The following is a 251,040-nucleotide window of genomic DNA, read 5'->3' on the forward strand; positions in this document are numbered from 1 at the left end:
TTGGAGTGGTGCAGTCGTTATTAAATTGCTTCCATGCACATGATTACTTTCTTATTCGTTGTATCTTGTATATGTGCTGCTAGTAAAGAAGAAAAAGCCATCAGTGCAATGTAAAGCTGGATATCAAGCTTTGTTTCAGTAGTATTTTTCCCATTATTGTGTTTTTCAACAGGCGAGGGATTTCACAAGGAGATGCATTGCATTGTCATGTCATTGATGAAACATATAGTACAAATGCATGATTTCATACTGATTCTGACACTTTACTCCTCAAAAGTTAAAATATCACAAAAAGGAGATATTTAAAAAATTCAAAAAGTGGGAGGGAGTGTTGTGCTTTATCTTTCTGCAATTACATGGGAACCACTAAAGGTCAATAATTGTGCAATAATTAAATCTTGATTTTAGGGTTTTCCTTGTGGAAGAGAGCAGGAAAACAAGAGGAGAAGAGGGGGGGGGGGTGGAGCAATGGAAAGATAAAGGAAACTAAGGAGATGCAACATCTATGTCACATGGGTGCGAGGGTGCGGCACTTTCAAAAACCTTGGGTGCGGGGGTGCGGCAGGGGCAAAATGTAAAAAAATTAAATATATATAGAGAGAAGGGGGGTCTGGGGGTTCCCACGGCGTGGTCAGCGGGTGGGGGTCCAAGGGGGGCACCCCTGGTGGGGGGTTATAAGAGGGCAGCGCACCCCTCCCCCCCCCCCCCCCCCCACACACACACACACACCAAGATTTTTTTTAAATTCCGCAGCCCATTTCATAGGGCATTTTTTTTAAAATACAAAAAATGGACCGAAATGTCCCTGGGTGCGGTCAACGCACCCAGGGTCGGGTTGACCGTACCCGCGTCAACGCGGGTGCGGCACCCTGCTAGCCAAATTCCTGTGACATAGTGCAACATCTATTATGTGCTCATTTTTGCTTTTTCTTATGGATCTGGTTGTCACACACATGCATTACTTTGCGTGTGCACTTATACATTGTAGCTTGAAATATCTCCTATTTTGAAAACATTTATATATTATGAGATTTTCAGAGATGATAGGAAAGATGGTCTTTTGAAAAATATTCACACATCTGGTTTGTCACAAGATCATAATGAGCAATTTTTTTTCTATTTTGATTTTTTTTCTTCTTTAATTCTCAGTTTCCATTACTTTTGATTGTAGTAATCAGATTCTTCAATTTGAGTCAAATCATCACCATTTGGTGAATTGGCTACATGGTTCACACTCCAAACTAAATGGGAGCATGCTTTCATAAATTTTACACTTAAACCAATGAGTGAGTACTTTTCTTGTTTTTAATTTGCAAAAATAATAATCTCTACAACCTGAAGGTTTAACTTTTCCTAGAGGAAGAATTATATGTAAAATTTCACGTAATCTTATATGTACATCTATGCAAGTAAAGGGCATGCATCCTATAAGTGCACATAAATCTGGAAATAAGCAATGGAAACTTACACACATGTGCATGGTATATACATATGTGTATGTATGCAGGCAGGCATCTCTTATTCTGTCTTATAAGTGTCTATAATCAAGGTCAAAATTAGATGCTTGGACATACATACATCATAATTTATTCAGTAATTTTCTTCATGTTCATTGATTTTGATGTTTACCGTATGAACTCTCTCTTGGCAAATCCTCTTGTTTGGCCATGTCACATTCTCCCATTCCTATCAACTACAAGGAAAACATGCAGTCTTGTGCATGTTGTTTTGCTGAAACAAATGTATAAGATGAAGCATGCTGTTTTGTCTTGTGCATATGCTGTTCTTTGTGCCTTTCTCTAATCTATACGGGCCTTCAAAAAGATGTGATATTTGACCTTGAAATTTATATGGTTTATACAATTCAAGATTCACAGCATGGAGTAGTTAAATATATCATGGGAATAATTACCATATTATCAGTGATAGTTGTTTATTCTTTTTCAATTTCTCCTGCATTGTCTTTCTGGAGCTAATTTCTGCTCTTCTGCTCTTCAATCGTACTTTTCACTACCTAAGTTAAAATCTTGTTTAATTTAGCTTCAGTTGTTGTCCATCTTGTTCATTTATTCAGCTTTAAGATTGCATTTCTCTAGGATACTCTGCAAGAATTCTGTTTGTGGATATTCCCTAAGCATTTGCAATTTCCATAATCATGTCCACAATTACATTCTTGTCAACTAAAATAAAGCACAATGAATAACTTGTGCTTTTTTGCATGCTACTTGGTGAATTTTTTTCTGGCAATCAATACTAGATGCCATTATGAACATACAGACTGTGTTACCAACTACATGCAAAGTGTGGCTTCTCAACCAAATGCAATCATTTAGGTAGTCTGGTTTATTTGGAAAACCATCTAATTGAGTGGTATGACGACTGTGATCATGAATAACAGCATGAACAAAAATTCCAAAGTAGCAAACTTGAAATTTGGTCAGCAGTTCCTTTATTCATTCTATCATATCTGAACTTATTCACTTACGTGGCTACCTATACATTACATTGTTTTTTATCAAAATAGTGTACATTCATATACATTGTTCAGATAAATGTATCATATTCATATGTGACCTCAAGGTAAAGATTCTAGCCATCATTTTTAGCCTTTGTTTCTTCTTTGTCGCCTTCACGAAGTCTTCAACATTTTATACTCAAATTAAGACCAAAGCATGCATGCTTGTACAGTAGATTTTATCTTCAATCTTCGACCTACCAAAGGGCTATGTCACATGGATACTCCCTTTTGACTCCTGTTCCATATCCCCTTGTATATTAGTTACATTGAAAACTTCATGGAAATGGCTGTATGGACATGGATATATGCGTAAGCGCTCATATGCCTGTGTGTGTGTTGTGTGTCTTGAAGTAGTGTTATTATGCCATGTGGAGATGCTTGATACAATATTACAGCTTGTAAACATATAGGTATGGCTGTACACACAACGCTAGACACTTGTATGCATGTACTGTGAAAATATCTCAAAAAAGAGATAAAGTGTGCGATAAGCACAACACCACCAATGTGCACAAATGCACAAGAACACTTAGAACAAATGTACACGAAGGTACAATAAAGAAACTCAAATGCACAAAGGCATACAAAATATAAAGAATTTTATTGAGAAGAATGGAGAACAAAAGCTCCAAGAAGTGTGTTTTACAAAGGAGGAACTCCCCTATTTATAAGAGGAAAAGGAGCCTTGGAGGGGCTCCACTAGCTGTTGGAGCCCCTCCAACGGTTAGAATTCTAACCGTTGGAGAGGCTCAACAGCTAGTGTTGAGCCCCCTCCAAGTTGACTTTGAGTCAACAAAAAAGAAAGAAATAAAAAATGAAAAGAAAAAGAAGAAAAAGTAAAAATACAAAAAATATTACAACATATTCATAATTATGAATATGCACAAAAGGAAGGGAAATGACTAAAATACCCTTGTGGGTTTTACAAGAAAAAAAGGAAACATATATATTTACATATATATATATATATATAAAGATAGATACATATACATATATACATCATGTATATATGTATATGTATCTCTCTTTATATATATATATATATATATGTAAATATTTACATAAGAGAGATACATTTTAACATGTACATGTGCACACACACATTCTTGTGGTATGCGTATTATTGTGTTTGCGAATTTACTAATCTTTGAATAATAAATACAAGCTGAATATTGTAATATACAATTATACATAAGCAATGACATTTTAAAAGAATATAACTGAAAAAATAGATGCTCAAAAACAAAAGAAGCCATGGATGAAGCAAGCGATATAGAGTTGACATTGTTTGACATAGGTTTCACTGTGGCTATAAATTGGTGTGGTGTCTTCTGTCTGTTTTGACCTTGCTTTGTATGCATGACAAGGGAAGTGTTTCTGTGACATATATCAATGGTGATAAGACCCTTAGTAACATATTTCAATCTTATGGCCTTTCTTAGTTGCTTGTAGTATGTATTGAATTATCCAAGCATCATACATTTGATCAAGTACAATTTGTCATGTTTGTTTCCATTCCTGTATTGGAAAACCATTGTGCATATAAATTTCTATTAATAATTGTTCAAAAGTAATGCTTGTTCTATTACCATTCGATGATAGAGACGCCTATTCTTTCAAATGTGATGCTTGTTCTATCTCATCAACTTAATGCTCAAGCATTTTCGGATGAGTCATCTCTCTCTCTCTCTCTCACACACACACACACACACACACACACGGGCACCCATGTGAAGCTGTAATGCTTTTATATAAGGCCTGACTATATACGATGATAAATTGGTTAGAATTTTCTGAGAATTAGCTGGGTTGATGAATTCTTTCTCATTGCCAATAATGTTAAGCGTCACAATGTTTGACTTGAATCCATTCCTCTGGGCTCGGCTTTATAAAAAATATTACCAATGTTACTCTGTAAGACATTTTTATGAACTGCTTCGGCTAGGAACGTGACAATGAGGCTGGTCCTCTTCAGCAATCTGGCATAAAAGGCATAGATCAACAATGCTTTGAGTTGTAATCAAACCCTTCTCATCCCTAGCAGCGGCTTAACCTATACCAGAATGTCAGTCCTTTGGTATTCGTTACCAAAATGTCACCCTTAAATCTAATTGAATCCCTTGCAATAAAATGGATGTCAAAAGGAGCACCACATGTCAACATCTATTGCCATATGTCAAATTACCACTTACCAGTGTGATTATCTTGAACAATGGGGTTTATTGAAAAACAACTATTTTGAGAATGGGATTGGTGGTTTTTTGTAGGATTCATTTTAAATCTTCTGAGAATGTTTCGATTTATGATGGGGCACTTACCATTATTGGACATTTTCATTTTACCTTTAAGCATTTTGATCCGTTCTTGAAACGGCACCGAGTTATTTCAATTGCACATTCTGGTTGGAACAGTATCGACAAATGAGACGGAAGGAGCAGGACAGGCTTGCAAGGATGGAAGTTGACTACCATAGGAGGAAAGAACTGACGGAATTTAACATGAGAAGAGAAGAAAGATTGAAAGCTGCAGAAGAACGGACTGCAAAGAAGCGGCTGAAAAGGCAGAAGAAGAAGAAGCAGAGAAAGAAAGAGAAAGGAAATAATTCAGATGTTCAGGCAGGAGGGCTGAAGAAAGAACTTTCAGCCATGTCTGAAGAAGAGTCTTCAGACGGGAGTTCTGCTGACGATGAGGAGCAAAAGTAAGCATACTCAGATATACGGTTTTCCCTAAAATGTTCTTTATAAAAAGCGAAGGTAAATTCCTTGTTGTTGGTTGACTCCAACTCCATGTGTAAAATGTTACACAAGGTGCACTGCACTGCACATGCATTAACTTAATGCTTGACTTTCATATATGTTGGGAACATCCAACTTGTTGATGCTGCCCTGATGCGATTGCTATCCATGGCATACATTTGTATGCTTTCCCATAAGGAGCGTTTGAATGGCATGGGCTCCATGCACTGCATCAAATGCGAGGCGTGGGTGTCCTTGCAAAAAAGGGAACCTGCCATTTGTTCGGGACAAATTATCGGAGACTCCAAGGGTTTCGACAATTTGTCCCAGACAAACTCGTGTAGGACACATTGTCCTGAAAGAGTTGTCCGGGGCGTTATGGATCGGCTCTCACAACCATGGCAAACGGCAGTTTACAGTCAAAAGGTAGCATGCTAAACAAAACAAGCTGCTTGCTGCTCGGCTTGGTTCGGCTCATATATAGCTTGTTCGGAGATATTAGCAGCTCGTATAGTATGAGTCGAGCATGGATAATGGGTGTTCGGATTGGCTAGTGGCTTGTTTAGATGAGCTTATATAGTATTAAAGTGTGATCATGCGTAAAATTTCTGCATGTTATGATCTGACCTTTGAAATGGGATCTACAGAAAGCAGGTCCAGTATATTGGTTTTCATGTGAAATAGATAAATTGGGTCGAGAGGCCCAATTCTAAGTTTATCTATTTATCTGATTCTAACCCTGATCCGACGAAACTTGTCATTGGTTGGTACGAATTTGTCCATGTAGAAAACAAATATTGTTTTATGGACCATATCTGACAGAGATACTTTAGTCGGATCTCAATAGGATAAAGATCTGACCCACTTGTACCCCTACTTGAAGGAATGCTGCTGCACAGTTGGAGTTGGTTGAGATTAGGGGTGTCAATGGGTCGGTTTTGGTTAGGATAGGTGGAACCAGACCTGACCTCAATTTTCTTGTATGGTATTGGGTTTGAACTTGAGTCTAATTGGACCCACCATAAGATAAACCATACTCGAATCCAATAAGAACTACATGAACTAGATGTGGGCCATACTTGATAAAACATTATTTTTTATCATTTTTACATTGAAATTTTGCATATCTTAATCGGAACTCTGGTCGGGCCTGGGTCTGGTATAAAATTTTACAAGCTATACCCAGGTCCATGTATTAATCGGACCTTCAGGTTCAAACTCTGGTCTTAATCAGGTCTTCTTATTTATCACTATACTCGGACCCTATAGGGTTTTGTATGGGTCTGGATAAACCCAACCCGTTGACACCCATAGTAGAGAGAGATGTTAAGTTCCTGTCTGCTTCATTCTACACTTCTACAACCATAGTGGAGACTTTAAAGTTCAGCACCATATTGTTGGTAGAATTGAACGAGAGAGAGACCTTGAGATCTCTGCCTGGCAATTGTGCGTCCATTTCATTTGTTGGAGTTGTACATCAGGCTGGGCATATTTTTGTTCCCTATTTGGAATCTCAGCAACTGAGGATGTCAGAATGGATTCATGGAATCCACAACTTTTTCCTCTGTTTGGGACAAAGGAAAAGCTGAAAATTGTGGACTTTGCTTGGCAACTCTTATGCCAGTGCTCCTTTCTCAGCTGCTTTCTTCTTTCTTCATCTACCACACTTAGGGATGGCAGTGGGGCGGGGTGGGGGACAAGGTCTCCACCCCTGCCCTGCCTCAAGTTTAGAACCTCGATCCCCGCCTCCATCTATGGTGGGGCTGGATTTTAACCTCCACCCCTGCCTTCATCCTCGTTTCATGTCCTCCATACCCGGTTCAAACGGGGATGAGGAGGGGCGGGGAAAAGTGGCAGGGACGGAGCAGGGCGGGGACAGGAAAAGGGTACGTCCACCCTCGCCTCCATCCTGAACGGGGATGGATTTTAACTTTCGTCCCTGCCTCCATCCCCGTTTCATACCCTTCATCCCCTGTCCAAACGGGGCGAGGTGGGGCCCCGCTTTCCCCCGGTCCACTGCCATCCTTAACCACACTAACTTGTGTTTTTGAAAAGTCAAAATATTATTCAAAAAAATTTACATTCAAAATCTCATGAGATTTCAAATTTTAAGAGACTTCACAAGAAAGTGAATATCACACAAATGAGATTTACTTTTGAAATCCCATTTTTTGGGTTTTGTGTCAATTCATTTTGTATGAATCTTTTTTTGGGGGTTTTGTGTAAAAAAAGTTTTATGTTTGATTGTTTTTTGGAAAATTTTAAAATGAGATTCACTTTTTAAATATATATTAGTAGGTGAATCTCATGTGATCGAACCAAACATACTTTAAAGTCCTACCCTCTTAACTCGATGCTACATGGGACATCCAAAACAGCACAGGTCTGGTCTGTTGTGATTTTCACCAAGATGTAGAGCTTTTTCTGAGTGAAGTTGTTAAAGCAATGCACGTTGGTAAAGCTTTTTAGGAGGTTGAGCCTAATCGCACCAAGCTTCTCTCCAACCAAGATAGTGGATTTGCCTGCAATTGCTCTTCCAAACACCCATCTTCCTCTTCTTACACAAGAGATGGGGACATATGAATGAGAAGAGAAAAAGTGTTTATTGAGAAGATGGTCTCAAAGAGGGAGGAGAGAGAAGTGTTTATTGAGAAGATGGTCTCAAAGAGGGAGGAGAGAGAAACCATGATGGAATAGTTCTTTTCTTTTCTTTTTTGGAGAGCAAGCACTTGTCATCCTCCTTTTTTCTCATCCAAAACGTGTCCATATTATCTTTTGGATGTTAGCATACAATACCTAACCAAATAAAAAAAGATCCAAATCATAACTGATTGATAAAATTGAATTTGGATCTAAAAAATTATGGTAATATTGGACCGTAGTAAAACATATAAAATATAAGCTTTTCACATGTAGAAAATGAAACTGGATTACATTTTGATCCAAATCTGAATTAGATCCAACTTAAAAGCCAATCTGAATCCAAAATATTTTTATTTCCAAATCTAAAGTCACATTTGGATACTATTATAAAAATCCATAACCAATAATAACGTATGATTTGGATCAGAAATCCAATTCATTTGCAGTTTTAAACTCAATAAAATATCACATTTGTATATTTGTTTGGAAACTGGTAGTAGGAAATGCAACTATGAATTTCACGTAGTTTCCCAAGAAATTAGAAAATGTATTTGCTAATTTCGGATCAAAATTTTGACAGTGCTCCCAAAACAAGCAAATGGGAAGTAACAAATCCACTTCCCCTCCCATCTGCCCCCTACCGCTATTCCAAACATGCCCTTAACTTTTTACATCAGGCTTTTCAGATCTGAGTTGACATAAGACATGGTGATGTGGCATTGGCCCCATGCCAATATCCGAAAATTTTCAAACACGGGATCTCAGATAGAGGATATGAGATCTCTCATATAAAAAGGTGAGATGAATCCTAAAGCTGAGAATGCTCTAGATATTGGTATTTCAGCTTAACCTACTTTTTTTGTAGATTAGATAGTGCCCTATTCAGAAAAATGGGGGTAAGCTGTGAAATATCGCGTGCACCACAAAACAAAATTCTAGTTTATGACTTTTTAGTTCCAATAAAAGAATAATTGTACCCATCCAAGGTATTTCACAAGAAAAAGACTACTTTGTTACAATTTTTTTTTATTTATAACCCCAAGAAACCACACCTGGCACGAAGACCTGGACGTCGTGCCAACAGCGCTCATGAGAATTGAACGATCACTGCTCGTCTTGCAGCCAAGCCCCCGACCAACTACGCCACTCCCCTTGGAGCGACTGCTTTCCTAAAAGGAAAAGTTTTTATTTTACTGGGTGTGAAAAAATAGGCTAAACATGTCAATGCAGGTGACAATCCAGTGGACCCTACGTTTTCCCAGGGAATGTGCGATCTCGTACGAAATGGTTTCCCCATTTAATGGCAATTAAAAGTTATAGCAAGATAACAACCGAGTTCATTTATGAGAAGGGGAATTGCATGAAAATGAAACCTGTCCTCAAAGATATAAGATCTGACTGGCTGAGTTAGCCATCATCGCCAATGCGTAAATTTGTACTAACCGGATCCATATCCGTTGTTGCGGTCTATTTATGGTGCGGGTTAAGTTCCAAACCCATCAATCCTGGTCAGCCGCATCCCATTCTATTATTAGTTATTAGTGGTTAGGGTTGGGAAATGAGACGAGCAGCATTTGGCTCCCCTCAATTAAAGTTCTTCTCACCCGTAAAATGGGGTCGACAAGCCACGAGCATGTTGCCGAGAATTACAGAGCCGATTATGAAGAACGGGTGTTTGATCTCATCTGGTAGGGATGACTGGTGAATGTCACCAAGCTGAAGGGACATCACGAGTTTTATACTGATGGATCTGCGTCTCTTGTTGGTGGGTAAGGGGGACTTGGGCTTTTAGTACTAAATCAATTGAGCTCTCGAGTGAGATTAATTTTCTTGGTTATTTAAAAAAAAAGAAAAAAATGATGTTTTTGAGAAAACCTTATAATTTGCTAAAATCTATCTCATGTTCAACACATTGATTCTCAACTTTTTTTAAGACCTCTATGCAAATACCTTCACAACTCATGATTGCGAATGTCCTCAAAGTGTGTGAACCTCTTTTACTAAAAACAAAACTTAAAAAGCACAAAAATTAAGATTCTCAGATGTAGTACAACCTTTGCAACACATGGTGAGGAATGTCTCTAAAATGTACAAACCTCTTTTTTTACTAAAAAAAAATGCATAACAGGTATAAGCAAGCAAAAGGTGATTCACAAATACAGTACCACATTGGCAACTCACGGTTGAGAATGTTTTCAAAATGTGTGAATCTATTTTTACTAAAAAAAAAAAGTCAACAGGTTGCACATGTAGGAGGACATTAAAAGAATCTAGTAAGACCTTCACAACTCATGATTGCAAATTTTTCAAAATATGCTACCTTTTTAACTAAATAGGATCACATTTGCAAATGTTTTGACCTTTAATTTTGCATGAAAACATCTTTTAGCTTATACCCTTATGCAATATTAGTATTAGTACACATTTTGAAGATATTTGCAAACATGAGTTGTAAAGGTTCCTAAAATGTGCAAACCTCTTTTAACTAAATGCTCTCATATTTGAGAAAGTCACACATTTGCAAACATCCTTTTGCAATTTTCATAAAAAAGGAGGTTAACACATTCTAAGAACATTGACAATAGGTCGTTATGTATTTCTCGAATGTTCTATTGTATCTTTATATATTTTTTTCAAAAAAGGTTCAAACATTTTTGAGACATTGGCAATCATGAGTTGCGACAATGGTACTGTATTTGCAATATTGGCAGAAGGGCAATTTTTTTTTAAAAAGTCATCAATTGAAATTTTGAACATCAGGCAGCAAATTGTGATGTTTCTACAAAAGCATGCGGTTTTGTAAAGACAGTATGGTCATATAAGCTCGTTGAATGTGGGCCTTATAAATTTTGATCGGACCTAGACATCTTCAAAGATCCAGACCAAAGTCCTTATGTGAGCGTGTGTTGCCTCATGGGGTGTAGTTAGGGATGGATCGGGGCGGGGGCAGGGGACAGGGTCTCCACCCCCACCCGTCTCAAGATTAGAACCTTCACCCCCGCCTCCATCTCCGCACATGGATGGATTTTAACATCCACCCCCGCCTTCATCCCTGTTTCATGTCCTCCATCCCCGGTTCAAACGGGGATGAGGCCGGCCGGGGTCCCATTTTCCCCGTAGTCTATTGCCATCCTTTAAAAGGACTGGGGACGGGGCTAAGCAGGGATGGGGCGGGACGGGAAAAAGTGTAAGTCCATCTCCGCCTCCATCCCCGAACGGGGATGATTTTAACCTTCGTCCCCGCCTCCATCCCCGGTCCAAACGGGGCGGGGCCTCGCTTTCCCTCGGTCCACTGCCATCCTTAGGTGTAGTCCCCGGAGGGGGATAAATTGTTCGTTATTCTTGATAAAGTGTTGGAGGGTTGTTTCGGTAATCTTTCGTTTTCATTTAAAAACCCCCGAGCCCCGACTGAGGCCATGCACCTCTCCCTCTCTCTCGTCTCCCTCTCCTCGCGATGGATGAGAACCAGTCGTTTCCTTCCTCAGAAAACCCTAACCCTAAGAAGTCCATTCATCGATCCCTCGGTGGAGGAACAGGTTCTTTTCTCGAATCTCCATCACAGATGCAAAGTTTTGTGTGGATTTCTCATGATTTTCAATCGGCCTTGTGCTTATTGGTTTCGCGCTCGATCTGAGATGGAATTTATGAGTTTTTTGGGGATTTGGATGCCGATTGCTGATCAGAGGTAGGGTTTTCTCTTGCAGCTGCTGATATCCTGTTATGGAAGCGACGGAACGTCTGCGTTGCGGTCCTCGTGGCGGCTTCGGCCTTCTGGCTGCTCTTCGACAGAGCCGGATACAGCTTCTTGTCATTCGTCGCGAACGTTCTCCTTCTTCTCGTCTCGATCCTCTTCTTGTGGGCGAAATCTGCTGTTCTTCTCAACAGGTGGGTTTTTTTTTCTCTTTTTGGATTTGGATTTCTTCCTTTATTCTGAACTGGAACTGGTCTCTCTGTTCTACCCAGACCGCTTCCGCCTCTTCCGAATCTTGAATTATCGGAAGATTGCGTGGCGACGGCCGCTGATTCGACGCGGGTGTATATTAATGCTGTGTTGGCGATCGTTCACGATATTACGATTAAGAAAGATGTGAAGCCTTTTCTCGAGGTAGCCGCATTTTGAGTTTTGTGCTTTTCCTGATTTTAGAAATTTTAACAGCGATTTTCTGCATTCTTCGATCAGTTTCTGTTTTCTCCACCAATTGATGCCCGAATCTTGTTTCATTTTGGTTAGGTTGTCCTTGTTTTGTGGATTATTTCGTATATCGGAAGTCTCTTCAGCTTCTTAACACTCGTCTATATTGGTTAGTCTCTAAATCCGTTGTTGTCATTCGTTTTGGATTTTTAATCGTCATAATTGCAGTTCTGATCTGCATTTTTCTTAATCAAATTGGGTCCTCTGAATAGTTTTGTTGCTTGTGCATGTATATTTTGCTTGAATTTTTTTCAGGAATTATAATTTCTCTCACAGTTCCAGCACTGTACGAGAAGTACCAGGATCGAGTTGATGAAAGATTGAGTGCGACCCACAATGTTGCCCTAAAACAGTATAGAAGGGTTCTTAGCAGGATCCCGTCTGCGAAAAAGGAGAAGAAAACAGAGTAATGTAAATCCTTGGTGCCTATGCACATGCGGTGTTTTCTTCCAAGGAGCTGTTTTCAGGAAGGCGAGTGCTTATCAGGGTGTTTTTGCAAAAGTAGGTCCGTTGTTGCTAGAGGATTTTGGTTGTTCACTAAGCTTCATATAATGGAGGGTTTATGTGGTTCTGACCTGATGTTTAGTTTTTCTTATAAGTTGTTTGTTAGTATGGTTTAGACTAGATAGTTAAGCAGGATGGTCATTTCTATTATGAGATATGCACCTGCCTTCAAATTGAAGCCAGAGGTTGTTACTTGACATGCCATGTATAGCACAATTGGTGTGATCTCCTGTACTGCATTGCTACACTTGAAGTAACTATTTTAAAGCTTGAATACCTATAATTCTTGGATTTGCAGATCCCATTGTGCTTTTACAGATAATGGCCAGAGTTTAATTAGCTTGTCATATCATAATATTTATTTTTTATCTTTCCTTAATAAGAATTAGAGACAAGAAGACTCTCTTTGAAGGTCTTGCCTTCTCTTGGTCTTTGGAAGGCTAAATTGTGAGATTATGCTGGACTGTTATTTCTGATCGAATTTACAGGAGAATTCTTCCACAGAAAAGCCTGTGCATCATTAAAGTAAATGAATGCCTTATTCTTTGTAAAATCATAATGTTCATTTACCATTCTCATGTAAAAGGTATTGGCGACATATCTTTGTATCTTTTATTGCCCTCAAGCACCATAAAACAAGTTATTATGAGTTTACAACATTGCAATGCTATGTCACATTGCTAAGAATGTTGCTGAAACTTCTTGTTACAATTATAGATTAAAATGTTGCCATTTTTCTATTGTTATGTGTTTTAAGATTTTTTTCCTGAAACATGGAAGCAAGTCTAAGATATTGTGCTACATCGAGAAAAATCCCAAAAGATATCAATTATACATCATGATATTATCTCAGATTTTCTTGAAAATTGTATTTTAACTACATCAAAATTTTTTAGCTTTAATTTTCAATTAAGATTGTTTGATATTTTCTTGAGAAAAAACATTTGCATGCTATGTCACATGGGTGCGGGTACGGGTACAGGTGTGACGCGGGTGCGGGGCAATTTCAAAAAATTTGGACACGGGGACATGGCTATATATATATATAATAAGACTTGGTCAAAGTTGTGCCCATTAGGGGACACGGCATATATATATATATATATATATATATATATATATATATATATATATATATATATATATATATATAAAGATCATTTTTTTTAGTTTTTATACGTCTTTTGCCCTAAAAAATGAACAAAAAATAGACTCGGTCAAAGTTGACCGAGTCCAAAATGTGGACGGACTCTGCCCCGGTGCGTTGATCGAGTCCGACACTTGGTTGACCGTGTCCGTCCTGTGTCCGAAGTCGCACCTGTGTCCGCACCCGTGTCGGGGCGTGTCGACGTGGGTGCGCCGACCTTATAGCCGAGTCCGTGCGTGAGATACTTGAAATCCGATTTCTTTATAGATCTCCTTGCAACACTGCCTCTTCCTCAGGTATACTTCCCAAAACTCATATAGGAATGGGAATTATTCGTATGATACAAGAGCATGATATCACTACACCACAACAAGAAAATATGTGGTTTGAACGCAGTCAATTCTCGATTCTTGGTTGCTCATGTCAGAAGACCATGGAAGCCATATCATATGGTGTCATAATATGGAAAAAACTAGATTTTCCACAACTCTACTGTTCGGTCCATTTTATTCCACTTGATCCCTCTTTTATGGCCAAATATATTTCCTGTTAAGGAATGAAAAATCTTTGTCCTGGTGCATGAGTCAAATTTTTCGTTTCATCTGAGAAAAGCCATATCTTTCTATAAAATATTTTGGGTTGTTTGACTGTCCTCGATCTTTAGTGGGTTCTTTGCATTACAAAGAAATGGCTTGTAATATAATCCCATATTTCTCAATAGCATGCTATCTATGTGGGTATGTGCGGGTACTCTGTTTTCTCTCCCCTTTGCTACATATCAACGAAATGCAGTGTTTTAAAACTCGCCGAGTCAACTCGTTGACTCGGCTCGCCCCTCCAGCGAGTCAACCCAGCAAGGCAAACTCGGTTTGCCAAAACTCGGGCTTGACTCGGCCTGACTCGGCTTGACTCGGCCTGACTCGGCCTGACTCGAACGAGTTTTGGGATGTTTGAAATTTGTTTTTTGAGTTTCAAATTACAGTTTCGAAATATATAAGTACATATATTTTAACAAGGGTTACCCCCAGATTTTGTATAAAAAAGAAAATAAAAATCATTTAAAGATAAAAAAACATTTAAATCCATAGAATAAAATCGCCATGTTGTTTGAACTACTGTTCACCCTGTGTTATCAGCTTATTCTAGCAAAATATTTTAAAGAAATGATTCTCACTATATATGGCGGGTCAACTGTGCCTATGGGAAGTCACATTTAGGTTTCATCATCCATTTTTTATGTGAACAAGCATTGTACATATTCAAATATTAGTAGTCTTTTTATAGTTGTGCCATTAATATATTTCTTGCATAGTTTTATACATGAGCGAAAATTGCTTATTTATGTTGATATTGGGCATTCTGTAAACTTTCAATATGCACATATATCCCTGTTTTACATTTATGGATTTGTTAGAGAGGGAATTAAAACTTTTAAAACAAGCTAGCATATATGATTGGCCATTTTAGGAACCTTAGGTAGTAGCAGACTGAACTCATGGTGACCAAATCCTCTAATTCAAGTCATGAATTAGTCAAAGTGCTTGTATAGATATCAAATTCAATTATTCAAGCAAACCTCTATAGCTCTTTGCAGTTGTTTTTATATTCTTACAGACATTTGGAGACTATGTTTACTCAAAAACATGGTTTCAGACAAATTATATATTGTTTTTCTTTTAAAATCAAAAGTTAACAAAACCCGGTCCGAGTCACCGAGTTGACCCTCCGAGTCACGAGTCAATAAAGAACGAGTCGAGTTCCGAGTCACGGGTTTTAAAACCTTGACGAAATGTTTGAATACGTGATTATATATTTGGATTTTTTTTTTCTTCTTAGGTATCAGCTAGCTCGCCATCCATGTTGATGATTTAGATTAATGGATAATAAGGTCGGACCACTTCTGCATTTTGTCATGCTTAGTAGTAGGACATATTTCCTCTGGCCTGTTGGTCTTGCTGCTCAACTTCATCATGGTTTGGCTGCCTATCAATTGGAACTTGTCCTAGTGGAGCATGCTCATGTAATTTCGCTGTACGATCTTGCATGAAAGCATGAGTTCTTGGCTGACAACCCATTTCATGTGGGAATGCCACTAACTCATACATTGTATTGATTTTTGAACCGTTTCACAATATTTCACAACAATTATAACTATTTGACATTTGAATATAATAATGTGGAAGAATGATGTTAATACAACTTGGATACAATTTGAAATTATATTCAATAAATTTAAATAATCACAAAATATTTGAATTAAAATTCAATAGATTCAGGGAAGATATAGAAAGAGTACTATTCATTCTTCAACAAGAAATTTCAAGTAGGCATTAGGTGCACTGAGAATACAAAGTTGGATTAATGTACTATTCAAAGTAACTTTTATTATTTTGAACCCCATGTATGTAGCAATTTTTTTGGCTTTCTGAAGCACTTCCATGGGTTTACCGAATTTGTATGCTGCTAGTTATATGATGATTTTGCTTTCAAGGATTATTTCTAATCTGACCTGTCAATTCTTTGAGATGGAGCTTGTTGTCTTTGATGAAATGCACCCTGAGTACATGTTGTTTATATATTTTTTTTCTTTCTGAAGCCATATTCATATTTTATTTGAACTAAGGTTTTACCTAGGCTGACCATCCAAAACATCACTGTGCAGATAGTCATCTGGTTTGTTATACCTACAGCGAAAAACTCCAATGCTGATCAGACCAATAATGCACTGGCTTTGATTGTTCTGTTCCAGTATCTTCCCAGACTATATTTGATTTTCCCATTAAGTGCTCAAATTGTCAAAGCCACTGGTGTTGTTACAAAGACCCAATATTTGTGACTGTGTGTGCACATACATGCATGTGTAATAAGTTTACTAAAATGATGATTTTTTTTATCAAAATGTGCACATGTTATCTCTCTCTCTCTCTAGTTGCTTTTAACCAATTTAAGGACAATGTGCTGATTTCTTATATTAATAGTCTAATCGAGTATCTTTTACAAAAAATGCACGGCATGTTCGGTATTTGTACTTTTGGGAATTTAAGGAATCTTTAATTCTATATTTTCATTTAACGATCTATTCATGACATTGAGAGTACAGCTCCACTGTGGTATTTCAAAATTTGTTAGGGGCAAAATAATTTGGCTACACACACAAACACCCAAATGTGCATGGACACAACACATACTCCTTACAAAGCTTACACTTTTGGGTTTTGCTTATTTTTTGAACTTCCTCCAGTCTCAAGATCAATGCTTGACAACAATTTTTTGTATTGTTTTTTGGCCTTTCTTCTCATCACCTATGTAGTCAAAAGTGCTAGGTGGGGCCTAGTCAGTAGACCCCTAAAAAGCTAGTCGAGGACTAGTCGGTACCCCAATTAAAAGTAAAAAATATACAAAATATACATAAAAATATGTTTATTCTAGTAATAAGATGTTTTCATCATAGCACAATTACACATGCTTTCACTATATATATATATATATTCAATTATTCAAATCAACAAAATATGCTTTCAGCCTTTCACAGAAAAATTGATTGTAACACACTTACACACACACATATTTTGTTCATAGCATAATCAGAAATATATATATATATATATATATATATATATATATATATATATATATATATATATATATACAAAAAAAATCATACTTTCCATAGAAAAATCACAGAAGCACAGGAACACACATATATAAAGTTATAAACAACATATTACATAATCAGTAATACTAAAAACATGATTTCAGGCTTTATATAAAAGTTTACAAAAACTCACACATATATACAAACAAAAATCACACCTATATATCTCATTTCAGCCTTTTAACAGAAAAAATTATCAGAAAAAAATTAACATACACATATATAAAAAACATAATCATTTAAAACTAACCCCCTCCCTTCGTACATTTTTTAAAAATTATATATAATAATAATAAATGACTAAACTGCCTCTGTGCTTAGGCGAGTGCAGCTTAGTCACTGACTAGCCGCCCTAGTTGGCAAATTTGGTACCTTTTAAGATACCCACATAGGAATTGCAAAGCCTAGGTGTAAAATGTGTAGGCTGACTATGTTAAGATTGTCACTCATGTGAAGGCATTTCTGTCATTTTATGTGTAACCGTTAGTGTGTTGTATTTTCCCCTATGTGCAAGGCTATTATTGCACAATGTTCTTATATATATATAATGGGGCATGAATAACAGGGTAATACATGACCCTTGTTTCACACATTCCTCTCTCTCTCTCTCTCTCTCTCTCTCTCTCTCTCTCATTCTTGTGTGGCTGCAAGGTACAAATCCAAAGCGGAATTTCTCTCATGGTATCAGAGCAGGACAGGGATAAGACCCGATGAGATCAACATTGCTGATCGTTCTTCAAAACCTGCATCATCCCAGACAAGTTTTCTTTCGATCTTCCTCTTCTCCTTTCTTTGTTCTTCCTTTTCTTCTAAGGGGGCATTTGCATGTCACAGAAAATGAGCATTTTTCACGGAAACACATCAACGGGTGTGCGTTTCTGTGGTGCCCAAAATTTTAAAACAAACAAAGGAGCATGGAATTCCCTCGACGGGTGTGCCAAAATGCACGCTGGACCCCTCTTTTCCGTGGAAATGGTTCCCGTGTGTGTGTGTGTGTGGGGGGGGGGGGGGGTCCGATTCCATTTTCGTGGCAGTGCATTCCACAGAAGGGGGTGCCGCGGCACCCCATTCTGTGACATGCAAACGCCCCCTTCAATCCCTTTATGTTCTCCTTTCATCTCCTCTTTCTTTCTTCTTATATTCTATCTTTCTTCATCACACTGATTTGATTCATGTGTGATATCAAAATCACAGCAGATCATCTTGATCTAGGTGTGATTCTAAAAAAGGAGAATATATATATGTATATACACCATTGCAGTCTTCTTATTCATTCCTCTTCGTAATACGTTGATCTGATTTGTGAAAACCTCCATTAATCACAACTGATCAGGTGTGCTTTTCAAAAAAAAATCAAAAGTGACGTGGTTTTCAATATATATATATATATATATATTCCATCACGTCTATTGAAATCTAAGTATTGTAGTGTAATATAGTGTTTTACCTTGTGTAATAACCCTATGTATTAGGACTTAGTGTACATTACCTAATACTTGGGGGTACTATAAACTTTATTTTTTATTCTTTTTGTACTCAAAGGGGTCAACCTTTTTAGGTCGTTGAGTTATGCCCTCTTACTAGAGGTCATTGAATAGAGGCACGTATTTTGTGGCTTCTCTCCTTCTCTTATTCTTCTCCCTCTCTACTTCTATGAATCTTAACATGGTATCAGAACCATACCAAGATCAAAGAGGGGATTAGGAGCTGTGTTTTGGAGGAGTAGAAAGCTTCGTTCAATGCGGTTGAGGTTCGGTGTGAGGGTCTCGCCGGAAAGTGCTGATGTCATCACCGACCATTCAGACTTCGAGTTTCGGGTCATATAAGGCTACCATTTGGTAGATCTGGATTTTAGAAGACCAGCAAACCAAAAATCGTGGTTATTGGTGCAATATTTGATTTTATTTGGATTTTCCTTTGAATTTCTGAAAAGGGTGTGTGGCCCATTCTGATCCGATTGGTGGGTTTGGATAGGGTGATTTTGATCCTTATAGTCGTTTTTGAATGTAGAATGTGTTGGAAGTCTGTTTGATGAGAGATTTGGTGTTTTTTGGTGAGTTATAACTTATTTCATGCTTTTGGTGTGTCCCTAGGTGGCGTTAACTATATTTGGGTATATAAAGGACATCAGAGTTCATATTTGGCATGTTTGGCTGATTTGTTAGTGCTGTGCCTGTTAGCAACTGACTTTGGTAGAGTATATACAAATTTTGGAGCATGATTGTATGTGTTTTCGTCAAAATCACTTAATCTTGTGTGCTCATGATATGCTTTTCCTCTTGTGATCGGCACTTGCAAACTGTGATAGTTGCTTTGTGTTGAAGTGCTGTTTTCTTACAGCATATTTGGTATTGCTTGTTGTATTGGTATTCGTGTGTGCAACTCATATTGTAGTTTTGGGGCTGCTTGAGGTATGGAGAAAAATACCTAAAGATTCTCCCAATAAAGCTGGATAAAACGAATTATGCATATTGGGCTGATTTTATGGAGGCGGTGGTTGTTGGGAAAGGTTTGGGAGGTTACTTGAATGGCTTAAAAACAAAATCCAAGGCTTTCTTGAAGGTTTTGATAAATATATAGAAGAATGGTTCATGAATAATGCGAAATTCAAGCATGGATTCTGGGGTCTGTGGAACAACAAATTGCCATGAATATTTCAAAATTTTATGAGGCAAAAGAAGATTGGACGTACCTCAGACAAGTCTATAGACAAGAAAATTGGGCAAGACACTATCAACTCACTCAAAAATTGAGAAGTATGCGCTCAAGAATTGAGAAGTATGCGCCAAGGGAACAAGTCTATTGAAGAATTTTGTTTCAATATGCAGAGAATCTAGGATGCTCTTGCTCTTATAAGAGGCAAGAAGAAGTATCAAAAGTGTACTAAGTGTCTCTTGTACATCATATTAAACCTATCAGGGGCCTTCTTGATCAACATAAGGACATTGACAGAGTTATTGAGTTCTTTATGACTCTTAGACCTGAGTTTGATGAAACAACTTGTGTCATTCTGCATCGCTCCCACTTACCATTTGTAACTCACGTTATTGCAAAATTAATTGCAGAAGAGACCAAGATAAAGTCTCTACTTTAGTCTTTTAGTTTAGTTGTGTAGTCTAGTTAGAATATAATTAGGGTAGGTTTTTACTTTTTTATTTTTAACTTTTTTGGACCTCTTGCTTTTTGACCAAGTCAAAAAACTTGGAATAGAGAGTCGTTGGACTCCCAACGACTCTTTGGGAGTCCAACGACTCTCTCTTGGCCTCATACTTTGTGTATTATAAATATGGGGTGTTAGCCCCTTGTAACTTATGTTTTTTTGTGTGGGTGTTATCCCACTTGAATGAAATATATTTTCTTCTTTCTTTGCATACCCTTTTTAGGGTATTTTGTGTGAACCCTAGTGGTTGTTGTGTGAGTGTCCTATTTATGAACCGTTGTGGTTCGTGTGAGAGATCTTTTGTGAGTATCTTTTGAAGGTTCGATTGTGAACTTCATCTTCTTACATGGTATAGAGTTGTGATCAAGTTATTTCTTTTCGGTGCATTGAGAAGCATGCCACTCAAGTTTGAAAAAGAAGAGACATTATTCTTATGTGAAGTTGTGTTCGAGCAAAGCTTGGAGGTGTGATCATACCTACCATCCGTGGTGGAGGACATTCTCTACACTCTCTTCTCTACTCCTCTTTCCCGCTTTTACTTTTCTTCTCCTTGTTAACCTTAAAATGGATGACAATGATAATGTCACCATTAAACCCATTAAACTCAACGATTCAAATTATGTTACATGGACTTCAATTATGAAACACCTTATATGGGGAAAAGGGTTGTGGGGATTAGTGGATGAGACCGACTTGGAACCTAAACTAATCCTTACAAAGATTGAAGGAAAGAAAGAGGTTCCTCTTACGAAAGTGGAAAAGACTAAAGCCATTATCACTTACGAGAAAAAATGGAAGGAATGGAGAATGGGACACGCCAAGATCATGTCTTGGCTCATAAGTAGTTAAAAATCAATTCAAAAATGATATTTCAATTTTTTGCACTGATTCAAGGGAAGAATTTTTGTTAAAAGAATTTAAGGATTACTTAAACTTACATGGTATTGTACATCAAAAATCATGCCCTTATACCCCTCAAGAAAACAGTTTAGCAGAGAGAAATCATAGACATATTATAGAAACTACAAGAACCATACTTATTACACATCAAGTACCAAAGGTTTTTTTGGGCTGAATCTACTCTAACTGTCGTTTACCTTATCAACATGTTGCCATCTTCTTAATTAAAAAATATATGTCCTGTTGAAAAACTTTTTAAATAAATCCCAGATTATTCTAGGTTAAGAGTTTTTGGGTGAAAATGTTTTGTGTTTTCAAACAAAAATGATAAATTCTCACCTTGTCCTATTCCATGTACCTTTTTAGGATATGTAAGTCATCAAAAAGGCTATAGATGTTTTGATCCCAAAACAAGAAAATTATATGTTTCAAGAGATGTATCCTTCTTGGAAAAAGAAAGTTTTTTTGGAAGTGTGAATTCTAAGGTAATAGATAGTATTCTTTTTTGTTGGACCTAGTTCTAAAAATTGATGAAGAAGATTCATATTAGAGTCCATAAGAGCAACTTGATATGATGAATGCAAAATCACTTACTGATCATCCAGATTGTGTTCAATACTCTTGGCGAGGTAATATAGAGAAACCATGTGCTTTCGAAAAATATACTAAAGGACAGGAACAAGTATCCACTAGGAAGTCGTCTAGAGTGCCTAAAGCTCCCCAAAAATTTGTGTCATATGAGTCTTTTTCACCACAATATCAAGTCTATATTTGCTTTAATACACTCCTATGTAGAACCCTCTAACTATGATGAAGTAAAAGAACAATCTAAATGGGTCGAAGCAATATCACTAGAATTAAGAGCTTTGAAAAAGGCAAATACTTGGATTATTCAAGATCTTCCATCAGGTAAAAAGCCTATAGGTTGTAGGTGGGTATATAAAGTGAAAACTAAGAGTGATAGCACTCTTGAAAGATTTAAAACTCGATTAGTTGCTAAAGGTTATTTCCAAGAATATGAAATAGACTATGAAGAAACTTTTGCTCTAGTTGCTAGAATGACCATAGTTAGGACTCTGATAACTCTAGCGTCTTCAAATAAATGTCATATATATCAAATGAATGTTAAAAATGCATTTCTTAATAGAAACCTAGCTGAAGAAGAATATATGAAACCACCACCTGACATAAATATTTCAAGAGGAAGGACTCTTCGATTAAATAAGGCTTTATATGAGCTTAAACAACCCCCAAAAGCTTGGTATGATAAATTTAGTAGTTATGATTGATTTTGGTTTTAAATTTTGTCTTATTGACACAACTTTGTTTGTTAAGAATTCTGATGCAAGTATTCTTCGTCTTCTTCTCTATGTAGACGACATGATCATCACTGAAAGTGATAAGCAAGGAGTTGACAACATTAAAAAATTTCTCAAAACACATTTCAAAATGAGTGATTTGTGTTTCTTAAATTTTTTCTTGGTATAGAAGCTACTTACTCTTCTAGAGGTTATTTGCTAACTTAGTCTAAATTTGCTTTGGATATTGTTGACATGTCTGGTATTTCAGATGAAAATAGGTTGACACTCCTGAAGTGGTGAACATCAAAATAAAGATTAATGATAGAGAGCCACTTGAAAATCCTACACTTTACAGACAACTTGTCGGGGCATTGTCTTATCTCTCTATTACAAGACCCGACATTGCGCATGTCGTTCACACAAGTTAATTTCAGCATGCTCCTACCATTGTTCATATTGGAGTTGTTTTACGCATTATTAGATATATTAAAACTTTCATTTTTAGAGGACTTTTTTTGTCTGCTTCTTTCTTAAAGTTAATTGCTTATACTGATGCGGACTAGAGAGGTGATTTCAATGATCGACACTCAACTACTGGTTTTTGTGTGTTCTTAGGTGATTCATTGATTTTATGGAGGTGCAAGAAGCAACAAAAAGTTTCTCTCTCATCTACTGAAGCCAAATACAGGGCAATGGCAACAACCATTATGAAAATAGTCTGGCTACGACGATTGTTTCATGACATGGGTATTGAAAGCACAGAAACATCAAAACTATGTTGCGATAACAAAAGTTTCATTTATATTACCTGCAACCGGACATTCCATGAATGCACCAAGCATATTGAGATGGATTGTCACTACGTGCGAGAGGAATTTCTACATGGCACCATTGATCTTCCCTATGTTTCCTCATAATATCAATTGGCAGATTTCTTTACCAAACCTCTTGTCGCTCCTCGATTTCACTTTCTCTTAAACAAACTTTTGGTTATCCAACCGTAAGTTTGAGGGAGAATGTTAAAAATGTAATATTAGTTGTAATTACTTTAGTCTTTTAGTTTAGTTGTGTAGTCTAGTTAGAATATAATTAGGTTAGCTTTTTACTTTTTTATTTTTGACTTTTTTGGACCTCTTGCTTTTTGACCAAGTCAAAAAGCAACTTGAGTCCAACGACTCTCTTTTGGCCTCATACTTTGTGTATTATAAATATGGGGTATTACCCCCTTGTAACTTATGTTTTTTTGTGTGGGTGTTCTCCCACTTGGATGAAATATATTTTCTTGTTTCTTTGCATACCCTTTTTAGGGTATTTTGTGTGAACCCTAGTGGTTGTTGTGTGAGTGTCCTATTTATGAACCGTTGTGGTTTGTGTGAGAGATCTTTTGTGGGTATCTTTTGAAGGTTTGATTATGGACTTCATCTTCTCACACATACCCATTTGGGGATAATGTTACGGTTGTGCCTAGGCAAATGGGTGGCAGATTTGGAGGCAGGGGTGGTGGTAGGATAGGAGGGCGAGGAGATATGGGTCTTGGTAGAAGAGGTGACTTTAGTTCTGTTCAGTGCCATTACTGCATGAACTTTGGGCATATGCAAAATTATTGCTCGATTTTGAAGGAAAAAAAAGGTGGGGCATATACAACTTCTTCTGAGAGTGAAAGTGTAATGTCCAAGGATGAGCAATCAGTTGGTCTATCACCTGCTAGTAGTGAAGTATTTGGTGATGGAAAGCTTCAGAGATTAGAACAAGTTCCACATGAGATTCAACAACAGATTCAGCAGCAGCTTCTTGCTTAGTCAGCTATTGCTCCATCTTCTTTTGTCACTCTTGCCTCCTTTGATACTGCCTTGTCAGGTATCTCATGTCATTCCTCTAGTTGGCTAATAAACTCTGAGGCTTCATGTCATATGACATCTCATGAGTTTGTTCTAGCCAACTGTAGATCCTGCAGTGGTATCTTTCGCATTGCAGATGATTCCTCTATGTCTGTCTCCCGTCATCTTCCCTTGAAGAAGGGTTAGCGCCCTCTTTTGGAGATAATACTTGTGGGACAAGTCCCTAGAAGTGTACATCTTCTCAAGGTACTCCCACGCTTGAGAAGCCTTTTTAAACTTTATAATGTTGGCATTGATTCTTGTCTCAACGGAGGAAAAGATTCATGACAAGATCTTGAAGTTCTTCATTTCTCACTCATGTTTTCTATTATACTCCTCAAGAGCCTTAGTTCTTTCATCTCTTTCAAGAATTTTGATTTCCCTTTCTTTAATCAAAGTAATTTTAGCCTCCGATTCCGGAATTGGGTCTTGTACGTAACCCCAAAGCCCTTTTTCTTTAATGCGAGCTTTCATATTTCCGGCCCACACTTGATAATTGGAGCCATTTAGCTTGAAACCAAGAGAAAAATGAGAATCTCTTTCACCCACTAGAGAGGTAAGATGAGAGAAAAGAATGTGTACCACAATAAGATTTTAAATCTTACTTGTTGTAGTACAACAACAACAACAACAACTACGCCTTCATCCCAAAACAATTGGGGTCGACGATATGAACCAAAAAAGAAAATCATTTTGGGTCTTCCACATGAATCCTTCTCCTCCAAACATTTCTATCCAATGCCATGTCCTCAGTGAGGTTCAAAGCATTCATATCCTTTTCTATCATCTCCATCCAAGTCTTTCTAGGCCTACCCTGACCTCTTTTAACTAATATATTTTCCCATTTCTCCATTCTTCTAACTGGAGCATCATTAGGCCTTCGCCGAATATGTCCAAACCACCGTAAACGATTCTCTCTCATCTTATTTTCAATGGGTGCAACACCTACCTTCTTACGTATCTCCTCGTTCCGAATCTTATCTTTTATTGTATTTCCACACATCCATCTAAGCATACGCATCTCAGCTACACTCATTTTTTGAATATGGTGTTTCTTGGCAGCCCAACATTCCGTACCATATAGTAAAGCGGGTCTAATTGTCGTCCTATAAAACTTTTCCTTCAACTGCAATGGCATTCTACGATCGCACAACACTCCAGTTGCACTTTTTCATTTCATCCACCCAACCTTTATCCTATAATTTACATATCCAACAATTTCTCCATACTTTTGAATGATACAACAACAACAACAACAACTACGCCTTCATCCCAAAACAATTGGGGTCAGCGATATGAACCAAAAAAGAAATTCATTTTGGGTCTTCCACATGAATCCTTTTCCTCCAATCATTTCTATCCAACGCCATGTCCTCGATGAGGTTCAAAGCATTCATATCCTTTCCTATCATCTCCATCCAAGTCTTCCTAGGCCTACCCCGACCTCTTTTAACTAATATATTTTCCCATTTCTCCAACCTTCTAACTGGAGCATCATTAGGCCTTCGCCGAATATGTCCAAACCACCGTAAACGATTCTCTCGCATCTTATTTTCAATGGGTGCAACACCTACCTTCTTACGTATCTCTTCGTTCCGAATCTTATCTTTTATTGTATTTCCACACATCCATCTAAGCATCCGCATCTCAGCTACACTCATTTTTTGAATATGATGTCTCTTGGCAGCCCAACATTCCGTACCATATAGTAAAGCGGGTCTAATAGTCGTCCTATAAAACTTTCCCTTCAACCGCAATGGCATTCTACGATCGCACAGCACTCCAGTAGCACTTTTCCATTTCATCCACCCAACCTTTATCCTATGATTTACATCTCCATCAATTTCTCCATACTTTTGAACGATGGATCCCAAATATTTGAAATAATCATTCACCGGTATATCTTGCTCACCAAGCTTCACTACACTCTCATCACTACTTCGTTGCTTACTAAACCGACATTCCATATATTCAGTCTTACTCTTACTCAACTTAAAACCTCTAGCTTCTAATGTCTGTCTCCATAATTCTAACTTAGCATTAACCCTAGCTCTAGACTCATCAATCAAAACAATATCATCAGCAAACAACATACACCACGGTACATTTTCTTGAATTGATCTCGTAAGCTCATCCATCACTATCGCAAATAGGAAAGGGCTTAAAGCAGATTCTTGATGTAACCCAACCGTTATCGGAAAATTGGTTGTCACCCCTCCACAAGTGCGGACATTGGTTACTACTCCTTCATACATATCTTTAATTATACTAATGTACTTGAGAGAAACACCTTTCTTCATCATTGTCCACCAGAGAACATCCCTAGGTACTCTATCGTATGCCTTCTCTAAATCAATAAAAACCATATGCAAATCTTTGTTCCTCTCTCTATATCTTTCAATAAGTTGTCTAAGAAGATGTATAACTTCCATAGTTGATCTTCCAGGCATAAAACCAAATTGATTCTCCGATATCATGACAACCTTCCTCAACCTAGACTCAATCACCCTCTCCCAAAGTTTCATAGTATGACTCATGAGTTTTATACCACGATAGTTTGTGCAATCATGTATATCACCCTTATTCTTATATAAAGGCACCAAAGTACTCTTCCTCCACTCATTAGGCATCTTATTTGTTCGCCAAATCAAGTTAAAAAGATTTGTCAACCATTCTAAACCTTTCTCTCCCAAGCATTTCCAAGCCTCGATAGGTATACCATCTGGGCCAACAGCCCTTCTTGATTTCATTTTCTTCAAAGCCTCTGCAATTTCTTTCTTTTGAATCTTGCGCATGAAGTCACGATTTATCTCATGAAAAGGAATGGAGAAGTCTCCAAGATCTTGAGCATGACTATCATTAAATAGCTTATCAAAATAATCTTTCCATCTCTCCTTAATCTCCTCATCTTTGACTAAAACCCTTTGCGTTTCATCTTTGATACATCTAACCATACCCAAATCCTTCGATTTCCTATCTCTCATCTTTGCAAGCCTATAAATATCCTTCTTGCCTTCTTTGGTATCCAACTTGTCATGAACCTCCTTATAAAACTTAGCCCTCGCGTTTCGAACAACTTTTTTAGCTTCCTTCTTTGCTATCATATACTTCTCCAAATTCTCATTATCACGACTCTTACTTAGATTTCTATAACACTCTCTTTTAACCTTAATAGCTAATTTGACATCCTCGTTCCACCATGATGTATCCTTACCTAGTGGTGCACCGCCTTTAGACTCACCCAATACCTCTTTAGCTACTTTTCTCATACCACCCGCTATCTTATTCCACATTGATTCTGAATCCTCCTCGAGACACCAATCAACTTCCTTAACTACCTGCTCTACAAACATTCCTTGTTTAGCTCCTTTCAGTGCCCACCACTTAATTCTAGGATCTATCCTATGTCTATCCCTTTTGCGGCATTGTCTAATTCTAAGATCTAAAATTAAGACTCTATGTTGTGTAGCTACACTTTCTCCTGGTATAACCTTACAATCGATGCAACAACCCCTATCTCTCTTTCTAAGTAGGAAAAAATCTATCTGACTCGTATTAACCCCACTTTTAAATGTTACTAGGTGAGACTCCCTCTTCCTAAACCAAGTGTTTGCTAAGATCATATCATAGGACAAACAAAAATCTAAAATCCTTTCTCCACTTTCATTTCTTTCTCCTATACCATAGCCTCCATGGATATTCTCAAATCCATCCCTACTAATGCCTACATGTCCATTAAGGTCACCGCCGATGAAAAGCTTTTCTCCATAAGATGTCTCTTGTACTACTCCATCTAAATCTTCCCAAAATTGATGCTTAATGGACTCATCTAAACCTACTTGAGGTGCATAAACACTAATAATATTAATAATATCCGTACCTAATACTAATTTAATAAGTAAAATTCTATCACCCTTCCTACGGACCTCAACTACATTATCTATAAACTGACGACTCATAACAATCCCTACTCTATTCCTATTCCTATTTATTCCTGTATACCAAATCTTATATCCCCAAGGTTCTATCACTTTAGCTTTCTCACCTACCCATTTGGTCTCTTGAAGACATAAAATATCAATCTTTCTCCTACACATAACATCTACTAACTCTACCAACTTACCAGTTAAAGACCCTATGTTCCAAGTGGCTAACCTAATTTTATGGTCTTGGACTAACTTCTTTACCCCCACCCGTCCAACAAAGTGAGGGAACCCTTGCCTATTTGACACCACACCCGGGCGCCGGTGTGACGCGTCGCTTCTGGGCGACGACCTAGCAACCCTTGCACATTTATCACTGCCTCCGGGCCTAGAGAGTACAGCGCGTCGCTCAGTAGGGAACGCCCCAACGAAATTCTCATGTTGGTTCATTTTCATAGGATATGACAAAGTTTTTATGCTGGCTGTCACAGGCCTACCGCAACCCTCCTCCTTTATCCGGGCTTGGGACCGGCAGTGTATAACTACACAGGCGGAGTTATACTTTTGAATGATAGATCCCAAATATTTGAAACAATCATCCACCGGTATTTCTTGCTCACCAAGCTTCACTACACTCCCATCACTACTTCGTTGCTTACTAAACCGACATTCCATATATTCTGTCTTACTCTTACTCAACTTAAAACCTCTTGCTTCCAATGTCTGTCTCCATAATTCTAACTTAGCATTAACCTCAACTCTAGACTCATCAATCAAAACAATATCATCAGCAAACAACATACACCACGACACATTTTCTTGAATTGATCTCGTAAGCTCATCTATCACTATAGCAAATAGGAAAGGGCTTAAAGCAGATCCTTGATGTAACCCAACCGTTATAGGAAAATTGGTTGTCATCCCTCCACAAGTGCGGACATTGGTTACTACTCCTTCATACATATCTTTAATTATACTAATGTACTTGAGAAAAACACCTTTCTTCATCATTGTCCACCAGAGAACGTCCCTATGTACTCTATCGTATGCCTTCTCAAAATCAATAAAAACCATATTCAAATCTTTGTTCCTCTCTCTATATCTCTCAATAAGTTGTCTAAGAAGATGTATAATTTCCATAGTTGATCTTCCAGGCATAAAATCAAATTGATTCTCTGATATCATGACAACCTTCCTCAACCTAGACTCAATCACTCTCTCCCAAAGTTTCATAGTATGACTCATGAGTTTTATACCACGATAGTTCGTGCAATCTTGTATATCACCCTTATTCTTATATAGAGGCACCAAAGTACTCTTCCTCCACTCATTAGGCATCTTATTTGTCCGCCAAATCTTGTTAAAAAGATTTGTCAACCATTCTAAACCTTTCTCTCCCAAGCATTTTCAAGCTTCGATAGGTATACCATTTGGGCCAACTGCCCTTCTTGATTTCATTTTCTTCAAAGCCTCTGCAATTTCTTTCTTTTGAATCTTGCGCATGAAGTCACGATTCATCTCATGAAAAGGAATGGAGAAGTCTCCAAGATCCTGAGCATGACTTTCATTAAATAACTTATCAAAATAATCTTTTCATCTCTCCTTAATCACCTCATCTTTGAGTAAAACCTTTTGCGTTTCATCTTTGATATATCTAACCATACCCAGATCTCTCGATTTCCTGTCTCTCATCTTTGCAAGCCTATAAATATCCTTCTCGCCCTCTTTGGTATCCAACTTGTCATAACCCTCCTTATATACCTTATCACTCGCGTTTCGAACTACTTTTTTAAATTCCTTCTTTGCTATCATATACTTCTCCAAATTCTCATTATCACGACTCTTAGATTTCTATAACACTTTCTTTTAACCTTAATAGCTAATTTGACATCCTCGTTCCACCATGATGTATCCTTACCTAGTGGTGCACCGCCTTTGGACTCACCCAATACCTCCTTAGCCACCTTTCTCATGTCACCCGCTATCTTATTCCACATTGATTCTGAATCATCCTCGAGATACCAATCAGCTTCCTTAACTACCTGCTCTACAAACATTCCTTGTTTAGCTTCGTTCAAGGCCCACCACTTAATTCTAGGATCTATCCTATGTCTATCCTTTTTGCGGCATTGTCTAATTCTAAGATCTAAAATTAAGACTCTATTTTGTGTAACTACACTTTCTCCCGGTATAACCTTACAATCGATGCAACAACCCCTATCTCTCTTTCTAAGTAGGAAAAAATCTATCTGACTCGTATTAACCCCACTTTTAAATGTTACTAGGTGAGACTCCCTCTTCCTAAACCAAGTGTTTGCTAAGATCATATCATAGGACAAACCAAAATCTAAAATCCTTTCTTCACTTTCGTTTCTTTCTCCTATACCATAGCCTCCATGGATACTCTCAAATCCATCTCTGCTAATGCCTACATGTCCATTAAGGTCACCGCCGATGAAAAGTTTTTCTCCATAAGATATCCCTTGCACTACTCCATCTAAATCTTCTCAAAATTGACGCTTAATGGAATCATCTAAACCTACTTGATGTGCATAAACACTAATAATATTAATAATATCCGTACCTAATACTAATTTAATAAGTAAAATCCTATCACCCTTCCTACGGACCTCAACTATATTATCTATAAACTCACGAGTAATAACAATCCCTACTCCATTCTTATTCCTATTTATTCCTGTGTACCAAATCTTATATCCCTAAGGTTCTATCACTTTTGCTTTCTCACCTACCCATTTGGTCTCTTGTAGACATAAAATATCAATCTTTCTCCTACACATAACATCTACTAACTCTACCAACTTACCAGTTAAAGACCCTATGTTCCAAGTGGCTAACCTAATTTTATGGTCTTGGACTAACTTCTTTACCCCCACCCGTCCAACAAAGTGAGGGAACCCTTGCCTATTTGACACCACACCTGGGCGCCGGTGTGACGCGTCGCTTCCGGGCGATGACCTAGCAACCCTTGCCCATTTATCACTGCCTTCAGGCCTATAGAGTACAGCGCGTCTCTCAGTAGGGAACGCTCCAACGAAATTCTCATATTGGTTCATATTCATGGGGTATGACTAAGTTTTTATGCTGGCTGTCAATGGCCTACCACAACCCTCCTCCTTTATCCGGGCTTGGGACCGACAATATATAACTAAACAGTTATACACAGGCGGAGTTAATCTTACTTGTTGTAGTAATCTTCTAAAATATGGGATGAAGAAGAATCTTCACGCCAATCACCAAAATATTGAAGGAACGCTTTTTGAGGCACTCGATATTGTGAAGAACCACACCAATTTCTTTCTCCAAACGACCTTGCTCTGATACCATGTGAAAATCTCTATAAAAAGAGACTTTGTGTATAAACACAAAGCTTGAAACACAAAGGGTGCATGAAGGCACAAAGGAGAACGCTCACAAGTACACAAAAGCACGAATACACATGCACAAAGGCATGAAAAAATATAATCTTCAATATATGAAATCCCAAAAGGGGCTTTACAAAAGCATGGAGAAACCTAAAGGGGTTCACCCCTGGAGTCGGGGGGGGGGGGGGGCTCCAATACATAGGTTGGAGCCCCTCCAACGGTTAGAAATCTAACCGTTGGAGGGGGGCTCCATCCTATGTATTAGTGGTCCCCCCATGTCACATCACATTTAATAAAAAGAAAAAAAGAAAAATACAATGAAATAAAAGAATAGAAAAACAAAATACAACATATTCTCAAATGAGAATATGCGTAAAATATGTGAATTTACATAAATACCCTTATCTGTTTTTGATATATATATATATAAGAGACACTACATTTTAACAAGGAAGTCTATATGGAACATCTATCCGAATATGCCCAAGGAGATCCCCAGACTACTGTGCTCCGGTTAAAGAAGGCTCTTTATGGACTGATGCAAGCATTTGTTTGAAACCTTTAGTAATTTTCTATGCAGCCTTGGGTTTATACGGAGCCAATGTGATTACTCTTTATTTTTCCATCATGACATTGTCATCACATGCAATGCTACCTTCCAGATAGCGCTGTTAAAAAGGTTTCTTAACTCCAAGTTTCATATAAAAGACCTGGGCAATCTTCGATATTTTTTAGGGTTCGAAATTGACAAGGATCAACCCATGACTTTAACTCACTCCAAGTATGCTCTTGAACTTCTTAATCGGTTTGGTATGCTTGACTGCAAACCCGTATCCACACCAGTAGTTGTGAACACTAAATTGGCAGTGCAAGAGTCAAATGATGAGGTCCTTAATATGCCAAGTGTTTTTCGTAGCTTAGTTGGGGCATTACAATATTTAACATTCACTCGCCCAGACTTGGTTTTTGCTGTAGACCAGGTTTCTCAATTTATGCTAGGAAAAGTCATATGGAGGCAACAAAGAGAATATTGTGCTATATTATGGGGACTATTACAAATGGCCTAGTGTATAGCAGACATTCCAGCAAAACACAAAATTTTCCCTTGTCATATGGGCTTACTCGAATGCTAATTGTGCTGGAGATCCCATCATCCGAAGATTCGTTACCAGGTATGGAGTTTTTCTTGTTGGTCATCTTGTATCATGGGCTAGTCGTAAGGAGCAAATTGTAGCAAGATCTAGCAGTGAAGCAGAATATAGAGCCATGGTAGCTGTTACTCTTTGGATATGTCTTCTTCACTCTATCTGACAACCTTTCACTAGATCCCTATTGTTTTGTGGCAATAGAAGTGTCATTGTCATTGTCTCTAATCCTGTTCAACATGGCAAAATGAAACATGTTGAACTGGATAAACACTTCATACAGGAGAAAGTTGAAATCAAGGAGATTCAGTCTCTTTTTATCAAGGGTGATGACCACACAACCTATCTCTTTACTAAACCATTAACTTGTGCTCGACATTGGCTTCTTAAATGCAAGCTATCTATGGTCATCACAAATGAACCATGTTCAGTTTGAAGGGGGCGTGGGCGTGTTAACATTGTAACTTGTGTAAGGACATTTTTTTTCTCTTTTTTTGCTTCCCCCTCGCTTCCTAAGTGGGTTCCGGTTCACTTCCTAGGTCACTTTCGAGATGATTCTTGATTCACTTCTAAGTCATCCCACGTTTCCTGCTTTCTAAAATTTTGAAAGTGCCTCACTTCCCGCTTTCGCTTCTCGAATCTCTTCCTGCTTTCGCTTCCCCAGTGTGTTGTATTTTCCCCTATGCGCAGAAGTATTATTGTATAATGTTCTTATATATATGATGGGACGTGTACAACAAGGTAATCTATGTAGTCAAAAGCACTAGGCAATGCCTAGTCGGTGGACCCCTAAAAAGCCTAATCGAAGACTAGGTGGACTAGTCGGTACCTTAATTAAAAGAAAAAAATATATATAAAAAATATGCAAATAAAATGCTAAAATTAGTAACAAACATGTATACAACATAAAATCAATCAACAATAAGAATAGACCAAAAAAACATGTTGAACATTACAAAACTTGTCCAAATATTAAAAAACAATTGAATAAGCAAAGCAAACAACTATCAACAAATGCCAAATAATTTTAAAAAATCTAAATTCTTAAAATAAAATGCTAAAACTAACAACAAACATGTATCAAACATAAAATTAATCAGAAAACTAACAACATATTAACCTTTTCGGCAAATCAAAAAATTGATTGAAGTTGAAGGAAAAGACAAAAACAGAGATATAAGAAGAAGAGGCAGAAGAAGGGGGAGAGAGACTGAAGAAGAAAAAGAAGAAGAAGAGAGAGAGAGAGAGAGAGGAAGAAGAGGCCGAGAAAGGGAGAGAAGAAGAAGAGGCGGGGAAAGGGGGAGAGAAGAAGAACAAGAAAATGAGGCAAAGGAAGGGGAAGAGAGAGAGAGAGAGAAGAAGAAGAGGCGGATGAAGGGGGGAGAGAGAAAGTGAAACAAAGCGAGAAAGAGAGGAAGAAGAAGAAGAAGAGGCGGAGGAAGGGGGAGATGCATACCTAGAGAGGGCAACGGAGGAGAGAGAGAGAGAGTTTATAAACCCTCACCCCCAACTATCGTAAAACAAAAAACAACAACAAAAGAGAGGGTATTTGTTATCCCGGCGGCTAGTCGGTGCCTAGGTTGAGATATACATTTTCAATGGCTCGTTTGGAAGAAAATTATGGGAGGAAATTGAAGATAAAATATATCAAAAATTTAGTCTCTATTGACCCATTATTTGTTTTCTACATCTAAGAGTGACTTTACTCTTTTTTCCATACGTAGAGTAACTTTACTTGAATCTGTCCTCCCTCTGCCTTTCCTATGCATCAAAGAGTCATAAAAAATACAATGAGAAGCTTAAGACATTTCTTTGGAATGAATATGGGTAAAGGTTGTATACAAGGATATACCATTTTAACCAGGTCATTATATCACTAAAAGATGGTGGATCATTTTTCAGCATAGGAGAGAACCATAGGTAAATATCTTGTATGACAAATATGATGTCACAAGATTGTCATGAAACATGCATGAATCCCGATGCACTCTGGAATGGATACCAAGAACCAAGAATACAATATATTTGAATACATACTCACTATAGAAGTAACAATGGAATGCAAGAATTATAAAAAGAATAATTTCATTAAGTATGAAATTTAAATAATACAAAAAGAAATGCAAAATTACAAATAACCTCACTACAAACACTCAAACACTAAAAAACCCTACAACTACCCATCACTCTCTCACTTTACAAAGGCACCCACCCACCCATATATATAGACACAAGAAGGGAGAAGAGAGAGAGTTTAAAGGTGTGAAGGAGAAGCCTTCTAGCCATTGGAGCTAATCCAATGGGTAGAACTTAGTCAACCTTGGTTGACTAAGATATGTAATATATATAACTATATATATTATATATAAATAAATACATATATATATATATATATAACTATATATATACATACATATATATACACACACCAAAGAATACATCCATTTTAACAAGGATTGCGTTGGTGATGGAAATAATTCACCTCTATATTCAATGGTTCCAGCATGAAGGAAGGTTCTATTGCTTTTTTTTTTAAGAAAGGAAGGTTCTATTGCTGGTTTCTGAGAGAATCATTATTAGCATTTGGTGGATGGATTGAGAGTCTACTTATGGGACTTGTGTTTTTTGACTAAACCATTGAAGAGAGATTCCGATGTATGGCCTCTTGTGCTTATGATATCAACTTGAATGCTATAAACTGCTTTCATGAAGGATGATGATGGATTATATTTTGTTGGGGCCTTCGACAAGGAGCTCAATGAATGGAAAGACCTCATGACTTTTCTCGAGAGAACAGCCCTTGTTTGAAAAAAGGTGGAGCACATAAGATATATTGGTACCAAGAATGGTTTAGTCTCATTTGAATGTTGCTACATGCCTTTGTGAGAACTTTTGATGTTCCTTCTCCTAAGAAAGGTTACTTGGAGAGAGGGGTCCCTGTGTTGGTAGCCATCCTATTTGCTTTGTTGGTCTGATAACATTAACCTCTTAACCACAAGCAATCCACAGGTTAGATGATACCATCTAATGAATCACTGCATATTATGCTTGAACAAATTCTAGAATTAGTGCTACATGTATTTGCACATTTTCCTTTTGTAATCTCTTTTGTCAGATTGGTTGGATGAAGAGGATCATAGAAGGGTGTCTTATAGCAGGGTGGTTGTGAGGGTGCTGAGATGAAGGCACCGGATCAAACCCCACTGGCTCACGGGTGTGTCCGTAGCTTTCAGAGGTGGGCCACGTAAGGCAGTGTGGTTGTGGGGCCCCATCCGGGGTTTTCCTTGCTTCGGTGAGGGTTCTTCATCATAACAAAAAACTTAAAGGGAGGGTATCTCATGGGGAGATTTTCTTAGAAAGATGGATATAAATTGGGAAAACATCATAATTATCTTAGGAAGATGGGATATAAATTGGGAAAACATCGTAATTATCTTAGGAAGATGGATATAAATTGGGGAAAAACCGTATATGTTTTGGAGATGGTCTTGAACATCTTGGTGGCAGATTTGGAAAGAAAGAAATGGTAAGACTTATGTAAATGTATCCGATGCAAGATTTATATATGCAACAACATGAAATGATTCATAGTTGTTGCTGATTAGATTGGCTCATTTTTCCTAGAACAGCATTATTACTTTCTTTCTGTCCTGGAACAGTGTGTGTGTGTGTGTGCCTGCATGCCTGCCTTGAATGAAACTTCTAAAATGTTGAGGATGTTTTATTTTTCAAGTAAATTTGGATTATGCTTCTTAGATGAGTTTTCCTTTAGTGGAGATTGGAACCCATACACCTTGATTAAAGCCCCTATATGCAAAAATTCCATTGAATGGATTTCTCAAATGTTTTTGCAGTTGTTTCTTTTGTGTTTTTGAGTTTTTCATTTTCTTCTGTTGAAGCTTTCTGAAGGCTTCTTTGCTGCTAACCTTGTCTTTCCTTTTAGCGTGCTTCCCAAATTCATGAAAACTCTTCACATTGTGAATGTTACGTAGCGCATCTGGTGGCAAGAGCTATTAAAGGTCTTGTTTAGAAAAATTCTTTCTAAATCAAGATTTAGCGAATCGAGATGTTTTACAAGCCATGCAGCATGGCCATGGAGGCATTGCTTGTAGGATCCACCATAGGCTTCTGCTTCCTAGCTATCATGTATAGCAGAACACCCCTCGGATAACATGAGCGTATTAGCTTCATCTGTTGCTTGTAGGATCCACCACAGGCTTCTGCTTCCTAGCTATCATGTATAGCAGAACACCCCTCAGATAACATGAGCGTATTAGCTTCATCTGCTTTGCCATTCCTAGCTACCTTGAGGAAGGAACATAGCATCTAATCTGTGATCAAGCTCATTATGTGGCTTCAAGCTTCTATTTCCAAGTGTAGCACTTCTGATAGCATCACAACAATAAATGGCATGAAGGGGCCCTGCAATATTCTTGAACGTTTGTCACAGTACTTTGATTAGCGAAACACCTTTTTATGACAAATAAACTGAAAAAAGAAAAAAAGTGCAGCATTCTCTTTAGGTTCTCACTACTGTAATCTTTATCAAGACAAGGTTCGATAAATGGCTGCCTCTTGTGGCAGACCTCTATGAGCCATGGTTGTTGAACTGAGTCATGAGCTCAGATATTTCTTATTAGCCTGTTGAAGGTTCCTGTTAGTGTGAGAAGCATCTATTTGTGTCATCTGGTGATTTTTCCACCTTAGATATCTGATCTTATTTTCATTGAGGGCCTCCTAACATGAGCAGTTTTGATCTGGCTAGTGGAGGTGGGACATAATCATGGCTCTTTGTTTTTCTTTTCACATCAAGAGAATCTATTTATTATTTTGAAGATGTCTGATGTCGATGTAGATGGTAGCCTAGTGGAATCCTTAGAATCAGGATTCTCTTCAGGTGGCAGCAAGGATTGATGAATCCATGTTGAATGACATCTTGTTCCAGTATGTCTTGCTGTGATAAATGTTATGAGCTTGTGATCTAGGATCGATGTTCAATGCTTGGCTAGGTCAAGTTGAGGTGATTTCCTAGTAATGCTTAGGTGCGGATTCCTTCAGTTTGAGCATGCATAAGAGACTAGGCTCTTAGCTCTGCCTGATAGTACTGTTTATTCACTTTTCTGATAGATAGACTGTTAACATATGTTGAAAGTAGAATACATGACTAAGAAGAAAAAAGGTCTACTGATTCTGTAGGCTCTTCTCTATCAACTTGGCTAAGAGAAAAAGGTCTAGTGATTCTGTAGGCTTTTCTCCATGAACTTAAATTATGAAGCCAGTTGTTTTTCAGTGACTATTAGACCCGCTTTACTATATGGTACGGAATGTTGGGCTGCCAAGAGACATCATATTCAAAAAATGAGTGTAGCTGAGATGCGGATGCTTAGATGGATGTGTGGAAATACAATAAAAGATAAGATTCGGAACGAAGAGATACGTAAGAAGGTAGGTGTTGCACCCATTGAAAATAAGATGCGAGAGAATCGTTTACGGTGGTTTGGACATATTCGGCGAAGGCCTAATGATGCTCCAGTTAGAAGGTTGGAGAAATGGGAAAATATATTAGTTAAAAGAGGTCGGGGTAGGCCTAGGAAGACTTGGATGGAGATGATAGGAAAGGATATGAATGCTTTGAACCTCACCGAGGACATGGCGTTGGATAGAAATGATTGGAGGAAAAGGATTCATGTGGAAGACCCAAAATGAATTTCTTTTTTGGTTCATATCGCTGACCCCAATTGTTTTGGGATGAAGGCGTAGTTGTTGTTGTTGTTGTTGTTGTAGTTGTTTTTCAGTGACTGAAGAAACACTTTCTAAGATGGGTTTTTTCCAATAAAATATTGTGGTTAGCTTCATCTCTTCAGTAGCATGTCTGAATAGTTTCGCCATTCTGCTAACAGGTAAGCACTAATAATTCCTTTAATCTCTATTAGGCAAATATCATGTTCCATTGTTCATCAACAGTAGCTTAAACAAACCCTGACATGGTATCAACTCTGAGAGTCAACTTTGCTGCACGTCCATGTCCAATGCTCAGTTAGTGGTTTTTGAAGGGTTTCGTCTTATCATTTATATCCTTCATTTGTATCAGTGTTGGTGTCACTTCTGTGATTTTGCACTGTTTTCATGAGAAAAATCAAAGATCCCAAAGCCAATGAACGGTGACCTTGAACGAGTGAGAACGGATTTAGAGTGTTGAGGCATTGGTCACAATCGATCTGTGTATCCTTAAGCTAAAATGCTGGGTGGGTTCCACTTATGTTACTTTACTACCCAATATTTGCAGGACTAAGCGGCTCATCTTTTCTGTTTTTTTATAGGCACGATTCATATTTTCTTGACAAAAAGCACATTTATAAAACTTATGTCTATATTGATCTAGTATAAATGTTTAATGGCTTTCATTGTTTTGGATCTGTTGAATAATTACCTGATCGACAGGATATAGCACAACAGATTTTGTTTATGAGTAATTTGTCTGTCCTCCCTAATTTTATATAATATAAAAATCAGTTTCTCATTTAACCACTTTGATCCAAAGCGTGTTAACTAGTACATAGATGATGATCAATCCTTCCAAATCATTGTTTTGGATGCCTTCACAGAAAGGGGATAATTGCCAAATGCTTCTTTGGAAAAGATTCTGGTTCATTTTGAAACCTCTCGCAAGGTGCTTTCAAACAAACATTTTCTTTCAATTCATTCTATATCCATTTTTCAATTGTTCCTTCCAACTCATTTTCAATCAATTCCCCCCAAATGCCACCTTTCCAAACAAGGTGTACTGGTCGCATCCAGGATGCAACGTCCATGTCCCACGTTTGATGCGGGACATGGGGCCCAGCTTAGGTGGCGTGGTGTGCACTCGTCCTGCATCCTGCCTTTCAAGCGCCCTCTTAGGGTGTGTTTGCATTCATGAAATTGGGGGGAATCGGAATGCCGATCCCTGAAAATCCTCCTTTCCCTGTTTTTGAATGAAATGTAATCGGATCCCAATTCCACCCCAACTTTTGAATCCAAAGACGCTAAGAACACATCTTACATATTAGTGAGAAAAGAGCCGGCTTCCCAATAGAATCCTAAAATTGTGAGAAAAGCTAACTTCCAAAAGATAGAACTTTTGGGAAATAACTATTTATCCCATCAACTTCTGCAACCAAGTGGTCCCTACACCCTATTCTCTCATCTTTATTATAAAAAAGATAAAAAAAAAAGTTGGTTCCTACTCCCTATCCCCTCTATGAGAGTGAAAGCTCATCTACAACCTAGCCCATCTATTAGGTGATGTTACGTCTTTTTTATTTTTTGAAAGGCAATCCGGCAGACCCCCACCAGTTATTATTCAATGTACCAGTGGGGTTTGAACCTGCAATGTCCCACCACAAGGAGACGCAAACTGCCAACTCCTTTCAACCACGTGGAGCCCCTGTTGGTGGTACGTCTTGTGACTCTATCTTCCAAGCATGCAATTATTTCGGTAATCAATAGATGTATGCCCATTTGTGCACCCTGTTCACTTCATATGCCAGTGAGCAATTAGCAAGCCAACTTCCATAATTTTCCTTGCCAACCCTCTGTGACCCAACTTTCCTTTTCTCTTGATAGTATCTATTTTCCATTGGATACAAATCACCAAACAGTTTAAGAGATGACAGGTAAGCCATTGGTACAGCAAGTTGCAGTACTTGATGATTGATGATTGTTAGTGCCAACCTTGAAGGGATATAGGCAACCATGTGAATCTATGTTAACTGTCTATAACAAATGGGAGTCACTAATGAAGAGTCTCAGGCACCAGATCAAACCCTGCTGGCGCATGGGTGTGTTCATAGCTTTTAGAGGTGGGCCACGTAAGGCAGGGTAGTTGTGGGGCCCCACTAGGGGTTTTCCTTGCTTCGGTGAGGGTTCCTTGTCATAAAAAAAAATGAAGAGTCTCAAAAAGATCACTAGGAAGGGAGACGGAAACCGAAAACAAATTCCGGAGGTTTTTTAAGGGCATGTGAAATGGGAATTGACCAGAAAATGAACCAAAAAACCAATAGAGAAACATATGGGAAACATTTAAGAAGGAAAGTCTAAATATCATTTTTTTTATTGGCAAGCTGGGTTTAGGCAGACCTACACAGATTACAGTTCAATGGGAACCATTTCAGAGGTTTATCTTTCTAAATCCTATCACAATCTAGAAGGCATAACCTAGCTAGGCTAAATGCCACATAATTCCTCTCACGATCTACAAGGCATCAATGGAACCTAGGAAATGCAACATTTATCGAGCAACAATTCTGATTGAAGAGTTAAAAGTCTTAAATAACATAATAATGAATAAAATCAAACATGAAAAACCTGTATCCCAAGAGGAAACTTGTTTCTTAAATATGAGAAACATGTTTCCCATAAACTTTTTGGCATTAAAAAAAACAGCGTTTTACGTTTCAAAAAACCGTTTGAAAGTTCACTACTCAATTATGTTTTGCACAGTACTAACTTTGGAATTCATGAATTCCATAATTCACATGATGCCAAACATACACCATTAATATGGACCACTGATCCAATTCACTAGGTTTCGGCAGCATGGTTGTCATTGACAAGAATGACAAATAATCCCTCTCATGAAAAGTACTAAAGCTGGACCTCCTCCCCTCCCCTCCAAAAAAACAAAAATTCAATCATTTGCATAGCTCTCTTCAACTTTTCTTTTGTTTTTTTTATATTTACACAGAGAAACGGCCCTCAGGATCAGATACCTAGAGGCGCTGGCTCTGCCTGTCATACTTATGATCACTGGCCTGTTACGTCTTGCCCTCAGGGAGTCACCACACTTTTTCTTTTGTTTGAAATTAAAAATAAACAAAATAACTTCTAAGAGAATCTTCAAAATAACATGGATAACTCAAAGGACGAGAATAACCGTTTGGCAGAAAACATGGATAGTGTTGGGAGAATCACTTCATATTGCTAATGGTCAGCAAAAGTACCAAATAGAGACTCTCTCAGAAAGGTAAGGGTATGATCGGACACGCAATGTGATATGACACACAAATCCGACAATTAAAAACAAGGCATTGGAGTACAGATTTTTTGGTTTTTATCATTAAAAAATATTTTTGACATTTTAATATTATTAAAAATATAAAAATAATATCTGTACATGTCAGTATCCATCTCATCGTGTCCGATCGTGTCTGATTGTGCCACCAGGGACACGCCACAAAATGGCATGTCCCATGATGTGTCCCCTGTGACATAGACTAGAGGTTGCACGGATACGGTGGTTTCTACAAAGATTTTTCCATATAATGTTCATCAATCTCCTTGATGTATTTCCATACAATGTGGTTTCTGCACGGATTTGGATATTTACATAATTTTGAAGATCCAAGTCATTTTCTGTATTTCAGCTTTTCCTAGCTGGCTCTCAAAGCATTACAATCAGAAGAAAATTTAACATTTACCATTTTCCATTGACTAGGGTGGTGCTTGCTTTATTACAAGCTCCTTGATGCAAATGGTTGCCTGATTCGCAGAGGAACAACTAAGTTACGTTATTCCTACGAATTTAGGCTACCAAAGCAAGATTAATGGAAAATAAGATAATTAATTAAAGTATAAATTAAAGAAAATATCAAGTTTCAATCATCAACCCTGTTAAAAAATCCCAAAAACCCCGTAACTCTGTGATGGATTTTGGATAAGATCTGAATACGAAAGCATATCCAAAGATAAACCTAAATCTTAAATAATAACTACTAATCCAATTGGATCTTGGATCACAATCACGTCACCTTTGGGTTTTCTTTTTCTTTTTCTTCTTATTTGTTTGATTTGGATCTGATTACTGATCCATGATTGCATCACTCCTAAAATGGTAGTGGATATTATCTAAATCGTTTCAGTTGAAGTCGCAAAATACATCAAATCATGAACTATTAAATTAGAAATTGCTGAGTTGACAGGAAAAGTGTAAACTTTTCCCATCACAGATGAAACAAACACCAAAGCTATAGAGAGGAGAAATTCCAACCCCTTACCTCCCTCTCGTCTATAATGGCAGCAGTGTGGGCCTCAGGGCAGGAAACTCGTGCCATTTCCCCTGAAAGGGTTGGCAAGACTTTCAGCTACAAGTTACCAATATATATAACATTGAAGATTGGCCCATAACAAGCCTAGGATTTTGGACCTTCCCTTCCTGATAATAATGTTTGCATTTGTTTTCGGAGCCAAACAAGATTTTGAACAGATTGTAAAAGTAGTCAACGTCGTAGAGATACATTAGGTTACTCTGGTGCATAGTGACAAACGTTTTAAACGGCAAATTCTCGTTTTTTAAAAACTTGCGAGAAATTGAAAAGTTTTCATAATTCTCGCATTTTTTTGGCAAAATCTCGGCAATAAAAAAATAAATCAAACAAATATAAAATTTATTTTTTATAAGAAAATATTGATAAAAAATATTTTAAAATAAAAATACACATTTTTTTTTGCGATAAATAGCTGTTTAAAACGTAAATATAGCATTTAATTCACGATATTTATGTTTTTTCATAAATCTCGTGAGATTTTGAAAATCTCGTGAGAAATTGCCGTTTTAAACTTTCAGGCAATTTCTCGCGATATTATCGTGAGATTTTCATAAATCTCGCGATATTTGTCACACTGCTCTGGTGTAGGGGTGTTAATGGGTTGGGTTTGGTTTGGACCCTGACTTGGACCAGATTTTTAGGTATGGTATCGGGTTCGAACCAGGGTCTAATCGGGTCCACTATAGGAAAAGCCGTACCCGATAAGAACTACATTAACCAAACCCGGTAAAACCATATTTTTTATCATTTTTACATTGAAAATTTGTGGGTCTTAATCGAAACTTGGGCCAGGTCTGGGTCTGATATAAAATTTTACAATCTATAGCTGAGTCCATGTATTAATCGGACCTTCGGATCTAGACCCAGATCTTAATTGGGTATTCTTATTTATCACCATACCCTGGCCCTATAAGGTTTGGTTCGGGTCGAGTCCCGGTAAACCAGGCCGTTGACACCCCTAGTCCCCTTATATACAATTCATAATGAACAGCTGCACAAAAATGGCGTATCAAATGCCCTCTTAGCCACCAACGAGGGGCCGGTCTGTTTGGTGGGAGCAGTTTGTGAAAGTCACCATGTGATTGGCCTTTGCAAGTTTGAACCCCACTGGTATGAATAACTGCCTGGTTGTAGCAACCAATACGGCTTTATAATTTTTTAAATCATTTTAATATTATTTACATGGGATATCATAATTTTTTCAAAAATTCCCATTTATAACTCCTATCCCGATTAATCTAATCTACTTTTATTTCTTTTTTCTTCGACAGAGAAAGCTGGGGTTAGGCACCATGACGCAAATCGGTTGCCCGATTCGCTGAGGAACAATTAAGTTATGTTACTACCAAAGCAAGATTAGTGAAAAATAAGATAATTAATTAAAGCATAAATATATCAAAGAAAGTATGAAATTTCAATCATCAACCCCTTCAAAAATCTTATAACAAGTACTTACAGCATGAAAAAAATCATAATTAAGCAATGGTTCTTGGATAAGATCTGAATACAAAAGCAAATCCAAAGCTAAACTTAAATCCTAAATATCCAATTGAATCCTGAATCTCAATCACATCACCCTTTGATTTTCTTTTTCTTTGTTTGATTTAGATCTGATTTTGGATCCACGATTGCATCAAACAGGATGCATTTTATAAATACATGAATGAATTTCACGGGTGCTCCCAAACATCATTTTTTTTTTTTATCATCACAATAGAAAAGTTAAAATCCTTATCCTTGGATTTCATGGTTGTCACCCCCAGCTACCTTCAAACAGAAAAAATAAAAAACAAGAGTGAAGACACTACGATACGCAATAATCAAAATAGAAGAGGCTTTATAATCATTTAAATTATCTGTGTAACCGGTAGGGGTTTGCCTAACAAAAGCTCAACAATAAAAAAAAGTCGTCTTACATGGGATATCGTAATTGTTTTCAAAAACTCGTGTTCCCATTTATAACTGCTTCTATCCCTATTAATCTAACCTACTTATAAAGGAGTGACGAGGGACATGAGTGAACAAAAATATCGTACAGTTATAACAAATTAGAAATTACTGTTTCTTAAAAAATTAGAAATTACTGAGCAATTTGCAGTGATTTATGCATACTTTATTGATTTGTTTTAATTTTTTTTATTTGGAAGAGATCACCCCCGTCACGAACAGGACATGTTTATACGTTTTTATGGTCTTTAGTGTGGTAGTTATGTCTATTACCTCTCTCTCTCTCTCTCTCTCTCTCTCTCTCTCTCTCTCTCTAACTTGATGAAAAAAAAAAAAACCTTGTTAATCTTCTTTTTCAGTTTTTCTTAGTTTTTTTTTTTTTCTCTTTTGCAATGGTACCACAACAACTCCTTAAATTCAGAAACGATAACGAAAACGAGTAAGCTCGCAAGCTATTTGCATGCATTGAACAGTCAGTGTCGATTAACTGCAAAACCAAGAATGGACAGATCAAAACAATTTCGATACTAAAACTCCTTCCAACAATCAATGGCACACTCCAAATCCTCATTCCCTCTTTTCTTTTATTTTCTTTTCTCAGACAGAGAAACATTCCCTTTAGGAACTCCTTAAGTATACTGGACTCAAAAGTAGGGGGTGTCAACGGGTCGGGTATACCAGGACCCAACCCAAATCAAATACTTTGGGATCGGTATGATTAATACATGAACCCGGGTATGATTTGTGGAATTTTATAACAAACCCAAACCTGACCTGAGTTTCAATTAAGACCCACAAATTTTCAATGTAAAAATAATAAAAACATGGTTTTTACCGAGTCTGGTTCATGTAGTTCTTATAGGGTCTGGATTAATACACAAAAACTAGGTCCAATACATCCGAACCAAACCCGACCCATTGATACCTTTAATCAAAAGTACACATTCTCACGGGGGGGATGCCCATCCAGCCCCATTGTCACCCTTACACAACCCACACATGCAGCTAAGACAACCAACAGTTAGAGTGTATGCACATATATAGCAAACTAAAATACAACCAGCCAACTTGGTCACATGACAAACCCACACAAAGCCTCCTCCTAAATCTCAGGCACCTTTTATACCACACCCCACCCTCCCCCCTTAATTCTCTCTCTCTTTCACATGACCTCCATCTAAAAACAACAACCTCTAGACCACTAAACTCCCACTACTGCAATTAATCAGTGTGTCAGCGTGACCACAAAAAAGAAGGCAGAGAGAAAAATCGGGTGCTTTCCCCCCTCCCTCCCGACCCCCACTTTTTTTTTTCCTGTTTTTGAAACAACAAGAAAAATCAGTAACGAGAAGAAGAGAAGGAAGATGGGTTCAAGAAAGAAGAGGTAGTGGGGATCCTCTCCAGCACTTGAACAACCTCTTTCATGGCCGGCCGCTTCTGGGCCACTGGCAAAACGCAGGCGAATCCCAGCCTAAGGCAGACCAGCAGCACCTCCTCGTTGTCCTCCACTTCGGATCGGAGCCCCGGCTCCACCATCCTCAAGCCCCGGTTCCGCTCCTCGGTTGAACCCTCCTTCCATATCCCGAGTTCGGCTTCGGTAACCGGTCGGCCAGTGATCAGCTCCAAGAATAGGACCCCAAACGAGTAGACATCCCACTTGGGGCTGGGCTTGAGGGTCCGAAGCGCCTCGGGCGCCTGGTATGGTGAAATGTAGTTGGTGGACCCACCAAGCGGGCTGCTTGCCGGTGTGATCTCCAGCGGGAGGCTCTCCCGGGATAGTATCGACCGCTGGCTCCCGAAGTATATGGCTGAATTGCTGCCGTTGCTTGCCTTCCCGTGGACCAGCCGCTCCAACCCGAAGTCCCCGATCTGTGGCTCCATATCCGGACCCAGCAGCACGTTGCTGGGCTTCAAGTTGCCGTGTACGTACTTCTTGTCGTGCAGGTAAGCGAGCCCACGGGCCAGTCCCCTGCCGATGCCCAACCGGACCTCCCACTTCAGATGGATCGGAGACGAACCCGGTTTTCCTGATTCACCAACAAACAAAAAAATTAGCTGCGTTTAGAAATTTAATCAGGACGATAATGAACTAAGACGACTCGGAATCTGTTCCGGTTTGAGACAGATGGTTGTTGCAATATCCAGAAAAGGAAGCGGCGGATGTGTTTTCAGGATATGAAACCCGAGTCGTATCGAGGAGTTATGAAACGGAGACGTACTCGTGTGGGAGAAGCTAGCGAGGCTGCCATGGGGCGCGTAGTCGTAGATGAGGAGCTTCTCGTCGGAGCCCCAGTAGAAGCCCCGGAGGCGGAGCAGGTTCGGGTGCCTGAGCTTCGATATGAGCCTGAACCGGTTCTCGAAGTCCTTTATCCGATACACCGCGCTCTCTCCGATTCGGCGGACGGCGAGCGTCGTGCCGTCCTCCAGGACCGCCTTGTAGACGATGCTCGTTCCGCTCGCGCCCAGGATGTAGGCCGAAGCCTTGAGCAGCCGCTCCAGCTCCAGCTCCGGCGGGTCGCAGTCTACCATCACCAGGCGTTCCGGTTTCTGATCCCGCAGCTCGTCCTCCGATTCCGATACGGAGTTCGTGCTCTCCGAGACGCTGTCGTCGTCGCCGTTCCCTTTCCGGCTGGCCCGCAGGCACGAACATCTCCCAGCGTCTTCCTTCTTCTTCTGGTCGCCGGAAATTTCCTCCACGACGGCTGCGTCGGCCTTCTTTCTCTTCACCTGGTACCGGTAGATGAAGACCATAGACACGAGGCTCAAAGCGGTGAAGTTTCCGACGACGATCCCGGCGATCGTTCCGGGAGCCAGACCGCCTCTCTTCTGCTGCGGCTTCTCCTCCTTCGTCTGCTTCTCCGGCTGAGGACTCCCGTTCTCCGTCGGCTGCTCCGGCAGGCTCTCCGGTATGGCCGCGATCGCCGGCGGCGACATCGTGGTGTTCGGCGGAGGGTTGGAGAGAGTCGCCGGGGTGCTGCAGAGGCTCTTAAGCGGGCTGCCGCAGAGGCCCGGGTTCCCGAAGAAGCACTGCGGCTTCTGGTTCAGGAACGCCCCGACCTCCGGCACCGACCCGAAGAAGTTGTTGTAGGAGAGGTCGAGCGTCGCGTTCTGCGGGATCCTCCGTCCGATCTCCGGCGGTATCGGGCCGGACAGCCGGTTGGACGAGAGGTTCAGGTACCGTACGGTCCCGATCTCCGACGGCAACGAACCATTGAGCAGGTTTGACGACAGATCCAGGGCCTCCAGGGGCTGAGAATTCGTCCCGAAACCCGGCGGAATCTCGCCGGAAAAGTAATTATTACTCAATGAGAGGAAGCGCAGCGCGGGAGCGGCGGTGAGGGCGGCGGGGATGCCTCCTGCGAAGGCATTGTCGGAGAGGTTGACGTACTGGAGCTGCCGGAGCTCCCCGAAGTTGGCTGGAATCCCGCCGGAGAGCTCGTTATCGGCGAGCGCGAGGATCCGGAGCTCGGCGGCGTTGAAGAGCGAAGGAGGGACGGTGCCGTTGAGGAAGTTGCGGGAGAGGTCGAGGTGGCGAAGGTGCTGGACGGAGCCGAGCTGGTCCGGTATCGAGCCCAGGAGCTGAGCTCCGTTTAGGACGAGCCCGACGACCCTCGACTCGGTCTCCCCGGCGACGGGCGCGCACACGACGCCGGTCCACCCGCACGGGCTCGCGTCGCTGTAGTTCCAGCTGTCAAGCACTGCCAGTGGGTCGCTGAGCGCGGCGTACTTGAGCGGCAGCAGAGACACCCCATCGGCGTTCAGGCCCAGCCCGACGTTGACCAGGGCGAGTGCAAGAACCACCACCCCGACGACGGCGGAGATCATCTTGGCTCAGGACAAGGCTAGGTACAGACAGAACCTCGCCAATCACCGGAGAGCAAGAATGTTGGCCTCACGCAATGGTGGAGAGTGTGGTTCACCGAATTCGTTCCCTGCTGAGGTTTCGTCGGCTCACCTGTTTTCAGAGAGAGGGAGATAGAGAGAGAATGTGTGCGTGTGTGTGTGCGTGGAGCAGGAGACGAGGAGGGTGTTAATATTAATATAATCAAAGATTAGTACAGTTTTTAAAAGAATAATATTAGTATTAAGTGAGTTAGTGTGAATCATGGAAGGGAGGGAACGGAGAGTGTCGCAGTATTGCGTGACAGCAGAAGCAGACCAGCTCACCCCTCTCTTTTTAAGGGCCTGACCGAGCCCTCCTCTGGTATTATTATTATTATTATTATTGGAAGTGCCTCTTTTGCCCTAGACCTGTCTATTTCGTTCAGCTGTCGCTACGGGTGTTGGAAAGGAGTCGTCCTGTGGAGACCGTTTTCAGATGGTCACCGTGTGTGTGTGTGTGTGTTTGGATTTGCCAAGTTTTTTTACATGTTTAATTCTTCTAATTAGGGTTGATTTGGGATTTTGGAACAGCCGGTTGTTCATTGAAGTGCATCTTTGCATTGCAATTGATTGTTGTTGGGGGACCTAAGCCAAGATTAGGGTCACATAAATGGTTAGGTTTTGATAAGGGGGGGGGGGGGGGTCAAAATCCAACCACCCACAACTTCAACACACACACACACAAAAAAATTGAATACAAAAGGTTATGAATGCTAATAGACTAGGGGTCACTAGAGATTCTGTTGTTCTAGGATGTCACCAACAAAAGTCCAAGTCCGATTATGGTGTATCTAGTTGTTGGTTCTACTTCTACCTATTAGCGAGGATGAAACACTTGCGACAAATATCAGCATACTTTAGGATATGTCAATGAGGTTTTAAAATACAAAAAAGAACCGATATTTTTACCCCATTTTAAGCAGCTTAATACATCCAAATACCATGTTATTGTTATCCAAATTAACTAAAAAGGCACGACCTCATTCCAATACTTGAACTTTTAATGGCAAAATGTTGTAATTATTGAAATTTGACAATTTTGTTTATTTATTTATATATATATATATTTATTTATTTATTTATTTCCTTGGGAGTTAAAAAATCACCCGATATTTTCTTGCCCGAGAAATCTCCGTTTAAAACGTTTCTCAAATAAAATATAGGATGACTATGAACCATCGGATCCCTACCTTACGCAAAAGGGCACATTGGGTTGTCCACAGCCCGCCCTAGAATGCACGCCATGCTAATATAATAGTGGGGCTATTGAATGAGGGTGACGATTGTTTTGGGCATCCAAGGCGGTCCTTGTTTGTGTCAACTTCTCCATTTATAACAACATTCATCCAATTAGTTTTTGAAGTAGTGAATATTAGAGCATGATTGTCACTGTCATTCTTGTTTATAAGATGAGAGTGATAATGATAGCAATATTCTCAGTCATTTTCTTAAACATGAAGGCCATCTCAGCCACTTTGGGTTGCATATCTCTTTATTATTTTCAGAACACCTTAGAAAGAATAGAATATAATAGTATTCAGAAAGATGGTAATAATGTTTTTGACCCCTTGTGATGATTAAAATGCTACTTGGACTTGCTTTTTCTTGTAAAAGAACTACATCAAATAAAATTCCATAAAAGGGCTCAATAGGGGCAGTACTATAATTTTATGACGATAACTACCCTCACTTTCTGTGACTAATCTACTACCCGCAATTCTTAATCTTTCAACCGGGTAGGCTTATTAGGTGAGCAGTCTTGGATCTTAATTCAACCCAATTTTTTTTTCCCCTTTTTACGAGGGGAAGCCATTCAAGTTTTGGTTCACATTAACATATGCTTGATTCAAACCTAAAATGAACTTGGGCTAGGTTTAAAATTATGAACCGGATCAGATTCCATAATCTGAGGTCTACATCCAACCCATTGTCGAAACCATGATGATGGTATTTATGTCATTTGGAAATTTGTAGCATTTATTTCCTGTTGGGTCAATACCTGAGTGCATACAATTGAATGTGAGCCAAACGCCCTTAATGAATGTCCAACCACAAAAGACCAAAACCACAAACATCGTCGAGTTTTTGAAAATATAGAGATAAAATTACAATATTTTTAAAATTCAATATTATACCCAGAAGATGTGATAATTTCAAAACATCACTTTACTTCGTTTTAGAATTATCATGTTTTTAACAAAATAGAAGTACTTTTTGCCTTTTTTTATATATTGATATATACTGATATTCTTTAAGATTTTTTTCAAGAAAACATAATTTTTCAAAATATCACGATATTTTCCCTCACTTTTTTTCGAGAAGAAGATTTGTGACGATGGCTTGAATTGCATATCTCAGAACCTTATGTCCTTGGTTTTCTGGTTGGACCCTCTTCTATGGATCCACAAAACGGTATTTTATGTCATTTTGTGTCGAAGAAAAAAAAAGTCGAATCCCATGCCAGATCTGGTGTCCGTGGATCTTTAGGGGCATGCTAATTAGGCAACTTTATCAAACTTTAGGTCCAGAGTCCCACACCCAAATGCTTTCGGTCCCATTGTCAAATCTTGCATGACACATGACGTTGTGGGTAAAGTAAGACCCATCAAATCAGTTTTGACAACCATGTTCGGGAATAGTGTTTTAGTTTTGACAGGGTTGATCCAATTACAGCCAAGACTTTACTAAAATGATTGGTCATGGGTTTCTAATTGGTATGGGCGTTCAACGGATCGGATCAGCACCGGACTCAGAAGGGTCCAGACATACTCCCTGCTTCGATCTTGTCCAGCTCTTGCTTTACCAGACCTAGTTTAAGCACAATCAAGCCAGTTTTTTTTTCTTTTTTCTGGCTGGTCCAACCAACACTGCGCCCATCACTGACTGCACATTGGCAGCCCTTGGGTTGGTAAAATCTTTGAGGTCTTTCCTGCTCATTGGGAGGTACAACCAGCTTTGGCGGTGCGACAAAGCGCGCCTTCCGTAGATTTTGAACCGTAATTGTCCCATGTTCAGTGAGTTGCCCCTAACCAGGAAGGTGGAACTCTTGTGGGCACACAGCCTAAGCTGGTTTCAGTTACATATAGCACAAACCAGACTCATCAAATTTTATTTTTTCATAATTTATATTGAAAATAAAGAAGTTTAATCGGAACCCTATTCGAACCTAGGTCTGGTATGAAATTTTTCTAAATCAGAATAAGGTCCATATAGTATTGAATTTCATGGGTCGAACCTGTTTAGCTAATCGGACCTATATCATTAACTCCAAACCTGAACGCGGAATCGTGTCCTGCACCACCTGAAGTCCACTGAAGAGTGTCGTAGACAAGGAATGGTTGCATCGGATTCTCAACCTTCAGGCTGCAAATGTAAGTTGTTACCTTTATTTCTGTTGCTTTTGCATATTGTAGTTTAATTTTTTAAGTTTACCGATAAAAAGTGAGAAAATAAAAGAGTTTCAATCTATTACAAAATTCTCTCTGTTTTTATTTTTGATAGTTTAGAATGGGGTTAGGACCATAGTGACAAACGTTTTTATCGGAAATTTTGCGTTTTTCAAAAAACTAGCGAGAAAATGAAAAAATTCCATAAATCTCACATTTTTGGGGCAAAATCTCGGCAATAAAAAAATTAATTAAAAAATATAAAAAACATTTTTTATAAGAAAATATTAATAAAAATTGCTTAAAAATAAAAACATATGATTTTTTCGTGATAAATAGCTGTTTAAAACGTAAATATTGTGTTTAAATCATGGTATTTATGTTGTTTTCATAAATCTCATGATATTTTGAAATTCTCGCAAGAAATTGGCGTTTTAAACTTTCAGGCAATTTCTCGCGTTATTATCGCAAGATTTTCATAAATCTCATGATATTTGTCACTATGGTTATTAGGATGACCCGGACCAGCATACAAGATACCATTGGGTTTTGAACTTTCGACATTCCAACATAAGATGAACATGCACTAACTGTGCCTACCAGAAAGGGGAGTGAAAACATTTTTCTCTGCCTAGTCTCAGTAACGGTCCCCACAAGGGCTTCACTCATCTGGTAAGAGTGACTTATGACGGTCAATAATATGAGGGGACGTCACGAGTTCAAAATCCTCAGGTGGTATCTTTTACTGTGAAGGCAAAATTTAGTGTGCTCCCTTATAGACAAGGGGGATTTCAACTTTTTACCAACCGGATGCCTACCAATGTGCTGTCGATGATGAACACGGATCCATCAATTGAAATAGGATGGGTTTCATCATACATTCAATCATAACCATCCAATCAATGGTTGGATGGTTCTGCCTAATGGCTAGGATTGAAATGTATGATGAACCCATCCTATTTCAAATGATGAGATCCGTTTCCTGATGAAAGAAGTTCCGTTGAGCTCAACAAAAAAGAAACATATGTTTGCCTTCCCCTCGTAGAGCTCCAAATCCAAGTTGACCACAAAAAAAAAAAAAAAGGGCAGTAAATTTGAGCATAGGTAAGGTATAAAGCTGTAAAAACAAGACCGATAATATCAGATCTCAGCGATTGTCCCTGTAGAAGTGCGAAGAAGGCGCTAACGGCGCTCCGCTTGTCTGGTAGGAGTAGCTAGTGCACGTCACCTTGTGTTGGGACGTTGCAGGTTCAAAACCCAACAGTACAGTGTAACTGGTATGGGTCTGCCTAACCCCAGTTTGCCTTTAAAAAAAAAAGTATAAAGAAGGGGAGTAAAATAACCAGTAAATTCAACACAGAGCCTCACCAAGAATGACATAAGGACGTGGTCATGCTGAGCCCGTCGATGATGGCACAAGGGAGAGGGAGGGGAAAGGTGGGAGTAAGGGAATCCAAGAGGGTCAGCTAGCTGACACCAATGCGACAAAATGAGCAGCACTGCACCCTCTGTACTGTCTCTGACTAATGGACAAACAGAGGAGAAAGAGAGCGAAGGAGAGTGGGAGTTCCACTCTGCCCCCGCCTTGTCTTTGTTTAGCTCATTGACCTCATTCCCCGCAAATTAAACAAATGATGCTCTTTTCTTTTCCTTTACCTTTTCCTTTCCCTTTGTTTCCATTTCTTTTAAAGCCACAAAGGACCAATATTACGGACAGAAATCCTCACTGTAAAGGGTCGCCTTTGCTGATGTTTTGGCCATTTCATGTGGGGGAGGGTTTGAGGTGATCTTGTAGATCTGAGGGTGTACTCCCTCCCTCTCGGCCATTCAGGGTTGTCAGAGGGCTTAGTTTATAACTGTGAAGTGGTGTATATTTGGGTTATCACACACCCAAAAGGCCAAAATCTTGTACTCACCTCCTGCGATCGCAGTTCTATTACCAGCTCCTCTCTCTCTCTCTCTCTCATTTTGATCTGTCTGTGTTCATAGAGATTGGTGAAATATTTTATTCAGACCTCAGTCAGTTGTTTTATCATGTGATGGTGCTAGCGCTGGTCTGACTTATTCTTCTATATTGTATTGCGCCCTCTTTTCTCATCGGTAGTTAGCTCTGTGTTTTTTGTGTCGTTCCTTTCTTTTTAGTTCTAACTACTCCCCTGCTTACATATCTCTCTCTCTCTCTCTCTCTCTCTCTCTCTCTCTCTCTCATCACACACGCACATGCACACGCAGGATGTGCACCCAGTTTTTTGAGTCTAGGAGATGTAACCTAAAGAAGATCCTTAGACGGCACTTGGTGGAATGCCCTTGCGCAGGCAGCACAACAAAGCAAAAGGCAATCTTGGCACTCCACTATCCCCAACATTGTACAAATAATAAATATATATCTCACATCTTGTAACATGGCAAAAAGGCAATTCACACGCTCCACCATCTCTCTCTCTCTCAACACCTTCATTAGGGGGTTTCAGGAGGTTGTTGGGCGGAACCAACTTTACTCAGTACCTCATGTGGGAGAGCAATTCTCGTGGTCAAATATGAGGTTTCGCCCTTGTTTGCGAATACTTGATCACATTTTTCTCTCTCCAGAACTATTTCACGCAGTTTCAGATATCACTGCTAGTTTGCTGTCGCGGACCCTATCCGATCATGAACAAATGACTGTTTCTTAGGGCGCAGGCTTCAAGGCGTGTCGTAGGTTCTGCTTTGAGGAGTGGTGGCTTAGGGTGCCAGAGTTTCAGCAGTTGGTCGGACAATCGTGAGCTCAACTTGCTATGGGATCTTAGGTGGCCATCCGCATCCATGCAAAGCTTCTTTGTTTTCGGCAACGTATTAAGGAATGACTAAGCTTTAATAACCTAAACATTATATCTAAGGTGTTGGCTAATCGGTTGTGCGTTGTCATTGATCAACTTGTCTCTCTGAATCAGGGTGCTTTTATTCCAGGTCGAAGTTTGCAAGGGTCTTTTATTTGTGCAACTGAGTTTCTTCACTCTTTACAGTCGACTGGATCACCGCACTTCATGCTAAAATTAGATTTTCACAAGGCTTATGATAGTCTAACATGGGATTTTCTGATTGAATCTCTAACAAACATAGGGTTTGGCAGCCGGTTTATAGCATTGGTTAAGGAGTTGGTCACAAAATCCGTATCGTCAGTTTGCATCAACGGAATGAGAGTGGAAGAATTCAAGTTGGCTAGAGGTGTATGACAGGGTTGTCCTCTAGCACCTATCCTTTTTAATATCGCGGCAGATGGTTTACCTATTCTCATGAAAAGGGCAGAACAAACAGGCTTCTTGGAATCCTTGGGCATTTCTGGTTTTGTTGGTCACACAATTCAATATGCAGGCGATACTTTAATATTTGGACATGCGAATGTTAATCAAATGTCCAGGTTGTGCTTCATTATTAAAGTCTTCACTGCAATTTCAGGCCTTCGCCTGAATGAGAGTAATTGCACTTTAATAATTCTCAATGCTGACCATCGTCTCCAATCGGTTGCTGGAAGGATCTTCAACTGCCCAATATCCGACCTTCCTGTCAAGTTCTTGGGTCTATCGTTGCACTTTCTGCAGCCAGTAAAAACTTTTTCTTGGATGCCTACTATAAAGCGGATGCAAGGGAGATTGCAGGCTTGGAAGACCTGATATTTATCTTTTGCGGGATGATTGACGCTCATTCACCATGTTTTGGCCTGATTACCAGAGTTTCGAATGAGCATAACCATTATATCGACAACAATAGAACTGACAATTAACTGTTTGCTTTCGCACTTCCTTTGGTCTGGGAATGTGTCGCACAAAAAGTATTTGTTTGTTTCTTGGCAACAAATCGTTATCCCGAGGCAGCGAGGCAACTTGGAGATTTCATCTCTGAGAAAGAGAAACATTGTTTTAGTCTTGAAGTGGGCTTGGAAAGCTTCCACATCTCAATTTCCTTGGGCTACGTTTGTTAGGCAAAAATATGGTAGTCTACCTGACTCCCCTTCTTTCGACACCCAGTTCAGTGTGTCATTCGTCACTCTTGCGGGAGTGGCGGAAGACACTTCGGTCCTTCAGTGGCAGAGATCTTCGGCCTGTCCATGGTTAGTCGTGGCTTCACTGGGCCATGACGAGCAGAGATAGGTTCTTCATTAAGCAAGTTTACCATTCCTTGTTGCCATCCGGGATGAACTAGTTTCCAAGTGATTGTATGTGGGGTAAGGGGCCTGCCCTAAGGGCAAAAGCTTTGGCATGGCTTGTGGCTCTGGATCGTGTTCAAACCAAAAATTAATGTCAAGAAACGGGGGGATTCAATTTTCCAGCATGTGCGTTCTTTGCGAGAAGGCAGTAGAGGACACAACTCACTTATTTTGGCTCTGCCCGATCGTTCTAGACTTATTTTTTCAAACTTGGGGTGCACCGCCTGTTCAAACTCGTCTGTGTTCCGTTATTCGGGACCTCTTGCTTGGTCCCATGATTGTATGACACAAAAAAAATGGAAATTATTGTGGCGGGTTTGGTTGCTTTTAGCATGGTGAGTGATTTGGACTGAAAGAAACAACATCTTCTTCAGGGGCATCAAATTCGCTTTTGGAAGGCTTCGCCAATGGGTCATGTCTGATGTGTATCTGGCTCTTAAATTACATAGTAGGGGGGAGGGGTTGATCTGCTTGTACTCTGAACTATGCACAATCACCATCTAGATTATGGTTGTTTTGCTCTTATGTTTCTCTCCCATCCAATATTTTGTTGAATGTATTTTGGTAATGTTGATTGGTGAATGCTCTCTCTCTCTCTCTCTCTCTCTCTCTCTCTCTCTCTCTCTCTCTCTCTCTCTCTCTCTCTATATATATATATATATATATATATATATATATATATATATATATATATATATATATATATATATATATATGTATATATATATATATAAACCCCACCAATTATTATTCAATTTTACCACTAGGGTTTTGAACCAACAATGTCCAACTACAGAAAGACCCTCACTCATAGCTCCTACCAATCACACGGAGCCCCGATTATCTCTCGCTCTCGCTCTCTATACACACACACACACACACACAAAATAGGCAGATGTGAATTTTCAGTGTTTTCTCAAAATTCTAACAATACAAATGTGATCTATATGCTTGTTTTTATCGAAATCACTTCTTGAAGTATGAATAGGTTTTTATAAGGTTTCAAAAATCAACTACTTATAATTTTCATAAATTTTTGAGGTGCCAAATACTATTTTTTATCTAAAATGCATGATCCAAGTGTCAATTTCTAGTAAATCAATCATGTTGAAAACATCTATTTGGTCAAAATTTTAAAAAATTATATCATTTTTTTAATATTTTATTTAGTAATGTGCCCATTTTATAAGAAATGACCATATTGTCCTTGCAAAATGATACCACGGCATCTAAAGAAAGAGAGAGTCAAACACTTAGTTGGAAATCATAGTTGTAAGTTGCGTCTACACATGGACCGTGTTTTTTAAATGTAAAAACATGTTTAATTTTGATTAATAAAATTTTATCATATTGTGAACGGTTGAATTTTTAAACTCTTGGAAAACCTACGGGCACCTACACATGATTCAAAAACCCATTTTGTACTGAATAATGTTTATAAATCATATCTATAAGATTCTATTGAAAGAATATATATATATATATATATATATATATATATATATGTGTGAAAATTTTGGTCTCTACCATCATCTTATTCTTTGCATTGTTGTGACTTGTGAGGAACGTCCACCAAGTGCAAGGTTTTTCTGTGAGATGTAACCTAAAGATGATCCTTAGACTGCACTTGGCGGAATGCCCTTGCGCAGACAACACCACAAAGCAAAAGTCAATCTAGGCACTCCACTATCCCAAACATTGTGCAAATAATAAATATATATCTCACAGCTCCTAACATGGCAAAAAGGCAATCTACACACTCCATCAGCTATCTCTCTCTCTCTCTCTCTCTCTCTCTATATATATATATATATATATATATATATATATATATATATATACACACACACAGAGAGACCCCGCCCGTTATTATTCAATTTTACGGCTGAGGTTTTGAACCAGCAACGTCCAACTATAGAAAGGCCCTCACTGATAGCTCCTACCAATCACACGGAGCCCTAGTTATATATATAGTTATATATATATATATATATATATATATATATATATATATATATATATATATATATATATATATATATATATATATATACACAAAATGGCCAGATGCTAATGCTAGATTAAACATGGATTTTCCGTGTTTTTTCAAAATTCTAACCATACAAATGTAATCTATATGCTTGTTTAATTTTGAGTCATAAAATTTTATCATATCGTGGGAGCACAGTTGAATTTTTAAACTCTTGGAAAACCTACGGGCACCTGAAAATCCCATAAATAATGTTTATAGATCATATCTATAAGATTCAATTGAAAGAAGATAAAAACATATATATGAAAATTTTGGTCTCTACCGTCATCTTATTCTTTGCATTGTTGTGACTTGTGAGCAACGTCCGCAAGTGCAAGGTTTTTCTTTAGGCTGCACCGCTCGTACCCTCAAATTGGGTCGACACCTTGATTCACATTTTTAAAAATTGACTGTATTATCCATGCAAAAATAGCATGTTTATCAAAATGACTTAGAATTTACATTATCCCATCATATCTACAATCACATATGCCCCACTTTTTTTTAGGATATTTGTACCTCTATCACTAGTGAACTTCTTAAGGTTCATTTGTTACCGTGAAAATCTCTTTTAAGTAATCGATTGTCAAGGTTATCACAACAAAAGAGTATGTGAGCATGGCGAAAAGCACATCACATTTATCCATTCAAGACATATATTTTTGTACCTCCTTAATGATCAATTATTTAAAGGCGATATTGTTGGGAAACAAGGTTCCCCTGTAAGTGCCTCTTCCCATACATCATACCTTTTGGTATGATGCATGGTGACCCTTCGGAAGTGTTTCTTCTCATACATCATACCTTTTGGTATGATGCATGGTGACCCTTCGAAAGTATCCTTTGGATACCTACATATACACCACATGATGGGCAGTGGCTGTGTGTGAAATTGAAGGCTTACAGAGATCGGTCCCTGCTCACCCACTACTTAAAGGCATGTACTCATCGACAGGAGCAGTTCGACTGAGGAGATCGTCCGTCTCTCGCATAAACACCATGGCAGGGACAGGTATGTGACGATATCTCTTCACTAACGTGTTATACACAATGTGTTTCTCCTATGATTCTCCACATTGTGGTATCAGAGCCACGATTATAAGTCTGGTTTGTCCCCCTACGATCCATGTTTTTTCTTCTCTCTGTGTTTCTGTTAAAACAAAAAAGAGGGAAAACAGGAACCAACATTTTTTCCTTAGGGCTGGGTCTATTTTTGGAACCGGTTCTGACTCGAATCCTTTTGGATCTGAGTCAGATCCAGTTGGACCTGACCCGTAGAGAGACCCGGTTTTATTAAACTGGGTCGAATCGTTCGTCTCAAATCGTTTCGGTTCGAGACCCAACTCGGCGACTTAGCGACTCGACCATGCCATTTTTCTCTTCTCTCGTGTCTCGGTCGATGACATCTGTCGCCGGGATACTGCTAAAAAAAAAACTAGAGAAGGGAAGGGCCTTACCGCCGGGATAGCTGGATCTGGGGTCGCCGCGGGCTGAAGCGCCAGAGGGGAGAGGGTTTATCGCCGAGAAATGGGTCGCTTTCGTCGTCCGATGACATGCAGCATCCGAGGGATGTTTGCCGACGTAAGGTGGCTGAGTGACGCCGGGAAAACCTTTTCCCGACGTCGTTCTGCTCCTTGCTGTCGGAGACGCTGCTCGCTAGAGGACAAACGTCCGCTCGCCGTTGCCTCGTCTTTACCCTTTTTTTTTTGCTTTTGGGTCGAGCCTCAATGCCGAGAAACAACAATGTTTTGTGCTCCTCCAGATGCGTCGGTCGCCAGTGGTCCGCCCCCCGGTCACCGGTGGTCAGCCCACCGGTCGCTGGTGGTTTGCCCACCGCCAGCCGTTCCCCCCCCCCCCCCCCCCTTTTTTTCTCTCTGAGGTTTCGAGAAGAATGAAAATAAAACCCTAATAGGTTTTATTTTACTTTTTGGATCGAGTCTGGTGTTTGCAGACCCGATCCGGGGGGCTCATGACCCGGGCCGTGTCGGGGTTCGGGTCTCCTTCAGATTTGGAGACCCGGACCCGCAACCCGGATCCAATAAAGCTTTCTGGATCCGGGTCTGACACTGTATTCGACCCGGACTAATGACCCGGTACCCGGATCCATTTGGATTTTGGATCCCGGATATTGTTCCTCGTTGAACCCGACCCGATCTAGTTTTTGTACTGGATAACAGGGAACAAATCGGTTCCAGAACCGATCTGTTCGGAACTGGAAAAGCCCATTCCATAACAAATCTGTCCGGAACTGGACAAATCGGTTCCAGAACCGGTTCATCCGGTTCTGGGGACCAGTTCTATCAGTTTCAGACCGGTTCCTTGTTTTATGGGACTGGTTCTAGGCATAACCGAACCGATTTTAGGCGTTTGAGGGCCGGTTCAATGTTTTATAGAACCGGTTTTGACAGTTCTAGTCCATTTCAGTATATTTTTTTTTGATCGGTTCAAAGCTTTTTCAAACCGATTTGGGGGTTTTCTGGACCGTTTCACTGCTTTATGACCGGTTCAGAAGCTATTTTCATCGTTTCTTCATTCTTTTTTAATATTTTATGTATAAAATGATCGGTTTGAATGGTTATGGTGTCGATTCAATGTTTTTGGGGCTCTCTTGGACCATTTTGGAGTATCGTTGTGATTGATTCATTCAGTTTAGAATCAATTAAGAAGTTTTAAGCACTTTACATGTATAACACTTAGTTTATTTCTCACATTATGTTATGATGCATGATGTTTTCATTAATGTCTTAGAAATATGTATTTTTGTGCATCATATGAACAATATTGACATAAAGAATGATATTTGAATTGTGATTAAAATGCATTTGTAATCACCAAAGTGATCAAATGTATGCTTAATTAAGTTATTCTATACCAATAATGGGATGAGTCAATATTAGAATTGTGTTAAACTTGATGAAATGATGGGCTGCTCAAAGATAGTGATGTCATGTTCAGAGTCTAGCACGATAAAATGAAAAGAATGTATCCTTGTACATGAAACATGTAGCACCCAAAGGTGCCATGTCGACTTGTCTCTAGCTACATGTCTTTTTCAGTTTTATCAAATAGTGGGAGGCGAAGTGCATTTGCGTGTTATGGGTACTCACTAAAGTGGGACCATAATGACCCCTAGCACTTGCTTAGAAAAGTGTAAATGATAAAGAGGTCTTATTATTGCATTTACCTTTTCAAATCTTGAATGTGCTTGAATATTTATTAATGTTCTTTTTGTCATTACAGCGTCCAATTTTGTGGTTTCTGATGGTTCAAGTCATATTCCTTTTCTAGACGGCTCGAATTTTAATAATTGGAAGAAAACTGTACAATTCACATTAGGTTATATGGATTTAGATTTAGCCCTGCGCAAGCCTGCACCTTTAATTGACAATAGTATAATTGAACAGAAAATTGATTTTGATAAATGGGAGCGCTCAAATAGACTTAGTCTACTGCTTTTGCAGTCTCGTGTGGCTAAGAATATCAGGAGCGCCATACCCACATGTAGAACAGTAAAAGAATTTCTGGAAGCTATAGAGGCGCAGTTTGTCAATTCACATAAAGCAAGGGCTAGTTCCTTGATGACAAGGTTAATATCTATGAAATATACCGGTGGAGGGAACATCCGACAACACATTCTAGAAATGAGAAATATGGCAACTCAATTGAATAACATGAAAGTCAGCATATCTGATTCTTTCCTGGTCCACTTAATAATGACATCTCTGCCTAGTGAATATGGACCTTTCAAGATCTCCTACAACACCCATAATGATGAATGGACATTCAATGACTTGATGTCCAAGTGTGTTGAGGAAGAAGAGAGACTGAAAGAAGAGAAGATACATAGTGCTCACGTATCTTCTTATAAAGGTCACAAAAGGCATAAACCAAAGAAGAATGCCTTTAAGAAAAAGGCAAAGAGGAACTCAGATGCGTCTGCGTCCAATGGGTCAGTCCCCAAGTCCCATGAAGAATCTTTTATTAAGTGTTTCTTTTGCAAAAAGAAGGGACATTTAAAGGCAGACTGCATGAGGCACAAGAAATGACTGGCAAAGAAAGGTAATTTGTCATTTGTCTCTCATGAATGTAATTTAATCAACATTCCAACTAATAGCTGATGGATTGATTCGGGTGCCACTGTACATATTGCAAATACCTTGCAGGTCTTCCTTAACAAAAGGAATCCAACGGATCATGAAAGGAGCATCTTCTCAGAAAATAAGATATGCTCACATGTTAAGGTCATTGGAACTTGCAGAGTAACTTTGAGAAATGGTTTTATTTTGGACTTATTTGATACATTTTATGTACCTACATACAGAAGAAACCTCATTTCTGTGTCAAAACTGGATTCCATTGGATATTATTTTAAATTTGAAAATTCAAAAATAACTATCTATAAGAATTCAGTTCTTGTTGGTTCTGCAAATGTATGTGATGGATTGTATCATCTGGAAACTAATGTCCAATTTTATGAAACCCTTTCCTCAGAAAATGTGTTGATTGGCAATAAACGTGGCTTATTAGATGAGCAATCATATATGCTCTGGCATCGTCGTCTCGGTCATATCTCTAAAGATAGGATCCAACGACTTGTGAAAGAAGGGATTCTTAAATCCATTGATTTCACAGTTAAGGAACCGTGTTTGGATTGCATAAAAGCCAAGCAAACTAACACATACAAGAAATGATCCAAAAGGAGCAACCACAAGTTGGAAATTGTTTATACGGATGTATGTGGACCCTTCTCTCCTTGTTATACAGGAGAAAGGTATTTTGTTACCTTCATTGATGATTACTCCCGATACATGTATTTCTACTTATTATTTGAAAAGTCTGAAGTCTATATTGTTTTCAAAGACTTCAAGAAAGAAGTAGAGAAACAAACAAGGGACGCAATAAAAATAGTTAGATCAGATCGAGGTGGCGAGTACTATGGGTGTTTCACTGAGATGGGTCAACGGGAAGGATCATTAGCACGATTTCTTAAGAAAGAAGGAATAGTCCCTCAGTACACCATGCCGGGAAGTGCATACCAGAATGGTGTAGCTGAAAGAAGAAATCGTACGCTTAAAGAAATGATACATGCAATACTGAATTATTCAACCCTTTCCATCACCCTGTGGGGTGAAGCTCTGCGAATAGTTGTATATGTCTTAAACATGGTCCCTACTAAGGTTGTCTCAACAACACCTTATGAGTTGTGGACAGGTAGGAAACCATGTCTAAGTTACATGCACATATGAGGTTGTCCTGCAGAAGCAAAATTATATAATCCCCACATTAAAGCTTTTGACCCCAGGACAATCAGTGGTTTCTTCATCGGTTATCCAGAAAGGTCAAAAGGTTTCAGGTTTTATTGTCCCTCTCATACACTACAAATAGTAGAAACGGATAAAGCTAGATTTTTAGAAGATGGTTCTGTTGGTATAAATGCATTGCAAAAGCTCTTTTTTGAGGAAATTCAGGATAAAGTTACTCCACCTGAAAATTTAAAACTTCCTTTCATTATTCATTCGAATGATGAAACAGAAGTTGATTCAGTTAATAATACACCAACTCAAGAAGAACCATTTGTGAATCATGTTGAAGAGAATCCACAGGTTGATCAAGTTAGTTCACCTGTCAGGAGATCCACAAGAATTAAAAGATCTGCTATTCATCCAGATTATGTGGTGTATCTACAGGAGCCCAATGATTTCATAGATATTGAAGATCCATCTTCTTTTAAGGAAGCTGTTGAGTGGGAGCAATCTTCATCTTAGATAGAGGTCATGAAAGAAGAGCTAGACTCTATGGCCAAAAACCAAGTATGGGACCTTGTCGAATTGCCTAGAGGAGTCAAGCCCGTAGGGTGCAAGTGGGTCTTCAAGGCCAAAAGAGACTCTAAAGGTAATATTGAAAAGTATAAGGCAAGGCTGGTTGCTAAAGGTTTCACTCAAATGGAGGGCATTGACTACAACGAGACATTTTCTCCTGTCTCGACAAAAGAGTCAATGAGGATTCTTTTTGCCCTAGTAGCTCATTTTGATCTAGAGTTACACCAAATGGATGTAAAAACAACTTTACTAACTGGTGAATTAAGTGAAGAGGTATACATGGAACAACCTCTAGGTTTCTACAAAGATAAGTCGGACCATTTGGTTTGCAAGTTAAAAAAAAAGTCAATATATGGACTTAAACAGGCCTCCCGTCAATGGTATATGAAGTTCACCAAAGTCATCTTGACCTTTGGATTTACAGAAAACATCGTTGATCGATGTGTATACCTCAAGACAAGTGGGAGTAAGTTCATAATTCTGGTACTTTATGTGGATGATATCTTACTTGCAACCAACAATAAGGATATGCTGACAGAAACCAAGCAATTTCTATCATTCTATTTTGAAATGAAAGATCTAGGAGAGGATGCCTATGTTGTCGGCATTGAGATCCGTCGAGATAGGTCTAAAGGTGTACTAGGCATCTCTCAGAAAGCTTATATTGATAAAATTCTCAAAAGATATAGGATGGAGCATTGTGCTCCTAATACGACACCTATATTAAAAGGAGATAAATTGAGCCTTAAAGACTGTCCACAGACTCAAGAAGAAAAAGGACAGATGACCATGATACCATATGCATCAGTGGTCGGCAGCTTGCAGTACACTTAGACATGCACTCGCCCTGACATATCATTTGCAGTCGAGGTCCTTGGCAGATTTCAGTCGAATCCTGGTCTTGCTCACTGGAAGGCTGCTAAGAAAATCATGCGCTATATGCAAGGGACAAAGTGTTATATGTTAACCTAAAGAAAGGCGGACCACCTTGAGGTTATTGGCTATTCAGATGCAGATCTGGGAGGTTGTCCTGACAGTAGAAAGTCTACCATAAGATACATTTTTCTGCTAGCCGGTGGTGCAATTTCTTGGAGGAGTGGGAAGCAGTCCACTACTGCTGCCCACACCATGGAGGCTGAGTTCATAGCTCTATTCGAGACAACTTCACATGCCATTTGGTTGCGAAACTTCATCTCAGGACTTCAGGTGGTTGAATCCATTGGGAGACCACTGAAAGTATTCTGTGATAATGAAGCCGTTGTATCCTTCTTCAATAAAAACAAAAGTACTACATCTTGTAAGCATATGGAGTTGAAGTATTTTGTTGTAAAGGAGAGGACAAAGAATCTTTTGGTGTATATTGATAACATTGAGACTAAGGAAATGATAGTTGATCCTCTTACTAAGGGTTTGGCCCCGAGATTATATGCCGAACATGTTAAGAGGATGGGCTTGTTTAAAATCCTACAATCATGTACATTGACTTTTATGTGATCACATTTTTGGTAATAAAGATGTGATTCTCTCTTTCTTTCTTTTGTTGGTTATGCATCAAGTTTGCTCATAAAATTTAAGAGTTTAGCATAACAACAAAATTTGGACTGATAAAGTGGACTTAAGACCTATCCACATGAACTTTCACATACTCGGGTCAAGTGGGAGAATATTGGGAAACAAGGTGCCCCTTCGTAAGTGCCTCTTCCCATACATCATACCTTTCGGTATGATGCATGGTGACCCTTCGGAAGTGCCTCTTCTCATACATCATACCTTTTGGTATGATGCATGGTGACCCTTCGAAAGTATCCTTTGGATACCTACATATACACCACATGATGGGCAGTGGCTGTGTGTGAAATTGAAGGCTTACAAAGATCGGTCCCTGCTCACCCACTACTTAAAGGCATGTACTCATCGACAGGAGCAGTTCGGCTGAGGAGATCGCCCGTCTCTCGCATAAACACCATGGCAGGGACAGGTATGTGACGATATCTCTTCACCAACGTGTTATACACAATGTGTTTCTCCTATGATTCTTCACACACACACACACATATATATATATATATATATATATATATATATATGCAATTGTCACAACACATTGCCTCTTCGATGATTAGTCACTTAAAAAAGATTCATGTGGTAGCTCACGAATATCGTTATATATATACACACACATGAATGACCACACATTGATGACCGATTACTTAAAAGAGATTCTTAAGAGATTCACTAGTGGTATGAGTAAAAATATCCTAAAAAAGTGAGGCATCCCCGATTATGGAGGTAGGGTAATGTAAATTGTTAAAAATTTTAGAGAACGTGTTAGTTTTGCAAGAACAGTAAGTCATTTCCTCATAAAACAATTCATAAGCATAAAAAACTTCAGGGTGCAGTTCGTTGATACTGGTCTCAAATCAACGCATGTCTTCAACGTTTCGGGGGTTCCTCTCAGACGTGATCGCAATGAAAATTTGATTTATCAAAGCAAGAGTGATTTCAAGATTTGATTGACTCTCAACTTGGTGGAGTGAGTCCACTGTCTTATCAGACCACCAGGTCAACTTGAAAGTAGATTCGGATTTGTCCGTGTCCGAGTCTTACTTGACGTCACCCCCACCCAAATGTGGAACTTCCTTAAATGGATCTGGGTAAAGTCTCGTGAAGGCTGGATTTTGGACCCACCATTTTAAGGTTTAATTAATGGAATTGTCTGGATGAAAGTGGTAATTAGGGACAAACTGCAACCAAGTTGGATTAAGGTGAACATTTTCTTACTACTGCTATCCAAATGGAGAGTTGGCTTTACCATTCAGGATCACTATGATGCTTATTTGACTTTGGGACGGCTTGTTAGACCCGTTCAAGGGACTCAATGGGAGTGGATAGTTTGGAAGGATTGGTTCATCCAAATTCTAAGGTTATTTTGGAATCTTCAAGTTTAGATATCGTTGCTGCTACAAATCGTGTGCTTGAAAGTTGAGGCCCCTTTAGATGTTAGCGTTGGACGTTGTGAATATGTTTTTTTGGTTTTGATCGTTTTCGGTGCATTTGTGTTCCCAAAGAGCAAAATTACGTAGCTAGGAGTCTACAAAGATTATAAAATTTGGCCCAAGGGGCATAGTCGGGTGGGGCCTTGGCTGCTAGATGGGCAGTCAAGATTCGATTCTCATGGGCCTCACCTCGCTGCCCAAGCCAACTTCTAGCATAGGCCCTTGGGGCAGGGATCCTAGCCTCAGAGATTTACACTGCCAGCATGACAATCGTAGGCATGGCAGGCTGAGCCAGCCTCACTAGGTCTTCGTGCCGGGTGCATTTTCTTTGGGTTATAAAAAAAAAAAAAGATTAGAACAAGCCCGGATTTGGAAGGATAATCCTCCCGATTGGAACCAAATGTTAATATACTGATTGATTGATCCTTTATTTTTTGTAATTAGTTGTGTCTGCCTAACCCTTGCTTGCCAATACCCTAAGGTCAGATTAATACATGGATCTGGGTATAGTTTGCAAAATTTTATACCAGACCCGAGTTCCGATTAAGACCCCCAATTTTTCAATGTAAAAATGATGAAAATATTATTTTATAGGGTATGGTCCGGGTTTTGGTCACTTAATTTTTATCGGGTCTGAGTATGATTTTTCTTATAGTAGACCTGATTAAACCCGGATTCAGACTCGATACCATACTCAAAAATCGGATCCAAGTCTTTTTTCACCTAGGTCCCAACTAAACCCGACCTGTTGACACCCCTACTTGGAGATCCATTTATTTATCTCTGATAAATGGATGTAGAATAAATGATTTGGTACCACCATTATCAAACGCATCCTACTTGTCTGGTTTTATCCAAGATTTAAACATATTTTTCTCTTCTTTTTTTGTAAATTTAACAAATGGAAAACCTCTTTTGAATGGTGGGGCCCAATTGATTTTGTACCACCATTATCAAAACATCTTGGCCGTCTGTTTGCATTTTGGATGAATGCCACGTGGTTTTGTTGATTTTTGATCTTTTTAAAATATAAATCGGATGGCCACGATGTGGGCATGAGAAAAAACGCTCATGTTCAGCATGACCTGATCTGCTTCCAAATTTCTAAGCATCAATAACATGGGTGGATGTGGACATTGCATCCATATCATAAAACCCATGGTTAAATCCATTTCAAGATATATATCTTTTATTTTGGAAATATTAGCATGATAGAAAAGGCTTTTAAATGTTTTGTGTTATTTTGAATTTTTTGTTTTTTATTCAATTTAAGTTTATTAAAAAATAACTTATAAATGGGTTTAGGCCGGGGCATGCCAATCCCAACCCGCTTCATATTAGCCCATTTGACTAATGAGCCGGGCCATGGGATTCTCTTCAATCTCGAGCCCATTAAGAACTGGGCCAAAACACTCTGTCTGTTAGTAAATGAATCGGGCTATTGACCGGGCCAACCCAGTCAACAGCCCAGTTGGCCCGGTCCATTAGCGGGCCCGATGCCCAGGGCACAACTGTCAATTTCTTTGCCCTCAACGGCTGTTAACTTCAAGGGTCAATAAAAAGGGGGGACCAATTGGCAAAATCTCATAAAGCTGAGACTATTTTGCAAATCTCCAATAGAACGGAGAAATTTTTGCAAAAAAACCCAAAGAAAAAATTTGCTTGACCTTATGTAGAGGTGGTAGTACCATGGCTAATTAAGCATTTTTATATCCATGGCTAATTAAGCATTTTTCCCACTACTTTTTGTTCGAGACATAGACAATACATTCCGTTATTAAAAGCCCACGAGTTGAGCAATAAATGGAACAGCGGTCACAAGGAATCCTATGTTAAACTGGGATGTAAAAAAGTATAAATCAGTTTGCTCCCTCTAAAAAAAATAAAAACAGTATAAATCAGTTTGGATCTGGGTAATACTGGACTTGAACCAACAGATCCGCCTTCTTATACCTTGATTGCTGTTGGAAGATTCGCAGCTTGATGCGAGTTTGGCTAGCTCCCAACTGTTCTTGGTTTGTTGAAATGATGTAATTAATCAGGTCCACATCCTCATCAGATCCAGGTACGTATTTAATAATTCTACCAATACTGGCTTGAAGGCCCTGTCTAGATCTGAACCATTAGAAACTGTTCTTGTATGGGACATGAACAAGTGTATGGTAATTTAAGTTTGGCCTGTATCTATCATTTGTGGTATCCTTCTTAAAGAAACCCAAGGGAAGTAGGACCTTCTCCAATTTCAGCAGGATTTGGTTTCACCAAGTTCGATCCAGACCCCATAGATCCAGTCAGACGTGTTTCTGGTGTCCCTTGACTGTAAAGGGGTGGTGAGAAATTTAATTGCTTTGTTGGACACCACATTCCTGGATGTCTGGTTGGTAACCTCCTTTATGTCCAGTAACCTTATAGTGTCAGTACTGTCTTAAAAATGTTCCAAAATCGTCCTTTTGGTGGGCTCAAGAATTGAGTGCGGATCAGGTCATGTTCCAAATTACACATAAGCAAGATCCACGCAGGATCCATAGACCAACTTGGATCCAGATACAGTTTGGGCCATTTTTGGCATGGATCACCCAGTTCATATTCTCACATAATCTGAATTTCATTTGCATTCTGAACCAGCCCAAAACTAGGATCCAGACCCACTTGGACTTGTCTTTAATTACAATACCAACAATGTACGAAATTCTTGCCCTGCACTGTTGAAGGGTGTTACTATTCTTTGTCTCATATGCTTCAATCTACACCAAATCAACATGGTCTTCGAGATGAAACTGCAGGCATCTCCAATTTTGTTTAAAGTTGGAAGCACTAAGGCTCCTCTTGGTTGTCTGTTGCCAGCAACCTTGGGAATGGGAAGAAGAAAAACTGGTGAGAGGAAGGACCATAAATAACATGCCATTGAAATGCCAAATGCTGTATTTCTCGAATTCAGGATTTTAGAGTTTTGGGGATGCTATTTGAGAATCCAGTATTTGGCAATGGGCTATAGTTGACATCTTCTTCGCCAAATACCAGTTCCCAAACAGCCAATAGAGCCAAGGAGTAAACTAAAAAGGAGTTGTGAAAGGAGATGACAAGGGTGGAGTTTTTTTTTATAGACAAGCTAGGGTTAGGCGGACCCCTATCAGTTATACAACTATACCATTAGGTTTTAAACCTGCAACTTCTCAATGCAAGGTGACGTGCACTAGCTGCTCCTACGAGACAAGGGCAGCCGAGTTGGCAACAATAACTTCTACAAAGTTGCAGCTGGATTTGAAAGATGAAAGAGATTGGAGGTTGTCAAATCTATGCCATCTTTTGGGATCCCAAACAGTGGTGGGCGTAGGGAATTTGGTAAAATCCTTCCAACACCCGCCAACTACAGACTCCCAAACAGAACCTTCGCAAAACTAGCTTGGAAAGGCTGCAACAACTATTCAAGAGATGCAAGCAGTACCCACGTAGCACCTAGAAAAAAACACAACGTACTTGAAAGTTGGCTGCTTCGATAAGGGTGTTGGAAATCTTTAACCGTGATGATGGACACCTACAAAGGATCACAACAGCCAACTCATTATCACAAAGAAGCAGCATACTTGAGAACAATGCATCAACTTTTTGTATCACTCGTATCATTCCCGCAAGAGAATCAAAGTTGAGAAACACGCCTAGTGGTGGTCACTTCCCAAGAGGCCCCTGCATTTCTTTAACATAACAGAATGGACCCATCACCATACGAAAGTGACAATCTTATCAATCCCTTCATTGTGGTAATGTGAGTTTTGAGTTGAACATTGGCCCGAACCTAATTAGAAAGAAACAAAAAAGTTCATATAAGCCATTTACTTGAATCCCAAGGTGTTTTCTAGTCAATAGGATCCAAATCCAATTGGATTGGCAGAAGCTGATCTTTTTTTTTTTTTTTGAATGACGAGGAACCCTTGCCTAGAACCAGCTCACTTAATGGGCCCAGACCCTTGTGAGGTAAACCCCAGGCGAGGTCACCGACACCCAAGTCCTTACGGAGCCCACCAGTTAAAGGCACTCGCACACCTGAAACGAAGCTGAACCAAGATTGGTCGGGTACGGAGTGGTACATGCAGACCTGGATACAGTTACCAGGATATGGGATTGGATACATCCACCCAAATAAATCTCACTTTGATACTCGTGTGGGGTTCGTGGTGCGATTTTTTGTTGGGTGTTGGGTGTCCAATCCGATCCAAGTATTACGCATGTGTAGCTCTTGTTATAACATATGCAGTGGTTCAAGAAAATATATTAATCGCTTTAGTCAGACTTGGGCTCGACCCAGCGTGACTTGAACCTGAATCTACCCTGACTATACGTCGTTAGGTCAGATTTGGATGTGCACAAATAGAACAGGTATCCAACCCGTTGACAGGCAATTGGCATCTTGGATTGCAGGTGAGAATAATTTTTCTCATACTGACACAAGGAAGGTAATAAACATCCTTAAGTGTGCTTTGCATTTCTTGAATAAGAAATACTTTTCTTGCTTTGTGATCAGAAGTCCGAAAATAACACTGCATTTCCAGTATTACAAAATCAATTAATTGATCCTGGTTGACAATTATCACCACACAGAGTGTAGCAGTCAGGAAGGCATGTGTTCACATAAGATGCTTACCATGTTATGTGGTCACAGGAGCAAGTGTAAGTACTACCCCCTAATTTTTTTTATTATTATTACTCGGAGAAACCATCCCCAGGTGCAGAGACCTAGTCGCACGGGCTCAGCCTGCCGTACTTATGATCGCTATCCATGTCAGCGTAAAACTCCGTGGGCTTATAACCCCTCGACCCCAGAGAGTCGCCAAGCTTCGGCTTAAGTAGTGTGGTGACGCCCATAGGATTTGAACCTAGTCTGCTCATATCACACTGCGCCATACCCCTGCGGTCTAACTACCCCTAAATTTTTATTAGTAGGTATACCTTTCTTTCATCCTTTAGCTTTTCTAGTTGGAATGATACATCAGTTCAAACCCTCATTGACATATTGCATTGCTCAAGGATATAACCAACCTGACCTACATGCCAATTTAGCATATTAGAGCCAATCACATCAAAAATTGCCCATGTGTTAACTGTAAGTGTCACGTCCTTGAATCAGTGCAAACCAAAACATATCGCATGCATTAGCAATGGCGTGTTTGAATAACTCAGACACACAAATTAATGCTGGATATGGAATGGGCCTACGCCAGATCCGAGTAGGGCCGGTAAACAAGCCGAGTGAATCCAGCTTGAAGTGTTTAAGCTTGGCTGATTTTTGTGGGGGAGCCAATCTGAGTTCGAGCTCATAATGAACCCAAGTTGAATGGAGTTTGAGCTAGCTTACTTATAGAAAAATTCATTGATTTAGAGATGGAAGAAATAGGGTTACAAAAAATGCATTGTTTTAGCTAGAAATAATAAGGTTTTACCACTAAACCTATTTTTCGCAAACCAAATAGTTCAATCATATGTTGTACAAGATGTAAAATATATTGAAATTAAATATTTTTGCTACTTGATACGAGTGAAATATGTACCTATTGTCCATGTTAAACTTGTCAAGCCAATTTTACGAGTTTGAACAAGCTCTTTACTAGCCGAACATGAGTCCCAGCCCTATATCTGAGGTTGATTCAAACAGGGGATATCAGAGAACAGGGATTTGAGATCCCCATTTTCTGGCCTGACCTGGGGCATCTGGCCAGATATTCACCATCTGTGGATCTCAGATTGTTGCTTTGAAGCAATGCCTTGGTTCTTAGAACTGAGGTATATGCGCCTGGATTAGTGCAAACCAAAGGGCGTACTAGGGTGGGATTTATGGTTTATAGTGTGGTAGGTTTTGAATTAAGTCGACCTTGGCCAGCCCAGCTCTTTCCAACCCAGGGCCCGTTAGGGCCCAACAGGACTGACCCAGACCTAGGCCTTCTAAAAGTTAAGTGGACTCATCAGGTTCGTGGCCCCCAAGTGGGTTAGCAGAGGCCCTTTAGGCTCAACTTGGAAACAGGCTAGACAGAGCCGCGTTCCATTGAGTAATTGTTTTACTTCTACTTGATACCCGAGCGATTTACTAGTTGGGCTGAGTCGGGTCTAATACTTATTGCTCTCGGTCGGCCAAACCTGTCCAATCTTGGTTCGGGTACCCAACTCGATGTCCACCCTTATTCTGAATGATAGGATGAAAGGTGAAGACAATGAAAATTCCAAGCAAGGGTACTCGTACAGACTGTATACAAGATTTACTGTCCAGTCTGTCCTAGCTTTTCAATAAAGAACAACAGAGATTGATATGAAAATCCATTATTCCTTCTGATGAAATAATTAAGTATCCCAAGTGGTAACCGAGACCTGTGCCAAGCTGAAGGCCCAGGTTCGAATCCCTCTGCCACATGGGGCTTAAGAGATGTCTGGTAAGGATCTGCCTAACCCCAGATTGCTTTTCAAAAAAAATAATTAAACTCAAAGTAAGTCAGAAAGCTATATATATATATATATATATATATATATATATATATATATATATATATATATATATATATATATATATATATATATATATATATATATAAGAATACCTTTTGGATTGCAAGCAGTAGTAAGCTGGCTTCTCCTTATATAAAAAGAAACGTTTTGATATCAAAAACACCTTTTTCATTTTTTTGATGACAAAAACACTTTTTTCATGATAAAAGAATTGTACTTTTTTTCTTTCAAAATTTTATGTTTTAGCATTAAATTTGTACACATAAGGGGTGTTTTGACAAAAAGGTTTGAAATTCATTTTAAGTAAAAGAAAAGGTTTTTTTTTTTTTGCAAATTGGTCCCTGCTTTAAAGCCTACTTGCAAAATTGTCCCTGCCGTATTCCGTTTTTACAAACCAGTCCCTGCCTTTTCATTATTCCTGGCAAATCAGTCCTTTTGAGGTTAATCGCTGTTAGCTTTCCTGATGGCAACTGTTAAATGGCAGACAAATTGACGGTTTTGCCCTTATAATAAGATCACCAAATTGCAAAATGTGAATAAGGTGGACTAATTTCCAAAAAATTAATACTCACAACTATTTGATGAAGGGCGCTTTGGTGACCAGTTAACCACGATTAAACTAACAGCATGGACTGATTTGCAAAAGGGTATAAGGCCGAGACTATTTTGTAAATTCCTACAAGGCAGGGCCCAATTTGCCAAAAACCTTAAAAAAGAAAAAGTAAAACCCAAGTTTTACTACTGTTAATGCCATTTTCTACTCATTTTCAATGTTGCTCCTCACTGGCTCCCCTTTGGTTCAAACGCGTTCAAGTTCTGTTATTCGGGACCTCTTGTTTGGTCCCATGAGTTTACGAAACAAAAAAAAAGGGAGATTATTGTGGCGGGTATGGTTGTTTTCAGCATGGTGGGTGATATGGACCGAAAGAAACGATATCTTTTTCAGGGGCATCAAATTCAATTTTGGAAGGCTACGTCAGCGGGTTATGTTTGATGTGTATCTGACTCTTAAATTACATAGTAGAGACGGGGTTTGGATCTACTTGTACTCTGAACTGTGCACAGTCACCATCTAGATGGTGGCTGTCTTACTCTTATGTTCCTCTCTCATCCAATATTCGGTTGGATGTATTTTGGTAATGTTGAATGATAAATGTTCTTCTCACTAGCTCCCCTTTTTGTTTTCTAAACACCTCATGTTTCCCTCAACCAAGTATATATATATATATATATATATATATATATATATATATATATATATATATATATATATATATATATATATATATATATATATATTAAATCACTTCACTCTTGCCAAAGGGGATCCATGGATTTCTTTAAGTGATCGCTTATGTGCCCTCAGCCAATGACATGACAGCATTTTGTCTGAGGCCTACATTTTGTTGTAGGGATCATGAAATGCTGTAAGGGATCACTTAAGAGATTCCTGGATCTCAAGTTCATCCTTGGTGCTTTGATAACTAAAAGTAATTTATCGATGTAAACAGGTCAGACTCAGATGGACTATAATCAGATTCGAAGACAGATTTGCACTCGGATGAATAGAGCCTCCATCGATTGGATCTACATTTACATATAATCAGGCCAAATCTAGCCGGACATAAATTCGGATTATTCAGATTCGAATGAAAAATTGCTAAGAATGAATTCAAGTCCTATCATAATTCAGATATAGTTTTGCTTACAGAATCAGACTAAACAAGCCCGTCAGATATCTGACCCGAACACGAACCGTTTACATCGCTACTTGGTAGAGGGAAGCTGCTGCATACTTCCACAGGCAGCAGCGAAAAGGAGCCACACGACTTAATTTTCAAATGCAATTCTTGGTCACGATGTCAGTTTCTATTTTCTGATTCAAAATTTCAAATGCAACGGTAAAAAGAAATATTCACACACAGACAAAACTGCTCCGAAAGTACCATAACTACCCTCACAGCACACTACACTTTCCTCTTATCGCCGCTGAAGCATTCGTGTCTATCTTCATCTCTAAAGGGTTATTTTAGTCTGAATAAAAAATGGGGATATCCATGTCATTTTGATCAATTTCATGTACCCCTGAAAAATCTCTCCACGATAAAGACTCATCCCGCCCATGCCCTAATTTCAAATTCCATCTAACAAATCTTCCCGTTAGTCTCCCCTTTCTTCTTCTTCCCATCTCCCCCAATTTCGTGCCCTAATTTTTACATCTCTTCGTCTCAGCAATGGCTGCCTCAAACATCGGCATGATGGACTCTGCATACTTCGTCGGGAGATCTGAGATCCTTGCATGGATCAATTCCACTCTCCAACTCAACCTATCCAAAGTCGAAGAGGTACTTCCTTTATTCCGTTCTTCTTTAGTTTTCGATCTTTTTCTTTTTCGTTTCTGTATCGTTTAGTGCGTTGTTGTCGCCGATCACCAGGCTGCTTCGGGCGCGATCCAATGTCAATTGATGGACGCGGTCCATCCGGGGATCGTGCCGATGCACAAGGTGAACTTTGATGCGAAGAACGAGTACGAAATGATCCAGAACTATAAGGTTCTTCAGGACGTGTTCAATAAACTCAAGATCAATAAGGTATATCTTTTTCTTTGTCTTTCTTTTCTTTAGTTTTTTTAGGCCTAATGTAACAGTGCTTCTGGATCCGGAGTCTTACAGGGTTCCTTGTTCTTGTTTTGTTCATTTATTTTTTGTTTTTATAATTTTTTCAGCATATGGAAGTGAATAAGTTGGTGAAAGGGCGTCCCCTTGATAACCTGGAATTCATGCAGTGGATGAAGCGGTATTGTGATTCTGTGAATGGTGGTGTTATGATGAAGTAAGGTTCAGTTTCTTTTATTTTACCAAGAACTGCGCGTGGTTTTTACTTGGTTTCTTTTGTTTTATTTTCATATGAATATAGAGAGGCTTTCTGTGTTCTTGTTCTGTTTTGTTTTTAAAATAATTTTGAAGAGATTAATTATATTATTTGTGTATACACAGTCCGGTTTTATAGTATGGACTAAGTTTCAACTGACGGAAAAATTTATGTGCTTTTGCTTAAGGTGTTATCTAAGATGTTTAGGAAAAAAAGCGCCGCTTTCATCATTGTTAGCATCGTGATTTAGGCAGACGTGCTTGCTTTGATTTTTTTTTATTAACTTGTGTAATTGCGGTGTCATGTGTTTGATTTGATCATTTTGTGGCCACGAGATGGTGATTACAACTGTTTTGCTTCCTGTTCTCATCATGCCTCAGTGTACAACATTTGCATGCACGTAGATATACGCTGGGCAGTCTTATGCACTCGGGAGTATATATTGTGGATTTTATTGGAAAATAATGTTCTGAAATTTACTGAAATTTCTTTTCTGTGTCAATTTGAAATATGTATAACCTGTACGGCTCTTGATTTTGATAAATTGATGAGGGTTGGCCAATATCCGCGTGCTCTTTTTTAATTTAGTTTTGTTTCCCTTCCTTGTTTTTTCTCGGGTATTCAGAATGCTGTGGACAATTTGGTCAGGCCTTGTTTGGATGTTTATGGATTTTGTTAATGCTAAACACAAATAGAAAGAGCATTTTTTGGACGTTTTAGATAAACACAAACCTGCCTTACCCTCTCCATTCCCATCCCGTCTTTAAAGCTTCACATCTGCCTCATATCTTCACCTCTACCTGTGCCCATTTCCACTTGATTACTCCCATCCACTTCAGCTGCCACAGCTACTGATGTAGGACCCAAACTGGGATCTGAAGAATTACCCTGTTATTTACAAGCTAGTCTAGGCCAATGCATGGCTATTTTCCATAGGTATGGGTGTGGGTATGTGGTGTCTGACACATAAATTTCTCAAAGTATGCACAGCAGTATGAGACACACATACACGCTTGTCAATTTTCCACATTGCGTGACCTTTGCCCTAAATTCTCGCACCTGCATCCGTATGTTGTTAAAATTTTGAGAACAGTAGGAAAATCAAATATCAAAATAAAAATTGTTAGAAAAATAAGTTTTCTGATTCAATAAAGAGTGTCGGTGGCACTCTCTAACAGTGAATACCAGCTCAAGGCATGACACAGGATTGCTTCTTTAAGGCAGTGATCGTCCCTCACATATAGTACAAGGAGTTATTGGATATCTACCTTAGGGATTCAACAAACCAGCCTCACTCTTGCATTTCCTTAGATTCACATGACCTTTAAAAGTGTAATGCTATACACTGAAACATTTGATAATGTCTTGAATATGATGACGTCTTAGACTCCAAAAGCAAAGCGTCTCTACTTATCTATAGTTTAAGGAGTCATCGACTATCTACCTTAGGGATTCAATGAGCCAACTTCCTTGGTGCATTTCTTAAAATTTGCAAGACCTTTGAAAGTGTAAATTCTATACACCAAAACACTTGATAATGTCTTGCATATGATGATGTTTTAGACAGGGTTACCGGAGGTGCCATAGGACGTGGGAAAGCGTGCTTCCCCAAAGCGTGTTTTGGAAGCACATAACATGGCGCTTTCGAAACGTATTGGGAAGCACCAAAAAAATTTGGGAAGTGTGCTTTCCCTTCTTTTTTTTTTGTTTTTTCCTTCTCTTTCTTCTTTCTTTTTTAGCTTCTCCCTCGCTTTCCTAAGTCGCTTCCGGTTCGCTTCTCTTCTCGCTTTCGAGACGATTCTTGGTTCGCTTCTATGTCTTCCCACGCTTCCTGCTTCCTAATATTTTGGATGTACCTCGCTTCCTGTTTCCGCTTCGCGAATCGCTTTCCGCTTCGCGAATCGCTTTCCGCTTCTGCTTCCCCTGACAACTCTAGTTTTAGACTCTAAAAACAAAGTCTCTACTTTAGGCCAAACTTTTAACAATTTGATAGAAAAAAATAAATTTACAAAAAATAGAAAACAAGCAAAAATGAGAGAAAATAATACTCGTGTATGTTATGCACATAGTTTTCAAAAACGTGCCTCAAGGTGCAAATAGCGCGCCTCGCCTTGAGGCGCAGGTAAATAGTGCAACAAAGAAAAAAAAGGAAAAAAAATGAATGGAAGAAATGAAGGGAAAAAAGAAAGAAAGAAAAGGAAGGAAGGAAGAAAGAAAAAGAAAGAAAGGACGAAAGAACGAAAGAAAGAAAGAGAGAAAAAGAAAGAGAGAGAGAGATAGAGAGACGGAAAAAAAAAGAACGAAAACTACTTATATCTGCAATTTTCTGTAGAAGAAAAAAAATGTTAATTTCGCTATTTATTTGCAATTTTTGTTTCTTATTGAATGTTACTTATCAATAAAGCATTTCTATTATTTATTTGTATTTGTAGATATTTTTTAAGATTTTTTTAAGGTTAAAGAAAAAATTTCTGAGGCTTACGCCTCGCTTCAGTTTTTGGTGGAGTGCTCCACAACAATGCTTTCCACAACATTGGTTGTGAATTATGTTGTCTTTTTATAGAACCTAAAGGGTAGTTATGTCAATGGGTGTGTCTCATATGTGACACCTCTTTGCATCGTATGAATGGGTGTTAGCCCCCATTCTTGATTGGTGTTATACCCATTCATCCACATGCATAGTGAAGGAATACTACCTATTCCAACGGTTCGGTGTCTTTGCTTTTAAAATTTGACACATGTCAAATTATTATTTGACACTCAATGTTAGGGATTCTAAGATGCACCCTTTGTGAAGAGACATCCACATGAATGTAGATAAGTCAAATGATTACACTATCCCTTTTGTAAAGAGGTACGATGTCTATGGACATATTTGACAAGTCAATGTCCAATCATATCCATGGTCATAAAAATTAGACAACCATGACCCTCAATGGCTATATTATACAAAATGGACAAAATACAAAGGAACTTCAAAATACTTTTTTAGAAAATCACATTTAATCTCAATCTAACATTTCAAAAGAACTCATAAATTATTTTATTAATTGTTTTGAAACTATTTTTTACAACATTTAGTCACATCATGTCATATATGAAAACTTTCATTATTTGATTATTTGTGAGAATGCTAACTATTTTGATTGTTTAATGGATTAGCCAATTTATTCTCACATTTAAATGGATCTCTCCTTGCCACCATTGAGCTAAAGTTGGGTTGGATCTTGAATGGTCAAAATTAGATCTTTTTAGAATGGATTTGGATCAAGTTTATATAAGAAGGATCATATAAGAGAAGGATCCACTTGTGCAAGATTTAGATTTAGCATGATCTAAAACTTTACCATAGGTTCTTAAAAACTTGAAATAGAATCTAAGATCAAAATTCAAATTTAATTATGTGTTTTAGTTCTTATTTAGATGGGATCAAATTTTGTGTGTGAAGTCGTGTATAAGACATGACTTTGTTGAAATCTCATACTAGTATGAATTTGTGAAGATATTCAAATGGCTATTTGGTGAAAATTAGATCTCATATGATACATCAAATAAAAGACCAATCCAAATCACAGAATTTGGTGAAAATCCATAATTGACTTATTATGGTTAAACTTTTGCAAGGATGGGGCTAAAGCGTATAAGTTCTGTGAATCACCAATAATGACAACCCTACTTAGAGTTCTTGGAGATCCCAAAGCTTAAGTTCAAAGGGAAAAACAAGTTATTGAGTAATTGAAAATTCAAACACTTAATTTTAAGAAAATTAAGGAGAATTTCCTTGCCTCATCTATGGAAGAAGGTGCTATTTGTGACTATAATCAGAAAAGTGGGTTGAAAATTATTTCTCTTAATAAGTTTATAAGCCTATGTGGCTAAATAAATTTAAATTTAGTTACAAGGTTCTTGTAATAGACTTACATGTGTCCTATGAGACCTGGGCAATCTCTGAAGCATCTACTAGATAGAAATTAACAAAAGACCGTAATGTGCTAAGTTTTGACAAATGTCTACGTGAAACATTAAGAAATAATGTGTATAATTTATGGGTTTATCATGTAAGGTCCTTAAGTTCAAGAACAAATTCACTTCAGCACCTTGGTGAACTTTAATATATTTACACTAAGTGAAGGTTCAAACCTAAAATGTACCTTCGTTTATGCATGTTATTTCATATTATGCCTTGAATGACATTTTTTCATTGTTTTGAAACTAGGAGAGAATTTTTGTAAAAAATAGTTTCAAAATAATTAATAAAATTATTTATAAGTTGTTTTTAAATATTGGTTTGAGGTTAAATGTGATTCTTAAAGAAAATATTTGAAAGTTCCTTTATGTTTTGTCCATTTTGTGAGATGTATCGATTGAGGTCATAGTGGTCCAAGTGATATGACCATGGGTAGGCTGAACATTAACTTACATTATGCCTCTTTAGATAGTCAAACATGTTCATACATTATGCCTCTTTAATAAAATTATTTATAAGTTGTTTTTAAATATTGGTTTGAGGGGTTAAATGTGATTCTTAAAGAAAATATTTGAAAGTTCCTTTGTGTCTATTTTGTGAGATGTGTCGATTGAGGTCATAGTGGTCCAAGTGATATGACCATGGGTAGGCTGAACATTAACATACATTATGCCTCTTTAGATAGTCAAACATGTTCATACATTATGCCTCTTTAGATAAGGGATTGTGTGGTCATTTGACATAAAAAGAGGCATTCATGATCTGCCTTTTCACACAAGGTGTCTATTAGAAACTTTGACTTTAAGGGTTAAATAGTACTTTGTCATGTGTCAATTTTAAAAGGGAAGAGACACCCAATCGTTGGAATGGGTAGTTTTCCTTAACCATGCATGTGGACGAATGGGTATGGCACTCATCCTGAATAAGTGTTAGCGGTTGTCTCATATGAACATAATGAACAATGTACACATGAGTGTTATTTTCTCACATCCTTTTTCTCATTTCTCCCTTATGTACTCTTTTTAAAATCCGTTTTTTTATTAGATTGCTAAAAGTTTTGACCTCTTATCTGCAATAGAGAGGCTTTGCTGCAAACAATTTGTGCCCCTTCCTTTCCCCTTTCTTCTTCTCCTTGAGTTTAATCCCTCAAGTTCTTTCTTATTACAACAAAAATTAGAAGTGGGAATATAGAAGTAGAAGAGCAATGAGAAGGAAAAGAAATAGCTCTCTCTTTCTTCGTTGAAGAAGGGCTCTGATGCTTCCTTTCCAAGTATGAGTCTTAAACATATGGATAACATCATAATACAATCGATATTGGCAGTTATAATCCTTTAGAACGAAGGGAAGCTTGCAAAGGGGGAAAAGAAGTAAGCAAGAAACCTGTGGCATCCGTGCAGTTGAACAAGCAGTCTTCTGCAGCAACCAAGTCACAATCCAGTGTCAATGTCCGGAGGAATGATGGAAACCCATCAAATGCAGGAGTTAAGGTTGGAAGACCTGCTTCTAGTGGAGGTAGAGACATTTCTGTACATGGCTCGATTGCCCATTCCATCACTCCCGCTCAGCAACAGGCTTTTGATGAACAGGTCAGATGAAATGAGCAAATTTTGTGAGAAAAGGCAAAACTTGTTCCTAGTTTCTATCTTCTGACTTGATCTCTTGACATGTCTTCAGATTACTGAACTAAAGCTTTCAGTTGATAGCTTGGAAAAGGAGAGGGACTTTTATTTTTCTAAATTGAGAGATATAGAGATTTTGTGTCAATATCCAGATCTTGATCATTTGCCGGTATGTGGGATATCCATACTAACTTGTTTTGTTTTGTATGTTTTATGCCTTCTCCAGTTTTCTTATCTTGGTGGATCTTTATTTTCCCCTTCCCTCTTACCATTTCAGATTGTTGGTGCAATTCATAGAATACTATATGCCACAGATGATAGTCCTTCGGTCGCAGCAGAAGCCCACGCAATAATTTGCCAGCAGCAAAGTCCCAACCCTGGAAAAGAAAACCAGGCTCCTAGAGTGGAAACTCAGAAGAGAAAATCAATTTTAAATGATGAGGTTGATGAAGTTGCCCACTCTGCATTATCACCTAGGCAAAGGATCTCGGACTTCTCTGATGTGCATCAGAATGTTTCAACGCTCACATGCTGATTGCTTCTTGCAGACGAGGTACCACATCTGGTTTTGTTTCTAAAGTTACACCATTTCTCCTCAAATATCTTCAAGTTCCTTTTCCTACGGTCACCATTTGGTGCGTGTTTCTTCTTCAGGTGCATATGAGGTGTCTTGGCTGCCTTCTAAAAGAATGAAAATTCCCTTCCTCCTATTTCTGTGGTGGAAGAGCACCTTGTAGACGTTGTACATGATATGACTGGCTCACCGATTCTACTTTCCACCTTATAAATATTGGTACTCGTTTTCACGACAAGGTGAAATTATTTCTAGATGATGTAATTCTACTTTGCACCTGCTACCTGTGTTGAATGATCGAGTTGTTGTCTTGCCTTCTTTGTTTTGGTGAGTGTGTTGTGAAGAAATAGGCTGTTGATCATTCATTGATTTTTTTTTCGCAATCTTTATATATTTGTTTGGTTCTCATTCATAAATTTGAGAGTTTGATGTTCCGTCAACTTTGTTTTGGTGTCCATAATGTGGGTTTCTTGTAGTTTGAACTTTAACTGTTGCTTACGTATTATGTTTGTGTATACTTTTTATGAATGTCGACCATGTCAGCAGAAAATCAATTTATAAAAAATGAAAACGAAATAAAATGTAAGAATGAAAAAATGCAAAAGTTGTTTAGCATTTTTCGGCAGAGATAAGTATTTCAATTCTTAATTTGATGATTTCATGAAATTGTTCACAGTTCATATGAAACCAATAATATTCTCACTTGTATGACATTTGGAAGACACTTGTCAAAACTTTTCTTTCAGGCTTGTTTTGTTGATAGTGTGTCCTGTCCTCTTAGTTATTATTATTATTATTATTATTATTATTTTAACCAAGCTCGGAGATGAGTCCTGGCCGTTTGATCTGACCACCTTTTCTTATGTAATTTCTTGATACTTCCCTTACCCTTTGATCTGAAATTCCTTGCCAGACCACCTTTTCTTGAAATTTCTGATAGTGATCAAATAAGGACTTGTTCTACCTGCCTTTATTACCCTCACGGCCACTTAGCCAACCTGAGTTGAATATTTGAAAGTACCAAAAATGGCAACCTGAGTTGAATATTTGAAAGTACCAAAAATGCCCTTGACACCTAAGGTTATATCTCCCTCTGTTATATGTTCACTTTCTAAAAGTGATATTTTTTCCAGGTTAATCCAGCCTAGTTTTTCCCATGTTGAGACATTGTAAGTCCGTTTGGCATGAATTTAGCATGCTTCAACATTTGTGCATTCACATGCATGCATTTTGCTAACATCATCATTAGCATGCTTGCATACCAGTGAGGGTGTCTCGCTAAATGTATGCAAGTAGACATCATGTTAAGGCAGAGCTATTGAGGGTGTATAATGTAGGTTTGGAACTTTGGATGTTGTAGAGCACGAAAGAGTTGCATCAGTGAGAATGTGAGATGCTCGAAGTGCTGCATTCACAATTTAATAACACATTTGAATGATAAAGACATTGCCTTCATGTTAAACAGCACATGATGATGGGCCTCCTTTTTTTCTCCTCTTTGCTTCTTATCTTCTTCTCTGCTTCCCTAGACTAAATGTGCTACATACACCTTGCTGAAAATATGGGTAAGATCTTGGCACCTGGGTCCAAACTCTTACCCGTTTTGGTTATTGGTCTTATTCACTAAAAACACATGATTGCCGTTCTTACATGTTATTAACTTACATCCACCCAACCTTTTATTCACTAAAAATAAATGATTGCCGTTCTTACATGTTATTAACTTACATCCACCCAACCTTAAAAAGGGAGGCTCAAACACTTAAAATGCATGATTGGCTTTCTTACATGTTATTAACTTATATCCACCCAACCTTAAAAAGGGAGGCCCAAACACTAAAAATACATGATTGCCTTTCTTACATGTTATGAACTTACGTCCACCCAACCTTAAAAGGGAGGTCCAAACGTTTAGGTGGTGTTTGGATGCAACCATTTATCGGGTTGAATGGGAGGTGGGATGTTCTTTCTATTATAAGATCATTCCGTTTACTTGGGCAAGTTGGGTGCACTCAAACACCACTTTTAGGTTGGGTGGATGTAAGCCTCGTAAGAAGGACCATCATGTATTTCTAGTGAATAAGACATTGAATTTTTACACCACAATAAAACGTTTCCCATTGTTGTGTGAGAGAGGTTAACTTAAGGCCCTCCTTGACCATTGTTGTGTGAGAGAGTTAACTCAATGGCCCTCCTTGGCCATTTGTTACCTAAATTTCTTTTCTTAAGGGGCGTTTGTATTCTGCGGAAACTTAGGGTTTTTTCCAAAAAAATCCTGACATCCCGTTGTGTGTGCAGCTGCGGCATGTTGTGCACTTTTTTTTCTTGGAAAAAGAGGCTCATAGGGCATGTTTGGAAGTGAGAAAGATGTAGAAAAAGTGATGCAAAATGAAAAATCTCTACGGATTTTTCAACCTTTCCAAACAAGAGAGACTTTTTCGCTGAGTTTTTCTAAAAAGTACACTTTTTGATAGGAAACATTCCTCCATGAAGGGGGGGTGGAGGAATGTTTTTTCTACCAAGAGAAAAATTATTTTTACACTCCCATCACCCATCTCACCACCACCCACCATCTCAGTATCATCACCATCATCCATCTCACCACCACCCACCATTTTTTCACATTTTCCCATTTTTTTCTCATTTTTTCTCTTCTCATTTTTTTCACATTTTCCCACTGTTTTTCTTAGGATACACATACAAGCAAAAAAACCTTTTTTGAATAACTTCTCATATAAAAAACTCTCATAGAACCTGTTTTGCATGAAAACAGGGCCGGTTTCCTGCAAAGGGTTTTCGTGACCTCGCTTTCTGGTTGGCTGGGGATGTAACCAATGCCATAAAAAAGACAGTTGGGATTACAAAATCATGAAAAATGAATGAGGGGTAGGCCATGGGGTTTCACACAGGAAGGGAAATCAAACAAAGTTTTAAGAATTTGGGTTTGGTTGCAACAAAAGCATTAATCAAAGTAAGAGGGAGAGGGAGAGAGAGAGATGTCACGGTGCAAAGAAGGCATCATCACCTGGGAGATCAGTGCAGCTGGTGTAATGGACCTGTCCATTTACTTTGGACCTGTCCATTTACTTTTTAAGTTGATGAATACAAACGGCCGGCGGCATTGCAGGTCCAATTCTGTATCTCAGATGTACCCATATACGAAATGGTTACTAGCTTACACTATGGATATGTTTGCATTGAGTCACTCTCTCAACCAAGAAAGCAGCTTCCGAATCATCTGTAGTGGAAAACAAAGAAAGCCAACGATTCATACGATGAAAACTTTCTCACGGGATTAAATAGTGATTATATTTCGTTTGATCAATAATTCATACTTTTCTTGAAAGTTGGCTGCTTCGATAAGGGTGATGGAAATCTTTAACCGTGATGATGGACGTGATCTATATTGGTGAAAATGAATACACTCGTGCCCAATGTACTATTCCTTGTCCTCATGTCTTGGCGTGAAACCAGCCCATTTTGCACACCTACAAAGGATCACAACAGCCAACTCATTATCACAAAGAAGCATACTTGAGAACAATGCATCAACTTTTTGTATCACTCGTATCATTCCTGCAAGAGAATCAAAGTTGAGAAATACGCCTAGTGGTCACTTCCCAAGAGGCCCCTGCATTTCTTTAACATAACAGAATGGACCCATCACCATACGAAAGTGACAATCTTATCAATCCCTTCATTGTGGTAATGTGAGTTTTGAGTTGAACATTGGCCCGAACCTAATTAGAAAGAAACAAAAAAGTTCATATAAGCCATTTACTTGAATCCCAAGGTGTTTTCTAGTCAATAGGATCCAAATCCAATTGGATTGGCAGAAGCTGAACTTTTTTTTTTTTTTGAATGACAAGGAACCCTTGCCTAGAACCAGCTCACTTAATGGGCTCAGACCCTTGTGAGGTAAACCCCAGGTGAGGTCACCGACACCCAAGCCCTTACGGAGCCCACCAGTTAAAGGCACTCACACACCTGGAACGAAGCTGAACCAAGATTGGTCGGGTAGGGAGTGGTACATGCTGACCTGGATACAGTTACCAGGATATGGGATTGGATACATCCACCCAAATAAATCTCACTTTGATACTCGTGTGGGGTTCGTGGTGCGATTTTTTGTTGGGTGTTGGGTGTCCAATCCGATCCAAGTATTACGCATGTGTAGCTCTTGTTATAACATATGCAGTGGTTCAAGAAAATATATTAATCGCTTTAGTCAGACTTGGGCTCGACCCAGCGTGACTTGAACCTGAATCTACCCTGACTATACGTCGTTAGGTCAGATTTGGATGTGCACAAATAGAACAGGTATCCAACCCGTTGACAGGCAATTGGCATCTTGGATTGCAGGTGAGAATAATTTTTCTCATACTGACACAAGGAAGGTAATAAACATCCTTAAGTGTGCTTTGCATTTCTTGAATAAGAAATACTTTTCTTGCTTTGTGATCAGAAGTCCGAAAATAACACTGCATTTCCAGTATTACAAAATCAATTAATTGATCCTGGTTGACAATTATCACCACACAGAGTGTAGCAGTCAGGAAGGCATGTGTTCACATAAGATGCTTACCATGTTATGTGGTCACAGGAGCAAGTGTAAGTACTACCCCCTAATTTTTTTTATTATTATTACTCGGAGAAACCATCCCCAGGTGCAGAGACCTAGTCGCACGGGCTCAGCCTGCCGTACTTATGATCGCTATCCATGTCAGCGTAAAACTCCGTGGGCTTATAACCCCTCGACCCCAGAGAGTCGCCAAGCTTCGGCTTAAGTAGTGTGGTGACGCCCATAGGATTTGAACCTAGTCTGCTCATATCACACTGCGCCATACCCCTGCGGTCTAACTACCCCTAAATTTTTACTAGTAGGTATACCTTTCTTTCATCCTTTAGCTTTTCTAGTTGGAATGATACATCAGTTCAAACCCTCATTGACATATTGCATTGCTCAAGGATATAACCAACCTGACCTACATGCCAATTTAGCATATTAGAGCCAATCACACAAAAAATTGCCCATGTGTTAACTGTAAGTGTCACTTCCTTGAATCAGTGCAAACCAAAACATATCGCATGCATTAGCAATGGCGTGTTTGATTAACTCAGACACACAAATTAATGCTGGATATGGAATGGGCCTACGCCAGATCCGAGTAGGGCCGGTAAACAAGCAGAATGAATCTAGCTTGAAGTGTTTAAGCTTGGCTGATTTTTGTGGGGGAGCCAATCTGAGTTCGAGCCCATAATGAGCCCGAGTTGAATGGAGTTTGAGCTATCTTATAGAAAAATACATTGATTTATTGATGAAGAAATAGGGTTACAAAAAATGCATTGTTTTCGCTAGAAATAATAAGGTTTTACCACTAAACTTATCTTTCGCAAACCAAATAGTTCAATCATATGTTGTGCATATACTATATGATGTAAAATATATTGAAATTAAATATTTTTGCTACTTGAGACGAGTGAAATATGTACCTATTTTCCATGTTAAACTTGCCAAGCCAATTTTACGAGTTTGAACAAGCTCTTTACAAGCCGAACATGAGTCCCAGACTCCCAGCCCTATATCTGAGGTTGATTCAAACAGGGTATATCACAGACCAGGGATTTGAGATCCCCATTTTCTGGCCTGACCTGGGGGATCTGGCCAGATATTCACCATCTGTGGATCTCAGATTGTTGCTTTGAAGCAATGCCTTGGTTCTTAGAACTGAGGTATATGCGCCTGGATTAGTGCAAACCAAAGGGCGTACTAGGGTGGGATTTATGGTTTACAGTGTGGTAGGTTTTGAATTAAGTCGACCTTCGCCAGCCCAGCTCTTTCCAACCCAGGGCCCGTTAGGGCCCAACAGGACTGACCCAGACCTAGGCCTTCTAAAAGTTAACCGGACTCATCAGGTTCGTGCCCCCCAAGTGGGTTAGCAGGGGCCCTTTAGGCTCAACTTGGAAACAGGCTAGACAGAGCCGCGTTCCATTGAGTAATTGTTTTATTTCTACTTTATACCCGAGCGATTTACTAGTTGGGCTGAGTCAGGTCTAATACTTATTGCTCTCTTCCGGGCAAACCTGTCCAATCTTGGTCCGGGTACCCAACTCGATGTCCACCCTTATTCTGAATGATAGGATGAAAGGTGAAGACAAAGAAAATTCCAAGTAAGGGTACTCGTACAGACTGTATAGAAGATTTACTGTCCAGTCTGTCCTAGCTTTTCAATAAAGAACAACAGAGTTTGATATGAAAATCCATTATTCCTTCTGATGAAATAATTAAGTATCCCATGTGGTAACAGAGGTCCTGTGCCAAGCTGAAGGCCCAGGTTCGATTCCCTCTGCCACATGGGGCTTAAGAGATGTCTGGTAAGGATCTGCCTAACCCCAGATTGCTTTTCATAAAAATAATTAAACTCAAAGTAGGTCAGAAAGCTATAAGAATACCTTTTGGATTGCAAGCAGTAGTAAGCTGGCTTCTCCTTGTATAAAAAGAAACGTTTTGATATCAAAATACCTTTTTCATTTTTTTGATGACAAAAACACTTTTTTCATGATAAAGGAAATTGTACTTTTTTTTTCAAAATTTATGTTTTATCATTAAATTTGTACACATAAGGGGTGTTTTGACAAATAGGTTTGAAATTTATTTTAACTATAAGATAAGGATTGTTTTTTTGCAAATTGGTCCCTGCCTTATTCCATTTTACAAACCAGTCCCTGCCTTTTCATTATTCCTTGCAAATCAGTCCTTTTGAGGTTAATAGCTGTTAGCTTTCCTGATGGCAACTGTTAAATGGCAGACAAATTGACGGTTTTGCCCTTATAATAAGATCAAATTGCAAAATGTGAATAAGGTGGACTAATTTCCAAAAAATTAATACACTCACAACTATTTGATGAAGGGGACTTTGGTGACCAGTTAACCATGATTAAACTAACAGCTGTTGACAGAAGGACCAGTTTGCAATAACGGTGAGAAAAGCATGTACTGATTTGCAAAATGTTATAAGGCAGCGACTATTTTGTAAATTCCTACAAGGCATGGCCCAAGTTTTACTACTGTTAATGCTATTTTCTACTCATTTTCAATGTTGCTTCTCACTGGCTCCCCTTTTTGTTTTCTAAACACCTCATGTTTCCCTCAACCGAGTATATATATATATATATATATATATATATATATATATATTAAATCACTTCACTCTTGCCAAAGGGGATCCATGGATTTCTTTAAGTGATCGCTTATGTGCCCTCAGCCAATGACATGACAGCATTTTGTCTGAGGCCTACATTTTGTTGTAGGGCTCATGAAATGCTGTAAGGGATCACTTAAGAGATTCCTGGATCTCAAGTTCATCCTTGGTGCTTTGATAACTAAAAGTAATTTATCGATGTAAATAGGTCAGACTCAGATGGACTATAATCAGATTCTAAGACAGATTTGCACTCGGATGAATAGAGCCTCCATCGATTGGATCTACATTTACATATAATCAGGCCAATTCTAGCCGGACATAAATTGGGATTATTCAGTTTCGAATGAAAAATTGCTAAGACTGAATTCAAGTCCTATCATAATTCAGATATAGTTTTGCTTACAGAATCAGACTAAACAAGCCCGTCAGATATCTGACCCGAACACGAACCGTTTACATCGCTACTTGGGAGAAGGAAGCTGCTGCATACTTCCACAGGCAGCAGCGAAAAGGAGCCACACGACTTAATTTTCAAATGCAATTCTTGGTCACGATGTCGGTTTCTGTTTTCTGATTCAAAATTTCAAATGCAACGGTAAAAAAATATATTCGCACACATACATCCGAAAGTACCATAACTACCCTCACAGCACACTACACTTTCCTCTTATTGCCACAGAAGCAATCGTGTCTATCTTCATCCCTAAAGGGTTATTTTAGTCCGAATAAAAAATGGGGATATCCATGTCATTTTGATCAATTTCATGTACACCTGAAAAATCGCTCCACGATAAAGACTCATCCCGCCCATGCCCTAATTTCAAATTCCATCTAACAAATCTTCCCGTTAGTCTCCCCTTTCTTCTTCTTCCTATCTCCCCCAATTTCGTGCCCTAATTTTTACATCTCTTCGTCTCAGCAATGGCGGCCTCAAACATCGGCATGATGGACTCTGCATACTTCGTCGGGAGATCTGAGATCCTTGCATGGATCAATTCCACTCTCCAACTCAACCTATCCAAAGTCGAAGAGGTACTTCCTTTATTCCGATCTTCTTTAGTTTTCGATCTTTTTCTTTTTCGTTTCTGTATCGTTTAGTGCGTTGTTGTCGCCGATGACCAGGCTGCTTCGGGCGCGATCCAATGTCAATTGATGGACGCGGTCCATCCGGGGATAGTGCCGATGCACAAGGTGAACTTTGATGCGAAGAACGAGTACGAAATGATCCAGAACTATAAGGTTCTTCAGGACGTGTTCAATAAACTCAAGATCAATAAGGTATATCTTTTACTTTGTCTTTCTTTTCTTTAGTTTTTTTAGGCCTAATGTAACAGTGCTTCTGGATCCGGAATCTTACAGGGTTCCTTGTTCTTGTTTTGTTCATTTATTTTTTGTTTTTATAATTTTTTCAGCATATGGAAGTGAATAAGTTGGTGAAAGGGCGTCCCCTTGATAACCTGGAATTCATGAAGTGGATGAAGCGGTATTGTGATTCTGTGAATGGTGGTGTTATGATGAAGTAAGGTTCTGTTTCTTTTATTTTACCATGAACTGCGCGTGGTTTTTACTTGGTTTCTTTTGTTTTATTTTCATATGAATATAGAGAGACTTTCTGTGTTCTTGTTCTGTTTTGTTTTTAAAATAATTTTGAAGAGATTAATTATATTATTTATGCATACACAGTCCGGTTTTATAGTATGACCTAAGTTTCAACTGACGGAAAAATTTATGTGCTTTTGCTTAAGGTGTTATCTAAGATGTTTAGGAAAAAAAGCGTCGCTTTCATCATTAGCATCGTGATTTAGGCAGACGTGCTTGCTTTGATTTTTGTATTAACTTGTGTAATTGCGGTGTCATGTGTTTAATTTGATCATTTTGTGGCCACGAGATGGTGATTACAACTGTTTTGCTTCCTGTTCTCATCTTGCTTCAGTGTACGACATTTGCATGCACTTAGATATTGTGGATTTTATTGGAAAATAATGTTCTGAAATTTACTGAAATTTCTTAGTTGTGTTTCCCTTCCTTTTTTTTCTCGGGTATTCAGAATGCAGTGGACAGTTTGGTCAGGCCTTGTTTGGATGTTTATGGATTTTGTTAATGCTAAACACAAATAGAAAGAGGATTTTTTGGACGTTTTAGATAAATACAAACCTGCCTTACCCTCTCCATTCCCATCCCGTCTTTAAAGCTTCACATCTGCCTCATATCTTCACCTCTACCTGTGCCCATTTCCACTTGATTACTCCCATCCACTTCAGCTGCCACAGCTACTGATGTAGGACCCAAACTGGGATCTGAAGAATTACCCTGTTATTTACAAGCTAGTGTAGGCCAATGCATGGCTATTTTCCATAGGTATGGGTGTGGGTATGTGGTGTCTGACACATAAATTTCTCAAAGTATGCACAGCAGTATGAGACACACATACACGCTTGTCAATTTTCCACATTGCATGACCTTTGCCCTAAATTCTCGCACCTGCATCCGTATGTTGTTAAAATTTTGAGAACAGTAGGCAAATCAAATATCAAAATAAAAATTGTTAGAAAAATAAGTTTTCTGATTCAATAAAGAGTGTCGGTGGCACTCTCTAACAGTGAATACTAGCTCAAGGCATGACACAGGATTGCTTCTTTAAGGCAGTGATCGTCCCTCACATATAGCACAAGGAGTTATTGGATATCTACCTTAGGGATTCAACAAACCAGCCTCACTCTTGCATTTCCTTAGATTCACATGACCTTTACAAGTGTAATGCTATACACTGAAACATTTGATAATGTCTTGAATATGATGACGTCTTAGACTCCAAAAGCAAAGCGTCTCTACTTATCTATAGTTTAAGGAGTCATCGACTATCTACCTTAGGGATTCAATGAGCCAACTTCCTTGCTGCATTTCTTAAAATTATTAGCACGACCTTTGAAATTGTAAATTCTATACACCAAAACACTTGATAATGTCTTGCATATGATGATGTTTTAGAAAGGATTACCGGAGGTGCCATAGGACGTGGGAAAGTGCGCTTCCCCAAAGCGTGTTTTGGAAGCACATAACATGGCAATTTCGAAACGTATTGGGAAGCACCAAAAAAATTTGGGAAGTGTGCTTTCCCTTCTTTTTTTTTGTTTTTTCCTTCTTGTTTTTCTCTCTTTTTTAGCTTCTCCCTCACTTTCCTAGGTCGCTTCCGATTCGCTTCTCTTCTCGCTTTCGAGACGATTCTTGGTTCGCTTCTATGTCTTTCCACGCTTCCTGCTTCCTAAAATTTTGGATGTACCTCGCTTCCTGTTTCCGCTTCGCGAATTGCTTTCCGCTTCTGCTTCCGCTGACAACTCTAGTTTTACACTCTAAAAACAAAGTCTCTACTTTAGGCCAAACTTTTAACAATTTGATAGAAAAAAATAAATTTACAAAAAATAGAAAACAAGTAAAAATGAGAGAAAATAATACTCGTGTATGTTATGCACATAGTTTTCAAAAACGTGCCTTAAGGTGCAAATAGCGGGCCTCGCCTTGAGGCGCAGGTAAATAGTGCAACAAAGAAAAAAAAGAAAAAAAAATGAATGGAAGAAATGAAGGGAAAAAAGAAAGAAAAGGAAGGAAGGAAGGAAGAAAGAACGAAAGAGAGAGAGAGAGAGAGAGAGAGAGAGAGAGAGAGAGAGAGAGAGAGAGAGAGAGAGACGAAAAAAAAGAACGAAAACTACTTATATCTGCAATTTTCTGTAGAAGAAGAAAAAAATGTTAATTTCGCTATCTATTTGCAATTTTTGTTTCTTATTGAATGTTACTTTATCAATAAAGCATTTCTATTATTTATTTGTATTTGTAGATATTTTTTAAGATTTTTTTAAGGTTAGAAAAAATTTCTGAGGCTTACGCCTCGCTTTAGTTTTTGGAGTGCTCCACAACAATGCTTTCCACAACATTGGTTGTGAATTATGTTGTCTTTTTATAGAACCTAAAGGGTAGTTATGTCAATGGGTGTGTCTCATATGTGACACCTCTTTGCATCGTATGAATGGGTGTTAGCCCCCATTCTTGATTGGTGTTATACCCATTCATCCACATGCATAGTGAAGGAATACTACCTATTCCAATGGTTCGGTGTCTTTGCTTTTAAAATTTGACACACGTCAAATTATTATTTGACACTCAATGTTAGGGATTCTAAGATGCACCCTTTGTGAAGAGACATCCACATGAATGTAAATAAGTCAAATGATTACACTATCCCTTTTGTAAAGAGGTACGATGTCTATGGACATATTTGACAAGTCAATGTCCAATCATATCCATGGTCATAAAAATTAGACAACTATGACCCTCAATGGCTATATTATACAAAATGGACAAAATTTAAAGGAACTTCAAAAAACTTTTTTAGAAAATCACATTTATTCTCAAACTAACATTTCAAAACAACTCATAAATTATTTTATTAATTGTTTTGAAACTATTTTTTATAACATTAGTCACATCATGTTATTTATGAAAACTTTCATTATATGATTATTTGTGAGAATGCTAACTATTTTGATTGTTTAATGGATCTCTCCTTGCCACCATTGAGCCAAAGTTGGGTTGGATCTTGAATGGTCAAAACTAGATCTTTTTAGAATGGATTTGGATCAAGTTTATATAAGAAGGATCATATAAGAGAAGGATCCACTTGTGCAAGATTTAGATTTAGCATGATCTAAAACTTTACCATAGGTTTTTAAAAACTTGAAATAGTATCTAAGATCAAAATTCAAATTTAATTATGTGTTTTAGATCTTATTTAGATGGGATCAAATTTTGTGTGTGAAGTCATGTAAAGACATGACTAGTATGAATTTGTGAAGTTATTCAAATGGCTATTTGGATGTTCATCATATGATACATCAAATAAAAGACCAAGCCAAATCACAGAATTTGGTGAAAATCCATAATTGACTTATCATGGTTAAACTTTTGCAAGGATGGGGCTAAAGCGTATAAGTTCTGTGAATCATCAATATTGACAACCCTACTTAGAGTTCTTGGAGATCCCAAAGCTTAAGTTCAAAGGGAAAAACAAGTTGTTGAGTAATTGAGAATTCAAACACTTAATTTTAAGAAAATTAAGGAGAATTTCCTTGCCTCATCTATGGAAGAAGGTGCTATTTGTGACTATAATAAGAAAAGTGGGTTGAAAATTATTTCTCTTAATAAGTTTATAAGCCTATGTGGCTAAATAAATTTAAATTTAGTTACAAGGTTCTTGTAATAGACTTAGATGTGTCCTATGAGACCTGGGCAATCTCTGAAGCATCTACTAGATAGAGATTAACAAAAGACCGTAATGTCTTAAGTTTTGACAAATGTCTACGTGAAACATTAAGAAATAATGTGTATAATTTATGGGTTTATCATGTAAGGTCCTTAAGTTCAAGAACAAATTCACTTCAGCACCTTGGTGAACTTTAATATATTTACACTAAGTGAAGGTTCAAACCTAAAATGTACCTTCGTTTATGCATGTTATTTCATATTATGCCTTGAATGGCATTTTTTCATTGTTTTGAAACTAGGAGAGAATTTTTGTAAAAAATAGTTTCAAAATAATTAATAAAATTATTTATAAGTTGTTTTTAAATATTGGTTTGAGGTTAAATGTGATTCTTAAAGAAAATATTTGAAAGTTCCTTTGTGTTTTGTCCATTTTGTGAGATGTGTCGATTAAGGTCATAATGGTCCAATTGATATGACCGTGGGTAGGCTGAACATTAACTTACATTATGTGTAACGCCCCGAAATTTAAACCCAGATTTTTGAGGATTTTTTTTTGAAGCGGAAACAACAATTGATTCCAGGGTTAAGCATTTCAGAACGATACAAGAAGGTAAAAGCAAACCACACCATTTATTTTTATTTCAATAATAATAGAATCCAACATCAGAGTTTTCACATTATGAATCTCAAACTAAAATTTCCAATATGAAGGAAAGTAGGATCGCCAGGGAACAAATAGATCAAATCTTGGTCAGCGCCTTATCCCGCGTCGCTCATAGAACTACTATATGCCTGAAAATGATAAAAGTTATAGGAATTAAACTACCACGTCTAAGTAGGAAAGATTGTACTCTTAATGCATGTATGTCATGAATCTAGTATGTGATGTGGGAATTTTGTTTTCAGCCTATTAAGAATCGCACAAAGCAGACTATGCAGCAGCAGTAACAGACCTATATCTCAGCAGACATGCAGATTATACAGTTGTTATTATTAAGCAATTTAAACATTTCATGCAACGACAACAATTAAACAAGGCATTAGAACATGTTATGCAACATAATAATTAAACAGGTAAGGCATTAAGCAAATAAACATTTTATGCAACGCAATAATTAAACAAGGCATTAAGCAATTAAACATTTTATGCAACACAATAATTAAACAAGGCATTAAGCAATTAAACATTCTATGCATCACAATAATAGTCATGCAATCATTCGTGTAGTAGTCCCAATACGAATTTGATTATCTCATGTCTGCTCATTTCAGGGCGTTATTTAATCACAAACTCAGAACATGCTGGAAGAATATAAACCGGTCTCACTAGTAACTCCACTCACGGTGATACCTAACATGTTCTAATTTATGTTTATCTTGTCTTATCCCGTGGGTACACACGGGCCGAGGCAACCATCACAGAAAAGAACGTTCGGGGGTATATTATTCAAAGTTGTTTTATTAACCCGAATATTCTAACAGTGACTGAAATCCCAAGGGAGCGGCCAGTGACCGAGAGAAACTCCCAAAGGCCAAACCAAAAACAGGATGCGCATCCCTAACTTCTGCAGAAGAGCAAAGAGCTACCACCTAGGACATATTGGTAGTCCGGGTCCACCAACTCCGAGGACTGGGGACCAACGAGTCACTTTAGCTCGAAACAGTAAACATGTCCTTGGAGCTTTGTACCACCTACCCTCTCCAAGGTAAGCCCGAAACTGAGTGGGTTAATCTTTTTATTTAATTTATTTTTCGAAGTACAAGGCATTTACCCAACTTCCTTCTGCTACCCCAGCAGTAGAAAATCCCAACCTTAGTCAATTCACCAAGGTTATAGAACAGTCCCGATCCTTTGTCATATTGATAGCATAACCCACCCAAAGTGCTCCGGTGTCTTTAACCCAGTCAAGCAACAATATTTTATTTTCATTTTCATGTGGATTCACATCATAACTTCGATGGCCTATGCAAGACCCTCAATACATTGGTTGCACGTGCATTCATATGTCCACAACAAACCGACCCATAGATTTGGTTGGCGAAACATTATTATTATTATTGATTTATTCTTTAATAGTAAATGGCCGCATCCCCTCCATGTATATAAAAAAAAAGATGGCATGTATTTGAAAGCTCGACCAACAAGCAAAGGCACGGCTGGTGTCTTGAGATTCAGTGACACTACTATATACATTTCTCCCAATAACCCACCCAAAGTGCTCCGGTGTCTTTAACCCAGTCAAGCAACAATATTTTATTTTCATTTTCATGTGGATTCACATCATAACTTCGATGGCCTATGCAAGACCCTCAATACATTGGTTGCACGTGCATTCATATGTCCACAACAAACCGACCCATAGATTTGGTTGGCGAAACATTATTATTATTATTGATTTATTCTTTAATAGTAAATGGCCGCATCCCCTCCATGTATATAAAAAAAAAAGATGGCATGTATTTGAAAGCTCGACCAACAAGCAAAGGCACGGCTGGTGTCTTGAGATTCAGTGACACTACTATATACATTTCTCCCAATACACCCTCATTTGAACATTCCCCAAGATATGTAGTTTTTTTTTCTTTTTATTTAATACTTTCAGCAATTATGTAGGGTCTAAAAATAGTACCTCAAAAAAATACACAGTTCACATACATAGGAACATTGACGAATAAGCCTCTAAATGGCCATTCGAACCTTCTAGATGGTGCACACATAATAACATTGGAATATTTTAAGGAATATGAAATTTGACCATCATAATTTATGCAACAACTAAATATCAATTTATCTCCCAAGTTACTATGCAGTGAACACCAAAAATTTGCATGTAGCTTATTATGCAACAAATCCTCAATTGAAATTGACCAGTTACTATGCAGCTTAATATGCAACTAACCATCCATTTAAAATTTACAAGTTACTATGCAGTTTAATATGCAACTAAACATCAATTAAAATTTCTAGTTACTATGCAACTTAATATGTAACTAAGTATCAATGTAAATTTCCAAGTTACTACGCAGTTTCATATATAACTAATCATCAGTTTAAATTATTATGCATACGGTTGCTCATTTCTTAGCTTGAATGTGCAAATCTATGAATCTGTGCATAACTATTCAGTCTAGAGATCTCATTAAAAATATGAATCTTGAGCAGGTTACAATGAAATCTTATTTCAACAACCAAATCGTAATTTCATGAAAGTAGCCAACCTAAAAGTGTCAGTTTTTGCATTAACACATCATAATATATTCAATATGTTGTCAACCATAAGGTGCTACTACAGTTAAGCAAGTAAGAACAGTTACACTAATTCAAACAAAACTGGATGTTCCTACCGGCAATTCAACATCCGACAGGAATTTCGTTTTTATGGTCAGCCATAAGATGGCTGTTGGAGATCTTAAGACCCAAATTTCATAATTTAACAATTGTCATAAATATAGCAGATTACCCTAAACTTTGTTATTATTTTTTTTTCTTGAAATAAAAAATCAGCACATGCAAAAGGGATGAGCATAGAATCTAATGACCAATATAAAAACAACGAACTCCCCGATTATGAGTTTTTATACATCCAAAAACAATCGGACTTTCTTTAACGTAAGATTAAGCTAGAAAACTCCCAATCCGAGTTTATTCCATGCTAAGATTGAAAAACCCCCAAATCTGAAGTGATTTCACGCAGTCATCGGAAAAACCCCCAAATGCAAATCCCCACTTCATGCGATAATAAGCTTTCTTTCTTAACCGACCCACATACCCGGATGCACTCAACACCAAACAATAAAAGTACTGAACTCCTACCATTTTCCGGCGAAGGTGTTGCGGCAGCCACAAGAGGAGGTCGGTCGGCGTCTCCTGACAAGTCTTCGAACAATAGGCCAAAACACGAAGGGTGATGTAAGGGTTAGAGAGGGAGAAAAATAGGATAGTGAGAGAGAGAGGAAGGAGGGTTCGGGGGGGGTCCTCCCTTTGTAGGAGTGTGGCCTTCTGAAAAGGAAGCCCGGCGGCTGCGGCTTCCCCCTCCCCCATTCTAAAAAATGTTAGGGTTCAAAAGAACCCTAACCTGCGGCTTATCGGGGAAGAGGGTTTCCTCCCTCTTTATTTTTATCGGGCAGCCCTCTTATCGACCCCCCCCCCCCCCCCTTTTGTATTTTTTTTCTTTACAGTGTGTGGGCCGGGTCCGAGTCCGACCCACGACCCGCACTCGGGATCCAAAAATATATGGGTTCATAATTGGATCCAAAACCCCTCTTATATATTTATTTTATTTATTTTCTTATTTACATATTTTAATATTTAAATAGGTTTATCTCGTATAATATGGGTTCTGGATCTAAAACTTGGATCCGTGCCCAGATTCGCCCATTTTATGCCTAAAACACTAAAATTTTAAATGTAAACATTGCGGTTATTACATTATGCCTCTTTAGATAAGGGATCGTGTGGTCATTTGACATAAAAAGAGGCATTCATGTAGATGCCTTTTCACGAGAGGGTGGTGTATGCTCTCCCCCGATGATTCACTGAATCCCACGTTTGTGCTTGGGGGAGGCGAATGTGCGCCACGTATTTATGCACATGGGGCTCGTATTCCCGTGTATGTTGACATAACTTTGCATCGGACTCTGGTGTTGTTGCAAAGGCTTAATCACCCTTTCTTGCAATTCTTGCCCTGAAATGATGGTTCGAGGAAATGACAAAAATATCCTCCATTCAAAAGTTGGGAAACTATGGTTGGAAAAAAGGACAAAAAAGGGACCATCCAGAAAGTTTGATGTTAACTATTTAAAGTGGAGACGTTCCCTATTCATTAAACTCTTGCGCCATCTGCTGTAAGAGTAACTCCCATTGTTAACGCAAACTTTGCCTTCGTCTTCAGTCGAGGTTTCCGCCTTTTCAAAAGTTGGGAAACTACGGTTGGAAAAAAGGACAAAGAAGGGACCATCCAGAAAGTTTGATGTTAACTATTTAAAGTGGAGACGTTCCCTATTCATTAAACTCTTGCGCCATCTGCTGCAAGAGTAACTCCCATTGTTAACGCAAACTTTGCCTTCGTCTCCAGTCGAGGTTTCCGCCTTGTTTTTTATCCTGTTTTACAACACATTGTCGCATTCTCTTGCCTGCCTTGTGTTACAAAACATTCCCGTGTCTTCTCTTCATTTTCGTTGTCGTTAGGCATTATGGAAGAAAACAATAACGCACAAACATTCCGACCAGTGCCATTAAAGTGTCGTGAGTAGCTTTCCATCTCATCATGCTATCGATGAAAAATGCATGTCGTCTTGTGTGTCATTAAGGCATTGTTTTGTTATTGCAGGTAGATCTTGTTCTTACGATGGTTGGAAACTTATCGATATTTGTAAGACGCTGGGACGTGTTGACAAGAATGCTTGTTTACAAATGCTAGGAAGGGCCTCTACCCCATCAGGTATCCTACATTCACTCATTATATGCACTGTATATCAAACTGCTGTATTAGTAACATACTAGCGATTTGTGAGATATCGATTTGTTTGTTATTATGCTCAATTTCTTCCGTATCGATTTGTAATTTATTGTGCGATATATTTATCAACCTTTTAGATATTATGGTTTTGTATTGTCGATTTGTAAGTTATTATGCTGAACTGCCGTATCAATTTTCAATATATTATTCGATATGTATATCGATTTGTAAGATATTATATGTTTTGTAACAATTTCGCTTTGGATTTTCAAACAGTTCTAACCAGAGTGTCCAAAGAAACAGAACCTTCCTCCTTTCATGATGCTGTAAATTCTCGTGCCTGGGTAGAGGCGATGATTGAGGATATGGAGGCATTGCATGAATGCAACACATGGGAAATTGTGCCAAGGCCATATAACAAGAATGTTGTAGGATCCAAATGGGTGTACAAGATCAAGCACAAACCGGATGGCAGTGTTGAGCGCTATAAGGCTCGCCTGGTTGCACGAGGCTTCACACAGCAATATGGGCAGGATTACGATGAAACATTCAACCCAGTAGTAAAACTGGGCACAGTCAGAATTGTCATTGCGTTGGCATTACAACATGGATGGTCACTCAGTCAACTTGATGTTAAAAATGCTTTTCTGCATGGTGAACTAAAGGAAGAAGTTTACATGGAGCAGCCACCTGGATATAGCATGCATGATTCATCAAATTGGGTATGTAAACTTCGACGCTCTCTTTACGGATTAAAACAAGCTTCTCGATCTTGGTTTGAAAGTTTTTCCACAGAGATGCAGCATCATGGTTTTAATAAAAGTGTTCTAGACCATTCATTGTTCATCTTCAAAAGTGGTTGAGCTATTGTTTGGGTGCTTATATATGTTGATGATATCATTATTACCGGGAGTGATGAGGATCACATATCTTGGGTTAAGTCTATGCTGATGGCTAAATTCAAGATGAAAGACTTGGGTTCCTTGCGATATTTTTTTGGTGTGGAAGTTGATAGTCGACATGAGACTATTACATTGAGCCAACATAAGTACACTATTGATATTCTCCTCGCTACGGGGATGGAGAATTGTAAACCAATTAGCACACCTTGTCTTCTAAATCATAAGTTAAGTGCTAAAGAAGGCACCACTTATCATGATCCTACTTTGTATCGTCGAGTTGTAGGGATGTTACAATACTTAACATTCACTAGGCCTCACATAGCATACTCTGTCAATCAGGCTTCTCAGTTTATGCATGCTCCTACAGATGCACATATGGAAGCGGTAAAAAGAATCCTTCGGTATTTAAAGGGTACGATTGGAGATGGTTTTGTTGAGAAACTCTGTTTTGATGTCACATAATATGATACACTGTCGTATTTGATTTTATATGATATGAAAATATGTCCTCTTGAAAAATGTTATATTATGACTGAATATGGTTTGCCATAAAACTAACGAGTATTTGATGCAAGGATATCTCACTTAAAAAGGATGGAGACTTCCTGTTCAAGTACAACTTGTGCAATCATACTCTTTGAAGAAAAAGCTTGATGAGCCATGCATTCCTAAAAGTTTAAATGAAGACATCGGCTACCTCAAGATGAAGACTTTTTTCTTCTTTAGAGTCATATGTAACAGAACCTTCAGGAAAATGCATATTTCATATTACATACTCATTTATAAAAACTATATCATAAAAGTATACGATAGTTTCAAAAAGCTCCTTTTTGAAAACTAATAATTGTACCTTCTTAAAACCCTTTATGAAAAAGATATTTTGTCATGTAATAATTGTACCTTACACTATATACAAGACAACATGAAAAGAAATGTAGGAAAAAGACAAAACATAAAATCGGCTACACAAAGAAAAACAAATATAATATGTTTTTGAAAAGACTCTAGTTACCCTTTTTAAAGAAATGTTTTTAAATATAGGAAGAAGACAAAAACATAAAATCGGCTACACAAAGAAAAACAAATATAATATGTTTTTGAAAAGACTCTAGTTACCTTTTTACAAAACCATAGAATGTCGACTTACTTGAAGTCATGATTCTCTTTGTGCAAAGCATTAAATACCTCCTGTAACAAATCCTTTTTAATATCCTTCTCAAAGAATGTCGACTTTCTTGTAGTCCTCATTCTCTCTGAAGACTTTGAAAAACACAACATAAAGAAAACACTTGACATGACTATGTACAAATAAATATCTCAAAGCACTCATTTAAAGTAAAGAAGTACTTATGTGCCTCAAATCATTAATTAGAATAAAGACAATACTACAAATCCAACGTTCAATGTACTATTGTATACTTTATTTTACTTTTATGGAAAAAGGCATTCTCGAATTTCTCTAAAAGATGTTTTTGAAATGACATAACATTTCACATTTCAAAAAGGCTACGATTTCAAAATGTAACGACTACTTTTTTAAAAGCTATATAAACACACTCAAATAAACTATTCAACATGGGAATGAAATAGACGTGTGAGCTTACAACGAGAAAAATTCTATTCATTATTTGAAAAAAGAGCCTTGAAAAAGAAAGAGAAAAAGAAAAGAAAGAAAAGAGAAAAAGTCAAGTCCAGCTCTTTGACAAAGAGTATCCTTTGAGTGACAAACAGAACATTTTGAGAATCCTTCATTCGTGCATTCATATCATTCTGAAGGTTCTATAGGAAGTATTGTAACTTTCTGTTATTCATTGTATTCCTTCTTTGTTGAAAGAAGTAGACCTCTGAGAAAGAGAGTGTTGTCCTTCTCTGTTGAGAGAAGAAGACCTCTGTGGAAGAGGGTGTGCCCCTTCTCTGTTGAGAGAAGAAAACCTCTGAGGAAGAGGGTGTTGTACTATTTATCCGGTGACTCGGATGTTATAGTGGAAAGCTCAAGTGGTTTGCTTGAAGACTGGATGTAGGTCTGGGTACTGACCGAACCAGTATAAATTCTGTGTTTTATGTGTTGTGCCTTATTGCCTGATTATTTTATTTTATCGATCTTTATCATATTTCACTATTCACCCCCCCCCCCTCTAGTGGAATTTCATGTTTGATGTATAACAAAGACACAGATTATACGTCAGGACATCGACTATTCACCTACACAGATGCGGACTGGGCTGGTGATCCTGATGAGCGCAGATCAGTTTCAGGGTATTGCATCCTTATCGACAATAATGTTGTAACATGGAGTAGCAAGAAGCAAAAGGCAGTGGCGCGATCTAGTACTGAAGCCGAGTATCGTGCAATGGCAGCAGGAACAACTGATGTTACGTTGGTGAGACACCTACTGCAAGAATTACAAGAACCAATCTCGTCCTCTATGCTTCTTTGTGATAATCAGAGTGCTATTAATATTGCCTTCAATCCCATTCTTCATTGTCGCACGAAGCATATCGAATCGATCAACACTTTGTTAGACAAAAGGTGGAAGAAAAAGAAATTGAACCCGCATATGTTAGGTCAGATATGCAAGTTGCTGACATTTTTACCAAAGGATTATCCACTCATCAGTTTTGGGCACTCAAAGACAAGTTGAACATGATCAAAGACCATACTCAACTTGAGGGAGGCTGTTAGTTTGGATCGTGGATCCGACCCGACCCACGATCCACCTCGAGATCCAGCGGTGGCATGTTTGTAATTAGATCTTATTACCTGTGTAAAGTGTATTGTACCACTTCTAAATATCAAGTAAAAAGGGAAAACCCTATTGCGCCGACTATTCCTCTCTCTCTCTTCTCGTTCTTTATTTCTGATATTTCTCTAACATCTGCCGGCTGATATATCTAACATCTGCAGGATATTTCTGATAGAAAGCTTTGAGTGGTTGTTTAGAGTATTTACATAGGCAATGAACGGGAAGCAACCTGTAGCTGTACTTATAGATGGTGATCACACAATTGCGGCTGCATTGCTTCATGTGTGGCCAGATGCACATCAGCGCCTATGTTTGTGGCATATCTTTCAAAATGCAGCAAAGAACATATAACACATATTTAATCGGAAGACTGGGTTTGACAAAAACTTTACAAGGTGTGTACTTCATAGCATAGACGAGGTCACTTTTATGTCAGATTGGGAGGAAATGATTAAGATATACGACCTTAAAGACTGTCTTTGGTTACAAAATTTATATGCAGAAAAAGAGAAGTGGGGCATTGGCATATATGAAAGACAATACTTTTGTGCAGGTATGATAAGCACACAAAGAGCTGAATCTATGCATACCACGCTGAAGAAAACCCTGTATTCATGTTTAACAATGTTTCGGTTCATGGAACAAAATGAATTATTTGTAGACGGTCTAAGATAGAATGAGCTTGAACAAGACGTAAAATGCTTTAATACACGACCTCTAACTTTTGGCATGGCTTTAATACACGACCTCTAACTTTTGGCATGAAAATATTGATGCAACCTGCAAATCTGTATACACTAACTGTATTTGAATAGATCAAGAAAGAGGTGTTACATGTCATGAATTGCAATATAGAAGGACTCGTGCAAACCGAGAATATGCACAAATACTGTATTTTATGGCAGGGCAAAAAACATCACAAAAGGCAAGAAGCACATGTCACGTACAATGTTGACAATGGAAGAGTTGAATGTTTGTGCAAAATGTATGAATTCAAAGGTATTTTATGTTGTCATGCATTAAAGACACATAATCAAGAGAAGATACAAGAAATACCTGAGTCTTATGTAATGCGAAGATGGAGAAGACAAGCAAAGATTGAAATGCTTAATATGGACAATGTGAATAAATCTGGTGTTGACGAGAAGTGTCACATGGCCTTCCGTTACCAACAACTGTGTAGGTCATTCATGCATGTTGCTGATTTGGCATCGAGAAGTGAAGAAGGCTATGTATGCATGAGAAAAGCGTCAAGGGAGTTACTTGAAAACATGAAGTTAATTCACCTTCAGTCCGTTGCAGCGAATGAATACCAGTCGAAGATAATGGGATCGAACAACGTAGGTGAATGAAAATCATGCTTCGCTTGACGCTCTTGAGAAGTTGTGCCGAAGCGTAAACATCATCTTCAACAAGTCAGTAGTGAACGTTGTTGATTATGATGAACATATTCATGAAGCGAAGGGTATCAAAAGAAAACCTGCCTCTGATTGCAGTCGTCGGAGGACAAATGGTGCACTAGAATTGGTTGGCAAGAAAAGGTCTAAGAAACAACCAACCTGTAATAAAAAACAACAAAGCCCTTCGCATGAATAGGTATGTAAGACTTACGTGAAATTTGTCAATATCTAACTCGTGTAATGTCCAACATGCAGCAATACCCTAAAGACATAATACCCATCGTGCTAACCTTCATTCCTCCCGACCAGATTTCCGACAACGATAGCTTCAGTTTTACTAGTCTTTTGGTATGTAATCAATGTGGGAAGGAGTTTTGCATTTCTTGTAAAACTTAATGTAGTGTCTTATATTTTCTGTTTCATGACAGGCTATGATGAATTCAAAAGAGAAAACTGGGACACAAGAGCCTCGTTAGGGCTATTAATTAAGTTGTCATTACTCTTTGCATGACCCGATTTCCTTATTGTCGCATTTGTTAAGAGTTTAGGGTTTACAGCAGAGCTCGTTTACTGAGAAATTGTTGGGTTTCCCTTTTTATTCGGACCGCAACAGAACTCCAAGGACGTCCATTGATCGTGTCGAGGATGTCTTTCGTATTCGCTGGATTTTGATTTGTCAGTGACGATTTGTGGTACGTGTTTGGTGGTGCGTGAATCGATTTCGTATTCACTGTATAACGATTTATGCAGTCAACCGACTGCGATTTGTATGAGAAATCTATAACAATCATCCGTATACACATAATTCATAGTTCAAATATTGTGCATCGATTTTATGAGAAATTTATAACAAAGTAACAATTTCAATACAAAAATTGATGTATATATAGCATAATATAGTACAAATCGAGACGAAAATTGAACATGAAGCCTCAACCCGATTCCCTATAACATAAACCCTATACCCTAATTTGAATGAACATCGCAGAACACATTTCTGATTTATTCGGTCAACACAGGCATGTAATCGACGTTCGAAAATAATCAAAGTAAAGATCAATAAGAAATGATTGACATTCAGAAATCGCTATAATTCTCTCCCTCCTGTACTGAAAATCACAAAATAAATTTGCGATGTGTGCTGTAAAAAAAACATGGTAATGTTCCCCGTTGAATAATAATAGTCAGCAGCGATAAGGTACGTTTGTCGTTCAGAAATTGCAATTTTCTTCGTCGTCATTGAATGTAAATCGTAGGACACATGCGATTCATACGGACAACAAAGGATGTATTGACAAATTTTAATTGCTAAAAGATGTGTGCTGCTCAGAAATCGTGGTGTTGCTCAACCTCCGTGGTTGAAAATCACAGAATTAGATTTGCGATGTATATGGTCAACAAACGCTGTTAAGATTCGGCCGTCTTAAATGATAAAGGTCAAAAGCGGTAAGATATGTTTCCTACTGAAAAATTGTTGTTTTTTTGGGACACCATAAATGCAAACCGCGAAATAGGATTGCGATTCATGCAGTCAACAACGGCTTGTAATATTCAGGGAGAATATATGAATGATTTGATATGTTCTACATAACAACCGAATTTTTCTCATCACTTTTCTTCATCGTCATTGAATGCAAATCGCAATATTCTTCGTCGTCATTGAATGCAAATCGCAAAGAACATATGCGATTAATACGGTCAGCATACGAAAGTAATGAAATCTTCTAATTGATAAAAGATGTGCACTCAACCTACGTGATTGACAATCGCAAAATTAGATTGCGATGTATGCAATCAACAAAGGCTTGTAATGTTCGATATGATAAAAATCAACATCGATAAGAAATGCTTGATCACATCGCTTTATTGCTCACACTCCCTGAATGAAAATCGCAAAAGAGATTCGCGATGAATACGGTCAACAAGCGCTTTTAATGTCGCTTTCGTAATTAAAATTGTACACAACGATAAGACACGTTTGTTGTTCAGAAATCATGGTCTTTTACATAAACGTTAACTGAAAATCGCACCAATGGATTTGCGATTTATGTGTTGAACAAGCCTTATAATCTTCGCCCTTTAAAAAAAAAATCATTCTGCTTTTAGAAGTTTCCGGGTATGAACATCACAATATTTGATTTTAGAAGTTTCGGGTGGAAAAGGGCTTTTAATGTTCGCCATTCATAAATTATACCATAAACCATAAACCATTCGTCAGTATGTATTGTAACTAAGTACTGTAAATGAATGCCATTCTGCTCTATCGCGATAGAGCAGCCACTATGAAAAACAAAACGTTGTCGCAATGAAATCGTGATCTTGTATAAAAAACCCTTTGCAGCGATTTATGAACATAAAAAATTTGCTTATCGATGCTGAGTTATATCATTTACGAATGGCTAATATTATAAGCCTTTTTTGACTGCATGAATCACAGATTTATTTCCCGAATTGTCTTTACGGTATATCTTTAAAAGAGCGATTTTCGAGCATCAAACAAGCCTTTCGCGATAGAGCAGCCACTATGAAAAACAAAACACTGTCTATTACATAAACCTGATTGCAATGAAATCGTGATCTCGTATAAAAAACCCTTTGCAGCGATTTACGAATATCAAAAATTTGCTTATCCATGCTGAGTTATATCATTTACGAAGGGCGAATATTACAAGCCTTTTTTGACTGCATGAATCACAGATTTATTTCGCAAATTGTCTTTATGGTATATCTTTAAAAGAGTGATTTCCGAGCATCAAACAAGCCTTTGTTGAGCGAATAAATTGCATGTGTTATCCGATTTGCATTCAATGACGATGAGGCGAATTGCGATTTTTTAACAAGCCATTTTTGGATGCATGAATCGCTAACCTATCATTCCCGAATTGATTACATGCCTGTGTTGACCGCATACGTTGAATATGAGTTTTGCGATTTGCAATCAATGTCGGCGAGGAAAGTGCGGATTGGTGAAAAACATACGTTCCTTATCGCTTATGACTATTATCGTTTCTGACTGGAGAATTGGCCAACCATTGTTGAACGCTTACATCGCAAAAGTATCTTGCGATTTTCATTCGCGGAGGTTGAGAAATACAGGGATTTGGGAACGTCAAAATTTCCTTATCTATGACGTCAATTTGGAAGGGCGAATATTAGAAGCCGTTGTTGGCCGCGAACTTATTGCAAGATTTGAATTTAACGATGATCATCAACAGCGATTTCTGAGCAACAAACTTTTCTTATCGGTATTGGCTGTTATCATTTAAGACGGGAGAACATGTTCATCCATTGTTAACTAAATACATCGCAAATCTATTTTGCGATTTTCTTTCAAGGAGGGAGACAAATTCAGCGATTGTTGAACCATAATCATTTCTTATCGATGCTGACCGGTATCATTTCTGAGCGTCGATTACAGGCCTTTGTTGACCACATAAATCGCATATGTGTTCTGCGATTGTCATTAAATAACAACGAGTTATATTGCGATTTGTGAACAATATTACTCGTCGTCAGGTGATATTTTCTTTCAAGGAGGGAGAGCAATACAACGAGCGCTGAACATTAGTTATTGGTAGATTGATCTGCCTTCTATCGTTCCCAGTTACTAGCAAAGGCCAATGAGTAAACTGAAAGTGTTGTTGCTGCTGCTGCTGCTGATGGTGATGACGATAATGTTAATGATGTCTGTTTCGAAGCACATCAATATATGGACGTCGGTTGATGTTGTTGATGATGATGCTAATGTATTTTAACTAAATACTCTTGGTAATTGAATGTGTTTCAAAGGGCGAATATTACAAGCCTTTCTGCACCGCATTAATCGCATAACTATTATGCGATTTACAGTTACGGTTAAGCACACAAGCAATTTGTTTTGCGATTTTCATTTAATGACGAAGAGTAATATTGCGATTTCTGAACAAAAAACATTCCTTAACGCTGCTGACTATTATCATTTAAGGCAGACGTACGTGTAGAGCGATTGTTAACAACATACATCGCATTCACGGAGGTTGAGCCGTAACACCATTTTTGGCCCCTTGAATCGCTTATGAGTTCAGTGACTTATATTTTATTGACGCCGAGGAAAATTGCGAATTCTAACCAACAAACGTTCAATGACTTTTAACGCATAAATATTGTGGACAACATACATCGCATTCACGGTGGTTGAGCAATACAACGATTTCTGAACTTCACACATCTTTTAGCTCATAAATATTCATTGATTACATGACCTTGTACGAAATGGAAGGTTTGGTGTTTAGAAATCGCAATTTTCGTCTTACTCAATGAATAAAAATCGCAGAACTCATGCAATTCATGGGGCCAAAAATAGCTGTTATGGCTCAACCAACGTGAATGTGATGTATGTTGTCAACAATGGCTAAACATGTTCACCCATCTTAAATGATAATAGTCAGCAACGATAACGAACAATTGTTGTTCAGAAATCGCAATATTACTCATTTTCATTGAATGAAAATCATAAAACAAATCTGCGATTTGTGCGGTCAACAATTGCTTGTTTGCTTAGAAATCACTGATTTACTGATCGTCCTTAAATGCAAATCGCATAATAGTTTTGCGATTCATGCAGTGAAGAAAGGCTTCTAATATTCACCCATCGAAACACATTCAGTTACAAAGAGTATGTAGTTGCAATACATAATGACCAATGTTTGTCTTAGGTACAATACATTAACATCATCATCAATAACATCAACCGACGTCCATATATTGATGTGCTTCGAAACAGACATCATCAACATTATCATCATCAGCAACAACAATTTATTGGCGCTCGTATATGAAAACTGGCGTTATTTGTTTCATTACTGGCAGCCTGTGAAAAGACAATGTGGTATAAATCCTGTGTTTATTGTGTTGTGCCTTATTGCTTTATTTTTTATTATATCAACGTGCATCGTATTTCACTATTCACCCCCCTCTAGTGGAATTTCATTTGGTAATACGAGTATTTTTCTTGTGTTGTACTATTTATCCGGTAACATATGTTATAGTGGAAAGCTCAAGTGGTTTGCTTGGGGACTGGATGTAGGTCAGGGTTTTGACCGAACCAGTATAAACTCTGTGTTTTATGTGTTGTGCCTTATTGCATTCTGTTTTTAATTTATCGATCTTTTAGAAAATTTCACTATTCACCCTCCCTCTAGTGGAATTTCAGATTGACCCGACCGAACCCGTTATCGAGGTATGTATAATCTTTGATGATTATTGTATTGGTTATTCATGACACATACGTTCCTTATCGCTTTTTCAACAACAAACGTTCATTATCGCTTTAGAGTATTATCATTTAACAACGACAAAATTGTTCCGTCTTGTTAATCGCATATATCGCAAAACGATGTTAACTTACACCGTTTACGAAGGGCGATTGTTACAAGCCATTGTCGGTTGCATGAATCGCTAACCTATTACACGGCCAAACATTAGTAACCTTTGTTTATTGCATACAATTGCAATTATATTTACGATTTTCATTCAAGGAGGGAGAATAATACACCGATTTCTGCACAACAATCACTTCTTAACGATGTTTACTTTTATCATTTACGAACATCGATTACATGCCTGTGTTGACCGCATACATCGCCAATGAGTTTTGCAATTTACAATCAATCGTAAATATGCATGCCAGCCATTGTTGACCGCGAACATCACAATACTATTTTGTGATTTTCATTTGCGGATGTTGAGAAATACGACAATTTGAAAACATCAAAATTTTCTTATCGATGACGTCAATTTCGAGTTAGATTGTGATTGTCATTAAATAACAACGAATAATATTGTGATTGTGTTCTGCGATTTTCATTCAATAACGATGAGTTATATTGTGATTTGTGAACAATATTACTCGTCGTCAGGTGTTATTTTCTTTCAAGGAGGGAGAGCAATACAGCGATCGCTGAACATTAGTCATTGGTAGATTGATCTGCCTTCTTTCGTTCCCAGTTACTAGCAAAGGCCAATGAGTAAACTGAAAGTGTTGCTTCTGTTGTTGCTGATGTATGTTTTGAAGCACATCAATATATGGACGTTGGTTGATGATGATGTTAATGTATTGTATATAAGCCAAACCATTGGTCATTATAAATTGTAACTTAATACTCTTGGTAACTGAATGTGTTTCTGGCAACCCAATATTACATGAGTTTGCTTGACTCGGTCGCATTACCACCCCTGGCTTGTCACCCCTCGTCGTGATTGTAATGACCTGCTCATTCCAATCCATGCCAACTTACCATACGGTGCTACTCTCCCAAGGGCCATTCTTTTTATTAGCTGTCGTGGGGCTATGGGATGACCTTCCCTTTTGTTCGCCACCCAGCCTAGCCTTCTCACAACCGTCCTTTCTTCACCGCATGAATCGCAAAACTATTATGCGACTTGCAGTTATGGTAGATCAGTAAATTATCGATTTCGGAGCAACAAACAAGCAATTGTTTACCGCATAAATCGCCGATGTGTTTTGCGATTTTCATTCAATGATGACGAGTAATATTGTGATTTCTGAACCACAAACGTTCCTTATCGCTGCTGAATTTTATCATTTAAGACGAGCGAACGTGTACAACGATTGTTGACAATATACGTTGCATTCACGGAGGTTGAGCTATAACAACCATTTTTGGCTTCATGAATCGAATATGAGTTTTACGAGTTTTATTCATCGACGATGAGGAAAATTGCGATTTCTAAACAACAAACGTCCCTTCTCACTTAGTGTACTCTCGAACATGCGAGGCGTGTCAGTAGTACAACGATTGGATGAGAATGTCTTATGACCTCCATTATTGTTTTGTGCACGTTGTTGAGCAATACAACGATTTGCGATCATTAAATTCTTCTTATCGATGATATCGTTTACGAAAGTCGAATATTATAAGCCGTTGTTGACCTCATGAATTGCAATCCTATTTCGCGATTTGCATTTATGGTGTCTCAGCAAATGAGTGATTTCTGAGCAGGAAACATATCTTACGGCTTTTGACCTTTATCATTTAAGACGACCGAATATTAATAACCTTTGTTTACCATATACATCAGAAATTTAATTCAGCCTTTGTTGACCACATTATGACTGGAGAATTGGCCAGCCATTGTTGAACGCGTACACCGTAAAACTATTTTGCGATTTTTCATTTGCGGAGGTTGAGAAATACAACGATTTGTGAACGTCAAAATTTTCTTAACGGTGACGTCAGTTTTGAAAGACAAATATTACAAGCCGTTGTTGGCCGCCAACCTATTACGCGATTTGAATTTACTAATTATCATCAATAGCGATTTCTGAGCATCAAACTTTTCTTATCGCTGTTGACTGTTATCATTTAAGACGTCAGAACTTGTTCAACCATTGTTCACCGCATACATCGCAAATCCTTTTTGCGATTTTCTTTCAAGACGGAGAGAAATACAACGATTACTGAACAGAAATGATCTCTTATATCGATGTTGACCTTAATCATTTCCTAACGTCGATTACGGGACCTTGTTGACCGCTTAAATCACATATGTGTTCTACGATTTTTATTCAATAACGATGAGTGATATTGCGATTTGTGAACAATAAACATTTATTTTCGTTGTTTACTATTATCATTTAAGACTGACGAACTTGTTCAGCCGTTGTTGACTGTATACATCGAAAATCTCATGTGCGATTTTCTTTTGATGGAACGCAATACAACGATCGCTGAATATCAAAAAATTCTTATAGCTGACGACTTTAATCGCTTACATACAACGACCATTAAAAGCCTTTGTTGTCCGGATGAATCGCAAACCTCATTTTGCGATTTTCAATCAAGGAGGTTAAGCAATGCCACGATTTCTTAACAACAAACATCTATTATCGATTAAAGTTTATTTATTTACGAGGGGCGAACAATCAATACATTTATTCGCCGCGAACATCGATATTCCAAATAATGATTTAAATTTACATAGGTTCCGGTTTACTACAATTTTCAAGTTTTAAATCTTTTGTATAGTTTTACAAAATTTGCATACGAAAATTGGTATACACACTATAAAAAATCTATTAAAAATCTATGTACTTCATATTAATCCTGGATGGATCGCGTCATTCGTTTCCTTGTAATCTATGGATCTTGTGTTACAACGAGATCCATAGATGAAACATTTCAGTTAGATTTAATAAAAAAGAATTAAACAATAAAAGAATGTCACGTTACGACAAGTACTTATAGAATTACAATAAATAATTATCGTGATAAAATTAGTAGTTAGGGTTTATTTCGTGGCACTTGACGAATTAGATGAAATATGATAGAGAACGCATTTCTTTCTTTTTCTTGGTGGACTGTCTATCCTTGGTGAACTCTTGGTTGCGTCCATCTAATTAAAAAAACTGGTCATCATCTCTACTAGTGAGTTCAATTGTCTCCCCATATTGCTTACATCCGTCCGTGATTTCTTATTCTCCCTCTCCATCAGTTCGAACCTTGCGGTAGAGACAACGTTCTCTTTTGTAAGATGTGTTCGCTCTTCTTTGCGATTTGTTAATGAGGGAATCATTGTTATAGCCGGAGGGGGACGACAGACGGGTTATAGATGCTGGGATGCAACATGAAACGTGGCAGTTGAGAGGCATGGGCTCCCAATTTTCTCAATCTCCAGATTTCGCCGCATAGGTTCTCAATACCTTTGAAAATAGAAGGGATTAAATTGTCGTCTTTTATAATCATACGCTACGGCACGGACACCTCCTGTGTTCTAAATTAATAATTCGTCCCTGTAGCGTTCGTGCCAATTCACGTTCCTGCCCCCCCCCCCACTATTCATTTTCCTTCTCACTTGCAATGGATTATTTGAGATAGACTGCCCCAAGCGAGATTATAGGAGAACTCGACTACCATGCTGCAACTCGACTTTATAATTGCAAAACAGCCACATATCGTGATCAGACAATCTAGCAGCCTCGACAACGTCTTGGTCATCGTCCTTCCGTTCTGCATACGGTCTCCACAAAACCTGTACATTGGTAATTCTTTTTAATAACGAGTGAAATATATATTACAATTTACTTAATAATGCTATGGCGACAACGATTTGTATTAAGAAAGACAAAATCCTGCAGCGATGATTACTTAAGAATGCTAAACATTTCAACAATTTATAATACTTAATGATAACTGCTGAACCGATTGTAAACAATTTTATAACGTTTACCTCATTTAGTTGCAACCCATCTAAAATGTACTTAGCATTATGAACTATGACGTTTATTCTAGCCCAGCGATCGATATTTGGAAAACCACAAATCGCAGGGCCACAATGTGGACGCAATTGTATAATATGTTCTCACGCCTAAGCCTAACAAAAACAATATATTAGTAACACTACAACCTTCAATGAGCTTAGTCTATAAGTACTAAGTATGTAATAAACAAATACCTGAACAAATGACCAAAATCCCCTGACTGTTTTCGTACCCTTACTCGCATGGTAGAGTTGATTGTACAAGTGTGCGAGCATAGCGACACCCCATGCATAGTTGTCAACTGCGTCTAAGTCTTCCAGGTACTGCAGCCACATGTAACTTATTCTTGAACCAGAAAAATTGAAAAATAAAGTAAGACAAAAAAAATAAAGAAGGAAGTCACGCAACTCTTGGTCAGCTATTTCACATGCACAAATAGCAGAGCGGCCTTCTCATTTATTACGAAAAGATGAGACTTTCATTGATGTGGAATTGATTCCACCAGAAATACATTGACTCCATTCGTCCATCGACATTTCTTAGAAGGGCCGTGCATTTTTCTCTTGCGTTATAGTTTGAATCCCGTAACAGGACAACACTGCCAACACAATTAAGGTCAGTTATCCGCGTTACATCTTCTAGGGTCATGGTGATCTCAAAAGAATCAAATTGGAATGTATCCGTCTTATTATTTCACTTATTTAGCAGGTGGGTCATGGTCTTCCAGCAAGTTTCAAAATATTGCTGGTCCAAAAGGCCACCGAAGTTCATATTTCGTAATCAGTCCTTCTGATATGCACTCAGCTGACCATACCACGACAGAACTACAGGCCACAGACACGGACTTCCGAGCTTTTCACCTGGTGCTCTATTTCTCTTTTGACCTCCCTGTAACACAGAATAACATATTATTCGTACCAATTGTAAATTAGTCCCATTTGTACTTATAAATAATATTATTCTACTAAGATTCAAAGGCGATTAGTAGAATATTATTTATAAGTACAAATGAGATTAATTTACAATTGGTACGAATAATATGTTATATTGTGTTATAGAGAGGTCATAAGAGAAATAGAGCACCAGGTGAAAAGCACGGCAGTCGGTGTTAGTGGCCTGTAGTTCTGTCGTGGTATGGTTAGCTGAGTGCATATCAGAAGGATCAATTACGAAATGTGCACTTCGGTGGCCTTTTGGACCAGCAATATTTTGAAACTTAGAAGATGTAGCGCGGATAACTAACCTTAATTGCGTTGGCAGTGCTGTCCTATTACATGATTCAAATTATAATGCAAGGGAAAAATACACGGCCCTTCTAGGAATGTCGATGGACGAATGGAGTCAATGTATTTCTGGTGGAATCAATTCCACATCAATGAAAGTCTCATCTTTTCGTAATAAATGAGAAGGCCGCTCTGCTATTTGTGCATGTGAAATAGCTGACCAAGAGTTGCGTGACTTCCTTCTTTATTTTTTTGGTCTTACTTTATTTTCCGATTTTTCTGGTTCAAGAATAAGTTACATGTGGCTGCAGTACCTGGAAGACTTAGACGCAGTCGACAACTATGCATGGGGTGTCGCTATGCTCGCACACTTGTACAATCAACTCTACCGTGCGAGTAAGGGTACGAAAACAGTCGGGGGATTTTGGCCATTTGTTCAGGTATTTGTTTATTACATACTTAGTACTTATAGACTAAGCTCATTGAAGGTTGGAGTGTTATTAATATATTATTTTTGTTAGGCTTGGGCGTGGGAAAATATTATACAATTGCGTCCACATTGTGGCCCTGCGATTTGTGGTTTTCCAAATAGCGATCGCTGGACTAGAATAAACGTCACAGTTCATAATGCTAAGTACATTTTAGATGGGCTGCAACTAAATGAGGTAAATGTTATAAAATTGTTTATAATCGGTTCAACATTTATCATTAAGTATTATAAATTGTTGAAATGTTTAGCATTCTTAAGTAATCATCGCTGCAGGATTTTGTCTTTCTTAATACAAATCGTTGTCGCCATAGCTTTCTTAAGTAAATTGTAATATATATTTCACTCGTTATTAAAAAGAATTACCAATGTACAGGTTTTGTGGAGACCGTATGCAGATGGGAAGGACGATGACAAAGACGTTGCCGAGGCTGCTAGATTGTCTGATCGCGATATTGGCTGTTTTGCAATTATAAAGCCGAGTTGCAGCATGGTAGTCGAGTTCTATAATCTCGCTTGTGTCAGTCTATTTCAAATAATCCATAGGAAGTGAGAAGGAAGATGAATAGCGGTGGGGGCACGAACGCTACAGGGACGAAATCTTAATTTGGAACACAGGAGGTGTCCGTGCCGTAGCGTATGATTATAAAGGACGACAATTTCCCTTCTATTTTCAAACGTATTGAGAACCTATGCGGCGAAATCTGGAGATTGAGAAAATTGGGAACCCCATGCCTCCCAACTGCCCCCTTTCATGTTGCATGCCAACATCTACAGCCCGTCTGTCGTCCCCCTTCGGCTATAACAACGATTCCCTCAGTAACAAATCGCGATAAAGAGCGAACACATCTTACAAAAGAGAATGTTGTATCCGCCGCAAGGTTCAAACTGATGGAGAGGGAGAATAAGAAATTACGGACGGATGTAAGCAGGTAGAGACGATAACCAGTTTTTTTAATTAGATGGACGCAACCAAGAAAAAGAAAGAGACGAGTTTCTCTATGATATTTCATCTGATTCGTCAAGTGCCACAGAATAAACCCTAGTTATTCTTTTTATCACGATAATTATTTGTTGTAATTGTATAAGTAATTGTCGTAATGCGAGATTCTTTTATTGTTTAATTCTTTTTTATTAAATTTAACAGACATGTTTCGTCAATGGATCTCGTTGTAACACGAGATTCATAGATTACAAGGAAACGAATGACGCGATCCATCCAAGATTAATATGATGTACATAGATTTCTAACAGATTTTTTATAATATGTAACCAATTTTCGTATGCAAATTTTGTAAAACTATACAAAAAATTTAAATCTTGAAAATTGTAGTAAAGCGGAACCTAGGTAATTTAAATCGTAGTTTGGAATATCGATGTTCGCGGTGAACAAATGCGTTGATTGCAGCCCCTCGTAAATAAATAAACTTTATTCGATAATAGATGTGAAAATCGCAAAATGAGGTTTGCGATTCATCCGGAGAACAAAGGCTTTTAATGGTCGTTGTACGTAAGCGATTAAAGTCGTTAGCTATAAGAATTTTTTGATATTCAACGATCGTTGTATTGCGTTCCCTCGAAAGAAAATCGCACATGAGATTTCCGATGTATGCGGTCAACAACGAAACAAGTTCGGCAGTCTTAAATGATAATAGTAAACAACGAAAAGAAATGTTTGTTGTTCACAAATCGCAATATAACTCGTCGTACAAGCTATCATTCTCTTTAAGTTCTTTTTTCTAAGTTTCTCTTTGATCAAGAAGACTTGAAATGGCATCCTCTTTAACATCCAACATTAACATGCTTGACGCTTCAGAGTTGAGATTTCCAGATCTCATTCACACATATCATTCCATTAACTTCATGCCCATCCAACCAGGCAAGTTAGTTCATCTTGAATCTTTTCCATCATTTGTTCTACAAACATCACTTTCCGAATTTATTCATGTCCTAGACTCTCCCTAATTAATGACCATTTATCCACATCTCATCAAAGTGTTCTACACGAACCTTTCTGTCGACCACGATCACTCTACTATCACTTCCATGGTTCATGGAAAAGTCTTCTCTTTCGAGGCTGCATTCTGAATATCTCTTTCTACGGGATTTAGCTCCCCAACATAGTTCCTCTCGACCGAACCGTGTTTAAGAAAGTCATCCTCTCCCCTCGCTCCACCCACTTTCCGTGGCATGAAAACAACTTAAAGCCTCATGCTCTTTGTTGTCCAAAATTCTTTCATCCAACGTAGTCCCTAAGTCGCCCTCTAAAGAATTTATTGCCAATGAAATCTCACTCTTCTTTATGCAATTTTCTGTGCCTTTCCCATCAACTGGTCCAATGTCATCTTTCATAACATGATTAACTTTCGTTTCTTTCACTATCTTCCTTTCGGGTATTTTATCACCCTCATTCTTGAATACTTCCAAATACCGCTTCAAACCGATGTCGTCTATCACTCCAACTGCACGTTTGATGACTCCTCTCTCCATGAGTAAGAGTCCTCTCACCCAAACTCTGACGACGAAGGCCTCATTTTTGACAAGCGGAGCATATTTTGTCATCATAAAAAAGGGGGAGAATGTTAAGAAACTATATTTTGATGACACACAATATGATACACTGTCATATTTGATTTAATATGATATGATAATGTCTTCTTGAAAAATGTTATATTATGACTAGATATGCTTTGTCATGTATCTAACGAGTATTTGATGAAAGGATATCTTACCAAAAAAGGATGGAGACCTCCTGATTCAAGTACAACCTTGGTGCAATCATACTCCTTGAAGAAAAAGCTTGATGAGCCAATGCATTCTCAAATATCATCTAAAAGAATCGGCTACTTAAAGATGAAGATTTTTTTCTTTACAGTCATATGTAACAGAACCTTAGTAGCATTGCATATTGCATATTACATACTTTATCATACAAGTCACTCATTCACAAAAGCTATGTTTCATAAAAGTATACGATATTTTCAAAAAGCACTTTTTTGAAAACCAATCATTGTACCTTCTTACAAACTTTTATGAGAAATGTATTTTAGCTCATGATTTCAAAAAGCAATAATTGTACCTTCTATTCATGTATAAGACAACTTGAAAAGCAATAAAAAGTAATGATTTCAAGTATGTAAGAAAAAGACAAAACATAGAAATCGACTAGTTGAACTAAACAAAGAAAAACTAAATATGTTTAGAAAAGACTTTAGTTACTTTTTACAAATCAAAGAATGTTGACTTACTTAAAGTCATTATTTTTTCTGAAAACATTAAATACCTCCTCAAAAACTTGTTTAGAAATGACTATCTTAATCCCACTCAAGAATGTCGACTTGTTAAAGTCTTCATTCTCTGTGTAGACATTAAGTAGCACATCATAAAGTATTTTTGAGATTTGACCATTTACAAATTAAAGGACTCAAAGCATTTATTGTACTTACACCCATTTAATTAAAGAAGTGATGATTTCTAAATAAAATACTAAAGTACTACAAATCATTAATGTGAATAAAGACAAAACTATATGATAGTTTATAATCCAAGTGTTGTTTGAAATGACTTGACATCTCACATCCCAAAAAGACCATCATTTCAAAAAGGCAATGACTATTTTTCTAAGGCTATATAAACACAATCAAATAATTTATTCACAGAAATCACTCATTTGCTGGGACACCTTAAATGCAAACCGTGAAATATGATTGCAATTTATGAGGTCAACGACTTACGATTGCTCAACAACATAAGAAGATTTTGATGATCGCAAAATAGTACTGCGATGTTCGCGGTCAACAATGGCTGGCATGTATATTTACGATTGATTGCAAATTGCAAAACTCATTGGCGATGTATGCGGTCAACACAGGCATGTAATCGATGTTCGTAAATGATAAAAGTAAACATCGTTAAGAAGTGATTGTTGTGCAGAAATCGGTGTATTATTCTCCCTCCTTGAATGAAAATCGTAAATACAATTGCAATTGTATGCAATAAACAAAGGTTACTAATGTTTGGCCGTGTAATAGGTTAGCGATTCATGCAACCGACAATGGCTTGTAACAATCGCCCTTCGTAAAGGGTGTAAGTTAACATCGTTTTGCGATGTATGCGGTTAACAAGACGGAACAATTTTGTCGGTGTTAAATGATAATACTCTAAAGCGATAATGAACGTTTGTTGTTGAAAAAGCGATAAGGAACGTATGTGTCATGAATATATCAATGTATCCACAAATGATAACCAATACAATAATCATCAAAGATTATACATACCTGGATAACGGGTTCGGTCGGGTCGGGTCAATCTCCCACCTAACTATTGTTATAATATGCAGTCGAAACAACATTTTTTTTATTTATTTAAAACACAATCAATTAATTTGTGCACGGTTTTTGAAAAAAGGCGGTAAACGACATTTCCTTTATATATGACTGACACGTTGATTCTGTAGCTGCGTCGCAAAGGGGTCATCGATATCTTCGTAGTAGACGACGAGAGCCATACGACCATGGATGGCGCCGAAGAAGAAGACGTGAAACAGAAGCCCGATTCTTGTTTTCAAGAATGGGAAACAAAAGGGGGGAGGGGGGGTTACGCATGGCGTAACTAACCCCGCGTCCCACGATAAAGGGGAGTGGAGAGAGAGGCTTTGCCCTCTTCACTCAGTCGATCTCTCTATTCCCCATCTCTCCCCGTCTCTCTCGCTCGCTCGGTGCGCACACGCCGGAGGACAAGGGGTCGCCGGAAAGCTGCGACAGCCATCAAAAGCCCTCCAGCGAGCTCCCTGTCACGGCAGCAGCAAGGAGTAACCCCAGCCGACCGTGTCTTCGCGTTTCCAGCCTCCGATCGTCGGGAAAAGCCTTCTCGAGGTACGGTACTTCTAGCGATCTTGGGTGAAGGATCGAACCTGAGTTCGATTCCGGGTAGTGATTTGAGGGGAGGGTTTCGTAATGTCGGTATCATTCTGAGGATTTGGGGTTTATGTCAACCCTATTTCGAAACCCTAGTTGATTTGTTGGGGGTTTAATATTTTTTTCGGTTAAGGGTTTTTGATTTGGGGATTTACGGTACCTAATCCTACACTGAAGCAAATCCAGTCCAAATCGAGTTGGGGATTTTCCTGTCTAAACCCTAACCTGCAAAATCCCCAAACCAAACCGATATGGGGTTCGGCTGAGGTAATTTGATAGCCCCAGTCGTGGGGTTCTCGATTTCTTGAAATGGATAATCCCCGGTTTTGAGGGGGGGGTGTTCCTATTTCGGGACTTGATAAACTAAATATGGAAGGGAAAGTGGTAAACGAAATCTGTTTATTTTGGGTTCAAGTGGGGGATGTTAAACCATATGAAAGAATCGGTATCTTGGTTCCATTAAATTTTGTTTCAGCGTGATGCCCAGTTTCAACGTTATTGCTACAAAAATCTTGGATTTTATTTAGGAAATAAATTTGTAATAGTTGCATGTGTATGCTAGTCATCGATTGATTTGAGATGATTCACATGCATTGTTGATTCCATGTGAACCGATGTTTTTGGATAGGTGTTTGAAAGATTGTATATACAAACTGATCCTATGCTATTTCATGTACCCATTACATTGATTTGAATTTGATAAGCCTTAAAACCGAATCTCTATTAAAACAAATGGAAATGGAGTCTTCAGTTTTTGTAGTATTAATATATTGATGTTTACCCTGTATCTTGATGAGTTGGGTGTGGGTGTGTGTGTGCAGAATGTTTGACACTGTAACCGACACATTCAAAACTATACATGATGGTTTTGAATCTTCTATTATGTTTGGATTAGCTAGAGATGGCGACTTCATGTTGATACAAAAAAATGTATCCTGAAGAGCCGTGTTATTCCTCTTACATACTTATTAGCAGTTAATTTTAATAGTGGCCATTAGCTGTATGTAAGAGATTATTTCAGTTCATGGTTGACATGAATAATGTCACATTTAGAGTTGTTATCAGATCTCATCTTATTTTGGTGGTGACTGATAATTGAATCTGGTTGAAGAAGTATCTATTGGCAACTTCAGTGGAGGACATAATGGCTCTTTCTTTAGTCTTTTAGTTCTTTAAATTTCTGTAATTGTTACTTTATTTTAGTGGAAGAAAACCTTGTCTTTGAAATTTTCTTACTCATTAATAAAAGAGTTTTAGTTGGTTGATATGGATGATAATTGCAACTTCGTTTGTGGTGGATGGGCTATCCAATGGAAAGTGGAACTGTGAGGACCCCAGATCTCTGGGAAGGTTTCCGCAACTCTTAGAAAAAAAAAATTCTGCATTTTTAAAGGGTATGGATTGGGGCTGTTACAGGTTTGGTATCAGAGCCCACCACAAAGACTTGCAATTTTATCATCTCTGGAGTATTAAATTTTATTTTGGTATATGAGCCCTGTCCTGAAGCATCGACAAGTGTGACTCATCCTCCAAAGCAGTCTTCTTCACTGGTATGACTATTTAATACTTTTACTTTAAGTATGTGAATTTTGTGTGATTGATTGATATTATAGTTTAATAAGTCTTGGCATGATTACGTGAACGATTATTGTTCGTGATCAACCCTAAGGGGGTAGGATCAGTAGGAGTCTAATTTGTAGAAAGGATGTACGTTGTAGATGTCGCATTATACCCGCAGAGGTGTTTCGTCCTCTACTGCTGCTCCCTCAGACTGGCAAGAGCAAAGGGATTTCATGATGGAAGCCATTCATACTTTGACAGAGACTATGACGGCTCAAGCAACACAGACAGACAGCACACAGCAACACAAACGGCGCAAGCGGCATAGGCCGCCCAGGCAGCTGCGCAGGCAGCCGCACAAGCAGCAGCCCGGGATCCTCCTGTCAACATAGTTCCAAACGCGGGTGGAGTTTCTTTCAAAAAGTTTATGAAGTTAGACCCGCCTTCCTTTTCAGGAGAGGCAAACCCAGAGGCAGCGGAGCAATGGGTTGAGGAGTTAGAACGGGTGTTCGACGTCTTGTCTGTTCCTGAGGACAGAAAGACATCTTTTGGCACGTACCGTCTGAAGGGCAATGCCAAGAAGTGGTGGGACACCCTGCGGAGAGTGAAGTTCGCTGATTGGGACGAGATCTCTGGGAAGGTTTCTGCAACTCTTAGAAAAAAAAAAAATTCCGCATTTTTAAAGGGTATGGATTGGGGTCGTTACAGGTTAGACAGTCAACGTCGACGAAGAAGAAGACTACCAGATCTACAGGACCAGCAATAACGCTTAAGGCGTATATTTTTTTGAACCTCGTGACCAGTTTAGGCAACATTTGCCTTTTTATGTCGTATGTTCGATTTGTGTTGTTTACTGTAGGAAACAATTACAATGTCAATTTCTGAATACTCTGCTCATGTTAGTGCAACATCCACAAAAATGGGTGGGCGAGAACGCTTTAAAGAGTTCGAAGAGAACATCAATCAGATGCAAGATGAATTTACAGAAGGGAACACTATCAGCAATTTTGTACATATGTAACCACTATCATTTTCTAGGTCATCGGTTTGTATGTTGTTCATAAACTTTTGCAACCAGACAATGTCTGATTTTGTCAATTATATTCAAAGCAACGCAACAAACAATACTGTACGCATCATCACCCCTTATTTCATGGTATATCTGTTTTGCTATTGTTTTATTTGCTTTTATGAGTTACTCACGTTTCTTGGTGGTTAAACCTTATAATTTCGTTCAACAGATGTACGTCCGACGAAAGTCATACAGTAGTGGATTCTTAGATGCACTCCATGTTGGAATAACGATGATCACTGCGTAGACTTTTGGAATTTTGAAAAGATAAGTGAATAAACCTTTTCTCCAAGGTTTAGTCTATCGATTTATAAAATATTGTATCAATTCGCATATTTTACTTCCTACACTCTGGGAAAATCCCGAACATTGGGTCTTATACTAGATGAATTTACGGGAAAAACAACTATGGTGCTACAACTCATTGGACTGTCACAGTGGTGTAGAACATGATGTTATGCATTTGGTAAGCTTCTGTCCATTGGTGTATCGTATCTTGTTGCGGTAGACCAGACTTTACTATATTCTCCATTTATCAAAGGCGGGATTCCTAAACGACGTTTTGGGTGTCGACATTGCCGAGTGGATGTTGTTTTATGCTGACGATGCTCCTTTACAAATGAGAAGAACCTTGTTTCGACGTTGTATGATCTTTGTATCCACTGCTATTGAGGAGTCCTTTTATATATTTGTTTAGATTACATTTTTTGTTGCAGGAAGATATACCGGAATTACGCAACGAACTATGCCGAAATTTGATTGAGTTTAAAAAGTCGACAGACATAAATAATCAGCCAACAAGATTAAGTAATTATCAATAAGAAAGGTTTGTTCCTCAGAAATCGCTATGTTGCTGAACTTGCGTGAATGAAAATCGTAATATATATGCCCGATTTATGCTGCAGACAAGGCAATGTTATGTGCTCCCATCGTGAATGAAAATAGTGCATAGCTAGAAGAGATGCTTGATGCTTAGAAATCGTTCTATTGCTCAGTCTGAACAATGTCTCATTTTCTGTGATGGGTTTAGTTGGGAGAGTGACGCGGGCTGACCCATTGTCGAGGTGTAAATCCCTAATCTAGACCTAAGGCGATTTGTTGCGACGAGGCTGGACGAAGTTATGGATTTATAAAAGACCAAAAAAGATTTCTATAATCAAACCCACACGATACATGCTACCGTGATTTGAACTACTATGTCCAATCGCTTTGATTAGTTTTGTATACAGCTATATGAAATGACATTGTTTAATTAAATTAATGCAGAGTGTATTTTGTTTGAGATCTGCTCGCTGTTTTTGAAAACCGTCGTATTTATTTGAAAACTGGCGTAGGGTGATAGAACGTTTCATTTATATATGAATGACACATCACACATGTTAAAGATGTGTTCCACTTTGCTTCGTGAATAAGGAACCGACAAACTGACAATTCTAGCTTAAACGACTTATTCGTGAATCGAGTGTATAACCGGCTTCGTCGCAATTGAGGTATCCGTCTAAACTTATTTCAGATGTCCGCAAACTCATAATTAAAGGAAACGTCGTTTCACGGTCCAAAAATTTTCAATTTTTTACACAGGATTTCATGGCAGTAGCAATCAAATGACATTAGACCATAATTTTTGAACAACAAACGTGTCTTATCGCTGTGTACTATTTCTAATTATGAAAGTGACATTAATGGCTCTTGTTGACCGCATTCATCGCAAATCTCTTTTGTGATTTTCATTCAGGGAGTGTGAGCAATAAAGCGATGTGTAAACATCAAGCATTTCTTATCGATGTTGACTATTATCATTTCGAACATTACAAGCCTTTGTTGATTGCATACATTGCAATCTAATTTTGCGATTGTCAATCACGCCGGTTGAGCACACATCTTTTATCAATTAAAAGACTTCATTACTTGCGCATGCTGACCGTATAAATCGCATATTTTCTTTGCGATTTGCATTCAATGACAATGAAGAATATTGCAATTTTTGAACAACAAATTCCTTATCGCTGTTGAGTATTATTATTTTAGGGCGAACATATACATGTTTTTTGAGAGCATGCATCGCTAATCGAGTTTGCGATTTTCAGTCCAGGAGGGAGAGAAATACAATGATTTATGAACAACAATCATTTTATATCAATGTTTACTTTTTTCATTTTCAAACGTCGATTATGTGCGTCGTGTGTTGACCACATAAATCGCATACGAGTTCTGCGATGTTCATTTAATGATGATAGGAATATTGCGATTTCGGAATAACAAATATTCCTTAACGATGTTGACTATTATCATTTAAGACGGGTGAACATGGCCAACCATTTTTTAACGCATACATCGCCAACCTCTTTTATTTATTGTTGAGCAATACAGCGATATCTAACGCAATTTTCTTATCGATGTTGATTTTTATCGTTTAGGGTTTAGGTTTGTGGGTTTTGGATATATGGTTTATGATTTACGGTTTAATGTTCGCCCTCAATCGATGTTGACTTAATGTTCTATTTCGCTCTTGTTGACCTAAATCGATGTCTTTCTATTCGCTGGATAGCGATTTGTAGAAGTCCTCATCAGCAGAATTACGATTCAGCTGCTCAGAAGATTGTGGATCAGTGATTTGTCGTTGACGATTTGTGGTCCATTTGGTCTTTTAGCAGATCTCGTCCTCTAATTAAGGGATGGATGAGCGGGAATAAAAAAAGGCAGCAAGTGTTGCTACACTTCTTGGGCATCGAAAGGGTGCGGAAACCGCAACAACAAGAAATGCTGCTACAATTCGTTACGAACGGCTTCATCAAGATGGTTATTCAAATCATTTGTTCCTTCTTCGACGTTCGGAAATGATAAAAGTAAAAACGATAAGAAGTGATTGACGTTCAGAAATCGCTGTAACTCTCCCCCTCCTGGTCTAAAAACCAGAAAATAAATTTGCGATGTATACTGTCAAAAAAACATGGTAATGTTACCCCTTGAATGATAATAGTCAACATCGATAAAGTACGTTTGTCGTTCAAAAATCGCAATTTTCCTTGTCTTCATTGAATGCAAATCGCAAAACACATATGTGATTTTTGCCGTCAGCAAAGGAATGTATTCAAATATTTTAATTGCTAAAAGATGTGTGCTATTCAGAAATCGTGGTATTGCTCAACCTTCGTGGTTGAAAATCGCAGAATTAGATTTGGGATGTGTGGTCAACAAAAGGGTGTTAATGTTCGGCCAACTTAAATGATAAAGGTCAAAAGCGGTAAGATATGTTTGCTGCTCAGAAATCACTCTTTTGCTGAGACACTTTAAATGCAAACCGCGAAATAGGATTGTGATTCATGCGGTCAACAACGACTTGTGATATTCGGTTGAAATAGGATTGATTACACACAAGTTGGTGGTACCGTCTATAAAATCTACTTGAAATAGACGAACATGAAATTACTCTGGTGTGGTGGGTCCCGCTGTTCGTTGCCTTTTAGATCCTCGTGGCAGCTGCGTTATTTTCTCTTCTGTAATTAGAAAGGCCGTCAATTTTTCGCAGAGTTCTTCCCGGAATCAAGGTATATCAACCTGCAAAAAAAACTGTAATGTGACACCAATGGACATACATTGAATCCTCAATAACAGAGAGCAAAAAATGGCATACAACGTCGAAACAAGGTTTTGCACCATTGTATATCGCTTCAATGTACTTCATTACAAATACGCTACAATCAACGCCATTATTTTGTAAAGGAGCATGGTCTGTCGTGCAATAGATGCACTCGCTAACATCGACTCCCAAAATGCCTTTGACGAAACCGATCTGAGAATAATGCGGACGAAAGTAAATTCATGACCCCAGTACATGGCACGATACTCCTATATATGAAATCTTACGAGATGGGAAATGTCAAGTCGTAACCACTGTCAACATCCAACGAATTGTAACACCATAGTTGTTTTTCATGTAAATCCATCACGTATAAAAACCCAATGTTTTTCATATTACCAGAGTGTAGGAATCAATATCTGCAAATGGATCGTACAAATGTTGTTAGCACTGTTATGTTGTAACCTTGCACTCGAGGTTTGTTTACTTACTTTTTCATTTGACAAAAGGTCTCTGTAATGACTACCGTTAACCTAGTAAGGTAGGCCGTCTTTAAATCCACTGCAGTATGGCAAACGATGTACGATAGTCTGTAAACCGAAACATTGTTAACAACAATGTTAAAATACGAATCAACTGGACTAAATCAATAACAAAAAAAAATATAAAATATGAATCATCGTGCATCCGTTTGATGTCCTCCAAGAGTGATTGACTGAGTTTTCGCCCAACTTCTTCGGTAGATGTTGTACTGAAATGAGTAGAATTTGCAATGGACGATATTGAAATTACATTATGCAGTACACAACACAAATTGCATAAACGACATAAAGGAGACAGATTTTGATGAAAATGGAGATGATGTGTAGACAATATACGCTTGATTCGCCATCGTTGGTCGTGTAGGTGTCTTTGTCTGCCTCATCGATCACAATTTGCTATGTAGCTGGTTACATGTTCGAGTCACGAATTCGAGGTTTATAAATGAACCGTCGGTTTGTTTGTTGCTCTCGTTCACGAAGCAGAAGATAATCACACCATCCAGTACTTGTGCGACGTGTGATTCTTATATGACGACAATGTCTTTTCACAGGCTGCCAGTACTGAAACAAATAACGCCAGTTTTCATATACGAAGGCCAATAAATTGTTGCTGCTGATGACAATGACGATAATGTTGATGATGTCTGTTTCGGAGCACATCAATATATGGACGTTGGTTGATGTTGTTGATGATGTTAATGTATTGTATCTAAGACAAACCATTGGTCATTATGTATTGTAACTATATACTCTTTGTAACTTAATGTGTTTCGATGGGCGAATATTAGAAGCCTTTTTCACTGCATGAATCGCAAAACTATTATGCAATTTGCATTTACAGACGATCAGTAAATGAGCGATTTCTGAGCAGCAAACAAGCAATTATTGACCACATAAATCGCAGATTCGTTTTGCAATTTTCATTCAATGAAAATGAGTAATATTGCGATTTCTGAATAACAACCATTCATTATCGCTCTGACTATTATCATTTAAGACAGGTGATTAGCCATTGTTGACAACATACATTGCATTCACGTTGGTTGATCCATAATTGTAATATCCTGAAAAAAAAAATCTCTTCGGTTCAGGTCGGATCCGGACCAGGACCCAACTGAGGCACCGCCTCTGTTCCCCTTTTAAAAGACGAGGCCGAAGAATGGGAGGTTCTTGAAACCCCCTTCCACCCCGACTCTCTCGTCTCTTCCGACTCCCATCTCTCTCTGCATTGCCGAGCACCGCCATCGATCGCTGACAACCACCTTCAGTCCGGTGGCCTCAGCCGACAACCTCGTTTCCCTGGCGACCATCGATGACTACCTGCAAACACCCCAAATTTTCCATACCTACGCCATCGATCGCCGACAACCACCTTCACTCCGGTGGTCTCAGGCGACAACCTCGTTTCCCTGGCGACCATCGACGACTACCTGTAAACACCCCAAATTTTCCACACCCATTCTCAAATAATCCTCCTCGTGCAATGCCAACCCTGTTAGGTTAGTGTAGGAGTCAAACCCCGAGTTTGTGTCAGAAAATCATCATTTTACCAACTATCATTGGGAAAATTATCATTTTACCCCTAGGTCATCCCGGACTGCAGTCAGTTGGAGTCAACCAAGCTCGTTGGTCAGTTCAGAACAGTCAAAATATCAGTTATTTCAAGCTCATCTGAGCTCAAAGTGAGAAAACCATTTCCATTTCTGATCATTCTTGCCAAAATGGGATCATTTCTTCAGAAATGAGCTCATTTCTCACTCAAACCCGAGCTAATTGTCTCTGAGTCAGTCATTCCCAGTCAGTCATATTCCCCAGAGTCAGCTTCGACATAACAAGTCTTTCAGCACAAATGGCATCTACCTCTTATACTCGTGATATTGAAGGTCAACACGCATCTCGTCCTCCTTTCTTCAACGGCTCCAACTATGGATACTGGAAATACAGAATGGCTATATTTCTTAAATCCATACACATTGTTGAACATGAAAAATTGCTGTATGGAAAATTGTTGAGCATCCATACACATCTCCATCCGCAGACTATAACTTATGGTTTGATGAAGAAAAGAAAATGGCAAACCTAAATACAAGGCTATGAATGCCTTATATTGTGCCATTGATCAGAACGAATTCAATAGAATATCTATATGTGAATCTGCATATGATATTTGACATTCTTTGGAGGTTATTCATGAAGGAACCAACAAACTCAAAGAAGCCAAAATCTCATCTCTTGTCAGAAAATATGAGCTGTTCAAAATGAACAAAGATGAACCCATCACAGAGATGTTCATCAAATTCACCAACGATCTGAAATCTGTGGGTATAACTGTTATCGTCGCAAAATTTTTCCCGTCTTCCCTTCCTTGCGGAAGAGAGAGGGAAAATGCTTTCGCGATTCATACTTGACCGGATTTTGGAAATTATTTTAAAATACTCGCCTCGTTTTGAAAATTGCGGGAAAATCCATGGGATGGGGCTCGACCTGTCTGTACGAGGTTCGACCGTTCCTGCCGCCTTTAACAGGGGTAATCGAACCAATGACCAAAATTGTGCTTGACTTAGTAAAATTATCGAAATCATGTTCTACCCTAAATGCACAGAGAATTCAGGCATGTGTTATGAGATTTGGTAAAAATGTAAATTGGAAAATATGATGTATGCTTAGGAAACATTTGAAATTGAAAAGCATTTCTCAGGAAAAGATGAAAATCAATCTCTCAGGAAAACTCAGACGAAGAAGGTTTGAAATCTCGAGAAAGTTTATAAAGAGTTGGAAAATCTTGAAGAAGTGACAATCTCGAGAAAATCTTGAGAAAGTTTATAAAAACTTGGAAAACCATGAAGAAATGAGAATCTCAGGAAAATTTTGAGAAAGTTTATAAAGACTTGGAAAACCATGAAGAAATAAGAATCTCAGGAAAACTGGAGGAATTCTTGAGAAAAGATGAATATTTGAAAAGGAAAACATTTGTCAGGAAAACTTGGACTTTGAGAATTCTCTTAGAAAAATGAGGGAAAATCTATAGGAAAACTCATTGGAGAAGGAAATTCAGAACTTAGGAAATTGAAATCCTGAAAATATTGTCCTTGAAATATTTAAAAATTGATTTTTGATTCTTGAGAAAGATGAAAATTCCTTTTGAAAATGGATCTTACGAAAATAACTTTTTAGGGAAAATCACGGGAAAACTTTGATTTGGGAAATCCAACTCCGAATATCATCATAGTTTCTTGAGAAATCGACTCCATGAAATGAAAATCTTTTGAGAAAATCATGAGAAAAACAAATGATGCAGATGATTTGAATGAATGAATGCACTTTGAAAAAACTTTCTGAAAAATTTGTTGAAAAAATATGGATTAAGCCAAAGTAAATCCTTCACATATTCTTACTGTGGCCATGAATATATTTAGGGTTTATCTGAGTTAATTCACAATATTTTGAAAACATTGGAAATATGAGGTGCATTTTCAATATAGCCTAAGAGTGTAGGCTAAATGTGATTGGTAGAGAGATGATGGATCTGGGTCTCGTCCATATTCCGACTAAGGCCGTAAATATGGATTCCACCGAGTTCATTAACTCTCTAAGAGTTGGTGCACGTGCCATTCGTGTTCATCCACGGTGAATTTAGAAAATTGAGATATATGCATCATAAAATCAGGATATTACTGAAATCAAACTATATGAGATGCGGCCTAATCTAAGCAGTAAAAGTAAATCTTATTCCAAGGTTTACATTGGATTGTTACATTGCATAACATAAAGTAAAAAAAAAAAATTGAAATGGAGCCAAGGAATCAGCATCTTCTAGATTTTCCTGCAAAATGAGAGTTAGTACAAGATAACCAAGGAAATGGGTATATATACTATGTACAACAAAGATATACATGTAAATATAGAAATACTTGAATTTATGATAAATGATATATGATAATAAAGATATATTTGCAAAAAGTAAAAGAAAAGAAAAATATGTGTGATACCAATGCACATGAAGGGATATATATATATATAAGTATATATATATGTATATATATACACATATACGTATACATATAGATAGATATACATATATATTGATATATATATATACCTATAATAAGAAAATATACACATTTAAAGGAAATTCTATATAGTGGGTAAAATCAGAAAATACAGGTATATATAGTTTCTGTAGGGGATTTCACAAGGCTGTAATTTCCAAATTACAAGGTAATTTTCGATAAAACTGGGTATGGAGCTTCCCTATATATCAATAACAAAGCATGCAAGAGATAGTTTATAGATCATGAATGGATATAAAAATATGCATCCATGAACATGACCTATTATCAAGACTGCACATCTGCAGAAAAGATGATGGGTTAAATGCATAAGAATTGAATTGTCTTACGAATATCCCAATCTTGCGAGCACTAACGTGTAGGAATCATAGTGATTAAGAATCAATATATTTAAGTAATCACTTTTATGATGGAAATGTAGTTGTTATAAAACCTTCTTATGAAACCAAATGCATGACCATCAACTCGTAGAAATTCCCAATCATCCAATCCATAATGCAGCATCATATCAAACCATGATAGACCTCTAGATTCACACTAACCCTTGTTGAGAATTATGTGTAAGTGTAGCCATCAATAACAGCTGATGCAACAAAGACAACCATCCAGTCAAAATTTTCTGTCCACTCAACATTAACAAATGACATTCAGCTGGAACAAACATTCACCAGTCATTGATTGCAGAAAATAAAATATTCCAGCTACAACTGACATTCAAAACTAGTTGATAAACAGGAATAGGTTGAAAATTAGATGTTCATTTTTTTACTGAAAACGAGCATCACGATCACACAGCCAAAATGACTGATTGCCAATGATTTCTGATAGATTTCTCATGATTTTGAATGAAAATCACCCTTACCACCCAGTTTGCTGTATGTACTTCTCAAACTTTTTGCTGATTTTTCTGATACAAAAGCTACTACAAACATGGAATTTTGTAAATTTACACATTAAGAAAAGATATAAATATGACATTATCACCTCCCATGGAGGATGAGTTTGACAACCGTCGAGTTTCCAATCAAAATATGCACAACAATGATCTAAGCCTTGGTGATACAAACATTTGTGAAAGAAAATATTTGCAAGAGAGCCCACAAGGCAAGCCTAGCAAAGCAACAGGGGATGGCTAAAAATACAAACCAAAGCAACTGAACCAATGGGGTATGGTTAAATACTTCATTCACTATACCCCATGACAACAGGTTCAAGACTTTCACTGTGGTCAAACCTACCAGTAGTATCTTACTATGGATAGATGGTGGAAGAATACACAAAAACATCTCATCTCCTGATGAGTAACCACAAGCAACTGCTGTTTGAGCAATGAGCAAGAAGCCTACCTTCTTGGGGAATGAACTGAGATAGCTACTTTATCATACAGAAGAAATCCATACCTTTAAGCTCCTCCAGGTTATCTGTTTGTATCTGATAAAAGAATGAAAAATTCTTCATCATTAATGGTCCCTGCATCTGTACCAGATTCAAGAGGGGTCTTCCCATCTCCATCAACAGCCAATGTATCGGCTCCTCTAGCAATCAGCAACTTTGCAACTACATTATTGCCTCTCAGAACGCTGTGATGTATAGGTGTCTGGCCTTTGGAATCAGAAGCATTTATGTTAGCACTATACTGGAGGAGAAGCTCTATCATGCCAATATCTGCAGTCTGGCATGCCAAATGGAGAAGAGAGCAGATGGGGAGCCGCTGGCTGGGCTGCGGCTGGGCTGTGTCTGAAGATGGGCTGAAGGCAAGGCGATTTTCTGCTAAAACCTCTGCTGGCTGGGTTGAAGGAAGGGTAGCACCTGGTGGAAGTCCTGCGGCTGGGCTGAAATGAGGATGCAAAACTCCTTCCCCTTCAATGGAAATGGCGCTGGTGGTGGAAGACTCTGCAAAACCGAAAACGCCTCCTTCTTCAATCGGCTCCTCCTCCCCAATCGATCCCTGGCCTCTCCTTCTTAAAGAATTTTTGAATCCTCTTGAAGAAAACCGCAGTTCTCCCTCCTGGGGTTTCGTTATCAATTTTGAAAATTTGTGAAACCGACGCCTCATTGATTTTGAAAATTTGCTGTTTTTAAAAGAGGACGGTTTCTTAGCTTTTAAGAAAATTTCGTTCATTTACCTAAAGTCTAGGTACAATGAACGCATCTTCTTCTTTTTAGGAATGTTTGGCCATGGCACCACCTATGCATGGGCCCATTGGATATTTTATAAAATAAATAATATCGAAAATTTAGAGAGAGGAATTTGTAAATTGTCTGGGTGAGACCCACTTGAAAATAAGAAACATACCTGAGCATTTGAGTGTGATACTAGTTCAAGGCGGGTCCCACACCATTTTTTTTTTAAATAAAAAGTAGAAGAAAGAACTTTTTGGAATTTTTATAATACGAGATAAAACTTTGTTTATTTTCAAGAATTTGGAAAGATTGGTTTTTCAGGGCAAAAATATGGATAAAGTAAATGTAAAAAATTTTGTGAGAGATTTAAAATCTTTTTACAAAAAGTTTTGAGATAAAATCTTTAAAATCAATATCCAAATTGTTTTTCTTGAGAAAATTTTTGTAATTCAAAGTCTTGGGGGTAAAATGGGAAAATTTGGTAATTTTGAATACCCAGGGTTTTAAAAATCAATTTGAAAAGTTTAAAAATCAAATCTGGATTGACAATTTTGAAAATTAAGAGTTCTGGATCTCAAAATGACATGTTGTGCAGTGAAATGATGCAATGCTATGCAAAGACATGTTCTATGAAATGTCACTCTGAGCTCGGACTTGGAAATTTTAGCTTTTTGTCCAGAAAAAGGATTTTGAAATTTTGCAATTTGAAGATGTCTCTGAACCTAGATATAGAAATTTTGAGGCTCAAGAGTGAAATTTAGGACTTTCTGCAAGGTTCAATCTTGGAAAATGACCATTTTGCCCTTCATGGGTTCCTGAGTACCGAAATGGGGTGATTGAGGGCGATATCAAGAAGGTGAGTAAAAATTTGGGGTGTTTACAGTAACCCATTCCCAGATAGATAAGGTGAAGAAAATCTTGAGATCTCTCACAACTGATTGGGAGAAAAAGACTACTGCTATTGAAGAAGCTCAAGATTTGTCCAAGCTTACCCTGGACGACTTAATAGGCAATCTTATGGCCTATGAAGTCCACATGAAGGAAAAAAGGGAAGAAGAACAACCCTTAAAGAAAACTCTAGCCTTCCCAGCCCTTTCTGAGAATGAGGACTCAGAAAAAGAAACTGAAATTGCGCTACTCACCAGAAAATTTCAGCGCTTTATGAGAAGGAACCGACTTCCAAATAAGCACAAAGAAAGAAAAGATCCCAAGGAAGATTTCATGTGCTATCAGTGTAATAAGCCAGGTCACTTGAGACGTGACTGTCCTCTTCTCAAAAGAAAATCCAAGACGAAGGAACCAAAGAAGAGGTTCTTCAAGAAAAAGGCTCTGCATGCTCAATGGGATGATTCAGAACCATCCACAAGTGAAGAGTCAAGTGATGATGAAGCAGAAACCGCTAACATGTGTTTCATGGCAGAAAGCTCTGTAAGTGAATCCCTTGATTTCTCCTTTGAAGAACTTCAAAATGCTTTTCAGGAACTTTTTGAAGAATCAAGGAAAACGATTCTAAAAAATAGACATTTGAAATCAGAAAATCTAGAGCTTATTAAAAAAAATGGAAAACTCAGTATTGAAAATTCTGAGTTACAAAAGAAAATTTTTCTTATTACTTCTGAAATCTCTTCTACTAGCTCCAAGACTAAAAATCTGCAAGTAGAAATTTCAGAATTAAAAAGTAAAACTGAGAACCTTATGAAAACGGTTTTCAAGTTTACTAAAGGAAAAGAGAACTTGGATAAACTCCTATCCTCTAAAAAAATCTCTTTTTACAAGAATGGTATTGGCTACTCTCATTTCAACAAGCCTTCTTGTATGAATCAAAAGACCACTTTTTTGAAAGGTTCTTCTAAACCTAAAAGGGAGTATTATAATTTTAATATTCCTTTGAACTCCTCTAAAGTTGTAGACAAACCCAAATAAAAATGGATATGGGTTCCAAAGTCTAACAAAAAGGGACCCGACTGGGTACCAAAAAGAAGTTTTACTTAATGTTTTGCAGGCTCCAAAGAAGAAGAACAAATGAATACTAGACAGTGGATGTTCAAAGCACATGACAGGACATCCAGACCTTTTTGTTGTTCTTCATCATAAAGGAGGAACTGTCACCTTTGGAGATAACAACAAAGGTTTGATAATTGGTATTGGTAATATTGATAAACCTCTTATCAAAGACGTTCTTGTTAAATGCTTAAAACATAACCTCCCAAGTATTAGTCAAATGTGTGACACAGGTTATAATGTTAGCCTTAATCATGATGCATGCCTTATAACAGATATCAACGAAAACATCATCTTAAAGGGTATAAGAAGCAATAATATATATGAATTATATTTAGAAAACATTACTGAACATTGCCTCGTAGCTAATAATGATACCCAACATTTATGGCACATGAGAATGGGTCATGTCAACTCCAAATACATGGCTAAATTAGCTGAAAACAAGTTAGTACGTGGGTTACCCAAAATATCTTTTAAAAAGGATTATTTTTGTGATGCATGTCAACTTGGAAAACTGTCTAAATGATCCTTCAAATCAAAAAATATCATTTCAAGTAAAAGACCCTTAGAGCTTCTCCACCTGGATCTTTTTGGTCCTTCTAGAGTAGCTAGTCTTAATCATAATAAATATGATTTTGTCATTGTAGATGACTACTCAAGATTTACTTGGGTAATATTTTTGAAAAACAAAAGTGACACGTTTTATCAATTTGAAATTTTATGCAAAAAATTAAAAAATGAAAAATATTGTTCTATTATGAAAATCCGTAGTGACCATGGAGGAGAATTTGATAATGAACTTTTTGTAACTTGCATGGCATTTCTCATAACTTTGCCTTTCCTAGAGCTGCACCTCAAAATGGTGTAGTGGAAAGAAAGAATAGAACCCTATAGGAATCTGCTAAAACCATGCTAAACATAATAATCTTGCCAAATCTTTTTGGGCAGAAGCTGTTAATACTGCATGCTATATAACAAATAGAATTCTTATTAGACCCTTGTTAAATAAAACTCCCTATGAATTATTCTATGACAGAACTCCAAGAATAGACTATTTTAAAGTCTTTGGATGTAAATGCTTTATCCTTAACACAAAAGATAGTCTAGATAAATTTGATGCAAAATCTATTGAAGGCATATTCTTAGGATATTCAAGTAATAGTAAAGCATATAGAGTTTTTAATAAGAGTTCATATTCTATTGAAGAATCTATGCATGTCAGTTTTTATGAATCTATTGATCAATCTGTTCTTAAGCAAACTAACAATGATGATGTTGAAAGTACAGATTTATTCCTAGATAACACAGCTAAATCCAATGAAGATGATCATCAAAGAACATTTGCTGAAATCAAAGAGCATCCTCAAAAGCAGATTTTGGGAGACCTGACCAAGGGGGTTCAGACTAGAGCTCAGCTAGAACGGATTGCAAACATGACATTCATTTCTCAACTTGAATCAAAGAAGATTGATGAAGCCATCATCGATGAGTTCTGGATGCTAGCCATGACTGAAGAACTAAATCAATTCCAAAGGAATGAAGTTTGGGATCTTGTACCAAGACCAAAGGATCATCAAATCATTGGGACAAGATGGATCTTCAAAAACAAGCTAGATGAAACAGGTAATGTTATAAGAAACAAGGCGAGACTAATAGCTCAAGGATACAATTAGGAGGAAGGTATTGATTTTGATGAAACATTTGCTCCTTCTGCTAGACTTGAATCTATTAGGATGTTCTTAGCATATGCAAGCTATATGGAAACTATATCAAATGGATGTTAAAAGTGCCTTTTTAAATGGTTTTATAAATAAAGAAGTTTATGTAAAACAACCTTCAGGCTTTGAAAATGAACTATATCCAGATCATGTTTTCAAACTAAAACGTGCTTTATATGGTTTAAAACAAGCACCTCGTGCTTGGTATGATAGACTCAAAACCTTTTATTAAAAACTGATTTTTCAGTAGGCAAAGCAGACTCTACTCTATTTGTAAAAATGGTGAATAATCATACCTTAATTGTTCAAGTTTATGTAGACGATATCATCTTTAGATCTACTAACAACACTCTCTGTGAAGAATTTTCTAAGTCCATGCAGAAAGAATTTGAAATGAGTATGATGGGAGAACTCAACTACTTTCTTGGACTGCATATTAAGCAAACCAAGGATGGAGTTTTCATCAATCAATCCAAGCATGCTCATGAACTTCTAAAGAGGTTCAACATGAACTCAACTGCTTCAAAAACCACTCCTATGAGTACAACCACTGTTTTGGACAAAGATGAAGATGGTAAGTCTGTTGATACAAAGGTATACCGAGGTATGATAGGATCATTACTCTATTTAACTGCTAGCCGTCCAGATATTATGTTCAGTGTTTGCTTGTGTGCTAGATTTCAGTCAAATCCAAAAGAATCACATCTTAAAGCTGTAAAAAGAATAATGAGATATTTAAAAGACAGTTGATTTTGGATTATTCTATTCAAAATTCTCTACATTTGATCTAATCTCATACAGCGATGCTGACTTTGCTGGAAGTAAATCTGACAGAAAAAGCACAAGTGGAACATGTCATATGCTAGGGCACTCACTAGTTTCATGGTTCAGTAAGAAACAAAACTGTGTATCCTTATCTGCTACTGAAGCTGAATACATAGCTGCTAGCCTAGCCTGTACACAAGTCATCTGGACGAAACAAACTTTGAAAGATTTTGGTTTAAATTTTGAAAATACAACTATTTTATGTGATAATACTAGTGCTATAAACCTATCTAAAATCCTATTCTACACTCACGAACTAAGCATATTCAAATAAGACACCACTTCTTAAGAAAACAAGTCTTAAACAACATAATTAAACTCAAATTCATACCCACTAGTCAACAGTTAGCAGACATCTTTACTAAACCATTAAAACATGAAGACTTTACACGAATTAGAAGAGATCTAGGAATATGCAAACTAAGTGACTTATAATTAAATCTCACTTACTAAGACTAAAACATCTTATGAGTTCTATTAAATTTTAATCGGCTTCATTTTTATCGAATTCTTATATATAATTTTTTACTATTCAAAGTCAAACTATGTTTCTATATTCATGTATACTCTAAACAGTTTCATCATGATACATTCTTTATGTCTTTCAACTTATCATCTTTCAAGTACACATCATTAATGACTCCTTGTCCTATTTCCTTTCACTCATATCCATAAGAACTATTTATATTAAGTAAAAGCTATCATGACTTTATTCACATCACTCATCTCATAACACCTTTTATCACTTTTGTCCTTTTGTGAAAATCTCTCTTACGATAAGCTAGCCGAACCTCAACATGATATTGTATTCCTCACTTATTGTATCATACCTTTAATCATTGTTCTTCATTTCTTATATTCCAGTGATATATTCTTTTTGGACTCCCTTTCCTCCTATCAAGACACTGCATTAAACTTTATGTTAGTACAATCTCTCAACTATAACTTTAACAAGAATCGTATGTAAAAATGATTAAAACCACACTTAACCCCTTTATGAGAAATCTTGCTTTTCAAACTTGAGTCATAATCGAGTGTTTGTCCTTCTTAGTTTTTCACCACCTTCTTCAAAAGTTAAGTTGTTGTATTTCACGTATAATTTTACTATATCCATCTGTTATATCATATCTTAAGTATAATCTATTTTGTCATCCTTCACACCTTTTTATGAAAAATTATTATAAAAACTCTTTTTCGAAAACATGTCCTCCATTCTTTTATTCTCATGAGTACTATTAAGTACCACACTTTCTCTCTCCATTCAACACAAAGTGAATCTCCATCCGTGACCATTACATATTTAAAATTATCATTTTCAAAACCCATGAACTCCCTCCATTAAAACCATGTCCTCTGAGCAAAACATCAATTCATATTAATCATAACTTCACTTTATGTCACACATCAAGTGATTGTTGTCCTTTATGATCTTTATCATCTCTCTCTTTCAAATTCGTATATCGAATCACCTTTCCTTATGACTATTCACACTCCTTCCACGCAAACCTATAAAAACATTTCTTAAATAAGAAATTATTGATCTCTCATATATCCTTGTTTGTCTTATTCACATCTCATTCTTCACATATTTAGAATGCTTTTTCAGAAAGTAAAATTTTGTATAAAAAGTTGTTTGTTTTATTAGGCCATTCTGAATCATCCCATTGAGCATGCAAAGCCTTTTTCTTGAAGAACCTCTTCTTTGGTTCCTTCGTCTTGGATTTTCTTTTGAGAAGAGGACAATCACGTCTCAAGTGACCTGGCTTATTACACTGATAGCACATGAAATCTTCCTTGGGATCTTTTCTTTCTTTGTGCTTATTTGGAAGTCGGTTCCTTCTCATAAAGCGCTGAAATTTTCTGGTGAGTAGCGCAATTTCAGTTTCTTTTTCTGAGTCCTCATTCTCAGAAAGGGCTGGGAAGGCTAGAGTTTTCTTTAATTCCCAACAGGTAGCCACGAAACTGACGGCAGGAAATACCACCGAGACAGTAGGTGGTCATGAAACGATAAAAACAAGAAGCTGCGAACTCACAGCAAGCATCCACGACCAGCAGCGTGATCAGATCTGTCAACAGATCCAAAAAAAAAAACATTTTACATCGTTGACCTGATTAGGTATTTATTTCTTTTACTCATTGGATCTGTTGACAAATCTGGTGGCCTTGATCACGATCAGATTAGGTATTGAATCACTATCACGATGGCCTCCATGATCGATCGATCCTTGATCAGACTCGATCACGCTCCCTCGTCCCAGTCGATCACGCTCCCACGATCACGCTCCCACGTCACAGTCGATCACGCTCCCACGGTCGGTATGGCTTTGATACCATGTAGAAGATGAACTGGGCCCTAGAGAGAGAGAAGAGAGAGAGAGAGAGAGGAGAGACGGCTGCAAAGAAAAACCTTAGAACCTTTTATCGATATTAGGGCCTCTCTCTATGTTAAATAGAGAGAGGCTTAAAGACCTAATTACAATACAGCCCTATTATAAAGAACTAAATTACAAAAAGCATCTTAATGTAAAATAACTCTACTTAAAACCACCTATTCTCAACACTCCCCCTCAAGTTGGAGCATAGATACCGATCATGCTCAGCTTGTCACAACATTTTGAAAAATTTGGTCTGGCAAGAGGTTTTGTGAACATATCTGCAACTTGGTCTTTCGACTTTAGATATTGGGTAGTGATATGACCCGCTTGAACCATATCCCTTACATAGTGGCAATCAACCTCAATGTGCTTTGTTCTCTCATGAAATACAGGATTGTTCGCTATATATGTTGCAGCTTTGTTATCGCACATCATGGTCATGGGAGAGGAAACCTTCACCTGGAGATCAAGAAGAACAGTACGAACCCACATCAATTCAGCAGCTGTTTGGGCCATAGCCCGATATTCTGATTCTGCACTCGACCTAGAAACCACATTTTGCTTCTTACTTCTCCAAGAGATCAAGTTGTCTCCCAGGAACACACAAAATCCTGTGGTAGATTTTCTATCTACTACAGATCCTGCATAGTCAGCATCAGAATAGGCCACTATATCCAGAGTTCCACCTTTCTTGAACAATAACCCCTTTCCAAGAGAAGATTTTAGATATCTGAGAATCATAATAGCTGCATTCCAGTGTACCTCAGTTGGTTTGTCCATAAACTGACTGACTTTACTCACTGCTAAAGCAATATCCGGCCTGGTCACAGTTTACATACAGTAGTTTCCCAACTAGGGAGCGATAGCTTTTGCTATCAACCAGTTTTGACCCTTCTTCAATCAACTGAACTTTATGGTCCATGGGAATATTTGTTGGTTTAGCTCCCAACATTCTTGTTTCCTTTAATAAGTCAAGAACATACTTCCGTTGAGACAAAATCATCCCTTCACGGCTCCTGGCAACTTCTATACCCAGAAAATACCTGAGTGAACCAAAGTCTTTTGTAACAAAGTGTTTTTGAAGATGAGCCTTTGTGGCTTCAATAGCTTTCACATCATCACCTGTAAGAATGATGTCATCCACATATACCACCATAACAACTATGCCAGAGCTAATTTTCTTTATGAATAGTGTATGATCTGTTGCTGACCTATTAAAGCCAAAACCTGACATTACTTCAAACAACTTCTGAAACCATGCACGAGGACTTTGTTTCAAGCCATAAATTGCCTTTTTCAATCTACACACCTTCTGACACTCCCCCTCAACCACGAATCCTGGAGGTTGTTGCATGTAAACAGTTTCAGATAGGTCCCCATATAGAAATGCATTTTTCACATCTAATTGGGACAGGCTCCAACCATGCTGCACAGCTACTGAGAGAACAAGACGAATGATACCCATTCGTGCAACAGGAGAAAAAGTTTCAAAGAAATCAATACCATATGTCTGAGTATACCCTTTTGCTACTAATCTAGCCTTGTACCGTTCAATTGAACCATCAGATTTGTACTTTATCGTATATACCCATTTGCATCCAACAATGTCAGCATCTGCAGGGGAATCAACTAGATCCCAAGTATGCTGAGATATTAAGGCATCCATTTCTTCTTGCATAGCCCTCTTCCAGCGAGTATGAAGTTCGGCCTGCTGATAGTTCAGAGGAATAACTTCAGCAGATAAAGCTGAAATAAAAGATTTCATCTGATTTCCAATTCTGGCTTCGGAGACAAAACGAGACATGGGATATTATAAAGTACATTGTCGTGTCCCCTTTCGTAGAGCAATCGGCCTGTTATCATCATCATGAAGATCATTATTGTCAGTAGAACTTACCTCAGGGGAAGAAGAAGATGGAGGCACTTGCGGAGGTGGATCTCTACGCACATATACCAATGGAGGATTATGAAATCTGGAAGAGGATGAAGTGTGGTTCGGGAATGAGGGTACGGATTCCAAGGGAAAAGGAGGTATAGGTAATGGACAAGACTCAGCTGGATCAGCCTGCAGCGGGGAACCAATATTAGAGTAATATGGAGTGGATTCCAAGAAAGACACATCCGCACTGACATACTCTCGGCGAGAAGAAGCATCATAACATCGATATCCCTTTTGATTTTTGGGATAACCTATAAATATGCACTTTGTAGCTTGAGCAACTAATTTATCACGATCAGGGCCAGGTTTGTGTACAAAACAAACACATCCAAACACTTTGGGCGAGAGGGAGAAGAGAGGGGTATTTGGTTTGAGGATATGAATTGGAATTTGATCACCCACAGAAGAGGAAGGCATGTGGTTGATCAGATAGCAAGCTGTTGTAATTGCATCTCCCCAGTATAACGCAGGAACATTTAATTGGATCATAATGGTCATGGCAATATCAAGTAGGTGACGATGTTTTCACTCAGCCACCCATTTTGTTGAGATGAATAGGCAGAGGAAGTTTGGGGTTGGATGCCACTATCATGGTAAAATTGTAACAGCCTTTTTTATTTAAACTCGAGAGCATTATCAGTGCGAACAATCTTGACACTCGATTCAAATTGAGTTTTTATTTCAAGAATTAAAGATTTGATAATATTTGGAACATCAGATCGTTCCTTTATTAAAAACACCCATGATAACATAGAGAAATCATCAACAATAACTAGATAGTTTCGACACTAAGTCCTAGTAGGAATCTTACTAGGACCCCATACATCTGCATGAAGAAGTTTAAAGACTTTATTACTAGACTGACTCTGACTCGAAGGAAACGAACTTCGATGATGCTTGCCCAGCTGACATGCTTCACACTGAAATGATGTGGTGGAGGGAATCTGAGGAAAGACCGAACGAAGCTTTGATAGTGAAGGATGACCAAGACGACGATGCCACTGAACAGGACTAAATGAATGGTCCACTGCAGCATGAACAGTACCCATTGGATGATATAAGTAGTAGATTCCATTTTCTTCATAGCCTCCACCAATCTTCTTCCCCGTCAGCAAATCCTGAAAATGACAACCCATTGGATCAAATATTACTCTACAGTTTTGTTCTTTTACAAGACAACTCACAGAAAGTAAACTTTGAAGAAATTTTGGAGCATGAAGAGCATTTTTCAACTGTAATGAGGAGGATATAGAAATATTTCCCTGTCCAACAACCGGGGAGGTACTCCCATCGGCTAATGAGACTCCAAGTTGAGCCTTAATATCCTTTAGATTTGAAAAAACAAGTGAATTTCCACACAAATGTCTGGATGCACCAGAATCAATAATCCACTTACGGTCAGTCGGATGAAGAAGATTTCCGGTTGAATAGGCAACACCAGCAACAGGAGAGGTAGAGCTCAAAGGACGAAGAGCTATTAATTCATCATATTCAACACGACTGAGGGTTATACTACTGTCACTTGCAGAAATATTGTCTTGTGCCTTTGTTGCCTCGAGAGAAGTAGTATTAGCTCTAGGAGCATATGACTTTGATGAAGATGAGGTTGGTCGGCCATGCTTATCCCAGCAACGATCTTCTAAATGTCCAGATTTTCCACAGAATGTACATTGAAGCTTTCCTCTGCCTCCCACACCTCGGCCGCGACCTCGTCCTCTGATGTTCTGAAGATTTCCACGTCCATAGCCAGATGAGATAACTAAGGCAGAAGACTGAGTCACAGGCTGAGAATGTGGAAGAGATATAGCAAGTCTGAACCAGGCTGAGTCACGGTTATATGCCTCAGCAAGAGTAGGTACATCTGAACCAGTCAACATTTGGACTTTTGCAACAGAAAATTCTGAAGATAAACCTGTAAGAAACCTAGCAACCATAGTTTGTTCTTGATGATCCTTTTGTTTCAAACAACAGAGAGGTCTGTGAGCATTAAGTCTTTCAAAAACAGCTTTTACGGAGGCATAGTACTGGGCCAAGGTTTGATCTCCCTACTGTAAATTGTATATTTCCTGTTCGACTTGTAGGATACGACTCACATTAGTTTCTTGTGAGTATGTATCTCGAAGATTGTCCCATATCTGTTTGGCTGTATTATAATAAATTAAACCATCTGCAATATGGGGTTCGACACTATTCATAATCCATGACATGACTATGTCATTATCTTCATCCCAGGTAACATATTTTCCCACCTTTTCAGTGGGTCCATCTTCCAACAAGATATGTTTTCTACGATGTCCAGATACCGACATCATAGACCACCTGGCATAGTTAGTTTCATTTAACCTTACAGACAAGCCGTACGAAAAGGGGTTGGCAAATGCCTTATATTCTCCAATATGTTCCAATTTTGAATCACCTTTCGAAGTTTCAGCCATACTGCAGGTTAAAAAAACTGGACAGTCTCCACACTAAACAAAAAAAAACCCGCGTGTTACACCCACACGCCAACTGATATTCCAACCAGCAGTTGTTCACTCACGAACAACAAAAAAAAACCCACTACAGTAGTGAGCAGCAGCCCACAAACAGAAAGATAATTCAGCACTTCAGTGAATCACAGCTAACACGACTTCTGCATATGCAGCAATATTTTTTTCATAACAGGGGCAGCTCCCCAGACATATACAGTTTGACAATAAGTCATTCATTTTTTTTCTCACGAGCAACACCACTAAGAGTTGGATTGCTGTAAAAAAAATAAGCAGGAAGTCACGACCTGAAATCACGACATTTTCTGTGCAAATAGTACCAACACAAATCAAACTCCCCACAGCCACGATATCAAGATACACAAAACAGGGCCCCAACCATATGTAGAATCACCAACAGTAATCAGACTCCCAACAGCAACTATATCAATATCTCACGACAACAATCAACAACAATCAACTCCCAACAGGTAGCCACGAAAATGACGGCAGGAAATACCACCGAGACAGTAGGTGGTCATGAAACGATAAAAACAAGAAGCTGCGAACTCACAACAAGCATCCACGACCAGCAGCGTGATCAGATCTATCAACAGATAAAAAAAAAAGCATTTTACATCACTGACCTGATTAGGTATTTATTTCTTTTACTCATTGGATCTGTTGACAGATCTGGTGGCCTTGATCACGATCAGATTAGGTATTGAATCACGATCACGATGGCCTCCATGATCGATCGAGCCTTGATCAGACTCGATCACGCTCCCTCGTCACGGTCGATCACGCTCCCACGGTCGGTATGGCTTTGATACCATGTAGAAGATGAACTGGGCCCTAGAGAGAGAGAAGAGAGAGAGAGAAGAGAGACGGTTGCAAAGAAAAACCTTAGAACCTTTTATCGATATTAGGGCCTCTCTCTATGTTAAATAGAGAGAGGCTTAAAGACCTAATTACAATACAGCCCTATTATAAAGAACTAAATTACAAAAAGCATCTTAATGTAAAATAACTCTACTTAAAACCACCTATTCTCAACACTCATGGAATAACAATGCAATTGTCGCAATCCCAGCAATAATCCCATCCCTGGTAAAGGGATATCCTTCAAACTGTCAACCCAATTTCAGATCTTCATCCATTACTTTCATTCTATTCTCCAAGTCATTGCCTTCAAGAATTTTCCCTCACTCTAATCATCACATTTGTCTTACAGAGAGTTTCGGTATCGTGGAATGGTTCAGACCAGATCCGGGAAGAAAACAGTGCCGCTTCAGTACCCTAACAGTAGCAGGGAGCAAGAGATGGATTCTCCGCGATCTGCTATAAACCAAAGTCAACAAGCAGATGATGGCATCGATCCTCAGATGTATGCCATGTTCAAAAAAATGATGAGCAAGGTGCTGGCAGAGCAAGCTGAAGCCAGTACAGAGCAGACCCAGGTCAAGCAGCTGAGGGTCACACAGTCAAGATATCTAAAAAGTGTGTCCATCATGAAGATACATCTAATAAAGAGGAATCAGTAGGAGACACAGATGAAAAAATTGAGACTCAACAGATACTCTGCAAGTCTACTCAGGGGGCAGGGGGCAGCCCATAAATTCAAAGATCAGTCTGTCAGTGATTCTGACCAACCACAGTTCAGAGATATGGTCAGGATAGTTAGAGATCTGCAGGCCCGCAACAAGGGCAAAATGATTTTCACAAGCGAAGATTTCTATGATAGTCTGGAAGGAGATGACAGCCTAGAAGATCTCTCTCGCAAATTTGTCAAATTTGATGGGATTGACAATCCCGAGGCTCACCTGGCTATGTTCTTTGCATTATGCAATAGATTTAAGAAAGACAATCGTGCTTTGTTTAGATGTTTTCCTCGCAGTTTAGAGGGCACTGTCGCCAAATGGTATTCAGAGTACATCAATCCCATTAAGTTGAAGGAATTCGACAAGGTGGTTACTCTTTTCATTGAGCGATTCTTGTTCAATACCGAGGTGCTGCCCACCCTCAATCATCTCTATAGTCTGAAGCAGAAAGAGGATGAAAAGGCGAGAGATTTTATCCACAGATGGCGATCCACCTGCAATCAAATGAAGGATCCGATATCAGAAGGGCGGGCATTGTCGGTCATCCTGAATAATTTCTCCCAACCTTTAAGAGGCCTGATCTCTACTTTCCCAGCACGATCTTTCATCGAATTGATAGAACGAGCTGAATGGCTCGAGATGGGAATAGAGAATGGAGTATATGAGAACCTCACACTCTCAAAGACTAATTCAGATACCAAAAAGAAGTCAAACTTCACATTCTCTACGAATGCCCTCGGCAACAGCAATGGCAAAAGCAAAAAGGGTGGCAGGAAGAACCACACTGGCGGATCTGGGAGTCTAAATTCCAGCAAAGATGATCATACAGGACAAGAGGACAAAATCAACAAGTAGAATGACAACCCTCCCTTGAGCATCTAACTAGAATTAAAACCCCAAGGGAGACCAAAGCATGACGGTAGGGGATTCGACCGCAATCTTACTCCCTTAGAACAACCGCTCAAGCAAGTTCTGGAATACATGTAGCCAAAGGAATGGTTAGACTCCCCAAGATAGCGGATCCTCCTGTGACCATGGGAAGGTTTAAAGATCAATTCTGCAAGTTTCATCGGACAATGGGTCACGATACCGAGCATTGTTTTGTCTTCAAGAATATCGTTCAAGACTGCATTGATAAGAATCTCCTCGTTGAAGATAAAAATGAGGACTAGTCATTTTGACTGAGCTTTTTTTCTCAATCATTCAAGAAGCTGACAATGCTAGCATTTTCCCATTTCTCATCTTGCTTTCATTATTTTGAAGGGATAATGCAATCCCATTTGTCTTTTCTTCATTTGTCATATTTTCTTCAATGCATCAACAAAATTATTAATTTTCCTCATAAGCTTGTTCTCCTTCTCTGCATCGTGTCCTTCTACGAGGAGTGATATTCTTCAGAGTCTCTCCTAAATCAATCAAAAGTCAGTTGCTTTGTTACCTTCAGAGAGTATTATTCGAACATCAATTATCTTCCTTTTATCCAAAATTTCTTTTCCCTATTACACTGGGGCATTATTTAAATTTTTTTTTTCAAAACATCCTGTATGCAGGCAGGATCAAACAAATCTCTCATTTTGCACGCACGTGCACCCATTTACAACATTTGCATTCATTTGCATGCATTCATTCACATTCATCTGCATCAATTTGCATTTGCATCGAATTTCCCCTTCAGGTTAAGGGATAAACCTGAGTTGCCCATTCAGGATAAGGGATAAATCCTGAGACCCCGACAGTTGTCCAAGTCGTCGTGAGGGTGAAGACTGGAAATCTTCTATTAGAATTAATTGGTAATTTTTCAAAAAATCCAGTGTTCGTGTTGGTAAATTTTCAAAACCCAGTGTTCGTGTTGGTAAATTTCCAAAACCCAGTGTTTTGTGCTAGTAATTTTTCAAAAATCCAGTGTTCATGTTGATAATTTTTCAAAAATCCAGTGTTCGTGTTGGTAATTTTTCAAAAAAAATCCAATGTTCGTGCTGGTAAAATTTCAAAAACTCAGTTTTCGTGCTGGTAAATTTTAAAACCCAGTATTCGTGCTGGTAATTTTTCAAAAAAAAAATCCAGTGTTCGTGCTGGTAAAATTTTCCAAAACCCAACAGTCGTACTGGTAATTTTTCAAAACATAATGCTTGTTTGTTCTGGTTCATTTTCAGAATCCGGTATTCACATTGGTGCACTTTAAAATTCAGTGTCCACATTGGTGTAGTTTCCTTCGGGATTCGAGTTCCGACTCGAATCTCCTTTCCTTCTTTTTGTCTAGTTTTTCTTTGGAATTCGAGTTCTGACTCGAATTTCCTTTCCTTCCAATTGATCTAGTTTTCCTTTGGGATTCGGGTTCTCACTCGAATTTCCTTTCCTTCTAACCGATTTAGTTTTCCTTCGGGATTCGAGTTCCGACTCGAATTTCCTTTCCTTCTAATTGATCTATTTTTTTCTTTTAGGATTCGAGTTCCGACTCAAATTTCTTTTTCTTCCAAATTGATCTACTTTTTCTTCAGGATTCGAGTTCCGACTCGAATTTCTTTTCCTTCCACAATGGATCTAGTTTTCCTTCGAAGATTCGAGTTCCAACTCGAGTTTTCTTTTCCTTCTGAATTGGTCTAGAAAATTAGAGTTCCGATTCGAATTTTCTTCCAAATCCAATTCAAATGGCTGAAATCGGTGTAGAAAATTAGAGTTTTGACTTGAATTTTCTCCTAAATCCGATTTGCTTAGCTTTCCTTTAAAGGTTTGAAGTCCTAAAACTTTTCTGCAATTTAGTAATTGGTCTAGAAGATCCAAGTTCCGACTCGAATTTTCTTTCAAAACCCAATTCATTTAGTTTTTTCTTGAAGATTTGAATTCTGATTTGAATCTTCCCTCAAAACCCAGTTTAGCACCTGGTCCATTCAAAGCTCACAAGTTCACCTTTCTTTCTTAAATTGTGATCCTTAGGTTAAATCCCTATGGAATTGACAGTTCGTAGGTCGAACCCCTGCGGAACCGATGTGGTCCTTAGGTTAAATCCCTATGGAATTGATAGTTCGTAGGTCGAACCCCTTCGGAACCAATGTCATTTGTAGGTTGAACGTCTGTCAAACCAATACGGCTCATAGGTTGAACCCCTATAAACCAAAAGTCCTTCTCAACCCAGTGATTCTCAGGTTGAACCCCTTTCGAATCAATCTCATTCTCAAAAATTTGATCTGTAGGTGGAATTCCTATTGATCCCTGGTTCTTAGGTTGAACGCCTTTGGAACTAATCTCACTTTCAAAAATGTGATTTGTAGGTTGAAGTCCTCCTGATCCACGTTCTTAGGCTGAATTCCTATTGAACCCATGTCGTTCCCAGTAAACTAATTTCTAATTTCGACCTTCGGGTCAATCAATTTCCAAATTTAAGCCTTCGGGTTACAATCTTACCAACATCAGTCATTTTTCTGCCTTTAGGTTACAACTTTATCAGTATCTATCACTTTCCAAGCCTTTGGGTTACAACTTCATCAACGCCAATCAATTTCGAATCATCAAATTCAATCTTTCAACAAAGCCTGCTTTCGAGCTGGTCGGTCAACAAATCCTGCTTTCGAGCTGGTCGGCCAACAACTCCTGCTTTCGAGCTAGTCGGTCAACAAATCCTGCTTTCAAGCTGGTCGGTCAACAACTCCTGCTTCCAAGCTGGTCGGTCAACAAATGCTACTTTTAAGCTTGTCGGTCAACAAAATCCTGCTTTTGAGCTGGTCGGTCAATAAATCCTGCTTTCTAGCTGGTCGGTCAACAAATCCTGCTTTCGAGCTGGTCGGTCAATAAATCCTGCTTTCTAGCTGGTCGGTCAACAAATCCTGCTTTCGAGTTGGTCGATCAACAAATCCTACTTTCGAGATAGTTAGTTAAAAACAAAACCCAACTTTCGAGTTGATCTTTTACCGAGTCTTTTCATGACTCAATTTAGTCAGGGATGTGTCAATTAAACCTCAAGCAATTTCTTTCACAAAGGATTTTAAGAACATTTTGCCAATTTGTCATTAAATATTTGTTGATTTTAAAATCTTTATTGCACAAAAAAAGAACATTACCTCAGAATACCTTCAATATTACTCCCGAAAGGTCAAAGCTTTCGCAAAAAATGATACAAAATTCAAAATCTTTCTATTGGCCAACCAAAAGGATGAAGAATAAATCATCGATATGGCCAGCAAAGGAAATTCAATGTTGTCACAAAGCCATAAGTGATTGATATTGATCGCAGTCAATGACACATTTTTAAAGATCATTTTTGGAAAATAAAGCAGTCGAAATATCCTGGGTGATACAGAAAAATCCATTCAATTTTCATATTTCCTCAATCACCTAAGCTGCAATTAAATATCTGCAAAAGGGATCTCTCAATTGTCGTCAAGATGAAGACAAATTATGCGAGTTAGATCCCTGGGGCAAAGAAGATTTGGATCATCTCCGAGATGAAGGAGTTTGTGACGGATCCTTCCATGGAAAGTTCATAGCACTGACAAGTTGAAGGCGACTGCGATGAGCCTCTCGACAAACCTTAAAGGATATTTAATTTTTGTTATCATCAAGAGATTTCCAACCAAAGAGCCAATAACCGTCAATATAATCCCAGAGAGAAAAGAATGATCGGAGCATCTCCAAGATGAAGGAGTTTGTGACGTACCCTTCCAAAAAAAAAAGAGAGAAAAGTCAGGACATCTCCAAAATGAAGGATGATGTAATAAATTTTCCAAAAACCCAAGAGAGCTCTAATTCTGTAAAAAAAAAGGTGCAAAAAGATCATCATGAGAAAAGAATCCCACGATATCAAACTGCTAAGTCTGCCAAGAATCCTCTTTAAATTTTGTGAAATTCTATTATCAATATTCTTTCACCAATTTCTTTCACAATATCAAGAATACTCTCTTTTTTGCTCATATCAAGAAAATTGATAACTTCCTTAAAAGAAAGCCAATCACAAGCAATTTGAATTCGAGTATTGATTCTACGGAGTTAAGCCCAGTCGGAGGTAATACTTCAGGTAGAGAAGAGGAAATATTTTCATACCAACAATATACATCAATTTCAAGCATTTTGAATCAACAAACAATTTTTGACATTTTGGTAATATTTTCTTACTATCTTGACATGAAGTGAAGAACTCGATGTCCATCTTGACACATCCTGATATCACCTTTTACCTCCTTGAGAGAATAACCTTTATCGTATTTCTCGTCGTTGAAAGATTAGTCTTTTCTCTGAAAGGATAGCCTTTGTTATCTTTCGCGTTGTCGAGAGAATTCATCTTTTGCGTTGTCAACAGAATCGCCTTGCTCCTTTGGATCGCGTTGTCATCTTTCGCGTTGTTGAAAGAATCGCCTTTGTTATCTTTTGCGTTGTCAAAAGAATTCATTTTTTGTGTTGTCAAAAGAATTGCCTTGCGCTTTTGGATCGCCTTGTCATCTTTCGCGTTGTTGAAAGAATCGTCTTGTTCCTTTGGATCGCCTTTGCCATCTTTCGCGTTATCGAAAGAATTCATCTTTCGCGTTGTCGAAAGAATTCATCTTTTGCGTTGTCAAAAGAATCGCCTTTCTCCTTTGGATCGCGTTGTCATCTTTCACGTTGTTGAAAGAATCGCCTTGTTTCTTTGGATCGCCTTTGTTATCTTTTGCGTTGTCGAAAGAATTCATTTTTTGTGTTGTTAAAAGAATTGCCTTGCTCTTTTGGATCGCCTTGTCATCTTTCGCGTTGTTGAAAGAATCACCTTGTTTCTTTGGATCGCCTTTGCCATCTTTCGCGTTGTCGAAAGAATTCATCTTTTGCGTTGTCAAAAGATTCGCCTTGCTTCTTTGGATCGCCTTGTCATCTTTTGCGTTGTTGAAAGAATCGTCTTGTTCCTTTGGATCACGTTGTCATCTTTCACGTTGTTGAAAGAATCGCCTTGCTTCTTTGAATCGCCTTTGCCATCTTTCGCATTGTCGAAAGAATTCATCTTTTGCATTGTCAAAAGAATCGCCTTGCTCCTTTGGATCGCCTTGTCATTTTTCACATTGTTGAAAAAAATCGCCTTGTTCCTTTGGATCGCCTTTGCCATCTTTCGCGTTGTCGAAAGAATTCATCTTTTGCGTTGTCGAAAGAATCCATCTTTTGCGTTGTCAAAAGAATCGCCTTGTCATCTTTCGTGTTATTGAAAGAATCGTCTTGTTCCTTTTGATCGCCTTTGTCATCTTTCGCGTTGTCGAAAGAATTCATCTTTCGCGTTGTCTAAAGAATCCATCTTTTTCGTTGTCAAAAGAATTGCCTTGTTCCTTTGGATAGCCCTGTCATCTTTCGCGTTGTTGGAAGAATTGCCTTGTTCCTTTGGATCACCTTTATCATCTTTCGCGTTGTCGAAAGAATCCATCTTTTATGTTGTCAAAAGAATCGCCTTGCTCCTTTCGATCGCCTTGTCATCTTTCGCGTTGTTGAAAGAATCGCCTTGTTTCTTTGGATCGCTTTTGCCAACTTTCGTGTTGTCGAAAGAATTCATCTTTTGCATTGTCAAAAGAATCGCCTTGCTCCTTTGGATCGCCTTGTGATCTTTCTCGTTGTTGAAAGAATCGCCTTGTTCCTTTGGATCGCGTTTGTCATCTTTTGCGTTGTCGAAAGAATTTGTCTTTTGCGTTGTCAAAAGAATCGCCTTGCTCCTTTGGATCGCCTTATCATCTTTCGCGTTGTTGAAAGAATTACCTTGTTTCTTTGGATCACCTTTGCCAACTTTCGCGTTGTCGAAAGAATTCATCTTTTGCGTTGTCAAAAGAATCGTCTTGTTCCTTTGGATCGCCTTTGCCATCTTTCGCGTTGTCGAAAGAATTCATCTTTTACATTGTCAAAAGAATCGCCTTGCTCCTTTGGATCGCCTTGTCATCTTTTCGCGTTGTTGAAAAAAACGCCTTGTTCCTTTGTATCGCCTTTGTCATCTTTCGCGTTGTCGAAAGAACTCATCTTCAAGAAAATTGCCTTATTCACCATCCAACTTACTATTTTCATTCCCGGTCAGGTTAAGGGTTAAACCTGAGCCTCATTTTGATGAGGTATTTCATTTCCTGATCAGGTTAAGGGTTAAACCTGAGCCTCATTTTGATGAGGTATTTCAATTCCAGTCAGGTTAAGGGTTAAACCTGAGCCTCATTTGTAAGAAGTATTTCAATTCTCGGTCACATTAAGGGTCAAACCTGAGCTTCGTTTCTACACGAGGTATTTTCCGTCCCATCCAGGTTAAGGGCAAAAACCTGAATCCCACTTCTTTTTAAAGTAAAATTTTCTTCATTCTTCATTTCATATCTACCATTTTCATCAGGCTAATAATCTTCATATCCAGTCAGATCCTTCTAACTGGGGCATTTTATATCCAAAATTTGGTGTGTTTTCCTTGCCACTAAGCTTGTCCTTAAACCGACTTAGTAGCAAAGAGGGGCATCTGTAAACACCCCAAATTTTCCACACCCATTCTCAAATAATCCTCCTCGTGCAATGCCAACCCTGTTAGGTCAGTGTAGGAGTCAAACTCCGAGTTTGTGTCAGAAAATCACCATTTTACCAACTATCATTGGGAAAATTACCATTTTACCCCTAGGTCATCCCGGACCCCAGTCAGTTGGAGTCAACCAAGCTCGTTGGTCAGTTCAGAACAGTAAAAATATCAGTCATTTCAAGTTTATCTGAGCTCACAATGAGAAAACCATTTACATTTCTGATCATCCCTGCCAAAATGGATCATTTCTTCATAAATGAGCTCATTTCTCACTCAAACCCGAGCCAATTGTTTCCGATTCAGTCATTCACAGTGAGTCATATTCCTCAGAGTCTAGCTTGAGCTTACCAGGAGTTCAAGTGCTCTAGTTTCAGTTCAAAACCTTTTCTAAGTGTCTAGGAGCCCATTTTAGCCCGTTTCAGCTCTTTCAGCTGAAATTGAGCTAAATCCTGTCAGTTTGAAATGAGCATTCTGTACTATTTCTCTAAAAATGACAGCTTTTCTTGAAAATTTAGTCAGAAAGGTCAGTTGAGTCAGTATCTGGTCAGTTCATTTGAGTTATGAAACTCTAAAATCCAGCTCATTTCAGTTCAATTCAGCTCAAACCCTAATTTCCATAGTCACTCTAGCTTGGCAGAGCTCGAAAATCATTTCTTCAACCATTTTGCAAATTTTGTCAGTTTTATTGCTTTTTAAACTGGTACAGCTGCCAATCGGGGTTTAACATCCAAAATTCTTCATTTAGGGTCTGCATTTCGCATGTCATTTCATATCATTTCTCAGCATTTGATAACATTTCATCACATTTCATTTCATTTTCGAAGTCCAGAATTCCAGTTTTATAATTTTCAATCTAGATCGAGTTTTAAAAGCTTTTAGAAATCAATTGACATTTTTACCCCCGGGATTCTAAATTTGGAAATATTTTCTCGAGAAAAATAATCTGAATTTATTTCAATCACAAATTTTCGAATTCTACATTGGATTTGCTTCGCAACGGAGTATTGAACTTCAAAATCCGAGCTCGTTTCAAAAACTGCCAAAAATAGCTCGTTTCGTCTGGAAATTTTCTGAAAAGACTATTTTACTCAAGATAAGACTCCTTTTCTTTCTTTGTTTTTGCTGGTTATTTCATGTGGTTTTTCCCTTTGCTGCCCAGCAATATAGTGGTTCAAGAAAGGTGTTCGTGGAGATGATATAGATTCAGTCCAAAGGTTGAATACATGGCTATGAATAAATAACTTTCTGTTCTTAAATTGCCAAAATATCAAGGTTTTCATGATATATGTTTATGCTCCACAAAAGAGGAGGGTCATCCATTTGATGGATTGAACCTCTCTCTTAAAGAGCAAAAGTAAAATCTCAAGCATGCCTCCTTAATGATTTCTTTTTCGTATTATTTATCATTATGTAGGTTTTATGTTTCTCTTTTACTTAGCATTTAGATTTATTCCTTGGATTTATGTTCATTTTATTCATTTAATTCATTCTTTATTATATTTGATGATTAATCCATAGGTTTTTCACTTAGGCATACAGTCCTGTCATTATTTCATGCAATTTTTTTTATCAATAAATCAAAAAAAAATTGGTTATGAATTCTATGTTTGTTTGTAATATCCTGCCAAAAACCTAGATCCATTCGGGTTTCGGAACCCTTCTAAACCGATCAAATCCCAAACCGGGATTTTACATCTCCAGAAATTTCATTTTCTGCTTTAGCGCAGACAAAACCCATGAAATCACCCCCTTTGGGAGATTCAAATTGTCCTCGAAAAATCACAGTGGATTCACAAGGGAATCTACTAATTATCTGGAAATTTTGAGATCTGTACAAGTAGATTTACCTTACCCTCTGTCAAAAATCGATTTTCCCAGGCCCCTGGACAAATCTCGATTTTTGTTTGTCAGGGTATAGACAGACCCTAACGTGTTCTGTCCGCTCAACCCGTAGCCCGTCTGCAAAAACTTTCAACATGAAAGTTGTTCCTCACATATTTTAGTGCCATTTCCCAAAATTTAGGAATTGTTCCAGTATTTTTCCTGAAATTTTCTTTTCTGTCTTACAGATTCCAATACCCAGAAATTTCAGAGATTCGGGTCTCTGATAACGGTGTGCCCTTTTTCCAAACCGTAACCTGAATCCCAATGGTGTGAAAAGATCAAATTTTTCCACAATTTCAGCCATTTCCCCATCTGTTTGCTATTTTTCCCACTTTTTCTCCTGAAACCTGTCTGTTTCCCTCAAATCCTAGAGTCGCCGGATTTCGATCCGACTTGCCGGAGCTGTACAGCTCCGACCATAGGTCAAAACCAGAAAGTGTAAAAGGCAAAAATCCTTGCCTTACTGTCCTCTGTCACCCCATAAAATTTGGGAAATTTTTGTGGAAGTTTGATATCCGAAATCCCCTTTAGAATCAACATTTTAGGCAAAATTTTGATTTTTTTAGGATTTTAGCTATTTTCCATATTAAGAAAATGCATAAAAACTAGATTTTCGAGTTTCATTCTGTTTTTAGTGTTAGTTTAGGTGTCCATGCCAAATTTGGCTTAATTCCAAGTTCATTTGCTTTATATGTTAGCTTATTTTTAAATTCAGAAGCGAAAATCAAGCTAAATTTGATATTTTATGATATTTTCGCCATTTTAGGGTTTTATTCATGTAAATAAGCATATAGAATCATATTAGGGTTAATTTCAATATCATTTGCATTTCATATTTTCCATTTTTGCAAAATTTATTTCAGAAAACCCTGGTTTCAAGGCCATAGTCTTGTTGTTATCAGGGGTATTTTGGTCATTTTGACCATAATTTCGAAATTTCAATTTCTAATTCCATAAATTTTCATGCATATCATCATATTTCATAATATTATGTTTGATTTATTTCATTTGATTTTCAAAATTCCAAAATTTACAAAAATTCTTTCAGAAAACCTTGATTTCAAGGTCATTAGGGGCATTTTGGTCATTTTGACCCAATTTCGAATTTCCAAGTTATTTTCAAAATTTATTAATTATTTCTCATGTTTATATCAAAGGGGGTATGATTTTGGGTTTATATCTGAATAATATCCGATAATTTCCCATATTTTCGGATAAATTCAGAAAAAACTACATTTTTGTGCTAACATTGTTTTCTAGTTTTGCAGGAACATTCAAGAGGAAGACTTAGCCATTTTATTTATTTGTTTTGTTTTAATTCAATGTAACATCAAATGTAATATTTGGAATAAGAATTTACATTTCTGCTTAGAATAGGACTGCATTGCATATAATTTAATTTCAGCAAAATTTCAATATTTGATGTATCATTTATGCACATTTTTACAAATTCACTATGGTTGACACGAATGGCATGTGCACAAGCTCTTATGGAGTTTATAAACTCGGTGGTATTCGTATTTATGGCCATAGTCAGAATACGAAGAAAACCTAGATTTATGATCTTCGTATTAGCCACATTCAGCCTAAAGTTTTAGTCTAACTTCAAAATGTGCACTGCATTTGTAACGACCCCAACTCATCCCCTTTCAAAATGCGATTTTTTTTTTCTAAGAGTCGCGGAAAACTTCCCAGAGTCCTGGGGTCCCTACAGTTCCAATTTCAGTTGGATAACTACACACCACAAAGCAACTTACATTTATCAATCATCACAAATCCACTGAATTCTTTTATTAATGAATCAATAAGAGTAATATGTTCCATGTCAAAAGTGAAATATCAAATTGCAGGAAATCAGAAGAACTAAAAGAAAATAACAGTAGAGTCACTCTGTCCGTAAGTGAAGCCGTCTGAAACAAATGTGACCCTCGTATCTCTCAGAAGCGAGTCGACTTCACTGATCACCTGTGCCTGGGAAAAACCAATAAAATAAGAGGGTCAGAAATCCGAAGAATTCTGCGTACAGGTTTCCCTAATGAATCAAATAAGAAAAAGAGCATAAATAAGATTCATGTAATATTTTGAGGAATACGATTATACTCAATTCCTAAGTCAATTAACCATTCATGCATAATTAAACATTTAACAGGAGGGAACACGAAATATGTAATATTGATCACAACTTAATCAATAAGGCAATTAAATGCAAAAGAGCTCAACATCATACAATGATCAACATAAACAACCAAGTGAACAGGTAAACATACATGAACTAATGCATAGCAAGAATATGCATGATTTATGTACAATGCATGAACCATTTATTATCTTCCATTTAAGTTTTCCTCTTTCCATATGCATGTCCTATTAAATGCACACAATCCTTAAGTTCCTCTTTTTAATTTATCATTGCCCGCGGATACTCTAAACAGGTACAATCCCCGAGGTCAAGTAGGGTTCCCGCGGTAGCTTCACACACAATTTGTATTTTATTACCGGGTTCCAAACTTAGCCCTCGACCGATATCAGGAAATAGCACCATCTATCGGAACCTTGAAAAACAGCATCCAAAGTCGGGGACACCATGGAAAACAGCATCCACTGGCGCCACTTTCGTGGTATACCAAAAGAAACTCACAGCTTTGACTAACACACCACTCCCGGGTAAAGTGGCGGATTCTCCCTAAAACCGTGGCCAGGAGAAGAACCTCAATATCGGGTTCAGGGGCAACAAAACGCACACGGAGTTTTTGTATCCTCACGGTTTTCCCTAAACCGCAACATCCAAGATTCTCACACTAAAGCAGGGACATCAAGGAGAAAGTGAATTACACTGTTCTTTATTTTCTTTTATCTGGTTATTAATTCATTTCTTTTACATTTGCGAATTTACATGCAGAATTAATAACATAAGCTTGCACATCAGCATGCTAAGCTTTTCACGGGACCACAGCCCGTGACAAGATAGAACAGTGTGGTAAAACAATAATATCACATTTGATTTGTTGCAATGCATCAAAATAACTAAAACAGAGAACCACTGGTTCTCGGGGCTTACCCGGCCCCTGATGATCCAATTTGATCATCACTGCATTCATAAGCAAAAATCCTCAATCACATGCCACTATGCATTCTTTTCACATGCTTTCCAATGCGCATTCATGTATGCAAGTTGTGCATGAATCAATAATTTCATAAGCATAAGCATAAATTCACACCCCCACATTAAATGCATTTTTCATGACATGCACATACTCATGTCAAATGCAAGAGTTCATTCATGAATTGCTCCAATTAAAACATACGAGTACTTATGCCAATACACATAAGCATAGCAATAAAAATTCAAGATTTGCACATGCCCACAAGATGTGTAACATTGCATTTGAAATTTGGTCACGCATAGTTATTCAAGGCGAATTCCAATTCTAACGTGCACATAACCGAAGCATTCATAACAGGAAAAATCTGGGAATTTAGTGCACTAAACTGAACTTTCATCAACATATGACAACATATTTAATGTATACAAATCTTAAGATTAGATCCACATAATCCAGTACATTATCACATCAAAAATTCCTTTGAAATGTGTAACAAGTATGAATCTATATTCAATACATGCAAAAAGAATTCCGATTTTCTAATTCGCCAAAAACCCCCAAGTGTCTCATTACTTAACATTTTTTTTTTTCAAATCTGTCCAAACCGATCCCAGCCGACCCAGTAGGCTGGGCTTTGCCAACATATGGCTGCCCAATCAAACACCAACAGTCCCCATTTGTTTATTTATTATTTATTATTATTATTATTTTTTTTTTTTAAAACCTGCAACGTCCCTACACAAGGTAACGGTGCACTAGCTGTTCTTACCAGACAATAAAACAAGAGGTTAAATTTCCAGTTTTTACACTATGATCAGATCATGCTTAACCACAATGAAGTATGGCAGCAAAGCAAACTTTGGTACAGAAATTTCTAATCCGACATAAACCCAGAAAGAATTATATTAGTTCAGTTAGGTAAAAATTTTCAAGGCGATATACACTTTAGATATTCAAATCAATGGTACACACCGATTTAGGATGGGCCAAATAAATCGAATCCTACTCAACAGGTTCTGATTTTAGCCCAGCGTGAGACCTGGTTCAAGAACAGTAATGTGGCCCAACATATGTGTATGCCCAGTTTACATCCTAATCAAAATCGATCTCAGCAAAAGGAGAATGATTCTTGTAGATTCACAAACACTAGACTAAGTCCTTTGCCTATAGAATCTCATGAGAAAAATCATACAACATGCCCATTATGAAAATAATATAAATATATAATAAGACTCATCTTACAGCAAATTCTAGCGTACACAAATGAGAAACGCAGTTCTTGAATCAAATACATATTTACATCAGATTAAGCATGCTTTTTCCAGGAGAAAAGGAGTTTAAAATCTGAAATACACATGTCCCGCATATATCAATATTACATAGGTTGATTTTGGGGAACCTAAATCAAATTCATTGTTTCCTTCTAACATATCATATAAATCAGATTTAGGCACTATTCAACATTTGAATCAAAAGAAAGAAAAACCCGTACGAGCTGAAATTCCCCTAGCTTACTGAACCCAAATCCCCCCTCAAGGAACAATGTGAAGATATGAGCATGGAAAAAAACTCACCATTTAACCCCCCTGTGATTCGACCCACTTAAAGCCCAAAAGAGAAAAAAAAACAGGAATTTCAAGATGGTTTTCCCCCAAAAGATTACATTGAAATCCAGTTCATACCCATTTTCTCACCCGATTTCAAAAGAGGAAGAGCCCGTACCTTATTTCGCTAGTTTTCCGGCGATCGGAGGCGGCAATCGCGAAAACAGGGTCACGGCTGACGCTCCTCACTGCTGCCGTGACAGGCTGCTTAATGCGGCCTTCAATGGCAGCCGACAATCCCCCCGCTATCCCGCGTAACTCACACTGAGAGAGAGAGACAAGGGAGACGAGAGAGACGAGAAAGATGAGGGAAGAGGATGAGACCCCCTCTTCCACCTCCCTTTATATTGCCGAAACCCCCCTCTTCCGAGAGGCGCGGGGTTCGGTTACGCCAGCCGACCCCCCCCCCCCCTTTCCTTGTACGCGATCGGGGTTAGGGTTCTCTCAGAACCCTAACGCCTGCTAAAGATATCGGGCTTCTGTTTCACGCCCCCCCTTAATAAGCGATATCGGGTCCGGGTCCGAGCCTGTGACCCGCGACGCTGGGTCCATTTTAATAATGGACCCGGTTTCGCCTACGAGTGTCGGATCCTCAGTTGGATCCGTGGATCCAACTGTGGGTCCGACCCTATATACTAAAGTTTATTTTTTTTTTATTTTTTTTTAAACTATCTGCTACAAGGGACATGACTCGGGTCCGAACCCGGGACCCGGTGCATGTTCACCTGATTACTAGGGTCCACAAGTTTGGACCCGCAACCCATTGCAAAGTGGATCCATAGGCTGGGTCCAAATGGATCCAACTATGGATCCCTTGCGTATTCTTATAAATCTTTTTATTAATTTATTAAATTACATATATATATATATTTCAAATATGATATAATTTACATATGGATCCTGGATCCGAAAGGTGGATCCCAGGACCATAACACAAAAGTTTTAAAAATCGTGGTTATTACAGCATTTCTCAAAACTCAAAAGGATTTCCCAATTCCTCAATTGAAATTCCCTTTCAAATTCATATTCATTCATTCTTATCATTCAAATTGCATCATTTTCCAAATCATTTCCTAATTTCATTTCAGAAAAATCAGTTTTCCCAAGAATTTCTAAGTCTTTTTCAGGATTTGATTTTCTCAAAACTCTGAATTTTCAAATGAGATTTCAAAGTATTTCCCAAGTTTAGATGAAGATTTTCCAATGTTTTAAAATTCTCAAATTTCAATATCTAAGTTTTCAGAAATCGATTTTCTCAAAAATTTAATTTTCCTGAGAATCCATTTTCCATTTCAAAAGTCATTTTCCATTCACGGAATTTTCCCGCAAATTTTCAAAACGGGGGCGAGCAAAGTTCAAAACTTGTAGGATCGTTTCTCTCTCGCAAGAGGGGAAAAATTTTGCGATGATAACACTACCATCGGCGACAGCCTCGTCGGCGCTCCCCCTCGGTCACCCTCTCGTCCTCTGCAGCGGTCGATGGCCGCAGTCACAGACGACCGCAGCCGCCGACCACCACCTTCTTCCCTCTTCTGCGAAGGCATCGGCGACACCGCCATCGCCTTCCGCTCCGGCGACCACCCTTCTCCGGCGAGCCAGCTCGGAGCCCTCCGTTGCCATCGCTGTCGCTGCAGCCGATGCCGACGTCAGCGTACCAGGGGTATGCCGCCTCCTACTTTTCTCCCCCTTTTTTTCTTTTCTTCTTCCTTTCGTCGACTGACAGGGGCAAAAGCCCCTGCTGATTGGTCTGTGATGACAGAGGAGGGGCTCGCCCCCCTCCTCTCTATTCCCTCTGTCACGGTAGGGGAGGGGGGCCGAGCCCTCCTCCCTGCCTCCTGTAACGACAGAGGAGGGGTTCGCCCCCCCTCCTCTTTGTTCCCTCTGTCACGGCAATGGAGGGGCCGAGCCCTCCTCCCTGCCTCCTGTAATGGCAGAGGAGGGGCTCCCCCCCCCCCCCCCCCTCCTCTTTGTTCCCTCTGTCATGGCAGGGGAGGGGCCGAGCCCTCCTTCCTGCCTCCTGTTACGGCAGAGGAGGGGCTTGCCCCCCTCCTCTCTGTTCCCTATGTTCGGCAGGGAGGGGCACGACCCCTTCCTGCTTCTGTTATGTCAGGGGAGGGGTCGAGCCCCTCCTCCCTGCTCCCTGCGTATTACAGCAGAGGAGGGTCGAGCCCTCCCTGCTACCTTTGACGGCAGGGGAGGGTCGAGCCCTCCCTGCTGCCTCTTTCTTTTGGTCAGGGGAGGGGTCGAGCCCCCTCCCTGCACCATCGTCTTCTTCTTCTCTCCTCCTTTTCAGTCGGCAGGCTGGCAAGGGCAACGCCTCCTGTCGCCTGTGTCCGATTGGTTGGCAGGGGGTGATGCCCCCCTGCCGCTTGTTGTTGATCGACTGGCAGGGGTTTTCAGCCCCTGCCTCTCACTCTCTCTCTCTGTTACCTTTGGCCGGTAGGGGTTGTGGCCCCTACCTAACGTCTTTTGACACGATGACAGGGGCATCGTCCCTATCGCCTGAAACTTTTGGATCGGTAGGGGCTAAAGCCCCTGCTTGTCGTTTCTGGTAGGTCGACAGGGGTTGGAGCCCTGCCTCTCCTTTGTCGACAAGGTCGGCGCCCCCTGTCGTCTTCATCTGTTCTTCGACAGTAAGGGTCATTGGACCCTGCCTCGCATTTCTTCGACAGGGGTTGGAGCCCTGCCTCTCCTTTGTCGACAAGGTCGGCGCCCCCTGTCGTCTTCATCTGTTCTTCGACAGTAAGGGTCATTGGACCCTGCCTCGCATTTCTTCAAGGTTGACGGGGACAGTTGCCCCCTTTACCTTGTTTGTTTTTCGGTAGGAGGTTTCGCCCCTTTGCCTTGATCTTGCTGCCTCTGTTGCTCTTCTGCATTCTGCAGGGAGTTGAGCTCCTTGCCTACCCTCGTATCGGGGTCTGGTACTGCTGCAGGTCTTACCCGACCCACTTCTCATTTGTATTTTGGCATGCTAACCTTTTTAGCATCATAGGTTGAACAGTGGATCTTGCTCGCTCTTCATGGCTTGAGCTCGTGCTTACCTACGTAGCTGGCATACGAGGACCGTCACCTCTCAAGGTAGGGGAAGATTGCACAGAAGACTTGGACAATTGAATTGAGTTCAATTAACTAAAATGGACAATTAAATAAATATATACAACAACAAACAACAACAACAACTACGCCTTCATCCCAAAACAATTGGGGTCAGCGATATGAACCAAAAAAGAAATTCATTTTGGGTCTTCCACATGAATCCTTTTCCTCCAATCATTTCTATCCAACGCCATGTCCTCGGTGAGGTTCAAAGCATTCATATCCTTTCCTATCATCTCCATCCAAGTCTTCCTAGGCCTACCCCGACCTCTTTTAACTAATATATTTTCCCATTTCTCCAACCTTCTAACTGGAGCATCATTAGGCCTTCGCCGAATATGTCCAAACCACCGTAAACGATTCTCTCGCATCTTATTTTCAATGGGTGCAACACCTACCTTCTTACGTATCTCTTCGTTCCGAATCTTATCTTTTATTGTATTTCCACACATCCATCTAAGCATCCGCATCTCAGCTACACTCATTTTTTGAATATGATGTCTCTTGGCAGCCCAACATTCCGTACCATATAGTAAAGCGGGTCTAATAGTCGTCCTATAAAACTTTCCCTTCAACCGCAATGGCATTCTACGATCGCACAGCACTCCAGTAGCACTTTTCCATTTCATCCACCCAACCTTTATCCTATGATTTACATCTCCATCAATTTCTCCATACTTTTGAATGATGGATCCCAAATATTTGAAATAATCATTCACCGGTATATCTTGCTCACCAAGCTTCACTACACTCCCATCACTACTTCGTTGCTTACTAAACCGACATTCCATATATTCAGTCTTACTCTTACTCAACTTAAAACCTCTAGCTTCCAATGTTTGTCTCCATAATTCTAACTTAGCATTAACCCCAGCTCTAGACTCATCAATCAAAACAATATCATCAGCAAACAACATACACCACAGTACATTTTCTTGAATTGATCTCGTAAGCTCATCCATCACTATCGCAAATAGGAAAGGGCTTAAAGCAGATCCTTGATGTAACCCAACCGTTATCGGAAAATTGGTTGTCACCCCTCCACAAGTGCGGACATTGGTTACTACTCCTTCATACATATCTTTAATTATACTAATGTACTTGAGAGAAACACCTTTCTTCATCATTGTCCACCAGAGAACGTCCCTAGGTACTCTATCGTATGCCTTCTCTAAATCAATAAAAACCATATGCAAATCTTTGTTCCTCTCTCTATATCTTTCAATAAGTTGTCTAAGAAGATGTATAGCTTCCATAGTTGATCTTCCAGGCATAAAACCAAATTGATTCTCCGATATCATGACAACCTTCCTCAACCTAGACTCAATCACCCTCTCCCAAAGTTTCATAGTATGACTCATGAGTTTTATACCACGATAGTTTGTGCAATCTTGTATATCACCCTTATTCTTATATAAAGGCACCAAAGTACTCTTCCTCCACTCATTAGGCATCTTATTTGTTCGCCAAATCAAGTTAAAAAGATTTGTCAACCATTCTAAACCTTTCTCTCCCAAGCATTTCCAAGCCTCGATAGGTATACCATCTGGGCCAACTGCCCTTCTTGATTTCATTTTCTTCAAAGCCTCTGCAATTTCTTTCTTTTGAATCTTGCGCATGAAGTCACGATTTATCTCATGAAAAGGAATGGAGAAGTCTCCAAGATCTTGAGCATGACTATTATTAAATAGCTTATCAAAATAATCTTTCCATCTCTCCTTAATCTCCTCATCTTTGACTAAAACCCTTTGCGTTTCATCTTTGATACATCTAACCATACCCAAATCCTTCGATTTCCTATCTCTCATCTTTGCAAGCCTATAAATATCCTTCTCGCCTTCTTTGGCATCCAACTTGTCATAAACCTCCTTATATACCTTAGCCCTCGCGTTTCGAACAACTTTTTTAGCTTCCTTCTTTGCTATCATATACTTCTCCAAATTCTCATTATCACGACTCTTACTTAGATTTCTATAACACTCTCTTTTAACCTTAATAGCTAATTTGACATCCTCATTCCACCATGATGTATCCTTACCTAGTGGTGCACCGCCTTTAGACTACCTCCTTAGCTACTTTTCTCATACCACCCGCTATCTTATTCCACATTGATTCTGAATCCTCCTCGAGACACCAATCAACTTCCTTAACTACCTGCTCTACAAACATTCCTTGTTTAGCTCCTTTCAGTGCCCACCACTTAATTCTAGGATCTATCCTATGTCTATCCCTTTTGCGGCATTGTCTAATTCTAAGATCTAAAATTAAGACTCTATGTTGTGTAGCTACACTTTCTCCTGGTATAACCTTACAATCGATGCAACAACCCCTATCTCTCTTTCTAAGTAGGAAAAAATCTATCTGACTCGTATTAACCCCACTTTTAAATGTTACTAGGTGAGACTCCCTCTTCCTAAACCAAGTGTTTGCTAAGATCATATCATAGGACAAACAAAAATCTAAAATCCTTTCTCCACTTTCATTTCTTTCTCCTATACCATAGCCTCCATGGATATTCTCAAATCCATCCCTACTAATGCCTACATGTCCATTAAGGTCACCGCCGATGAAAAGCTTTTCTCCATAAGATGTCTCTTGTACTACTCCATCTAAATCTTCCCAAAATTGATGCTTAATGGAATCATCTAAACCTACTTGAGGTGCATAAACACTAATAATATTAATAATATCCGTACCTAATACTAATTTAATAAGTAAAATTCTATCACCCTTCCTACGGACCTCAACTACATTATCTATAAACTGACGACTCATAACAATCCCTACTCCATTCCTATTCCTATTTATTCCTGTATACCAAATCTTATATCCCCAAGGTTCTATCACTTTAGCTTTCTCACCTACCCATTTGGTCTCTTGAAGACATAAAATATCAATCTTTCTCCTACACATAACATCTACTAACTCTACCAACTTACCAGTTAAAGACCCTATGTTCCAAGTGGCTAACCTAATTTTATGGTCTTGGACTAACTTCTTTACCCCCACCCGTCCAACAAAGTGAGGGAACCCTTGCGTATTTGACACCACACCCGGGCGCCGGTGTGACGCGTCGCTTCTGGGCGACGACCTAGCAACCCTTGCACATTTATCACTGCCTCCGGGCCTAGAGAGTCAGCGCGTCGCTCAGTAGGGAACACCCCAACGAAATTCTCATATTGGTTCATTTTCATAGGATATGACAAAGTTTTTATGCTGGCTGTCACAGGCCTACCGCAACCCTCCTCCTTTATCCGGGCTTGGGACCGGCAGTGTATAACTACACAGGCGGAGTTACAATTAAATAAATATATATGCATATATATATCATATATATTTATACGAGTACGCATTTAACTCAAGAACGCGGTTTCGCGATCCTTGTCCTTTACTTTGTCGTCGCGCATCGCGCAAAGGTTTTGTGTTGCACTCTTGCTTACAGTCTTTACTTTGTCGTCGCGCATCGCGGAAAGGTTCTGCGTTGCACCCCTGCTTACAGTCTTTACTTTCCTGTCGCGCATCGTGCAAAGGTTCTGCGTTGCACTCCTGCTTACAGTCTTTACTTGCCATCGCGCTTTGCGCCAGGCTCTTGCTTTTGCATATGTGTTGCTACTGCCTTGCTATTGCAGATGATGCTCAGGTTTTCGCTCAGTGCATGCGCGTTTGAGGCATTCTCGTGGAGGATGCAAGAGACATCTATCACTCCCTCTTGCGACAAGAGTTCAATCGGGAGCTGGTGATACACCTTCGTCTAAGGAGAGGGATACCTCGCAAGGATCCTGGCTCTTCGTGTGCGCAGTCCTGCAGAGTCGACTTGAGATTTTAGGGTGCTGCGCAAAAGCATCAAAGACTGCTCTAAATCGAAGCATTTGGAAGGATGTGACTGGCTGGTTCTGCTCGCCTTTTTGACATATCTCGGGTGATCCCGAATTGGGGGTTTGAGTGAACTTCTTAGCAGGTGTTCTGTTGAGAAACCTGTATCCCGTCTATCGAGGCCGGTATCGAGTCATGCGAGACATGTAGATACCCCGATAGCGGTGTGATTCGAGATAATCACATGCATAATGTTGGCTCAAGGTACTGTTGTTTCAAAAGATAAAGTAAAGTTGATAAACTTTACATCTTTGTGAAACGCTCCTGTTGAGGCTTCTATTGAGGCTTCATCCTAGAGTACTTGTAGTCGTGCACGACACGTCTAGTACTGCGATGATCGGATGAGACAGTCGTGCGACCTCGGACAGTGCTAAATGCACAATGCTGTAATCACATAAATGGTCTCACATTCGCCTTCACAGGCAAGATGCTCGAGTGGTTTAAAGACCACAACATAGGATGGGTCGTTAGTTAAGCAACCCCTAATGCACCCATTCGCTTCTAGTTGTTCTGTCAAGAGAGAGGATAGAGCGGTACAAAAACTCCAATAGACAAGTTGTTAACAACCACCCCACGGGCAAAGATCCGGCCTCCCCAGTCATTTGACTGGGGAGGAAACCCAAATGATCGAGTCTCAACTACTGGCTTTTGTGTTTTCTTAGGAGATTCACTAATTGCTTGGAGATGCAAGAAACAACAGAAAGTCTCATTGTATTCTACTGAAGCAGAATACAGGGCTATGGCAACTACTACAATTGAGCTTATGTGGCTTCGAAGTCTTCTTCAAGATATGGGAGTCGAAATTACCGGTGCTTCGAAGCTTTGTTGCGACAACAAATGTGCAATCTATATTGCCAACAACCACACCTTTCATGAGAGGACTAAACATATTGAAATGGACTGTCACTATGTACGTGATGAATATCTTCGTGGGACAGTTACACTGCCATATGTCACTTCGGAATATCAACTTGCAGATTTCTTTACCAAAGCACTTCCTGCTCCTCGCTTCTTGTTCCTTCTTGGCGAACTTTCGGTCATCTCCCCGTAAAGTTTGAAGGGGGGTGTTAAGACATATGTAATAATACATCTATATATATAAATATAGATGTATTCACCATAATACTCGATAGGGGTATCGGGTATTATGGTCTTTTCACAAGTACCCAATAGGGGTACTTGTTTTATTTATTTTATTTTTCTGTTTTTTATTTTTTTTGTTTTTTTGTTTTCTAAAATGTTTATTAGGATACCAAAGGGGCCCCACAATGGAGTCGTTGGGGCACCCAACGGTCACAATTGTGACTGTTGGGGGCTCCCAACGACTCTATTGGGAGCCCCCTTTGGTCTCCCTTGTTCTCTGAATATACGAGAATGTCATCGATAAAGACAATGGCAAAGCTATCCAAATATGGTCTAAATATCCGGTTCATTAGATCCATAAAGGCAGCAGAGGCACATTAGTGAGTCCGAAGGGCATTACTATAAACTCATAATGGTCATATCTCGTTCTGAAGGCAGTCTTAGGTATATCCTCTTCTTTAACTCTGAGCTGATGATACCCAGACCTGAAGTCGATCTTGGAGAACACCCTCGTTGTTCTGAGCTGATCGAACAAGTCCTCAATTCGAGGCAACAAGTACTTATTTTTAACAGTTGCCTGGTTAAGCATCCGATAATCGATGCATAACCGAAAGGATTCATCCTTTTTCTTTACAAACAACACTGAGGCTCCCCACGGTGATACACTCGGACGGACCCCCTTTGGTCTCCCTTTGCTTATAAATAGGGGGAACCCCCTTGTATCTTTTTAGAGAGCTCCTCTCCAATAAAAGGGATATTCTTTTTATGTGTGTAGCCTTGTTATAAGGCCCTTCGTATATCCCTTGGTGGATTTCCTCTCTTATGCTCAACCATCGTGAATGCGATGTATGTTGTCCACAATATTTATGCGCTAAAAGTCATTAAACGTTTGTTGTTTAGAATTCGCAATTTTCCTCGGCGTCAATAAATATAAGTCGTTGAACTCATAAACGATTCAAGGGGCCAAAAATGGTGTTATGGCTCAACCTCCGTGAATGCGATGTATGTTGTCAACAATCGCTCTACACGTACGCCCGCCTTAAATGATAATAGTCAGCAGCGTTAAGGAACGTTTTTTGTTCAAAAATCGCAATATTACTCTTCGTCATTAAATGAAAATCGCAAAAAAATTGCTTGTTTGCTGCTCAGAAATGGGTCACTTACTGATCAATCGTAACTGCAAATCGCATAATAGTTATGCGATTCATGCGGTGCAGAAAGGCTTGTAATATTCGCCCTTTGAAATACATTCAGTTACCAAGAGTATTTAGTTAAAATACATTAGCATCATCATCAACAACATCAACCGACGTCCATATATATTGATGTGCTTCGAAACAGACATCATCAACATTATCGTCATCATCATCATCAGCAGCAGCAGCACTTTCAGTTTACTCATTGGCCTTTGATAGTAACTGGGAACGATAGAAGGCAGATCAATCTACCAATGACTAATGTTCAGCGATCGTTGTATTGCTCTCCCTCCTTGAAAGAAAATATCGCCTGATGATGAGTAATATTGTTCACAAATCGCAATATAACTCATCGTTATTTAATGACAATCGCAGAACAGATATGCGATTTATGTGGTCAACAAAGGCCTCTAATCGACGCTCGGAAATGATACCGGTCAACATCGATAAGAAATGATTGTGGTTCAACAATCGTTGAATTTGTCTCCCTCCTTGAAAGAAAATCGCAAAATAGATTTGCGATGTATTTAGTTAACAATGGATGAACATGTTCTCCCGTCTTAAATGATAACATCCAATACCGATAAGAAAAATTTGCTGCTCAGAAATCGCTGTTGATGATCATCGTTAAATTCAAATCTTGCAATAAGTTCGCGGCCAGCAACAACTTCTAATATTCGCCCTTCCAAATTGACGTCATCGATAAGGAAATTTTGACGTTCCCAAATCGCCGTATTTCTCAACCTCCGCGAATGAAAATCGCAAGATACTTTTGCGATGTAAGCATTCAACAATGGCTGGCCAATTCTCTAGTCAGAAACGATAATAGTCATATGCGATAAGGAACGTATGTTTTTCACCAATCCGCACTTTCCTCGTCGACATTGATTGCAAATCGCGCAAAACTCATATTCGACGTATGCGGTCAACACAGGCATGTAATCGACGTTCGGGAATGATAGGTTAGCGATTCATGCATCCAAAAATGGCTTGTTAAAAAATCGCAATTCGCCTCATCGTCATTGAATACAAATCGGATAACACATGCGATTTATTCGCTCAACAAAGGCTTGTTTGATGCTCGGAAATCACTCTTTTAAAGATATACCGTAAAGACAATTTGCGAAATAAATCTGCGATTTATGCAGTCAAAAAAGGCATCGATAAGCAAATTTTTGATATTCGTAAATCGCTGCAAAGGGTTTTTTATACAAGATCACAATTTCATTGCAATAAGGTTTATGTAATAGACAACGTTTTGTTTTTCATAGTGGCTGCTCTATCGCGATAGAGCAAAATGACATTCATTTATAGGAGTGTTTAGTTACAATACATACTGACCAATGGTTTATGGTTTATGGTTTATGGTATAATTTACGAATGGCGAACATTAAAAGCCCTTTTCCACCCAAAACTTCTAAAATCAATTATTGTGATGTTTATACCTGGAAGGTATGTAATAGACAGCGTTTTGTTTTTCATAGTGGCTGCTCTATCGCGATAGAGCAAAATGACATTCATTTATAGGAGTGTTTAGTTACAATACATACTGACCAATGGTTTATGGTTTATGGTTTATGGTTTATGGTTTATGGTATAATTTACGAATGGCGAACATTAAAAGCCCTTTTCCACCCAAAACTTCTAAAATCAATTATTGTGATGTTTATACCTGGAAGGTGAGCGATACCATGATCCCGTGCATTAAACATCTCTTAGATTTGTGATTTTTTTTTTAAAGGGTGAAGATTATAAGGCTTGTTCAACACATAAATTGCAAATCCGTTGGTGCGATTTTCAGTTACGGATTGTGTAAAAGACCACGATTTCTGAACAGCAAACGTGTCTTATCGTTGTGTACTATTTCTAATTACGAAAGCGACATTAAAGGCTCTTGTTGACCGTATTCATCGCGAATCTCTTTTGCGATTTTCATTCAGGGAGTGCGAGCAATAAAGTGATGTGTAAACATCAAGCATTTCTTATCGATGTTGACTTTTATCATATCGAACATTACAAGCCTTTGTTAATTGCATACATCGCAATCTAATTTTGTGATTGTCAATCATGCAGGTTGAGCGCACATCTTTTATCAATTAGAAGATTTCATTACTTTCGTATGCTGACCGTATTAATCGCATATGTTCTTTGTGATTTGCATTCAATGACGATGAAGAATATTGCGATTTGCATTCAATGACGACGAAGAAAAGTGACGAGAAAGAATTCGGCTGTTATGTAGAACATATCAAATCGTTCATATGTTCTCCCCGAATATTACAAGCCGTTGTTGACTGCATGAATCGCAATCCTATTTCACGGTTTGCATTTATGGTGTCCCAGAAAAACAACGATTTTTTAGCAAGAAACATATCTTACCGCTTTTGACCTTTATCATTTAAGACGGCCGAATCTTTACAGCGTTTGTTGACCACATACATCGCAAATCTTCATGCGCAATTTTCAACCACGGAGGTTGAGCAATACCACGATTTCTGAGCAGCACACATCTTTTAGCAATTAAAATTTGTTAATACATCCTTTATTGTCCGTATGAATCGCATATGTATCCTGCGATTTACATTCAATGACGACGAGAAAAATTGCGATTTCTGAACGACAAACGTACCTTATCGCTGCTGACTATTATCATTGAACGGGAAACATTACCATGTTTTTTTGACAGCATACATCGCAAATTTATTTTGCGATTTTCAGTACAGGAGGGAGAGAATTACAGCAATTTCTGAACGTCAATCATTTATTATCGATCTTTACTTTAATCATTTTCGAACGTCGATTACATGCCTGTGTTGATCGAATAAATCGCAAATGTGTTCTGCGATGTTCATTCAATTTAGGGTATAGGGTTTATGTTATAGGGAATCGGGTTGAGGCTTCATGCTCAATTTTTGTCTCGATTTGTACTATATTATGTTATATGTACATCGATTTCTGTATTGAAATCGTTACTTTGTTATAAATTTCTCATAAAATCGATGCACAATATTTGAACTATGAATCATTGTAAATATGTCAGCCGGATGACTGCATAAATCGTTATACAGCGAATACGAAATTGATTCACGCACCACCAAACATGGACCACAAATTGTCACTGGCAATTCAAAATCTTGCGAATACGAAAGACATTCTCAGCACGATCAGTGGACGTCCTTTGAGCTCTGTTGTGGTCTGAATAAGAAGGGAAACCCAACAATTTCTCAGTAAACGAGCTTTGTTGTAAACCCTAAACTCTTAACAAATCCGACAATGTGGAAATCGGGTCATGCAAAGACGCATAACAACTTAATTAATAGCCCAAACGAGATTCCTGTGTCCCAGTTTTCTCTTTCGAATTCATCAGAGCCTGTCATAAAACAAAAAATATAAGACACTGCATTAAGTTTCACAAGAAATGCAAACCTCCTCCCAACATTGATTACATACCAAAAGACTTGTAAAACTGAAGTTGTCATTGTCGGAAATTTGGTCGGGAGGAATGAAGGTTAGCACATTGGGTATTACGTCTTTAAGGTATTGTTGCATGTTGGACATTACACGAGTTAGATATTGACAAGCTTCACATAATAGGAAGCAATATAATGTCTTACATACCTGTTCATGCGAAGGGCTTTATTGTTTTTTATTACAGGTTGGTTGTTACTTAGACTTTTTTTTGTCAACCAATTCTAGTGCACCCTTTGTCCTCCGACGACTTGTAAAACTGAAGCTATCATTGCCGGAAATCTGGTCGGGAGGAATGAAGGTTAGCACGTTGGGTATTACGTCTTTAAGGTATTGCTGCATGTTGGACATTACACGAGTTAGATATTGACAAGCTTCACGTAATAGGAAGCAATATAATGTCTTACATACCTGTTCATGCGAAGGGCTTTGTTGTTTTTTATTAGAGGTTGGTTATTTTTTAGACCTTTTCTCACCCTTTGTCCTACGACGACTGCGATCAGAGGCAGGTTTTCTTTTGATACCCTTCGCTTCATGAATATGTCCATCATAATCAACAACGTTCACTACTGACTTGTTGAAGATGATGTTTACGCTTCGGCGCAACTTCTCAAAAGTGTCAAGCGAAGAATGGTGAAATCACCTACGTTGTTCGATCACATTATCTTCGACTGGAATTCATTCACTGCAACGGACTGAAGGTGAATTAACTGCACGTTTTCAAGTAACTCCCTTGACGCTTTTCTCATGCATACATAGCCTTCTTCACTTTTCGATGCCAAATCAGCAACATGCATAAATAGCCTACACAGTTGTTGGTAACAGAAGGCTATGTGGCACTTCTCATCAACACCAGATTTACTCACATTGTCCATATCAAGCATTTCAATCTTTGCTTGTCTCCTCCATCTTCGCATTACATAAGACTCAGGTATTTGTTGTATCTTCTCTTGATTAAGAGCCTTTAATGCATGACAGCATAAAATACATTTGAATTCATACATTTTGCACGAACATTCAACTCTTCCGTTGTCAACATTGTACGTGACATGTGCTTCTTGCCTTTTGTGATGCTTTTTGCCTTGCCATAAAATACAGTATTTGTGCATATTCTTGGTTTGCACGAGTCCTTCTATTGCAATTTATGACATGTAACACATCTTTCTTGATTTATTCAAATACAGTTAGTGTATACAGATCTGCAGGTCGCATCAATATTTTCATGCCAAAAGTTAGAGGTCGTGTATTAAAGCATTTCACGTCTTGTTCAAGCTCATTCTATCTTAGACCGTCTACAAATAATTCATATTGTTCCATGAAGCGAAATATTGTTAAACATGAATACAGGGTTTTCTTCAGCGTGGCATGCATAGATTCAACTCTTTGTGTGTTTATCATACCTGCACAAAAGTATTGTCTTCCATATGCCAATGTCCCACTTCTCTTTTTCTGCATATAAATTTTGTAACCAAAGACAGTCTTTAAGGTCGTATATCTTAATCATTTCCTCCCAATCTGACATAAAGGTGACCTCGTCTATGCTATGAAGTACACACCTTGTAAAGTTTTTGTCAAACCCTGTCTTTCGATTAAATATGTGTCCTGTGTTCTTTGCTGCATTTTGAAAGATATGCCACAAACATAGGCGATGATGTGCATCTGGCCACACATGAAGCATTGCAGCCGCAATTGCGTGATCACCATATGTAAGTACAGCTTCAGGTTGCTTCCCGTTCATTGCTTGGAAATACTCTGAACAACCACTCAAAGCTTTCATTGGTTTGGTCATACAAAAATGCGTCGCCTAATATACAACTCTGTGAGTGATGGTTCACTCCGACAAACTGCGCAAATAGCCATTGTTCAGTATTAATCTTTATTGTAGTATCAAATACAAGCACATCATTGAAGCATTCATAATCTACTCTTGACTTTGAATCTGCCCAAAACATATTCACGGCATATCCATCTTCATCCAGTTGCATTGCACTAAAAAAACCAGGGTCATTGCTTGATTTCTTCTGTAAGTAATCAATCAAAGAACATATTTCTCCATTCTTCATGTTATCTGTCATCTTCTTTCTCAAGTGGTTTCTTAGATCCAAAGTTGTGAATGACACATTATCGCGACCACCATCTATGTGGGCAAACAAATTATATGTCTTCCTTGGTGCAATGTCAGCGCTATCAGCTATTTCAGCCATTGCAGCATGCGCTACAGTTACTTTACGATGTGACCTTAGCATAGGAGTCATAAATGATGCAGATAAATCATGATTATAATCACTAATTAAAGTACGAACTAGAAATTTCTCATTTGGATGTCTTCTCAAAACCATTCTCGCTTGACATCCACATCTTGATTCTGGCATGCTCCTTGTTGGATTTCTCATTGATTTCTTCCAACCTTGCTTGGAACAAACATATGTCTTTCTCACCACGACACCCTGTGCATTTTTTGACCAAGAAAACCTTCTCACACTGAAGCCAACTTTTAAGGCATAATCATTGTAAAATTTATATGCAACTTCCTCATTATTAAACTGCATTCCTTCTGCCAGAACATAGTCAAGTGTACTTCCATGTAGATTCTCAGTGCCTACACTTTTATTATGTGTACTGTCATGATAATCTATCTCATTATTGAATTGCATTTCTTCTACTGGAACATTCAAGTCAAGAGTGGGTCTAATGCCTGCACCCTTCTTATCATGTGCATCATTAGTGCAGATGTTCAATTATTCAGTTGCGTCATTAGTATAGATGTTCAATTCTCCATATCTTTCAATTGATTGAGCTAGATCATCTTGATTACAACATGATGATAAGCTCAACAATCTTATAAGCAATATATCAGTTTGTGTTGGCAGCAAAATAGCAAACAAATCGATATTAACTAACAAAACAATATCTCACAAATCGGTAGTATGTTACTAATATAGGATACCTGATGGGGTAGAGGCCTACCTAGCATTTGTAAACAAGCATTCTTGTCAACAGGTTCAAGCGTCTTACAAATATCGATAAATTTCCAACCATCGTAAGGACAAGATGTACCTGCAATAACAAAACAATGCCTTAATGGCACACAAGACGACATGCACTCTTCATCGATAGCATGATGAGATGGAAAGCTACTCACGACGCTTTAATGGCACTGGTCGGAATGTTTGTGCATCATTGTTTTCTTCCGTAATGTTTTGTAAGCAATATATCAATTTGCATTAGCAAGCGCATACGTTTACTACGATTTAATCAGGATGCATATAACAATGGATACCGATAAGGGTTAGCAAGTCAAAGAAATGATTTAATGAATGACAGTATAAAAGCAAGTGCGGTTTGATATTTGCTTATACTGAGCATCAAGTTGTCACTTACCATGCCAATAAAAGACACGAAATGTCGTACATGTGTGTTGACGATAATGTTGTCATTATATCCAAGAGGCTGTGAAGCGAGTTCAATAGAAATCGCTGACAGAGCAGCGATTTGAATGCGAAAATCGCCACTGCATGCATGTAACGATGTGTTTTTGCACGCACACATTTTCAAAGTCTGTGTACAAAATATCTTATAAATACATATTACAAAATATATATTATCTTACAAATCGATATACATATCGAATAATATATTGAAAATCGATATGGCAGTTCAGCATAATAACTTACAAATCGACAATACAAAATCATAATATCTAAAAGGTCGATAAATATATCGCACAATAAATTACAAATCGATACGGAAGAAATTGAGCATAATAGCAAACAAATCGATATTAACTAACAAAACAATATCTCACAAATCGGTAGTATGTTACTAATACAGCGGTTTGATATACAGTGCATATAATGAGTGAATGTAGGATACCCTGATGGGGTAGAGGCCCTTAGCATTTGTAAACAAGCATTCTTGTCAACAAGTCCCAGCGTCTTACAAATATCGATAAGTTTTCAACCATCGTAAGAACAAAATCTACCTGCAATAACAAAACAATGCCTTAATGGCACACAAGATGACATCATCGATAGCATGCTGAGATGGAAAGCTACTCACGACGCTTTAATGGCACTGGTCGGAATGTTTGTGCATCATTGCTTTCTTCCATAATGCCTAACGACAACGAAAATGAAGAGAAGACACGAGAATGTTTTGTTACACAAGGCAGGCAAGCGAATGTGACAATATGTTGTAAAACAGGATAAAAAACAAGGCGGAAACCTCGACTGGAGACGAAGGCAAAGTTTGTGTTGACAATGGGAGCTACTGTTACAGCAGATGGCGCAAGAGTTTAATGAATAGGGAACGTCTCTTAAATAGTTAACATCAAACTTTCTGGATGGAGGACTTTTTTGTCCTTTTCTCGAACCGTAGTTTCCCAACTTTTGAATGGAGGATTTTTTTGTCATTTCCTCGAACCGTCATTTGAGGGCAAAAATAGCAAGAAAGGGTGATTAAGTCTTTGCAACAACACCAGAGTCCGATGCAAAGTTATGTCAACATACACGGGAATACGAGCCCCATGTGCGTAAATACGTGGCGCTCATTCCCCCCCCCCCCCCCCCCCCCGAGCACAGACATGGGATTCAGTGAATCATCGGGGGAGAGCATACACCACCCTCCCGCAATAAAGCGGCTTTGCTGCAAGCAATTTGTGCCCCTTCCTTTTCCCTTTCTTCTTTTCCTTGAGTTTAATCCCTAAAGTTCTTTCTTATTACAACAAAAATTAGAAGTGGGAATATAGAAGTAGAAGAGCAATGAGAAGGAAAAGAAATAGCTCTCTCTTTCTTCGTTGAAGAAGGGCTCTGATGCTTCCTTTCCAAGTATGAGTCTTAAACATATGGATAACATCATAATACAATCGATATTGGCAGTTATAATCCTTTAGAACGAAGGGAAGCTTGCAAAGGGGGAAAAGAAATAAGCAAGAAACCTGTGGCATCCGTGCAGTTGAACAAGCAGTCTTCTGCAGCAACCAAGTCACAATCCAGTGTCAATGTCCGGAGGAATGATGGAAACCCATCTAATGCAGGAGTTAAGGTTGGAAAGTTAAGGTTGGAAGACCTGCTTCTAGTGGAGGTAGAGACATTTCTGTACGTGGCTCGATTGCCCATTCCATCACTCCCGCTCAGCAACAGGCTTTTGATGAACAGGTCAGATGAAATGAGCAAATTTTGTGAGAAAAGGCAAAACTTGTTCCAAGTTTCTATCTTCTGACTTGATCTCTTGACATGTCTTCAGATTACTGAACTAATCATGTACAACGTCTTCAGTTGATAGCTTGGAAAAGGAGAGGGTCTTTTATTTTTCTAAATTGAGAGATATAGAGATTTTGTGTCAATATCCAGAGCTTGATCATTTGCCGGTATGTGGGATAGCATCCATACTAACTTGTTTTGTTTTGTATGTTTTATGCCTTCTCCAGTTTTCTTATCATGGTGGATCTTTATTTTCCCCTTCCCTCTTACCATTGCAGATTGTTGGTGCAATTCATAGAATATATGCCACAGATGATAGTCCTTCGGTCACAGCAGAAGCCCACGCAATAATTTGCCAGCAGCTAAGTCCCAACCCTGGAAAAGAAAACCAGGCTCCTAGAGTGGAAACTCAAAAGAGAAAATCAATTTTAAATGATGAGGTTGGTGAAGTTGCCCACTCTGCATTATCACCTAGGCAAAGGATCTCGGACTTCTCTGATGTGCATCAGAATGTTTCAACGCTCACATGCTGATTGCTTCTTGCAGACGAGGTACCATATCTCGTTTTGTTTCTAAAGTTACACCATTTCTCCTCAAATATCTTCAAGTTCCTTCTCCTACGGTCACCATTTGGTGCGTGTTTCTTCTTCAGGTGCATATGAGGTTGCTGTCTTGGCTGCCTTCTAAAAGAATGAAAATTCCCTTCCTCGTATTTCTGTGGTGGAAGAGCACCTTGTAGACGTTGTACATGATATGACTGGCTCACCGATTCTACTTTCCACCTTATAAATATTGGTACTCGTTTTCATGACAAGGTGAAATTATTTCTAGATGATGTAATTCTACTTTACACCTGCTACCTGTGTTGATCGAGTTGTTGTCTTGCCTTCTTTGTTTTGGTGAGTGTGTTGTGAAGAAATAGGCTGTTGATCATTCATTGATTTTTTTTCGCAATCTTTATATATTTGTTTGGTTCTCATTCATAAATTTGAGAGTTTGATGTTCCGTCAACTTTGTTTTGGTGTCCATAATGTAGGTTTCTTGTAGTTTGAAACTTTGAACTTGAACTGTTGCTTACGTATTATGTTTGTGTATACTTTTTATGAATGTCGTCGACCATGTCTGCAGAAAATCAATTTATAAAAAATGAAAACGAAATAAAATGCAAGAATGAAAAAATGCAAAAGTTGTTTCGCATTTTTCGGCAGAGATAAGTATTTCAATTCTTAATTTGAAGATTTCATGAAATTGTTGACAGTTCATATGAAATCAGTAATATTCTCACATGTATGACATTCGGAAGACACTTGTCAAAACTTTTCTTTCAGGCTTGTTTTGTTGATAGTGTGTCCTGTCTTATTATTATTATTTTTTTTTAACCAAGCTTGGGGATGAGTCCTGGCCGTTTATTCAGAAAAAAATCTTATGTAATTTCTTTCCCTTACCTTTGATCTGAAATTCCTTGTCAGACCACCTTTTCTTGAAATTCCTGATACGGTACTAGGTTTCCTGATAGTGGTCAAATAAGGACCTGTTCTTACCTGCCTTTACCCTCACTTAGCCAACCTGAGTTGAATATTTGAAAGTACCAAAAATGCCCTTCACTTTGTTAAGTTAAATATTTTTTAAACATTTCAGTTTGCAAATTTGGACATGCTACCTAAAATTGAAAATATGGGTAAGATCTTGGCACCTGGGTCCAAACTCTTACCCGTTTTGGTTATTGATTCACTAAAAATACATGATATCCGTTCTTACATGTTCTTTTAACTTACATCCACCCAACCTTAAAAAGGGAGGCTCAAACACTAAAAATGCATGATTGCCTTTCTTACATGTTATTAACTTACATCCACCCAACCTTAAAAAGGGAGGCCCAAACACTAAAAATACATGATTGCCTTTCTTACATGTTATGAACTTACGTCCACCCAACCTTAAAAGGGAGGCCCAAAAGTTTAGGTGGTGTTTGGATGCAACCATTTATCGGGATGAATGGGAGGTGGGATGTTCTTTCTATCATAAGATCATTCCGTTTACTTGGGCAAGTTGGGTGCACTCAAACACCACTTTTAGGTTGGGTGAATGTAAGTTCGTAAGGACCATCATGTATTTTTAGTGAATAAGACATTGAATTTTTACACCACATTAAAACGTTTCCCATTGTTGTGTGAGAGAGGTTAACTCAAGGCCCTCCTTGGCCATTTGTTACCTAAATTTCTTTTCTTAAGGGGCGTTTGTATGCTGCGGAAACTTAGGGTTTTTTCCAAAAAGTTCCTGACATCCCGTTGTGTGTGCAGCTGCGGCATGTTGTGCACTTTTTTTTCTTGGAAAAAGAGGTTCATAGGGCATGTTTGGAAGCGAGAAAGATGTAGAAAAAGTGATGCAAAATGAAAAATCTGTACGGATTTTTTCAACCTTTCCAAACAAGAGACTTTTTCGCTGAGAAAGTTTTTCCAAAACGTACACTTTTTGATAGGAAACATTCCTCCATGAGGGGGATGGAGGAATGTTTTCTACCAAGAGAAAATTTACTTTTACACTCCCATCACCCATCTCACCACCACCCTCTCCTCATTTTTTCACATTTTCCCACTGTTTTTCTTAGGATACACATACAAGCAAAAAAACTCTTGAAAAACTTCTCATATAAAAAACTCTCATAGAACCTGTTTTGCATGAAAACAGGGCCGGTTTCCTGCAAAGGGTTTTCATGACCTCGCTTTCTGGTTGGCCGGGGATGTAACCAATGCCATAAAAAAGACAGTTGGGATTACAAAATCATGAAAAATCAAACAAGTTTTAAAAATTTGTGTTTGGTTGCAACAAAAGCATTAATCAAAGTAAGAGAGAGAGAGGAGAGAGGGAGAGAGATGTCACGGTGCAAAGAAGGCATCATCACATGGGAGATCAGTGCAGCTGGTGTAATGGACCCTAGTTTATGTATAATCTGGACCTGTCCATTTACTTTTTAAGTTGATGAATACAAACGGCCGGCGGCATTGCAGGTCCAATTCTGTATCTCAGATTTACCCATATACGAAATGGTTACTAGCTTACTATGGATATGTTTGCATTGAGTCACTCTCTCAACCAAGAAAGCAGCTTCCGAATCATCTGTAGTGGAAAACAAAGAAAGCCAATGATTCATACGATGAAAACTTTCTCACGGGATTAAATAGTGATTATATTTCGTTTGAATAATAATTCATACTTTTTCTTGTGGAGGGATCACTTTTCTAGGTAAGTCTAAGCATTTCATACAGCTCATTCAAAATGAAACTGAAGCTCTGGATCCAGCTTAATCTTTCTGATATCTATTACCTTTTATTTGCATTTTGAAGAACATATTAGGGTTCTCTTAAAAAAAAAAAAGGAAGAATATTTTGGGGTTGTTGGATTGGGCCACCATCACGTTGCTAATATGGGGATTAATTCACTTTCAGGTTTTTGTGTGCAAATCCCAATTAACATAATAAGGGCCGGTTTGAATGCCTCGATTCTCAAATCTGACAGATCCTAGACCCAAGGAGTTTGGGGGCAGTGAAGAGGCCTTGATCACTAGGTGGGTGGTCAGGGTTCCATTCCCATGAGCATCAGTCCCTTGCATTAATGAGGGCAAGGGATAAGCCCTTGTTGAGGCAAAACTTAGCAACTCCTTGCGAGAAAGGGGTGAGCTATGGGTTTACCGTCAGGATAGCAACCATAAGTGCGGTAGGCTTAGGCAGCGCGACTAGGTCTCTATTCCAAAGGTGGTTTTTCTGTCCATGAAAAGAAAATTTTGATAACTCGGACCAAAGATCCGTGAATCTCTACAAAAATGCATATCAAATGAGGGTCCTAAGATACAGTTGTTTGATTACCTGATACCTGAGTGTCGGCCCCACTCCACGTTAGCTCCTAACACGCCAAATCAGATCCTCCGATCTAAGGTCCGAGTTGATTAGGGAATGTAGCTAATGGTGCCAAGGTTTATTTTGTTCTTGTTTTCGACTCCAAATCCAATTAGATCAATTATGCCACATTTTTACCACGTCGATAAATTTGGGAAATTCATGAAGTTGGCAAAACTTGACCCAAAGACAAATGTGATGGCCCCATGGACTAGCTGTTAGCACACTCAGAGTGTGTGTGAAGTCCTTCAATAGGAAGGACGCCAGTTCCTGTAAGGCATTGGGTTTCGGTGGATTATCTCGCGTTTACTTCACTTCGTAGGGAGGTGGGCCAATTAGGTGGACTCTGTTTCTTGTTAAAAAAAATATATAAAACAGTACAAAATAAATGTAATGCGGTGCTCTAAGAATAAGAATAGGTTCAGTAACTGGTTGACAGTCTTTGCCACTTGTTTTAGAAATCCATTCTTCCTTTTCAACAAGAGCCAACAGAGACATCACTATCTGTCTGACATAAGCCTTACAGCTACCCTATTTGGTTTCTTGGCTCTTACCTAGCATACTTGGTCTTGCCCAAAAGAGAAGAATACATCGCGCACCTAGTAATTTTCAAAGGCAACTCGTTGAAACTGGTGAAACACCAGTCTTAAAGACAAATCTGTGATGCTCTCTAATCACCAACTTTATTGAGCCAACAACATTCTTGGTACAATCATTAAATTCCCAAGAATGAACTTTGAAATTCACAGATTAAAAAAACTATCAGCTCTAACTAGCACCCCTCCATCATCTCACTATAAACTATGATTTTTCAAATTGGAATAAGAAAGGGCCCAACATCAATCTATCACTACTTTGATACAATGCTTAATATCTCAATAAAGCCTTGAAATTCAGTGATGAGGAAAACCATCAGCGCCAACTCTAGCACCCCTCTGAGATGAAGGCACCCTATCAAACCCTGCTGTGCATGGGTGTGTCGGTAGCTTTCAGAGGTGGGCCACTTAAGGCAAGGTGGTTGTACGGCCTCACCCGGGGTTTTTCTCTCTTCGGTGAGGGTTCCTCGTCCTAAAAAAACAAAAAACTTTAGCACCCCTCCATCTTAATACAAACTTGGATCTTTTGAATTTGGCTTTTGGAGAAACAAAACACCTATAATACCACTTTGATTTATGATTTATCCCAACATTCTGCGGTCCCTTGAATCTCTAAAAACACGAGACTTTCTTTGAGGCGGGTGGTGAGGAAAACCACATAAATCTTTCAATCAGAAATAGATAAAACTTTGAGATATCTTTTTTTTTTTTAAGAAAAACTTTGGGATATCTAGGATGATTCAATTGCTCCAGTAACACGGAGTTCTGTAGGACTTAAGAAGAAGAAGCACCGCTTCCTCACATATCAAACGCTCTCTGATGAGATAAGCGGGAGATGGCATCTGCTCCATCACGGTTTCTCTCTCCTCCCTCTCTGAGACCAACATCCCCACAACCCCTTCATCTCTCTCCTCATTCCTATGGCTTCATCTCTCGTGCAAGAAGAGGAAGAAGGGGAGGAAGAAGATGGGTGACTGTGAGAGCAATTGTGGCCAAGCCCACCATCTTGGTTGCAGATAAGCTGGGCGCAGCTGGGCTCGACCTCCTCGGGAGCTTCGCCAACGTGGATTGCTCCTACGACCTCACACAAGAGGAGCTCTGCACCAAGATCTCCCTCTGCGACGCCCTGATCGTCCGGAGCGGCACGAGGGTGGACCGCGAGGTTTTCGAGTCCTCCAACGGGCGGCTCAAGGTGGTGGGCAGGGCCGGTGTCGGCATCGACAACATCGACCTCGCCGCCGCTACCGAGCACGGCTGCCTCGTCGTGAACGCCCCCACCGCAAACACCGTCGCCGCCGCCGAGCACGGCATTGCCCTCCTTGCTGCCATGGCCCGCAACATCGCCCCGGCGGATGCTTCCATGAAATCCGGTGAGATTGGTGGCTCTGTGGAGCTGGTTTCGTTTCATTCTGCTGTGGTGGTCTTCCTAATTTTCCTCTTGTTGGTCTTCTTGGTCTGGTTGATAATCATGGTTTGTTTGTGTTCGGAAGTAGCATGAGTTCTTGTTGGGGCTTCTTAGATTTGATCAATGGGTAGTTCGTTTTGGTTGATTTCTATAAGATTTGTGATGTCCTTTTAAGCAGGGGTGTCATTGATTAAAGCCTTGGTGCTTTGCTTGTTTCTGCCTAATACTAGCATTACCATGATTCATGTAATTTGCTAATAACACCAAACCCGTATTGTTGTTAAAGAATGCGTGTTCCTATGCAAAAATAAATGAAGAAACAAAAACAAGAAAGATATACTGATAGAAAATCATGCTCTGTGCACCACGACATGGGTACTGCAGTGAAACACCAGTCAGATTTTTCAAGCACGATTTGGTAGTCTGGTACCAACGTTTTGAAAAGAGAAACTAGCTTATCGAATCAAAGAGAGGATTTATATCTTCCCACTTGATCCTTGAGAAAATCAATTTAATCTTATGCACAGGTTATTGAGTAAGCATTGAGAAAAATAATGAAATTCTGGACATAACGACTTGGTGTCTGAATATTACTGATTTGTCATAGAGCATTTGGAATTTCTTATGTTTGTTATGTGGGATTTTGGAAAGAGCAGGAAAATGGCAGAGGGAGAAGTTTGTTGGTGTCTCCCTAGTGGAAAAGACTCTAGCCGTGATGGGCTTCGGAAAGGTTGGATCAGAAGTTGCTCGACGTGCAAAGGCGCTGGGGATGCATGTCATTGCACACGATCCATATGCTCCTGTCGATCGGGCTCTTGCAATTGGTGTGGAGTTGGTGACCTTTGATGAGGTCCTAGCAACTGCGGACTTCATCTCCCTTCACATGCCTCTTACACCTGCCACATCAAAGATCTTCAATGATGAGGCTTTTGCAAAGATGAAGAGAGGAATGCGCATTGTCAATGTTGCTCGTGGGGGTGTAATTGATGAAGAAGCTCTTTTGAGAGCACTGGAATCTGGAATTGTTGCGCAGGTTTTTTCTCAAACCCTGCTGTTCTTCTCTCTGCTAAATGCAGCGTATAGTCCCAGACTGGTTTCCTAGTGAAGTCACTGTGTGGTCTGTGAACTCAGATAGATTAGTTTGATTCATTGATCTCCTTGTATCATTCTGGTGAGCATGAGTCCACTGTCTTTCCGGTCAAATCTCATACTGTCTCAAGACTCTTGAGTGACTCAGGCCAAATTCCAAATCTACAGCATATCTAGATGACTTGGACTAGAGGATTCAAGAGTTAACCGTGTCCAGAGGCAGGTTGATTTGCCTATGATACTTTCAGAGTTGCTAGTATATGAGTTTGTGCAGACTTGAAAAACTTTGATCAAATGATTGATGTAAGCCTTTGGTGTTACTTGGATTAGGCAGCTCTTGATGTCTTCATCGAAGAGCCACCACCCGAGGGTAATAGGCTGGTGTTGCATGAAAATGTTACGGTGACACCACATCTTGGTGCAAGCACAAGTGACGCTCAGGTATTCAGGTGGTAGGCTAGTTCTTTCTTTTATACTATAACATTTCTATACATTAGTCACGCCATTTAAACATTGCAATTTTCAGGAAGGAGTAGCTATTGAAATCGCAGAGGCTGTTGTTGGGGCTCTAAAAGGAGATCTCTCTTCCACTGCAGTAAATGCTCCCATGTTTTCTCCTGAGGTTTGTTTTCACATGGCTCGTTAGATGCACTTCTTAAATTGATTTTGAAGTGCCCCAATTTGTCTCCTACCAATAGCCATCTAGGAATTGCTTTCAACATGGTAGTTCTGTACAATGGAACCAAGCTGATTCATTAACTGCTAACCTGAAATTGTGGTGAACAATGAACGACTTTGAACTATTATTTTTTCTAGCATTCCCTGTTCATTCTGAGATTTCATTGAACTGCTCTTTCAGATTAAGGCATTAAGCATTGCAGTTACATTCTTTTAGTAACAGCAAATACTGATTGAATCAGTTGGCTGACAGTGAATTTCTGATAATTCACATCCATTTCAGGTTCTATCAGAGCTTTCTCCGTTTGTGGTGCTAGCAGAGAAGCTGGGAAGATTAGCTGTACAGTTGATAGGTGGAGGAAGTGGTGTAAAGTCTGTGAAGGTAACCTACGCTTCAGCAAGGTCCCTTGATGATCTCGACACACGGTTGCTCCGTGCAATGGTCATAAAGGGGCTGATTGAGCCCGTATCCAGCATGTTTGTGAACCTGGTAAATGCAGATTTCACAGCCAAACAGAGAGGCCTTCTTATAGTCGAGGAACACATGATGCTGGAGGGTTCACCTGAGAACCCTCTGGAGTTCATTCAAGTGCAGATTGCAAATGTGGAGTCAAGGTTTGCTAGTGCCATATCTGAAACTGGGGAGATCGGAGTTGAAGGCAGGGTGAAGTATGGGAGCCCTCATCTGACAAGGGTGGGAGCATTTGGTGTGGACGTGAGCTTGGAAGGGAGCCTAATCCTCTGCAGGCAAGTGGATCAACCGGGCATTATTGGTCGTGTGGGGAGCATCTTGGGAGATAACAATGTAAATGTAAACTTCATGACCTTGGGGAGAATTGCACCAGGCAAGCAAGCTGTGATGGCTATTGGTGTAGATGAGGAACCTAACAAGGAAACACTCAAGAAGATTGGAGAAATTGCAGCCATCGAGGAGTTTGTTTTCCTTAAGCTGTAGCCTCTCTTTGGCTTCCACTTTCAAGCTCAATTTTGAAGAGGCTGTACCTTTCGAGGCAGTGCTTTTGTATTCTGACATTGAGGTTAGATGTCTCTACTGAGAAGTCTACTTATAAATAAACATGACCCACAATTTTTTAATGATCTTTTGGCATATCTTTTATATTTGTGCTCTGCATTGCATAATTCAGAACAAATCCAGACTGACGTTAAGAGTACCATTCTATCTTGTCCACGAGGGTTCTGCCTAGGGCAGCTGTGGTTTGTCACCTGACATGAGACCATCACAATTCGAAACTCACTTGAGGTGTCATCTTGCCCAATGTTATCAGTATTGGTGCGCATCTGCCGATATGCATAGTATCGGCAGAAATTCGATAAGCTGCAGGCCTGGATCGGCTATTTTTAATAATTGTAAAAAATACCAAAAAATACTTTTTTAATATTTTTTTAAATTTATTGTACTGGTTTTAACACGTGTCACGTTATGATTGACATGTTATAATTTTTTATTATTTTTAGGCTGATACAAAACGATTTAGTTGAGTATCGGTGTCAGCCGATTTAGCTGAATCAGCTGAATCGGTGGCCCAACTATTCAGGGCCGATACCGATACTGACAACATTGCCCTTGCCACAATGTTGAAACTGGGTTTACCTTTGGGTGGGCAGGAGGGACCTCAAGAGTTTTCTCTTAGCCTAACCAAAAAAAAAATCAGTCTCCTATCAAGGTTGGTCCACTTAACATTCTCAAACATAAAATGGTTGAGAGTCCAGACATCTTTACTTGCACTCTAATAGTCCCGATTAACCAACGGGGCTTCGCTTGTCTGGCAAGAGCAGTTAGTGCACGTCACCTTGTCTTGGGAAGTTGCAAGTTCGAATCAGTACTGTCTAATAATAGTCCCGCATAATGTCGTGTGATAAATACAAAACTCAGAGGCTCACTGAATTCGTTGACCCAAAATCTCAAGTCCCTTGATGAATAAGGAATACATCAAGACCCGGCTTCAAAGACACTCTTAAATTTATTAATTTGTCAACTTGGTAAAATTTACTAGCCACCCCCACCGGATCAGCGGAGCCCTTTGCAGGCCCCGCCAAACTTGTCTAGCAACCAAAAACATGGGAAGGATACTTTATAATACTCCCCATTGTTGATTGTCACATTCTTTCCAAATCTTAGGATTTAATGGAGTTTTAGCAAACTCAATGGTTCGACCCAATCTTCCAACCCTTAATCACCAACAGACGCCCAGAGCTAGGGGATGGCAGTGGACCAGGGCAGGTGCGGGGGACAAGGTTTTCATCTTCGCCCCGTCTCAAAATAGTGACCTCCATCCTCAGTCCATCCCTGCCCCATCTCAAAATAGTGATCTCCATCCTCAGCGCGATTAGGGGACTTTAGACCTCCACCCCGGCTGTCTCAAATTTATCGTCTATGTCTACATCTCCGCTCCTCGTCCTATCCCCGTACTTGTTGCCGTATCTCACCAAATTTACCGTCTCCGTCTCTTACCACTGCATTCGTTAGAAGGAGGAGAAGGAGAGGCCGAGCCGTCGAGAGGGTCGAGTTGTCATGCTAAGCGACACGAGAAGCCTTGAGAGGAGGGCGAAAGGGTTGACCATGACGAGCGGAAAAAAAAAAAAAGAGGAAAGAGAACTGAAGAAGCTGAAAACATTGTTTTTAGACTTTAGGGTGAGAAATTTAGTATTAAGAATACATATAAGAATTATATTTAATTTTATCAAATAATTAAAGGTATTTTAGTTGTTTTACTAATGAGGATCAGGACGGGGCGGGTGCGAGGTGAGGCAGGGCGGAGAAAAGTGTAAGTTCATCCCCACGGGTTTTTATTTTCACCTCCATCCCCTATCCTTTCCCCGTTTCATGTCTTCCATCCCCGTCCCCAAACCAGGTTCGGATGGATCCTTGCTTCCCACCGGTCCACTGGCATTCCTGGCTAGAGCTACACAACTATCCACATGTACATGCGGACTAAAAGCGGCCAACCGGCCGATTACCGCTGACTCGGCAGCTGGTGATGGGATAGGGTTTGAAAGGGCATCGCTTGCAGTGTAGCCCGTCATCCTCTCAGAATAGTAAAAAGGAGAATGGCTCATGCTCAAGCAGTTGGGGATCAAATGGGGTTGGCGGTTTCGAGGCTGGTGAGGATGCTGTTTGCAAAGAGGGAGATGAGGATTCTGATGGTGGGTCTTGATACGGTCAATTTGCTAAGATTCAACTGAAAAATCAACGGTTCAAAATCTTTGTAAATTTTTTATGCTCTAAAAATCATTTTTTTCATCAAAAACACATGATCCAGGTGTGGATTCCTCATAAATCGACTATGCCCAACACATTTATGGGGTCAAACTGCAAAAAAAAACACCAGAAGAGCAGAAAAACCCATCAAGCACCTACATATAACTGAAATATATTTACCAACCAAATATGTTAACCAAGATTTTCATAGGTTCTTTTGAAAATTTCACTGTACTAATGTGATCCAGACGTTTGGTTTTATAAAAAACATTGGATCATCTAATTACAATGTATAAGAAGAATCTTTTGAGGGTTTAAAATCAATGGCTTAGAATTTTCATAAATATTCAAGCATAAAAAAACCCATTTCTTGATCCAACTGTTGAATCTTAGCAAATTGACTACACCCAATGCATCCACAAGATTAGATTTGCAAAAAAATCTATGAAAATCTTGGTTCATACCAGCAAAAATATTTGGTTGGTAAACATATTCCAGTTTCTCATATATATATATATATATATATATATATATATATATATATATATATATATATATATGGGCACCCGGCCCATAGCGGGCTGCTGCCCGCTCATCACCCCGACTCATGGTTTAAGGAACCCCTAGTTAAAAAAATGTAATATTTGTATTTTATTTTTCAGTTTTTTTTGACATCTGACCCTTGAGATGTGATCTACATATCAAGTTTACTGACCTTTGGATTATATTTTCTGATGTAAAGGTTAGATTTTAAGAAGGTTGAAAAATCAATGTACCAACCTTTTTAATCTCAAAAACTCATATTTTTAAGTAAAAACTCTATGATCCAAGGGTCGATTCCTACTATTTTGACCATGCTGAAGATATCCATGAGGTCAGGGAAGCAGATCAGGTCATGCTGAACATGAGCGTTTTTGCTCATGCCGACATCGTGGCCGTCTGTTTGCATTTTGGATGAATGCCACGTGGTTTTGTTGACCAAATCGGATGGCCACTATGCCTGCATGAGCAAAAACGCTCATGTTCAGCATGACCTGATCTGCTTCCTGATGTTAGATATGGTGAAACCAACCTGCCCCTCTGAGTTCCAACTAAGGCCTTCCTTAGCCACGATGGTAGCAAATGCTATCCCTAAGAGAGCTGGCTGGTTTTTATAGTACTAATGGGCGTGCGACGACAGTCTAAAAAGAAAAAAGAAAAAGCAGTGGTTTTGTTTATATGGATGCCATCCATAATTGTTAAGCTTCATACGTGGCTAGTGGGGGATAATATTGGCTACGCTCGTGGGTAAGAAACCCCTTAATTGGAACTCATAATAGAAAGTTGTTTGACCAAATCCAATCCCTTGAATGTGTTCGGCATGGTAAAAGTAGTTGTAAACGACTCTTGGTTCATATTTTTTCAACATAAAAAATAATTTTATGGGGGTCAAAAATTTAGTACGTTGTAGGTCGTTGATTTTTCAACCCCTGCAAAGTCTTACATATCCGGTATAATAACATGATCCAAGAACTGATTTCTACTAACCCATACATGTAGATCACATATGAAGAATCCGATGTGCAAAAAACATTCAAAAATAAAACAAAATACAGTTTGAAACTGATGGACGTATATCATTTTCTGCCAGGCAGAAGCTGGGTGTATTCACTGTTAGGCAAGGGGGAGCTGGGGCTTCATACTAATGATTTCAGCAACAGAGGCCTTGCCATAAGGTTTGCATGATATGCTCAAGCTTTTCAAGAACAGAGGCATCCTCCGGCATCTCTATTTAGCATGCTCTTTCTAAGCGGACTTGTTGGCTATAGCTAAGCCACTTCTCCTTTTTCTTAGTATAGCGTGGACTAGGCGGACTTCTATCTCCATACCCATGTCTAGTTAAGGAAGTTTTGACCTTCCACCTCCGACCATTCACTACAGTAGCTACATTCTCCACTTTATGGTTTTCGGAACCAACACAAACTTGCCTGCACACCCCCTTCCCTCTGCCCATGCATGTGCGCGCGCACACAACGCCAAGTCAGCTTAGTTCAGAAAATATGGTGCATTTGGAAACAAAAGTTTCTTCTAGCTTTTCAATCATGATTGCTTTCTTCAAATGCGTATTTCAAGCTGTGAAAGACACTTGCAGTTCACATTCTTATTTTAGCTTCTATTGTTCACCACATTGTTGTTGATTAGTTCTGTGTGCATGTAACTTCTGTTTCATACAATTATGAATCTGTGAATTCTTGGTGACCAACAAATGTAACTTATGGAACTGCGGTGAACAGATCCTGCCCTTGTGGAGGCACTACTTCCAGAACACGGGTTAATTTTTGTGGTTGACAGCAATGACAGATCGTATTCTTGAAGCCAGAGATGAGCTGCATCGAATGCTGAGTGGGGTTGGTCCTTTCTTGTAGATCTTTCAAACATTCGCAATAGTCATATGTCCTCTTAGTTACAATCCTTTTTAGCCCATGTCTTGGACGTTTTACACTAAACAGAAGCTCTTGGTGAAGCTTTAACAGTTGAGTCAGTAATGATCATTCTTCCTTATTCTACTATTTCTTGATCTTGATTTTTATCTAATTTTGAAAATTTATGTATCCAGAACAACAAATAGCCAGGTGAGTGGGTGCACAAGTTGCACGCAGGAGCGTAGATACACAACAGAGGAAGTGCAGTCTCATTTAATTGAAAACTGAAGTTACTGAACTGTGTGATACCATCCGCAGGTTCTGTGCATATTACGAAATTACCAAGCATCAATTTTTAAATGCCTAGCGGATATCAGCATATAAATTAATACTAATTTAAACACTTGGCCTTACAAGCATGTTGTGGTCAATTGTCCCATATAACCACATTTAACTAGCCGAGTAAATTTGGATTTCAAGTTATCTCGTGTGGGGCAATCCTTTTGAACATTGAACATAGCTTCTATGTGGGCTCTAAAGTGTGCATTTTTGTGATTTATGGTCTGAATGACCAGGATGACTTAATGAGGAAAGATCATTGGTTTTGGTTGCCTAGTCATTAAGGATGTGTTTGATAGCTAGGCATCTCAGATCCTAGATCTGAGCTGGCGTGGGGGGCGCTGATGTGGTGCAAGCCCCACACCAAGATCCCTGGTTTATCAAACACAGGATCTCAGGTCTGCCAGATTGAGGGTGTGAGATTCCTCACTTTGGTGAGAGTGAGAAAGGAGGCGGAGGGGTGCTGTTCGGGGATGGGATCTGAGAACTGACCTCCCTACTCCCTTCTAAGATCCTTGGATTTCAAATTTGAGGGATCTACTCAGATATCCCTTAGGTCTGAAATCCGAGGCTACCAAATGCCCCGTAAGTGTTTTTTCTGTGTACTGTCCATTGAAGTTGACAAAGTTGGATCTTGTCCATTATCTCTTATAACAAGTCATGCTAAATTGAAGTGTATTGTCCATGCCAAAATTTTGGATTCTGTTTAGATCTATCCTATGAACAAGGCATGGGGGACCCCGATATTTGGGTTTCAATTTGAGGTGCATAGTTCTTCAAAATGGACTAGTGCCAAACTGAATTTCTTTTTTCTTTTTTCAATTATTCAGGAGGAATTGCATCATGCAATACTGCTTGTATTTGCCAACAAGCAAGATCTTCCAAACGCCATGAGTGTTTCAGAAATAACTGACAAGCTTGGACTGCAATCTCTTTGTCAGCGCCCATGGTAAGATGAATCTGCTTGAGGTTTCATGAATCAGTCGAGTTTTGCTAATTGCTATTGCAGAACCTTAGCATTAGGGAGCATATGGACGATCTTGGCTATTCATTGGTGTAAAGTGCACGTAGTTTCTCATGACAAATGCAAAAGATCATAATTTTTACTTTTGAATTCTAGTATTTGTTTTACCCTAATCTTATGCAAAATGACGAGATTGCAGATGGATGGATAGACTATAATTCAACAATGACATTAAGATATCTTGACAAAACTTCCTCGAATGTGCATGCATCTTTTTCCATCAAAACAAATACAAATAATTCCATAAAAAAAAAAAAACTGGCTGTGATGTGTCGATCAATCATTTATTTTGGTCTTCAAGGAATTTGTTGTTTTCTGTTCAACAGGTATATTCAGAGTACTTGTGCCATTTCAGGCGTGGGACTGAAAGAAGGATTGTATTGGTTGTCCAGCAATATATCAAAATAAGGCAAGATCTCTCTCTCTCTCTCTTTCTCTCTCTCTCTCTGCTAAGTCTGTTTTGATTCATAACGTTGTTGCAGGGGAAGCAGATCAGGTCATGCTGAAAATGAGCGTTTTTGCTCATGCTGATATCGTGGCCATCCGATTTGCGCCCTCCTCCTTGGTGTTAATGAAACGCTTGTTTTATGTATGCACCAACTTTGTTCGGACATACTGGAGTATGTGCCTAAAGATTCTTAATAACGGTTATTATATATATATATATATCACATAATCATTATGAAAAATATAAGAGTTGCTGCATAATCATCCAAACATGGCGTTGGTAATTAATGCACAGATATCGGACACAACAACGTGATCATTATGGTTCCAAATTCTCTTGATAAAGACTTATTTCAAACATCAAGGATACGTGGTCTAATTGTTTGTCAAATCAAAGTTTGTAACTCCTTGTGCCTGAGGGATCCCAAGTAATCCGAGTTCAATTGCTAAATCTACGCAAGCTAGCCAGGTCCTAGTTGAATCAGCTGAACAACATGGAGTTGCAAATAGCTCCGAGTCTTCAAGGTTTTGTACAACATACTCTCCTGCCCCCCCCCCCCCTGCGTGCGCGCGCGCGCGCGCACACACACACACACAGGAGAGAGAGAGAGAGAGAGAGAGATGACATCAGGTGGACCATTAGATTAGATTCAATCCATTAATTCAAATTTAAGTTTAAATTCAAACCCTCATAAATTGTTAGTCTACTAATTGACGAAGCTTTTAACATGACAAACCAGATACAGATCCGAAGCACCATGAAGACAGGATGAAACCACTTGATTTTGAGGGGCAAACATCCACAAATCCACGACCTCAGGCATAATTCTTTCTCATGTAAACAACACGGCTCTAATTTGAAATGATACCTATGTTTCTGAAGACAAGAACGTGCTTATCTGCCTATCAAGTCATCCAGTTTTTGATATTTCCATAGGCTGGATATGCTTGACCTTCGAATGCTTCTTTTGAGATTTCCGATCACCGGCCTTCTTCGTGCTAGTTTTTGGATGGTCCAGTTGTGCCTCTGTTTGTCGACAAAGTGTCAATTCCAAATGCTGATGAATGGCAGATACTGGATCTGACTGGAATGCGGAATGACCTAGAACTGCTTGTAACTGTTTGACTTCCTTCTCACTGACCAAATCAAGTTTTTGTCAGTTCAATCATCATATCTGAAAGTTCCCCGTAACAATCTAGAGGTGAATTTCCATCAATTTTAAAGTGTTAGGACCAAATATAGAATGTGCAAATAACACTGTTTACACAAGTATGTGAGCAACGACATATATATATATATATATATATATATATATATATATATATATATATATATATATATATATATATATATATATATATATATATATATGAGAACTGAACATATTAGGCCCCATTTCTAGTTCTGCCCCATAGGTTTTAAGTGTTTATGATAGATCTGAATTGTTAGATGTGTTTAGCATGCTCGATTTAGAGGGAATCAACTTTTGGATCATGTTTTCTAGACAAAAATACATATTTTTATGAGCCAGGTAAAACAGGCACCTTCATAGCCATTGATTTTGGATCACTGGAAAAACCTGCATACGGGTCAGATTCCGGCGATCCAAAAGCTGGTTCCCACTAAACAAAACCTATAGATCACATCTACGGTGTTAGACGTGAGAGAGAAAAACTACAATTTTTGAAGGGGCCTAATGAGACCTAACGAAAAAGTGGTGAAATATGTGTGCGTGTGCATGTGGAGAGAGAGAGAGAGAGTATTTGAGGAACCTTATTAAAGGTATCCAACTATCCACATCATGTGACCCTTCTCAAGATACTCACAAAAAAGTTGTACTAAATATTAGTCACCATACTTTTCCAATTTTATTTTAAAGTGAAAATAGCCAATCAACGCTTATTTAATTCTAGCACTAACTTTTTTTTAGTATCTAGAGAAGAATCACAGGGCTCCTTAAAGGCCTCTATACCTGCACACACACACACACACACACACACACACACACACACACACACACACAGTTATTCATCAACAGAAGGATGGATGACCTACACTAGCTTTTGTTTAGATTTGCACTTCAACTTATACTTGGTTGTTGGAGCCAGTGATTGATTACCAGCTACCTCTGGAAGGAACTCAGCGAGAGCCGAGAGGTTATATGCTTTCTTTTCTCTTCGATGACCCCTATGTCTTTTCTTCTGTGCAACCAAGAACATGAAATATCAAGAGACAAAAAAAGTGATGAAATCAACATTACAAAGAAGTATAATAAGTCAACAACCAAACCAATGTCACAATTCCTTGCCCACCATATACATCAAGACCATCGGAATGAAATGGAGAGTCGATGAAATTAGTTTAAATGTATTCTATTCTCTAACATGTTTAAGCCAAAATAACCTTTTTAGGATGCAAATTAAATATGGGAGCTGAGATCCAATAGCACAAGAGACAAAGGTAATCCCCTCACCTTTGCAATTGCCTTCTTCGCACCTAAAGAGATGAAAGTATCTCTGACCTCTGAAATAGACAATGACAGTTTGGTTACATGTAGCAAAGACAACTAATCTAGTTATAGTTTACAGGAGGATGAAAAAATAGGGAAGGGGAAACGAGCATTTATATAATAAAGGAAGCCAATGAAAAGACTGTTTCAGCTTAAAGCATCATAGAAATTAGAAAGTATGGATCAAATGAAAGAGTTACTGAAAAGAACTTGGAGAGACCTTCACAAATAGATATTAGTTATTGCCACAAATGCCTCCTTGTTTTATTGAGAACATTCTTTAAATGTTATACTAATTGAATTTTCACAACGAATGCATCATCACATCTGCCCATAGAGGCATCTCGATAAAGATGGTTTTGTCAGCCGGCCAGAAATTTTAAAATGTTCCCTTGCTTTGTATGACAAACAATCAGTACCATACATTCAGCAGATGTAAGTTACACACAACCTACAACTGAAGTCGAAGAAAGTTCCCTGTTACGCATATGTGACCAAGTTATTCCCTGAAGAGAACAGGTCTAGAAAGTGACTTCCTGCCCATCCACAATTTTCAAGTACCATTTTCCGGGGATACAAAGGATAATGTTGGACAATAATATATGTATTCTATCTTGAAAACAAGGTTGCACGGTTTTCAAACTTTTAACTTTCAGATGCAATAAGCTGCAAATAAGCAGAAGATATGAGTGTGATTGCAAAAGTAGCTTACCAAAGAATAATTTCGTTAATAAGAATAAAAAAGAGAAAATTTTACCAAACTGAAGGTTATATCCCTATTGAAATTGGCATGGAGAACAAGTCCATTAATGAAGATACTGAAGATAATAGCCATGGAATAACCATATTTTAATAACAAATGACTGAATACATTGCTGAAGACAAAGAGTATGCAAGCAGAAAGCAGTTAAAGAGGACAACTTACTATCATGAAACTGAAGTTTCCTTTCAAGTTTATGCTTGACTCGTAGTAAGGGATCCTTTTTTGTACGACCTGATGAACTGCAGCAATAATAAATAAAAACATTAACCAGTCAAACATTGCAAAAGTTCTGACAGAACTTTTGTTGATTCAATTTTAACTGTCTAATATCTCAAAGTCCACTAATGACCATTCGTAAAATAGAACACATGGACCTACCAACCGACTTCACCAATATTTTGCAGTCTTAGTAAACCAATAGGATGTCAACTTCTGTAAGAAAGAAATCAAAAGTTGCAACATGAAGGCAAAGGAAGATCAGCTACATGTTGATCAGTCCATGTGAGGTGAAGCATTGGATCTCTCTGCACCATGATGGGCCAGCCCAAATTATGCATGAGGTCAACCCAACAAGCAACTTGACAGAGAATGGCCTATTAACAATTTCACAATTCACAAATAGATCTCAGCCAAGTAGATTTCATGGTACCTCCTAGTGCAAATATATGCCATCATGTTTGCATAAAGCAGGACCATGATCACGGCTAATAGGTCTTTAATTATAGAACCTTACTCCTTGAGATCCAAATGATTACAGACATTTAATAAGATATGTTCAGTAGATTAATGTGTAGATGTTTCTGGCACTTGGTCATCAGTTGTATTTTCAATACCCAAGAACGTTACCCACTATGGGTTTTCTCAAACTCATATAAGTGCAATCAAAGGTGCTCTGGCGGTCCAACCGAGCTACTTGCTGCAATAACAGCAGCCATGCTTACATTAACTGTTCACTTCATATTATACCATGAATATCAAAGGCTCGTCACTACCATGAATTGTTCAACCTGAAGTACACATTAGCACTTTCAATTCAAGGACTTCATTTAATCCAAGGAAAAACACAATTTCAACAAACATATTGATCATATTTCACAAAAGAATATAAAATGATTATAGAAAACACAATACTGTTAGTAAATAATCTGAATGATAATACATGCCAAAGTGATACAGAAATGGCCAGGGACTGTAACATCTTAGTAATTCATATACCTCAACCATAATTTACAGGAAGCACAAAAATGATGCCCAAGTCAAAATAAAATCTGGCAATGAGCCAACACACCTCTTGTTAACTGGACCCATTTGCAATGAAAGTTAAAGTTTGCACCTGAAAAGAAATAAGCTACATTTAGTAACAAATGCACAAATCACAATGAAAAAGCACCTGAAAAGAAATAAGCTACATTTAGTTACAAATGCACAAATCACTATGAAAAACAGAGGAGGGCAACAAAATAACATGTATAACACCACACTTGGTTATTTTAAAGATTGTTTAGATAGTTCAAACACGATATCGTGATCTTCACATTTTAACTTTCTGCACTCAGGTTGTGCCTGGATGCTCCCACTTATCCAGAAAACTGGGATAATTTGGCTTAGTCACGTTATCGAGCATAATCCAAAATCCCAACTTATCCAAATTTTCTGGACAAGTGGATGCATCGAAAATCCAAAACACCCCCATGAGTGCAACAAAAACAACCCTTTGTCAAAGGGCTCTGAATAAGGTCCGGACCTGCGATCTATGTTGTTTGAATTGGTGAAAAGAAACAGTTGATTCTCCCTATTGATGGTGTGTTTTATAAATCCACATCTCAACTCGAAAAGCTTGCCTGGTTAGAGTTAACACGACTGGAAATCCATTCACACAGAAAACAAATAACAAAGAACAAAACTAACATCCAAAATAGACATAAAATAAAATAATGCCAATCCATGAGAAACCATCTACGTGAGAAATGTAAATAAATGGTTGGCGCCAAACAACCGATCCCTCAAAACTCTCAGAAATAAGAATCACGATACTCAAAGAAGAGTCGTTCATCTTCTGGCGCTTAGCCCCTGCATCAACAACGGACGAAAAAGATATAAACATCTCTTCGAATCATTTTAACAAGCACTTGATCCACATCCTCCAAATAAATCGTTTCATTCCCACAAAACCAGATGAGGGCATGGTTAATTTGATGCGTTGGTGTGTGTGTGTGTGAGAGAGAAAGAGACCCTCAGATTCACCGATTATGCAGGCCCAGCGTAGCTTCAGGCGATGGGGAAGTTGCGGAGGCGCCAGACTTAGCTTCAGGGCAATTGGCGAGTTGCAGAGGTGGGATGAAAACGAGTTGGGTTTTTTTTAGGGTAAATTTTGATTTCGAGGCTAGGGAAAGGGTAAAACTGAGTAGTATATATATATATATATATATATATATATATATATAGTCCTATCACCGACAGGACCTTGCCTGACCTCCGGTCGTTAAAATCCTTAAAGGTCCCCTGCACACCCGGAGTACACGGTACACCCAGAGCTTCGACCTTGCAGCAAGGACCCTACCCTTGGGTTTGGAACTTGTGACATCCCTTCAACTTGATGACATTTACAAGTCACCCCTACCATTGAGCATAGCCCTTGAATAAAATGCAATGATATGGATTCAAGAACGAATCCATAAAGAAGAAGAGTGTGGGAAATAGGTATCATTTCCACGCATATTAAAAACTGGCCCAAGTAATGTTTTATCGCACCCTCAAAGTTTAAAGGCTAAAAGCCCGGAAAGAAACATTTGGAGGCGTTTGAAGTCCTTAGAAGCGTTTATATCGCGTTTTCTTCAGAAATTTGTTAAATGAATAGGAGAAATTGAATTCAAGCCCTTTTTTTTTCAAAATATCAGATATATAACCTGAAAGATACAGAAATTTTAAATTGTGTTTTTTTGCGAGAATTAAATTTCTCTTAGAGATTTGGCTGTGTTGCGCACGAGTTTAGAACCTGCATAATTTCAAGCCAACCTGACCTGACTCAACCCAAACCATTGCATGGATGGCTTCGATCCAATCAGGTCTCTCACATTGCTAGGTATGCGGGTTTCTACGAACGACAGTTTCATTTAGGGGTGGACATAAGGCCGGTCCTATTAGGACCAGCCAGTCCCAGTTATAATTAGGCTCATGTTGGGCCATGTGCATTTTGCACATGGGCCCAGCCCAAATTGGACCTGATTACATAAATGGGCTGGGCTCGGCCCAAGTTCAATCAGGCCTGAGCTGCAAATTGCAGTCCGAGCTCGACCCGATATAGGCCGGGTATCCGATGGCCTGTCGGGCACCCGGCTCGATGACCACCTATAGTTTCATTTTGTTTTTTGGTTTTAATTGAAGGAAAAACAATGGCTACACTCTAGAGTATGGTACTCTTTAGCTGCAGACTTTACCCTAAGAATGTGTTCAACATGGTCCATTTGCGAGGAAATGCACTTTGGATAGAGTGGTTTCAATGTAAAAATATGATTTTTTTATTAAAATGTCGAGGCATTGTATACCATTGAATTTTGTAGTTCTTAGAAAATCTCTTTATAAAGCACTTTTAGGATGTAAAACATTTTTTTTTACTAAGAGAACCATATATATCATATTTATAAGTTTTGATTCATTAAAAAAAAAACAAGAAAATGTGAAGCAATGGATAGTTTGTAGTACATGGTACATTATACTTGAAGTATCTAACACTTTTTCCTTAATTAAAAATGACACATTTTAAGTTGAGTTTTGCTAAAACATGCATAGGAGCGAGGAAGTGTTCAAACATGTAAATCATTTTTTCAATGAAAAATTACTTAAATATCCTATATTAAAAAAGGGTACATGTTTCCTAGAATCAATTGTATTTACAAACGACTTAGCAAACACTTTTTTCTATTTTTTTATTTTTTTCTTATATCTAAGATCATAGATATGTTTTTATTAGTGGGGCCAGCTTTTATATCACCAGATTCCAACTTGTAACCAGCCGTAGAAGGAATAGCTAGTGCAAGTCACCTTGTGTTGGGACGTTGCAGGTTCAAAACCCAATGGTATAACTGGTAGGGGTCTGCCTAACCTCAGCTTGCTTTAAAAAAAAAAAAATCGAACTTGTGTACAGGATTTTTCAGCTATCCAAAAATCTATGGTTGTGAATGCATTGATTTTTTTCACTCAAAAATTTGTGTTTTTTTTTTGTCAAAAAAATATTACCTAAGGGTTGATTTCTATTAAACCGACCATAATGAACACTTCTACCAGGTAAAAACAATTTAGGCTACGAGATTGCAACTATTCTACGTACAAATGATTATATTAAATATATACCCATTAAAAGAAATCCTTTTGCCCAAAGTTTCTTGCCAAGCGATAAAGTGCTTCACAATTTTTGCAAATGTGTAAAATTATGAGACACGATAGATCTTGGAAAGATAAATTGCCATATTAAACAATTTACAAAAACGAACTCAACGTTTGGACTATTTACAAACACACGCCTAACGTTTGGCAAACTATATTTAAAACGCCTGAGTTAAAAAACTACCTCTCAAATAGCCGATCGCCTAAGACAGTTGACGGGTAGAGATGGCAGTGGACTTGGAGAAAACAGGGCCCCGCCCCGCTTTGCCCCGTTTAGACCAGGGATGGAGGACATGAAATGGGGATCAAAACCCATTGGGAGATGGAGGCAGAGATGAACTTAAGCTTTCTCCCGCCTCGCCCCGTTCCGCTCCGCTCTTGATCCCTGTTAGTAAAATAATTAAAATACCTTTAAGAATGGCAGTGGACCAGAGAGAAACAGGGCCCCGACCCACCTGAACCTGTTTGAACTGGGAATGAAAGACATGAAACGGGAATAGAGGGCGGAATTTTGAGACGCTTGTCCCCCGCCCCAGTCCCAGTCCACTGCCATCCCTATTGACAGGAATCGTGATGTGGTATATGAAATTGCTGTTCTACCCTTTTTAATGAACATCTAGAATCAATCCAGAAGATGCTAAAAATAACTCCAACAATGATTTAAGAAGTGAAAACATTTTTACCAAACTAGTGCTCCCTCTCTCTCTTTCTCACACCTTACCCTCAGTTTTCTCTTCCAGCCTTTCCTTCGCTGCCTTGACCACCATATGAATAGGCGTTTTTCTTCTCCCAGAGTAGGGCTGGTAAACAAGCTGAACTAGCCGAGCCTACCTTATTTAATTTTGGCTCGTTTACCATTTAACTTAGCTCGAGCTCTGCTCGTGCTTGTATGTAGGCAAGCCAAGCTTGATCCTGAGCCGAACTCGAGACAGCTGAACCGAGGCACGAGCTGGCTCGTGTAAAAAAATCTCTTTTATATAGAAAGGCACAATAGCAACCGCTCCAGACTTGGCCCTAAATTAGGGGGCAGCAATAAAATAAAGAGATCTCACACTCAACCTTCCCCCTACCCCTCTTTCTCTCCCTAACTTCCCACTTACATGTACCCTTATATAAGTTACCACTATGAAATATGACAATATAAATTAATAAAAAATAGAAAATAAAAGCTACTCTCTTAATTTTTCTCTCCATTTTCAGTTTCCACGCATTCACCCACTCTAACCTCCACTCGCTAAGTCATCAATTTGAAGAAAAAAAAAACTCAAACTACTCTCCTATTTTATCTCCTCCATTTTCAGCTCTCTCTCTCTCTCATGCCAATGTTTGTCCCTTACCTTTTTTCCATACTTTTATCACTAAATGTTATGCATTTTACCAACTGCATTTTAATCCTTTCTTCACTTCTCTGGATGGCAGTGGATCGGGGCGGGGGCAGTGGACAAGGTCTCCTCCACCCATGCCCCGTCTCAAAATTCTGCCCTTCATCCCCTCCATTTTCGCACGGGTTTTTGATTTTAACCTCCATCCCCATTTCATGTTGTCCATCCTCGGTCCAAACGGGGCAAGGTGGGGAGGGGCCCCATTTTCCTTCGGTCCATTGCCATCGCTAAAGAAGGATCGAGGATGCGGCAGGGCGGGGCAAGATAGGGATTAAAGATAGGGATGGGGCAGGGCGGGGAAAAGTGCAAGTCCATCCCTAACCTCCATCCTCACCTCCATCCCTCTTTCATGTCCTCCATCCCCGGTCCAAATAGAGCAAGGTGGGACAGAGGTCCATTTTCCCCGATCCACTGCTCAGCATCCTCTTTTTTTCTACCCCACATTTCTTTGTAGTGCTGCCCAATTCTTGTATTGAAGGCAATGCATTTCTTTGAATAACCAGTGTTAAACATAATTTTCATTCCACTATGATCATGCTAAGCACAATATGTTTTTTCTCTGTCACCAAAATCAAGTTGGGCATCGGTTGGTTGAGGGGATGGATCTAACCCATTGGGAATAATATGGATATGTAGCGACTAGGGGTGGCAATTGTATCGGGTCGGCGGGTTGGCAGGTCAGAACACCTCAACATGAACCCAACCTGTTTATTAAACGGGTCAGGTGTGGCAAACACGAACACAACCCATTTATTAAACGGGTAACCCGACCCGACACGGTTAACCCGTTTAATAAACGGGTCGGGTCGACCCGACACGATTATATCTCTTCGTTAAAAGATGTTGTAAGCAGGAAATAAGAAAGGGGGTTATTTTAAGTAAGAAGAAATTAAAAAGAGTTATACTTTTAACTTTATTTGATGTTAAAAAAAATAATGTTTTTTTCAGATGAGAATATTTAATGTTATTGCTCTCAAGTCTTATCACCTTTGCGATTAACTTTCTGCATCTTTCTCTCTCTCACATTTAATCTTATTGCTCTCAAGTTTTGTTACCTCTGCAGGGTGAGGTTTTAAATATTTAAAAGTGTCATGTATATTTAAAATGGGTCAACACGATTACCAGTTTGGATTACAAACGGGTTGCGAATTTAATTATCAAAAGAATCATTTAAATATAAACGAGTTGCGGGTTGACGGGTTCGTATAAACGGGTCAAACGGGTTGGCGGGTTGGCATACCCCTAACACGAACCTGACCCATTTAATAAACGGGTTAGGCGGGTCGACCCGTTTACGACACAAACCCGTTTAAGCCAAACCCAAACCCAAACCCGTCTAAGAAGTGGGTTGGCAGGTCGTGTCAGATTTTGCCACCCCTAGTAGCGACTAGGCATCACAAAAATGATTTTGTATGAGTCCTATTTAGTCTTTTTTTCTTTAGAAATTTTGTTTGTTTGCTTGCCTAAGAAGTTTTTGATTTTTGAGTCTAGTGGTTGCTTAGAATAGTGACCGGATCTATTTTTAGAAAATTTAATGGTCGTTCATTGATGATATCATGAAAGGTTTGAATAGAAGGTTACCAGTTCTCTCTCTCTCTCTCTCTCTCTCTTGTGCAAAGCACCACTTTCACTTTCAGATAAAGATTTATCTTACAAAAGGACCAAAACTATTTTTTTAAAATATTTAATATCTCATAAACTCTAGCCCATAAACCTTATAGTATATTTAATTAATTATTCTCATTTTTTTACATTAATTTTCAATCTCTCTCTCTCTCTCGTTTGGTGCAAAGAACCTTTCTCATTGCATGAAAGTTAATTTTGTGACATGGGCTTTGAGCCTCACACCACTCTTTCACATGCTTTGAGATAAATACACACCTAAATTCTATATCTTACATTGTTATGAGCTTACACGAGTTGAACCTAGAGAGCACCCTACGAGCTGCTCAGGGCTCGGTTCTTCAGCTACATGAACGAGTTTATGGTGAGCTGAACTAAGCCAAGCCACAAGTTGCTCAGCTTGTTTCTCAACCTTACGAGAGAATGCACCATATATATTTGGCTAGTGACGACATGAGCGCACTATAAGAATTCTGCGGATTAGCGACAAATGCTATCAAACGTTAATCTGTCGCAAATTCATCGTTGAACTGTTTAGCAACGAATTGGTGACGGCTTAGCGATGGATAACATCCATCGTAATTTCTTGGTCGCTAATTAGCGATAGAATCGATATGTTGCTACTTCCATCTATAATTTGCAACGGATTAGCGAATGCCATGATCCGTCACGAGTCCATTGTTAAATAAGCACTGAATTGGTTTTGCGACAGATACATATCTGTCACCAATCTATCACAAAAATTTAATGATGAATATGTATCCATCTCTAAATTCAGTCATCAATTTGGCAACAAATTAGCGATAGATTACATTCTGTCTCAAAACATCAGTTGATTCAGTTTTTAAGACAGATAATATTTGTCGCTAATTCATCATAAAATTAAAAAACAAAATAAAATAATTTTGTTTGAAATATAAATATCGAAAAAAAAATTCTCGTTATACAATTTATATAACCTGTGTATAATAGAAAAAGTACACATAAAAAAATACATATACAAAGTAAGTGAAACAAATTTAATACAAGTTATAAGTGAAACAAATTTAACAAGTAGGTAAACATATACAAAGAGTTTCGTTTGAAACAACAAGTACGTAAAATAAATTCAACACATGAAGCTATTCATCGCCAAGATTTGGAGCATCATCCTCTTTATTGTCTCGATCTACCCCTCCATTCATGCCTCTATCAACTCCTCTACGTTGATCATCTCCAGCATCCTAAAAGAGAACTGAAATATTAGTATTGATAAACAAAATATAATGAAATAAATTATATGCAATGCACCTAATCTAAGGCAATCAAAGTAACATGCCTGAATGACACATAGACTAACAATAAAGTGAAGGACATTAACAGAATTCAGAGGCCAACAAACAGTATATGTAGAGTCCCTAAAAACTAATGACATAATAAAATATTATAGACATATATGTATTGAAATCTAACGGCATGGAACTTTAGATATGTATTGAAATATAACGTTATACGTACCTGACGGGCACCGGAGCTCATGTTGAAGGCAGACAAAGTTCTCCTATCCCGAAAAAAGTTGCATAACTCATTATGGAAAAGGTTGGGAATGACTTCATGTAAAAAGTCACGTATTGTGTCCTGAAGAAGCTGACGGATACCATCCCAAGAAATAACAGGGTCAATCAGATGTTGAGAGTTGATGCTGGCGAGAGAACTCTGAGAGCCCTGGCTGGAGGAGGCAATGACTGTTGTGGTGTTCATATTACTCCTAAACCCTAACACACGACCTTTTTTTGGTTCACTGGTTGCAGCCACCCATGATGCAGGATCAAAAGGCGGATGCTGAGTAGAGTCATCGCTCTACCATCTGTTGCTCGTATGACTCCTACAAAGTAATGATTATAGTATGAATTAATAATTATAATCTTTATGATAATATAATTCATGGTAACTTGTATATTAAAATGTTTATTAATATAATAAATACATACCATTGTCCTTTTTGCCTTCTCTGATACAAACTCACCCGTGCTCGTACATTTATGTGTTTCAACAAATACATTCTTGTAAGGCACATTGCCTCCTTTTTTGGCTTCTTATAAGGTTAAATGATAAAAGAATCAATTAGAAAGTATGTAGAAATACTTATAAATTTGATAATATATATTGATAAGTTACCATTTTCTTCTAGTGACTCTCAAAAGTCTAGAATCACTTGTGTCTAGATGGGCATCGAGTATCTTCGCTCGGTTCTATGCAGCTTTTGCTTAATGGTTTCAAAATTTATGGCTCGCCCATGCATCGCACATTATATCCCAATAATATGTCTTGATAGTAAAAGGGTCATGCAGTGAATCATCTATCCCATCAACTACTTTTATTGTTGCAGTCTTCATATTGTGAAGCATGTCAGCAAATCGACTGACAGTCACCTTCTGCCACACTAGCCTCGTGTCATGCTCCTCCTTCGCATTAGCTATGATAAACGATTGTATACCATGAATGAGGACCATAATCTGTTCAACACCTCATTCGGGTACTCTTTTCATTGAGCGACTGGTCCTAAAAGATGCTTAACTAGTGACATCTTAATTTCTCGAATCACTTCTTGTGGCTTGAACCTCGTACTGCATATGAATTAGTACACATTAACAACTGACTATCGATATACACTATTTATAAGATAAGTATTGGACAAGTGACAATGAAATACTTATGGTCGACTATCGATATACACTATTTAAATGAGTCGTCGTGTGTCAAACTGAGAAGACCCAACATCCGTATGACTCTCTTGGACTATTGTACAAAAAAAAAAATTCATGTACACATTCTATCTACATGTTGAGCAAATAACTTTAACCATTACGAAACTATACGTACCAATCGGCGTTGACTCGTGATGTGTATGAGTAGCTGGTGTAAGTGAGTCATGTGCAGGCGAAACATCATCTATAGAACAATGAGTTAGAAATTCATATAATGCATATTTAAACTAATCAAGTATATAATTATTTAAATGATATACCTATTGAAGCTGTACGTGAAGACGAAGGCTGAGACTGACGATCACTGAGCTGAAATTTTATAAAGATGATTAACAAGTAATAATTTGTATATCAACATATAAGCAAAAACATAATGAATGCCTATATTTAAATATAACACAAAGACATCTACCTAATGTTGTCCCACAACCTCCACTTGGTCATCGATCAGTGGGTGTTCGACCACTATGACCTCCATGAACCATATTTTAACAAATAAAAATGTTATTTGGATCAGTTGCATAACTCTTGATCTTAGAATGACATTCATGGGCATGACATATGCATAAAATGTAAAGATTTAAAGGTCCTACATGAATCAGTTTTATAACTATGCATGATATGTGCATGTATATGCTAAGTATGCATGAAATGTAATATGATATGCAAAATATAATGTTAAAATAGATAGTGCATATAAGAAAGTGATGTGGTATGTATTACAAGATGTATTTCACTAGCTCATATGAAAGAAGTAAGATTTTTGAAATCCTCAAGAAAATTAGGAAGTTTCATGAGAGACATGGCACATTGAGTGTATCAAAGTCGATCAAACATACTAGCATTAATCATCAAAGGAGTCGATCTTGAACAAGTCTTGTAAATGTTCTGAAAACTACCAATTGTTTGAATTTGCATAATATTTCTAACATGCAAAACCTACATGAAAAAAAAAACTCTTAGTATATGGTACTCTTCAAAAGAAAGTTTGCCCATTAGATTACATCAGAGGACCAAGTTCTATTGCCAAGTAAGCATCGTTCAAATACCTATACCAAAATAACATAATACCAAATCCATCAATCATAAAATTCAAACTACCCATCAACTCCATGTAAAACTAGAGCAACAAACTAAAGTTTCCTCCACCATTCATAAATAACCAATTCAGATCAATATTTCAAACTTCCAAAGATAGTCAATAGCTCTTCTTAAAAACCATCAATTCAACTCAAGCGAATAATCCAAACAGTATTCTTCCCATGTACTTCCTAATATCCAATATATTAGCTTTGCAAGCATTCAAACTAATTCAGAAACCAGAAGCGAACATCAACTCACACTCTAAAGCATTCAAAGAAAACTAATTGATTCAGAAAAACCCAAAAACATGAGCATGCAATCGAAAAGATCATACCACATGCACGTGCACCATCGACCCAAAACTAACCAATTCCACCAAATAATTATCCGGCAATTGAGTTACCACATGCAATATCTCCCTCTTCAAAACATGAAATTCCTCCTCTACAGTCGTCGTGTCCACAACGAACACGAAAGCAGGCCCTCCAAACCTCGAACTAAACTCGTTGCCCGCGTATGGAGAGGAAAACGAAGAGGAGGAAGATGGAAACTGCCCACTACTCCAATTAGGCCTTCCCCGATTAAGCTGATACTCGACCATGTTATACATGGGGAAGAGCTCAGTCGAGAGATTGTTCTCGTTGATGCCGGCGTACAAACCCGAGAATGAGTTCTTCTGGTAGTCCACCCGTGTGTAGAGGTTCAACACAACTCTGCAGCGCTTGCAGACTAGGGGCTTGTAAGAAAGAATGAGTAAATCAGCTTGGGGCGGGGGTGGACTCGACAACCTGGTCAAGCCCAACCCGAGCCTGACCCTGCCAAACAAGGGGGGAGAAAAGGGAAGCCGGAGGGCCAATGCCCTCTGGTTGGTGCCAAAGGGGGGCAAGCCCCTCCCCTGTCAAATGAGAAGAGGGAGAAAGCGAGGGGGTGGGCTTTCCTGAGCCCGACCCAGAGCAAGTGAGGGGTCGGGAGGGCAGCGGCGCCCTCCCCTCTGTCGCAAACAATCAAAGAAGGAGAAGAGAGACGAGAAGAAAGATGAAGAAAGAAAATGAAGAAGAAGACAACAGAGAGGGGGTAAGAGATCACCTGAGTGGGCCAGACGCGGAGTGGGGGTCGCCAGCATTGGGTGGCCGGAATACAGTGAGCGAGAGAGAGGGCTCACCTGAGGGAAAGGGGCAATAGAGGGGGAATGAGCGATGGAGGAGAAAGAGAGGTGGCCGACGAGGTCTCCGACGAGCTGTAGGTCGGAGCTCGTAGGTCGGATAGGCGGGAAGCAATCACAAAGAGAGGGGGAGAGTTGCACGAGAGGGGGAGGGAGTTGTTGGATGGTGGTTCGCCGAAGAGTGGGAATGGAGAAGGTGAGCAGCGCGGGAAAGATCAGCGAAAGAGGGGAGAGAGAGAGCAGGGGGAGGAGAGAATTTTGCACCCTAGTTGGTCATTTTATATCGGAAAGTAGCAACGGATTAGCGATGAAAACATTCTGTCTCAAACACCGCCATAAATTAGCGATGGAGTAGCAACGAAAAAATATTTTCGCTCATCCATCGCGAAGTTGCGGCAGATTTTGAGATAGAACGTTTCCATTGCTAATCTGTCGCTAATTAGCGGCAGATTTTGAGATAGAATTTTTCCATCGCTAATTCCGTAATTAATTTCAATTTTAAGAACGACTAGTTTTCTCTAGCTAATCCGTCGTAAATTTGTGATGAAAATAATTCATCGTAAATTTCTAAGGCTAATTAACATTTTTCTTGTAGTGGCGGTCGTTACTAAAGGGGTTGGTCATCGTCAATCGCAGTCGCAACATACTGTGTACCGATTGCTGGTGGCACTATTCACATTAGTGATGGCTGAAACTTGTCACTATAGTATTAGAACAATGGCGTTTAAGCAGTCACCACTAATTTACAAAACCATTTTTAAAAACGGTTTGTTGCATCATTGGCGACAGACATAGCCATCATCACCATTATACATTTTGGTGTTGCATTAATCAACACATAGGAACAATTGGGCATTAATCAACACAGGAACAATCTTAGAAAAAAAAACGTATTATAGAGGCAGGCCCATGTGGACAGATATGGTCAGGAACCATGAGTAGCTTGATAGATTGGTCATTTTAAACCCTAAACGGCATGTTGTCCATAAATGAAAAGCATGTTTTGGGCAACATGCCAAACAACACCAAGTTCACATAAAGCCTCGGCCTTAACCGTGACAGAACTTTAATCAAGTTGTCCAAATAAGCACACACTTCGATTGCACCAAAAACCCTAATGATATCTAAAAATTTCTAGATTTTGTGATTGCCATAAAAATCCACCAATTAACCCACCATGCAGAACCAATGAACATCAACAAATTAGCATAATATGCACTCAATTATTCCTCTTAAATCGAAAGAACTCTAATATATCAACCATTATAATAAATGTTATCAGTATTGGTATTGGCCGATAAAGCTGAATTGGCTGCCAAACAGTTCAGGGCTGATACTGACAACATTGATTATAAAATATACATATATATAGGGTAGTCTACCTTACTGCATCCCTATCAAATGATACGAGATTGCTTGAGACTGACAATTTTGGGTGTTTTTTTTAAATTCTGACCTTACATATGTGTTGGGCATGATTGATTTACTAGAAATTGACACTTGAATAATTTGATTTTGATTCTTGGATAGGTTTTTATAAGGTTCAAAAATCAATGGTCTACAATTTTCATAAATTTTGGAGGCTTCAAATACTATTATTTCCATCGAAAATAAATGATCAAAAGGTCAATTTCTAGTAACTGTAAAGTTAGAATTTCAAAAAAACACCTAAAAATCTTAATGGGTAGGGTTGGTACGTTTTCAAACTGATATGTTTTTATTTCTCTCTTTCTATATATATATATATATATATATATATATATATATATATAGATGTGTTCGTTCGACAACCATTGTTTTGGGGCTGGTCGAACCAGTCTTCTGTAGACCATCCGATCAGCTGACCGAATGGTCCCTGTTATTCTTGTTTAAATAGCATCCAATTTGGCTTTTCGAAAAGTAAAGGGTGATCCCTCCCTTTGGAATCATGCAACCGTCCATCAAAATGTCAGACAAAAGAGAGGATCAAACATTTTTCCCTAATCCATTTTACCCAAAATAACTATATAGCTGTTTATTTTTTATAGTTAGATCAAAAAGTTGTATATTGGAAAGCAAGATCAACAAGAAATCTTATTTTTCAGATTCTAAAGACTCCTAAATTACAGATAATGTACTTCCTCTGCAAATTTTCATCATGAAGAAAGCTCAAGCCTATATTTTACTAGATTTAGGTGGGGATTGGTTGGGTGCGTGTGATTTGGGTTGGTGTGCGTATCCTTGAAGCCCTTCTGCCTGCTGGTTGCACCACTAATTGGGTGTTGATGTTTTGTATCATTCTGAATCGTCCAAAAAATAATTAAAAATATTGCATGTCAATCCGAATGTGTGACATGTGTTAAAACCATCAAAATAATATTTAAAAAATTAATTTAAAATTATTTTTATATTTATTAAAAAATAGTCTATTCAGGTCAGTGTCGTATCAATTTTCTAGTGTGATACAATACACATCTGCAGATGCGCACCTATACTGACAGCATGACACTTAGCTAGCCCCAGCTGATTCCAAAAAATGAATCTGATTGTGGGATCCTAATTTTATTTGGGAGATGAATCACGAACGGCCAATTCTCCCCCTTTTCATCTTGTCGGGTTTGGATTTGTTGCAATTATGGGATTTTGATCTTATAAGTTTATAGCGTTCTCTAATTAATCGTGTTGCAAAAATCACATAAATATGATAGCTATATATTGACAGCCTTTATCAACCCTGCCCAGCTGCGTAGATAATACAATAGCAAAGGACAACGACCAACTCAACAAATCCAGTTTCTAGTAACTGTGGTCCCAAGGATTTCATTTTGAAAGCAATTTTCTTTACAAGTTTGTGAGTGAACAATGGATGAGATTCATTACAATGGAACACCAAGTAGAATATTTTTTCTCTAAATCAATGAGCAGTGAGTGAACTTTCTCAAGGGCTAGTGTCCCATGGGTAGGTGAGTCCGGTGGTGGGCGAGCACCAGCTGAGAAAAGGTGAGGATTTTTCCCCACTGTAGTTGAGAGGGTGGTGTGTGTTCTCCCCGAAACACAAATTCGTGTGTTCCTGTGTGTACGGAGGAATATCTTGGGACCCGTGATAATTCATATGCCAATGTTGCCAACGATGACTTTATAATAAAATAACATATAAAAAAGGTAGATGTGCTTTTGACGAAAATGTCCTCCCGTAAGATAGATATGCGTTGGATGAAAATGTCCTCTTGCTTCCCGTAAATAGATTTGCACGTTTCACTTTTGTTTTTAGCTTGTGTTACAACACATGGTTGCCTTCTCGTTCTGCCTGATGAGTTGTGGAGCTTGATTCATAGTTTTTTCCCTTACAGAAGGGGGGTCTGGGGGTTTCCCTCGATGCGAGTCCCGTTGCACGGTTAGCAGGCGGGGGTCAAGGGGGGCAGCGCCCCCCAAAACAATTTTTTCTTGGGCTTATGTTTGAGACTCCGTTTCTTATGGATCAGACTTGACTTGTTTAGGTTTAGGGTTGTTGTCCTTGTATAAATTCTTTATTTCTCTCTTGTAACTATTGAAAAGAGCAATACAATTTTTCTCTAGGCGGTCATAGTTTTTTTTACTCTCTCTCTGTTGAAAAGAGCAATTTATAGTATAAATCATATAAGAGAGTAGCGATTTACAGTAGAAATCAAATCAGACAGTAGCGATTTACAATAGAAATCAGATAAGAGAGTAACGGTTTACAGTAGAAATCAAATCAGAGAGTAGCGATTTACAGTAGAAATCAAATTAGATAGTAGCGATTTACAATAGAAATCAGAGAGTAACGATTTACAGTAGAAATCAAATCGGAGAGTAGCGATTTACAGTAGAAATCAAATCAGAAAGTAGCGATTTACAGTAGAAATCAGATTAGAGAGTAGCGATTTACAATATAAATCAAATCAGAGAGTAACGATTTACAGTAGAAATCAAATTAGAGAGTATCGATTTACAGTAAAAATCAGATCAGAAAGTAGCGATTTACAGTAAAAATTAGATAAGAGAGTAGTGATTTACAGTATAAATCTGATTTGTAGTGTAAATCGCTACTCTTTGATTTGATTTCTACTGTAAATCGTTAGTCTCTGATCTGATTTCTACTGTAAATCGCTACTCTCTTATCTGATTTATACTGTAAATTGTTACTCTCTGATCTGATTTTTACTGTAAATCGCTACTTTTTTATCTGATTTTTACTATAAATCTTTACTCTCTTATCTGATTTATACTGTAAATCGCTACTCTCTTATCTGATTTCTACTGTAAATCGTTACTCTTTGATCTGATTTCTACTGTAAATCGGTACTCTCTGATCTGATTTCTACTGTAAATCGCTACTCTCTTATCTAATTTCTACAGTAAATCGGTACTCTACTCAGTTCGACATTGTCACTATTATCTCTGTTGTAAATCACTATTCTCTGTCTACTCAGTGCGACGCTTGCACCCTGGTATCATGATGAATAATAGACAGAATATTGATTTCTCTGGTAGTTCAACTATTTCTCACAAACAGACGATGACAAAGGGTTCTCTTACGATAATAGATGACAGCGGCGACAAAGGGTGCTCCGACAGCAACAGACGATGTCAAAGGGTGCTCCGACGATAGCAGATGATGACAAAAGGTGCTCCGACGACAGCAGACGATGGCAAAGGGTGTGTCATCAATCGAAGCTCTTGTTACAACAGATGGTGCATCGTCAAAGGGTGATCTGAAACGTTTAGGGAGACATATTGCGAGGGGCTCTTGTTAAAGCCAAGAAGTTTACTTCTTAGGACAAAAATGATGATGATTTGCCTTTCTGGATGGAGGGCTTTTTGTCTTTTACTCGAAACATTATTTTATGATGTTAATGGCGAGAAAGGGTGCTTAAGTCTTTGCAAACACATCGGACTCTAATGCTAAGTGATGCCAACACACACGGAGAAACGAGCCCCACGTGCTTACATACGTGGCGCTCATTCAAACCCGAGAACACACACCTGCATGTTCTGGTGGAAAACATATAACCTGCTTTGAGTGTAGTTGACGGCAGTATACATCAATTTGTCGTTGGATAAGGGGAATTTTTAACTTGGGCAGTTAATTTCTCAAACCTTAGGTTGTAGTAGGCGCCACCTTTCTTAAATTGTTTAGTTTCCTAAACTTTTGGTCAAGCGATCCTAATTGTGTGCAGTATTTTTTGGCAATTCAAAAGGCAGCAGTTAACAAAATACAAAATTTTGTGTTCTTAAAAGTCACATTTTTCATAAAAAATACGAATAAAAAATCAATTCTTATTAAATCGACCATGTTGCATATAACATTTAAGAGGAGTATGAAGATTGGGGCTGACATAGGGCATGAGTGGAACCCAACCGTGTTGCAAGTAGCTATGAACTACAGCACGGCGCACAGTCAAATCAATTCCGCAAAGGCAAAAAAGAATCCATAAGCTTTTCACATAATATTCAAATCCAGAAGTCAATATCAAATTATACCACCTCTCTCTCTCCCTCTCTCTCTCTCTCTCTCGTATGAAAAGACAAGTTCTGATTCTGGTGGTCTAAATAGGCTGCTTGTGCAGGTTCTCCCATCTTCAATTTACCAAGCATTAAGCATATACATGCATAAGCAAGGGGACCATGGCTAATACTTAAGAGCATATTAATCATACATTAGTGATGCAATTACACACGTTCTCAATTTTCAATTCAGCATGCATGCATAAACAAGTACACCATGAGACTGACGACTTGTGGCCATGCATTCATCTTGATATGCATCATCAAGGCATCCCAATCTACCAAACACCGACCTCGAAGACCCCATCTTCATTAGCACAGCCCCTGAACATCCCCACGCAGTTGAACCCGAAGGTGACCTCCCCCTTGCTCGAAACCGCGATGAGCCCGCCCTTCCCTTCCTCCAGCCTCTCCTTGATCGCCCACTCCACCGCTTCTTTGAGACCCATCCCTTTGTACTCCATGAGAGCCGACACGTCCCGGGCGAGCGTGGCTCTGATGATGGCCTCGCCCTCGCCGGTGGCCGACACCGCGCAGAGAGTGGAGGCGTAGGTCCCGGCGCCGATGAGCGGCGAGTCGCCGATGCGACCGCTCATCTTGTTCATGAGCCCTCCGGTGGACGTCGCAGCCGCGCACCTCCCCTGCTCATCGACGGCCACGCACCCGACGGTCTCCGGCGAGTAGACGGAGATGGGAAGTCCGTTCATCTGCAACGCCTGCTCCATCCCTCCGGTTCCTTCCTCAAAACCGCATGAATCGCGTCCCTTCATTATGGGTAGCCGGTAATCAAACTGTCATATGATCAACAATTAATTATTCAGTAGTCATATATATGGCTGACCAAGAAACGGATCTCCAACATTATAATACTGCCTCTCTCCGACAGAATAGCGGTGGTAAATGCTTTGATACGGAGAAGGTTGTCCGCATATAGTCGGTAGGCTTGTTTTCAAAAGACAAATGGTTGTCAAGAAACATAATTTCCAATTGGTTTTGTCCAAGAGAATATCTTCTTACCACGATGCTATTGGCTTCCTTGGCCAATTTCAACATGCATCGATTGTCGTCGGTGATGAAGAACTCGTTTTCCATGACTTCAACTCCCTGCACCCACACATTTAGATATATATAGAGAGAGGAATATATATAGAGAGAGATGTGGGGTTGTGGATTACTTGCTGCCTGGAGAAGTCCTCTGCGCCGGAGAAGGCGAGGTAGGAGTGGGGGGACTTGTCCATGACGAGGCGGGCGAGGGAGATGGGGTTCTTGACGGTGGAGAGGCCAGAGACGGCGCCGCACCTTCTCTTCTTACCGTCCATGATGCTCGCCTCCATCTCAACCGTCCCCTTTGACGTCAGCGCCGATCCTCGCCCTGAATTGAAGAAAGGGTTCGACTCCAATTCCCTCACCTATAACAGACACCACCATCACATCACATCACATACCAAACTGAGAGAGAGAGAGGTGTGTTTCTTACGACGAGTTCGACGACATCGATGGCAGAGAGAGAGGATCGAAGGGCGGAGATTCCCAGGCGGAGGCAGTTGGAGAGGATTTGCTTGGCCTCCTCCTGACGATGGAGAGGAAGCCTTGGATCGACGCCTGCACCGCCATGCACTGCGATCGCCCAACCGCCCATCTCTCTCTCTCTACAACGCAAGATCACCACCCCTCTATGTCCGTTTAATAACTCCCGGACTCCAAAACCCACACTGCCAAATTTCAATTTCCAGTTGGATTCCACCAATTTGGTGCTTGCCACGTGGGTAAGTCCTCCACACCCCCGCTTGGTAGTTCCTCCATCTTTGGAAATTCAAAACCCTAGAGAATCTTAAAAGGCAGGAGAGAGGTCTTTGACCATCAATGACCAAGTTGCCCTTACCGCGATGACGTGGCAGTGTGTCATGTGCCTGCCAAGTTGAATGGTTTGAAGTAGCTAATTAGGGTTTAAGGAAGAGATGAGTTGGAATGATAAGATTGTCGATTTGGCAATGAGACGTAGGAAGTGAAGATCAAGTCACCTCCAACCAAGTAGGGGGGCACTTAGACGCTTCTACGCATCACCTTTTGTTATAAAACATGCCTTCCATCTTTTTAATAATGATGCCTTAGTGCAGTGGCCGAGCCAGAAGTTTTTTGTTGGGTGGGCAGACTTTGGGTCTCGGGGACAATGCTATGGTCTTAAGGATGATCCTGTAAAGAGTATGCACAAGTAGCAATGACAGTGGAATTAAATGTATGAAATCCTCAAACTATTTAACATCACTAGGGACCGGTTTAAGTACTGATTTACAGAACAAAACAATTCAGCAAATTGTCTCCTAAAAGATGCCTAAACGCTGTTTAAAATGTGCGAACACTATAGGAACTCGACCCTTAGAAAAAGACAATGGGTGGCCAAAAAATCTGAACCAAACTGGTTCAGCTGAGTCAGTGAGCCATTTCACCAAACAGTTGGTGTGTGTCTCACACCCATACTACTAACAACGCTTTTGGCTTAAAATCCAAGACGAAAAAAATCGTGAAACACAAACCCAGTCCTAAACCAAATTACTAACAATTCAAGCAAGCAAAAATAGAAATCAGATTTAACTCAAAAACTACATATAACAGTTGGAGTTGGTTAACACGGATAAATAGGAATAGCTAACTGCCCGACAAACGGTATTCAAATTGAATTGAATAGTGTCAAGTAGATAGGAAGATTAACAGCTAAATGCAAACAAAATAACCCACTGAAAATACGCATTCAACTGGGATGTTGGGACGTTTCACCCAGTGGCGGAGCCAGGGGTGGGCAGGGCTGGGTGTCGTGTTGGCAGTCGTCGCCGGCAGGTCTTTCGGTCGACGACATGGGTCGTCTGATGCTTTGCGATTTCTTCGATTTCTCAGAAACCGCAAACAGGGTTATCATGTTTGCCGATCGACAAGAAAAGCAAGAGAGGGGGTAGGGACTAGGGAGGTTACCTGAGACAGTGCGACGGTCGGCTGCTAGCGATGGTCGCTGGAGATTGGCGAAGGTCCGACTGACTGCGACACAGGTGCCTCGTATCGTCGGAGATTGCAGCAGAGAAGGAGAAGCTCGGTGGGGGGCACCGCCACCGTGGGTTCACCAAAGGGAGGCCGGCGACACTGCAGAGCACAGGGGTTGCCGGCGAATGGGGTTGCCACCTTGCCTGTGACAGAAGGGGAACACCGGAACGGAGGGGCAGAGCACGGACGATAAAGGAAAATTGGCGAGGGTTTTACCCCTCGCCCCTTTTGGCAGGCTCTAGACTCATCGAAAGCCCGGGTCCCGATCGACTCGGTTTCACGAGTCCCGATTCGATTCGATTTTTCGAGTCATGAGTCGACTCAGTTTCAAATTTTAGGGTGGGCGGTCGCCCACCCATGCCCACACCTGGCTCCACCACTGCCTTAGTGGGTTCTCAGCAAGCAGCCAACATTAGCCATGTAATTTATTCGCGACATAGTTGGTGCTGACTTAGCGAGATGACCATTCTACGACCATGCATAACAAGAATTTGTTGTTGGCGTTTTCTGCGTAAACAAACGTAGAAACATAGAAAGCTAAAGAGTGCACGTTCAGGGCATTCGGCGTTCTCTTTAGCCGATCAATGGCCACCATGAACTCAGGCCTTACGTCAATGATGAGCAGAACCCTATACCACGTAAACCTTATGTAGTATTTGAGGTAGGCTAATTGCTACGAATCTCTCATCATTTTCATGGTAGCCTACCCCCTTATATAATAGGAGAAAGAGACAATTACGTGAATGTGGGCTCTCCACGTTCACGTAACTCCCACCCATTAACTTTTCATTATGTGGCTCATTGGTGTCAAATCGGGTCACCTAATGGGTTAGACCTAGATTCGTTATGTTCAGCATTCTCCCACTTGACTACCCATTAACATCAAATGTGTACTAAATTGAGGTTTATACCGTTATCTCGATTTAATTATTTGGGTTCACATGCTACCCTTTATCATAAGAATGAATCATATGAGTCATGAAGATGAACACTCTTTTATGAAATGTCATATTTTCACGTACTACACTATAATTCACCTTCAGTGCTTTAGCATGTTAAAATTATCTTTATAAATAGGTTGGTCTCTTACATATTCTATTGATCCTTTAAATATTATTATTATGTTATTCTCTCTAACCCATATGAGAGATCCTTTATGCAAAATCAACAATTTACAAAACTATAGAGAATAAAATTCCTATACACAAATGTAATCACTTAATGTATTGTCATACATCAGAAGGAATAAAAGAGACTCATCCCCTTTACATGTTAGGAATACAATCCCGGTGCTAGCCCTTTAGTAAGGAGATCCGCAATCATTTCCTTCATCTCAATTATATCAATACATATCAGATGATTCTCAGTCTTTTTTTTAACAACAAAGTATTTTAACTTCATGTATCAACACGAGGTTGAGCTCTTTTTGTTATTTGAAAAAGGACATAGATGCTTCATTATCATAAAAGATCTTTAATGGTATCTCAATAGAGTCCACAATACCAAGACCTACAATGAAGTTTTTTATCTAAATGGCATGAGATAAAATCTTGTATAAAATCAATAATTTTTGTCCCAATGGATTTTAGAAATTTGTTCATTGTCCTGTAGTGAGAGATGACACCTCAAATATTCTTAGTCACTCACGATTGCAAAAGCAATAGGCTAAGATATTCAAACACTTTCACTTCTCATGAACATCATTTTAAGTGCTCCCACTTCTCATAGACAACCTTCAGAATGATTGTTCTATTTATCGTATAGGTGGAAGATAAATTGCTCTATACGAGATTTATATTGAAAAGGTAAATATGAGACTCATTATTATTCATCTTTTCTGAGACAAGCATAGTTGAGTCATTATCATTCAACTTTGGTGGAAACGATAATACTCATAGTTGCACAGTCTCTTCAATTATTAAGGAATTGACTTCAGTTGGTGAAACTAACAAATCATGTAACCAGAGGCAATTCAGCACTGTACCTTTAGGTACGAACATGCTTCATGGCCTGGAATACACATCTACTATTACACCCTATGTGAATTTGAAACACAACGACCTACCTTTGGGTAGAATCGATGTTTCATAAATTCACACACAATTATAATAATGAATTTTAATACGGTCCAAAAAATCCTCAATCAACACAACTCAGATCACTTTGGTGATTACATGAATCGATCAATCAAGATCTTTTACCGAAAATATATTCGTATTATGGAACATGCCCATGCACACATATTAATGCATGCATATTCATGATCAAATATACTTTATATCGTTAAAATACAAGTTCATGCTTTCACTTATATGCATAAACTAATTTTGATAATAAAATATCATGAATTTAGTCATAATTCATGCTTAAAACCATCATGCATAACTTAACCAACATGAAACACATAAATTAATATGCATAAGTCATGCTTTCTTAACATTGAACACTTATAAAGCATAAAAAATAACAAAAACAAGCTCATATGGGTAAAACCAAGGGTTCTCAAGTTGGAACCTGTCTAAAAATACCCTGAACCGGTCTGAAATAGCCCTGAACCGATCATCTAAGGGTCTAAATCAGTTCTGAACCTTATGAACCAATATCAAATATGAGCAAAAGTTCATAAAACCCTATAACCGAATGAGAAAATCCCTGTATCTTTATGAAATTATGAAAAATAGGGTCTCTACCTTTCAGAAGCGATGAAAAACTAAAAGGAACCGATAAAAAATAGCTCTGAACCGGTCTCGAAGAGGGTTATATCGATCCTTGATCTGGTTCAGGTGTAAACAGTATCTGGACCCTGTTATGGATCCAAATAGGATCTGGGTCTAATCAGATCCAAATAGGATCCAGGTGATCTGACCCAATCCAAAATTGGATCTTAGTCTTCCAAATTAGATCCATACCCAAATACCTGATGGGTCTGAATCATAATCCGGTCCAAATAGTTTTGGATCTTAACCCGGTTCAACCCAATTAGACCAGACCCAGAACCAAATGGGTCTGGTTCTGATCCAACTGGGTGAGATCCTATCACCGACCTGAACCCCAAATAAATCTGGATCCAACCAAGACTCGATCCGAACAGGACTGGGTCTGACCCAGTCCTAACAGAACCCGAGTTTGGACCTAGTCCTAAAATGGATCTGGGTCAGTACCTCTAGTCCAGACCCATCAGATCAGACCTAGGCCCAGAACTCTGATGGGTTCGGGTCTGGACCGACCCGAGGAACCGACAGACTCGATCCAGCCAAAAAATGGGTTTGGACCAGACCGCCACCGGGTTGGTACACCAGATCCGACCCGGTACCTAGCTAATAAAAAAAAACCAAAAAGGGCATTCGGTTTTTGTGAAAACCGAAAACCCTTTCGGTTTTCACATAAACCGAATGGCTTCCCGATGACCCACGTCGCTGATCATCCCCACGTCGCCCCACGATGATGTAAGGCGACCAACATCGATGCCCAACCGGCGACGTACCCCCGACGACACGTCGGTGATGCACACCGGCGAGGGTAAACCCCTCTGTAGCCCAACGACCACAGGAGAGAAAAGGGGGTTTTCAATCCCAGATGCCATATGTCATCGGATGGACGTCGACAATCTGGCAACAATACCCCCCCACCCGACAACGTCTGTGGCAACCCCGTCGATGGTCGGCCTCCCTGCAACCCAACGGTGCAGGTAAAAACCCTCTTTTGATCTTCTGTATATATATATATATATATATATAGAGAGAGAGAGAGAGACAGAGAGAGAGAGGGTCGCCGACGCTCCAATCACCACCAGCGTACGACTGCCGAGAATGGCAGTCGCCCCATGACGACAGTTGCAGTCGATCGGCAACCCACATCGCCCCACGACGATTGCTGCCACTGACGGTCATTCTGTCATGGGCGATCGGTCGAAAAAACATCCGGCGACAGCAAACCTGATTGCAGCCCGACGACTGAAGGAGCAAAGAAAATGGGGTTTTTGAACCCCGAATCTCGGCCATCCGACTATCATAACCCCATTCCAATAACATATCCCCCTACAGCCCAACAGCCACAGGTAAAACTCTTAACCCGACTTTTTTTTTCTTATCTCCTGTTTGATGTCGGTGATGGTCGGTCAGTAACTGACGAGCCACGTCGCCCCACGATGATGTGCAGTCACCTTCAACCGGTGACCTGCTGTTGGCTACCAACATCTAGTGCTACCAGCGAAATCGTCGTCCGCCACTGGTTTCTCAGAAAACCCATTCCGGCGGCAAACAAATAGTAGAGATTGGACTAGGTCAACCGGGAAATGCCATTGCCCCATGGCGACAGTCGCTGAAGTTCAAGTGACTCTTTGCTGAATACAGATGAGTCACGTCGCCTCCACAGCGACAGACTCAATCTGTTACAGTCACCCCACAGCGACAAATGCTGTCAACCTGCGACTTACCTCGCCCCACAGTGATATCCGTAGCAAATGCCAGTAGGCCCGCACTCACCCACGGGCAGCAGAATGCATGGCAGTGGGCCCATAACCCAATGCTGGCATTTTCTGCATAAACAAACACAGAAACATAGAAAGCATACTTGTAGTGGTCATAGAGTGCACATGCAGGGTATTTAGCGTTTTTCTGAGCCGATCGACGCCCACAATGAGCCCAGGCCTTAAGTCAACAATGAGCAAAACCCTATACCACGTAAACCTTATATGGTATTTGAGGTAGGCTAATTGCCATGAATCTTTCATCATTTTCATGGCAGCCTACCCTCTTTATATAATAGAGGAAAGAGGCAGTTACCACATTCACGTAACTCCCACCCACTAACTTCCCATTGTGTGGCCCACTAATGGTGTCAAACCAGGGATTGAACTCAGATCCATTATGACCAACATTTGTTGCTTAGGGTTGCACGTAATGTTCACTATGATTTAAATCATATATGGGTGGGTGTCACAAAGCAAAACAGTTCTTTCAAAAACAGTAAAAAAATCACAAAACAGATTCTTTTAACATAAGATCTTGGTTCCTCACATCTAAAAGAATCACAAAACAGATTCTTTTAACAGACCAGGATCTCAGATCTAAATTTCTTTAGTCCGATATGAGATCCTTGGATTTCAGATCTCTAGGGAGGTGAGATCAAACGCTGTGTTTCCACTTTTCAGCTTCTCTTTGCAGTAGCATGTTTATAAGAATCTTAACACTGTTCCAGGAATATGTGACCAAGTGCTTTTCCACCGAGAACAATTTTAAGACATCTAGAATCTCAATGAAGATTGACAAATAAAAAGTTCATGTCCGATTCCTGATCTTCTGCGGAGTAGGACCAATGAGGACAAGGTGGGGATGTCATAAGGACCACTATTACTTTCCACTACTCTGTGTTTATGCACACATAATAACCAAGTTGCATTTGCTATCCTCATGCGTGTAGAATCAACGAAGCCTTCATTTCCGCGGCTGTTCAGTCAGTTGAGATATGTGCATGTTGATGGGATTAGTACAAAGTTTGGAAAAGCTGTATCATGTTTCTTATGAACTCTTGCCTCACTTTTTTGTTTTTGGGGATAGGTGCCAGAATCCTTGAGGCCCCCCTGTGCCTAACAAAGAGTACATTCACCTTTAACCTTGCAGCAAAAGGTGATCTCCATGAGTTTTGAACCATGGTTGTACCATGTTAGATGACAAACCACAGTCACGCCTGACCAGTTAGCCTGAACCCACGCGGACTTAGCCACAAGCTCTCAAGGGCTCTGCACATCTGGCTATGTAGGTCGGCTTAAGGCATTCAAGATTATGTCAAGAGTTTGGTTTTAAATCCACGAGGGGCAAATTTAGTGAAGTGATGGTTGAGAGTCTGAGACCATGAATCCATCTACGGCTGATTTCTTTCGTTATCCCAAAAAAAAAAAAAATTAAAAATTAAAATTAAAAAACAGGCACAAGCAACCTTTCTAAAAGAAATTAAAGGAATAAAATAAAAAGATGTGACAGTACGCTTGAATGGTGGACTAATTGAAACAATTTCTTCAGCATGAGTTCTTAGTCGCCGTTTACCCCCTAACCAGTTTGAATGAGAAACAGAGAAAGAGGATTTCTCAAGCACGTTTGCAACACCTTGTGAAAATTAGATTTTCTCAAGATAGTTCTCACTCAAGAATGCTCCTCCCTTGAAAATTTAGAAAGTTGGTCAGAAGATCCCATGACCATTCTCAAATGTGATGCCTCATCCCGCCTATGACCAAAACAAACTTGCGCAAACCTTTGCTACTTGTAGTAGAGGTCAAAATAACCTGCTTTGTGAAAACTAACTTACTTATGGATCAAGACTCTCTCTCTCTCTCTCTCTCTCTCTCTCTCTCTCTCTCTCTCTCTCTCTCTCTCTCTCTCTCTCTCAATGCTCAAGCACGTAGCTATACAGGCGCCCCACCCATTCGAGCTCAGGTGATGACCATACTCAACATTGATTTGGTATTTTGGATAAGTTTGATGCAGTGACCACATCAGCACCATACCATACTTACAAATATAAACCACACGAGATCATACATGCTTAAACAACACAATGCCACAATAGCAACCTATAAATCAGCAATACTGAAAGGTAAAGAGTATTCACATCATTTCATGCACGCATGCTAACATATGAATCTCGTTACAAACCGGGTCCCTACTTTACCATCAAACACATATCAGTGCGTGGCTCCACTCATTAATCAAAGCATCAGTCTATCACCAACATGCTTTGGTATAAGCACCTTCTACGATTGAAAGTTAAATTATATCATTAGGATATATGCAACAAAATCCATTTTGTGTTTTTGCCAACTATGTTAGTGCAATGTGGACAACTAAGTTTGTATTTTAAAATTAGCATTTGTGCCAAACTAGCTTTGATTCAATCAATCAATACTTAACATAGCTTATTTGATATGCACCAATAGAACAGTAATGCCATATTAGACAAAACTGCAGCACACTGATTATACGTGTAAGAGCTCAGTTGTCGCAGTTTATTATTTGTGTAATATGTATGTATCAATCACGCGTATACATGACAAGCACCTCTCAAACCTCATATCAGATATCTCATCATGAGATCAAGTAGCTAAATCTTGGTGTATTTGCTGACTTGCTTGAGCTAAATAGACTTATCGTCTCAGGCTTAATATATAAATTCTAAGTCATGCATGCATGTATAAATATACACAGGACACATACGTGCATACATGTGGGGATCATGAGTGGGTTCATGCACAGATACATACACATCATATACACGATATCAGCTCAATTGATGATGTTTTTTTTTCCTTATTCAGTTGCATGTATGTCTAAATTCCCAGTCCTTCTGCCTTATTTCTTGTGTGCTACATACTTTTGCAAAAATTAACAGAGTTTAGGGAAACAGTTTAGCTCAAGCAACCAAAGACCAGTTACATGAGTACTTGTATATGTTCATCATCATCATTAAGGCATTCCCTAAGGTAGGCGTCTAATTTATTTTGAATTTTGATGCATTCTCTATAACACCTTAATTTTTATAACCCAAAAATGGTAGAATTTTTTTTAATATCTTTAAATATTTTAATATATAACAACAAAAAAACTCATCGGATCTAAAAGTTGGCGTGCTACTTTTTGTATTCATGCGTAACCATACGATTATGGAAACTTAAAAGAAATAGATCTCGTCATGCATAAAATGAATCAAGGTCTACAATCATTCAAAATATTAATTAAAATATTAATTACCATAAAATTAAATAATAAATCAGAGTTTGAAAATCTCTTAAATGTGAAGAAAAGGTAAACTCAGTTTTCGTCGCAACCTCTCGCTTTCACATGTAAGTTATCCCTCATTACCTAAAAAATGTTAAACCATATAGGGTCAGACAAAATATGTCTCAGTAGAGTGAAATATGCTAAGCTTATAAAACAGAAATTTAAAGTAGGAATTTCAATAGAAATTTCATACTTTAGCATTTGGAATTAACTCAAACAATTACACAACTAATCCTGCATATTCAAAATTTACAAATTTAACAAAAGAGCATCAATTTATACAATCAAGAAATAAAATGCATGAGCAATTAATATGCATGACTTACCATATGCAGAAGCCCTTCAATGCATGCATATATTCTTATCTTTAATTACATTTTCTTTCTTAAATGATGCATACAAAATTCATAATCTAAAAATATACAAATCATTTACTTTCTTATTTAGTCCACATATTTTAGCTTTTTTAATTATTCTTAAAATAATCTTCATAACTTGAGACAAAGATTCATAATTAATCAAAATAAAGAATATCAAGAAAATCAAGAATTTCAAGAATTTCAAGAAAATAAAAAAATTTACGATTATAGTCATGAATACACCAATAATTCATCATTTATTCATTTTAATTATAAAAAAAATCATGGGTTTTACAATCTCACTCAACCAACTTGCAGAAAATGGTGTGTGGCTGGCCATTTAACTTGATCATGGGCACCATTGTGCTAGAGTTAAGGTTGTTGAAAAAAATGGTGTGGGCCTACATATGTATAATCACACGTTATAGGTTGTCTAAGGTTAAGGCTCATATTATGTGATCTCATACAGTTGGACCATGTAATATTTCATATGGTATGGTCTTATTATGTGTAGAGACCTCATGTGTCGTTATTTGTCAAATTTTAATTTTATGATGGACTAAATTGAAAATAGATCCTAAGCTGGTTACAATTAGGTTATGGTCCCCAAACCGCCATATATAGTAGCCATTCTTTGAGGCTCCCCATCAACATCAAGAGAAAACAGTTCATCTCTCATTAGGTTTAGAGAAAGACAAGGTCACGTATAGAGGTTCTGGAAGATCATACATGTTACAGATCTATTAGAGCACCAATGGATTCAGGTACGCTTCTGCATCAAGATTTTGTTTTTTATTGTTCTTTTAAATGATTTAGCACAAACAAGATTAATGATCTATTTAGTTTTTTGGTGGATTCAAAATCCAACAATTGGTATCAGAATGACTTGTTCTCGTTGAATCGTTGGAATATTCATTTTTTTGTGAACATCATATTTTTTGTTTCATTTCTTGATCAGTATCGGTCCTCCTTGCACCATTTAGGTACGCCCGAACGGGAGGAAGGGCAGATCGAACCCCCTCCCTTTTGGTGCCACCATACAGGATGGGAACTCAAATCTTTGAACAGCTAGAAAGGGGCTTGTTCCTTTTTTCAGTCAATTAGATGGGAAGGGCCGTCAGGCCCTTTCCCTCTTCCGTGAGCTAGACGGGAAAGGGTCGGCCCTTTCACCTCTAGTCGATCGGATGGCCTCTTTTTCTTTGTCTCTCTATTGATTAAACGACGTGCGATAGAGGGCCCCCTATTTTTTTTAAACCGCCAGACAGTGAAAGAGGTCCCTCTCTTCTTTTGTTTGTCGGACGACGAGCAAGTGCATTTTTTTGATGGTTGGATAAAAGAGGGTTTGCCCTTTTTTGGATCGTCGGCCAAAAGGGGATGTGCCGCCATTCGAATCGCCTACTGACGGAGCCTATCGTTTCGCTAGATGGAGTGTAACACCCCAAATATTTAACCCAAAAATTTTGGAATAAATTTTGTTTTTTAAACCACAACAGAATTGTTTTATTATATCCCTTAGTCAAATAATTTAGGTGGGTTACAAGTGATAGCACCAACTCAATAACATTTAGGCAAATTAAAATCTTGCCTTGAAATATTACAAGTCATAAATGATAAATTTAATGAATTTCTTAAAGTCAGAGTTCCTCAGGACATCCAAAGAAGATATGGTCTTATGGCACTATCCGCAGCGACGACCGCAATTGCCCTGATATTTTTATCTGTTTCCTGAAAAATAATAATTCAGATGGGGTCAGACTACACCCTGTTTGAGTAAGAAGTATAATATCAATATAAATGTGCTTAGTGTCATGTGTACAAGTATATGTGAAACACATTGATATAAGAAATGCCAAACATTCAAACAAGTTCTGAATATACAGTTCATCAAATACAAACATTTCATAGTTCAATACATCAATGAAAAACATTAATGAGTGACATATCTTATGAATGAGCCACATTTATGTTATAACAATTTTGACTATAAAGAAAAACATTACCAAGCTATGCATCATATAAATAAATCACAGTCATATTATAACAAATGCAACATCAAGCATTGTATGTGTACTTGAAGACTCTCAAATGTGTTTTGACTTTATGTTTCTCTTATTAATTACCCTGTGGGTACGCACAAGCATTCGACATCATAGCAGATCGAGATCACACGGGGTCTATTATGATTTTAAATTAATAACCCATATGACTAGCCATATGGATATCCAAAAGAGATGGTTCACGATCGAGAGAGTACTCCCTAGTGGCTAGAACTAAAATTAGGATGCACCTTGTAACTTTTGCAAAAGACTTGAATCTACCACCTAGAACGTATTGGTAGTCCTGCCCCCCTAACTCCAAGGACTGGGGACCGGGTGAGACGCCTAGCTCTCACAAAAATACAATTGTCCCACAGAGCTTGTACCACCTACCATCTCTAAGGTAGACCATAGGTTTGGTAATATACACCGTCTTTCAGGTGTACCCAGAGCCCTGAGAAACCAATAACATATATCATTTTCAAGTATACCTAGTATCCTGGGAAATCGGTAACATATACCATCTTTCAGGTATACCCAGAATCCCACATTTAGGTTATGTGTGCATATTTTTTATTCATGTTTGTTTTTTAGTGCAAGTCATTGCACCACAGAGGATTTCCAAAATACCAACCCACACTCGGGGTGATCTCAGTGTATGCACATTGCCCATCGAATGCACCATAGGCACCAACCATAATTTCTCAGAATTTTGGCTCAACTCTGAGTCGAGTACTTATACTTACAACATTTTAAAGTTTCATTTCTAAGCTCGGGTGTACATTTCGTACCCACTGACCATGCACTCATAAGGCATGTCTCAAGTACAACTTTTCATAAGTGCTTGTATGGCACTACAATGGTCCCGCAAGACCACAAGCTCAGTTTTGAGCTTTCACATGATCATGACATCACAAATGCCCTATATTAGGCAAATTTTTGCAGAACAAGCATATATCAATCGACACAAGACATGTCATAACATTCATATGTAAACACCATTCAATTTATATGTGAGTTCCTTAACATCATAAGTGCTCATACTGCGAGACAAGGGTTTTGCATGCTTAGTTTCAATTTTATGCTATCATGCACCTATGATCTTTCTTGATGATGCATTTATCACAACATATGCATTTAACAATGTGTGGTTCATGCATTGAACATTGATCACAACACTCATATATCAATCACATACAAAGACCATGTGCAACATGAATATATCATGGATATCACATTTGTTTGCCACATTCATCGATACATAACATTCTTTTCATAAGCATATAATAAAATCATCATGCTATTTAAACATGTGCACTAAAGTGAGCTTTTTCCATAACCAATGTATATTCACATTTATGAGTTTTCGACCCACTCGAGGTATATATACTATACTAAATTATCGATGCTATATATATGTATGCACAAAGTGAGTTTTTTTTTACCAAACTATCCTGGCAGATGTGCATATACTGGTGTAGCACAATCATAAGTAGAAAGTCAGGTTTACAATTATAACGGGTTTGCATTTGCCTTTGTAAGATGCTTATTAAATTGGCACATGTTGAGATATGACATTTATGAATGAAATTTACAAAATTCCAAATATAACTAAGTAGTATATGTGCAGAATGACATGCCAAAATTTTTGCCCTTTTGCTAGAGTTGGTAGACCCAGTTTGCTACACATCCACGGTTACAATTGCCGCCACTGTTAAATACCACAGTCAGATACTATGGTGTTCAACAGGGCAACAAGACCATGTTGCACCTTAGGTGATGACAGTAACAACAGCCTCTACAAGGTGGTACATTAGGGTCAGGCCAACCTCTACCTGATGTGTCTCACATGGTGACATGTTTTGCGGTTTGCCCTCTAGGCAATACGTTGGTTGAAGCTGAAAGATTCTAACAAATGGCGGTGTACTGACTTACTACGAGGAGGGTGCAGTTGTACCCCCGAAGTACATAATATGGGGTCAGACTGAGACAAACCGACAACATCCCCACTCTAGGTGACTTTTGCCAAGTGAGCAGAGCCCTAGTTGGGTGTTTTTGCCCCTGTTCGTCATAGTGGAACGGGTCTACTATGACCAACAGAGCACGACAATGGGTTGTGCACTAACCGAATCCAAAAAGCGCTATATCTACAGAAAACCAAATGAATGCATTTTGATAGCCGAAAGGATTCACTCCTCCTTCTTAGCCGCAACTAAACAAACCCCAACTCATAATGATCACGAAATTGACATGATCCAGATCAATATTCAGAAGAAGAAGTGATTTAATCAAAAGGATCCGCGATCCAGATCAATATTTAGAAGAAAAAGTGATTTAATCAAAAGGATCCGCAAATTACAAGATGATCGCAAAAGGCATTACCATTGAGGACGGCAAGGTTGAGGGTATCGATGTCGAACCCGGCGTCGAAGTACTCCTGGTAAATGTGGCCGCAGGCATCGACGTGGGTTCTAGTGTGAGTGGGCAGCTTTATCTCTCAGTTGTTGGCAAGGGAGTCGTTCTTCATGCTCTTGGCGAGCCAGAGGAACTGGCCCAGACCCCCGGAAGACTCCCACGAGGACATGTCTTCCCTGAGGGCATGGGTGATGTCGATGATCTGGCCGTCGAGCTCCGCCTTTTCCAGTGGAGAGATGGCCACTCTGACGGAACACTCGCCGGAGTCATAGCTCGGGTGAGCGCTAAAAGAGTCTGAAACAATAAAAAATTTGTAGAAGAAGAGGAGGAGGAGGAGGAGGGGGAGAAGGAAGGACATTGTCATTCGTGGGGTGGCCATGGAAGAGGAAGGAGGGTGGGTGTTGTCTCTCTCTCAGGTGGGCTGACCCTAGTGGGTTTCGAAGTCGAGACGCCTCGCTTGTCATAAGAAGTGGGATCAGATGCCAATAGTGGGTCCCATGTTTAGAGACTGCACGCAAGTTCCAACCCATCATTTTCGATCTCCAATCCCCTTTCTTTATGAGTTCGATATAATCGAATTGGGTCCGAATCCAAATTCATGAACTGGATCGGACCTTTAAAACATGTGGAAATAAATTGAAGAGAAAATTTCGTTTAGGCACTAGGGTGAAGTGGTGAACATTGTTGAAGATAATGGCTGCACCAAGCCCTGCGGATGGCAACTCTCCGTTCTCAAACGGTTTCCATATATGTTGCCTTGTTTCCTATTATCTCTTTAACCGTTGTACCCTTCTTCTCTCAGCCTTATGGCCACTGTGCATATATCCTTATGCGTGTAACCTGTATTATTGCATTGGAATGAAAGACGCAGGTGCTCCCATGGACGTAGGCCAATAATGGTCGAACCACGTAAATGATCGTGTTCTCCCATGGCATCCCACACACACCTGCACTCACCACTTAATGGTATTAAAGCTAGGTTCATCAAACCGGACCTAACTCAGTTGTGACCAACCCGACCTCCAGACGATGGAAGATCAAAACCGAGGAGGCACACCCATCAACCCGGAGACACCAGTCTAGAGGGTCGTCATCCATGAACAGGTAACTCCCAACCTCAGAATCACCGCCAGTCTTTTGAACGGTTTCAACTACCTGTCGTGGTCCAAGGCCGTGACCCTCTACTTGAGCAGCAAATTGAAACTCAGATTTGTAAATGACAAAAGAACCAAACCGGAAATCACCAATCCCAAATATGAAGAATGGGAATCCGACAACCACCTAGTCATGTCCTGACTCCTCAGCTCCATGGAGCCAAAAATCTCAAACGGGTTCCTATTCCTCGAATACGCAGAAGAAGTCTGGGTTGATGCCAAATAACTCTATGGTGAGCAGTACAACATAGCCAAAATGTACCAACTCACCAAAGAGATTCGCGATGCAAAAAAATCGGACAACATCCCCTTCAGCGAGTTTCTGGGGCACATTCAAAGCTTGTGTGATGAGCTGGACTCATACTAGGTCACCACCAACGATCTCATATATGTAGCTAAGCTGAAAGAACAAAAGTGCATGTTTCACATCCTCATTGCGCTCAGACCCAAGTACGAAAGTCTGTGGAGCCAGATCCTCATGACCCACGATCTCCCATCCTTGAATGTTGTTTGCTCCACCATTATGGGAGAGGAGGCCCGACGAAAAGTCATGAACCCAATCGGCGACTAGGGAGACATCAAGGATGGGCCACAAAAATTGGCCTTCTACTCTGACTACAGGAGCTCTAAACTGCATGTCAAATAGGTGGAACCAAACACTAGCAGCAGCGACACAACCTGGGACAAAGGGAAAAGGCCCATATGCTCTCACTGCAAAAAGTCGGGTCACTCGTATGAGACCTGCTGGTTCATTCATGATAAACCAAAACGCGCGCGTGGAAAGCCCAAGCCCTAGCTAAGCGGACCTCGAACAGCTCAAGCCCACACGACCGGGACCCCTCTAACAGTCGAAGCAATGACTGAACTCCTCAAAGGCCTCGGGTTGTATAGGTCAAGTACATAGGAGAAGGCTGCCAGGATGGCCATCATCCCTCCTGAGCCTACTGCCACAAGCGGGACAGGTATGCATTCCCTCTTCACTTTCAAAAATAGCCCATCGTGGATCGTGGACTCCAGAGCCACCCACCACATGACTAAGGACTTAGGAAGCATGCAATTAAGGTACCAAGGTGATAAAGAATCGATTGCCAAGGCTAGCAGGTCACACATGACCCTTAAGGGAATCGGTGATACCAAATTCTTTGTGTAATACCCAAAATTTTTAATGATTTATAAATTCTGAAGAAAATTCAAGTTTTAATTTTTATTTATTCTGAATGTGAATTATAGTGTTAAAACCCTTATTTTTATGGTTAGTATTGTTCAAAGTAACGATCTGAATATATATTTAAAATCCTGATAAAATTTTGTTGAGGCTTGTTCAAAAATCAGAATTCAGGGACATTCTAGTCATTAATCAAATTGTCAAAGGGTAGCTTAGTAATTCGCCAATTCAGTGGCATTTTTCGATAAAATACCCAACTATATAAGGTCAAAATAGTAATCTTTCTTTTAGGATATTTTCAGGGAATTAATAAAATTGTCAGGGACGAAAATGGTAATTTACCATTTTCAATGGCAGGCTATGTAATTTATTGAACCACAGAAGGACACTCAAGTAATTCTAAATCTCCTATGGCATTTCTGAAAGATGGAATTGAGCCAAGGTTAACTTGGGTATTAAAAAGTAGCAAATTGAATAAAATATATTAATTTATAATATTTTAATCTCAGACCATGGTTTTAGAAAAACCACTGGCCCAAAACCATGGACAGGCCATGGTTTTCCAAAACCATGGGAGGACAAGTGTCACTCCTCAGTGAGGAGGTGACACTAAGCCTCTCTCTCTCTTTGACACTTGTCAGAAGAATGACAAGTGTCATTCAAAAATTAATTTTTTATTTACTTTGGTGACAAATGTCACCAAAGTGGGCCCCATAAGGGGGGGGGGGCGACCTCCCTTCTCTCTCCTATAAATACCCCTCACCCCCTCTCTCTCTACTCAAGTTCAAAACCCTCCCTTCTCTCTCTAAGCTCTCTCTCTCCTACTTTCTCTCTCTACCTTTGATTTTCTCTCTCTAACTTTTAAACCAAAACCTCCGTAGAATCTCAGATTTTTTCTGAGAAACCTCTTCTAGCCCTTTTCCTCTTTCTTTTAGCAAAGTCCGTTCTTCTGCAAGAAGCTCCGTCAGATCAGAAACAGCCTCAGAAGCACTACCTGCAGGAGTTCTGCTAAACTTAGCAGAAAAGTCAGATTTGGATAGCGGAAGCGCTGCTCAATTCAACTAAACAAGGTTAGTATTAAAGAACCATCTTCTGAATTCAAACTCTCCTTCTAAACCCCAATTCTACTTTGTGTGGATTTAAATTTTGACAATTTTGTCAAAATTTAATCCAACCCAGCCTCTACGCAAGGGAAGTTCTGTTCAAATTTTTCTAAATATTTTTAAGTATTCCAAACTACTTTAGCAGTAGTTCTGGCAAAATTTTATAAAAGACTTTTGAAAAATTAAGTTTTTATAGCAGGAGTTCTGTCAAAATGATTTAAAGATTTTTGAAAAAAGTAGAATTAGTATAGCAGTAATTCTGACCAAATTTTTAAATAATTTCTAAAGATTAATTATTTTAATCAGAATTTTGGCAAAAGCTTTTCAGATAGTTTAAAAATTTTTAGTAGAAGATATATCAAAATTTTTATAATTATTTCAGAAAAAAATTGATTTTTATAAAAGAAATTTTGTTAAAATTTTTCAAAAATCCTTTTAAATATTTAAATCAAAATTTTTGAAAAACCTTTATAAAAATATTTGTGACGCAAAGTCATGTTCGAATTCTTACAACTCGAATTCAAGTTCAAACCTTTTTTCGAACATTTGAGTTATTACAGAGGAAACTCTGTGAAAATTCTTATAAAAGTTTTAAAGTCAATTACAAATAAATTTTTTTAGATTTTTAATAATTTCTTCAAAAGATACTTCTTTAAATCATAGGGCAAATACTACTCAAAATTTGATATAAAAATATTAACTAATATAATGAATTCTATCAGATTAAATCAAAGCACGAGCGCTTTATCCTATCGAAATCCAAGTAAGTTATTCTATCAAAATCTTATAATTTTATATTAGACATGCTTTTGATTCATGTTTTTAATTCATGCATGATTATCTAAATTTGATTCTTGATCAAATGCATATTTTAATATCCGCATGAATAAATATTTGTTTTGAATGACAAGATTTTCAATTTTATGATTTGAATAAGATTTTGATGGATACTATGATCAAAACTTTGATTTCGATAAAAGAATTTGTATAGCATGTTGATTTTCGAAAGATTTTATTGTTACAGGAGTCATGTCTATACAAACTTAATTCTCGCCTTCATAGGCGAATGCTCGTTGTGATAGAGCAAAATTCTGGATGGGCTGGATACATATGAACTGTGTTTATTTGAAAGGAATGATTTGGCTATTGAGCCTAGTTTTTGAAAAGATGAAAAGTCCTATAAAAGAATCCTTCAAGCCCATCTAGGTTTAGCCTACCCTGGAAGGGGTAGTGGTACAACCAGGAGTGACATTGTGAAGATGATGATTGTTGGGAGCGATAGATTCCCTGGACCTCCTGTCACTCGGGTTGAGGAGGTCGAGACATCGGGTCTCAAGGCTGCCGCATGCCAGTGGATGCATCCAACTCTCCTTGTTTGCTCGCCATTGCTGAGAATCTTCCCGGTCGTTGACCGCTCGCATGGGAGCCCGTTTCACTCAGGTATCCGGGTAATCCACAATAGAATAATATACCCCCGAAATACTTAGTTTGAGATCGGAGTACTCTCCACCGTACCAGGAGGGCGTTAATATCGAAACAATGACCTCTTTCTTTCACAGAATTTGATCTGAGATTATGCATTATTTTAAATTGTTTTTAATTGCCTTATTTTGCATAATTGTTCTTGAATAAATGCATTTTGATTTATAAATTATTGAAATCATGCTTAATATTTGAATTGTATGGTTTTGATTAATGACTTACTTGGCTATCATAAGTCTAACCCTGTTTTATGGGGATTTCAGGTTCAAATATGGAATAGGAAATCTTACAATGGATGTTGGACAAGTGTGGCATCGAAGAATTCAGATTCCCAAGATCCTGAGATTAATTTAGGATTTATTTTAAATTTAATCCTAAATGTTTTCATTTTTGAACCTTGTGAAAAGACTATGTATATAATGTTGATATAAATTATTGTTGTTTTTGTTGTTAATTGGAATGTGACGTGCCTGAGGTTTAGGAAACCGAAAATCAAAAATTATTTCCGCTATTTAAAAAAAAAAAAAAAAAATCTGCATTTTTAAAGGTTTTAAAACCCCGGGGCGTTACAGTTGGTATCAGAGCAGAGTTTTGGGAAATCTGGTTCGAGATCCACCTTGTTCATACATTACACTGTAAGTATGTACTTTAGATTTTTATTTTATTATTATTGTTAAATCATTATTCTTCTTATAGATGACTCCTCAAGATCTGGTCAATATCATTAAAGAACTTGTCAAGGATGTTCAAAAGCTAGAAGAATCACAGACAGTACAAAAACGGCTGGTGGATAATTTAGAAAATCAAGTTCTAAGTCTTACAAAAGAAAAAGAAAACTTAGAAAAATGTCATAGGTGTTTACAGACCCATTTATCACAACCTTGCCCACTGGAATTGGAAGAATGTTTATTTTGTGGAGAAGTTGGGCATATAGAAAAAGAATGCCAAGTGAAGACGGGTTGCATTAAAAAACAGCAAGCCGCTGAAAACCTACCAGATCAACAATCCCGTGTGGATATTCTTGCTCCTCCTCCTCCAATGGAACCTATTGTCATTTCATCCGACTCAACCATAATACCTGCTCCTGCACCCACTTTAACTCCTTTGGACTTTGTATTTTCACTCCAACCTCCTAATCCTATATATACCCCAAGGGAACCTACGGATGACCTTAGCTTATATTTAGGAAATCCAGATAAACAAGTTTATAATATAGATCCAAATATTGCAGGGCCTTCTCATCCACCAGAGCGGATTTGAAACAAGAGGAATTATTTGGGAAACTTCCTCAAGCTTCCATAGGATATCTTTTGTTTACTTTTGTTAAATATGTAAATTCTTGTAAATATGGGTTTTGATGTATATATATGTTCATATGAATAAATGTTCTTTCTACTTTAATCTAAGTCTGATCATTATTTATCAAGGATGCCTCGTCAAACATCAAAGAAGCAACCCAAGGAGCAGAATGGTCAACAAGAATTCATTATGGAAACATTAAATAATTTGGCAGCTGTTATAAGAGATCAGAATCAGAATAGGCAAGACTCAGCTACATCTTCAAAATCCTATCAAAACCATAATGAAGTATCTTATGAGAAGTTTCTCAAATTAGATCCACCTACATTTTCAGGAAAGATGGATCCAGAAGCTGCTGAGGTTTGGATCCGAGAAATAGAAAAGATTTTTCGTGTTCTGACCGTACCTGAAGATCGTAAGGTGAACTATGCAGCATACAGATTAAAAGGAGATGCAGAAAGATGGTGGGCATCCACCTTAGAAATTAAATTTATCAATGGATCCGTTACTTGGGAACAATTTGTTGAAGTTTTCTATGCTGCATATTTCCCCAAGCATGAAAGAAGCCGTAAAATGAGGGAATTCCTTGAATTACTACAAGGAGGACTCTCTTTATCTGAATACATTACTAAATTCAGAAATTTAGAGAAATATTGCCCAAATGTCTATAATACGGAAGACGAGAGGGCAATGAAATTTACTAGAGGATTGAAACCAGTTCTACTAACCAAAGTCCTCACTAGTAGGCCAGAAACTTTAGACAAGGCGGTGGAAATAGCTACATTGATACAAGAAGATTGGGAAGAAATACAGAAGAATCAATCTGGCAGAACGGTTTCTCAATTCAGAGGCCAAAGGAGTTGGCCTAAAAGAAATTTTGAAGGAAGAAGGTTCATCCCTCCAGCAAAGAGGCCACGACAGCAGTTTCAAGTCAATCAACCACAATTACCAGCTACACAACTACCAGCTAGATCGTGTCAGAATTGCTATCGATCCCATCCAGGACAACCCTGCCCCCGAACAACTGGTGGTTGTTTATATTGTGGTAAGTCTGGCCATTTCATTAAAGACTGCTATAAAAAGGAAATGGATGAACATGCTCGAGGCCTTATTAGACCTCGCCCTCAGCAACAACCCCAGTATCCGTACCAGCAACAACAACAACAGCAACAACAACAACAACAACAACGACCGCAGAATAAAAAAGTACCAGGTCGCGTTTATACCGCCAATGTTGATCAACTACCTAAGGGTGACCTGATTCAAGGTACTTTATCTATAGCTGGACATGCTGCTTTTACTCTATTTGATTGCGGTTCAACTCATTCTTTTATTTCCAAGAAGTTTACTACTTTACTTAATATGCCTATCAAGTCTTTGAACTGTGCTCTGGAAATGGTCAACCCAGTAGGATGTAAATCTTTTTGTGGGTTATACTTGCCGAATCTAGAAGTATATATTGAAGGACAGAATTTACCTGCTGACCCAATTCTATTAGACATGTCAGATTTTGATATTATATTGGGTATGGATTGGCTACATCAACATCATGCAAGAATATTTTGTCAGGAAGGAAAAGTTACTTTTTCTCAACCAGGTATTCCTAAGGTAGAATTTAGATTATCCAATTCTACTCCTAAAAATCGAGTTATTTCTTCTTTAAAGGCCCAGAAATATTTGAGGAATGGATGTACAGCCTTTCTAGTCAGCATTACTCTTGCCAGACCAGCAGAAATTTCTCTTGAAAGTCTGAATATTGTTCATGAATTTTCAGATGTTTTTCCTGATGAATTACCAGGACTTCCTCCACATAGAGAGATAGAATTCGGTATTGAGTTAATGCCAGGAACTGCACCAATTTCTAAAGCTCCTTATAGGATGGCTCCAGCAGAACTCACAGAATTAAAAAAACAATTATTGGAATTAATGGAGCTGGGATTTATTAGACCAAGTATGTCTCCCTGGGGTGCACCAGTATTATTTGTAAAGAAGAAAGATGGGTCATTAAGATTATGTATAGATTACAGACTTCTTAATCAAGTTACCATAAAGAATAAATATCCGTTGCCACGAATTGAAGATTTATTTGATCAATTACAGAAGGCTAAGGTATTTTCAAAGATTGATCTTAGATCTGGATATCATCAACTTAGAATCAAGGAAGAAGACATTTCTAAGACAGCCTTTCGGACAAGGTATGGACATTATGAATTCACTGTCATGCCTTTTGGACTTACAAATGCACCAGCAGCCTTTATGGATCTTATGAACCGTGTGTTCAGACCGTTTGTAGATACATTTGTGATTATTTTTATTGATGATATTTTAATTTATTCTGAAAATAAGGAACAACACCAGGAACATTTAAGGATTATTTTGGATACTTTGAGGAAAAATCAGTTATATGCCAAATTTTCTAAGTGCGAATTTTGGCTGGAAAAAGTTATGTTTTTGGGTCATGTAATTTCAAAAGATGGAATCTCAGTAGATCCTGCTAAAGTGGAAGCAGTATTAGAATGGAAACAACCTAAGAATATTACAGATATTCGAAGTTTTCTTGGACTTGCTGGATACTACCGAAGATTTATTCAAGATTTTTCCCGTATAGCATCACCACTGACTAGACTTCTGAAGAAGGGTGTTAAATTTGATTGGGACATTAAATGTGAAGAAAGTTTCCAAATTTTGAAAGAAAAGCTCACTACATCTCCAGTGCTTACTTTACCCTCGGGACATGGTGGATTTGAGGTATATGCAGATGCTTCTGGTACTGGTCTAGGTTGTGTATTGATGCAACACGGAAAAGTTATTGCTTATGCATCAAGACAGTTGAAAAATCATGAGAAGAATTATCCAACCCATGACTTAGAACTTGCGGCAGTTGTTTTTGCACTAAAGATCTGGAGACATTATTTATATGGAGAACAATTTGAAGTATTCAGTGATCACAAGAGCCTCAAATATTTGTTCTCGCAGAAAGAATTGAATATGAGACAGCGACGTTGGCTAGAATTTATTAAAGACTATGAGTTCACACTTTCTTATCATCCTGGAAAGGCGAATATTGTAGCTGATGCTCTTAGTCGCAAAACTAGAGACACTTTGGCAAGTCTCATAGACAAAGAATGGAAACTTATTGAAGATTTCATTAATTGGAAACCCTTTGCAACTAATACAGGAAGGATTTTATTATCAAACTTAATTGTTCGACCAGAAATCCTCATCCGAATTATTTCTGAACAAAGTAAGGATTCTCAACATGAAGAATTTTTAGCTCGAGCCCAACAGGAAGATGATGTTTCTTTTCGACTTAAAGAAGATGGGAGTATTTTGATGAATGATCGAATATGGGTACCAAATAACCCTGAATTGAGAAATGAAATCCTTGAAGAAGCCCATAAAAGCAAGTATACTATCCACCCAGGAAGTACAAAGATGTTCAAAGATTTGCAAAGAAAGTACTGGTGGACTGGTATGAAGAGAGATGTGGCAAATTATGTTTCAAAGTGTTTGATTTGCCAACAAGTTAAGGCAGAACATCAGAAGCCAGGTGGAATGATGCAACAAATTGAAATTCCACAATGGAAATGGGAAGAAATTACTATGGATTTCATAGTGGGTTTACCAAAAACTCGAAAACAGCACGATGCAATTTGGGTTATTATTGACCGATTAACTAAATCAGCTCACTTTCTACCTATTCGTATAAGTCAATCTTTGGAAAGTTTGGCAGATTTATACATTCAAGAGATTGTAAGACTACATGGAATACCATTTTCAATTATCTCTGATCGTGATCCCAGGTTTACTTCTCGATTCTGGAACCAACTTCAGCAGGCTTTGGGAACAAAGTTAAAGTTCGGTTCTGCATTTCATCCCCAAACTGATGGACAATCAGAGCGTACTATTCAAACTCTGGAAGATATGTTACGCGCCTGTATGCTAGAATGGAAAGGAGATTGGGATATTCATATTATGCTAGCTGAATTCGCTTATAATAATAGTTATCATACCAGTATTGGAATGGCGCCATACGAAGCTTTATATGGAAGACCTTGTCGATCGCCACTCTATTGGAATGAAATTGGTGAACGAAAGTTAGAGTCACCAATGATACTACAACATTATACTCAGCAAGTAAATTTGATCCGAGACAGACTACGCGCTGCCCAGAGCCGACAAAAAGGATATGCTGATCAAAGACGGAAAGAACTCGCTTTTGAAGTTGATGATATGGTCTTCGTCAAAGTATCTCCAACCAAAAGTGTGTTTAGATTTGGAAAAAAGGGAAAGTTAAGTCCTAGATTTGTAGGACCTTTTAAGATTCTAGAACGAATCGGTAAAACTGCTTATAGAATCGAATTGCCTCCTCAGTATGCACAGATTCATAATGTATTTCATGTTTCAATGCTGCGAAAATATGTTTATGATCCATCTCATATTATCCAGCATCAAGATATAGCAATTCGAGAAGACATGACTGTTGAGGAAAAGCCTATAGAAATTATGGATAGAAGAGATCAAATTTTGAGAACAAAGATTATTCCTCTGGTTAAAGTCAGATGGCAGCATCACGGAATTGAAGAATGTACTTGGGAACCTGAAAACAGCATCAGAGAGAAGTATCCAAAATTGTTTGTTTAAATTGTACATAAATTTCGAGGACGAAATTTTTTCTTTTAGGGGGGTAGAATGTAATACCCAAAATTTTTAATGATTTATAAATTCTGAAGAAAATTCAAGTTTTAATTTTTATTTATTCTGAATGTGAATTATAGTGTTAAAACCCTTATTTTTATGGTTAGTATTGTTCAAAGTAAAGATCTGAATATATATTTAAAATCCTGATAAAATTTTGTTGAGGCTTGTTCAAAAATCAGAATTCAGGGACATTCTAGTCATTAATCAAATTGTCAAAGGGTAGCTTAGTAATTCGCCAATTCAGTGGCATTTTTCGATAAAATACCCAACTATATAAGGTCAAAATAGTAATCTTTCTTTTAGGATATTTTCAGGGAATTAATAAAATTGTCAGGGACGAAAATGGTAATTTACCATTTTCAATGGCAGGCTATGTAATTTATTGAACCACAGAAGGACACTCAAGTAATTCTAAATCTCCTATGGCATTTCTGAAAGATGGAATTGAGCCAAGGTTAACTTGGGTATTAAAAAGTAGCAAATTGAATAAAATATATTAATTTATAATATTTTAATCTCAGACCATGGTTTTAGAAAAACCACTGGCCCAAAACCATGGACAGGCCATGGTTTTCCAAAACCATGGGAGGACAAGTGTCACTCCTCAGTGAGGAGGTGACACTAAGCCTCTCTCTCTCTTTGACACTTGTTAGAAGAATGACAAGTGTCATTCAAAAATTAATTTTTTATTTACTTTGGTGACAAATGTCACCAAAGTGGGCCCCATAAGGGGGGGGCGACCTCCCTTCTCTCTCCTATAAATACCCCTCACCCCCTCTCTCTCTACTCAAGTTCAAAACCCTCCCTTCTCTCTCTAAGCTCTCTCTCTCCTACTTTCTCTCTCTACCTTTGATTTTCTCTCTCTAACTTTTAAACCAAAACCTCCGTAGAATCTCAGATTTTTTCTGAGAAACCTCTTCTAGCCCTTTTCCTCTTTCTTTTAGCAAAGTCCGTTCTTCTGCAAGAAGCTCCGTCAGATCAGAAACAGCCTCAGAAGCACTACCTGCAGGAGTTCTGCTAAACTTAGCAGAAAAGTCAGATTTGGATAGCGGAAGCGCTGCTCAATTCAACTAAACAAGGTTAGTATTAAAGAACCATCTTCTGAATTCAAACTCTCCTTCTAAACCCCAATTCTACTTTGTGTGGATTTAAATTTTGACAATTTTGTCAAAATTTAATCCAACCCAGCCTCTACGCAAGGGAAGTTCTGTTCAAATTTTTCTAAATATTTTTAAGTATTCCAAACTACTTTAGCAGTAGTTCTGGCAAAATTTTATAAAAGACTTTTGAAAAATTAAGTTTTTATAGCAGGAGTTCTGTCAAAATGATTTAAAGATTTTTGAAAAAAGTAGAATTAGTATAGCAGTAATTCTGACCAAATTTTTAAATAATTTCTAAAGATTAATTATTTTAATCAGAATTTTGGCAAAAGCTTTTCAGATAGTTTAGAAATTTTTAGTAGAAGATATATCAAAATTTTTATAATTATTTCAGAAAAAAATTGATTTTTATAAAAGAAATTTTGTTAAAATTTTTCAAAAATCCTTTTAAATATTTAAATCAAAATTTTTGAAAAACCTTTATAAAAATATTTGTGACGCAAAGTCATGTTCGAATTCTTACAACTCGAATTCAAGTTCAAACCTTTTTTCGAACATTTGAGTTATTACAGAGGAAACTCTGTGAAAATTCTTATAAAAGTTTTAAAGTCAATTACAAATAAATTTTTTTAGATTTTTAATAATTTCTTCAAAAGATACTTCTTTAAATCATAGGGCAAATACTACTCAAAATTTGATATAAAAATATTAACTAATATAATGAATTCTATCAGATTAAATCAAAGCACGAGCGCTTTATCCTATCGAAATCCAAGTAAGTTATTCTATCAAAATCTTATAATTTTATATTAGACATGCTTTTGATTCATGTTTTTAATTCATGCATGATTATCTAAATTTGATTCTTGATCAAATGCATATTTTAATATCCGCATGAATAAATATTTGTTTTGAATGACAAGATTTTCAATTTTATGATTTGAATAAGATTTTGATGGATACTATGATCAAAACTTTGATTTCGATAAAAGAATTTGTATAGCATGTTGATTTTCGAAAGATTTTATTGTTACAGGAGTCATGTCTATACAAACTTAATTCTCGCCTTCATAGGCGAATGCTCGTTGTGATAGAGCAAAATTCTGGATGGGCTGGATACATATGAACTGTGTTTATTTGAAAGGAATGATTTGGCTATTGAGCCTAGTTTTTGAAAAGATGAAAAGTCCTATAAAAGAATCCTTCAAGCCCATCTAGGTTTAGCCTACCCTGGAAGGGGTAGTGGTACAACCAGGAGTGACATTGTGAAGATGATGATTGTTGGGAGCGATAGATTCCCTGGACCTCCTGTCACTCGGGTTGAGGAGGTCGAGACATCGGGTCTCAAGGCTGCCGCATGCCAGTGGATGCATCCAACTCTCCTTGTTTGCTCGCCATTGCTGAGAATCTTCCCGGTCGTTGACCGCTCGCATGGGAGCCCGTTTCACTCAGGTATCCGGGTAATCCACAATAGAATAATATACCCCCGAAATACTTAGTTTGAGATCGGAGTACTCTCCACCGTACCAGGAGGGCGTTAATATCGAAACAATGACCTCTTTCTTTCACAGAATTTGATCTGAGATTATGCATTATTTTAAATTGTTTTTAATTGCCTTATTTTGCATAATTGTTCTTGAATAAATGCATTTTGATTTATAAATTATTGAAATCATGCTTAATATTTGAATTGTATGGTTTTGATTAATGACTTACTTGGCTATCATAAGTCTAACCCTGTTTTATGGGGATTTCAGGTTCAAATATGGAATAGGAAATCTTACAATGGATGTTGGACAAGTGTGGCATCGAAGAATTCAGATTCCCAAGATCCTGAGATTAATTTAGGATTTATTTTAAATTTAATCCTAAATGTTTTCATTTTTGAACCTTGTGAAAAGACTATGTATATAATGTTGATATAAATTATTGTTGTTTTTGTTGTTAATTGGAATGTGACGTGCCTGAGGTTTAGGAAACCGAAAATCAAAAATTATTTCCGCTGTTTAAAAAAAAAAAAAAAAAAATCTGCATTTTTAAAGGTTTTAAAACCCCGGGGCGTTACACTTTGGCTCTGAAAAAACTAGCCACGTTCTATATGTCCTTGCCTTGACGTCAAATCTCCTATCCGTGGCCACCATCATCAAATATCTCAACTGCAAGGTCATCTTTTCCAAATCTAACGTTGAATTTCAGGATCTGACAACGGGGAAGACGATTGGTTAAGGGCAGCAAGTCAATGGGCTATATCAGATACAACAAGGACCAAAAGCCATGATGAGCAAAGTCGATGAAGGAAGGCACTGACACCTCAAACTCAGGCACCCCTCAGATCGTGTACTAAGAATTCTATTTCTAGAACTCTTATTTGACAATAATAATTGTGAAGTGTGTCGATATGCAAAACTAACTTGCATACACTACCCCACATCTGTTAGCACTTCCATGAACACTTTTGATTTAGTTCACTCTGACGTATGGGGTCCTGCCCCCGCAAAATCTATTTGGGACTATAAATAATACGTCACATTCATAGACGATTTTTCAAAGGCAACATGGGTATATTTCTTGAAGTCCAAAGACGAGATCTACCAAAAGTTTAAAGAATTCTAAAAAATGGTGGAGACCCAGTTCGACCAGAAGATTAAAATCCTTCGGATGGACAATGGAGGGGAATACAAAAACCATGCCTTAGACGAATTTTGCAAGTAACAAGGCATTGACCACCAAACCACCTACGCGGACACCCCACAACAAAATGGGGTTGCCAAAAGAAAAAATCGTCACCTCCTAGAAGAAGTCTGGGTTGATGCCAAATAACTCTATGGTGAGCAGTACAACATAGCCAAAATGTACCAACTCACCAAAGAGATTCGCGATGCAAAAAAATCGGACAACATCCCCTTCAGCGAGTTTCTGGGGCACATTCAAAGCTTGTGGGATGAGCTGGACTCATACTAGGTCACCACCAACAATCTCAGATATGTAGCTAAGCTGAAAGAACAAAAGTGCATGTTTCACATCCTCATTGCGCTCAGACCCGAGTACGAAAGTCTGTGGAGCCAGATCCTCATGACCCACGATCTCCCATCCTTGAATGTTGTTTGCTCCACCATTATGGGAGAGGAGGCCCGACGAAAAGTCATGAACCCAATCGACGACTAGGGAGACATCAAGGATGGGCCACAAAAATTGGCCTTCTACTCCGACTACAGGAGCTCTAAACTGCATGTCAAATAGGTGGAACCAAACACTAGCAGCAGCGACACAACCTGGGACAAAGGGAAACGGCCCATATGCTCTCACTGCAAAAAGTCGGGTCACTCGTATGAGACCTGCTGGTTCATTCATGATAAACCAAAATGCGCGCGTGGAAAGCCCAAGCCCTAGCTAAGCGGACCTCGAACAGCTCAAGCCCACACGACCGGGACCCCTCTAACAGTCGAAGCAATGACTGAACTCCTTAAAGGCCTCGGGTTGTATAGGCCGAGTACATAGGAGAAGGCTGCCAGGATGGCCATCATCCCTCCTGAGCCTACTGCCACAAGCGGGACAGGTATGCATTCCCTCTTCACTTTCAAAAATAGCCCATCGTGGATCATGGACTCCAGAGCCACCCACCACATGACTAAGGACTTAGAAAGCATGCAATTAAGGTACCAAGGTGATAAAGAATCGATTGCCAAGGCTAGCAGGTCACACATGACCCTTAAGGGAATCGGTGATACCAAATTCTTTGGCTCTGAAAAAACTAGCCACGTTCTATATGTCCTTGCCTTGACATCAAATCTCCTATCCGTGGCCACCATCATCAAATATCTCAACTGCAAGGTCATCTTTTCCAAATCTAACGTTGAATTTCAGGATCTGACTACGGGGAAGACGATTGGTTAAGGGCAGCAAGTCAATGGGCTATATCAGATACAACAAGGACCAAAAGCCATGATGAGCAAAGTCGACGAAGGAAGGCACTGACACCTCAAACTCGGGCACCCCTCAGATCGTGTGCTAAGAATTCTATTTCTAGAACTCTTATTTGACAATAATAATTGTGAAGTGTGTCGATATGCAAAACTAACTTGCATACACTACCCCACATCTGTTAGCACTTCCATAAACGCTTTTGATTTAGTTCACTCTGACGTATGGGGTCCTGCCCCCGCAAAATCTATTTGGGACTATAAATAATACGTCACATTCATAGACGATTTTTCAAAGGCAACATGGGTATATTTCTTGAAGTCCAAAGACGAGATCTACCAAAAGTTTAAAGAATTCTAAAAAATGGTGGAGACCCAGTTCGACCAAAAGATTAAAATCCTTCGGATGGACAATGGAGGGGAATACAAAAACCATGCCTTAGACGAATTTTGCAAGTAACAAGGCATTGACCACCAAACCACCTACGCGGACACCCCACAACAAAACGGGGTGGCCAAAAGAAAAAATCGTCACCTCCTAGAAGTGACAAGGGTGATCATGTTCCAAACCAACATGCCAAAAAAAATCTGGAGTGATGCCATCGCCACCGCGTGCTACCTGACCAACAAGACACCTAGCAAAAGACTCCAGGACGACTCTCCCTGGGAAAGGCTGAAAGGAAAACAGTTGCAGCTAAAACACCTTTGAACATTCGGGTGTACGACATACGTCTGGATATCCCCTCATAAAAGAGACAAGCTCATCAAGAGAGCTACCAAGTGCCTATTCTTGGGCTACTCCTCATCCAAAAAGGGGTACAAGTGTTATGATTGCAATACGCAGAAACTCTACATATCCCAGGACGTCAGCTTCAACGAAGAACAACCCTACTTCCTTTCCGAAGAGCCTGACGCCACCAATCAGGGAGAGCCAATCACACCAACCCCAAGTGACTATGACGACTTCATTTAGTGCACCACAACATAGGAAATCAGGCAACTCGATCCCACCGTCCATCAACAAATCAACAGTGAGGACGAGCACGCGCACCCTCGTGAATCCATACCTCAAGGGGCCGAACCTATTCGAAGGTTAGACAGGGTCACCCGGCCTCCCACATGGCTCAAAGACTATGTGACATACACAACTCACCCCATCAATAAGCAAATCAGCTACAAACACCTAGCGCTTAGCTATGTGTCATACCTGTACAAAATCAGTCAAGATCGTGAACCCGAGTCATATGAAGAAACAAAAAAGAACAACCTCTGGGTAACAACCATGGAAGAAGAGCTGACAACACTCAAGAAGAATCACACCTGGGAAATCACTCAACTCCCTAAAGGGCACAAAGCAGTCAGATGCCGATGGACGTACAAAATTAAATACAAAAGCGACGGAACAATAGAGAGATACAAAGCACGACTAGTGGCCAAAGGATACACGCAAACCTACGAGATAGACTACAACAAGACATTTGCCCCAGTAGCCAAAATGAACACCATCTGCATTCTCCTACCTGTAGCATGCAATCAAGGATGGGGTCTGCATCAACTAGACGTCAAAAATGCCTTCCTCCAAGGCGAATTAGTGGAAGAGGTGTATATGCAACTACCCTCAGGGCACCCACATGCTAACAGTGACCTCGTCTGCAAACTGAAAAAGGCTTTATACGGCCTGAAGCAATCTCCAAGAGCCTGGTATGCCAAGCTTATCTCTGCTCTAGAGAACCAAAAATTCCAAATAAGTCAGACCAACAACTTTGTATTCATCAAAAGGACGAAGAGAATATCATCATTCTTTTGGTCTATGTTGATGACATCATCATAACCAAGAACAATAAGCTCCTCATCGAAGAACTAAAAATATACCTCTACAAGGTATTCAACATCAAGGATCCCGAAAAATTAAGATTCTTCTTAGGGATCGAGGTTGCATACTCAACAAAGGGAATCTTTCTATCACAAAGAAAGTATGCCCTAAACATTATAAAAGAGACCGAAAAGCTGTGATCCAAGCCAGCCGACACTCCTATGGATCCGAATGTCAAAATCATGTGACACGAGGGAGAACCTCTGACGGACAAAGAAAGGTATCAATGAATCATTGGGAAACTCGTCTACCTCACTGTCACTCGTCCCGATCTCGCACATGCCGTCAACACCATGAGCAAGTACATGCACAACCCCAAAGTCCCTCACATGAAGGCCATTGACAGGATTCTAAGATACATAAAGAAGGCCCCTGGGCAAGGCATCCTATTTAAGAGAAACAATCATATCAAGATCGAAGGGTACTCGGATGTTGACTGGGCAGGGGACTCCGGTGATCGAAAGTCAACCACCGGATATTGCATCTTCGTCGAAGGTAACATCGTCGCATGGAAGAGCAAAAAACAAAGCGTCATATCTAGATCCAGTGCGGAGGCCGAATACAAAGCTATGGCATCAACGACCGGAGAACTCTCATGGACCAAATCTCTCCTGGAGGAACTAAACTTCAAAATCAAAGCGCCTATGAGCATGTATTGCAACAACAAGGCATCCATTCATATAGCGGCAAACCCGGTCTATCATGAAAGGACCAAGCACATTGAAATCGACTACCACTTCATCAGAGAAAAAGTGACCAGAGGTAAAATCCAAACTCCCTTCACCAAAAGCTCAGAACAATTGGCCGACACCCTTACAAAGGCAACATGCCCTGCTCAATTGGAACACTGCATAGGCAAGTGGGGATGTTTCAACATACACGCCCCACTTGAGGGGGAGTGTTGAAGATAACGACTGCACCGAGCCCTGCGGATGGCAACTCTCTATTCCCAAACGGTTTCCACATCTGTTGCCTTGTTTCCTATTATCTCTCTAACAGTTGTAACCTTCTTCTCTAGGCCTTATGGCCACTGTGCATATATCCTTATGGGTGTAACCTATATTATTGCATTGGAATGAAAGACGCAGGTGCTCCTGTGGACGTAGGCCAATAATGGCTGAACCGCATAAATGATCGTGTTCTCCGTAGCATCCTGCACACACCTGCACTCACCACTGCAAACATCGGGCCAACCGGGTTTGGGTCCGATAACAGATTGACTCGTACCCTAGCCTGAGCCCGACCAGACCCAATTATAATTGGGTTCAGGCTGAGCCATTTGAACTTGGCTCATTTAATGGGTCGAGCCTGTCGAGCCTCAATTGTTCGGTAAATGGGTGGGTTGGCCCTATTTCCGGCTCGATTATCATATATGGTAAGGTTTGACCTCACTTTAAATGAACCCGATGTGCAAATTGAAGCACTAGGTCTATGTCACAAGGACACAGACACGCCATTTTGTGCAAAAGACACGGCACGAGGGCATGTTGAAGTGTCCCTGTGACATTGCACCAGCTTGACCCCATCACGGACTGGATACTCGATGCCTTAATTTGGAAAAGGAATCCCACGTTTCTGGACTTCTTTGGTTTTCTGGAAGCTACCAAACAAAGACCTCCCTTCATCAGTAGATTTTTTCTTATGTACGGCCCAACCTTCTGCTCTAATCTCAACCAAAAAAAAAAAGAGCCTAACGTCTCTAAATTTCCTTTAAATAAGCATAT

The 251,040-nt window shown here is 38.8% G+C and overlaps 8 protein-coding genes and 1 pseudogene across 12 annotated transcripts in view; 6 read left to right on the forward strand and 3 right to left on the reverse strand.

Annotated features, from left to right (window-relative positions):
* Positions 1–5,450, forward strand: part of LOC149841698 (uncharacterized) — a 6,692-nt gene extending 1,242 nt beyond the window's left edge. The window contains exon 2 of the mRNA XM_090001117.1: positions 4,930–5,450. Within this exon, the coding sequence (XP_089857243.1) occupies positions 4,930–5,220 (291 nt within the window). The 3' untranslated portion in view covers positions 5,221–5,450. The remainder of the gene's footprint in view (positions 1–4,929) is intronic.
* A 5,800-nt stretch (positions 5,451–11,250) lies between these two features.
* LOC149841699 (reticulon-like protein B11) lies at positions 11,251–12,892 on the forward strand. 2 transcript variants are annotated; one of them, XM_090001118.1, is made up of 5 exons: positions 11,251–11,432; positions 11,601–11,781; positions 11,860–12,001; positions 12,128–12,197; positions 12,344–12,892. In XM_090001118.1, exons 1-5 carry the CDS (start codon positions 11,351–11,353, stop codon positions 12,496–12,498), a joined length of 630 nt encoding a protein of 209 aa, XP_089857244.1. In that variant the 5' UTR covers positions 11,251–11,350; the 3' UTR covers positions 12,499–12,892. The 2 variants fall into 2 exon arrangements, with proteins under 2 accessions (XP_089857244.1, XP_089857245.1); XM_090001119.1 differs by having other exon boundaries at positions 12,365–12,634.
* A 33,252-nt stretch (positions 12,893–46,144) lies between these two features.
* LOC149841700 (putative LRR receptor-like serine/threonine-protein kinase At4g37250) lies at positions 46,145–49,261 on the reverse strand. The gene is made up of 2 exons (XM_090001120.1): positions 47,338–49,261; positions 46,145–47,145 (listed from the first exon to the last, which is right to left on the reverse strand). The coding sequence occupies exons 1-2, from the start codon at positions 48,941–48,943 to the stop codon at positions 46,457–46,459; spliced, it is 2,295 nt and encodes a 764-aa protein (XP_089857246.1). The 5' UTR covers positions 48,944–49,261; the 3' UTR covers positions 46,145–46,456.
* Positions 49,262–76,139: 26,878 nt separating this feature from the next.
* On the forward strand, positions 76,140–82,897 carry LOC149841701 (microtubule-associated protein RP/EB family member 1C-like). Its single transcript, XM_089998504.1, has 6 exons — positions 76,140–76,250; positions 76,341–76,496; positions 76,631–76,737; positions 82,065–82,329; positions 82,418–82,531; positions 82,640–82,897. The coding sequence occupies exons 1-6, from the start codon at positions 76,140–76,142 to the stop codon at positions 82,895–82,897; spliced, it is 1,011 nt and encodes a 336-aa protein (XP_089854630.1).
* Positions 82,898–91,062: 8,165 nt separating this feature from the next.
* Positions 91,063–180,265, forward strand: LOC149841702 (microtubule-associated protein RP/EB family member 1A-like; annotated as a pseudogene).
* A 4,635-nt stretch (positions 180,266–184,900) lies between these two features.
* On the forward strand, positions 184,901–188,409 carry LOC149841703 (D-3-phosphoglycerate dehydrogenase 3, chloroplastic-like). 2 transcript variants are annotated; one of them, XM_089998659.1, is made up of 5 exons: positions 184,901–185,512; positions 186,204–186,580; positions 186,967–187,077; positions 187,163–187,258; positions 187,598–188,409. In XM_089998659.1, exons 1-5 carry the CDS (start codon positions 184,978–184,980, stop codon positions 188,267–188,269), a joined length of 1,791 nt encoding a protein of 596 aa, XP_089854785.1. In that variant the 5' UTR covers positions 184,901–184,977; the 3' UTR covers positions 188,270–188,409. The 2 variants fall into 2 exon arrangements, with proteins under 2 accessions (XP_089854785.1, XP_089854786.1); XM_089998660.1 differs by lacking the exon at positions 186,967–187,077 and having other exon boundaries at positions 184,916–185,512.
* A 1,974-nt stretch (positions 188,410–190,383) lies between these two features.
* On the forward strand, positions 190,384–194,707 carry LOC149841704 (ADP-ribosylation factor-like). Its single transcript, XM_089998505.1, has 4 exons — positions 190,384–190,479; positions 193,575–193,709; positions 194,106–194,224; positions 194,626–194,707. Exons 1-4 carry the CDS (start codon positions 190,384–190,386, stop codon positions 194,705–194,707), a joined length of 432 nt encoding a protein of 143 aa, XP_089854631.1.
* Positions 194,708–195,378: 671 nt separating this feature from the next.
* On the reverse strand, positions 195,379–200,388 carry LOC149841705 (ribosome biogenesis protein slx9-like). Of its 3 annotated transcripts, none has more exons than XM_090001122.1 (6): positions 200,252–200,374; positions 199,308–199,352; positions 198,182–198,258; positions 197,221–197,270; positions 196,803–196,948; positions 195,379–195,883 (listed from the first exon to the last, which is right to left on the reverse strand). In XM_090001122.1, exons 2-6 carry the CDS (start codon positions 199,325–199,327, stop codon positions 195,658–195,660), a joined length of 519 nt encoding a protein of 172 aa, XP_089857248.1. In that variant the 5' UTR covers positions 199,328–199,352; positions 200,252–200,374; the 3' UTR covers positions 195,379–195,657. The 3 variants fall into 3 exon arrangements, with proteins under 3 accessions (XP_089857248.1, XP_089857250.1, XP_089857249.1); XM_090001124.1 differs by having other exon boundaries at positions 195,711–195,883; positions 196,867–196,948; positions 200,252–200,388; XM_090001123.1 differs by having other exon boundaries at positions 195,853–195,942; positions 200,252–200,388.
* Positions 200,389–216,072: 15,684 nt separating this feature from the next.
* Positions 216,073–217,543, reverse strand: LOC149841706 (putative isoaspartyl peptidase/L-asparaginase 2). The gene is made up of 4 exons (XM_090001125.1): positions 217,382–217,543; positions 217,080–217,313; positions 216,922–217,008; positions 216,073–216,695 (listed from the first exon to the last, which is right to left on the reverse strand). The coding sequence occupies exons 1-4, from the start codon at positions 217,541–217,543 to the stop codon at positions 216,183–216,185; spliced, it is 996 nt and encodes a 331-aa protein (XP_089857251.1). The 3' UTR covers positions 216,073–216,182.
* Positions 217,544–251,040: the final 33,497 nt, after the last annotated feature.

Source organism: Nuphar pumila, chromosome 3 (genome assembly GCF_984573655.1).
Source record: "Nuphar pumila chromosome 3, dmNupPumi1.hap1.1, whole genome shotgun sequence".
Lineage (NCBI taxonomy): Eukaryota > Viridiplantae > Streptophyta > Magnoliopsida > Nymphaeales > Nymphaeaceae > Nuphar > Nuphar pumila.

What these genes read in the sequence shown, in the direction of transcription:
- LOC149841699 (XM_090001118.1), top strand. Translation starts at nt 11,351, where the DNA reads ATGGATGAGAACCAGTCGTTTCCTTCCTCAGAAAACCCTAACCCTAAG. An exon ending in TCTGCTGTTCTTCTCAACAG is followed by an intron (nt 11,782 to 11,859) that starts GTGGGTTTTTTT and finishes TGTTCTACCCAG; the next exon opens with ACCGCTTCCGCCTCTTCCGA. An exon ending in ATGTGAAGCCTTTTCTCGAG is followed by an intron (nt 12,002 to 12,127) that starts GTAGCCGCATTT and finishes CATTTTGGTTAG; the next exon opens with GTTGTCCTTGTTTTGTGGAT.
- LOC149841700 (XM_090001120.1), bottom strand. Translation starts at nt 48,943, where the DNA reads ATGATCTCCGCCGTCGTCGGGGTGGTGGTTCTTGCACTCGCCCTGGTC. An exon ending in CGCTAGCTTCTCCCACACGA is followed by an intron (nt 47,146 to 47,337) that starts GTACGTCTCCGT and finishes TTGGTGAATCAG; the next exon opens with GAAAACCGGGTTCGTCTCCG.
- LOC149841705 (XM_090001122.1), bottom strand. Translation starts at nt 199,327, where the DNA reads ATGGGTCCAGTTAACAAGAG. An exon ending in ATGGGTCCAGTTAACAAGAG is followed by an intron (nt 198,259 to 199,307) that starts GTGTGTTGGCTC and finishes TTATTGCTGCAG; the next exon opens with TTCATCAGGTCGTACAAAAA. An exon ending in AAATCTAAACAAAAGCTAGT is followed by an intron (nt 195,884 to 196,802) that starts GTAGGTCATCCA and finishes TGATTTGGTCAG; the next exon opens with TGAGAAGGAAGTCAAACAGT.
- LOC149841704 (XM_089998505.1), top strand. Translation starts at nt 190,384, where the DNA reads ATGGCTCATGCTCAAGCAGTTGGGGATCAAATGGGGTTGGCGGTTTCG. An exon ending in GGGAGATGAGGATTCTGATG is followed by an intron (nt 190,480 to 193,574) that starts GTGGGTCTTGAT and finishes TGTGTTTGATAG; the next exon opens with CTAGGCATCTCAGATCCTAG. An exon ending in GTGTGAGATTCCTCACTTTG is followed by an intron (nt 193,710 to 194,105) that starts GTGAGAGTGAGA and finishes TCAATTATTCAG; the next exon opens with GAGGAATTGCATCATGCAAT.
- LOC149841706 (XM_090001125.1), bottom strand. Translation starts at nt 217,543, where the DNA reads ATGGGCGGTTGGGCGATCGCAGTGCATGGCGGTGCAGGCGTCGATCCA. An exon ending in AGGACTTCTCCAGGCAGCAA is followed by an intron (nt 217,009 to 217,079) that starts GTAATCCACAAC and finishes GTGTGGGTGCAG; the next exon opens with GGAGTTGAAGTCATGGAAAA. An exon ending in AGGAAGCCAATAGCATCGTG is followed by an intron (nt 216,696 to 216,921) that starts GTAAGAAGATAT and finishes ATCATATGACAG; the next exon opens with TTTGATTACCGGCTACCCAT.
- LOC149841701 (XM_089998504.1), top strand. Translation starts at nt 76,140, where the DNA reads ATGGCTGCCTCAAACATCGGCATGATGGACTCTGCATACTTCGTCGGG. An exon ending in ACCTATCCAAAGTCGAAGAG is followed by an intron (nt 76,251 to 76,340) that starts GTACTTCCTTTA and finishes GCCGATCACCAG; the next exon opens with GCTGCTTCGGGCGCGATCCA. An exon ending in CAGATCTTGATCATTTGCCG is followed by an intron (nt 82,532 to 82,639) that starts GTATGTGGGATA and finishes TTACCATTTCAG; the next exon opens with ATTGTTGGTGCAATTCATAG.
- LOC149841703 (XM_089998659.1), top strand. Translation starts at nt 184,978, where the DNA reads ATGGCATCTGCTCCATCACGGTTTCTCTCTCCTCCCTCTCTGAGACCA. An exon ending in GGATGCTTCCATGAAATCCG is followed by an intron (nt 185,513 to 186,203) that starts GTGAGATTGGTG and finishes TGGAAAGAGCAG; the next exon opens with GAAAATGGCAGAGGGAGAAG. An exon ending in CAAGCACAAGTGACGCTCAG is followed by an intron (nt 187,078 to 187,162) that starts GTATTCAGGTGG and finishes TGCAATTTTCAG; the next exon opens with GAAGGAGTAGCTATTGAAAT.